The sequence below is a fragment of the Phaseolus vulgaris genome, chromosome 1, assembly GCF_051622355.1.
Source record: "Phaseolus vulgaris cultivar YP4 chromosome 1, ASM5162235v1, whole genome shotgun sequence".
Taxonomy (NCBI): Eukaryota; Viridiplantae; Streptophyta; class Magnoliopsida; order Fabales; family Fabaceae; genus Phaseolus; species Phaseolus vulgaris.
This window is the reverse complement of record NC_143498.1, coordinates 47688840-47940400: the sequence shown is the minus strand read 5'-3', so window position 1 is coordinate 47940400 and position 251561 is coordinate 47688840. Positions and strand designations below refer to the sequence as shown.

General features: G+C 32.8%; 22 protein-coding genes and 1 pseudogene across 34 annotated transcripts; 8 read left to right on the top strand and 15 right to left on the bottom strand.

Moving 5' to 3' along the window:
- The first annotated feature begins 15589 nt into the window (after positions 1-15589).
- Positions 15590-17770, top strand: LOC137814499 (2-oxoglutarate (2OG) and Fe(II)-dependent oxygenase superfamily protein). The gene is made up of 5 exons (XM_068617274.2): positions 15590-15703; positions 15858-16162; positions 16341-16588; positions 16809-17142; positions 17335-17770. Exons 2-5 carry the CDS (start codon positions 15869-15871, stop codon positions 17581-17583), a joined length of 1125 nt encoding a protein of 374 aa, XP_068473375.1. The 5' UTR covers positions 15590-15703; positions 15858-15868; the 3' UTR covers positions 17584-17770.
- Positions 17771-30406: 12636 nt separating this feature from the next.
- Positions 30407-36160, top strand: LOC137814504 (increased DNA methylation 1-like; annotated as a pseudogene).
- A 199-nt stretch (positions 36161-36359) lies between these two features.
- LOC137814503 (putative pectinesterase 14) lies at positions 36360-41712 on the top strand. Of its 2 annotated transcripts, none has more exons than XM_068617281.2 (5): positions 36360-37154; positions 38562-38733; positions 38862-39068; positions 40926-41176; positions 41259-41712. In XM_068617281.2, the coding sequence occupies exons 1-5, from the start codon at positions 36715-36717 to the stop codon at positions 41437-41439; spliced, it is 1251 nt and encodes a 416-aa protein (XP_068473382.2). In that variant the 5' UTR covers positions 36360-36714; the 3' UTR covers positions 41440-41712. The 2 variants fall into 2 exon arrangements, with proteins under 2 accessions (XP_068473382.2, XP_068473383.2); XM_068617282.2 differs by having other exon boundaries at positions 36647-37154; positions 38970-39068.
- Positions 41713-45601: 3889 nt separating this feature from the next.
- LOC137816208 (UDP-glycosyltransferase 73D1) lies at positions 45602-47295 on the bottom strand. Its single transcript, XM_068619286.2, has one exon. The coding sequence runs from the start codon at positions 47211-47213 to the stop codon at positions 45753-45755; it is 1461 nt and encodes a 486-aa protein (XP_068475387.1). The 5' UTR covers positions 47214-47295; the 3' UTR covers positions 45602-45752.
- A 5484-nt stretch (positions 47296-52779) lies between these two features.
- Positions 52780-55463, bottom strand: LOC137814502 (UDP-glycosyltransferase 73C6). Of its 3 annotated transcripts, none has more exons than XM_068617278.1 (2): positions 53768-55463; positions 52780-53063 (listed from the first exon to the last, which is right to left on the bottom strand). In XM_068617278.1, exon 1 carries the CDS (start codon positions 55266-55268, stop codon positions 53799-53801), a length of 1470 nt encoding a protein of 489 aa, XP_068473379.1. In that variant the 5' UTR covers positions 55269-55463; the 3' UTR covers positions 52780-53063; positions 53768-53798. The 3 variants fall into 3 exon arrangements, with proteins under 3 accessions (XP_068473379.1, XP_068473380.1, XP_068473381.1); XM_068617279.1 differs by having other exon boundaries at positions 52780-53052; XM_068617280.1 differs by having other exon boundaries at positions 52780-53411; positions 53768-55457.
- Positions 55464-57630: 2167 nt separating this feature from the next.
- Positions 57631-59709, bottom strand: LOC137814501 (UDP-glycosyltransferase 73C12). Its single transcript, XM_068617276.2, has one exon. It carries the CDS (start codon positions 59355-59357, stop codon positions 57852-57854), a length of 1506 nt encoding a protein of 501 aa, XP_068473377.1. The 5' UTR covers positions 59358-59709; the 3' UTR covers positions 57631-57851.
- A 3316-nt stretch (positions 59710-63025) lies between these two features.
- Positions 63026-65021, bottom strand: LOC137814497 (UDP-glycosyltransferase 73C2). Of its 2 annotated transcripts, XM_068617273.2 has the most exons (2): positions 64373-64875; positions 63026-64248 (listed from the first exon to the last, which is right to left on the bottom strand). In XM_068617273.2, exon 2 carries the CDS (start codon positions 64229-64231, stop codon positions 63347-63349), a length of 885 nt encoding a protein of 294 aa, XP_068473374.1. In that variant the 5' UTR covers positions 64232-64248; positions 64373-64875; the 3' UTR covers positions 63026-63346. The 2 variants fall into 2 exon arrangements, with proteins under 2 accessions (XP_068473374.1, XP_068473373.1); XM_068617272.2 differs by having other exon boundaries at positions 63026-65021.
- Positions 65022-67536: 2515 nt separating this feature from the next.
- On the bottom strand, positions 67537-69086 carry LOC137816207 (UDP-glycosyltransferase 73C6). Its single transcript, XM_068619285.2, has one exon. The coding sequence runs from the start codon at positions 69026-69028 to the stop codon at positions 67562-67564; it is 1467 nt and encodes a 488-aa protein (XP_068475386.1). The 5' UTR covers positions 69029-69086; the 3' UTR covers positions 67537-67561.
- A 3493-nt stretch (positions 69087-72579) lies between these two features.
- On the bottom strand, positions 72580-74216 carry LOC137814500 (UDP-glycosyltransferase 73C6). The gene has a single exon (XM_068617275.2). The coding sequence runs from the start codon at positions 74119-74121 to the stop codon at positions 72649-72651; it is 1473 nt and encodes a 490-aa protein (XP_068473376.2). The 5' UTR covers positions 74122-74216; the 3' UTR covers positions 72580-72648.
- A 2672-nt stretch (positions 74217-76888) lies between these two features.
- Positions 76889-78660, bottom strand: LOC137814496 (UDP-glycosyltransferase 73C1). The gene has a single exon (XM_068617271.2). It carries the CDS (start codon positions 78440-78442, stop codon positions 76973-76975), a length of 1470 nt encoding a protein of 489 aa, XP_068473372.1. The 5' UTR covers positions 78443-78660; the 3' UTR covers positions 76889-76972.
- A 2740-nt stretch (positions 78661-81400) lies between these two features.
- LOC137814495 (UDP-glycosyltransferase 73C1) lies at positions 81401-83105 on the bottom strand. Its single transcript, XM_068617270.2, has one exon. The coding sequence runs from the start codon at positions 82993-82995 to the stop codon at positions 81535-81537; it is 1461 nt and encodes a 486-aa protein (XP_068473371.2). The 5' UTR covers positions 82996-83105; the 3' UTR covers positions 81401-81534.
- Positions 83106-86155: 3050 nt separating this feature from the next.
- On the bottom strand, positions 86156-88021 carry LOC137814494 (UDP-glycosyltransferase 73C2). Its single transcript, XM_068617269.2, has one exon. The coding sequence runs from the start codon at positions 87834-87836 to the stop codon at positions 86337-86339; it is 1500 nt and encodes a 499-aa protein (XP_068473370.1). The 5' UTR covers positions 87837-88021; the 3' UTR covers positions 86156-86336.
- A 4273-nt stretch (positions 88022-92294) lies between these two features.
- On the bottom strand, positions 92295-94172 carry LOC137816206 (uncharacterized). Its single transcript, XM_068619284.2, has 2 exons — positions 92880-94172; positions 92295-92571 (listed from the first exon to the last, which is right to left on the bottom strand). The coding sequence occupies exons 1-2, from the start codon at positions 94072-94074 to the stop codon at positions 92537-92539; spliced, it is 1230 nt and encodes a 409-aa protein (XP_068475385.2). The 5' UTR covers positions 94075-94172; the 3' UTR covers positions 92295-92536.
- A 3484-nt stretch (positions 94173-97656) lies between these two features.
- Positions 97657-99663, bottom strand: LOC137814493 (UDP-glycosyltransferase 73C2). Its single transcript, XM_068617268.2, has one exon. It carries the CDS (start codon positions 99495-99497, stop codon positions 98001-98003), a length of 1497 nt encoding a protein of 498 aa, XP_068473369.1. The 5' UTR covers positions 99498-99663; the 3' UTR covers positions 97657-98000.
- Positions 99664-102903: 3240 nt separating this feature from the next.
- LOC137814492 (ARM repeat superfamily protein) lies at positions 102904-158354 on the bottom strand. 7 transcript variants are annotated; one of them, XM_068617265.2, is made up of 51 exons: positions 158092-158354; positions 157914-158004; positions 157779-157833; positions 157520-157651; positions 155419-155490; positions 154912-155002; positions 154710-154805; positions 153739-153817; positions 153562-153625; positions 153228-153331; positions 152956-153061; positions 149968-150057; positions 148953-149030; positions 148229-148296; positions 148052-148151; positions 147811-147948; positions 147389-147478; positions 147206-147271; positions 146943-147038; positions 146737-146811; positions 145809-145868; positions 145110-145199; positions 144666-144787; positions 140114-140243; positions 139937-140016; positions 138831-138966; positions 136578-136659; positions 136134-136276; positions 135963-136043; positions 135791-135891; positions 135135-135373; positions 134943-135052; positions 134623-134754; positions 134413-134487; positions 134200-134333; positions 133997-134069; positions 133313-133444; positions 127495-127670; positions 127293-127415; positions 126781-126841; positions 126599-126694; positions 125356-125456; positions 116066-116171; positions 108350-108463; positions 108184-108258; positions 106158-106256; positions 105157-105228; positions 104974-105059; positions 104768-104861; positions 103544-103651; positions 102904-103462 (listed from the first exon to the last, which is right to left on the bottom strand). In XM_068617265.2, exons 1-51 carry the CDS (start codon positions 158120-158122, stop codon positions 103304-103306), a joined length of 5112 nt encoding a protein of 1703 aa, XP_068473366.2. In that variant the 5' UTR covers positions 158123-158354; the 3' UTR covers positions 102904-103303. The 7 variants fall into 7 exon arrangements, 6 of the variants coding, with proteins under 6 accessions (XP_068473366.2, XP_068473367.2, XP_090160517.1 ...); XM_068617266.2 differs by having other exon boundaries at positions 104768-104858; XM_090304391.1 differs by having other exon boundaries at positions 157914-157993; positions 158092-158279.
- On the top strand, positions 109192-114400 carry LOC150029670 (uncharacterized). Its single transcript, XM_090304392.1, has one exon. It carries the CDS (start codon positions 112821-112823, stop codon positions 113742-113744), a length of 924 nt encoding a protein of 307 aa, XP_090160518.1. The 5' UTR covers positions 109192-112820; the 3' UTR covers positions 113745-114400.
- Positions 158355-161273: 2919 nt separating the features above from the next.
- On the bottom strand, positions 161274-169841 carry LOC137814491 (uncharacterized). The gene is made up of 9 exons (XM_068617264.1): positions 169285-169841; positions 168106-168319; positions 167855-168002; positions 166772-166851; positions 166640-166682; positions 166117-166173; positions 165879-165966; positions 161664-161758; positions 161274-161581 (listed from the first exon to the last, which is right to left on the bottom strand). The coding sequence occupies exons 1-9, from the start codon at positions 169457-169459 to the stop codon at positions 161486-161488; spliced, it is 996 nt and encodes a 331-aa protein (XP_068473365.1). The 5' UTR covers positions 169460-169841; the 3' UTR covers positions 161274-161485.
- Positions 169842-174410: 4569 nt separating this feature from the next.
- On the top strand, positions 174411-176719 carry LOC137814490 (expansin-A4). Its single transcript, XM_068617263.2, has 3 exons — positions 174411-174652; positions 175881-176199; positions 176292-176719. The coding sequence occupies exons 1-3, from the start codon at positions 174463-174465 to the stop codon at positions 176602-176604; spliced, it is 822 nt and encodes a 273-aa protein (XP_068473364.1). The 5' UTR covers positions 174411-174462; the 3' UTR covers positions 176605-176719.
- Positions 176720-177868: 1149 nt separating this feature from the next.
- Positions 177869-187024, bottom strand: LOC137815395 (transducin family protein / WD-40 repeat family protein). Its single transcript, XM_068618536.2, has 12 exons — positions 186727-187024; positions 186435-186650; positions 184855-185982; positions 183990-184112; positions 182916-183097; positions 182572-182803; positions 182238-182447; positions 181655-181783; positions 179684-179752; positions 179419-179541; positions 178557-178607; positions 177869-178474 (listed from the first exon to the last, which is right to left on the bottom strand). The coding sequence occupies exons 1-12, from the start codon at positions 186958-186960 to the stop codon at positions 178337-178339; spliced, it is 2835 nt and encodes a 944-aa protein (XP_068474637.1). The 5' UTR covers positions 186961-187024; the 3' UTR covers positions 177869-178336.
- Positions 187025-193926: 6902 nt separating this feature from the next.
- LOC137815393 (phosphatidylinositol 4-phosphate 5-kinase 9) lies at positions 193927-201088 on the top strand. Of its 3 annotated transcripts, none has more exons than XM_068618535.2 (9): positions 193927-194343; positions 195034-196555; positions 197467-197634; positions 198022-198187; positions 198689-198799; positions 199038-199225; positions 199704-199861; positions 199976-200138; positions 200663-201088. In XM_068618535.2, exons 2-9 carry the CDS (start codon positions 195339-195341, stop codon positions 200937-200939), a joined length of 2448 nt encoding a protein of 815 aa, XP_068474636.1. In that variant the 5' UTR covers positions 193927-194343; positions 195034-195338; the 3' UTR covers positions 200940-201088. The 3 variants fall into 3 exon arrangements, with proteins under 3 accessions (XP_068474636.1, XP_090160507.1, XP_090160508.1); XM_090304381.1 differs by lacking the exon at positions 193927-194343 and adding an exon at positions 194449-194567; XM_090304382.1 differs by lacking the exon at positions 193927-194343 and adding an exon at positions 194791-194859.
- Positions 201089-208607: 7519 nt separating this feature from the next.
- On the top strand, positions 208608-212083 carry LOC137814488 (ras-related protein RABC2a). The gene is made up of 6 exons (XM_068617262.2): positions 208608-209541; positions 209977-210045; positions 210222-210287; positions 210840-210961; positions 211523-211651; positions 211767-212083. The coding sequence occupies exons 1-6, from the start codon at positions 209403-209405 to the stop codon at positions 211875-211877; spliced, it is 636 nt and encodes a 211-aa protein (XP_068473363.2). The 5' UTR covers positions 208608-209402; the 3' UTR covers positions 211878-212083.
- Positions 212084-216213: 4130 nt separating this feature from the next.
- LOC137814487 (zinc finger protein ZAT5) lies at positions 216214-217949 on the bottom strand. The gene has a single exon (XM_068617261.2). It carries the CDS (start codon positions 217142-217144, stop codon positions 216335-216337), a length of 810 nt encoding a protein of 269 aa, XP_068473362.1. The 5' UTR covers positions 217145-217949; the 3' UTR covers positions 216214-216334.
- Positions 217950-249422: 31473 nt separating this feature from the next.
- GAMMA-TIP (gamma tonoplast intrinsic protein) lies at positions 249423-250656 on the top strand. The gene is made up of 2 exons (XM_068618534.2): positions 249423-249887; positions 249978-250656. The coding sequence occupies exons 1-2, from the start codon at positions 249507-249509 to the stop codon at positions 250347-250349; spliced, it is 753 nt and encodes a 250-aa protein (XP_068474635.1). The 5' UTR covers positions 249423-249506; the 3' UTR covers positions 250350-250656.
- The last annotated feature ends 905 nt before the right edge of the window (positions 250657-251561 follow it).

The following is a 251561-nucleotide window of genomic DNA, read 5'->3' as shown; positions in this document are numbered from 1 at the left end:
TAGGAACTGGGATGAATGTACTATGTATACAAGCAGATAGGTGACTGAAGTTCTAGAGGACATGTAAGATTTGTATTGTAATAGTTAGATGTAATTATGGGGGAGAACTTTTGTCACCTTAACCCTTGACTGAGACTTATTTCCGTATGCTTAATTGTCTTACAGTTCAAAGCCTAAGTTCACATTTTCTTAAATTAAAATTAGCTTGCATTTAATGTGATGTTTTTTTAAATAATTTGATAAATTATTAATTATTTTTAACTTAAAAAATCAATATTTATTAACATTGATTTTGATTTACATTAATTTTGAAATTACGTGATTTATGTTGGAACGTTTTTGTTATAGAAGCAAATTAATATATAGCTTGATATATTTATGATCCAACAAAAAAAACATGATCTAAATTTGTTTTAACTTGAAATTAATTTTGGACCTAAAATAAAATCTTCAGCAAACCAAACATGTAAATATTTATTAAATATGTCGATAGAAAATTTGAAATTACATATCGATTATTGCATACGAATAAAAATTCATATGTAGAATGAACGTTACATACGAATTCTAATAAGTATGTAAATAGACATTACAGTTTTTTTCATATGTAAACCAAAAGTAATTACAGATATAATCCGTATGTAAGGTATTTAAAAATTTAATTAAAAAAAAGTTACATACGGATATAATTCGTATGTAATTTATTTTAAATTTAATTAAAAAATAATAAAAAGTGTTACATACGAATTATAATGTATTAAAAATTTAATTAAAAAAATTGTTACATATAAATTAAATTTATATGTAACTTATTTCAAATTTAATTAAAAAATAACAAAAAATGTAATGTAAATAAATAAAAACGGTAACATACGGATAAAATGGGTATGTAACTTATTTCAAATTTAATTAAAAAATAATTAAAAATATTATTTTCTTTTAGTGAATAAAGTATCTCTTAGCTACATTTTCTTGTTATTTTATTTTATTCAATGTGAAGCCATTTTTTTCAAATGAAGTTATCAAAGGTTCCTCCTTTGCTTGATTAAGTTTAACAAAGTCTCAATTTTCTTTCTTTTGTTTTCAAATCACTCCAACTCTAAAATCTTTAACCATCAAAAGGGCAAATAAATCTAAATCTCCCTGAAATCCAAAATAATGTGAAAACCCCCTAAAAGAACCCAAGTAACAAAATTGGTGAGAACAAAGGGTAGAACTAAAACCTAATGAGGAATATAAATTGCATGCAAACCTACATGAATTAATATGCACATATGGTAAGAAATTTTAGGCATCACCATCATTTTGTGAAGCGATTGGCAAGGCTAACTCACAATCAAAAGTGATTGGTGACCGACAAACTGGGCAATTGGCATGGTCCATGAACCATGAATCAATGCAGGATTTATGGAAAACATGATAACAAGAAGGCAACAACCGCACCACATCCTCATCTTCCCATTGTCCAAGGCAAATAGAGCATTCAATATTTTGGTCCAAATGAATGGCAATGACAGCACTATTTGTTTGTGTAGAGATTGAGAAAACTGGGATTTTGTTAAGGATTTCTTCATGGACCCCTTCACTCTTTACATAACTTGTGTTTGTTGTGTTGTCCCTGTGTTGTGCTATCTGAGTTCTAACGAAATACCTCCAGAGGATGCAGTGGTACACTGCTATCGCTACTGTAGAACAAACTATGCCAGCAGTGGAGATAATGAGAGGGGTGACATATGAGTTCATTAGGGTTTGTAGTTGAATTGGTGGAGGTTGTGGTTAAATAAGAAAGAAAAGTTGCATTTTGTATTAGGGTTTTGGTTTAGGTTTGTCAAGCCTTGAATTGTTATTCCACCAAAGACGGGTTCTGTTAAATTGACTACTTCATTTTCAAAATTAAAAAAAAAAAACTCAACTACAATTAGATAAGTAATTAAGAAATAAATGCTAATAAAAATTTAGGTTTAATTTTACTTTGCACTATATATAACTTATGTCACATCAAGTTACATAGTGTAAAAGTGCATTAATCACACATAATATTAAGTTAATTATTTATATAATTAATTTAATAATAGTAAAATAATGTTATAATAAATATTTAAAATATCATAAATATATTTAAAAACAAAAATATTAATTAATATTTATTATAACCATTATATTTATTAACATGATAGTATTAAAAAAAAGTAAACCAACTACATTACAAGAAAATTATTATTTTGGAGTAGATATGAGCAAGGGAGTAGCTAGATTGGTTTAGGGTTGTTGCTGTTAAAAAGCAATAGAAACATTATAAAAAAATAATTAATTAGATACTAATTTTAGAAAAATAATAATTAATTATTATTAAATTAAAATTTTTGGTAGTTATTTAAATATTAATTTAGATATTATTTATTAATAATAAAAATTATTTTAAATACTAATAATTTTATTAGTGTATAAAATATTATCTAATTTAGTTAATATATTTGACTAATTATTATTTTTCTAATAATAATGTATTGTTAGAAAATTATGTATATATTTTTAACTTTTATTTTCTACACATTTAATTTTGAAATCCTATTTTTTTTACTAGTTGGGTTTCTTTGCTAAGCTGTAAAAGATGAAGAGTAGGTACTTTGAACTATTTGAGACACCTTTAAAATATTTTATTTTATTCTATTTTTATTAATAAAAAAATACTTCTTATTTTAAAATTAGTTTTTATTTTTATAATAAAAAAAGTAAGGAAATGATGTATTTGACTCAACTCAAGTCAAATGTCATGGTTGAAGAGCAAGCATAAGTTGTAACCTTATCTTTCTAGGATTGGTATGTCAATCCAATATTTTGCCTTAAAACTTCGTTTTAGATGGGATATTTTAAGATGAGTAAATTGGTTTTTTCTTGTCCTATAGGCGTTGTTTTTGTTGTAGGCAACATGTGCCAGTGCTAGTTTAATCTGCAGGGAATGTGTCTTGTTGATGCAAGTGGAATAACAGCAAATATGAGGTCTTGAAGGTTGTAAAAAGCTACGCAAAAGTTGGATGGACCAAAGGAAGAACAAGTTCAAATTTCTTAGCAGAGGAGAAGAGCAAAACAGAGTTTTAAATTTGCTTGCACCATTCTACTGATATTTGGTGCAGATGCTTAGACCACATAGGTGCAACAATAGTGGTGAGAAAAAAATCCAAATTGTTAAATCCAATCATAATTGATCTAAATTCATATTATTTTTAATTAATTTAAATGGATTTATCTCAAATCCAAATCTATATTTTAGGATTTTAAGTTCAAACCATTTAATTGGATATGAATTAGATATAGATTGAATACATTTTTGAATTATCCAAATTAGATTTTGGGTTGGATTTTGACTTGGCCCAAGACCAGGTTGAGAAGAGTCAATACGGACCCATGTTGAGCTAAGTCGGTTTGAACTCATGTCGAGTCAAGTCGGCCTGGTCCCATGTCTGATATCGAGCCGAGTCGAACTAAGTTCTTGTCGAGCCAACTCCACCCGGGATGATGCCGAGTCGAATCAAGCAAGGCCGATGTAGAGCTACGTTGGCCCAGGCCGATGTCAGGCTAAGTCAGCTCGATCCAATGTCGATCTGAGTAAGCTAGGGACAATGTCGAGCCGAATCGGCCAGGATCAGTGTTGAGTTGAGTCAACCCGGGCCCATGTCGAGCCAAATCGACCTGGGCCCATGTCGAGCCGAGTCAGACTTGATCAATATCGAGCCGAGTTGGTCTGGGTCGATGTTGAGCCGAATTGACCTAGAATGATGCTGGGTCGCGTTGGCCTGGGTCCATTTCGAGTCGTGTCAATCAAGGACCATGTCGACCCGAGTTGACTCGTTTCGACATCGGCCCGGGACAATTTTGAGCATCGTCGACCCAAACCGCTATCGAGTGGAGTCGGCCTAAACTGATGTCGAACGAGGTCGGCCCAGGTTGATTTCGAGCGAAATCGGCCAGGGTCAGTGTTGAGTTGAGTCGACCCGGGCCCATGTCGAGTGATGACTTTTTACGGCAAGTGCACCGCGTTTGTCAGAAGTAATAATTGTCCCTAAAGACGGATATCGATCCCACAAGGAACAGTGAATTATCAAGTACAATAATCGCTAAATATAGAACAAAACAATTAAAAGTATATTGAAAGTGGTTGTGTTGGCGATGATCAATAAGAAAACAGACAAAGAATTAATTGTTTCAATTGGAAAAATAGGGATTAGGTTTCATCTCTCTCCCTCTCATGTATTTTGATTAGCATGTCAATATTAAGTTCTTTAATTGAAATTGATGCCCGTATAAAAATCATTTATATCGATTCCTCGCATATAAAATCCTTAAGAATGTTCCCGAACTATCGATCCCTCGCATAATTATAAGAACAACTTAGAACGAAGCTCAGACGTTAATAGCAATTAACATTTCAAGTCTATTCCTAGCACTCAAATATGTTAAGTATTGTTGTTTAGGTCCGAACCCTAAAAATACCTCCCGGTCAGATTTAAGATTCTCAATTTGTCACAGAAAATTAAAAGTAAAACAACAATACCAATAATCAATCAAGAACTGAATATTAATATATAAAATATCACCTCAATACATAAGAGTTTGAGCAGATTACTCCCAATCCCAAAGGGTAGAATTAGCCACGCATACTTCTATCACCTTCCATTCTCCCAATTGGGTTACAATTCACTCTATGGTGTTTTCCTCTCAGTCTGGCACACTAAGGTTGAGCCTCTAGCCCTCTATTTATCCTAGTTTTCTAGGGTTAGGTTGTTTCATATGTCGCGCTAATGGGCTAAATGATAAAACATAAAAAAGGCCCAATCTTTCTTTGCATCTTTTTCCATTCTGGGACCTTCTATCTTTATCTTTTTAGCTCAAATCATTCATCTTTAATTCAAATCTCCAATCTTCCTTAGAAATCTGCAATTAACACCAAATTTGAGAATAAAATACTCTTATTCAAATAAAGATCATAAAAAATGTAAAAAGGTATAAATTCATAAATTAGGGATTATTTTATATGTAAATTAGCAATAAATCCTCATAAGTGCCTATATTTTAATATGAAATATTACTGAAATTAGACACTTATCATCGAGCCAAATCGACCTGGGCCCATGTCGAGCCGAGTCAGACCTGACCGATATCGAGTTGAGTTGGTCCGGGTCGATGTCGAGCCGAATTGACCCAGAATGATGCTGAGTCGCGTTGGCCAGGGTCCATTTCGAGTCGTGTCAATCAAGGATCATGTCGACCCGAGTTGACTCGGTTCGACATCGGCCCGGAACAATTTCGAGCATCGTCGACCCGGACCGCTATTGAGTAGAGTCAGCCTAAACTGATGTTGAACTAGGTCGTCCGGGCTGATGTCGAGCGAAATCGGCCCGGACTGACTGATGTTGAACACAATTGACATGGGTCGATGTCGATCGGAGTAAGCCCAAGCCGATGCCAAGCGGAGTCAGCCTGGGTCGATGTCGAGCGGAGTCGGCCCGGGTCGATGTCGAGCGGAGTCGGCCCAGGTCGATGTCGAGCGGAGTCGGCCCAGGTTGATGTCGAGCGGACTCGTCCCGGGTGAGCGGACTTGGCTCAGATCGATGTCGAGGGGAGTCAGCCCGAGTCGATGTAGAGCTGAGTTGGCTTGGGCCGACCGATGTCGACCGAAATCGACCTAGGTGGATGTCAATCGGAGTCAGCCAGGGTCGATGTCAACCGAAGTCGACAAGGACGATGTTGAACGAAGACGGCCCGAGTCGATTTTTGGAGTCGGTTTGGGTCGATGCCGACCAGAGTCGGCACAGGCCGATGTGGACCGGAGATGACCCGGGTCGAAGTCGACCAGGGTTTGTCCGGACCGTTTTTTGAGTTAGCCTATGTCGATGTCGAGCGGAGTCGACCCGGGTCGATGGTGAGGGGAGTTTGCCTGGGCCGACGTCGAGTGGAGTCGACCCGAGCAGATGTCGATCGGAGTTGACCTGGCCCAATGTCGAGTGAAGTCAACCCGGGTCGATGTTGAGCCAAGTCGGCACGGGCCAATATTGACCGAAGTCGACTTGTGTCGCTGTATAGTGGGCTCAGCCCGATCAATGTTGAGCGGAGTCGGCCCTGGTCGATGTGGAGAGGAGTTGGCCTGGGTCGATGTGGAGCGAAGTCGGCCTGGGGCGATGTCGAGCTGAGTCGCCCTGAGCCATGGTTGATTCGCCACTGAACACCCATATAGAGTCAAGTCGACCCAAGTCGAGTCGAGCTGGATCGATGTATAATCGAGTCGACTAGCTTTCATGTCGAGTCGAGTAGGGCAAAATCCCTGTCGAGTCAAGTGAATCAAAGTATATGTCGAACTAATTGGGTCCGAAACTTTTCAAACTAAATGATTTAATCTAATTAACAAAGTAAATTTAATTTAATTAACAAAAGATAAATTCCCCATTTTATTCGATCTAAATTGGATTTTGAAAAATCAATCCATCAACACCTTACTCCCTACCTATCAACCATCAATTATTGCAAACCTCTTGTCTCCAATTATATCTCCACTATCATCTATGTATGCATACCACCATATCACACTTCTCCCAAGCCTAATACCATACGCCTAATTAATATCAACTATGAAATTGAATGCAGTGAGAGTAAATAAGTTCAAGGCTTTAAGGGTCAAATAAACAAACACAAGAATGCAAACGAACGGATGCAAATGGTGTCACGTATCCCCGTTAAGCACGTGCTGCTGCTTTCCATACCCGCAACGCTAGCCTTCCATATATGTGAATACATTACTGTATACATATAAACCTTAATTCCCTCCTCTGCATCCAACACACTGCATTGTTTCACACATTATTACCAACCTCATATATGTACCAAAATGAAAAACAAAAGATACAATAATGGACACACATCTATGCCCCAAATCAAAATTTGTCTAAACTATCACTGTCATCATTGCTAATGCAGTTATTATTGGAAGTGAAAGAAATGAAGAACATTCTAATACTTTATTGCTTTCTTGATGTGAGGAAGAAAATAACAAGCTTTTAAAATGTAGTTGTACTGAAAGATTTATCACAATCTTTGATAGAATGAAAGTTTATAAACAATATGAGCATAAAAACCTTGACATTATAAATGCAGTGGCAGGCTCTTAATTAAAACCTTGTTAATGAATACCACCCCATGTTTAAATAAAATGATTTGGCTATTTAAAAATGACAATTAAATCAGATGAATATCCAATGAATTCAGAACTTAAGAAAAATCCAATTAGTTTATGAATGAAAACAAAAGGAGATGCAAATAAACAAATTAAAACTTAATAAGTAAATTTTAAATTTAAGTTAATGTTTTCAACTAGAACATTTAGTTTAGTCACAATTATTTTTAGTTTAGTTATTTTCTAAAACGATAATACTTTGGCTTAAAAGGCATCAGATACGAAGTGCATGCTTATTTTTTCTTTACATCACTTGAAAGGTCATTGCAGGAAAGATGAATAGACCTTGACCACACTAGAAACTGAGAAGCCTCCTCTGTTAATTTTATTGGTGAGGTACCTTCCCTTCAACCACATTCTGTCTTCATTAACATCTTTATCTTATAGGCTTTACAGTTCTATGCTTCTCGTGATCATATATGGTATACATATCATGCTACTCTAACTATCCTACCTTATCTATATTACTATACATGTAGGGTTTCAATTATTTTATTAGCTCAAATTAATGTTGTTTATGCTAATTATTCAACATCACCTAACTCATGAAATGTTATATATGAGATATGATTCATTAGTGATTCAGTGCTTTGGCTAATAGTATATGGATTAACGTGCATACTCACTTAATATCGTTTCTTTAATTAATTCATATATATAAGTACAACAGCGTAAGTTCAAAAACTTAAAGTCAACAGCTGTAATGCATGGAGAAGCTTCATTAATTACAATTTCAGTAGTAGACTTTGTTAAGTTAATTTAGTGTATTAAATTAACCAACAAGTGATGTGTGTCAGTATGAATAAAAAATAATTGTGTCAAATAAATATTTTGATATAATAGTTTTATCATGATATATAATTAATTGAATAATATACATGTAAAATTTAAACATTAATAAAAAAATGAGATTTTACATTGATTGGATAAATAGTTAATGTCACATTTTACATTAAGCTATCTCCATAATTAACATAGAAGATGTGGAGTTATATTTTTTTTATCATAAAAAAATTAATAAATATGATTCACTCATGATTCAAAGTGCTCAAACCTTTTTAAAATACAGTATACTACTATGAAAATACAGTACTATAACCCATAATACAGTGAAGATCTGCTATATTTGTTGTACTCTGTCCCAACCATCAAACCAACAAAACACAGCAGGCATACAAGAAAATAAAACTCCCCTCCCAACCCATCAATTACAGTTAATTATAGTCATAATGGACAATGGATGGATGCTTGAAAATTACAGTGAATAGCAAGGAGATAAAGTCCTTCTTTTGAGCTGATACGCTTATATTCTAGATTAGGATTAAGGGCTGGATTCCTTGATAGATAATCTGATGTATGTATAAACATCTTAATGTTTTTAAAGAGATGTAAGATCATCAAAATTATATGTGTAGAATATAACTATGTTTAGGTACTTTATCTGTCAACCTTTTTCTCTAGCATAAAAAATTTCTGTACATTGATTGAAGAAACCGAGTACTTCTATTTATTAAATTTTTATTGCTGATTAAAAAAAAAAATCATAGTTAACTTTGAGCAGAAAACAAGAGATCATACATAATATGTAAATTAATTCAGCCAACTTAAGTCCTGCATTGCACTCTACACATCCTTATTCCATTTTAAAACATTAAAAAATACAATTTTTTTGATCTTGTTTTCCACCAAACTGCCCCTGTTTAACGGTTCTGCATCACCTTCATAGCAGCACCATTGCAGCATTTTAAATGTATAGCAAAACCAGAAGAATCATCTTCACCCAGTGTAATGGAACCAAAACCGTGCAGTAATGTTGCCGAGATAGAGCGTTTGGCATTGGCTTAATATTCCAGCTTTTGTTTCTATGCTATTAAAACTCATCCACTTAAAAGTATCCTCACCATAATCTTTTCCTTCTCCTACTTTGCCTCAGCCTCGTCCCTTTATCACATCTCTCTTCCTCGATTTCTCTTCTGCTAGTTTCTCCCATCTCTGTTCCCTGCAGCAAAAACATCAATGATCCCTTGCTTAACTAGACAAGGGGTTAGACCACCCCTATAACATAGTACGAAAATGGGCCTAGATAATACTTGCCGACAATAATAATGGTCATTGATATCTTTTCGTTCTTTTTTACTTTTTTCGTACTCGTTTCTAGTATTCGGTCGTTCTTCCTTACTCTTTTCGTACTCGTTCTCTGATACTCGGTCATTCCTCCTTGGTGCTCAGTCAGGAGTTAACACACAAAAGTTCTCGAATGATCAAGTAAGTACTCTGTAGTAATAAGAGTGTATGATGTAATTGATAAGAGCGTGCGTTACTCCTTTGTAGAAGCTTATTTATAGTGTTTGTAGTAGACTATTTGATTCATTAGTCGTATCTGGTGCAAATCTTTAATAAATCAGTGTTAACTGATTTTTCGGGTATCACCCAGATTTGGTGGGATACCCTGATTTATAGGATGTTTTCTTACTTATCATTTATTTGACAATTTATTCTTTAATTTGAGAAATCACCTGGTCAGTCAATGATACCGAGTGATGTGAGTGACTCATTCAGTCCATAATATGATTAATCATCTAGTTGGTCAATCAATAATGTCGAGTGTCATGACTCATTTGGCCCGACCCATACAATTTACTTTTAAAATAACTCGTAGACTATTCAAAAAATTAAACTAGTATGATGTTTTCTTTTAAAATAAAATTAAGTAATTTATAAATTTGTATATTTTCTATTTAGTTTTTGTTAATTATTTTTTCTATTAAGTATTTAAAAAATTATATTTTTAAATAAATTTTTTGTTATTTAATTTTTTTTCTTTATCAGTAATAATAAATTAATTAATATTATGTAGAGTGCTCTAAATTCATATCCAAACCCATATAAAAAAGTTATTATTTTTTAAAGTTTTTTTTGTCAAGGGTATGTTATCTTATCTTAACTCAAGTATTAAGAAACATAGAGTTTTGTGATTAATAAGAAATAATATTGTTGTTAATGTAAATAAATATTTTTATGTTAAATAATGAGTTTATAATGGACTCTTAGTGATAGCAACATGCTAAGGGAATAGATAGTTCAACTTAGCTAAAGTCTTAGTTTCAATTTTGAATTTAAATATTATCCTTTCATGAAAATAAAGATAAACAAAGAAGATGTAAAATTATAATACAAAATAATAAAGGTTAAATTTAAGCTAAAAACTAATAAAAAGCATAATAATGATAACTATCCAAATATAAACTATAAATAAATAAAAATATATTAATATTTGAATTAATCAATTATGTTAAAATACTAGATAATTGTGTATATGTTGTTTTCGTTTAAAAACAGGGAAAAAAAACTATAATCCCAAATAAACCACTATCGCATCAGCCAACAAAAAATAAGCCATAGAAGAAAATAAGTTTTTTCAATAATAACCATCGCTTTTATCTTTTGCAGTGCATTGCAGATTGCTTTTCCCTTTTCAAGATGTGAAGTAAAAATGAAGGATTCAAGAAGAATCCGCCAAGGTATTTGTAATAACTTTCAAGTAATTACAATATTATTCTTGCTTAGCTGATAAAAAAGGTAATGATATATGTGGGCATTAATTGAATAAGTAGAATTGAGAGAAACATCTCAATATATTGGACACAATGCAAATGACATGATAGGATTGCCTCTATCCCATAATATAAAACCATAATTTCAGTGTAAGAATGTTTCAACATTTACAAAATATCCTTCAATATATAGTATATATTGACATGTGAGAAACTAGCAGAAGAGAAAAGCATTTTATCAGTTTAGCTTTCAGCTGAATTGGGACAAATCACAGTTAAACAAAAAGCGATTTTTTCCCAATTAAAAACAATTACATTTTATATATAAAAAATATAAAGATCGAACACTTGCCCTAAAAAAGGAAAAAAAAAAAGTAAAATGATATTGTAAAAGAATTTAAAATTATCCACTCCCACTTAAACAAGGGTATAAAAAGTGTTCCTTTAACTTTAGATCATGCCAAAAATTTCAGTAAGTTGTGCACAGTGAAGACAGAAAATGTGCTCCATTTTTTTCTCAATCTGCAATACTTTTTAATCTTCAGTTCATACCAAGGAAAAAAATAGTAACAATGAAGAGTTACTATAATGACAAAGATTTAAAAAAAAAAATTATAATGAAAGAAAGTAACTAAATTAATTATGATTATAAAATATTTTAAAAAAATAAAATCATTTAGATAAAAATTAATTTTAACCATAAAAAATAATTAGTCACTATATTAATTAAATAATAATTTAAAATAAAAAAAAAGTATTAATATTTAACATATTTTTTATTATTAATAATTAATATTTAATTTAATATTTAATTAGTTATCAAAATTTTAATTTGATTAATTATAAAGTGTGGAGATGATATCTGGTTTCTATGGGTGGTGCAAGGTACAGATAAGAGAGAATTTGCATTGGAGGAAGACCGGATTATGAGAAGATTTATTATTATGAAATTATAATTATTGGTATACTGAGCTGAGTCACCACACTCTCTAGGAACCCTCCTAGAGAAAACCCAGTACCCTCTAGGAACCCTCCTCTCACCACACTTTTTCAAACTCACAATAATTTTCATCCAACAATCTTCTGGTCAACTCTTAGTCTATCCAACCACACAGCACCCACTCTTGAAACTTGCAAAATAATCATCTCACATTCTAGCTAGTATATTTAATTTTGGCATTTTTCATGAAATTTAAGTATGAGCAATCTTTCATAAAATAATTTAACCCAACATACCACTAAGTTGAATCAGTATAAATTTACTTTGTACTTGAAAGAGTGCAAATTTTACTTAGGAAGAACCTATCCTAACCACATCATTTCAACAATACATAGTTGGGTATGAAGTCAAGACCAATTGGATTGAGCTGAATTGACACCATATTTAGTGAGTGAACTTAATCATTGTGTCTATTTTATAATTTATATTTAAAGAGACTATTGTACTTGTAATTGATGTGCAACAGAATAGAATGAAAACTTAATAATTGCCCATGTGGATGTAGGATGCAGTTGGCGATCGAACCACCTTAAATCATGTGTTGTTTATTTTCTGCAGTTGATTTGTGATTGTGTGTTGCTTTCGCGTGTGTTTTTTTCCATCAAGTTTTGCATACATACAACAATTCATTGTTTTTCTTTTCTCATTTCCCATTATAAGAGTTCAAGAAAATAACTTTTGTATATTCAATGAATTAATTAAATGATAGCTTTGTGAATATTCATTGATTTTGACCTGCTCCATATTAATAGGAAAATTTATTACATTTTGGAAAATGTAGAAGAATGAATAACTATATATAAAATTACATAAATAGATTTGATCTGATATAATTTGTTATATTTTTATAACTTATGAATGTGATGAATTACTTCGAAATGAATTTGATGACTGATAAATTGATTATTTTCTCAACTGAAAGAACTTCTCGAAGCAGTCCAATTCTAGGAGCTCTATAAATTGACGGTAATTTAAAACGTGCAACCCTTTTAAATAAAAACATGAGAGATGCACTAAGCAGACAAAAGAATTAGTATTAACCCGGTAAAGATTGTGATAATTGTTAATTAGAAGAAATAACTTGGAAAGGTTATGAGTCAAAATCACAATTCAAACAAATATGTAAAAAGTGGTAAAAGTGCTGACAGAGAATACAAGGCTACTTACCCATTAATATTAATATCAGAAATAAGGTAGTGGCTTGCAAAAAGGCTGCTTCAGCCCCGAAACATGAACATTTTGAGTCACAAAAGGCATAAACATGACGTGGAAAGTAAATTTACGTAGGAAGTGAAGATTTGGATTTTCAATTATTAATTATGGCAAACAAACATGTAAACTACCCCACTCCATAGCCATCAAAAATGAACCTACTAGAAGAATAATTACATTGAATTCAAATACTCACCATGCTGTCAAGACAAAAAGGCGTGATAATGAAGGCTGCTATACTTCACTGACTTACCAAACCGGATGAAAAAGAGAAGGAAAATCCAGTAAAATATACATATCATTTATGACTTTTGTTATTTTTTTTTTCATCTTTCACTTCCTTCCATACTATAGATGTACCGGATATTTCATGGATCATGTGGTCGAAATCGATTCTTAGGAAGCCAACAATTAATCTTTAATTAGTCTAATAAAAAGTACGAAATCTTACTTTAATATCGAGTTTAATTTTGCGACCTATTCTAATATATTCATAATGATCCTATAAATATACACTACATCCAAAGATAAATGTACACATCATTGAACAATATTTATTACTTTTACTTATCATATTTTTTTTATTAGCAATAAAAAATAAATAAATGGAAACCACTTCAGGGGTGGTCTAACCCTTATACATAAATAGCTAGCGCCTTACCAACCTCCAACCAAGGAACACCTTCCAACTTAAATAAGGAACAACCAAAGCAACTCAAGAAAGCGTTAAACAACCAGCCTCATACAATCCACTGGGTTCATTACCCAGTTGGGGTACGTAAAGGAACTTTTACTTATCACATACTGAGTTCTAATTTCAGTATCGGAGTTTTGATGACTATTTTCCGGCAAGTGTACCAAGTGAGAAGTAATAATTTGTTTCTAAGGACAAATATCGAACTCACAAGGAACAATTCTAAAATTTCAAGTATAATATTCACTAAATATAAGAAAATAGGTAAAAGTTTGTTGGAAAGTTGTTTGTATTGTGAATTGGCAAGAAATTAAATAAAGCAAAGTAAAATATTTGTATGTGTCGATTGAGAAAATTGAGATTGTGGTTCATCTTTCTCACTCGTCTGTACTTTTTCAAAAACTTATAATATTCAATCTTGATTGATATTGATTGACGCACATATAAAAATCATTCATATCAATCCCCTGCATACAAAATTATTAAGAGAGAGTCTCCTATACATATTGATTTCTCACATATTTATAAAAACTCATTATCATTACAAACACAGATGTTATAAAACAATTAACATTTCAAATTTATTCCTAGCATTCAAATATGTTAATCACTAACATTTAAGTCAGATGCTTAGAAGTACTTTTCAGTCAAACCTAAGGATCAAAATTATGAATAGTTCAACCTTTGAGAATAAATGATAATACCAATCAAGAATTCAATATTATAGATAAATATCACCTCAATACATAAGAATTTAAACAGATTTCTCTCAGTTTCAAATAAAAGAATTAATCACTCATGATGGCTATTACAAGCATGGACAACAAGAAAAGAAGATCTAGAGTGTTTTTCTTTGACGACTATCTCCTTTAGGTTTCCTTCCTTTGGTTCATCCCAATTTCAATGATGTCTAGGATTATGCCTCACACCTTCTATTAACTTAATTGGGTTTGAGCTAAGTAACATATTTATTCATAATATATCATTTTGCTTCATCTTTCGTTAAATTCCTAAAAATAACACAAAATTGATAATAAATCGTTTTTATAATTCAACTTCTAAATTAGAAGTTGAATTATAACTATTTTATCAATTAAAGTTCATAAGTGTTTATCATTTTGTATGAAATATTACTAAATTATGACATTTATCAAGTTTGCATATACTTCACCATCTTCATCAGAGACCAAATCTCATGTAACACTGATAACTATAAACATTTATAAGGACAAGAAAAGTATTTCTAAATTAGAAGTTGAATTATAACTATTTTATCAATTAAAGTTAATAAGTGTTTATTTTTTTGTATGAAATATTACTAAATTATGACATTTATCAAATTTGCATATACTTCACCCTCTTCATCAGAGACCAGATCTTGTACAACACTGATAACTACAAACATTCAGAAAGACAAGAAAAGTATTTCTAAATTAGAAGTCCATAAGTATCTATCATTTATATGAAATATTACTAAATTATGATATTTATCAAATTTGCATATACTTCACCCTCTTCATCATATACTGGATCTCGTGCCCGATAACTAGAAACATTCAAGAAGTACAAGAAAAGTATTTCCTAGACCATAATAGGGGTACACAAATTGATGTATAGATACTTTACTAAATTGGTGTTTTAAGAGTTTATAATAGTAGAAACAAACAAAAAGAGAGTAATAATAGGAAAGAACAGGGAGAGAGGTAGTAGGTGCTAGGCAAGAAAGAGACACTATCGATTGGCATGGATGGGGTCTTTTGTGTCTGTCTTGCCCTTGGTCTGACTGAACTTTTGTCAACGGTTTTCTTAATAGACTTGGAATAGAAATGGAATCGGTCTTCCGATTCAGAACATTGAAACTGGTTTCTTCAAAACTTGCTGCTCTTCCCTGTCCCACTTTTCCTTCTTCCCTTCACTATATATACATCAATATATTCATATCATTAACACCCATAAAGCTTCTTTTTCAGTTTCTCTTCTTCTAAGCCTCATTATACGCTACCAATTTCTCAACCAAGGTAGTTTATAGCAACTCAATTTAAGCTCATCTTTCTAGTTAGTCGTACAATTACATAAAACTAACAAATTTTGTTGTCTCCAGTTAATTACATGCATGTTGTTACATGATTATAACTGCTTCCACATGGTAATTAACTGGTTTACATTTAGCAGAGCCTATATATATGTCGCCTGCAATGGCACTAAATGAGCAGAGGAGCAAGGATGATACAGCAGAAGAAAAAAGTGGATATGAGAAAGGAGTGAAGCATCTGTGTGAGAAAGGTCATATTCGTTCGGTACCTAAGAAGTACATACTTCCTGTTGCTGACAGACCCACCAAGAGAGTGGAAGATTCGAATGCTTTGAACCAAAATCTTCAGCTACCCATCATTGATTTTGCCGAATTGCTTGGTCCAAACAGGCCCCAAGTCCTTCAATCCTTAGCCAATGCTTGTCAACAGTATGGATTTTTCCAGGTAATTATCAGTGTTTCGTGCATGGACTAATGATGCATAAACAACGAACATTAAATATACAAAGAACTAAGCTTTAGGGAAATCATTTTCGTGAAGAATATCAAACAATGATTAATTAGTATTAGAACGTGATGTTTGTGCTTGTGATGCTGAAGTTTGTTGTGTTGTATTGATGCAGCTGGTAAATCATTGCATATCGGATGATGTTATAAGGAGCATGATAGATGTGAGTGGGAGGTTCTTTGATCTCCCTTTGGAGGAGAGAGTTAAGTACATGACAACTGATATGGGAGCACCGGTTCGATGTGGGACCAGTTTCAGTCAAACCAAAGACAAAGTGTTGTGTTGGAGGGATTTCCTGAAATTCCTGTGCCATCCCTTACCAGATTTCCTCCCCCATTGGCCTGTTTCACCAGTGGACTTTCGGTGAGCAGAATACTACAACAAACAAGCTTAAACTCAACATATAAATAATGTTTTTACCCTCTTGAAAGTGTTTACACAGATTTTTCTTTTCTGCACATGCCCACATAACAATTTTTATGATTAAGAGCTGTGATGCAAGTGGTGGCTGGTGTCACATGCCAAATGATACATTAACAACTAACATTTTCCGTCTGACTTTTATGTTTTTATTTAAAACCAGGAAAGTGGTTGGCACCTACGCAGAAGAAACCAGACATTTGTTTCTGGCGGTAATGGAAGCGATTCTAGAGAGCTTGGGAATAATGGAAAAGGAGGAAGAAGAGAATGTTATGAAAGAGTTTGAAAAGGGGAGCCAAATGATGGTGGCCAATTTCTACCCACCATGCCCTGAACCAGAACTTACCTTAGGTATGCCCCCTCACTCCGACTATGGCTTCCTCACACTTCTCCTGCAAGACGAGGTAGAAGGGTTGCAAGTCCAATACCAAGACAAATGGGTCACTGTTCAACCCATTCCCAATGCCTTTGTTGTCAACGTTGGTGATCACTTAGAGGTACCTATACTCCTTCATTTTCAAAATTTGGGAACATGCACACCATGCATTTTTACTGCTTTCTTCTTACTTCCGGACAAAATTGTTGGACTCTGTAAAGAGAAACGAGTCAGTAAACTACAATAACATAAATAAATGTTTGTGTTTATGGTTTTGCATTGGTCATTTAACTTTTGTGTTGGAATTGATTAGATATATAGCAACGGAAAATACAAGAGCGTATTACACAGAGTAATGGTGAATGAAGTTAAGAGCAGGGTGTCTGTGGCTTCGCTTCATAGCCTTCCATTTAACTGCACAGTGAAACCGTCGCCAAAACTCGTTGATGATGAAGCCAATCCCAAGCGTTACATGGACACAGATTTTGCTACCTTTCTTGCCTACGTATCCTCCCATGAGCCAAATAAAAAGGATTTTCTGGAGTCAAGAAAATTGCACTGATGTATCCAAAATTAGAAACCAAAATAATCGGCTCCGGTCGAGAGTTAACTTTTTAATATTTTAAATAATCGCATTCAAAGTATTTTTTTTGAGTTTTTGAGCACTGTGACAGTTTTGTCCTTCTAAAAAAGGAAGATGTATATAAATTGTCACTGGTCTCGACTCTTTAGCATCTCAATAATTAATTAATACATTCTAGGTATTGTGAACTTTGAAATTTTTGAGTCCATATATGTGAAGATCGTAAACTTTTTCCTTTAACTCGCAGACTTTTAAATACACCTATCTCTGCCAAAGTGTGGACAATACCTTAATATCGGCTTTTAAATACTCCTACATCCACCGAGAGGTGTACAATACCTTAGATCGGAATAATATCGATGTTTTGTTTTGTGTATGATCAAAAGAGTTGTAGAATAAAATTTTGAAAATTATGATTGGGTTAATTTTGAAATTGGTATTTGTTTATTTAATTTAATTATTAAGGAATTAATAGGATATGAGGGTCTTTACTTTGAGATGAACATCTCTTTACGTGATTAAACTGATTAAGACATATAAATAAATTAATAAGTTTAACAGTAGTTCTCAAAATTATAATCAGATGAAATATAAAACTGTAGAAACATACATCGATGAACAAAAATGTAGCTTATTAAAAGTGAGGCAAAAAGGAAAATGTGAAGTTTTTATAAAATTTAATTAGAGAAGTTTCTGCTATATTAACTATTTAATTAATCAACAATGTAGATTAGTATTAATCAATTGTTAATTTGGGTGTATTAAATTTGAACGGTTTCTGCATTAAAAAAAATGAAAAGAAAAGGACCAATTTAAACTAACATGGTAACTTATTAAATTCGAGCAATATTCTTTTAAAAAAGCTTTCTCATTTTATTATAATATATTCACCGAAAGCTTTCTTCTAGCTTAGAATGCAGTTTGTATCCTACAACTTTTCATTTATTTGGTAACTATGCAAATGTATTAATAGTAATTTGGCCAAAAATACTTAAACAACCTGTTTCCAAACAAATGAAACAATATTTTAGATATTTAGATATGGTTTTGTTGTGTGGGTTCAAAGGGTTGATAAAAAAAAAGTATTGGACAAAAGTGATCTTTGAAATCTAGATTGGGATAAAATGGCATTGAAGAAAATCATTGCATAATTTCGATTTGCCTATGATAATGGATACGCCTTCAGGAGGTACTCATTTTTTTGACAATGACTCATGTTGCAGAAAAATAGTAAAACTCATAAAATATATTTAGAATTTTGAATCTAGCATCTACAACAAAACAATTACACGTTTAAATGTTTGTGGTGGATTGTCATAGTTTGCAACTTTTTCTTTGGTTTAATTTGGTTTTGTGATGATTATCTGGTGTTTATTTGTATAGCTGCTTAATACAGTATAACCATCGAGTCTTACTTTTTGTTATCTGTTTCTTCTTCTTTAATGTAAATGGGTTACTTGCTCTTATCTTTCTCTTCACTTTAGTTTCTTCTTCTCTAGGGTATACAAGTTTGACACCCCTTGTACCAATCACCATTTATATACATTTCTTCTTCTTGCTGATAAATTTTTTTAAGCTAAATAAGTTACTACTAATCTTCCATTAGAATATAACAAGTAATTTTTTCATTAATATCTAATACAATGTTGTTATTGTGCAAAGGTATTTTTGAGTTATCACGTGATGAAATTCTCTCTTTCTATGCTTGAATTAGTCATAAATAAGTACAAAATTTATTCTCTTTTTATTAAGTTCACTCATCTTTATAGTTGAAAAAACTCCTCACAATATATGAGGTATTGGAAAACGGTTTTAAAAAATTATGAATTAGTTGGTCGATTTCCATAATTCTCGTACAGGATCTCAATTAGATCTCTAAAAATGTGCTTAAGGGATTTGAGGGGTCGATCTCCTAGAGACCAATATTCTCAAAACTGATGACTAGAGATCATCATTCGGGTAATAGGAAGCTTGAGAGGTTTCCCCTAGAGTTCATCCTTTAAGCGATAAGAGACTTGAGAGGTTGATCTCCTCAAAATCGATGATTAGATATCACTCTTGGAACGATACCTTTTATGATCAACTATTTATATATACAACCACTTATATTTGTCTCTATTAGGACGGTACAACTGTAAAATGTGCATTAAATAACAATAAAAATTCTATAAAAATAATAAAATATCTTTGTATATGAAATAACTTAACTTCCTCCAATAAATCTTTAACCCACAGGCCTAGATTTCAATGCATATATTATTGAGTTTACTATATAATACCTTAGTCATCACCTCGATTTAGATGAATGTGGCATATTGACATGTAACCTAACATCATAACAATTATTCTTGGAGTTTTGTTTTATTTAAAAGCATATGTATGCGATTTCTTAAACGAGAAAGTCTTTTGGCCTAGTTTTAAATTTGTTTTATCAGCAAAGTAACCTAATTCTAGATATCATGTCATGTTCATAGAAAAGAAAAGAAAAGGACAATTCTTCACCACCTACTATTTATTTGTCCCTATTAGTGTGTTTTGTGCATTCATAAAGAGAGAGTTGATGCAAGACTTTGAATATGGCACACCACAATTTTGAAAGTGTCTTCTACGCTATCGCATTAATATGGTACGTGAATTTTCTAATGTCAAATACTACCATATTTACCAATAAGAAAAACTACAAATATAGCACATTTTGATAACATTTACTTCTCAACAAGACCACTCAATGCATTAGAATATCTCATATACCTATTTAGATTTTTTTTTCACAAATAATTGACAAAAATTTAGTTCACTATATATAAAAATTCTATTCTTTAGACATAAAAAAGATTAACACCGTTTTTAAAATTTACAAATAATTATTGTTTTTATCCTTTTTTTATACACTTATAATATGCCTCAGAATAAAAAGAGATACCTAAATTATTGTCCCACTTTGATGTCAACCAAAATATTTTTATCGTAAGACATCTCTGTCTACTTTGCATAAATCATGACTAATTCCTCTACTCTCTCTGTCTGAATTTTAATTTTACATAAATACCTTTTTCTGTCTGAAATATTATTTTCTCAATATGCTTTGTGTATGGGTCCCATAGGACTTTCTCGTGCGTATAATTAAGAAATTTCAATGAAGAAATTCAAAATTATATGAAGAGGAATATTATGCATGCAAACAAAAACAATAAAAAAAAATATCGTATTGCTAGATTCCTCACATAACAGAAATAATAGCATAGCTTCCCCTATAATTATCTTGAAATTCGTGTGTCTGTAAGTTTTGCAATATCAAAACTATATGATTAGTTAAAATTAAAGATTAAAATATTCATAATATATAAATAATTGTAAATTTTAAATTTATTTTATAAAATTTAATGGTTGGAAACTAAAAATTAAGACATTTTATTTTAAATTAATTTTATAAGATTTACTTAAGTTTAAATTCTATTTTTTAATAAAATTTTGTTTATATTTTTAATATTATTTGGATTAATTAAGATACTTTTAATATTCTTGGTCTTAATTTGCAGAAGAATGGAAATGGGTGAGAAATTTAGAAATCAGTGTTTTAATCCTATGATGAAGATGTAAAGTCTGAATTAGAGGTATTTAGTTGGACCGGTGCAGTATCATTTTGTACTATACTATATTAATTGACTAATCATTTGCTTATTATATGTCAAAAAAATGGTCCCTATTGTACCTTGCCGTCAATTTGGCTTCATGTAAATGAGTGTTCACACTAATTTAAGAGAGGTGTGAAGTGTGAAGTGTGAAGTAAGTATTAAAAAAACATTGTCAACACCCTACAATAATTTTATAAATTATCTTAGGTAATCACCAATAATCAATGCAAATTCACGACTAATCAAGATGCACACACTAGTTTCTCATAACTTCAGATCTTAGGCGTGTATGCTAATTCTCACTTTACAAGTTATGTTTTTATAAATATAAGTTAAATTTAAATTTATTTTTTAATATTAATTATGAAAGAATGGTATAAGTTTTTTTTTATATATATATTGTTTTCCTTAAGTGCAAATCCTTCACATATTTAAACAAAAAAAACATAAGAATAAAAAATGAAGGAAAGCAATTAAACTCAAATTTTATATACATTGTTTTCGGTGAACAAAATATATAAATAACCATTGAATTTATTGTAATTTTTTTTCTTGTTTATTATTCTTTTGTTTTCTCGTTTGAACCCACCTTGCAACAAACTAAATATAGTTTTAATACCAATTATTATTTTGTACATTGATGGGCATTGTAGCTAGCTACTAAATTTATTTTGTTTAGTTCATAATCAAACTAGTTTTCTTTTGTGGAGTCTCCTTTTTAGAGGATAATGAAGCTCTAGTTGAAAGAATTATTTTACTATTGTTTTCGCGCCAATAAACATTATAAAATATAAGAGTAAAAGAGGTTAATTTTCAAACGGGTGTAAATTTACTTCGAATTTCTGCAAATAGACAAATTTTTTTAATCCTAAAATTAGATAAATCATATGAAATACGATTTAATTTTTAAAAAATCACCAATTTTTTTAAAAGATTTTACTAAATTTCAAAGATTTCGTATTCATTATATATGAGAAAAAAAAGAGTTTATTCATAAACCGTACATGAAAAATACGATTTTAATTACGAAATCTTATATTTCAAAAAACTGATTTTATAAAATAAATTATATATAAATGGTATATTGAAATCATGATTAATATTGAAAATTGTACATGCTATATACATTTTGTAAAATATAATTTGTTATAATTAAAATGTTTTTATATATTTAAAGAATATAGGAAGAAGTTACATTCTTTAATGTTTTGATATTATCTACACTAGGGGAAACACAGGTGTGGTTGCTTGTGTATCCACATTTTTCTCTTCTACTCAATTTTTATTATTATAGAAATTTAACATATATACACAAATAATTTTGGATGAGTTGAAATTGAAAAGAAAAAAAATAATATGTAAAAGAAAATTGATGAATTGATTAATCAACCTCTTTTTTCTTCTTCTCTGGATTGAGTCTGGTTTAAGTTTCTCTTCTTCTTCAAGTTTTTTTTTCTTGCATTGATAGTTTTGAGATTGGAGAATATGATGATGTTCACTTAAGGTTATGATTAGCTTGATGGTAGATACAAAAGAATAGTGACTTTACCAAATAATAGAGTTGCTTGTGAAGAGAGTGATTAGAAATGAAACTTATTTTATTTGATATGTGAGATTTGGTATGAGAACCGAATGAGGGTGAGAGTATCATCTTTCTCTGTTGTTGCCTTAAAATAAGGAATTAAGGGAAGTGTGAGGAATTAGTTTGCATATAAAAACGGTCAATTAATATTAATTTAAAAATTTAAAAAATAATTTTATTTTTTAAGTAATTTCTATAAAATGACAAATACTTCATTGTATTAATAAAATGAGATATATTAAACAATAATCGAATCAGAAAAAAAATTGTATACACCAAAAAACAGTTATTTTAAGAAATCATTTTTTTTATCAGCAATAATAAATAAATAAATAGAATCACTTCATGAGTGTTTCAACCCTTATATATATCAAGACATTGTAACACACCTCTCCAAAACACTACTCCCAATCGAGGAAAAAAATCACCATCTAACATAAAACAACCCAGAAACAACCATAGCCTCTAAAGGGAATAACAAGGTAACCCAGCAAACAAACAAACTAAAAGCCTCTTAAAGAACATCCAACCCAAACTCACAAACAACCATCACCCAACCCACACAAGAAAACCAACCAAAGAAAACAATAATCGAACAACTTATAACAAATTAAGACAAGACATAGGAGTCAAACACCAATCAGAAAAGGAAAAAGAGCAGTGGGAACTTTAGAGGTAACCCAAGACCAAACATTCAGTTGGGCCAAAGAAAAGATTTTAAGGTGATCCACCACTCCACCGTTGAAAATGATCTTCTTCTATGATTCCAGATCTCCCTTACCACAACAATCCACACGCTTCCCAAGATTGAGTTGACAAATAAAGATTACATAAAGAGAATTGAATAAAATTTGAAAAGTGATCAATGGGAGCAGCCGACACCAAACCTAACCATGAGAGACACTGGTTCCAAACTAACCAGACAATTCTACAGCAAAAAAAAATTATTCGTAGATTCTCTTGTACCCCGCACAAGCAATAAATAATATTGTCAATCACCATCCGACGCCTAACCAGGTTAACTTTAGTAACAATCTTATTTTCCAACACCCTACAAACCAAAACCTGAGCAGCATGTATCTCTATATATAAGTATTGATAATGATAAATATGAAATCTTTGAAATTTAATAAAATCTTACAGGACATTGGTGATTTATAATCAAAGACTTTTTTAAAATGAAATGGTATTACATGCATACGATTTATTCAATTCTAGAATTAAAAGGAAATCTGTCCATTTTGCAAAAATTCAAAGTAACGTGTATAAATTAAAGAAGGGGAAACCAAAAAGTTATAAGAACAAATTGCTAAATAAGTTTAATTAATGAAAGGAATGGGAGGGTGTAAATAGTTGTGTTTTTTTGGTACAAGACAAGAAGATTAACTCCGTCGTGTTTGAAAGTGGAAACAGATATTTTAAGCCGCCATGCAGAAGGTCTTTGGTAAATCCATGCAGTAACGAAGATGCATGCAATGTGCGAAGACCTTGACCTTCATGGGATTGGTACCAGTTTTCTGCCAAATTGACTTCACCAACCTATAAATAGCCACGTCGGCATTCATGTTTTTAACAGTTGACAGAATTTAAAAATTTTAAATTCTCAGTCCATTAAAATAGTCACTCCCTTTTGTTGAAGAAAAGAAAAACAAATTTGCATAAAATTAACTATACATTTTTTTTTAATTCATGTATGACTTTAAAAGTAAACACTGTATGCATCATGACACAGGGTTTTGTTTATACACTGTATATCTTAGTTTCTGAATTCTAGAATTTTTTATTTATTTTTTTATCTTTCAACACTGAACAAGTTACGTTTGTTGCTGACATAAATAATAAAATCAATTTAAAAAATAGCAAGTAAAACTAATATTCTTTAAGTTTTGGTTAAAATATTGTTTTAATCTTTTGAATTTATGTCAAATTTTATTTTAGTCTATTTTAGTTTTTTAAATTAAAAAAAGTGAATTAATATCTCTAGTTTTGAATTTAAAACTTTTGTTTTCTCTGACTCTTTTATGAAAAAGATTAAGACATGAAAAAGTAAATTAAAATTTATAATGCATAAAAGAAGTAATTATTCTAAGATTAAATTGTAGTGTACTGCATTTTTACATTATCAAACCATTATAGCAAAATAAAATCAATAAACTTATTCTATGATTACATATGTTATTCACGACAGCACAGTTTGTAAATTTACAAAATGCACAGGGCGTAAGTTTAATATATTTCTCTAATATAGTTTTATTAATTGGATGAAATTAATATTATGGAAATATTAGTTGATATTATTAAATATGTACACTATACTACAAATAAAATACTGAAATGTATGATTTTTTTTTTATAAGTAACAATGGAAAGAAAAAAAACTAAAAACTTTTTCGTTTTTAGTTGTTGTTTGTCCTTAATAATTTATTCAAAATACTTTGTGATGAGATTTTTCAATAAAGAAAAAGAGTCTGCAGTCTTTTTAAGCTTTGAATATTTATAAATGACCACGACAAACTTTAATTAGTATACTATGTTTAACCACCATAGAATAGTGACATGTAGAAATACAATCTTTTTATTGTTGAGATATCAACTGTCCATTAAAGTATTCTGTAAAAAAGACTGTAACTATATATATATTATCTTTATTAGTTTCCATAAAAAATAAATAAACTTTATTTAAAACTATTTTAAAGACTTATGCGCATAATTTTTAAAACAGATATTATATATTTATACAATTCTTTTGTACAATAAAAAAAGGAGAGAAAAAAAAATATGATGAGATATTTGATATGACATGTAAAAGTAAAAGAAATAATATTATTAGGTGTACTTTAAGTCTAACTCAATCCTATAAAATCACTCAATAAGGTGATGTTTGCACCCACCCACCCATTTATATACTAAGTAAGACATTTTGTATTGGATAGGAATCGAACCCAAGTCATAGGACTCGAAACCAAGCCCCTAAATTAATATTTCAAGGAAATTGCAACAGTCAGGATTTGAACTTGAGTCCTTCAAGTGACCTAGGGTAGCATTAACCACTAGACCAGAGAAATTCTTTGTTCATATTATCATTTTTATTATATTTATTATTAATATAATTTATACATATTAATATAATTATTATTAATAATAATAAAATAAATTATACTTATTAAATTATTATTAACATTATTATTAAATTATTATTAACATTATTATTAATATTATTATTAACATTATTATTAATATTATTATTAAAATTATAATTAATATTATAATTAACATTCTAATTAATATTATAATTAACATTATTATTAATATTATAATTAATATTATTATAAATATTATTATACATATTATTAGTATTAATATTTAATAAATTTAATTTAACTAATTTATATCATAATTTCAAATATAAAATAGTTATGACAATATATAAATAAAATAAATTTAAAATAAACAAATATTTTATATAACATTTAAATAATTTAAATATATATTTTATTTTACTCAATTAATTTTAAATCAAACGCTTATTTAATTAATTTATATTCAAAATTGATAAATTAAATAATTTATTATGAAATAATTCTAAAATAAATATAATAAAGAATTCAAAATTAAAATATTTATTATACATTAAAAATATTTAAATTTTAAAATTCTAAACATGCGTGGGCAGACGCATATGTGTGGGTTCTGTGGGCAACGCAAAATGGACGCATATGCGTCGGCCGCGGCCCACGCAAAACCGACGCCTATGCGTGGGCCGCGGCCGACGCAAAATTTTTTTTTAAAAAAAATAAAATTAAATCAATATATGCGTCCGTTTTGCGTCCAATGTAAATCTTGCGTGGGCTTTTACTCATTTTGGCCGACGAGAATAGCGTCCGCAAATGGCCCACGCAAAAATTTGGAAGCTAAATCAAGTTTTTCCTGTAGTGTTAAATTTTACTCAAAACAACTTGCCACTTTCATGTATCACAACATATTTTTATCAAAAAGTGAATGAAAAATATAATTAAGATATACAAATCGAATTCTTAAGAAAGTAACAATTCAATTATTGAAATGTGTAAAAAATAAAAAGTGCATTCAAATTGAAGAAAAACCGTTAATTTATATTTGAATACTCTAATCAGACTTTTTACTTCCTTCACCTAATAAATTTGAACATATACTTTCGCTAATATGAAAGAACCAAAATGTCTTCTTTAATTTTTTAACGGTACAGGTAAAAATATATTTTTAATTTTCTGGAACACTTTTTGAAATACTTTTCTGGAATATGCTTTAGGGAATAGTTTTTAGAATATGTTTTCGAATTTTTGTTTTTTCATAATATTTTTTTCTAAAATATATTATTTGTATTTTGGATTTGTCTTTTCCAAATAAAATTTTGGTTTTTTAATTTTATTCCAAACTCATTTTTCAATTTCAGATTTTTAATTCTTGAATAAAGGACAATTTTTAAATTTTAAAAATTCATTTGATGCAGATTCAAAATTATTGGATGCAGAACTAATTGTCCTCTAACCCATATTGGAAAGTTTAATCTGAGGTAAATTCTTTCGGCACTATATCAATAATATACACTCAATCTGCTATTTGAAATGATAAAAATCTTCTAAAAAAAACAAAAATAATCTTAAATTAAAAGATAGTGTAGATAAAATTTACTTATGGAGCTTTTTTCGGAAATATTCTGCAATTTAATTATCCAGAACATATTTTTTAATTTTGAAAATTCTAATTTGAAATGTATTTTCAAATTTTGTGTTCCAGATTTTTTTATCGGAATGTATTTTTTTTTAGTTTTGAATTATATGTATTATTTCAGATTTTTAAATCCAAAACAAGGATAATTTTGAAAATTTCAAAAATTGATAGGTGCAAGTTAAAAGTCATATGGTGCAGGAAGAAATTATCCTAATCTAATTTAGGCCCAATATTTGAATTTTTTGCCCAACAAATATCCTCGAGGATTTTCTTCCTACACCCTCCATACATTTCTGTCTGCAATCCCTATGTAGACAAAAAATATTATTTTTAAATTCTTAGTATACTTCCAAAATATTATCCATAATATAATGGAAAAGCTTTTGAAGTACATATTATGGATGATAATATCCAAGTTATGAATTTTTTTAAAAAGAGGCACTTTGTGCCACTATATATTTAAGAAAATTACTATTAATAATAATAGTTTTATAAAAAAAATTATAGATGGTTACACAAAGTGTACGCGTTACTCTTAATATTTGAATAATTTTTTTCAAAGAACAATTATTCCATATATTTATTAGATATTGAAAATAAAACTATGAAAATTAACAACAATTATTCCTTTATAAGTGAATAAGAATTTTTTTTTATATATCACTGTTACTAGGAGTTACTAGCCGTGATTACGGTATTCATAGCTATTTTCATTTTCAAATTTGTATTGATAATTGTATTTTTGTGATATTGGCAAATACAATAAATATTATTTTTATTTAAAATATAATTAAAGATAGAATAAAAATATAAATTATGTATAATAAATTCTCTAAATATAAATATACATATGACTACAAGAAAAATCATTAAATATAAACTAATTTTAAAGATAAAAAATAATTAGTTACTATAATAACTCAAATAGAGACAATTTTAAAGACTAAAAAAATTATTGATTTCTAAATTTGTTTCTATTGATAAATAATTTTTAAATTAAAATTTAATTAGTTACCCAAGTGTTTGTTACCAAATTTATAATCTAAATAATTGATAGTTAAAACCTAGTAACTAATTAATTATTTTAATAATTGTTTGTAATATTTTTTAAATTTTGTTATTACGGTGGTGTTAGAGTGATGTTTAATCGATGTAGTTATTCGTGGTCTATGCTACAAATATTAACTTAGTGATGTATATTTTTTTTTTTATTCGTCATTGAAGATGTTAAGCTGACATATTGCATTTTACTCTTTTTTTCCCTTTCAAAAGTTAGTTGTAAAATTAGAAGAAAAAAAGACAATTGTCTTCTCCAAATATGATAGGTTAGCCTAAAGCACTATGCTTTGTTTTGGATGAGGCATTGGATTGTGATTAAACCCACTTATTTGTTCGCTAATCACGGGGTAGTCTTTCTTAACCCTCTAACTTAAAACTTGTCTCAAAATACTCATCAAGGAGTAAATCCTCTTGCAAAGAAAGGCATTGATCAATGAAATCGAGATAGTAGAGACCTATGACATGATGCCGCTCTTGTCATCAAGATTTATAGGGGAAAGAGGAAAAAAAAGGAAGAAAGTGAAAGCCTATATAGCTACCTACATTTTAACACAACTTAACTTTTTTAAAGTTTATATTTTCTTTTCTTTGTAAAGGAGACACAACTGCTCTAGTGAACAATAAAATATTTGATGCCATTCCTCTCATGTCTTTTGCCCATCCCTTCTCTGCACATGCTAGACAGACACAGCAGTTTTTCCTAGGTGCTATTCTACTTCTTGTTTTTTCATTTTTTTTCCTTTTTCTAAATACGACTTCAGAGAAAACCTCTGAAAAATATAAAGGGAAAGCGATGAAACATCTCCGACCGCTGATAGCGGGTGACCTGATAAACTCAACAAACACTCATTAGGATATGTTCGAAATGAACCTGATACCATATTACAAAATGAACTTTAAGCCTAACTAAACTCCATAAAACCGATTCATGGGATGAGGTTTGCACTCACTTATATATAATGAAATGTCCTAATCTCTAGTCGATGTGGGGTCTCCAACACACTCCGACCTAATAGCGGATGATCTGATAAACCCAATAAACACTCACTAAGATATGTTCGAAATGATCCTGATACCATATTACAAAGTGAACTTTAAGCCTAACTCAACCCTATAAAACCGGTTCATGGGATGAGGTTTGCACCCACTTATATATAATAAAATGTCATAATCTCTAGTTGACATAGGATCTTAACCACAAGTGTCAATTTTGTAGTTTATCTTTATCGATCTCCAATACTTCTTTTTCTATCTGAAATCTGTAACCACTTTTCCGTGATCATAATTGTTATTAATGAGTGTTTTTCCAAATGAAGGTAATGCATTATAGGTGGGTATTAGTGGAAGTGATGAACTGGGGTAGTTGGTTAGGTAGTTTACGTAACAAGAAACCGATTGCTCAACTGCTGAGGTAGCTAGTTAGGAGAGAGCTTGGGGCATAGTGGGATACTACGATACCAACTAATCATTTTGTAAACGGTGGATGGTGTGTTGCCAAAAAGAAAATACGTATGATGTGAGATTTATGCAAAAGTGAATATCAGATGTGGAGAGCAATGGAGGTGGCAATGGTATATGCTTTGGAAGATGCTAAAATGAGAATCTCCATTAAACTCTTTTTCTGTTTTATTCAAACGTTACTTTTCACAAAAAGTCACTCCTCACACTAGCTACACTAGCTATATACAGAACTCATCTCGCAAACAATCCTATAACGCCAAATCCAACACTCCTTCTCAAATCCTCTCCAAACTGCACCCCATCACTATTAACCCTCACTGCTTCTCTGTGGCATGGAGGTGGTGCAGAGGCATAGATGGGGGGTAATTACTGGTTATCCTCCATTTTTGTCAATGTTTCCTTTTGATTCGATCATGGTAGAGCAAGAATGTATAATAAGTTGAAAGATTGCTGGGAATGAACCGTCCTTCTTAAGGGCGATTTTCTCTTGAAAAGGGCAACTTCCATCCTTTGGCATTTTCCTATTCCTGGAACTCACTTCACTTTGTGTGAATCAAGTTTGGCAATTCATATATATGTACTCTACTATTGTACTCTTTGTTTTCTTCTACTTTATGCTTCAATTCCAACTGCATTATATATGTATCAATATATATGATACCATGCGCCTACTATATAGTACAATGGGCAACAAATAAATGGTGTTCAGAGAACTGTTGCCATGTTGTGTTCATGTGGGTGTGTTTCTCTGTTTTTGTTATTTTTCTTCTTATATAATAAAACAAAATTGCTTCTTACTGATTAATATCAGTACTCCACTCTCTATATATAGTTTCATCTTCAGCAAGATTAAACTGCAGATTTTGTTTGCATGTTGGCACTTTTGATTTCTGCATGTTAATGCTAATAAAAATACAAGATAGATGCGGTTAATGCTAATTTTGTACCTAATCTCTCGCTGAATCGATATATATGCGCATTTTTATTTTATGACATAACTTATAAAACTTTCTTTACACAGTTGTTTCAATTCCTATCTAGCTCCATGGCAGTGCTACACTTCAAATTATATTTTTAAATTACCTTATCTAATGAAATTTTGTACCTTTAAGGTGATGCCTAGCGAATATGCAAACATTTAAAAGAATAAGGTTATGTAGGCAATTCAACGCACGAAAAATCATTTCCTGGTGAAATCAAAATTTTATCATTAGATGAATCTTATTACACTTGAGTTTTGTCATATCAAATTTTCCTCAACGAAATAGCTCTAATCAAACTTATTGCAAAGTGTAAAATGATATAAAATAAACTAAGAAAAAATCACATAAAAATAATGTGATTCATTTAAAATGGTAATGGAGTTTAATCTATGTACATAATCCACTATGATTAAAAATTATAACTCAAAATTTATCTTCAGTGAACTATGTTGTTTAATTATCAAAGTTTTCTCTTAATCAATAAAATAACAATTCTTCAATTAATAGTAATCCTAGCTGAACGATTTTTTTTTACCTACATAATTTGTTCCTCTCTCTTTGACAACCAGTGCCTTCATAACATTACAAGTATCATTTCACATATGTTCAATTATCAACAACCTTTCAATACCATCATAACTTTGCTCGACCCTGGCTCGGGCGGGCATACGTGGTTCGAGTTGGATCTACGCAGACGTGGTTCGATCTGAATTAGGGCCTCACTAGACTTCAGCTTATGGATCTAGATCGACTTAGTTTGACCTAGGCTTAGGTTAACTCGGATTGACGACCAATTAGGCTAGATACCAGTATGCACTGACTCGACTCCATCTAGACCGGCTCAACTCGACTTGACCTGGGTACAGACCGACTCGTCTCTACCTAGGTTTGGGCGAACTCAACTCGACTTGAGTTCAGGTCGACTCGGTTTGACCTGGGCCTGTGCTGAATCAGCTCGATCGTGACCAGATCCTACATGGCTCGACCTAGGCCCGTGTGGACGTGGCTCAACCTTGATCGAAGCCTAGTGGCTCGAGCTGGGACTAGGCTAATATGACTTGACCTAGACCAGGATCAACTCGGCTCGACCTAGACCCGGGTCAAATCAATTCGACCGGAACCTGAGTTAACACAACTCAACCAGGGCTCTGCTAACTCGGCTTGATGTTGGCTCGTGGGCTTAAATTGACTTAGTTTGAACTTGGCTTGAGTTGACTTGGGTTAACTTGGGTCTGGGCCGACTAGGCTTGACCTTGGCACGCGTTGACTCGACTCCACCCGGGTTGGCTCAACTTGGGCATGAGCCGACTTGTCTCTACTTGGGTTCGAGCGAACTCAACTCGACCTATGTCTAGGCCGACTCGGCTCGACATGGGCTCGATCCGGACCCAGGTCGACTAAGCTAGACTTGGACTTGAGTTGATTTAGCTCGACCTGGCTCGAGTTGACTCGACTCAACTTGGGCCTGGGCCAACTCAAAATCTAACAAAAAAATCCATTTTGAATAATCCAAAAATGTATTCAATCTATATATAATCCAAACCTAATTAAATGGATTGAACTGAAAATCCAAAAATATGGATTTGGATGATTATGAATTGGATTTCAAAACTTTGGATTTTTTCCCACCATATGTTAGTCATACTCCGTGATAAGTTAGTAGGCACTTGTTTGTGCTTATTGATATGTCATTTAATTACTTGTTCACCCAGTAGCTTGACTGAGTCGATGACAAACCGAGTTCAAAACCTCTGCCTAAGATGCTAATACGTTAGGTTCTTTGAGTATAGAAGGCTTTAAGTGACCATGAAGATCCGGATAATAATTCATCCATAGGTTACCTACAATGTAAAACACCTTTTGTAATCCAGCTCGTGCCTTCTATACCTCTTTTTCCAAATATAACAACAGTTGAGGAACTAGAGATTCTTTTTTCCCGTATTTATATTCTTTTCCTTCTTGGGTAAATGCCTCGTTCACAATTGTTATACTAGATTTGTAATCTAAAAGCTTACGAGTTAGCAGAATATTCCCTGTTGAACTTATTTTGTATATATTTGATGGATGGGATTGTTTTAGTAAAGTTGTACATGAACTATTATATTTTTAGATATCTTTCAAATTGTATTAATTTTTATTTCATATAGAAATAGCTGAAACTTTTGTTTTAGATGCCTTAATTTTTTTTTTCAATATTTACTGAATGAAAGCAGCATGAAGAATATTTGCTTTGTTGGGTAAATTGTGAGATAGTCATCTTCTAAGCAAGTGTTATGGTCCTATCTTTGAAAACGCACAGAATGCGCATCTATGTCTAGTATTCCGAGTGGTGACTGGTACTGTCAATTTTGCAAAAACATAGAGAGAAAAGTTCGCGGCGCACAATGTCAATGCCGTTGCAGCTGGAAGAGTTGAAGGAGCTGATCCTATTAAACAGATTACCAATAGATGCATTCGCATAGTCGAAGACATTGAAGCTGAGGTTAGTGGGTGTGCTTTATGCAGGCAACAAATTCACAGTAAAGATTAGAAGCCCTTTTATAGACTTAGCTGTTATCTAACGTTCTACCAAAAAATGGCAATTGTTGCCATGTGGATATGCTCCAATAGCCAAGTTAATGAAAAGCAATATTGTATATTCATGATTGCACTGAGCTAGGCAATATAAAGAGAATTTTGTACATGTAGGGGTGTTGATTTCTGAAGATCTGGCTTTGGTCCACGAACAATATTACTCTGCGACCAGATATGCATTCTGATCCAATTTTGATTTTGTGTCATTTACAAGGACTTTGTAAACATTGGTGCAAGTATGAAGTATCTATTTCTTAGTTTTATTCAGCTAGCTTTTGTTTCCCCTCTCGCTTTTGCTGCAGTGTGAAAAGGAATATCACGTTCGCTGTTTGCGGGATCACAGGATGACATATTTGAAGGTATACAGTTTTTGTCTTCATATAATATTACTTTTGTCAGCAACTTCTCCTTCGTCTGTTAAGCATAATGTGTAAAATTAATTTCAGGAATTGCCAGAAGGTAATTGGCTTTGTTGCAATGATTGCACACAAATACATTGTACTTTGGAGAACCTCTTGGTTAGGGGGGCTGAGAGACTTCCAGAATCTCTTTTGGGTGTTATAAAGGAGAAGCAAGGAGAAAAAGGATTAGAACCCATCAATGATATCGATGTAAATTAATGGCAAAATTACTTCTCCTGAAACTAGACCATTGCTTTTGGAGGCTGTTTCAATCTTTCATGTAAGTTCTGCTTACCCTTCTCAATTTATTGATAATTATCGTTTGTTCTCCTTGATTTAATATAGGTAATTTTCCTTGTTTGTTCCCTAATAAGTGATGAAGCTGCTTTGGATATTTACCCCCTGGAACATTTTCCATATGTTTTGTTGTTGTCCTTTCTTTTCTCAGTTGAGCTTCCCCTTACACCGTTATCTGGTTGTAGCTTGTGATTTGGCAGTAATTGGATAAAATATATGCAAGGTTTTAGTTGTGCACCGATTGGTCTGCAATCACAACCTGATGCAGTTTGTAATTGAATTATGTGATGTCATCTGTGATTTAAAACTGATTATACAATATATAAACCATTTTTACGAAAGCATTGAACAAATTATACCATCATTGGATTTAACATCTCTATTGCTGTTGCACTACAATGGTGTCTCACATGGTGTCCCTGTGATGCATTGAATCTCATGTATTGTTTGACAGAGTGGTCATCACTGTGCAATCACCACTGGTGATTTGTGAATTTTTTTATCTGATTTTTGTCGTAGACCTAGTGGGGTAAGGTTTTCGCTATTGATTTCTGTTATGTCTTCCCCTCTTGTTTTATCATGCCCACAGCAGTAAAAATTGCAATCTTCCTTGTGAGATTGCAAAGTTTTCATGCTCCAAGTAATTTTGATCAGCCTGAAAAGCTTGTTCTGGTGTGATTGGGGGGGTTGCATGATCTTATGTAGTAGTGTCATCGGATGATCCAGCTTCCCACCATGCAACTCAAGAAGCCATTAGGGGTATAGGGGGGGAGGGGGACTGAGACAACCTGAAAAAAAAAAATCTTCGAACCCTACTTCCTTCATTTTGACTTGTATACAAGTTTTGTACATATTTTTGTACTCTATCTGTATGAGCTTTGTATAGGGTATTACTTTAGTGAAATGTGTTACAATTTCAGTCTATTTGGTGTCACTTTTGTGTTTTATCCCTTGGGGAACCACTTTCGTCATTTACTACATGAATTAATTGGATTGAGACGAGATTTCCCCAGCTTGTTTCAGGAATGCTTTAATCCAATAGTTGATGCATCTAGTGGGCGTAACCTTATTCCAGCCATGCTTTATATGGGTCAGAAACTCCTTTTAAACCATTTTTTTTGTCTCATTTTTCCTTTATCTTCTTTCTTTTTTTCTGTCTCAATTAATGTATCACTCACATACAGGAGGAATGTGCGTGATCAGGAGTTTGGAGGAATGTATTGTGCATTACTAATAGTCAAGTCAGAAGTGGTTTTCTGTATTTAGCTTTATTTATTTAATACTTAACAGTACTTGCTGTTTTTAATATGTTGAAGTTCATCTGTGGTATCTGCTGGCACGCTTCGAATATTTGGCACAGATATTGCTGAACTCCCTCTAGTTGCACTGCAGAATTTCGACTGATTCGTGTATATTACGGTCACTTATGGCTGTCATTGTAGTGCATCAATTATAATTACATTGGTTTGATCCAAGCAGGGCTACTTCCAAACACTCTTCTCCTGCATCGAGAGGCTGCTCGCTTTTTTGAATGTGAAGAACCTTGTTCTGCCAGCTGCAGAAGAGGCAGAATCCATATGCACGGATAAATTTGTGTTTAGCAAGATCAAACAAGATCAGGTATATTCTTCTTTTTTATATTTTTTAAGGTTAGCTTTATCTAGGTTACCGTGGCAGATAATTCAACGATTTGCATTAATATCACAACACCATTTTAAAAAAAGAATAATTTTCATCCTTGTGTTGCAGCTTACCAACTACAGAAGGACCTGCAATCAGATAGTAAGTTTCAAGGGGACAAATATGCTGCATAAAATGGTGCCTCCCTGTCGGATTATCAATAATCAATCATGACATTTTTTTAGTTCGTTTTAGTTTTACTTTTTTTATATCAAACCAGTACACATCATCTATTTGATACATCTTGAGTAATTTTTTATTGTCCAAATCTTAAGATTTTATAAAAACTATGATCTACATTTAAAAAAATGGTAATGACCCGGAATTTCTCCGAGCCAAGTATTAATTAACAAGTAATACAAGACACAAGTACAAGAGGGGTGATTGCAACAGATTCAATTCGAAGTATGGACCTGCATTTATTTTTTGATCCTCAACTTCATTTTTTCATTTTCAATCTTTGTTCAGTTACTTGGCGTGTCCATCTTCCAATCTCTATTACTGAGTATCTTTGCCATACCATCTATTTTCTCCATAGTAATCTCTACACGCCTAACTAGACATGACACAACTTCATACCAATATTTCTTACCTCCCACTCCAATCAACCATCACTGCCACACCCTTTTCACATGCACATAATAAAAGCATTTCTCACTCACTCCCCTCCACCCCAAACCCTTATTTACCTCATTAAGACAAATATACTAACCATTTCATAAAGCTAAATGATGGGATTCAACAGAAACCTCTTCTGGCTTTCTGGCTTTGTGATTTTTCTCTTTTATATCTCATTTGTTCTTTATTCCACTTCACCTTCCCCGAGCAATAACACGGCCATTAGTCCTCAAGATAGTTTCAGTTTCCAGCTTGGTATATTTAGCAAGATTATAAAGCTTAGTGGCGCTCAAGACTTGGTATCTCTGATAACAAGTATAGCTAGGAGGAGACATCGTCACCATCATCATCATCACCGGGGAAGACATAAGGAAAAATGTGACGGGGCCAAGTGGGATTCCAGGCTTATTCAACACTATAACGTGAGTCTTGTTTTCACGGTTGATTTGAAGGGCTGTGCTAACTTCAGTAGCGTTCAACAAGCTGTTGATGCTGTTCCTGAATCTAGCTCTGATACCACCCTTATCATAATCGATTCTGGTACATACAGGTTGTTGTCTCTCACTTTTTATTCATCCTTTCTGCCTCATCACCTCCATTTTACTTTTGCTTTCATTTGTTAAACTAAACACGTAGTTCAAGTTAATCATGTGTGTCTAAAAACCAAATGAATGATTTTGTATTGCATCTGAGAAACTCTCTTACATGCAAGAGTCTTCTGAGACTGAAGGGTAAATCATTCAAAGGTTGTCGTGTTAAAAAAATAATTTTGGTAAGAATGGAGGCTGTAAAGGATCAAATTTTAGATGACTTGGTCCTAAAGGTGCTTATTCCATGTCATGAACTTACTACCCCAAAAAGTTAAATTATTAGGTGGAGAAAATTGAATTACTCTATCACATCACTATAACAGTAACTCCACCAACTTCTATATTCATTCTTCTTTATAAGGTTCCACTTTTACAAGAATCAGTCATTAAAATCCGTTGAGTTAGCATACAAAGGTTCTTAAAGAATAAAAAAATTAATTATAATAATTAATTGTTGTTAAGTTGTCAAAAAGAAAAATTATTAAAGTACGGATTATTTATACAAATCTTGCCTCTAGGAACAAAACTAGTAAAAATAGGTGTAAGATTATTTATGGATAATGCAGTGAACATGTTAAGAATGAAAGTCAAAGTTGTAGAACATCACCAGACGTGTCTGGCTATATATAATTATAGCGTTTTTGTTATTATACTTCGATCCCTTTTTTAGAAAAATATTTTGCATTATAACCAAAATCCTTGAAAACAAAAACCTCAAGCATTTAGCCTATCTAGAAAAATATTTAAATCAATTAATGTTATTTTGAAATTAAAAGGAGATTTCTCAATTTCTCGTCCACTTTCCTGCGACCCAAGAGGTTTCTATCTCTGTGAACATCGTTGGAAGGAGAAAAAACATGTGCAGTTTTCTTAAATGAAAATGAATTGATTTGTCCTTGAAGTGAGTTCAAATTCAGCATACAAATGCTAATTAATTGCTCTATTGGGTGGTAATCCAAATAAATATTGTAGTTTTTGTGTTTTGTTTATTTTTTTTATTTGAATTTTCTGGTATGATTCAGTGGTATAATGAGAAATTGGGTACGTAAACCGAAAAACTTAAAAAATGATTTGTATGAGGTTTTTAAGTAATCACATATTTTTTTTATTGTTTTTGTTGGTTGACTTTTAATTAAAGTCTGATTTTGTATACGAATTAGAACACTTCAAGTGTTCTCTTTTATTTAATTATTCTTGTTAATAAAAAAATTAATTACTTTACATTATATAATTTATTTTTACTTTATTATATATGTAGTAGTAGTATTGATAATGCTGAATATTTTAGTAAGTATTTCAAAAATTCAAATACATAGGATAATTTGTAATTAATTAGTATAATTTTGATAAGTTCTTACAAATCACAGGGAGAAGGTAGTTGTGCAAGGCAACAAAACAAACTTAATAATTCAAGGTCAAGGGTATCTGAATACAATCGTTGAATGGAACGACACCGCCAATTCCACCGGCGGAACTTCATACAGCTACTCATTTGCCATCTTTGCTTCTATGTTCACTGCTTACAACATCAGCTTTAAGGTAATCAAGCATGCATGCATGCAGTTTAATATGTTACTTTCTTTGTTCAACTTCCTGTGTTTCTGCATGGTTATGGATATCATGGCCATGTGACTTCTGAAATTTTTACATTCTGATTCTCTGAAAAGAACACGGCTCCACCACCGTCACCAGGAGTGGTTGGGGCACAAGCAGTGGCACTGAGAGTTACCGGTGATAAAGCAGCTTTCTATGGATGTGGATTTTATGGTGCGCAGGATACATTGAATGATGATGGTGGAAGACATTACTTTAAAGAATGCTTAATCCAAGGATCCATTGATTTCATATTTGGAAATGCCAGATCCCTTTATGAGGTAATAAAAATAACTTTCTTCACTTTAAAGTTTGTCTTGTCTATCGCAATTCAATACCAAAAACATGACATTGCTTAAGGTTTTGGATTCTTCCTATTCACCATAAACACATCCGTTAAGTAATGTTAATATTTTATTATATAATTTAGTGAGAAAAAGATGTCATACAATTAAATATATTTTTAATCTTTATAAAAATAAAAACTTCATTTCCATTTTTTCAATGTTTTTAACGTTTTGGTTTACTATTTTGTATTTCACATGATACATTTGAAAATATTACTTTAACAACTACTTTATAGTAACATCGTATTTTTACATATTATTAAATAATAATATAAATTTCTTTCAAAACTTTTAAATTTTATAAAGATAAAAGTAATAGTTTATTAAGAGTTAAAACTAAAATTCATCTTACTAAAAACATATACTAAACCATATATTGTAAAACATAAAATCATTAATATTTGGATGTTCATATGAGTTGGTTCACCATTGGTTCAACTAACAAATCAACTTATTCAACTTTTATTTTTTTAAATATATTTTTTGTAATTAGACTTGACTAGTTATTAGACGGTTCACTTAAGAATTCTCTGAAGTTATTTTACATATTTATGTGTATTGACTGATTCATTTCTTTATAATCAATCAAAATATTAATCTATTTTATTTAATATTTATTAAGAAATAGATTTTAAACCTAATTTAACATTATAAAATTGACTTATAAAGAAAATGTTCTTATTTCTAGTTGGTGTGGACTCCAATACATCTCTTCACGTTGACACTGTCAACTCGTGTGTGAACTATATATTATGGATGATCCGATAATGATCCAATATCAGATAACTTAATAAATCCAACAAACTCTTACTATAATAGACTCTTAATATCCTTATATCTAATATAGTGGATTTGAAATCTTTTAACAATATTAATCACAATTTGAAAATGATATTATAAAGATAATAAGCTAGTATCAACCTTTATAATCGGATAAACAAGCTTTCAAACTTCAAACACTATTCAACATATATAGTTATAGTCTTAAGAAAAATACTGTTAACCTACATAATTAAAAATAATAAAAAACTTTAATAAAAAATTATAAAATATCATTATCAATTACTCACATTTTGAAAAAGTTATATTTTTTCAAATGAACTCAACTCAACCATAAGTAAGTAAGTGGTGTTGATTCACAAGTTTAAACTCATGTTTTGACTCCTAAAATTTGTATACATACCCTCACATAGTTAATTTAATTTTTTTTTATGTATATAATGTCGTGACATAACGTTAACAAGTATGATTTAAGTGGTCTAAAGTTTTATTCCTAGAACATTACGCTTTTAAAAATATACCAAAATTAAATGGAAAAATGTCTCATGAACACTAAAATATATTCATCAATATCTTATTTATTGATTATTTACCTTATATTTATGTGCCCGTAAATATTGGAACTTTTTTAGCTCTATCTAATAAGAGGTACACCATTTATAAAGAAACATATATAGATATAATTGTTAAATGAAATTAATCATTAAGATTATAATAATTAATGTATATTAACTTAAAATTTATTTTATGCATTTTCAATTCAGTTATTATACTTTGTCTTTTTTTTCCTAAATACACATTATTTTAAATAATTAATATATTTCGCTTTAAGTGAGCTCCTAACTTTGGCACACATGTGCATATACATTATTATTTAAATTAAATTTAAATATGATTTTTGTTTATTTTACACCCACACACACTCTTGAGTGGTAGTATCATTGGGAAAACTCAATGAGTAAATATAATTTAGAAAAACACAGGAATTAAGTTGCGACAGTAAACATGCAGGATTGTACCATAAACTGTGTAGCAAAAGAAGAGAAGGATGAGATTAGCGGGTCGATCACCGCTCAAGGGAGGAAATCGATGGATGAAGAAAGTGGGTTCTCCTTTGTGAATTGTAGCATTGTTGGGAGTGGAAGAGTGTGGCTTGGAAGAGCTTGGGGACCCTATGCCACTGTCATCTTCTCAACAACATACATGTCTGATGTCATAGCCCCTGAAGGATGGAATGATTGGAGAGATCCCTCTAGAGACCAGTGTGTATCTCTTCTCCTTCTTATACTTTTTATCTCTTAACTTTCAACAATCATTCACTATATCTGTTTTTCATTGACACAGGAGCGTGTTCTTTGGGGAGTACCGTTGCCATGGACCTGGAGCAAATTATGAATCTAGAGTCTCTTATGCTAAGCAACTCAGGGATAACGAAGCAAACTCCTACATGGATATTTCCTACATTGATGGAAATGATTGGCTTCTTAGTTATCCTCAAAGCTATGTTAACCCTTCATATATCTAATGCCAAACAATAAAGCTCAACTCATGAATGCATGATTAGGATTTGGGGAAACAAACCAAGTTTTTTTTTTTCCTTTCGTTCATCCAGTAGTTAATAATTGATGGGTAAATTTGAAGTCACTTGTAAAAGTTTTTGCACTCTGGTTTATGCTTAAAGTTGATGCAGAATTGCTGCATCACTACTGCTTTAGTGGTGCAAAATCTGTTGAATACTAGCGGCATAATTTATGGTGCAGATTTAATGAATACTTTATGCATATTTTTTTTATGCAAAGCTAGATTTTGGGTCTGCATAATAGTCTTATGTATCTTCACAAAGTAAGAGCCATAGTAGTTTAGATTTTTGTGTTTGTTAAAGTTTTTTTTAGATTATATTTGTGAAGACGGGTTTAGAATTTAGGTTTCACAGTGCTCCTTTTAATTATTATTTTTTTATAAAAAAATTTATAAAATTTTTTTATTAGTAAAAAAATAAAATTAATAAGAAATACAAAAAGGGTATTTCAACCCATGTAAAAAATAGGATGCGGTTGGTCCTTTAAACTATTATCAGAACAAAAAAATTGTTTTCTCCAATTACATGTTTCCTGTCTTGATCTCAGTTAATTCAGAATAATCCAAATTAGCCTAAAAAATTGTTGCATTCACTACCAGTGAAACAACAACTCACATATACATGAACCAAACTTATAGGTTCTGTGACGATATTGGAGGAGTTGTGTTGAGAGATTTTGATGATGAGTTGTATGTCTAACCAGTAATACAGAACACCATTGTTCTTGCATGACACAAAATTGCCATAACCAATTTGTTCATCCCATTCTCTTTCTCTATCAACTTGATTAAATTCAAGTTCTTTATCCACAATTCCAACATTTCCTTTGACTATTATGTAACAAGATAGAGTGGACCATATTTTGTCCTTGAGTTGGTTTAGAATAGTCCGAATTAGCCAAAGAAAGTGTGTTGATTTCACTATCAAGAAGACAACAACTCTCATTTTGTATGGACCTCTGGAACAAGCACTAAGGATTGAATATTGGATCCTTATATTTTGTTTATCTCTGAAGCACTTCCTTGTTTCTGGTATCCATAATGTTTATACTCTCTTATCTTTCCATTAGATCATGTTCCTTGCATGAACCAATGTGCATCAGCCCTTCCCAACATTATATAAGAGGGCTTAAGCTATAAGAACTCCTTCCCACCTAACTACCTGCTGAATGCGTAATTGTTTTAAGGCATTGAGTTGGGCATAAAAATCAGTATGTATAGGAAAAGTTGATAGCAGGCAATTTATTAGCCATATGAAGTAATTATTCCACATCTACTTTATTCTTATATATACTCTAAATTGTTGCAATCCATAGTCTCTTCCGCACCAAGTTTTGATTTTGACTTATTTGAAAAATGTGAAATTATCGGAAGTGACTCATAAGCTTATTGTGTTGGGCAGATTGAATTCCTACCCAATTACAACTTGTGTTCCAAATTCTGATATCTGATAGGTAAAGAATAAATGTGGAACAATATCATCATGTTACTGGCATAGATGGCAAATTGTACTAGTTGATCTCTCTTTTAAAAAATTCTGACTTATGGGTACTCATGACCCTCCATGCAAGGGTTTGAAGTTACAATGTGGAATATCTTCACTCATAGAAACAATATAATTTTCAATAATCATAAACCCAGACTATGAAAACTTTCATGTTGGTTTAGGTGAAAACTTAGACACCAATTTAGAAACCATTTAACAATAATAGAAATTAATTTAGAAATCAAAATTTTTTTAATATCTAAAATGATTTTTAATTTAGTCACTATAGCAACTAATTATTTTTTGTCTCTAAAAATTGATTTCTATTTCATGATTTTCTTGTAGTACAGTGAATAATGTAGCCGAAATCCCAAACCCAAATTAGAAGACCGTGAAGCCGACAGATCCGGAGAATAATGAGTTTTTTGTTTCTAGGCCCCGTAAGAACAAAAGGAAAGAAAGAAATCTTGAGCTTGGGAAACTACTTACAAATACTTTGTAGAATTATAATTTAATTGCCTCTTAGTCTTTGATATTTTTCTTTTGTAGTTAAATATGCATGTTGTAGTTGTGAGACCCTTATCAAACTTATATATTGGGGTATATTCTTTGTTGGCTTTTTGGTGGATATAATGTGCAACCTACTCTTTTCTATTTCTCTTATTTGAAGAAGGTCACACAGTTGTACTATCACTACAAGAAAATTGGGTATTAGCTGCGTAAAATTTGCGTCGGCCAAGAGTGGATGTGAATTGTGTCGATCAAACCTAGGAAAAGTTGACGCAAAAAAGATGTTGCATGGGTCAGCCGATGCATGGAAGACACTAAGAGAAAGTGAAATAATAATAATAATAATAAAATCACAGATTTGTGTCGACCTAGTTGACACTAAAAGAAATGAAGTTATTTTGTCGGCTGGCCAATGGGAGTAAAGTTGCTTCGCCTTTCGTAGGCTTAAGCTTATGCTAAGTATGTCAGTTTGCATCGGTGATAACCGACACGAAATGTTTGTTCGTATCGTTTTGCATCGGTCACAATCGACGCGAAGTGTGTTTCCATGTTTGCGTCAATCTTGGCCAACACAAAGTCTTATATATAACAAACTTTTGCTCCCCATCGTTCACTTTCCTCTAAATTAAAAACCTAATCCTAATTTCTCTCTCTTCACTCTAGAGTTTCCTCCGCCTTCGCCACCTCCCACCTCCACTGCCTCTGCTAGCCATTCCCACCCCTGCATTGCCTCTGTTGTTACGATCCCGACGGTTGCCCCGTCGAAATTGTCTCAATCGTTGATCTTCTGTGCCTTCTTCCTTTTCTTTGTACCTTGTTTATTTTTTTGAAATTTATTCTTAAGGTTTTTTTTCTTCATTTCAACTCCAACATTGTACTTCCATCATCGCTGGTCTACCATGTCGAGCTCCAACTGCAACTCCAATTTCGTCTTCCATTTGCTTTTCCATCTTAATTAGCAAAAGGTAAATTTTAAAAATTTCAAACTTTGCATTTGAGGTTTTTTTTTTTTTTTTTTTATGTTGTTGTTTATGTTTATGATTTTATTTGAATAGTCTGTTTATGTCTATGACTTTATCTGAATTGTTTGTTTTATCGTTTCCGGGGGAAAGGAAATGCAAAAAATTTTGTTGAATCATTAATGGGTAGCAAAATTAAGTTTATATTATTAATTAGGTATATATATAATTTTCAAAGAAATTAAAAGTTGGTGGGTGTATTATTAATTTTAATTTTTTTTCTAGCTTTCATTTTTGTGTGGGTCAGGCCCACGCAAGATATTTTATTTTTTATTTTTATATAGTCGACGCAAATTCTGATTTCAATGTTTTTATTTCTTTTGCGTCGGTTTGGCTGACGCATGATGATGTTTGTGATCCATTTGCATCGGTCTGACCGATGATATTTCGTCCCTATTTATGTTAGCTAGGTCGACGATATTTGCATCTGCCTCACGTCAGCTTGGGCCATGCAATTTGTGTTTTCCTCGCTAGCCAATGCAATATGGACTTTCCTTCCATGTTTCTCTTGCCGTTTTCTTGGCCAATGCAGACCTGATATTTCTTCGTCAATTTTCGTTGATTTGCATTTATTTTTGGTTAATGAAAAAGACAATTTTTATTGTAACATGGACTATATTTTGTACCAGGTTTAAAACACCTTTAATATTTTATTTTATTTATTTTTTATTGTTGATAAAAAAAATAAAGAATTTAAGTATTAGGTAATGGTTTTACCATGTTGTATGCTCTTCCCTTAACCATTTGCACGTGTCTTGATTATCTGTGTTCAAGTGTAATTTGTTTATTTCATTAGTGAATTATAATTCTTGAACATTAAATCAAGTTGCAAAGGGAAATAATTATTAAAGAAGTGTTCAACCCGTGTAAAAATTTCTCTTATTTAGTAATCTTAAAATATAAAATAGCTATTGTGTACGACGAATAAAGAGAAACAACAAAAGTTGCATTAATAACAGTAAGCATATACCATCAAACGAAATAACAAAATTATGCAATTTATATGTAAAATGGTCTAACGCGGCAAATATATATATATATATATATATATATATATATTGTAAAATCATGTAAAACATTGTAGTCTCTTATACTTTTCTTAGAACCAAAAAAGTTTATTTTATTTTATTTATTATAAATCATAAAGAGAAAAGGACAGAAGGAAAAACAAAGATATGGCTTATTAATCACAAGCAGCGCAACAAAGATCTTAACCCACACATTTAACATATTAATTAATTAATATTAATGTCTCAGAATGTCTTCAATTAAGCATGAAACGTTGGAGTGAGATGAACCTTCCTCCACCGTGGCATTTCGTGCCATCTTTCCAAGCTCTGTTGCTCTATTCCTCCTCTTTTCCCCCTCTTCACCACCCACCATGCACATCTCTATAGCCTCACTGATTCTACTTTTCTTCACCATTGCACCAACTTTCTCTTCATCACCCCACCTTACCGGAACCTCCACGCCTATTCTAACTCCAATTTTCAAAACTTGCACAATAAATTTTTCATTCAAGAATTGCTCAGCAAACAAAGGCCATGTTATCATTGGCAACCCAGAGCACACGCCTTCTATCGTTGAATTCCAGCCACAGTGGGTCAAGAATGCACCAACAGAAGCGTGAGACAATATCAATGTTTGTGGAGCCCATCCCTTTATGAGAAGTCCTCTACCTCTTACCCTTTCATCAAAATTTTCATTCACTAACCAGTTATTGAGCTCTGAAATGTTTTCTCCTGCAGTTTTGACTACCCATATAAATGGTTTACTTGATGCTTCTAAACCCAAAGCAAGTTCTATCAATTGAGATGTAACAAGCCTACACAAGCTTCCAAGGCATACATAAATAACTGATCTTGGTTCTTTTGAGTTTAGCCATTCCAAGCATTGCTTCTCTTCAATTGAAGACTTGTTTCCTCTCTCAAACTTGTCCAAACTATCCTTGTTGGATAAAGACACAGGACCAATGCACCAAACTCTCTTGTTCAAGGCCTTCTCATACTCCTTTACACAACCATGTTCCAGTTGTTCAAAGCTATTTACCACAACCCCAAAAGAAGACATTTCAGCCTCCAACATTTTGTGTCTAAAATCATCCAGATCAGGCAGAGAAGAAAAGGCTCCAGGGAGTTGTGCTTTGGTTATCTCAACCCTCTGAGGCAGTCCTGGTATGAGAAAAGATTCTGAATCAGAAGAGCATGATAGATGAGAATTGTAGAGCTTGATATTATAGGAGCTAAGTAATGAAAAACAAGACATCCCGTGAAAGACAAGCCTTGGAATATTGAACTTCTTGGCTGTTGTAGAAGTCCAAGAGAGGCATTTATCTGATATAATGCAACTTGGAGGAGAAGGGTGGTTTTGGAGGTACTTCTCCACAGGTTCTTGCATCATGTCAAGGCCAATATAAAAGTTTCTGAGTAGGTTTTTTGATGGTAAAGTATCAAGGTTTTCACAGCCTAATGGAAGTCCAACTTTCTGGCATGGAAATGGAATTTCTAGAAGCTGAATTTGAAGGCCAGATTTTGCTGCTCTAATGATTGTTTGCCCCAGTCTTGAGGCATTGTGAGGGGTACTTATCAATGTGATAATAACCCCTCTCTCTGCCAGAATCCTTGCTATGTCAACCATGGGGATCATGTGCCCTTGAGCCAGAAGTGGAACCAATACAAAATGAGGCTGCTGCACTGGCAAAGCCATTGCTTAATGAAGTAAAATTATATGATGAAACAGGTTTGGTACATGCTTTAAAAAAATTGAGAAGGCCAATATATTTATTGTTGCCCATGAGTCACAGTAATGTTTCTATTTAAACTACGGCTGATGATCTCAAACCTTCTAGAGTGCTCATGATAATAAAAAAAAAAATGATGGTTGGACATGCTCCACTTTACACCCTATTAAATATTAATATTTTAATTATTTTTAATTTTAGAAATTATTTTAACATTTTACATTTTATTTAATATTTCATTAAATACATTTTTTTATTTTTAAAATTTTTATTATAAATATTAATATTTTAGTATAGGTATAAACTGGAGCGGGATGTCAAAATATAATAAAAAAAAAGACTTTATAGAGTATTTTTTAATGGTCTGAAAATATTAACTTTAAAGCAATTTTAAAAACATCAAAATAAATTAATGAAGAAATAATCTCACAGATCCATTTATTTGTCAATTTTCCTGTAAATTAGTTTTTTCCTACCCTTTAACATTACTCAACTTTAATATGCATAATTATTGTATATTATGACTAAGTGCATTTTTTTATGAAATAAGCTTAATTAATTGCTACTAGGAATTTATCAGTGATCAAGAAAAGATGTATGAGTTTGATCAATTGGCAGTAGGTTTTGCATTTTATTATTTATTTATTATTTCTCTGATATCCATAACCAAGTTTAAGTAATTTGAGCATTTGTTAATGAGATGAAGTGTACGACTAATTCATGAAATGCATTACATTTCATATACTCAATCTGTTTTATAAAAAAAATTGAACTCAATTGTTAGATTAATTAATTTTATATTTTAATAATAGTCATCAAATGGTTTGAATATAAAAGTTTGACACCTGCCATTAATGTACTCTGTCGCTGTCCCGTGTGTGTTGGAAGTGGGAAAGATGAATATGCATTAAGAAACATATAACTTCTATTTATATTGTTATAATATTGAAATGGTAGTTTTAATTATACATCGAAAGTATTTGTTTTCTTAAAATGTTACTTTTTTAACTGAAAATTGAAAAGATACTCTTTAAAATGGTAATTTGAGTAATGTAATTTTAAAATTATTTTATTTTAAAAAATATATTTTTATTTTTAATTTTAATTTAGTGTAAAATTATCAACATGTCATTATTTTTTTTTGACGAAAATATTATAAGTTTGACGAGTTTGCTTTGAAAAATAACACATAGGATAGTAGAGATCAAACCAAATAGCCACGCAAAAAGACTTACAGAAACAGTGGATTCCTCGTTGATTAGGTCAAAAGTTGAATCACTCAAAAACGCAATACGCAATGTTTGAAACCAACCGTGTGAAAGATTTTTTCAACAAGAAATTATGGATAAATAGATATGAAAAGCTGAAAATATAGGAATCTGTCCAATTAAATATGTTTACATGGAACTTAAACAATTATATGAATAAGTTGGTATTTTTTTTTTTTAGGTTTTGGAATATTTCTTCTCAAATTAGATTTTATTTAAATCCTATAAAATATCATTTTTCTCCAAAATACATAAATATAACAAGAATTCTTTTAAGAGAGTTGATGTTTGGTTCTAAATTATATACAGAGTAAAAGACCCTCTAGTAATGAGAGAGTCGTCCAATGCAAAAAAATTAGACTTAACTATTTTAAAAATTAAACGTTAAAACAGATAATCTCTTTTATATATATGGGTATAGATATATAAATAAAAGAGAGAAAAATAATAATAATATATAATTAAAAAATACATAAAAAAAGTAATAAACACATAAATTTATTAAAATTAATATAAAAAAGAACTTAATTTCACTTTCTTACCTTTAATTGAAGAGATATAATAGAAGTAGCTACAAATGCTTATAAAAAAATTCTAAATTTTACTTGTATATCTCTACATCCCTCTTTTTTTTTCTCCTTCTCTCTTCTCTCTCTCCTTTTTTTTCTTTCTTCTATTCGAATATTTCCCACCCCATCCATCACATATATGTATAGTAAAAAATTATTTTAATCTTGATTGTATTTTGGATAATATTTTGGATAGTATTTTTTTAATTTATTTTTTATTGATGATGTCTTAAAAAATATTAGGATTTATATTCTTTAAAATCAACCTATTATCTGAATATTTACCTCCATGCATGAGTATAACAATTTATAGTATTGAAATATTATTTTTGCTACTTTAAAGTAAAGTTGTTTAAGTTAAGCTTTATAAATCAATCCAGCACACCACAAGTTAGAATTAGATAAAAAGAATTGCAAATTTTAATACGGAGTCAAAAATCGAATTCGGTCTATTAAGAATCCAAACCATCTGAGTTGAACCCATAGTGCACTACTACACAACCAATCTGTAATAATAATAATAAAAAACACTTTGACGTAGTCCAATAACAACCTAACACAATTAAAAAAACTGAGGTGACCCAGGGTTCCGTTATTCTCTTCAACTCTCTTTCTATCTCTTTTCTCTATGATTTTTTATTTTCTGCCATAAGTTCCCACACAACATTTCAAATTATCATTTAGTGTCTGTGTTTGATATACAGATATTATTTTATATATAATAGCATATCTCATCATCATATATGTATATTAGTATCACACCTATACTAGTATGATGATTTTTTTTTTTGTCATGATTATTTTAGTAATTTTGGTTTCAGCTTTAATATTAAAAACATATATTAAAGAAAAAAAATTTAAAAACTCTAATTTTCTTAAAATTTAATAACTAAACCCATTTAACTTATTAAATTGTGGCGGATCATATCAGATTTGTTTTTTTTTTCTTCTTAAACTCACTAATAAGTAAATTATGTTAAATTAGTCTAATGGAGAATCTAGACTAAGACAAAAATAAATATAAGTGAATATTTAGTTTATAAGATTAAATTAAAATTTAATTTTTATATTTTTTAATAATATTTTTTTATATGATGATAAATAGTTGTTATGTGATATATCAGTACATTTGAGATTTCAAATTATATAATAATGTTTAATATGAAAATTTTTATTTAAAAAAATTTATTCTTAATATTCATCGAATAATAAAATGAAGAGTCAGAAAAATAAACTATTTTAATAACAAAAAGAAAATTACTGAATAAATTACTAAAAATTGAGATATTTTCAATATTATCAAGTAACTTTTGCATTTGTGATGATTAACGTCAACTCTGGAAAGTATAATGCCCAGACAAAAGTATAGAACCCCACCCATTGGCTACTGAATTTTTCTAGCATAGTTTCAAAAGAAGGTTCTTTCGTCCTTGCAAGTAAACTGCTTAAATACGTGGGTTTTGAATATATCAACTAAAAAGAAGAAATATAGGTAGGTTTTCTTAGCAAATGGACACTTGAATTTTCGTCCCAATGCCAAGAAATGAAGAAGTTTCATAGCAAATTACTCACTCCATCCACGTTCTAGAATATTTTTTTGTTACACATAAAAAGGTAGTAAATAGATAAAAGAGTGTGACAATTTTATTAAATTAACCTTATAATTATTAATTTATTGAAACTTTATGTTGTCCATCATTAATATTATTAACATTATAAATAAAAATATAATAATAATAGTTATTATTACATAGAAAAGGTAAAATAATACTTATTTTCAGTTTTTTTTTTCTTTTTTACATAAAAATGGAGAAATTACATATCATTAATGTATATATTCACTAAAATTTCATTTATTCATATAATCAACTTATTACGAACCAAAAGCAATTTAACCAGTTTAAAATTAAGACACAATTTGACTACTTTTAATTAAAATTATATTTATGTTAATATTTATTACACAAAACTATAAATATAAATTCTAACTTTTATTTAAAATAGTAACAAAAAGTGTGTGTGTGTGTTCGCAAATTTCCTTGCAAAATATTTAAGCAATCAAATTCACTTCATACTTTAATTTAAAAAATAAAAATTATTCGAAAATATTTACCCACAACAATTTAATTTACGGGAGCTTTTTTATACCACATTATATTTTTGAAGTGAAATGTTCAGTAGTTCATTTGATTCAGTTTTTCAATGGTGAATGACGGTTAGTGTGTTTTTTTATCTCACTCCCAGCTATGCACTTTTCATCACTTCCTTTATCTCTTTTCTTACTTTTTCATATGTGATAGTTAGTTATGACAGTTATGTGGTTCTGTTTGGTTGACTGTATAAAAGGGAAAACTTCCCATTTTCTGTTTTTTAGTTTTTCAATTGCTGTAAACAACTTTTCCCTGCAACTCTGATCAATAAAATCTCTTCTTGTTCAGTACTTTTGGTTCTGCGAGTTTCTTACAATTCCTAGAGCTCTATCTTCTATCAATTGGTATCAGTCTGTCTCTCTTTATCCCATCTTTTTCATGGCGGAAAACACAAGAATACAGACGGCAATGAAGGACATGGAAGATCGTATCGCAGCAAGACTCGAAACGCGTTTGAAAGAACTTACGGCGAACATTCTAAAGGCACTCGTTGCATCTTTAACAAACATCATTCAAGAAGGGTTCCGGATTTCACAAGAAGGTGCTGATGGTCATGGTTCTTCTGGGGACACGTATCGAAATCAGAATAAGGGTTCTAATTCACAGCATTCTTGCCGCATGAGACCCGCCGCAATAGATTTTCCGAGATTTTTTGGTAATAATGTACATCAATGGATCTATCAGGCTGAGTGTTACTTTTCTATTCATAATACTCCTAACGATAATAAAGTCAAGATAGCTATAACTCATCTTGAAGGAAATGCCTTGCAGTGGTATGCGTCAATCATCAGGTCTGCGGCTACTTTTCCTATGCATGATTGGGTTGCATACACTAAATTGTTGATTGACCGATTTGGTGAAGAATGAGATGATCCAATGGCCGACTAAATGCAATTGCGACAAACATCCACTGTTCAAAAATACCGTGAGGATTTTGATGCTCTTATTACTCGATTACAGTTGTCGGAAGAAGATACTTTGAATTGTTTTTTAGGAGGATTAAAGAAGCACATTCAAATGATGGTGAGAATGTTTCAACCGGATTCTGTGGGCAGGGCGTTTACGTTGGCCAAAATCTATGAAACTGCTACAACTTCTCAATCCTCGGTAGCGACTCCCTTCACTAGCAAAATAGAAATATTTTTTTTCCTTAGATGTTTTTTCACTGTGAATCGTGTTATGTGGACAACTCAGACAATTGCTAACTAGATTAGATTCGGCCTATGTCTTCTTTCTTGTTTCTGGTTTTATTGGGGTTTATGTCATCATAAATTTTTTCAACTCATCTGTTATGTGACACAACAAGAAAAAGAAACGTATTTTAAATCTAATTTAACATTATAAAACTTATTGTGTCTAATATGTAGCCAGTTAGAACAATATATTCTCAATCTAAAAGAATAATTTTAATTGAATATGTCTTAAGTTGAGTACTTTTCTGAGTTTTGAGCAGCCATTATGTGTGCATCTGCTCTCTTGGCATAGTGGCCTTCTACTACACCGCTACTTTTTTTGGGGTTGATCGTTATGCCTTATGGTTTAGGATTAAGTACACAAGACCTTACTCTGCTATCATTCCTTTATGTAAAATATCATACATTCCAGAGGTATTAGAGAATGACTACTGCAACCTCAGTAGGCCTTACTGGGTCATTTACACTGTTACTTGTCTTGACCCTTACATCTTCAGCTCCAGTTGCAGTGAGTGTTGTCCATGTGTGTGCAGTAAATGCACTCACTCCAGCGCAAAAAGCTTATAGTTGCATAAAAAATCCACAGAAGTAGCTCAACACAGAAATTAAGCATCTGAGGCAAGTTCTGCATTGAATCTGTGTTAAATGATACAAATATATGAATTGTTTTATCAATAAATATACACTTTTATTCATTTTTTAAGGGTAAGGGAAATAATTGTTGCTATATGTTTGTGCCTAGACTCCCATAAAAATGTTGATTTGGTGACTTTAGACCTCTCATTCATCTGTATTCTCCTAATAAGCTCTGAAATCTGATTAAACATAATCCTACACTCCTATTACAAGGAAAGTATTTCAGATTATAAGAAAAGTTTCCGATCTCGATCTTGTGTCCTATTTCTGCTGATTATTAAGTGGTTGGCTATCTGTTGTAAGCAACCACATAAGGATAAGAAGAGGAGACATTGGAGTTGATTTTCACTGAAATCAGAAGTAGTAGTATGATTAGCCTTTTTATCCACAAATACACCATACATACCTTAACAATCTAACATTCTTCATATTTTTCTTTCAAATACCCAAATTCACTTTCTCAAATTTTCACATATCTCCTCCCTAATCCAAACATACACATCCAATACAATACAATGAATATGCTTAATATCGTATTACTCATTCTAGTTGAATAATTGACCGTGCCAGTGGACTAAAATCATCAGCTAAAATATAGGGCGAGAATAATTAATTTTGGCAAACACAGATCAAAATTACAAAATTAGCAATGTATTTTATTGATTTGCTTAGCAGAATTAGGAAATTATCTGGAAATAATATACCTAATATGGTTTTGATAACCGAAGATAATCTTTAGTCTTTGGTGGACTGTTGCATGATATCTTTGATTAGCTGGGTCACATTGAAGTGAGATGAGCCTCCTTCTACAGCTGTCTTAGCCATCTCTGCAAGCTCTCTGGCCCTTTTTCTTCTCCCTTCACTTTCACTTCCCTCATCCATTAACTTCTCTATAGCCCTCACTACATCCTCCTTCTTCACCAACACCCCAGTTTTCTCTTCATCGCCCCAGAGCACCGGACTTTCCACCCCAACGCTTACTCCGATTCTTATAACGTTCACAACAAACCTCTCATTGAAGAATTGGTCCCCAAACAATGGCCACGTAAGCATTGGCACGCCAAAGGATATTGCTTCTAGGGTTGAGTTCCAACCGCAGTGTGTTATGAACCCTCCAATTGCAGGGTGTGATAGTATTAGTACCTGAGGAGACCAACCCAGAAGCATTAGACCTACCCCCTTGGTCCTTTCCTCAAACCCCCATTCTTTAATCCACTTCATCAATTCTTCTGTTTGACTCCTTTCCCTGATGACCCAAATGAACGGTATTTGGGATGCTTCTAAGGCCATGCCAAGCTCTATCAACTGCAACGGAGATAAATTGCATAAGCTCCCAAGGCACACATAAATGACCGAATTTGGGTTTTGCAAGTCAAGCCACTTCATGCAGCTATGTGCATCACTTGATGTGTTGTTGTTGTTCCCTCTTTGAGCCTTATCCAAGTGATTCCTGTTTCTAAGTGAAACGGGCCCAACAAACCACACTTTATCGTTTCTGGCCTTCTTGAAATCCCTTGCATAGACTTGTTCCAACTCCTCAAAAGAATTCACGACCACCCCGTAAGTAATCGCTTCAGCCGCCGCCATTTTCTCAACAAACTCGCTCCAGTTTTCATGCATAGGTCTTGGCGTCTGTGCTTTTGTGATCTCAACTTTGTCAGGGATGTCAGGTATGGAAAAGTACTCTGAATCCGTGGCTACCTTCTCAAACACCTTAGAAGTGGCCAACTTTTGCTGCCACCAAAGACAGAAGCAACTAACTCCGTAGAAAGAAATTCTGGGGACGTTGAATTTGGTAGCGATGTGGGCTGTGTATGCTAAACTCACATCAGAGATTATGCAGTTTGGTTTTGGTGTCAACTGTTCAAACACTTTCTCAGCCGGTTCGTGTAGAATGGTGTTTGCGGCAAGGAAGAAATTCAAGCCCATGCCCATTGAAGGAAGCATGTCAAAATTCTCACACCCTTCTGGAAATCCAGCATGGTGGGATGGAAATTGGAGTTGAACGAGTCGGAGGTTGAGACCCGAGTCGGAAGCACGAGCAAAGGTTTCTGAGAAACGAGAAGCGTTATGTACGGTGGTGACTACAGTAACAATCATGTTATTCTGTGCCAATATTGTTGCAAGGTCTGTCATGGGGAGCATGTGGCCTGGGGCCATGAGAGGAAACAGAACGAAGTGAAGCTGAGATTCTTGGGATGCCATTTGGATTTGAATTGGTCGAATCACAAACACACTGAAGAACTTCACTTGTTTATAATCTGTTCTCTTGTTTTTAAAGCATGTTATGTCTATTATCTGTGACGTAAGAGCTTACCTATGCAAGTTCATGTCTCAAGCCACCATTGCTTCCTAAATGGTAGAAGACTAGTAAGTATGGCAGAGTGACGCTACTTCCACGCCTTTAAATTATTCCACTTCCCACCTTAATATATTATTATTTTAATTATAATTATTTTATATTTTAATTATATCATTAAAATAAGTTGTAATGATTTTAAATATATTATTATTTTAATTATATTAGTTTAAATATATATTATTATATTATTTAAATAAGTCGTAATTATTCTTCAAATATTGCAAGTCAACACGTCTTTATTACTTTTCTCTCATTAAATGAGTATTTTATGGTTGAAAAAGAAAATCATATAAGACAAAATATTTCCACTTTACCATTTCGATCTCAACATAGACTCAATTGCCTCAACTTCAATGGCTGACTCTGGATCCAAACCGACTTGGTCGATCTGGACTCGAGATAACTCGGGATGATTTGGGTGACCTAAACCTGGGCCGACTACGTTTCATCCGGACTCGGTCCGATTACACTCAACTTGGTACTAAATGGTTCAACTCGACATGGGTTTAAGCCAACTCAACTTGATATGGGTCAGGCCTAACTCAGCTCGATATGAGCTCGGGTTTACTCAACTAATATGGGCCCAGGCCAACTCAATTCAGCCTAGGTCTGAGCAGAGTTGGCTCAATCTGGGGTCGGTCAACTTAGCTCGACTTGGTACCAGGCCAACTCAGCTTGATATGGGCCTCGACCCACTCGTCTCGACATGGGCTTGAGCCCACTTGGCTCAACATGGCTCAAGCCGACTCACTTGACCTAGGGTTGGTGCCGCCTCAACCTGACCTGGGGTCAGTGCCACCTCGACATGGGCTCGAGAAATTCGGCTCAACATGGGCATGAACCCACCCGACTCGACATGGACCCAGGCCAAATAAGCTTGACATGGACCAAGCTGACTTGGTTCGACATGGGCTCAGGTCTACTTGACTCAACATGGGCCCGAGTTGACTTGGCTCAATATGGGCCTAAACTAACTCGACATGGGCCCCGGCACACTTAGGTCGACATGGACCCGAATCGACTCGGCTAAAAATGGCCCGGGTCGACCTGGCTCGACATGGCCTAAGTTCACTTAGGCCAAGTTGACTTGACTCGATATGGGCCTGGATTGACTTGACTCGACATGGACCGGGATCGACTTGGCTCGACATGGACCCGAATCGACTCGGCTTGACATGAGCCCAGATCGATTCAGCTCGAAATGGGTCCGGACTGACTGAGCTCAACATGGGCCCGGGTCAACTTGACTTGATATGGGCCTGAACTGACTTGACATGGGCCCAGGAACACTCAGGTCGACATGGGCCCAAGCACACTCAGAACGACATGAGTCCAGATCGATCAACTAAAAATGGGTCGGATCAACTAGGCTCGACATGGGTACAAGTCAACTCAGCTCAACATCGAATTAGTTTAACATAAACTCGGACCGATATAGACATGGACCGACTCGATTCGACATGGATCCATATCAATTCAGCTCTAGACCTGGACCAACTCAAATCAACATGAGTCAAATTGACTCGATTAACATAAATTCGGGTCAACTCAATTCGATATGAATCCAAAGTGATTTGACTCGACATAAATATGAATTGACTTGACTCAGTATAAACCTAAACCGATTCGATATAGCCAGACACAGTTAGCTGGATATATAATGGGTAATTATATATTTTGTTTTTAACGATAGTAAACATGCATATGGTAGGAGTTCCAAGGTACATGCATATGGTAGGAGTTCCAAGGTATGGACGTGACTTGACTTGGACCACTTAAATGTAGACACGAGTTGTTGTCTACGGACAAGACATAAGTCGTCACTTTCCAAAATGCAACCGTGGAAGATTAAGGTGTTTTTTCATTCACGTGATTTGGACTATAAATTTCGACCTGGTTTTGAGTTAACGAAGCAGATTCGTCACTGACGGTGATGCTTGATCATTGGGTGTGACGGAATTTGGGATTTAATCTGAGGCCAAGATGAAATTATTATTGCGCCACGTTGATTAAGAAACCATCATGACCCATAAACAATTCCACATGGGGTTGATTTCATCAAATTATTACGTATGGAATGAGTAATAATGTTTCAAATTTTAAATTATCCCTTATTTATGTTGCTTTGTATGATTTATAATAGCTTGATAAAGTGAATTTTACCCGAACAGTTTACTAATTTTTTATTTTTATCAATTATAAAAATCGAACAAGATATATCTCAGATCCAATTCCTTCCTAATCCAAACAAACATAAGGATATCTTTGCTACCCTCCTTTCTTTCGTATATTCAACCTTAGCAGATCCAAAGATCCACTGTTCCTGCTTCACAAAGACAAAGCTTAAGCAACAAAACACCCAATTTAAAACTACAATCTGAGTCAAGCTTAACTTAAACATACTATAGGACATCTCTCAATATAATCTAGTCTAAAAAAGCATTTGGTGTGGCCTTTTGTTGTGACATTTTCAAACGGACAATGTCTTCAATTAGCAGAGACATGTTATTGTAAGATGAGCCACCTTCTTGTATTGTTTTGCTTGCCATGTCTGCATAGTTTCTAGCTCTTTCCCTTATCACATCCTTTTCTTTGCCTTCACCCATTACTTTCTCAATTGAATCCCTAACATTGTCCCTCGTCACCTCTACTCGAGACTTAAATTCATCTCCCAAGCGCACAACAGTTTCAGCCCCTGCACTCACCCCACTCTCCACTACCTGCACAACAAACTTCTCATTAAGAAACTGCTCAGCATAAAGAGGATAACTCACCAACGGAACCCCACCACAGATCCCTTCAAGAGTCGAATTCCATCCACAATGTGTCAAGAACGCTCCTATTGCTCTATGTGACAATATCAACACTTGTGCCACCCAACCCTTTATCAAAATCCCTCTCCCTTTCACCCTCTCTTCAAACCCTTCTTCCAACAGCCACTTCTCCATTTCCTCTCTTCTATATGCACCTCTAAGAACCCAAATGAATGGTCTTTTTGTCGCTTCCAATCCTAACCCCACTTCTATCAACTGCTCAGGCGTTGCACGGTTTTGGCTACCAAGGCACACGTAAATCACAGACCTTTCAGGCCATGAATCAAGCCACTTCACATACTTACTCTCATCATTCGAGTTTCTCTTACTTCTCAGAGCCTTCTCCGTGTCATCCTTATTGCACAGCGAAACAGGTCCTACACACCATACCTTCTGCCCCGTAACCCTTTCATACTCTTCAACATACTCCGCTTCCAACTCTTCAAAACTATTAGCCATGATCCCATATGCTTTTTTCGCAGCTTCCCCTATTGCCTCACGAAAAGCTTGCAACTTTAAGTCCGTGCCAGGATAGAATATCCCCGGGAGTTGAGACCTTCGCAATTCGATCTTGTGGGGCAATCCGGGCACAACAAATTTCTCATCATAAGACACAGCTTGATGGACCTTGTTCTTGTTTAAACTGTGGCAGCACAGCAGAGAAAAACAACTAGTCCCGTCGAATATTATTCTAGGGACATTCAACTTGTCGGCAACATCAGCCACGCACAGGAAATTTTTGTCGGAAACTATGCAGCTTGGAAAGGGGCTTTGGTTTTGCAGAAGCTCTTCTATCGGGTGCTGCAACAAGTTCAAAGCGACATTGAAGTTGTATAGGAGATTCATTGAAGGAAGAGTGTCTTGGCTCTCACACCCCTTTGGTATTCCAGCCTCAGCCCATGGAAACTGAACATGCAGAATCTGGATGGGTGAGCCAGATTGAATCTCTCTGTCTATGCTAGCTTGGAAGTGGATGGAATTGAGGGGTGTGGTGACTATGCTGACTTTCACTTTGCGTCGAGCCAACATTTTGGCCATGTCCACCATGGGAAGAAGATGACCCGGGGCCATTAACGGGATGAACACAAAGTGGAGATTAGAAAGGGGTGTTGAATCCATTAATTGCAAGCTTCTGTTTTGTGGGAGATGATGCCAATGAGAAGATGCTCTTTAGCTTTTCCTTCTCCAACAATGTCTATTAGACTACTATACAAATTTCCCATATTTGATTAGCCATGTCTACTGCTTCATACATTCTGGAAACAAATTTCAATTTTAGCTAAATTAATAAAAGAGGAAGTGGGTTGTTAACAAATTCGATGTGACGTAAGAGAAAACTTTTCAAAATTTAATGAAATTACACTGCCAGCATATGCTGCCATGTGCTGCTACCTGTAACATGGTGGAATATAGTAGAAAACTGAAAAAAATTAATGTCAGGATTATATAAAATTGATATATGATTATTGGGTGGTCATATGTTAACCCTGTGAATAAAAACAAACATTTCATATATCAATAAATTATTTTTTATTTTTTTAATTTAAAAATATTATTATATTTATTATTTTAAACATTTGTTAAAGGTATGTTATTTACGTGTCAAAGAAACCTTTCTGATAATTATTTATTCACATTAATGTACAATACACTTCTATATGTTTTAAAAGTTTTGTTGATATAAAAGCCAAATACGTCTCGTCTCATTTATTTTTTTCACACTAATTCTTATCTTTTTGAAAGTTTAAATCATAATTGCATAACATTTTTAAGAAAATCTTAAAAAAAACTAAATTTATAGATAAAAAATAATTAATTGTTAAATTAATTAAATTAAATATTATTTTTAATATTAAAAAATTATTGATTTTAAAATTAATTTTTATTATTAATAAATAATTTTTAAATTAATATTTAATTAATTACCAAAGTCTTTTACTTTTATTATCAATCTTTTCAAAATTCTTCTTATAATTCCTCTATTATTCAATTATATTTATCATTTAAAAGGTCTTAATCAAAAGTAAAATATGATTGTATTTGTTTATATATAGAGAGATATTAAATAAGAATTAGAAACTATATTATAACTATCTTATGTACCTTAACTAAGCTACTTTAATAACATTTTTCTATAATTTAATTAGAAAGTATTAGTAAAAAAACAAATTTTATAGAAAAAAATTTGTTGCATTATTTTAAAATTCATATCACAAAAACCTTTTGCCGCAGTGTTTCAAAATTTATATCATAATTATCTTATTAAAGGTCACCACCTAATCAACTAATATAAATCTAATTATTCTACTTTTAATATAAATTTTACCCGTTTGAAAAAATTCATCATAATTATATAGTGTTTTTATTTATTTATCCTATCTTAATTTAAGGTTTCATTTTTTAGGCGTACGCAATTCAATTGATTCTATTATTATTCAACTTACTTTTATGTGAATAAATTATCTTATATTTTTCTTTTGTATCTTGAATTAGTTTGAAAAACCTTCTTATAACTTATTAATTTATTTGAAGTCTTTAATGATATGTTTGTAAAGATTATGTTATCTATTAATCATATTGATACTTGAAAATTATAATTTGATAATTTCTTTTTTCAAAATCTTGATCCAATTCACATACTCAATATGTTCAAGTGAGTTGGTTAAATTGAATTTAATATAAAAGAATTTAATATTTTTTTAATAAGTTAGATAACGAATTTTTCTAAATTCTACACTACCCATGCACTTGTCAGTTTTTATTAGAAACTGTTATATCAGAAAATACTAGTTTAATTTAAACGAATTCATGATGCAATTTACGTAGTTAAATAGTGTTTCATTGAATCAACCGTTAACAGCATGATTGAATGGGAATATTTTACTTTCCAATGTACTAAAATAGAACAACAGTTTTCTTACTTTTAGAAAGGAGCCTTTTTGCAAATATTTACTAACGCATCCAAACAAATCCTGACGAATCAATGACCAGTTCCGGTATGAGTACAATTATTGAACCTCTTTCTGCTCTACATCGCTTATCTTTTCACTCCCTCTAAAAACTATTACCAATCACCGTATTTTTATTTTAATAAATAAATTTAATATTTATACTAATTTTAAGTTTAAATATATTAAATAAAATATATCTATTACTATGTATTGTAATTTTATTTGTTATATTCATAACAATACATAACCTATATCAATATAATAAAAATCTCATGAAATATATTGTTTTAATTTATAATAATACATAATCTGATATCTACATGGTTGATTATAACAGTTATTTATAATCAAATTTAACTATAAAAACCAATACTAATATATAAGACAAAAAAGTGTTTTTCTTCAACTAATTGGAAATAATAAAACTAAAAATTGATTGATTCCACCATCCATTTCTTTCTTAAGAAATTTAAAAATTAAGTGATTCAAGATTTTTCACGATTATTTGCTTTTTAAGTTAAAGTTTTATGTTTTTTAAGTATAGGCTTTTGTTAACAAATCTGAATCGAACTTTGGTGGTGTACTCTTAATTGACTTTTTTTTTGTCGCTGCTTTGAGATGCTAATAATTTAGAGTGAGAGAGAGGGGAGTTTCACCTGTTAACAAGACTCTGACGATCAAGTTAATGAGAACATGTAACTATGAGTATCTGAATACAATGTATATGTATAGATGTAGTATCACAAGATTGAACTTACTCTATTCAGGATCTTGTGACCCTTTTATCGCATTCACGGATCTTCCCTTTACGAGTTAATGACATAAAGATATTTTGTTAATATATCCTTTTATTTTAAGGGTGCAAGTAAAACATTATCTCTAAGTGTTTATTTTTATCGAATCTTAGATTATATATTTGTGTCTGAGCTAATTCAGTTATTCATTAAATTGTTTTTATTTTAATTATCTTATTAAAATACCTTGTCAGCTGTTTGGGTCGACCACTTGACACGGCATTGGATCCATTACCGTTTTGGACCGAGTTAAACATTCAACTTTTATAAACTAGATGGATCATGATGGGGCATTTAAGTGCTCGGATTGACCCTGAGCACATCTGACGATTACAGTATACATTAGTTCTTCTCATGCTATCTGTCTAGAATTGTGCTAATGAATTTTCTACTGCAATCGTTTTTCCAAGAACATGACTCCTCTGTTACTATGTCTATGTAACCATTTCTCAAGAACATGCCTCCTACCTCATGGTTGTGGAGTATTACTCTCTTTGTGCCTTAATATTGCAGGCTTGACAATACCATTCTTGTGTATTATTTTATCTACCGTCAATTCCAGAGAACAAGGTCATCTATGTTTATGCTAGAGTTTCAAATTCTACCCATCCAACATTAGTTTTGTTCCTAAGAAGCGTGATACTTACACATGATTTCTGACATGTTTGCCTACAATTTGTGAAGTTTGTGGGAATGTAACCACTATATTTATAAGATTTGAACTTCATGAAATGATTCTTGTTCCTGCTATTTTGTTTCTCCTTATCCATCTGTAATTATAAGCTTGCACCTTCAATTCACATTATTCTTTTTCCTACATTTTTTAGTATGTCTTTACAACTAATTCTGATTAAAAGAAACCTTTAAAATGTATGTCTAATTATATCTGACAGGGAAATACTAAGTTGTATTACAAACAAACATAACATCTCTCATTCCGTTTATTCTATGAAAAAAATTGTCACATGCTTATCTAACTGGCATTAACAAGAAGTGTTGGATTATGATCCAACTTCATAGAAAAAAAAAGCTAAAACTTTGATTGTCCAAGCCAATAATACACCATTGAAGCAATGACTTAATACCATCTAACGAAAATGACATTTCCATTGAGCTAATAAATTTAGTTCCTGCTGTTGACATTCAGATTTACCAGAAAGTCAATCAAATTTCAGGAATACTAAAATTTAGATAGCAAGATATATTTACATATTCAAAACAAAATAATTGCCTACAAAATTTAGCAGAGCTTATGAATAAATTTGAAAGAGTTCATGACACACCATTAAAAGATAGACCCTCATGTGAAAAAAGTATAACATGTGGCCTTTTACTTCAGATTGGTGTTTGGCAAATGAGATTGTCACATATCTCTCTTGATCTTTTGCATGATATCTTGGATGAGCAAGGTCACATCAGAATGAGAGGATCCCCCTTTCTCTACAGCTCTCTTAGCCACCTCTGCAAGTTCTCTTACCCTTTTTCTTCTTTCTTCACTTTCGCTACTCTCATCCATTACACTTTCTATTGCCCTTTCAATATCTTTCTTCTTCACTTCCACACCAATTTCCTCTTCCTTTCCCCATTTAGTAGTACTCTTCACACCAACCTTCACTCCAACTTTCAGTATCTGCACAATCAAATTTTCATTAAAAAATTGATCCCCAAATAGTGGCCATGAAACCATTGGTACCCCGGAACATATTGCTTCTGAGGTAGAGTTCCAACCACAGTGTGTTATGAACCCTCCAATTGCAGGGTGTGATAGTATTAGCAATTGAGGAGCCCAACCCCGAATTAGAAGGCTTCTAGCATTGGTCCTTTCCTCAAACCCGTCTTCCTTTATCCACTTTTCCATTGCTTCTGACAAACTTCCTCCCCTGATAACCCAAATGAAGGGTCTTTTTGATGCTTCCAAGGCTAAGCCAAGCTCTATCAACTGTGGCGGTGTTAAATTGCATAGGCTTCCAAGGCATGCATAGATCACAGTCCCTGGTTGCTGACGATCAAGCCAGGACTTCAGGTGGCACTCGTCAATTGAAGCCTTGTTACCTCTTTCAGCCTTGTCCATGCGATCCTTGTTACTAAGTGATAGTGGTCCAATACACCATACTTTATCATTATTGATCTTCTTGTATTCCCTTGCATATGCTGGCTCCAACTCTTCAAAAGAATTCACGATTATCCCATAAGTAGCAACACCAGGTGCACCATATTCATCCATAATCTCTTTCCATCTTTTATCCATTAAGTGTTCTGTTTGGGCTTTGGTTATTTCAATTTTGTCAGGTAAACCAGGCAAAACAAAATACTCCGATTCAGTAGCTTTATTCTCCATCATATTATAAGTTTGTAAAGTACGCAAACATAGTAGAAAGAAGCAACTTACAGCAGCAAAAGAAATCCTCGGAATGTTGAATTTTTTGGCTATGTGGGTTGTATATGGCAAACCCATATCAGAAATTATGCAACTTGGTGCTGGTGTTAACTCTTCAAATAATTTTTCTACTGGTTCCCGTGAGATGTTTGCTGCACCGAAAAATTGAAACCCCATGCCGAGTGTAGGCAGCATATCGAGATTCTCACACTCATGTGGTAATCCAAACTCTTTAGTTGGAAATTGAAGTTGAGCGACTCTAATCTGAAACCCCGCTTCAATATAGCGATCAACGATTGATGCAAAACGAGCTGCGTTATGTGGTGTTGTGACTACTGTCACAATAACGTTGTGTTGCACCAACACTTTTGCAAAGTCCATCATAGGGATCAGGTGGCCTTGTGCCATGAATGGGAACAATACGAAGTGAAGCTGCTGTTCTTGGGAAGCCATTCTTTTACCGTGAATTCACCTCAACAACAGAAGAATTAAAAGATTAACACTAGTTTTAACACAGTATGAGTCATTTTCACACATCTTAAAAGTCCTTTTGATGGTGACGTAAGCGCCTACATAAGCATCTTTGGATTCTCTTTTCTTCACAGGTCAAGTGATGTTTATCTCATGTTGTTCTTCAGTTACAAACAAAACATTTAGTTGCTGATCAGCATTGAGGAGACAGTATTCAAGTTAAAATGAAAAACTATGTCCTACTAAAATAATGTTAAACGATAAGGATAATTTCTATTATGGGCTAGAAAATAAAATAAAATTAGATGAGAAAGTCAGAATAGGAACAATTTTTTTCCCAACAAAGAATAAAACAAATAAAAATAAGATATTTAAAGAATGTCTCAACTAATTTGTGGACACAAGATCTTTTAACCCCACAAAAAAAATATTGGATCCTCATTCTATCAATCAAAAAGACAACATCCTCCTATAAGATAGTAAAAAAGAAATAAACAAACAAACAATAATAACATAAAAATAAAGCATTAGAGAAAAAATATTAGAAAAAAAGAGAAATTAGCCTTTAACACTTTTATTTTTCTTTCACTTTCATTTAATAACTCCTTTTAATAATAAAATATTATATTTAATTAATAAAAAATAAATTTTTAAAATAAAATAATAATATATTTAATTATTAAATGAAAGTAAAAAAAATATTAGTATTAAAGTATCCCTAGAAAAAAAATTAACTTATAACAATATTTAAAAAAAGGGCTAGATGTACACCTTCAATCTTCTTACACCTTGTTAAGTCTAATACAATAATAGTATTTTTACTTCCATACTTAATTCATTCCAAATCATTTTATGTTTTAAAATAAAAAATGTTATGTCATTTATAATTGATGGGTGTTTGGTAAAAATGGGGTATTTATCTTTTTTTCCCATAATTCATGAACTTCTATTAAAACATTTATAAATAATCTTACTAAATATATGAGAAGCATCAAAATCTTTATAAAGATTTTTCTTGAGTATATGATCAGCTGAAACTTGAATTCCACCTAACATACTTTGGACAAATTACAACTTATAACATAATATTTACCGTATCAAGTAAGATTTTTTTTTTCTTTTAGATATGCAATTAAATTGGGAAGCAAATGAAGATGTCACTTTATGAATAATATCATGCACTTTACAAAAAATCTAATTATAGTTAAAAAAATAATTATATTGTGAATATTTATATTTATTTGAATCAATTATATAACATGTACTAATCATGTAAAACTTATTTTTTGCAATTTAAAAAAAAAATATTACACCGTTTTCATTTTTTATTTTTATGTTTGTTCTCTTTGTTTTTCGTATTTTTTTCTTATCAACTGCTCCTTTCTCCTTGCTATTAAAGCTTCTTCATAAGTAGAATAATTTTTCAACAACAATAGTACTTAAACCTTTGACAAGGTCTAGATTTGTTTTTTATTTTATTCCAACATCTATCTATTTTCTCATTTTGAATGAAATAATATAATATGAGAAAGTTAGTAAAAGGAAAGTGTTCCACAAGTCCACATGTAGATCTATGGCTAAATTTTTTACACAAGTTCACTTCTTTTTCTTTACATTATTGCCTAACGTGGAATGGGCTATCTATTCCAACCCACTAGCGAGTTTAGGTCTATTTGGAATAATCCACAATTGGCATAGATCAAGTGCGAGATGAAACGGAATGACTTGCATGACATGCATAACTTAAAAATTTAGAAATTTCTTTCTGCACTTCCATATTTTTTCATTCATCATATTCTAAATTTTTATAAAAGTATCAATTCCAAATTCTACAATCTATAATGCAAATTTGTATTTTGTATTGTATAATCTAAAATATTGAACAATTCAAAACACAAATTTCAACTTTCAGAATTTATAATTTTGGAAGTCTCTAAATTTCACATTTCACAAATTTTATTCATATCTTATTACACATGTACAGTGAGAATAATATTACAAGAACATTTACCTAATTCATCTAAATAAATAAAAATATTTAAAATTTATTTTTTATTAATTTTTAAAAAAGTATTTTTTTATACCGCGGGCTAAATCAGATCAACTCTTATGTAAAATGAGCCAATAAAATCAACCCACGCATAGAGACTATCCAAATACTGGAGAAGCCAATGTAGAGACAAACGCACATTGTCATCTTTAATTAAAAGCGACGTTTGGTCTATGATTTTTTCACTTAACTCTTTAAATGAGAATAAATAGTTGAATTACGATTAAAAATAATAGATTAAAGTAAAATTGCGCGTCTTTTTTTATTATATATTTTTCTATTTTCATTACAATTACACCCATTCTAATACTCATTCTTATATCATCGCCACAAAACAAAATTAATGATTCACTTGACAGAAATTTTTGTACTGTGCAAACCAATGTGCTTGGGTCCTAAAATGAAAATGACATTTCCCCCTCAGCAAATTTGCATTCATCTAGCTGCTGATGACGTCAAGTCTCACAAGAAATTCTATCAATTTGCTGGAAAAATGCTAAAAATTATAGAGCAATTGTTGTATATTAATCATAGTACTACTGAAACAAAATAGTTGCCTTAAAAATTCTACTGATTTGCAAAAGTTAAGGATAAATTTGGAAGAGGTTATGCATACAAATTATAGATAATTAAGTGCAAAACTTCAAGGTTGGTCTTTTTATTACATGAGTATGATAGTATCATACATTTTGTTTGATTTTTTGCATTATATCTTCGATAAGCAAGGTCACATTAGAATAAGAGGATCCCCCTTTCTCTACAGCTCCTTTAGCCATTTCTGCAAGATCTCTAACCCTTTTTCTCCTTTCTTCATCTTCGCTTGTCTCATCCATTAGTTTTACTATTGCCCTTTCAACATCTTCTTTCTTCACCAACACACCAATTTTTTCTTCTTCTCCCCATGTAACAGGACTCTCCACTCCAACCTTCACTCCAACTTTTAATATATCCACGATTAGACTTTCATTCAAAAACTGGTCTCCAAAAAGTGGCCACGTAACCATTGGAACACCAGCACATATTGCTTCTAAGGTAGAGTTCCAACCACAGTGTGTTAAGAACCCTCCAATTGCAGGGTGTGATAATATTAACAATTGAGGAGCCCAGCCCCGAATGAGAAGGCTTCTACCATTTGTCCTTTCCTCAAATCCATTTTCCTCGATCCACTTTTCCAATGCTTCTGAATAACTTCCTTCCCTGATAACCCAAATGAAGGGTCTTTGTGATGCTTCCAAGGCCAAACCAAGCTCTATCAACTGTGGTGCTGTTAAATTACACAGGCTTCCAAAGCATGCATAGATTACAGTTCCTAGCTTTTGACAATCAAGCCAGCACCTCAGGTGGCACTCCTCAATTGAGGCCATTCTACCTCTTTGAGCCTTATCCAAGTGATCCTTGTTGCTATATGACAGTGGTCCCAAACACCACAGTTTATTGTTTCTCATCTTCTTGTATCCCCCTGCATAGGCTGGCTCCAGCTCTTCAAAAGAATTCATGATCATCCCATAAGCTTCCATTTCAGCTTCAAACAATGTATCAGTAACCTGTTTCATGCCTTCATTAATTGCTAGTCCGGACTTAGCTACGTTCATTTCAATTTTGTCAGGTATACCAGGCACAACAAAGTACTCCGATTCAGTAGTTACGCTCTCCATAACATTATGGATACGTATATTAGACATGCAAAAGAGATAGAAGCAACTTACTCCCACAAAAGAAATCCTGGGAATTTTAAACTTTTTAGCAATGTGGTTTGTATACGGTAAGCACATATCGGAGATGATGCAGCTTGGTGCTGGTGTTAACTCTTCAAACAGTTTTTCAGCTGGTTGTCGAAGTAAGTTTGTTGCATTGAAGAAGCCAGCGGCCATGCCCAGTGAAGGTATCATATCGAGATTCTCACATCCATCTGGTACTCCAGCTTCTTTACATGGGAATTGAAGTTGAACTAATCTGATTTGAAACCCAGATTCAACATAACGATCAAAGATTGACGTGAAACGAGCTGCATTGTTTGGGGTAGTGACTACAGTCACAATAACATTGCGTCGCACCAATACTTTTGCAATGTCCACCATGGGGATCATGTGGCCTTGAGCCATCAATGGAAACAAGACGAAGTGGAGTTGCTGATCTTGGGGACCCATTCTTGTTGTGGAATGGTATTCTGCAATGAATTCACTTCAACCTGTTTATTTATTTATAGACGCGTCATGCAGCCTCTCTCGATGCAACTACGTGAATACCTTGGAATATGAGACAGTGCATTGCAAATTGCGTTGCGTTTTGTCTGTTTGGATTTGCATCTTCTGCAGAAACAAATGCATTCAGTTGGAAAGTTTTGTTGCTACGTAATACATAGTATGTTTGTATCATAATGTCGGATCCCTTTGTCGGAGGAAACCAAGCCGGCCATAAGAGGCTTCATTGGAGAGAGAATAATGTCCATTTGGACCAGTGATACAGTTCATGCATGTGTTTTAACCAAGATTTGAACTATTAATAATAGGATCGTTAACACCATACACACAGTGCCAAACATTTATTTCACGTATAAAAAATTAATATATTTTTAATTAAAAATATTATTATTAGAGTGTGAAGTATTTTTTATTTTTTTTAGCAACAAAATCTTTTCCTTAATAATACCAGTTCATAGGTTTATTATTAGAGCGGTGATATATTAACACCGTAAACAGAATAAATTAATATTTTATTTACTTTTGATTTATTTTTTAATTAGAAATATTATTGTATTATTATAAACTGTTGTTAAAGGTATGTTTTTAACTGTTCAACAGTGTTAAAAGAAAGTTTTCCTTATTATTATTAGTAAAAGAATTACTATTTCTCTTAAGTTTAGAAATATCATAGAGTTTGATTTTTTTTTTGTTATAATAACAAATTGGGGTATTATTTCATTATGTTAAATCTCTAATGGCTAAGAAGTCGGAAGTAAAACCAATTTAAATACATCTTTCACTTTTAACGGTGGAGGACACTTTTTAAAAATAAAATTATCATGGTGATATGAGCTAAAAAACAAATAATATTTTAGATCTCCAAATCTTCCAAAGACACACCCTCATTCTCTTATAACTTTTTTCTTCCATATTATTTAGGAGGTGGGTGATTTTTAAAATAATAAAATATCTAAAAAATTTACTAATAAGAAATACATATATATTCTTTATTAATAGTATAAATTATTATTCAAGTCATTATAAGGATACTTTGAGATTAAAATTCATGCATATATAATTATGTTATTTTAACCATATTTTATATTTCAACTAGTTAACTTTTAATTTTAATCAATCAATCAATTAAATTATTTTAAAAATTAATATCAAATTAATTTTTTTCACATTTTCTAAATGACAAACAGTAAAAAATATAATTGCATTGCTATACAATTTACTTTGTATTAGGTGACAGTGCATTGGAGATTTCCTTGCCTTTTGTCTTTTTGGTTTAGCATTATCTGTTAGACCCAAATACAAGAAATTGGAAAGTTTTATTATGTATCATCAAGTTTCTTTGTAGATCGAGCACAAAAAATTATGTCCCTTGTGTACTGCAAGTCTGCATGAGTATCGAAATTGCAATCGGTGATATTTTGACGCTTAATTCCATTTTACACTCACAATATATTTACAATAAAAAATTTAAAAAAAATCTTAATAAAAATATAAGCAAAATATAAAATGTTAAAATAATTTTTAAAATTAAAAAAATTATAAATAATTAAAATGTCAATATTTATTGGGATATAGGATAGAGTATGGATGTAAAAAAACATTTTTGATTGCAATAAGAATAATGTGAGGTACATGTTGGACCACATAAATCATGTGTGGAGAAATTCTAAAAACTTTTAGATGCATGCCCTCGTGATACACGAGTTCATCTTATTAATCTTGATCATGTAATTGTAGTCAGAATTAATAATATTTCAATTAATTTCCACTGTATAATTAAGATTCTTATATTACATTCATCCTGAAGTATGATCGTCTTCTAAAATGACTTTTACAATTGTCTAAAACAATGCAAATGCAGAAAACACAAAAAAAAAAACATATATATTGATTAGAAATTAGGCATAGACTAGAAATAAAATTAGTTTACACTATTTAATTCTCACCTTTCAAACTAGTTTGGGAAAGATGAATTGTACTTATGCTTACTTCTTAAATTATACATATATACGAAATATTTATTACTCGACATTTGCAAAACTTAGAAGAACAAAGGTTGAGGTGAAATGATTCTTGTAATTCATGTAAACCTTTGAATACCAATCTAATTGGGATGTAAAAGTTGAAAATAATAATTAATGTACAATTATTTATTAAAATGAGTAAAATTATATATAAGAAAACACTTTTCTTAACGGAAGAAAAAACATGCAAGCTCTCTCATCCTTACAAAACAAATTATTTGTGAAGTCTATGGAGTCGGCATGCATTAGAAAACAAAATGAAAAAAAAAAAAAAAAAGTTAAAATGACGGTAACACGAATTTGAATATTTGGTTCGTTCTCTTCTGTTGTTTTCCTCCACAAGTTGGGATGATAATGAGGGACCCATGTATAAACTGCAGAGTGGATTAGATATTTAAATATTGATTAATTTATTCTATTTCACAATTTACATTAATCTTTTAATACTTTATTGTTATATAATATTATTTATATAATGAATATAATTAAATATTTTTTATTATTTATTTAATATTATATATATTTACAAGTACACGTTTATATTTTATTTCATGCTTTATTTTAATATATATTTTCATAATATACTTTCTTATTTATCTATAAAAATAGTAAATTATTATTTTTTAAGTATTTTTTTAATTATTATATTTATAATGAGTTTTTAATTTTATAAAGATAATAAAATTTAAGATTAAAAAATTATAAAATATTGTCTAGATTTTTTTAACTTAGGCGTCCATGATCTCAAAGTCACACTCATAGGGAGATGTAAAATCTATTAATATATAAGTTTTACACAAGTTATTTCATCCTAAGTTTTCTAGTCAACTTGAGGTCGATCGGCATCTGAAAGAGTTTTTTGTGGTCTCCCTTCAAGCTCTAGTGATTCAATCTTTTAGAACAAGGGACTCCTCCTATGTGATACTCGGACGTTTAAGTCAATAAAAACATAAATATAATATAATTTAAAATAGGAGTTGAGAGAGAGTACTCCTTATGTTGTTTATTAGATGATGTTTTTTTGTAAAGTCTAATATGATATATATAGATCGAATTGTAATTAACCTCTTCACCTTTAGTCATGATTATGTCTTAATTGAGTTATTAAAGTTAATTTATTGAGATTCATTGATTTGTAGTCCCTCATAATGTTAGATAATAGGTCGGGAAACAATCATAAATGACCAACTATCAAGCCAAACCCATAACCTAACATGCCCCTCAATCTCAGACGTAGGCCAATGAGGCTATGATGAATTTGAAGGTCAAAAGATAAACAATTTGTTATATTCCATCGGGAGAGACCCATGACTTAACACTAAGTGTAACTCGCTTTTGATAAGCCAACACTACGAGGTAGCTAAATCATGAACGTGTCGCATTACCACGTCAATGCACAAGTAATATTTTAAAGTATTTTTAATATATATTAAGAAAATATAACTTAAATATGTGAGAAGATAATGCACAATATTTTCTTAGAAAAGAGAAAACATAGATAATTCATAAATTTTTAGTGAAAATGGTTTATGGCAAATGAAACTATAGCACATCTCCCTTGTTTTTTTGCATAATATCCTGGATAAGCAAGTTGACATTAGAGTGAGAGGATCCCCCTTTCTCCACGGCTCTTTTAGCCATCTCGCTCAATTCTCTTATCCTTTTTCTTCTTTCTTCACCTTCACTTGTCACATCCATTATCTCTATTATTGCCCTTTCAACGTCTTCCTTTTTCACTTCCAAACCCATTTCCTCTTCCTGGCCCCATGTCATTGGAGTTTCCACCCCAACCTTTACTCCAACGTTTAGAACTTGAACCACTAAACTTTCATTCAAGAACTGATCACCAAACATTGGCCATGTAATCATTGGAACACCAGCACATATTGCTTCTAAGGTAGAGTTCCAACCACAGTGTGTTATGAAGCCTCCAATTGCAGGGTGTGATAATATCAACAATTGAGGAGCCCAGCCCCGAATGAGAAGGCTTCTAGAACTTGTCCTTTCCTCAAATCCATTTTCCTCGATCCACTTTTCCAATGCTTCTGAATAACGTCCTTCCCTGATAACCCAAATGAAGGGTCTTTGTGATGCTTCCAAGGCCAAACCAAGCTCTATCAACTGGGGTGCTGTTAAATTGCATAGGCTTCCAAGGCATGCATAGGTTACACTCCCTGCCTTCTCACAATCAAGCCATTTTAGATATTGGGACACATCCATTGAGCCCCTACCTCTTTCAGCCTTATCCAAGTCATCCTTGTTAATAAGTGATACAGGTCCTATACACCACATTTTATCATTTTTTACCTTCTTGTAATCCCTTGCATATGCTGGCTCCAACTCTTCAAAAGAATTCATGATTATACCATAAGCACTCTTTTCAGCAACCGCAATTTCTTCACGAAACTGTTCCCACTTTTCATTCATCGACACACCACTCTGTGCTATGGTAATCTCAATCTTGTCAGGGAAATCAGGCACAACAAAGTACTCTGAGTCCGATGCTACGTTGTCCCTGACATTATGGATGAGAATATTATGATGACACAGAAGACAAAAGCAACTTACACCAAGAAAAGAAATCCTTGGGATATTGAATTTTTTGGCGATATGGTATGTAAATGGCAAACACATATCGGAGATTATGCAGCTTGGTGATGGTGATAACTCTCCAAAGAGTTTTTCCACGGGTTGCTGTAGAAGGTTTGTTGCTTCGAAGAAAGTCCTGGCCGTGCCAAGTGAAGGTATCATATCGATATTCTCGCATCCTTCGGGCAGTCCTGCTTCTTCACATGGGAATCGAACTTGAACTAATTTAATAGCAAGTCCATTCTCATTCTCAACATAACGATCGAAGATAGGTCTGAAACGAGCTGCGTTATGCGGCGTGGTGACTACAGTCACAGTAACACCGTGGTGCACCAATAATTTCGCCCAGTCCATCATGGGGATCAAGTGGCCTTGGGCCATCAATGGAATCAGGACAAAGTGTGGCCTTTGTTCTTGGGAAGACATAGTTTTGCACTAAAATGGCAATGCACAATCTATGAATTACGCTGCCTTTAAATGGTGTGTTCTTAAATGTGGGTCTGTCACATAATACAAACACGCCTAATGATATATTTCCAACTCCAATCTTTTATATAATTACATTATAATTTTCAATACTATTATTTTAATATTTATTTATATTATTTAATTATAAATTTATTATTTATTATATATATTTATTTCTAAATCTATTACATCAAATAATTCGATTTCGATTGGTTGATGTTGTGAGTTTGTAATGTATTAGTGAATGTTCATGTAAGCGCTTACGCAAGCACATTGAATAATGCCACACTACTGAGTCAATAATTTTGACCTTTTTTGTCGTGATTTCAGATCTCTTGGCTAGTAATACATGAACTAGGATTTTGTTTGTTACTTTTATGTATTTCTCTTTTTCATCAAACCATAGCTGTCCATGAGAGTCACCAATCAGAATTTGAACAAGAATAATGCCTAGGCACCTTTTTAAATCACGAATATATAGATAAATAATGTGATATACAATGAACCACTGGTCATTAACAAATATCCAATCAAAGTTTGTTTGTTAAAGTTTAAATGTATGTCCTATGTCAACAATCAATGATGAAAATCTTTTCAAAACATTTACTATGTATGTTAATAGATAAGTACTGAGTACATAATCTAATTAAATTCTTAATCTTGTATTTGTTTTATTGTAATTGAATTTTTAATTTTGTAATTTTTTTAATTATAGAATTTATTAATTACTGTGACGATTTTAAGCTGTCGTATAAACTACAATTCTAATTCAAATATTACAAGATAGAATACATTATTCAAGTAATTATTATTTTCAATTTACGGAAGTAATAATTTCTTTCTCAAACAATTTCGGGTTTTATTAATTAAGTTAACCTTAAAAATATATAAAACTTTAGAGTGTTAAAAATTACAATGAATATACATTTATAAAAAAAATCATTTATAATTTTTTAATCAGTATTTTTCACTACAAGAAATTGTCTACTTACATACCAATTATTACATATAGATCTTAATTCGTATGTAAAATGAGCATTACATATGAATATTTACATTCGAATTTTATTTATTATGAAATAGACATTACATTCGGATGTTTTTCGTATGTAAGAACATAAATGATTACATACGATTTTTTTCATATATAAAAACAAAAGTGATTACATACGAATTTTTCTGTATATAAGTCAAAAGTGACTACATACAAATATTTACATAAAGATTTAATTCAATATGTAAATAGACGTTACATATGGATTTTTTCGTATGTAAGCCAAAAGTGATTACATACAAATTTAATCCGTATATAATTTTGGCGTCATGAAACAAGAATAATTATATACGGATGATATTCGTATATAAAATATTACATACAGAATATTTATAATAATAATAATAATAATAATAAGTAAAATAAAATTCATAATATGACAAAAGAACTAATCTGATGTAGTGATCAAAGCTTCTTTGGTTATTCAAGGTACTTGGCTTTGAGTAGATGATATTTTTTTCTTTGTGTAAGTTGAATTAGTAATAGTCTTGAATAATGACAATGTTACTGAAAATTTATTGATTAGTAATAGTTTTTTACTGACAATTTAAACATATCACTGTTAATTAACCTTATCATTTTAAATCAATTAAATTAATATAGAAGAAAACAAATCGAATTGAACTGATTTAAAAGACAAGATAAAACAAAACTATTTATTAACCCTAAAACGATATTAGACAAAATAAAAGTAAAGAAATCACAAGACAAAAGTGTAACTAAAGCTAAAGTGATAATGATGTATCACGTGCAGATCTAGATGAGTGAAGTCACACAATAAGACAAATAATTAAGCGCAAGAGAACGTGTACAATTTGTCATTGCACAAACACAAATCAAACTTTTTCTCTTTTTTTTAAGAATTTATTAAAAAATGAAAATCAAGGTTGTTTTTAGATGTAAGAAAAATGAGTTGAATGAGGTAAAAAATTTATAATAAATATGATTGATGTGAATGAAAAATAAATTAAATTTAATATAATTTATTGATTTATAAAAATATCTTTGTTTTAAATGTATTAAGATTAATATTTTTTATTTATTTAAAATAAGAGATAAGATATTTATAAGTTAACATTAATATAATATTTCATTAAATAGATAAAAAAAAAATTAAACTGCATTTTTTTAAGGTATATTATTTTGAAAGTGAATGTATTATATTACCTAGGTATAATGGATAATGGATGTTAGTGTTAATAAAAAAAATGAAAAATGTTCCTTTCAAAACTACAAATTGAAAAACATAAGTGATTCGGTAAATATAATTTTAAGATTTCTTTATTTCAAACAAAAAAATATTTTTTTTCAATAATTTAGTACATTATTATCAAGGTATCAACACTAAAAAAATTATAAATAGAAGTAGAAGAGGTAAAGTTGGTTGCAAAAAAAAAGTGATGGGAGAAATGAGTTTATTTGGAGTTGGAAAGGCAAGTACTGTAATCCATCAATCACTAAACTATAATTAATTATGATTAAGACCTTAACTGGACAAAGGGTAAATTTCCCAATCCCACCATCAGTTCTTTTATATTCTATGAGTGGGGCAGATTCTTCCATCCACTTCAATAGTAAATCAACACATCGAAACACAGCATCACCACCATATAAAATAGGGTTAATATGAACGTAAAAATTAAAGAAATACGTCAACATGAATCGAGAATCTTTTAGGCGTCAAAATTGCATCCTCTTATAGATTTGGGTTAATAATATGTAGGTATGCAATATATCACTGTAGATAAAAACAAATTAAGCCTCTTGGGTAGTTGATTGTTGCATAATGTCTTGGATTAGCAAAGTGATATCAAGATGAGAAGAGCCTCCTTCTTCAACGGCTCTCTTTCCCATCTCACTCAGTTTCCTTACCCTTTCTCTTCTCTCTTTGCCTTCTTCTCCATCTTCATCCATCACCATGCATATTGCCCTCTTAATATCATCCTTCTTCACCAACACACCCCTCTTCTCTTCCTCTCCCCATTTCACTGGAACCTCTACCCCAACGCTCACTCCAATCTTCAACACATCAGTAACAAGCTTCTCATTCAAAAACTGATCACCAAATAGAGGCCAGGTAACCAGTGGCACTCCACCATTTATCCCTTCAAGTGTTGAATTCCAACCGCAGTGTGTTAAGAATCCTCCAATGGAAGGGTGTGATAATATTATCACTTGTGGTGCCCAACCTCGAATTATAAGGCCTCTCCCTTTGGTCCTTTCCTCGAACCCTTCTTCAGAGATCCACTTTTCTAGTCCTTGGAACTGACTTCCCTCCCTAATGACCCATACAAATGGCCTTTTTGTATCTTCCAAGGCCAAGGCCAACTCCACAAGTTCCGAAGTAATCAAGTTGCATATGCTTCCAAAACAAACATAGACCACTGACTTGGGTTGCTGCAAATTTAGCCACGTCAAGCAATGGTGCTCGTTAATTGAGGCCTGGTTGCCTCTTTGAGACTTATCCAAACCATCTTTGTTGCACAATGAAACAGGACCAATGCACCACGCCTTATTATTTCTTACCTTCTTGTAATCCCTCACATATGCCTTCTCTAACTCTTCAAAACTATTTATGATAACCCCATAAGACTTCATTTCAGCATGACGCACCTGATCTTTAAAGTCATCCAAATCCTTGCCAAGTGATCCTGGTAACTGCTCTCTGGTAACTTGAATTTGGTCGGGTATGCCGGGAATAGTGAAGTATTTGGATTCTGAAGTGATGCTTTTACAAAACTTTGAAGTATGTATCACGTACCGGCACTGGAGGCAAAAACATGAAAATCCGTGGAAAGAAATCCTTGGAATGTGATAGTTTTCGGCTAATTCAGCGGTCCAAGGAATGCAGAAGTCAGAGATTATGCAACTTGGTTTGGGCGTAAGTGTCTCAAAGAACTCCTCTGCTGGCTTTTGGAGCATGTGGATGACATGGAAAATTTTGGAAATATCATTTGAAGTTACCATGTCCAAATTCTCACACCCTTCAGGTAGCCCTGCTTCTTTTGATGGAAAAGGAAGTTGTAGGACACGGATTTTGAGGCCTGTTGAAACAGCTCGAGATATAACAGAACTGAAACGTGATGCATTTTTTGGGGTTGTGAATAAGGTGATAATCACACCACGCTGTGCCAATATTCTTGCAATGTCCATCATGGGGATGATGTGACCTTGAGCCATCATGGGGAATAATACAAAGTGAGGGCTGTTTGTTAGGAGAACCATGGCTCCAAAGAGGCAGATGAAAAATTGGTAGCAGTGCAGATCTCTCCTCTCTCTTGGTTTGGTTTTGGGGTTTTCACTCTGCAGTGTCCATGATCCTTTATTATAAGAGTGATGTAGGCTACTACAAAATTATTATTTACTGGTAAATGATGTAAGAGCATACGTAACTCTAGTTGGATTATTTTAAGTGAAAATATATAATAAAAAGTAAATTTATAATTAAATAATATTAAAATATATTAAAATTATAATATAATTATATAAAAAATTAGGATTATCAGTTACCGGTTTAATGAAGTTGTGGTGGATACGAGGCATCAGTGCTGTAAAGGTGTGGTTCACGTGCCTTTTTTGTTTCACAGATTCATACGCTGCATCATTGTTCAACGTTTCATAATTATCCTTATATAGCTTTGATTGTTTAGTAAAAAATAATCATACTTTTTGAATGTTTTAGTAACAAATAATCATAGTTTTGAGCTATTACATTACGAAGGAAACCTTTAGAAAATTTAGCATTAAGGTGTAATTTCTTGAAAATGTTATCCGATTAGGTAAATTGTAAAATAATTATAAGTATTGGGTAAGTTCTCTTTTCTCTTGAAAAATGATTTTAACTATATATATATATACATTATTTTATTAAAGTAAGATGTCTTTACATTAAAAAAAAATCCATTTATCTACGGAAGAATTTTCTAGGTATCCTTGTGCTGTGTTTAAAATGTATCTACGGTTGGTTCTACTATCCCATTTTGTTGAGAGTGTAAACACAAGTGCATTGACATTCAATAGTTTTTTTTGAGAAAAAAATTAGGCATTAAAATAAATTTGAATCCGTGGTCAACACAAATGGTTTTAATAGATGTGTGAAATTAGTTTTGTGCAAATGTAATTAATGATGTTAAGAGATGTTGGTTTCAGATTTGTGATTCATAAGAAATAGTCATAGACTATAGTGAGTGAGAAAAAAAAAACCTATTTTCCAAAATGAGTTGGGATTTTATGATGACCCTAAATGTCACAATGCAATAGATTAAATGGACAATATGAGATTTTATTTTGCTTAAAGGAAATGGTAGTCTTATCTGTTTAGCTTTGGACAAATACTACAATTATTATGAATGAAAATGAGATTTATACTTATACGCAGTAATGAAGATACAAGTTGTAGACGCGTCAGAGAAAGGATGTTCGAGGCGCTTGTGCCATAAATCAGGGTCAACTTGCATATGGTTTACCCGAGCCAATTATTCTCTCCGTAGCCAAGTTCAACAAAACGTAACCATGCAAAAAGTGCCCGTAGATGAGATGATCGCAGTTGAGTTCGTGGGCAGATTAACATTTAAAATAAATAGAATAAATAATGATGAAATGTGTGTGAAAAATTGTGAATCAGATATCATGTGATGGGTTACTCCACTATCCAAAATCCACAGTTTCGTAAAAACAGAATTAGAACAAATAGACTTAAAACGTTTATAAACACGTCACTTTAATAACATATAGAGATTTATTAAATTTCCAAACAACATGAAGTATCATTGCCTACTAGCTAGTTTAAGAACATGTAGAGATTTATTCGATTTCCAAACCTTATTGTGATCCTTTTTATGCCATGGAAATAGCTACATATAAACCACTTCGTTGAGATTTCCATGTAAAAAAATGTTAAAATCTAATTGTTTAAAGTACCATTTGTTGATGACAACAAGAACTAGAACAATAACACACAATGAATAATTCTACAAGTGGTGAAAAAGTAGAACTTTTGGATCAATAGTTTTTTAATTATTAATAATATAATTTACAAATATAGTGATTATTTTAAAAAAAATATTACTATTTCTTTACTCTAATGAATATATCATGTTCCTTTATTCCTTCCGTTTAAAAAATTTAATATTTTTAAACATGAAAATTATTATTCATATACGAGGAATAAACAAAATTACTTTAAAAATAACTTATTCTTCGTTCCTAGTTTTTATTAATTGAACTATTAAGGATGAACTTTTCACTATAAAAACATTGAATTAAAAGAAAAAAAAATAGAAAGTAAAGAATAAAATAAAGTTAGTTGAAAAAAACCCGATCCCTCTCCTCTATACTCTATATTTTAGTATTATTATTTCGGTAGAAAGATTATGCGCTTGACTAAGTGTCATCAAATGTCAATACATAATCATTACATATAATTATATTGATCGACGAAAGTGGTGATTTTCTTATTCATCAATTATTCACCAAAAATTATTTGGAACAAATGACTCAAGTGACTAAACTAGTGGTGATCATTTTCTAGAAGTTTTTTCTAACCACGAGAAAATATGTTTCTGGTGAGTTGACACAACAAAAGACATTATTACATGCGTTTTGAGATGATATAAAAATACCAACAAATAATGATGACTATTGTTACAATCGAAGTCATAAAATATAAGAAAATATATAAGAAGATGGAAAAAAAATGCTAATGTTTTATTTTTTTTATTTACATAAAAATAATTTTATGTATAAAAAATATTATAAGTGCATGAAAACTCTTTTTACAAATTAAAGTTAATTATGAGATTCTATTATTATCAAATTAATAGTTTATAATTACATATAATTACGTATAATTGTATTATTGTCTTAATAGAAAATAACAAATGACAGAATAACAATGTCTGATGATTTTAAAACTGCCAGAAAATTACTGCGAATTAAAAACAATCTTGTGGTGATTTGTTTTAAAGAAACCTAGTTAATAACAAGCACTAAGCATGAATTCAAAAAGCAAAATGACAAGTAATGCTTTAGTTTGACTCTAAAACCGATACGCCATGCTCGATAACCTCAAAAATGAAAATGATGTTTATTTTTATTGTGTAACTAGTTATCAGTTTAACTAGTGTAAACTTTCAAACTTTCAAATTTTCTATAAATAAAATAAAAACAATCTAACTCACCATATATTTTAAAAAAATCTAATAGATAATTAGTAAATTTGAGAAATATGATGAACAACATTTAAAAGAAAGAGAATTGAGTAAAAAACTAAAAGCTGTGACCTTTTACATCAAATTGGTGTAAGGTATATGAGAATATCACACGTCTCTCTGGATTTTTTGCGTGATATCCTGGATAAGCAAGTTCACGTTAGAGTGAGAGGATCCCCCTTTCTCCACGGCTCTTTCAGCCATCTCGCTCAATTCTCTTATTCTTTTTCTTCTTTCTTCACCTTCACTTGTCACATCCATTATCTCTATTATTGCCCTTTCAACGTCTTCCTTTTTCACTTCCACACCAATTTCCTCTTCCTTGCCCCATCTCATCGGAGTTTGCACCCCAACCTTTACTCCAACTTTCAAAACGTGCACCACTACACTTTCATTCAAGAACTGATCACCAAACATTGGCCATGTAATCATTGGAACACCAGCACATATTGCCTCTAAGGTAGAGTTCCAACCACAGTGTGTTATGAAGCCTCCAATTGCAGGGTGTGATAATATTAACAATTGAGGAGCCCAGCCCCGAATGAGAAGGCTTCTAGAACTTGTCCTTTCCTCAAATCCATTTTCCTCGATCCACTTTTCCAATGCTTCTGAATAACGTCCTTCCCTGATAACCCAAATGAAGGGTCTTTGTGATGCTTCCAAGGCCAAACCAAGCTCTATCAACTGGGGTGCTGTCAAATTGCATAGGCTTCCAAGGCATGCATAGATTACACTCCCTGCCTTCTCACAATCAAGCCATTTTAGATATTGGGACACATCCATTGAGCCCCTACCTCTTTCAGCTTTATCCAAGTCATCCTTGTTAATAAGTGATACAGGTCCTATACACCACACTTTATCATTTCTCACCTTCTTGTAATCCCTTGCATATGCTGGCTCCAACTCTTCAAAAGAATTCATGATTATCCCATAAGTACTCATTTCAGCAACCATGATTTCGCTACCAAACTGTTTCCAGCTTTCATTCATGGGTTGTGCCTGTGCTTTGGTAATTTCAATTTTGTCAGCGATACCAGGCACAACAAAGTAATCGGACTCAGACGATACACTCTCCACAGCATTATAGATTCTTATATTATGGTTACACAGAAGACAAAAGCAACTTACTCCGACAAAAGAAATCCTTGGAATATTGAATTTTTTGGCGATATGGGATGTGTATGGTAAACACATATCAGAAATGATGCAGCTTGGTGCTGGTGTTAACTCCTCAAATAGTTTTTCCACCGGTTCTTGTAGAAGGTTTGCTGCTTTGAAGAAAGTGGTGCCTGTGCCTAGTGAAGGCATCATATCGAGATTCTCACACCCGTCTGGTACTCCTGCCTCTTCACATGGGAATTGAACTTGAACTAATCTAATAGGAACCTCAGAGTGAATATAGCGATCAAAGATTGAGGTGAAACGAGTAGCATTATTTGGCGTTGTGACTACTGTCACAATAACATTGCGATGCACCAATATTTTTGCGATGTCCATCATAGGGATCATGTGGCCTTGGGCCATCAATGGAAACAGGACAAAATGTGGCTTTTGTTCTTGGGAAGGCATAGTTTTGCAGTGAAATTAAAGGTACAGATTACAAACAATGAGTTCAATATGTAAGTTATATAGGAATTGATGTATTAGCGATTACGTAAGCACTTACGTTGGATATTGTGCCACTTCTGATTCCTCTATTCTGCCTTTTTATATGCTAATTAAATTTCAAATCACATTATTATAATTACTTTTTTCAAATAAACCGATTTAAAAAATATTGTCCAAATAAATTAATCCCACTTTAATTCCTAAGTTAAACTTATTTATTATTCATACTATGAGAATTGAGTTCAGATGGCCGAATTTTTAACAGTAAAACTACCCGTGTTTCTTTTCCTCTCTTTTGTCCTCATTTTAAAAAAAATGAAAAACATCATACTCAACATACCCTCACCGAAAAATAAACCAGAATTCCATTCTTGAATAGCCAAATTCCAAAATATATTTTTCAATTTTTTTAAATGGAAGAAAGAGGAAGTCCATTTCATGTTAAAAATTGAGCTCAGGGTACCGAATCCTCAACATCAATAATAAACAAAGTTTAATCTAAAAAAGAAAGTGAGAATAAGTTTATTTAGGTAAAAAATTAAATGAATTTATTTTGGAAAAAAAATCCATGATTTTATTAAAAGAGTTAAATTTTTAGGAAGTTTCTTAACTATTTCTAATTTTTTAATAGGTATTTAAATAATATTTTACGGAAGAATAAGTTTTCCATAATTTCAAAATATTCCCATTTTAAATTAACACGTTTAATTTTTTATTATTATCTAACATTTAATAAATATTTTAATTTAATATTTATTATTATTATATTAGTTTTAAATTAATAATATTGACATTAATAATTTTCTTCAATATCACATATTAATATATTAATTCAGAAATGTTTTATTATAGAATGATTATATGTAAATCGTATTAATATTAATAAAATTAGTATAGAATTAAATTCACTTGTTTATTCAAACATTTACCTTGTTTAAAAAATATTAAAATTATATTATATTTTGAATACAAATTTAAATATTTAATTATGTTATTATTTATTTTAATTATCACTGTATATGTTCGTTGGTGCGAAATTTTATTCAAATTGAACTGAGAGGTTAGTTATCATACTTCTGACAACTTCAACTTTTACGAAAAAAAACTTAAGCAGTAAATAATATTAGAAAAATTTGTGTTCAGTTAATATAACTTCTGAGTCTTCTTCATTGAACTAAAATTATGTTGTGCTCTTAATTATTATTTTTAAAAAAAATTACATTAAATTAAAGTCGTATTCGGATGACTTAAAAATGAAGTTATGTTATTCAACATACTTACCCATATACATAATTTTTTTTTTCAAATTCATTTTAATATTTGGTGCATAAATTTGATGCAAAATTGTGGTGTAAAAGTTCCACAGTGGTAACGATGTGGGCTAAAATCACGACTTGCATTAGCTTAACAGAAAGCCTACATCCTGACTTAACGTAATGAGAGGGGATATGTAAAGATTCGAGGGTTAGGAAAAAGAAAGTGAAGAGGGATTCGAGGGTTAGGAAAAAGAAAGTGAAGAGGGATAGGAAAAAGAAAATGAAGTTATTTGAATTAAGTATGTAAAGTTAATTTTAAATAAATTTTATTAATTCTTTGTAAGTAATTTGATGATTGTGAAATAATTTTTAATTTTTTTTAAGAGATTTAAAATATAACTTATAAATTTATTATTACCTTTAAAAATATTTTAATAATAAATTATGAAGTATTTTGTGTAGATTTGAGTTAATTAGAAAATTATTTTTTTATTATTGAATAATTATTTTTCAGAAATAATAGGAGTTACTTATCATTCATTGATTTCGATACTGTGTTAGAGTTACTTTGAAAAAAAAATTGAATCATATAAAATTGTTGCAACATAAAAAATATTAATTTTTTTATATTAAATAATAATAATAATATTTTTATAATTAAGATTATTATTATTATTATTTTGTTACATAAATAAATATATTTGTTTTTATCTTGTAATTGTATTTTTATTGATATTATTATTAAATATTTGTTAAAAATTAAAATTAAAAAATATTATTATTAGTACTATTATTTAATAAATTTATTTAGTTATTATTAATTTTTTAATTTGTACTTATTATTATTTTAATTAACATTATTATTTCTAATTTTATTATATTTTATAAATTATATTCAAATATTATTTATAATATATTTATATTATTAATATCAATAAAATTTGTTATTATTATTATTATATTATGTTAAATTTTTTAATAATTTATTTTTTAATAATTTTATATATTTTTTTATTTTGGATTATGATTTGATTAAAGCTTTGTAGTGTTGAGGAGGAATGATGTGAAAAGATATCCATTATTTGGATCAAGGGATATGCAATGAAGAAGAATAGTGAATTTGCATGAATAGTAATTTCTCTCATTCTTTTCATATGTAAAGATTTGAGAGAAAAGTAACCTAGGATGATTGTGTTTTTTTTTTTTGTCTTCTTTTTTACTTTGTAATTTATACAATAATATATAATAATACATTTTATTTTTATTATTTTTTCATCATATTATAATATTTCATACAAATAAACTTTATATATTTCATACTTTATGCAAATAAACTTTTCTACCATAATTTAGTCACTTTCTTCACACTTTTCTCTCAATTCTCATCTATCCACTCGTTGAAATCCTCCAAAATCCTGCTCTAATCCAAACAAGCCTTTATTCGTAACTCATCGAGGATATGAAGAGTTGCATCTGATGTAATTATTCGTTCATATTTTCTAAATCGAGGGATCTAAACGTGTTTCGATCTCACTTTTGCGAGTGGACAACCGTACGTACATGAGTTTAACCAAACACACTGTAAAGACACGTGACTAGTTGCAATAGTGGAAGAGAGGGGTAGCGACAGCAGGCAGGCAAACACACATGAACGTTAACAACAGTGAAAGAAATTGTAAAAAAACAGTGAAAAAGACGAGAAAAGTAAGCAAAAACTATATGTATGCTATTCTAAGTCAGTTTTGAGAAAAACCAACTTAAACAAAATGTTTCTTATTTATCACTTACCATAAAAAAATTGTACAATTTACGAATTTGCTATTGTATATTTTTTTATTGGTTTATTTGACATTTCTGTAAATCACTTCGTAAAATAATATGTATTTCAAATAAAATAATTCCAAAATATTATGATTCCAATTTTGAAAGCAAACTTAGACATAAGAGAAAAAAACAGACCGAGGACATGCAGATTTGGGTTCATAAAATTAGAAAGTAGACATGCAATATACCATTATAGTTAAAAACAATGTAAATTGCAACTCTTCAAGCGTGCGTCAAATATGTATCATCTTTGGTTGTTGATTGTTGCATGATGTCCTGGATAAGCAATGTGATATCAAGATGAGAAGAGCCTCCTTCTTCAACGGCTCTCTTTCCCATCTCACTCAGTTTCCTTACCCTTTCTCTTCTCTCTTTGCCTTCTTCTCCATCTTCATCCATCACCATGCATATTGCCCTCTTAATATCATCCTTCTTCACATACACACCTATCTTCTCTTCCTCTCCCCACTTCAGTAGAACCTCTACCCCAACGCTCACTCCAATCTTCAACACATCAGTAACAAGCTTCTCATTTAAAAATTGATCTGCAAATAGAGGCCAGGTAACCAGTGGCACTCCAACACTTATCCCTTCAAGTGTTGAATTCCAACCACAGTGTGTTAAGAATCCTCCAATGGAAGGGTGTGATAATATTATCACTTGTGGTGCCCAACCTCGAATTATAAGGCCTCTCCCTTTGGTTCTTTCCTCGAACCCTTCTTCAGAGATCCACTTTTCTAGTTCTTGGAACTGACTTCCCTCCCTAATAACCCATACAAATGGCCTTTTTGTATCTTCCAAGGCCAAGGCCAACTCCACAAGTTGTGAAGAAATCAAGTTGCATAAGCTTCCAAAACAAACATAGACCACTGACTTAGGTTGCTGCAAATCTAGCCACTTCAAGCAATGGTGCTCGTTAATTGAGGCCTGGTTGCCTCTTTGAATCTTATCCAAACTATCTTTGTTACATAATGAAACTGGACCAACGCACCAAAGTTTATCGTTTCTCACCTTCTTGTAATCCCTCACATATGCTTTCTCCAACTCTTCAAAAGTATTTATGATTACCCCATATGACTTCATTTCAGCATCGCGTATCTGCTCCATAAATATTTTATGTTCGTTTAATGTCGGGACCATCAGAGGTATCTGCTCTTTGGTAACTTGAATTTGGTCAGGTATGCCAGGAATCTTGAAATACTCGGATTCTGAAGTGATGCTTTCACAAACCTCTGAAATGTGTACCTGGTGCAGACAATGGAGGCAGAAGCAAGAAAATCCGTGGAACGAAATCCTTGGAATATGATACTTTTCGGCTACTTGAGCGGTCCAAGGAAGGGTGAAGTCAGAGATTATGCAACTTGGTTTTGGTGTTAGTGCTTCAAACAATTCCTCTGCTGACTTATGAAGCATGCTGATGGCATGGAACATTTTGTTCATCATATCTTCTGGTCTTATTATCATGTCGAAATTCTCACACCCTTCAGGTAGCCCTGCCTCTTTTGCTGGAAAATGGAATTGTGCAAGTCGGATTTGCAGACCAGATGAAACAGCACGAGAAAGAACTGAATTGAAACGTGATGCATTTTTTGGGGTGGTGAATATGGTAACAACCACACCACGTTGTGCCAATAGTCTTGCAATATCTATCATGGGGATCATGTGGCCTTGAGCCATGAGGGGAAACAAGACGAAGTGAAGATTTTCTGTTAGGAACACCATGGTTGGAAGAGGCAAATGAAAGTGTTTGTGGTGAGCCTTTGGTGTTGCTCTTCACATATGCTTAATTGTCCCAGTTTTTATAAAGTGCCATAAATTTGTGGGATGATGTAAGAGCATATGCAATGTCTTTCGGATTATCTGAGAGAACCAGAATCAGATGACTGGTGGCCAAAATCTACTGAATATATATGAAAGCACTAAATGACTATTAAAGAATAAATTGTTTTTGCAGAATTGGAAAATAAAAGAAGAGAAATATTTTATTTTAACTAAGACTGTGTATAACTCTAAATATTTTATATCTAAATTTGCTTTACTAACATAATACACGACACTTCACATATTTGAGACTAAAAATACAGTTAGACAATGACCATACATACATATATATATATATATATATATATATATATATATATATATATATATATATATATATATATATTATAGTTAAGAGAGATGACGCTATAGAATATTCAGTATTTTCTTTTCTAAGTTATAAATCATTCCAATTCTATTTATAACTAAATTAATGTCCATACTCCTAGTTTTTTTTGGTCTCATTTTATCTTTTATTTTTAATTAACTATTATTTTTACACTATTTAGTTGTCTTAGAAATTATTATATCAGCAGATTTATTTCAGATTATGTGTTTATTTTGCTTGTATTAAGATTTATTAGATTTATTTGATAAATTTATTTCAGATTACATGTTTATTCTGGTTTGACTGTGATAAATTCCTTTATATTTACTTCAGAAGAATATCTTATTTTTTTCTTAATTAATCTTTAATGATTGGATAGATTGAAAACCTACTTATTACTACGGTCTCAGCTGAAAACTTAGAAGTTTGATGGAAAAATTATCTATTACTATATAATCCCTCAATTCGTAACAAAAACTTTGTTTAAGGTAAGTCAGAAATCTATCTATAATTATACAATTTCTCAAATTTGATCTCCCAAATCTGAGCAAAAACTTGATTAAGATAGGTAAAAAACGTGTCTATCACTACAATATATATATGAAAATATAAGAGAGGATGAAGTAAAGTACATTTATTAATAAAAATATACTTATTTTTTACAGCCTTATATAATTATGTTAGTTTACAATGATATTTGTGGTTCATAAATTTAGAGATAAATAATGATTTTGAAGGATTTAATAATTATTGTGGTTGCAGTGGATGGATATGGAAGGTGGACGATGTAACAGAGTTTTAGCTTCACAAAATTCTCTACCAATAGAAATGCAGACAAAGAAGTTGATAAGAAAAAGCTGTGCTGTCACACTCTTCTTAGCATGGCTTCTATCTCTCCCTACCACCTCTTCACCTGGAAAGATAAGCTTGCATATATGCAGGGATTCATCAAAACTTCATAAAAATATGACATTAGAAAAAATAATTCTGAAACAAATTTAATTTAATCATTTTTGTTTTACAAACTTTATATTATAGTAAATGAAGATGATGAATATTCCTTGCCTGATGTGATGCTTTAATGTAGTGTACGTAATTGTACGTAATCGTAATGAAAAAAAAAAGGTTTTGATAAACTCTACTTGTAGAGAAAACTAAATATAAAATAAACTTTTATTCACTTGTATATTAAAGAGTAAAATACATGGTGTATATATAAGAGAAAGATTAAGACCTAATTAAAATAGAAAAGGAAAGTTGGGCCAAAGAAACAAAGCCCAATAATTTACAATAGAAAATTAAATGTTAACATCCCCTCAAGCTGGGGAGTAGATATTTGTCAAACCCAGCTTGGATTTGAGAGTAGAGAACTGTGCGGAAGCAAGGGGTTTGGTGAATATGTCAGCAACTTGCATTGCAAAGGTAATGGGCAGCACTTTGAGGAGACCAGTTAAGTTTTTCACGAACTAGGTGACAATCAATTTCGATGTGCTTGGTTCGTTCATGAAAAACTTGATTGGAAGCTATTTGAAGGGCAGATTTGTTGTCACAATACAGGGTTGCAGGCTGGGAGAGAGGAAGATGTAAATCCTAAAAGAGGTAAGACAACCATTGTAGCTCACATGTGGTGGTGGCAAGTGCTCTATAGTTGGCTGCTTTTTTGATTTCCATGATATTAGGAAGTCTCCTAAGTAGATGGAATATCCAGTGACAGATTTGCTTGTGGTAGGGCATGTTGCCCAGTCAGAGTCACTAAAACCACAAAGGTGAAGTGAACTAGTGTGAGAAAAATATAGTCGTTCACCAGGGGTGCCTTTGAGGTAACGCAAAAGACGGGAGACAGCTTGCTGATGATGAGTTGTGGGTGCAGATATGAATTGACTTAAATTGTGGACAGCGAAGGCGATGTCTGGTTGCGTGTTGGTTAAGTAAATTAGATGTCCAATGAGTCTTCTGTACTGGGAAGTGGCATCAGCATCGAGAGGTGAGCCTTGGTCGAGAGAGAGACGGGAGGTGTGAGTCATAGGAGTGGCCACAGGTGCAGAGTCAAGCATGTCAGTTTCTTGAAGGAGATCAAGAGTATACTTGCGTTGACTTAAATGAAGACCAGTACTGTTGCGAACAATTTCCAGTCCCAAAAAATAAGTGAGATTACCTAAATTTTTTATCTTGAAGTGATGGTGAAGGGATGCAGTAATTGTATTGATTTCCTCCGTGTCATCACCAGTTAAGACCAAGTCATCAACATAAACAAGAATAACAGTGAGTTTATCATTATTATATTTAAGAAAAAGAGAGTGGTCAGCAACAGAGATAGAGTACTTATTTGATAAAAGAAAAGTAGAAAGTTTTGCGTACCATTGACGACCAGCTTGACGAAGACCATACAAAGACCGTTGAAGCTTGCAGACATGCTGGGGAGAAGGAAGAGAGAGGCCAGGTGGGGGGGGGTCATGTATACCTCTTCATGGAGATCACCGTGAAGAAAGGCATTATTGACATCAAGTTGTTTTAAAACCCAATTTTTGGCAACAGCAAGGAGAAGGCGAACGATAGTGAGTTTAGCAACAGGTGCAAAAGTGTCTAAGAAATCAAGTCCTTCAACTTGGGTGAACCCTTTGGCAACAACTCTAGCTTTGTGGCGCTCAACAGTGCCATCAGAATGATATTTGATTTTATATACCCATTTACAACCAATAGTTTTCTTTCCTGGAGGGAGAGGGGTAAGTTGCCAAGTATTGTTAGCAGCAAGAGCTTGAAGCTCAACTTGCATGGCAGATTGCCAAGAAGCATGTTTGGAGGCTTCGGTATAGGTGCGAGGTTCAGGATGAGAATTGATAGAGGAAATAATATTTCTAAAATTAGAAGATAAGGAATTGTAAGACAAGTAATTATGAATAGGATATCTACTACTTACAGTGTTGGTTGTTGTGTGGAAATCAGCAAGATAGGCAGGTTGTCGGTGAGGATGAGTTGATCTTCTTGGAAATTGGGGTGAGGTGCTTCCTGGAGGTGCAGGAGGTGATGATGCTGGTGGAGGTGCAGTGTTGGATGCAGGAGCAGAGACATTATTTCTGGAATATCAAAGGATAATAAGGCTGGTGGAGGGGCAGTATTGGGTGCAGGAGTAGAGGCACACGGCTCGACAAGAGATGCAGGAGTAGAGGCACACGGCTCGGCAAGAGATGCAGGAGTAGAGGCACACGGCTCGGCAGGAGGTGCAGTATCAGAAAAAAAATCAAGAGCAGAATTATATGCGTTAGAAATAGGGAGAGATAAAGTGTTGGGGTCCGTAGGCAAGCCACCATCCAATTTATATGGAAAATGGGTTTCATGAAAGATTACATGTCTTGACATCTCTATGCGATGAAACTTTAAATTTAAGACAATATAACCTTTTGTATTTTGCGGGAAACCAAGAAAAATACCTTTGATAGATCTATCATATAATTTCTTCCTATGTGCAGTAATGATACTAGCATAACATAGGTAACCAAACACTTTTAAAAAAGAAATGTCATATGGTTTTCCAAACAATTGTTCATGAGGAGTGATGTTATTAAGTAATGGAGTAGGAATAGAATTTATTAAGAAAACAACATGATTTACAGCAAATTCCCAAAAAATAGGAGGAAGATTTGCTTGAAAAAGTAAGGCCCTGGTTACATTTAGTATGTGTTGATGTTTACGTTCCACAATGCCATTTTGTTGTGGTGTTTCAACACAAGATGTTTGATGTATAATTCCCTTTGAAGCATAAAAACTGGACATAGCAAACTCAACACCATTGTCAGTACGAATCGTTTTGATATTAGTTTGGAAATGATTTTGAACAAAAACAGTGAAGTTAATGATGTGCGAACGCACTTCAGATTTATTATGCAACAAAATAACCCAAGTATAACACGAGTAATGATCAACAATAGTTAAGAAATAACGAAAAAACCTTGCATAGAAGTTATGGAACAGGGTCCCCAAATATCAAAGTGTACAAACAAGATCAAAAATAGCAGAGGTAGCAGTAGTACTTAAAGTGAAAGGAAGTTTTCTCTGTTTTGCACGACTACAAGTGTCACATACATGATGAGTATCAATAGTAATAAAAGGGTATTGTTTACGTAAGACATGTAATCTTTCATGTGAAGGGTGCCCCAGTCTATAGTGCCACAGTGTTTTGTCCGTGATATTACAATTAATAAGAGGAGCAAAGTTATGTGGTTTAGAGCGACTAGAAGCAGGCAAGGTAGTGACAGGGTACAAGCCACCAGTGGCTTCAACTGTACCAATCCTCTCTTGGGTGAGATTGTCCTGTATAATGAAGTGAGTTAAAGTGAAAGTTAAAGTGCATTTAAGTTGGTGTGTGAGTTTAGAAACAAATATTAAGTTTAATTGAAAATGAGGCACATATAACACATCAGACAAATAAAACTTGGCCGAAAAGTGTACTAAACCAAAATATGTGGCATAAACAGTTTGACCATTTGGGAGACTAATTAAGACCGGTTTGATTTTAGTCCAAGTAGTAAAAGCGCTCAAATTGTGGCAAACATGATCAGTGGCACCAGAATCAACAAGCCAAGATTCTTTTATAGCACATAGTGAAAAGAAAAACTTACCCGTTGAAGATTGCTCGGTATTGGTGATTTTGTCCGTCGAGAAGGTTCCGACTTGATTAATTTGAGCGTGAGGGGCAGGATCCTCAAGGTTTTGCTGACGCAAAATGTTGGTCAGGAATTGACACTGTTGTGATGTAAGTTGAATCCCCTTTACATCCCGTTCTTTAGAAAAAGACTCAGAAGAAGAGTTAGTAGTAAACATATTGTTGGCTTGGGATGTCCTATTGATGGATTTGTAGCCAGGAGGAAACCCATGCTTTTTATAACAGGTGTCGACAGTGTGGCCAAGACGATTACAAAAAGTGCAATTTTTTCGAGTAGAAGAAAACTTTGAGGTTTTAACATCACCAGAAGGAAAACCCACTTTTCGAAAACAAACAGCTTCAGTATGACCGTATTTACCACAAAAATTGCATGTAGTAGTGCGACTACTGTTAAGACTATGAAGACTAGGGGTAGGAACAACAGTGGATAATTGTCTCTCTTGTTGAAGAACCAAGGAAATTTTTTTGGATATGGCAGGAATGGGATCCATGAGCAAAACATGAGAACAGATATTTTTATACTGATCATTTAATCCTCTTAAAAATTGCATAGCACGATCCTCACATTTTCTTTGATTTATAATAGAAATGACCGAACAAGAACATTTTACTAGGCATGTGCACACAGGATTAGGTCTAAAATTCTCTAATTCGTCCCAAATAATACGCAATTTTGTAAAATACTCTGTGACAGACATATCCCCCTGGTTTAAAGAAATAACTTCAAATTGCAAATCAGAAATGCGAGATAAATCCCCTTGTGAATATCTAAATTTTAAATCATTCCAGATGTCAAAGGCTATGTCCATCCAAACAATGCTTTGCCTAATAGGGATTGAAACCGAGTGTACTAACCAAAAGACAACCATGTTGTTACAGCGTGTCCAAGACGAAAAAGTGGGATCATCCCTTTGTGGGCACGGGTGTGAGCCAAGTATGAACTCCACTTTGTTCTTGGCACTAAGAGCAGTGATGAAGGACCGACTCCACGAATGGTAGTTTGTTGAATCAAGAACAGGCGACACCAACGAGGCTGCGGGATTCTCGCTTGGGTGTAAGTATAGGAAATTGTTCATCGGCTGTTCCAAAAGGGGCATCAGTGTAGGGTTTCCATTTGAAGAGGAAGCCGGTGTGGGATTTGCATTAGCCATCGCCTACAAGGATTTAAAGAAAGAAAAAAAAAACAAAAAAAAAAAAAACCAAGAATAGCAAAGAAGGAAATAAAAATCAGAGAGAAGGGACTTTAAGCCTAACTCAACCCCATAAAACCGGCTCAATGGGGTGAGGTTTGCACCCACTTATATACAATGAAAGGCTCTAATCTCTAGTCGATGTGGGATCTCCAACATACCTCCTCACGCCGAGACTGCCAACTCGTGCATGGGACTATATATTATGGGTGGTCCGATAGCGGCCCGATAGCGGGTGGCACGATAGACCCAACACAAACACTCGCTAGGATAGGCTCGAAATGGCTCTGATACCATATTACAGTAAATGAAGATGATGAATATTCCTTGCCTGATGTGATGCTTTAATGTAGTGTACGTAATTGTACGTAATCGTAATGAAAAAAAAAGGTTTTGATAAACCCTACTTGTAGAGAAAACTAAATATAAAATAAACTTTTATTCACTTGTATATTAAAGAGTAAAATACATGGTGTATATATAAGAGAAATATTAAGACCTAACTAAAATAGAAAAGGAAAGTTGGACAAAGAAACAAAGCCCAATAATTTACAATAGAAAATTAAATATGTTAACACTTTAAATAAATTATTTAGAAAAAGATATATGGATCCACCCGCAAAATCGATTAACTAGAAAAAAAATGATATAAGTTTAATTAAATTATTAATTTTATCCGTTTAATCCACGTTCTAAATTAACTTAATCCGTAAATTAATCATGGTTATGGAAGAAGCATAACTCAGACTCTTTTAATTATTATTTTTTTCGATTAGAGATTAAAGTCTTTCATAGTATATAAGTGGGTGCAAATCTCACATTGTTGAACCGATTTTATGGGGTTGAGTTAGGCTTAAAGTCCACTTCGTAATATGGTATCAGAGACATTTTGAGCTATAGCGAGTGTTTGTGTTGGGCCTATCGTGCCACCCGCTATCGGACCATCCATAATATATAGTCCCACGCACGAATTGACAGTCTCGAGGGGTGTGTTGAAGATCCCACGTCGTCAACTAAAGATTAGAGTCTTTCATAGTATATAAATGGGTGCAAACCTCACATTATTGAGCCGGTTTTATGGGGTTGAATTAGGTTTAAAGTCACTTTGTAATAGATCCATTCAATGTCCTGCATCAAAAACTATATATATAAGTGGGTTTAGGAAGGAGTCAAGCTGTGTGGAAAAGGATGGAGGGGTCGATGGTGGTGATGAGTGGGATCCAGAACAGATGCTGTTTTGGTTGTGATATTTAAAATGGTGCAGTACTTTAGCAAGAAGGAGCAGTTTAATCTACTGGGACAGGGGCTCTGACGTGTGTTTTCTGGAGGCAGTCCGTGACATCTGGTTTTTCTCTGGTTTTATGCTGCTAAAGGAACTGTTGGAGCTGGTTGGATGTAGATATAAGCAAAGGGTCGAAGTTGTTGGTAATGAAGCTGAGTAGATCTTGAATGGGTGAAGTGGACAAGGAAAGCATAAGACCCTTGGCACGTTCTGCTGTAATCTGCATGATTCAGCAGGTTCATGCCTTCATGGGGATTAGTAGGGTGCTTAGGCTGGGTTTTGTCCAGCTGAAACACTAGTTTTAGCTTTGCCCCTTTTCTAAATAGGCTTTGTATAAACATCCTTAAATGTTACTTTTAATTCATTTATTTTTTTTTTGATAAAAAAAAACTGACCAATTTTATAAAATACTAATTATATTTTTTTAAAATATAAATATAATAGTAAAAATATTAAAATACATGTATAATATAATTTATACATGTTTAAAATTATTATAATATATTAAAAAGTATGTCAGGGTTTTGGTGGTTGCCGCAAAGTAGTTTTTCGGCAGAAAACGAGGATAAATACGACATTATATATTAATACTGAACTTATTAAGAATGTTTTGTGTTTTTATATTTAAATGTATAAATATTATTTGCTTAGCACACATGGTAGCAAAGAAGAACACTATATGAGAGGCACCTATACTGACTTTGCCAGCTAAAATAAAATTATTATATTTTTATTGCCGCCGAATATTTAAATCTTTTATATTTTCATTTACCAAGTTTTTTCTTAAATAATAATATTTTAAAAACATTTACCCGATAAAACTCAAGTGGACAATTTATCAAAATAAATATTTTTTAGTGTTGATCATCAACCAAATTCTGACCTTTACTTTTTGCATCTTGTGTGGAAAAGCAGATAAAAATTTGGTTTTCAAATACTGAATTCTAACATAGTTTTTCACTTTTTTTAAAAAAAAAAATATCAAAAAGATTAATTCAATAAAATAAAAAAATATTAATAATAAGAAATTATATTTTTATTTTGTTTTTAAGTTTCATATAATAAAAATAAATTTAATAACAAAATATTTTTTGAAATAATACAAAATAAAATTATTAAATATTTAAGTAATTTAAAAAATTATATTGTTATTATTTTTTATTTTCATTAGTTGTTTATTAATTTTTTGCAAAGAAAAAGTGAAAAGTTATATTAGAATTCAGTTCTTGGAAAACTAAATTTTAACTTATTAGTATAAGATGAAAAAATAAAGGTTAGAAATGAGTTTTATGGAAATGAAATTCTGTCTATAAAGATCTATTTTGACAGATAAAGTGGATCTAGATTTGGTTGAGTAATTTGTTTTAAAAATAATATTATTTGAGAAAAAGAATTAATTCATTTACTCAGTTGAATTTATAGAAATGAGTAATAAAAGAGAAAAGTTTCTTTAATACCTTTAACACCATCAACAATAAATAACATACATGTAATAAACACTTATAATAATATAATTATATTTTGAATTAAAAAATAAAATAAAAATGAATGAAATATTAATTAATTTATTAAAATATAAACTGTGTTTTCATTCTTCACAATGTCACCATGTCAAGCTTTGTTTGGATTAGAGGATATGGGGGAGTGGAAAATTGAGGGTGTGGAGAGTAAAAATGTGAATTTTTTTGAAGTTGTTTAGATTATGGTATGTTAGGATGAACATGTGAGGAAAGTTTATTGAAATATGTGACTGATGTGATGGTTGTAATGATATTTTGAATTATTTTAAATTGTGTAAATTGTAAGATTACAAATTCACCTTTGTGTAAATTAATGTATTTAGATAATTTTAATATTATTTATGATTCTTTAAATTATATATATTTACAAATTTACTCTTATCTTTAAAATATTTAAATAATAAAATATGAAATATTTTGTAAAATTTAATTTAACTAAATTTTTATACTATTTTTATTAATATATATATAGGCATTTTTATTTTATTAGAAATATATTTAATATTTTTATTTTTATTATAAATAATTATATTTTTTTTGGGTGTGTACAGTTTATTCGAAATAAAATTAAAATAATTGAAATGATTTTAATTAATATTTATTATATTATTTTAAAAATTTATTTTAAATATTATTGTTATTTTAATATTTATATTATTAATATAGTTAATTCTTTTATTATATATAAACTTTTTTACAATTTTAGTTTTTTTTTATGTTTTATTATATGTGCATGGATAGTTAAAAAAATATATACAAAATTATATATGATTAATCCATAGCAGATTTTATAAAAAAAATAGGGGCACATGCATAATTGCAGAATATTTAGGTGGCTTCTCTCTTTTCCCACTTATTTATTTTTCTCACTTATTTCTCTGCACTTGAGAGAAGAAGCCTGCACCTTCCAGCCACCCACTCCCCTACTCCCTCATCCTCTGATCCAAACAAGGGTGTACTTTCATTTCCGTCCGCAGAAATAGTGCACTCCTGATCCAAAGAGGCACTTAATAAAATCTGGATACAGGTTATGGTATAATTGGACAAATAAATAGTACAAAGATGAGAGTAAGATGAGCAACAAATCAAGCAGAGCATGTAAGATGCGATTCTTGAGCCTGAGCAGTTGAATTTTGTATAATGTCTTGAATAAGCAAAGTGATGCCAAGATGAGAAGTGCCACCTTTTTCCATCGCTCTCTTTCCCATCTCACTCAATTCTCTTGCTCTTTCTCTTCTCTCTTTGCTTTCTTCTCCATCTTCATCCATCACTCTACATATTGCCCTCCCAATATCCTCCTTCTTCACCAACACACCTCTCCTCTCTTCTTCTCCCCACATCAAGGGAACCTCTACTCCAACGCTCACTCCAATCTTCAACACATCAGTAACAAGCTTCTCATTTAAAAACTGATCACCAAATAGAGGCCAGGTAACCAGTGGCACTCCACCACTTATCCCTTCAAGTGTTGAATTCCAACCACAGTGTGTTAAGAATCCTCCAATGGAAGGGTGTGATAGTATTATTACTTGTGGTGCCCAACCTCTTATTATAAGGCTTCTCCCTTTCGTCCTTTCCTCAAACCCTTCTTCAGAGATCCACTTTTCCAGTTCTTGGAACCTACTTCCCTCCCTAATAACCCATACAAATGGTATTTTAGTATCTTCCAAGGCCAAGGCCAACTCCACAAGCTGTGAAGGAATCAAGTTGCATAAGCTTCCAAAACAAACATAGACCACTGACTTAGGTTGCTGCAAATCTAGCCACTTCAAGCAATTGTGCTCATTAATTGAGGCCCGATTGCCTCTTTCAGCCTTATCCAAACCATCATTGTTGCATAATGAAACAGGACCAATGCACCACATCTTATCATTTTTCACCTTCTTGTAATCCCTCACATACGCCTTCTCCAACTCTTCAAAAGTATTTATGATAACCCCATACGTCTTTCTCTCAGCGTCACGCAACTGGTCTCCAAAGCCCTTCAAATCAATTGAGAGTGCTCCTGGTAACTGCTCTTTGGTAACTTGAATTTGGTCAGGTATGTCGGGAATAGTGAAATACTCGGACTCTGAAGTGATGCTTTCACAAACCTCTGAAGTGTGTAGCTGGTGCAGACAATGGAGGCAGAAGCAAGAAAATCCGTGGAATGAAATCCTTGGAATATGATACTTTTCAGCTATCTGAGCGGTCCAAGGAATGCAGAAGTCGGAGATTATGCAACTTGGTTTTGGTGTTAGTGCTTCAAACAATTCCTCTGCTGACTTCTGAAGCATTCTGATGGTGTGGAACATTTTGTTCATCATATCCCTTGATGTTACCATGTCGAAATTCTCACACCCTTCAGGTAGTCCTGCCTCTTTTGCTGGAAAATGAAGTTGTAGAAACCGGATTTGGAGACCAGATGATAGAGCACGAGAAAGAACTGAATTGAAACGTGATGCATTTTTTGGGGTGGTGAATATGGTAACAACCACACCACGGTGCGCCAGTAGTCTTGCAATATCCATCATGGGGATCATGTGGCCTTGAGACATGAGGGGAAACAAGACGAAGTGAAGATTGGTTGTTTGGGAAAGCATGGTTACTAAGAAGAGGCAAATGAATTTTGCTGTCACTGTGTTTCTTTCTGGTGTGGCTTGCTATGTGGTTTTATACAGAGTGATAGTTTGCGGAGATGACGTAAGAGCGTATGCCATAATATCTTGATTGTTTTAAAGAGAAATTATAAAGAAACAGTTTCACGTGTCTCTGATATTCCCATATGGAAATATGGAAAATGTTTGACATAAACGTTTAGCAAACACCCTTCCCCAAAACTTTAGTCATTATCGACTTTCCTTTTCTGCTACTTTGATCTTTGATCGAGGTGAAGGCTGAGAGGGACTGCAGGATTGGAATGGCTGTCAAAGACTCACATAAATACTCTTACAAAGTGTTACAATTATAATCTAAAATTATAATATTTAAAATAGACTTAAAAAATTATTAATATGTGATTTTTATTATTAATAAAATATTATAAAATAATTTTTAAATTAATATTTAAATTAGTTATCAAGTTTTAGTTATTAATATTTTAAATTCAAAATTAGTCTTTATTAATTTAAAATATAAATATTTAGTAGCTAAAATTTTTGTAACTAATTGTTAAATATCTATTTAAAAATTATTTTATAAATTTTTATTAATAATAGAAATTATTTTAAATATTAATATTTTTTAGTTTATAAAATAGTCAAAATAATAATAAACTATTTTGATTTCTAAAATTAATTTTTATTTAATATTTTTTTAGTAATTTTTTTATTAACTTTTTTATATTCTCTTATCATACTTTATGTAGTTTTTCATTCTTCCTAATTCTTATTTAGATTATAATAATTAATAAAAAAATAAAAGAAAAAAATAAAAAGTGATTGTAAAAATTGATTGAAGTATTAAAATATCATTATCTCTCTGCTTAAAAATATAAACAATTTTAGGTCTGATTTTGTATTTACACTTTTAAGCATAAAATCAATCAATCAATCAATTGTTTAACACACTTGTCGTTAACTCTTTTTTATTTTTTTGAAGTATTAAGAAAAAATAGTTGTCAGTTATTACGTATGACCATTAATGAGTAGTTAAAGATTATCTAGTAATTTCTAAAAGGAAAAGCCAGATTCTAATGGCTGCGGTCATAATTATTGTTAGTTAACACACATTGCCAAGAATTTCCCAGATAACACGTTATACAGAATATTTACTAAGGTAGCACAATTCACTCAAATATGATAGAATTTAATTATTGAGAAGTCAAATTCTAACTTTTGTTTTGCAAAAATTGGATTTCCAGACCTAATTTTTCCTTTTAAAAAAACAGAATTTGAAAAAAATTATATTATTTAAATAATTAAATAAATAGGCAAGAAATTAATATAAAATTAGCTAATTTATTAAATTATTTATATAATTCACGGAATAATATATTCATATTCTCTTCTATAAGTAATCAATTACAAAATTAACTTCTATTTATAATGATAAATTTGAATAATAAAATTACATCCTTAATAACAATATAATAAAATAAAATAAACTTTAATATCTTAAATGAATAATAATTATTTAATATCATTAGTTAAATTTATTTTATATTCATTTTTTATGTAAATCATTACTAGTAATATTTTTTTATTCAAAATAAAAATTAATTTATATTTAAATATTTAGTTTAAATTATTTCAACATTCAATATTAATTTATATTAAATCATTAAATTTAATAATTTATACTTAAATAAACTGTAGTTCGTAAACTATTATCAATAAAATATCTATTAATTATTTAAATAGTATTGATTAATTTAATTTAATAGTTTATATAAAAATTATTATTTAAAATTTAAAAAATATAACTTTTTTTCTTCAAATTCTATTTTTTAAAGAAAGTTAATTCATAACTTAGTCCTGGAGTCAAATTCTAATCAGTTTTCCATCGTGGATTTTTCACAGAATTCTGACCTGCTTTGAAAATATATTCTAAATTATAGAATTTAAGAAGTATTTTTAGATTATACAATTTAAAAATATATTTTAAATTGTATAATTTATAATACATTTATAAATTATGTAGTTGTATGATATGAAATATATTATGAATTGTGTAACCTTGAAATACATTTTCATATCTAGAATTGATTATATAATTCATGTAATATAAAATAAATGTTTGAAAGTTCTTAATTATATAGTCTGAAATTTTAGCTTTTGCAATCTAAAATATTTTCAACCCATATATAATTTTGATTTTTCTTATATTTATAAACACGTAGGATGAAGATATTGAGGTGGTAACTTTTGCTTTGGATATTTCTATAATGTTTTGTTTACTTTTCTATTAGAGAGACAATCCATTACATATGAGATAACTTTTTAGCTTGTCCCAACATCTCTATCTAAACCATGTGTTGAAGAGTGAAAGTAGATAGTAATGAACTTTTCATTCTTTGATTGCACTTTCATCAATCATATCATGGGTGTCTCAAAATAGTACTTACCAATCCTCGAGATTAGTTATGGCTAAGGTTAAATATCAAGGTCAACATCATTTTGTTTTCGATATCTTACAGAAGCTTAACTACAACCAAGATATGCTTTTAAGTGTTATGATTAGATCAAATCTGCATGTCCGCAATGTTAAAAACATATATACTTTGATTGTGGAAGAAAAACTTTCACATTATGTCTTTGTTCTTTTCCTCAGTAGTTGAGGTAATAATTATGCTCAATTGATACAATAAGATAATTTTTATACTTTGGACTCTGAAAATTATCATTCAAATTATTTGACCATGTTATTTGATATAACATATTAAAAAGTTCAATGTTAACAGGATGTCTTTTTCATATGATATTCTTATTACTTGCATTTGGAACATCTTAAAAACCTTAGTTTCAACATGGCTGCAGAAACACAAATCATCTCAAGATTATCAAATTGATTTAATGAAAAATCATTTTAGTTGTTTTTCACAACATGAGAGACCCACCATGATCATTAATAACATTTTGAGGATGAAAATCATGAAAACAGTGATAAGGTAGAATATTAAGAGACTACAACTTCAACTCCAATATAACATTGATGTGCTTGATAAAATTTAAGATGATACTCAGAAACTTCAACAAAATTTAAACACTCTAAACATAAACGCTCGTGGAGATTTCAAAAAATATTTGCCATAGGACTGATAAGAATTAATAGATATTTAAATAATTCCAAATCTCTCAAAAAAATATAACTTATTTTTTAGTTTTCGAATGTTTTTAATTTGAATTGGTATTTGCACATTATCTTCGGACGGCAATGTCCTTATTTTTTCTTGGCATACAATTCTTGCTCATTAAAACTTTGGCCACGTGATAAGCCAAAATTGATTTCCTCTTTCATCGTTAATAGAAGCATAGAGAGAGGAGGGAGAGAGAAAAGCAAAGCACCAAATACTTCAAATACCTTGGTTAGCTGTTTGTACTTGTACACCATTAATTCTTAAATATCGAAAAAAATAATGAAAATACTAAAAACAAATATCCTCCGTGGTGTAGTTTCAAGTGTAATTAATATACAACCATTTACACGATCATAAAACTAACATAAATGTACATTTAAAAGGAAAAAGAAAGAAATCGATGTTCCATTTCAAACTTTACAACAAAATAAAATACATGAGGGGGAAAATGGACAGAATAGAATACATAAGAAGTGATTTGCGCAAGAACATCACCAACAGCCAGGTTGCTTTCACATGACAAATATGCAAAGCAGCACGCTATTCCACTCAACCATTCCTAAAAAAGCTCATGGCTCGTAATGATTTCAGTTATATAATCTAGAGCCGTTGCTAGTTTTTCATGGACTCTGCATCATGGTTCCGTGATGTTGAGTCCACCCATGAACATAAATTGGAGGATTTCAGCAACAAGCCCAGTGCGGCAGAACATGTTGCTCTAACGACAGCATCAGGTGATCGGCTCATTTTCCCAACCAGCATACCAAAGACCTAAAAGAAGATACAGACAAATCTGGTAAAACTAAGTTTTAGCTGAAATGCCAGAAAATCGCAACTGCGTTCTGCAAATACCTGTGAATGATAAACAGCTAAAATATGCTGATTGTCCGATAGAGAGAGAATGCTGCTGCAGAAGTATATAGCATTTGCCTGAATTATGGGCCATGGTGCGTCAAAAGCCTGCCTCATCAAGAAAGAAAATAACTAAATTCTCAAGGCCCCTAAATTTAAACAGAAGGAAAATTGATTCACAACACAAAGTGCTGGGTTGAGGTTTCTAACAACCTTCTTGTAGAATTATTACAAGCTTACTTGCAATGGAGAGATTATCAAGTAGAAAGTCCATGCAAAGAAAATTAAGCTAAAATGCATGATTTAAATAATGTTCTAATATATATTGGCCCTTTTTCCAATATTACTATTCTACAAATTCGACCAAAGTTGACAGATCATGCTTGAACAATGAAGAGAAGATGAGGAATATTTTGTAAAATTTAGAATAACTGAAGATACTTGAGAACAGGATGTTTAGAGATATTTATTTTTTAATTAACTTGAATGGAAAAACACCCAGCAAGACGGACATATATGCCTGCACACCCTGAAATAATTACATTTTATGATTAGAAAGAAAATGAATAAGTATAAGAATGCTTTTCCCATGTTTATGAATGTTGTTTTCTATGTACATGGACCTATACACGTAAAACCTTAATATGAATCTGAATTAATTCCAGCTTGTAATTCCAATACAGATAATTCTCAAAGAAAAGATGAAACTTATACATACATATATAAAAGAGATATAATATAATATCTACATTTGATTCTTTCAACTAAAATGGAAAAAGAAAAAAGAGATTACAACTCATTCGATCCAAAGAGAGAAAGAGATTGTTTAGGAATGCGGTAACAAAAGAAGTGCATGTTCAATTTTGATTAATTTCAAGAGAAAAAATTAATTAGAATGCACAAACAGTCTAACCTTACAAGGTCATCCAATCACATGTATGGTATGTTAGTAGAATTTTATGATGACTACTATAAAAAAAGTCATACCTAGAATGATTTCATATAAAAAAATTTACTCTGATAGTACATGAATATTAAACTCTTCAAGAGAAAAATTGGTTTAAAAAGATTTCAAATGCTCTCATTTATTAAGATTAAAGCTTTGGCTATAAAATCATCATGATGAAACACAAAATAAGTTGATCCAAGCACACATAATCTTAATTTCAGTCAGTAAGAAAATCATGACTAATTTGTGTTATGACAAAAATTGTTAACAATAACCTGCACTGATGATGCCATATAACTATCAACTCTGCTGGGAAGATGCTGTGTAAATTGCTTTGCAATGTCTCGAAGAAAGTCCTCATAGTCACTTCTAAATACACAAAAGACGCCATTTGTCATAATTATATGGCATAATTATACATCATTGTAAGTTATTCAAAATAATAACAAACTAGGCAATTTTACGATCTGTCAAACCATACCGATGATCAGAAAGGAAACTCTGTGTGTTTAGTACAGCAAGCAATCGTTCAATTTCCATCAATGGGAAAACTTGTTTCAGGGTATTCTATCAGTCAGTACATTTCAAAAAGGAAAGATTTATCATGTTAGACATTTCTTTACAAATCTCCGATTCAAGAAAATCTAAGATGATGGTCAATTACCCGACAGGCTGATCGAACACTAACATCTTCATCATGAAGATGCAAGACCAGGCGAGGAACAGCAGCATGTACCTATTAAAAACAATAATTGACATGAAATGAGCTTGCTGAAATATTAAGAGAAGCTAATACATGACGATCACCAGTTCAGTTGGTCTACTATGCAATCAAAAGGTTCACCAAAATAATGGAAGACATATCACCTTGGAATACTTGATGATAAATAAACTTGTCAACTTGGTTGATAATATTTGAAAGAATATATGACTTTTGCATATGATGACACTGGTTATATAACAAGATACACGTATGATGACCTACTAAAAGGCTATACATTATGATCTAGATTAACCTTTTTCATTTATTTTGATTCACGTGTTCACTGATAATTAACGAAGTATTTACTCGGTTTTGAAATTGCCAAGTTGAACATTCCAAATTTGGTTATTGGGTAAAAAAAACTACCGTTCAATTGGAATATGTCGAGTTTAAGATTATCAGATAAACAAATCAGTGCATAACTTTATAGTAGCACTAGATAAGAGTGACATTCTGTATTTGGGAATTAGTTGAGGAGATGGAGGGAACTAAGCAATGTAACTAGCTCGGGGCTATAGCATGGATAAGTCTACAAATAGTCGGTTGGCAGAAATAATACAAGCTTAAATGTGGCCAATTTTTTCCTATGCTTTTACCAAACTTTATTGATTATCATATTGTTAAGTTAACCAAAATGGTATTCACAATGAAAAGTTGGTGGTAAAATTGCTATAAGCTAGTTATATCACCTAATAGTAATAAAACAAAAATGGATACTAAAAGAAATAATTGCAAATAGTAAGCCCCCATTTACCACCGACTATTTGTGCCTTATTAAAAAAATATACACTACTGACAACCACCAATTACATAATAGCATTAGAGTATATAATTTAAAAAAAAATAGAGAGAGAAAGTGGAAAGAATAAAAGCTACTATTACAATCAGAGTTAGCAATAAACCTGCTCAACAAGTGCCTCACTTAGTGCCCCAATTCCATATTTGCTTAGGGCCCCAAATACTGCAAAAGAAGTGGCTCGCATTTTTGCATTCATGCTTGACTGTTTTATAAAAACAATGATAAGAATTTCCGAAGTAAGAGTAGTTAATGGAAAGTTCTCCATTCTTTCTTTTACAGAAACAGAGTATATTAGTAATATGAAGGGAGAATAAAATATCTAAAGAAAGTCCTTTTAATATACAAATACATATATAATTTCTCACTTTTGACAGAGAATGAATTGCTGACTTCTTGTTAAATGTGTGCATTTAGTATATGTAAATACAAAAAGGAGGGAAATATCCAAGTATTAGAAATTAGGGATTTAATTGATTTTGTGTACCCTTCATTGTTCGTGTACTTCATTATAAATAGAGAACAAGTGTATGGTATATTACACACAACATTCAGTAAATAATTTCTACAGGGTTGCTCTAGTTTATTTTTTCTTTCAATGCTGTTTTCCACATTGGGCACACCATGAACATTACCCACAAACCACTGTGCCTCTGCCTGCTTTTGTCCATGGGAACTAGCAAGGGCTCCCTCCAGTAACCCTCTCTGGCCCAGCCTTGCCACATGTGGCTTCACGTGTTGCCCTTTCCTGGGCTGGCTGTAGTTCTTGAGCCTACTGTTTGGTTTAGTTGCAAGTTGCTACCTACTAGCTTGCATCCCTTTCCCTTCCTATGACATGGTGGCTAGTCAACAACAGTTGCATTTCCACATTCCACCTCTTTTGATGATTCTTTTGCTCTTGTTTCTCACTTTTAGCATTCAGTGATGCCAACGACACCAAAAGATTTTGGTTGAAATCAAGTCTACCGGTGGTTCAAGAAAAAGCAGGAATTGACAGCTTGATCTACAACAGAAGCTGAAAATTGCAGTCTGACCAACACTGCTGCTGAACTCCTTTAGCTGCAGTCACTTCTAACTGAATGCAGATTCCCATCCTAATTCCCATTCTTTTATGGGACAACCTGACCAGTCCCTATCTCATAATCCAGTTCTATATACAAGGAAAGGATATGGAACTAGGTATCTTTTTTGTTTGACAGAAGGTTCTTAAAAAAAGAGTCTCTCAGTAACTCACTATCATGCTGCTGACCAGAAGGCAGACATTTAGCTGAAGTTCCCTCACCTCTTCAGTTCTCCATCTTTAAGGACAAACTAGGAGTGGCTGAAAGATTTGCTCTTTGTCAACTTCACTCAGTTTGAGGGCAATGTGTCTTTTAGTTTGCTACAGTTGCTACACTAAACTGCTCTACTACAGCACGCCACATGGCGGGCAGGGGATGTTCCAAACCATTATATCCCAACTAAGGCAGGCTGGAAATGACCGCAATTAAGACAAATTTCAGACAAACCTCATACCCTAATTAGGTGCATCATTCGTTTCAGGCTTCCTTGTATAAAGTTTAGTTTGCCTAGGGTTTGGGTTTTGCATCATATAGCTTGTTCTAACTAACATGAATACCTATTAATTAGTAAAAGAGAAGATTCAATTAAAGTAAGTTGTTGAAACTTCACCTTAAAACTGATTTTATATGGATGAGTTAGGAGTAAAGTCTTCTTTCTAAGATGGTAATAGAACTCATCCTAGCAAGGTCTTTTGGACTTATTGTTGCCACCTTCTACCCAACTACTATCGAACTACCCACAAATATCTAGTTCCACGTTCGAGATGTCTAGTCTTCAGCATGAGGATGAGGGGATTTGTTGAATATCCCACGTTAACTAGAAACATAGTCAAATTATAATATATAAATGGAGGCAAATCTCACATGTCAATTTTGTGAGATTGAGTTTCACTTATCTAAATTCTTTGAGTGCACTTACATATCTCTTAGACAACTTCACTTTTGATGTCAATTGGTTTTAAGATTAAATATGACAGTCCTCGGAACATACTAGCTTCTAATAAAAATTTAGAACCAAAATAAATAAATAAGAAAAATAAAAATGATATATACAAAAGAAAATTTACATACTTGAAGATTTCGAAGCCTTTTTGAAAGATTAAGCAAGATGGGCTCAACTGCATCATCAGGTGAAGAATCGAGAATCTACAAATATCCAAAAAGCATAGTAAATAAGTGAACTTAGAATGGATAAAAAGGTAAATACAATAAAAAAACAGGAAGCATAGAACCTCACCATCAGTAAACATGATACCCCAGTTAATTGCACAGATTCATCAGAATCATCTAGTAGAGCTAATATAACACCCAAGACTTGAGTTGTATACTTCAGAATATGAATCAATGGGATCTGCAATATTAAATTGAGGTTGATTTAGAGATCTACTCCAAGGAATTGAAACTCTAACTCATAACATAAGCCACAACTCAATGATTATATTAGATCAGGTTATCTTTGGCAGATATCCTAGCCAATGGTAGTGACCCAAATCTTCCATATAAATATGGCAAATGGCATGGAGGCTTATGATGAAATATATATATGCTACCATATATATATATATATATATATATATATATATATATATATATATATAACTGTAAAAGTAAAAAATAAATCAAAAACAATATAAAACAAAAATTCATAACATTCATCAAAGTCTCGATCTCATCATTGTCATTACACATAAACAAAAGGAAATACAAAGACACAATGACCCAGTACAAAACTAATGTTCATCCTTCCCTTCTAACTCAATATAATCATTTTCCTCATTATTCGAATAGACATGTCCTTCAGCTTCCTCTCCTTCTAACAAGTAAAAACAAGAAAAAAATGAAAAATATACCAAGTTAATGGGTCCTCGAAAATAGTTACCAGAGTTTAGGTAGTCGGCAGGTTGTCTACATGCTCAAGTCACCAACCTAGTTAACAAAATATACTTCAAGAAGGAAGAGGCTTCACTAGTGTTAGAGATATCCTTTCCTCTGTTTTGTAATGTTTAGTTTGTTTCTAATTTCTAAACAACTTTATGTTGTCTATGTGGTTTGAGAGGTGTAGTTTGTCTATATGGTTGGACAGATGGCAATGGAAGATAACTAACTAAGTTTCCTGTTAATAGTCCAAGTAGGTTTGTTTTCTTCAAGTTTATTGAAACTAGTGATGTGATAAAGAAATGTTTGAGTTGTTTGACAACATTGTGGAAGAAATTGGGGACAAAAATGCACAAGACTTGACAAATGGGGTTGGTAATTGTTGGAGATCCCACATTATAAGTCGGTTTTGTGAGGATGAGTTGAGCTTAAAATTACTTCTTAATATGGTATCGAAGTCTCTCGTAACGAGGTTTGATGGGTCTATTGTGTCACCTAAGAATATCTAGTCTCATGCATGAGATGTACATGCCTTAGCACGATAAGGGTGTGCTAGAGATCCCACATCGACTGGAGATATAACCAATTTAAAATATATAAGTGGGAAAATCCTCACCTTATAAGCCCGTTTTTTTAAGTCGGTTTTGTGAGTATGAGTTAGTTTTAAACTTTAATATTAAACTTGCGGAAGCTGAGTAAATGTTAATGGAAAAGAGAACCAAATTGTTTTGGTCCCCTTGTTTAACTCTTGATCTAGTCCTTGAGGACATTGTAGAGTGTTTAGCATTCCTTGCCAATGCAAAGAAAAGCACTACTAGACATGTCCTCTTGTGACAAGGTTCACTATCGTACATTAAATTGCATTAAGCAAAAAAATAATGCTCTTAGATCTATCTATGTGTTGGAGGAACGGGTCACTAGACCACATGCCTACAAAAGTAGGTCATACAAGTGATCAACCTAGTGTTGTTGACTGATTGCAGAATTTGGAAATCAATCAATATTGCTTAAAGTGTGTGATTCCACTTGCAAAAGTTCTAAGGCTTGTAGTAGTGATTCAAAACCAGCCATGTCATACATTTCTGAAGCATTGGACAAGGTTAAAGAGAAAATTAATGAAATTTTTCAAAAGGAAGAGTCAAGGTATAAAAAGTTAGTGAGCAGATATTGGCAAGCAATGAAGCACATTTCTCATATAGGAAAATTAACTATTTGCAAGAAAGAGAAGATAATTGGCTTTTGAACCTAACCTAAATGATTTACCTATTGCCTTGAGAAAAGAAAAAAGATCTTGTGTCAAATATCCTATATCCCAATTTGTGTCTAGAGAAAAACATTCTATGCAGCACCAGAGTTTTCTTTCAGCTATTGATTCTATCATAATCCCTACATCGGTACAAGAAGCCTTAAAAGATGAGAACTGGATTCGAGCCATGAATGAAGAAATGAGCGCATTAGAAAGGAATGAGACTTGGGAGATTGTAGAGAGACCAAAAGATAAGAAAGCAGTGAGTTGTAGGTGGATATACACACTGGATCGGTATAAAGCAAGGTTGGTTGCAAAAGGGTACACTCAAACTTCTGATACCATATTACGAAGTGGACTTTAAGCCTAACTCAACCCCATAAAACCGGTTCAATGAGGTGAGGTTTGCACCCACTTATATACTATGAAAGGCTCTAATCTCTAGTCGATGTGGGATCTCCAACACACCCCCCCTCACGCCGAGACTACCAACTTGTACATGGGACTATATATTATGGGTGGTCCGATAGCGGCCCGATAGCGGGTGGCACGATAGGCCCAACACAAACATTCGCTAGGATAGGCTTGAAAATGGCTCTGATACCATATTACGAAGTGGACTTTAAGCCTAACTCAACCCCATAAAACCGGCTCATAGGGTTGAGGTTTGCACCCACTTATATACAATGAAAGGTTCTAATCTCTAGTCGATGTGGGATTTCCAACATGGTCGATTATGAGAAGACTTTTGCTCCAGTGGCAAAAATGAATACAATCAGGATTATTGTCTCCCTAGCAGCACACTTTGGTTGGGCAATGCATATTTGATGTTAAAAATGCCTTCTAGCATGGAAACTTGGAGGAAGAAGTATACATAGAGATTCCACCTGGTTATGGTGTTGTTAATGAAGGGAATAAGGCGTGCAGACTTAAGAAGGCCCTATATGGTCTTAAACAATCACCTCGTGCTTGGTTTGGAAGGTTTACTCAAGCTACGGTATCTTTGGGGTACCGACAAAGCCAAGGTGACCATACTCTGTAAATAAAACATTCTCAGAATGGTAAACTCACTCTACTTTGGTCTATGTAGATTATATGATTATTATAGGTGATGATGAGATTGAAAAACAAAATTTGAGGGAGAGACTAGCTGCTCAATTTGAAATGAAGGATCTTGGGAAGTTGAAGTACTTCCTTGGGATAGAGGTTGCTTACTCGAGACAGGGCATCTTTATTTCTCAAAGGAAATACATACTTGATCTTCTCAAAGAGACTGGTAAGTTGGGTTGTAAGGCCACTAGAGTGTCAATAGAGCAAAATCATAGGATTGAGAATGATGAGGAAAACCCAAAAAGTGGAGAAGACACAATATCAAAGACTTGTGGAAAAACTCATTTATCTATCACACACTAGGCCAGACATAGCCTATGCAATTAGTGTGGTTAGCCAATTTATGCATGATCCAAAATAAAATTATTCAGTACTTAAAAGCCTCTCCAGGAAAAGGATTGTTAGTCAAAAAGGGGGAAAACTTATCTCTGAAAGTATATACTGATGCTGACTATGCAGGATCGATTGTTGATAGGAGATCCACCACAGGCGACTGCATGTTCTGGGGTGGAAATCTGGTGACATGGAGGAGCAAGAAGCAAAATGTAGTTGCAAGATCAAGTGCAGAGGCAGAATTTAGAGCCATGGCTCAAGGGTTGTGTGAACTCTTATGGATGAAGATCATACTTGAGGACCTGAAGCTCCTATGGGCTTGGTGTGTGATAATAAGTCCTCTATATCAATATTGCACACAATCCGGTTCAACATGATCGAACAAAGCACGTAGGGATAGACCGACACTTTATTAAAGAGAAGTATGATGATGGTCTTATAGCCACTGAGTACATCCCTTCAAGACTCCAATTGGCAGATATGTTTACTAAGGGACATCCCACACAACAATTCGAAGATCTTACTTACAAGTTGGGAATGATAGATATACATTCACCAATTTGAGGGGGAGTGTTGCATAATCAGGAGAATTATGTTATAATTAAGTGCAGGTTTCATTCTATATTTATTAGGACAAATTTGTTAATGATTTGATTTTATTTGATTCGTACAACTTTAAACACCCATTATTTCTGGCTTTCATTACCTATTATTTCTTTCCTTAATTAGGTTGTAAAACAATATTATGAGATATTATAGATATTGTTAGATATCTCATATTTATGTAATGGGCTTAGCCCATATGTGTTCAATACACACAAGGGATTTACCCTATTCTTTCTTTTCCTTTAATATGTATCTAGAGCATAAGGTTAGGGTTTAGGGTTCAATTTTTATTGGTGAACCCACCATTCACTGGAATTTTCCAGCCACCGTCCCACTGTCTCGCCGGAGCTACCACTACCTCCTCAGAGTATCCGCCGGACCCGTCGCCGGAATCTCACACCGTCACCGGAAACACGCCGGAATTTCGCCTGAGCCGTCGTCGGAGCCTCCGCTGGAGACGTTGCCGGAATCGTTGTCGGAGCCTTCATCTTTGTTGCTCCCGCCAATTAACCGGTGACTGGATTTGTCCTTATCTTCTATGGCTTCTTCCGCTTCCGCTGCCACTATGGCTTCTTCCGTTGGCGCTAGCACTGTGGTTTCTTCCGCAGTCATTATGCCGGATTCATCTATTTATACTAATTACGTCAATGTTCATCTTTCCATTGACAAATTGGATGGAACCAATTATGTCACTTGGGCATCAGATATTAAATTATGGCTTAAGAGTCAAGGTTATGTTGATCATCTTACTTATCCTACTCTTGTTGAAAATGAGGTTTTCCGTTGGTTGAAAATTGATGCTCAATTATGCATTGTTATCAAATCGACCATTCACTCATCTTTAAAACAAATTTTTCGTACCTATGAGACATGTTCAGAAATTTGGGAACAAGCAAAATTATTATACACCAATGATACTCAACGTCTTTATGGTGTGTGTCAAAATCTTCTCACAATTGTTGCTCCCAAACATCTTGATGGTACAATGGCAGAATATCTAGGTAAACTTCATGCTCTTCTTCATGATTTTAACGAGTTATTACCTCCTGCCTCTACTCCTTCTCAAGAACTAGAACAAAGATCCAAGTTCTTCATGTTATTGGGTTTACACGGCCTTCCTGATGATTATTCTCACGTTCGTGATCAAATTTTGGGATCTCCTATTGTGCCCAATTTTACTTCCACTTGTTCTACCCTTTTGCGCGTGCCAGGTAAACACACCGCTGATATAACGTCTCATGTTGATGACTCTTCTGCTTTAGTCTCTCAGTATAATGATCGTACTCGCCCTCACAAGCCGGGCAAAGGGCGTCACAAGTGTGACCATTGTGGCAAACTTGGCCACAAAATTGACAAATGTTATGCCTTACATAGTCGTCCTCCTAGATCTGTTGCGGTTGCTCAAATTGCCCCTGGGCTACCTTCTACCATGGACCATACTTCAATTGATACCCCAGGCTAGCCTGCTATTTTCAATGAATTTCTTAAATGATATGAGGATCTTCAGAACCCTAGTTCCACAGCTTCTGTTGCACATTCAGGTACATCTTTTGTTGGCCTCACTCACTCCACTTCCCATGGCCCTTGGGTTATAGATTCAGGTGCCACTAATCACATTAATGGTAATAAATCTTTTTTCTCTTCCTTATCTACTACGGGTTATATACCTTCAGTTACCATGGCCAATGGATATAGGGTACCATCACATGGTGTTGGTACTATTAATCTTTTTTCATCTTTATCTATTGATAATGTTCTTTATGTCCATGGGTCTCTATATAACTTATTATCCATTAGTCGTCTCACTCGTTCCCTTGATTGTGTTATTTCTTTTACCAAAGATTCTGTTACTTTACAGGACCGGAGTTCGGGACGAATGATAGGCACTGGATGTGAGGCTCATGGACTTTATCAACTACAGATCTCTGCACATGTTGGCGCAATTATGGATTCTCCATCACTCATTCATGCTCGGTTGGGTCATCCTAGTCTTGCCAAGATGCAGAAGCTTGTTCCACAATGGCCTCTTTATCAACTGGATGTTAAAAATGCTTTTCTTAATGGGGATTTGCAGAAAGAAATTTACATGGAGCAACCTCCCGGTTTTGTTGCTCAGGGGGAGTCTTCTGGATTGGTATGTCGTCTTCGCAAATCCTTATATGGCCTCAAGCAGTCTCCTAGGGCTTGGTTTGGAAAATTTAGCAATGTTGTTCAACAATTTGGTATGACTCGCAGTGAAGGAGATCATTCAGTTTTTTATCGTCACTTGAGTGCTGGGTGTATCTAGTATATGTTGATGACATTGTTCTTACAGGCAGTGATCACCATGGCATCTCACAAGTAAAACAACACCTTTGTCAACACTTTCAGACCAAAGATCTTGGCAAACTCAGATATTTCTTGGGGATTGAGGTAGCACAATGCAATACTGGTATTGTTATCTCTCAAAGAAAATACGCATTAGATATTTTGGAGGAAATTGGGTTGATGAATTCGAAATCTGTTGATACTCCCATGGATCCCAATGTCAAGCTTCTACCCAATCAGGGAGAGCCTTTTTCAGATCCTGAGAAGTACAGGAGATTAGTTGGAAAATTGAACTATCTCACTGTTACTCGTCCTGATATTTCCTTTGGGTGAGTCAATTTCTTAATTCTCCATGTGAAGATCATTGGAATGCAGTCATTCGTATAGTGAAGTACATTATAGGCTCTCCTGGAAAAGGTTTGTTATATGGTCATAATAACCATACTAAAGTCGTTTATTATTCAGATGCTGATTGGGCAGGATCTCCATCTGATAGAAGATCAACTTCTGGTTATTGTGTTTCCATTGGTGATAACTTGATCTCTTGGAAGAGCAAGAAACAAAGTGTTGTAGCAAGATCTAGTGCAGAAGCAGAATATAGAGCTATGGCCTCGGCTACTTGTGAGCTTATTTGGCTTAAACAGTTACTTAAAGAATTGCAATTTGGAGAGGTTACTCAAATGACACTTATATGTGATGATCAGGCTGCTCTTCATATTAGCTCAATCCAGTTTTTCATGAAAGGACAAAACATATTGAGATTGATTGTCATTTCATTCGAGAAAAGATTATATCGGGAGATATCAAGACTGAGTTTGTTAATTCAAATAATCAATTAGCAGATATTTTTACTAAACCCTTACGAGGGCCTAGGATTGATTACATTTGTAACAAGTTGGGTACATATGATCTATATGCACCAGCTTGAGGGGGAGTGTTAGATATTATTAGATATAATTAGATATTATTTGATATTATGAGATATTATAGATATTGTTAGATATCTCATATTTATGTAATGGACTTAGCCCATATGTTTCTTTTCCTATATAAACATAACCATATGTGTTTAATACACACAAGGGATTTACCCTATTCTTTCTTTTCCTTTAATACAATCGATAAATAGAGACTGTAATCACATTTGTAAAATATCTCAGAAATATATTTCCATCTATTTCTTTCAACTCATACACATAGGTTTTATTGCATATATTTTTTTCCCTTTCAACAAATACTATAAAAAGTTAATCATCGTCTTAAAGGTAATGAACACCAAGTTAGTGAGCAGATATTGGCAAGCACTGAAGCACATTTCTCATATAGGAAAATTAACTATTTGCAAGAAAGAGAAGATAATTGGCAAGAAATCAAGCATTTAAATTGGATACATTCATGTTAAAATAAATACAATTGAAAAGAAAGAAACTATGGTGACATGAATCATAACAAAGTATCATAGGTGAAACACAAGACCTGTACTAATCCTCGCAAACATAATCGACGAACAGTTGAAGACTCATCCGATACATGCCGACATAAAACCTCAACCATTTGCTCCAAAAGCGAACCAAGTCCATCACTAAATAATATTAAAGACGGAATCAATATGAACTTGAAATGAAGAGTCAGAATATGTGAAAAAAGACAAAAAGGAAAACTGGTGATTAATTAATATGGTGCCAAGACAATAAACTGCAATATTCCACCAAATATTGGAAGTTAAAAAGATAAACATTATCAATGAATGACTTCATCCATAAATTATTTTAAAAATTCCATTGAATCATGAAAATATACATTGCGTACAAACAATTATACTAACTAGAGTTTATTGTCCTATAGTGGATGTTCGGTAAAGGAGTTTTACACTCACAATTTCAAAATATTCTCTTATTTATCCAGAAAACTATTTTATAAATTAAATCATTTTTTAAAACGCTGTTTAATCAACTTTAAAGAAATGATCATTTGTTTAATTGGTTTTAAAGATTTTTTTTGTTGATGAAAAGTCGCTATAATTGTGATCACCTCTGACCCACCTTAGTTGCAACCTTTTTAGGGGATACCTTAATTCGAGACTCAAGGGTGGGGATTAGAGATTGACTAAGAAGACCAATATCTACAACTTTTAAAAACAAATTTTTACTTTTGAAAATTTAAACAAGAGTGTTAGGATTCAATTACAAGGTATGTGACTTGAGTCTCATGTTAGAAGAGATTATGATGGTTTTTGAGATGAAAAATCTTGGTTTAATGACCTTCTTTCCGGAATGGAGTTTAAAAAAGATCACGAAGCCTTCTTTAGTCAAAATAAGTATGCCAAGGGGATTTTGAAAAAATTTAAACTTGAAGAATGTAAAGAAATGATCATTACTATGATGCAGAAGGAAAAACATTGTAAGGAAGATGGAACAAAGAAGATAAACCAGACATTTTAGAAGAATAATTGGTTGCATGATGAATCTTATAGTCACTCATCTCAACATCCTAAATTTTGAAAATATTGTCTTGGTTTATACATTGCACAAGTGAAAAGCTGATGTTCTGGTTGCAAAAAGGATGTTCAGATAGAATTTGTTGACATTGATTGTGGTTGACCAATTTGATGATATGAGAAGTACTTCAAGGTATTGTTTCGCTTTGGATTGATTTTTTTCTCATGGTGCTAAAAAAAACAAAGAGATGTTGCTCAATATTTGACAGAAGCTGAATTTATTGTTGCTACCACTGCTTTCGACCAAGTTTTGTGGTTGAGGATGATTTTAATTGACCTTAACATGAAGTAGAAGGAAAGAACCATAGATGCTTGTTGACAAGCAAGCTTAATAGCCATATCCTATTATCCCATTTTTCATGAAAAAAACTAAGGATTTCAACATTGAGTTATTTTTCTTAAGTGAAAAAATAGAGTTGGTACTCTTGTTAGCTGTAAAATAGAAAACCAAGTTCATACTCTTAAGACAGAAGCTTTAAGTTTGCAATCCTTAAAGCAAAGAGAAGTGTTAAAAATATTTGCTTACTGTATTGCACATGACTTTATATTTCTCTTTCAGTTTGATGAGCAAATACATTATAGGCTGACATTTTTACTTGAGGAGCAAGTCATTCAATCACTACTTTTACTTAAGGAGCAAAGCAAGTCTATTATTTGTTGATAATTATATCTCCTAATTCACCAATCTATTTTTGTTATTTCAATAATTATAAATGCAAACTTTGTTGATAAACAAATCAGATTCTTTGCTCTCAACTCAAAACTTGAATTTATTATGCTTCCCCTTCTTTCCTATTCCAACAACTATGTCGCGTCATGTCGGTGGTTTGTATCATGAAGCTTGAAGTATTGTTAATTGCTTATTTTACTTCTTTGATGAGCATAATCCTTTGTCTATTTTAATTCTAGTGCATGAGTATATTACCAGATATATGACCGTTTGAACCAGTCAATAACTCAAGGACTAAGAAGGAAATTTTGAGAAACATGCAAATGATTACCGGTGTGTTCCACCAAGGAAACGTTACTAGTAGATTAGAGTGTCTTGCAACTTTTGATAAAGTCTTCATAAGTTGCTAGAGTCAAGCAAGGTAGATCAATTGGCAGTGTAGGAGCAAAATGAGAGACTCAAACGGTAGATGTGTAGGAAATATTGGGTGAACAAGGGGATTTGCCATGCAACTTTTGGCAGCTATCATTGGTATGTCGACTGCAGAGGCAATGTTTGCATTTCAAGAGATTTTTAGATTTAGTTCTAGGAAGGTGTTCAAAGCTATTACTTTATATGCAAAGGTAGTATTTTCCCTTATAGATGAAGTATGTGTTTTCATGTTTATTTTCCGAGGAATACAAAGAAGGATTTACTATTGATCCCAAGATCTGATTATAGGTAACAACATACTCTTATGGAAAGCCAAACAAGCCCCAGGTCATAAAGAGCGTAATGTGGTTCTCAAGTTCCTTTATATTTGTAAATGGGGCAAGGAGCTCATTGAAATCATGTAAGGCAAAATGAACCCAAGATAAGAAAACATAGGGCCTCAAATTGTCGTGGAGCAAGAAGTATCAAGGGATCTTGGCACACACTGTATAGATGTTATGTCATTGATATAAAGGGCCCAACCCTCACTCCAAACTAATGCAAGTATCTCATGGGGATGGAAAATAGTTTTAGTGAGGTATGAAAAGTGGAATTAATAATGCTACATAATTGAACATCAATATTTATCCATTTTCACAATGTTTTGTATGAATGGACTTAGTAGTTTTAGTGAAATGGGATTTGTAGCCTAACATCACTGACTTGTTTGTGTCGTCGAGGCCCGATCGACTGGTGTCTTCGACGGGGCTTCAATAGCGGCAATCGGTCGATCAGACCGAAAAACCTGATTTGAAGATCGCCCTTTGAATAGTCATAAGCATCAGCGTAGACTTCCGCTGCCTTGGGTCCGCAAACTTTAACGTAATTGTTATGCCATAGCATGATGCACTGGTTGAGGCTCGATGGTACACACATCTTCCTGTGTATCCATTCTCTTCCCAAGAGTACGTTGTACTCCCACTTAACCATAACCTAATTTTGGAAACCAAAATTGAATAGTTAACTCATCCATCTTATCAATAATGATAACATGGTTAGAAAAGATGGGAGAATTTGTTTTGGATGTTGATTTGATGATGTGGAAGACACTTTTTTTTGTTAAAACCAGAATAAAATAAAAATAATCCACGTAAAAAAAAAAGTAGATAGGACCACATAATGAACTTTGATGGAGCTAAGAAATGGACTTTAAGTCTAACTCAGTCTTACAAAACCAGTTTGTAAAGTGAGGTTTGCACCCACTTATATATTATGAATTGACCTTATCTCTAGTCGATGTGGGATTTCCAACACACCCTCGTCACATCGAGACCAACCAACTTATGCGTGAGACTATATATTTATGGGTGATTCGATAGTGACCCGATAGCGAGATGGCACAATAGGCCCAACAAACTCTATGTAGGATAGACTCTGTTGCATAATCAGGAGAATTATGTTATAATTAAGCGCATATTCCATTTTATATTTATTAGAACAGATTTGTTAGTGATTTGATTTTATTTGATTTGTACAACTTTAAACACCCATTATTTCTGGCTTTCATTACCTATTATTTCTTTCCTTAATTAGGTTGTAAAACAGTCTATAAATAGAAACTGTAATCACATTTGTAAGATATGTTAGAAATATATTCGGTGGGAGACTCTTCTGCAATATTCTTTTTTAGCAGCCTTCATTGCTGTAATCATTGGCAGCCTTCATTGCTGCAACTTTTTTATTATACTTATCTTTTCTCCATTAACCACCACCACCACCTTGCACCATTGACTGTTACTGCCACCGCCATTGACCGCTGCCGCCAACCACCACCGACCACCGCCGATCACCGGAAACTTCCACCGATCACCGGAAACTGCCTCCGATCGCCGGAAACTGCCTCCGATCGCCGGAAACTGCCGCCGGCCGCTGGTAACCGCCACCGAATTTTTTTTTTAAACTGGATCAATTTTGCCCATCTGAAAAACTCAGTTGGTTTTGAGCTCTCATGGACTCCCTTAGTAAGCCATCTAGCTATTGTTCATTCACTATGAGTGGTAAGAGTTCTAGTTTTTAATCCTTTAATGCTTCTAATACTAAAAATATCTGGATTATAGACTCTGGTGTTACTGATCATATGACACCTCATTACTCTTATTTTTCATCCTACACTGCTTTATCTGGTAACCCATATATTACTGTTGCTAATGGTTCCACTACCCCCGTTAATGGTTGTGGTAACATTCACCTTCAACCTTCATTTCCTTTAAAAAATGTGCTTCATGTTCCCAAATTATCCAATAACCTCTTGTCTATTCAAAAAGTTACCCAAGATTTCAATTGTACTGTGGTATTTTTCCCTTCCCATTGTGTTTTCCAGGATCTTGCCACGGGGAAGACTATTGGAATTGCTAAAGAGCAGGGCGGGTTATATTATTTACAGCATGAAGAATATAAAAAGTGTGCTAGACTACAGGCACACACTTCTAATCTCCAGCAAGGTCGTGAATCTTGGTCATCCTCTCAGATATGGCTTCAACACAAACGTCTTGGTCATCCTCTCTTTAGTACCCTAAAGTCCTTATTTCCTGTTTTATTTACAAAAGTTTCTGCTGAGTCATTTCATTGTGATGTTTGTCAGTTTGCTAAACACCATCGGACAACTTTTCCTCCCAATGGTAATAAAAGTTCTAAACCTTTTGATCTTATTCATTCGGATGTGTGGGGACCTTCACCTATTCCTAATATCTCAGGTGCAAAATGGTTTGTTTCATTTATTGATGATTGTACTCGGGTTACCTGGATATTTCTCATGAAAGATAAGTCTGAAGTTTTTCACCTGTTTGTAAAGTTTTACAGAATGATTCAAACACAATTTGAAAGTCCAATGAAGAGATTGCATTCTGATAATGGAAGAGAATATGTGAACCAAAACTTTTCCCAGTTCCTTCAGGAAAATGGAGTTGTTCATGAATTAACATGTGTGGACACTCCTCAACAAAATGGGGTTGCTGAAAGGAAAAATCGTCATCTCCTTGAGGTTACTTGAGCTTTACTTTTCCAAACATCTGTTCCAAGATCTTATTGGGGGGAAGCAGTCCTGACCGCTAATTATTTGATAAATAGATTACCCTTTCGGGTTCTAGAGGGTGTTACTCCTATTCAGGTTATGACCACATTCTATCCTTCTATTCCCATGTAGACTAGTCTTCAGAATCGTGTCTTTGGTTGTCCTGCTTTTGTCCATGTTCATAGTCCTTATCGGGGTAAGTTAGATCCTCGCGCCATCAAATGTGTCTTCATTGGTTATGCCCCCAACAAAAAGGGGTACAAATGTTATCACCCTCAAAGTCGTAAAGTTTATGTTTCCAAGGATGTTACCTTTCATGAAACAGAGACTTTCTTTCCTAGTTCTCAACTTCAGGGGGAGAGTATTCAAGAAGTTGAGAATCTTGAGTTGCCACCTTTTCCTTTGTTGCAGGATTTCATTCTTAGGGAGGATGACAAAGACCCTGCACCAACATCATTACTAGAGAAGAATAATGAAGACAAATATTTTGGAAAACAATATCAACGAAGGCAACAAGAACCCGTCCTGGTCGAACAACAACTTCAATTGTCTGAACCGGAGGTAAGAACTCATACTAGTGAGACTCTTGAGGACACCTTAAATACTGCTTTTAAACCTAACCTAAATGATTTACCTATTGCCTTGAGAAAAGAAAACACATCTTGTGCCAAATATCCTATATCCCAATTTGTGTCTACAGAAAAACTTTCTATGCAGCACCAGAGTTTTCTTTCAGCTATTGATTCTATCAAAATCCCTACATCGGTACAAGAAGTCTTAAAAGATGAGAACTGGATTCAAGCCATGAATGAAGAAATGAGCGCGTTAGAAAGGAATGAGACTTGGGAGATTGTAGAGAGACCAAAAGATAAGAAAGCAGTGGGCTATAGGTGGATATACACAGTTAAGTATAAGTCTGATGGCACACTGGATCGGTATAAAGCAAGGTTGGTTGCAAAAGGGTACACTCAAACCTTTGGGATCGATTATGAGGAGACTTTTGCTCCAGTCGCAAAAATGAATACAGTCAGGATTATTCTCTCCCTGGCAGCAAACTTTGGTTGGGCAATGCATCAATTTGATGTTAAAAATGCCTTGCATGGAAGCTTGGAGGAAGAAGTATACATGGAGATTCCACCTGGTTATGGTGTTGTTAATGAAGGGAATAAGGCGTGCAGACTTAAGAAGGCCCTATATGGTCTTAAACAATCACCTCGTGCTTGATTTGGAAGGTTTACTCAAGCTATCGTATCTTTGGGGTACCGACAAAGCCAAGGTGACCATACTCTGTAAATAAAACATTCTCAGAATGGTAAACTCACTCTACTTTTGGTCTATGTAGATGATATGATTATTACAGGTGATGATGTGATTGAAAAACAAAATTTGAGGGAGAGACTAGCTGCTCAATTTGAAATGAAGGATCTTGGGAAGCTGAAGTACTTCCTTGGGATAGAGGTTGCTTACTCGAGACCGGGCATCTTTATTTCTCAAAGGAAATACATCCTTGATCTTCTCAAAGAGATTGGTAAGTTGGGTTGTAAGCCCACTGGAGTGCCAATAGAGCAAAATCATAGGATTGGGAATGATGAGGAAAACCCAAAAGTGGAGAAGACACAATATCAAAGACTTGTGGGAAAACTCATTTATCTATCACACACTAGGCCAGACATAGCCTATGCAGTTAGTGTGGTTAGCCAATTTATGCATGATCCAAGAGAAAGACACTTGCAGGCAGTAGATAAAATTATTCAGTACTTAAAAGCCTCTGTAGGAAAAGGATTGTTATTCAAAAAGGGGGAAAACTTATCTCTGAAAGTATATACTGATGCTGACTATGCAGGATCGATTGTTGATAGGAGATCCACCACAGGCGACTGCATGTTCTGGGGTGGAAATCTGGTGACATGGAGGAGCAAGAAGCAAAATGTAGTTGCAAGATCAAGTGCAGAGGCAGAATTTAGAGCCATGGCTCAAGGGGTGTGTGAACTCTTATGGATGAAGATCATACTTGATGACCTAAAAATAAAATATGAAGCTCCTATGGGTTTGGCGTGTGAGAATAAGTTTGCTATCAGTATTGCACACAATCCGGTTCAACATGATCAAACAAAGCACGTAGAGATAGACCGACACTTTATTAAAGAGAAGTTGGATGATGGTCTTATAGCCACTGAGTACATCCCTTCAAGACTCCAATTGGCAGATATGTTTACTAAGGGACTTCCCACAAAACAATTCGAAGATCTTACTTGCAAGTTGGGAATGATAGATATACATTCACCAACTTGAGGGGGAGTGTTGCATAATCACGAGAATTATGTTATAATTAAGTGCATATTCCATTTTATATTTATTAGGACATATTTGTTAGTGATTTGATTTGATTTGATTTGTACAGCTTTAAACACCCATTATTTCTGGCTTTCATTACCTATTATTTCTTTCCTTAATTAGGTTGTAAAACAGTTTATAAATAGAGACTGTAATCACATTTGTAAGATATGTTAGAAATATATTTCATCTATTTCTTTCCACGGACTCTAAATGGCTTTGATATCATCTTAAGAAGTGGACTTTAAGCCTAACTCAACCTTACAAAATCGGCTTGTAAGGTGAGGTTCCACCCACTTATATACAATGAACTGACCTTATTTCTAGTCGATGTGGGATATCCAACAATACGGTTAGAAAAGATGGGAGAATTTGTTTTGGATGTTGACGTGGTGTTGTGGAAGACATTTTTTTTTGATAAATCTAGAAAAAAAATAGTAAAATAATCTATGGAGAAAGAAAAGTAGATCGGACAACCAAACTAACTTTGATGGAGCTAGAACCATAGGGATAAGAATGCGCAAAGGAGGCAATTGTGGCTCATGTTGGTCGACAATGAAACACCACCGCACACACCAATCAGAGTTGTAGCTAGAATGGGAGAGGGTGTGGGTAGGTGGTTCACGTTGGCATTTGGACGATTGGTTAGATTGGTGCAGCACGATCCCAACCCTATGTTTGCCAGAGAAAGCGGTGTCACAAGAAACACACTGCTGGAAAACTCACCTGGTCAATGGTGCGTTAGAACAATGCACACAAACCTGAGAGAAAGTTAGCAAAAAAATAAATCCTTCTTGGGCAGGAGAGACATTTAGTTGAAACTATGTGTATGTGAGACAACACAAGTTTCCTGTAAAGCTTTTCTCCTAAATGAAAACTTAAACCAAAGGACGGTAAGTATTGGATGTTTTTGCAGAAACTTAAGGTGTTGTCTTTAAAATATTCTAGCAAGCTTCATTCTTCATTTTAGTGGGACAGAAATATATAAACTACGAAAAAATGTAGTGGTGTAATTTCCAGGAAGTGATGGTTGTTCCAAACAAGGATTGAGGGTCAAATCTTAGTCCCGACTTTTTCTAAGAGTTGTTGTCATGACACATGTTTTTGGCACGGTGTTATAATTATTAAAAAGGAGCCAATTCTATATAATCAAGAATATTTAGATTATATTATGTATTGTTAGAAGATTTTTATTATTCTCAAATCATATCTTTATTATTCGAGGATATCAAATCTTCTTTTTTATTGTATTTATTCCATATTTTTATACATGAAGTATATATAAACTATAAAAAAGAATGTAGTGGTGTAATATACAGGGAGTGATGGTTGTTCCTAAGCAAGGATACAGGGTCCAATCCTCAGTCTTGACACGAGTTTTTGTCAAGTTGCTATAATTATAAGAATAAGGAGCATATCCTATGCAATAAATAATATCTACATTACTTATGTATTATTATGAACACTTTTATTTCTTCCCGTATTATATATTTATCATTAGAGGATATTTATTCCCATCATATCTTTATCATTAGAGGATATCAAATCTCCTCTTTTTATTGTATTGATTCCATTTTCTAAACATTAGAAGTATGAGCAAATAACTGTTTCTAAAAAAAGCATTATAATAGATCGTTGTTTTGTCAAAAATATGCCTATGTAAAAATAAAAAATAAAAATAAAAACACACTTTTCTTCAAAGAGATTAAGGCAATGAGCCATTAAATAACATTGCAGCATCAATGGGTGGCAATTATTTAAAGTTTCATTATATACTCACTCACCTATACCGAATGAATTCTGATAGTGCAGCAGCTGCAGCTTCCCTCTGATATTTCTGGGGTCGATACAATGAGTTTTTCAAAAATAGACAAATATTTTGTACCTATATTCCCAACAAGGAAAGAAAATTTGTCAATCAGGTTCACACTTCACAGCGCATACATTTTTATGAAATAGCTCTCAAGGAAAGCAAATGATCCCCAACAGTACACCTTTTCTATCGTATTATTTCTAGAAACTGAAAAGCAGGTCAAATACATTACGTATTCTTAAAAGTGAAAAAAAAAATCAGGTTCATTCATTCATGTAGTCTATTCCATAGTTCAAATATTAGTCAATTCATTATTGTGTACAAAAAGAGCAGGGAGGTGACAGGGTGGAGCTAGAATAAGCAACCTATAAATAAAAAGATGAGACACCTCCTATGGAAAAAGAGAAGTGAAACTGAAATTAAAATCTAATTAACAGACCACTTTATTGATGACAATAGTATTTTAAACAAAACAATATGCTAAATAATCATTGTATTTCAGTGATAGCATCATAACCTATCCAAAATGTATGCAAAACCTGATTTTGAAAACTATTGATTTCATTCCATTAGCAAAATGCTCCATTTAACTGCAAATTTTCCACGTACAAAGACCTGGTCCATTCTTCTGACTAGTGGGCAGGCTACTACTCAACAGCATCAAATAGCCTATTCCACACATTCCTTGTAACTAAACTAAATAATATTAAATTATTGAGCCAAGTCTAATATAAAAACACCAAAAATATTAGCATACATATGCTAACACAATCAATTGATATAATTATCATAACTTTCAATAAAAATCAAAGCTTAAAACATTCAAGCTTATGTTGTTAAGAGAATAACCAATGTTTCAGATTCGTATCTTCAACATGCATACCCACTGATCCAATAAAGGTAGCAAGAGGATTGATCTCCTAACAGTTTATCAAAGAGATTATGGGTAAAAGGTGTTTACCTATCAAGGCCTTGACCTATCAAAGAATTTCCAGAAATGGGTTTACTTGAAAAGGTGACTCAAGGTTTGATTTATATCTCCAACACCAACAACAAATAAAGGAAACCCCTACAATTTCATCAATATATACTGAGGCTACTCCAAATATCCTATTAGTGTTTTTCTTTTGCTCATACAATCATGAACTCATCTGGAATTCTGGATATGTAAGGTAATGCATATAACTAGTTAAGTATATCTGAAATCACATTACCTCTTTTGGTCGCTTTATAGATATGCAGCCTGCAATGTCTCCAATGAGACTAATCCACCTCTCATTTTCTAATAGTTCTCCATCTCTAGCTAAAATCTAGATAAAGGAACACTTTTTTATATTAATTTGCTTGCAAGACCATATCTTACACCCTAACATGGAGCAATTTTAAATTTGTTTACCTTGCCCATCTCAAGGTCACCAACACATTCACAGAACGCCTGAAATGCAGTAAGAAGATTCCTGCACAAGAACATAAGTGGAATTAAACATAGAATTCACAAGTGCAATTGTGCCCCATAACTGCTTTTTCTGAGTAATTTTTCACAAATTTTATTATACTATTGTAATTTGTTCAGTTCCTTTTCAGACGCCAACTAAACCATATGACTAGAATATCATGCCCAGAGAAAAAGAATGGTAGGTGAGACATAAAAACTCACTTTTAGGGTTTGATTTAATGCATCTCCCTTATTCCCGTTGAAAACCATCCAAAAATAATATCAACTTTAGATTTCAAAACACACCCTTTAAGATTATCTTTTAACATATTTATATGTAAAACAAAATAAGATACAGACATAATTGACAGGCAATACAAATGTGGATGCTAACATGCAAGTGAAATTGCAGTGTAAGCTCAGTAAGAACAGAAATAGGCAAAAACAGAAGCACAGTTTCAAAATGCGGTCACCTTAATGGTTCATGCTGACCAGAATAGGTTAAACCATGACAGCTTCCAAGTTGCAGTGTAAGCTCAGAAAGAACAGAAGCATAGTTTTGTTCAACAGCCCTTTTTCCAACTTTCCCCCCACCTCTGTATCAAACAATGGTTTGTAAATTGGTTGGATTATTAATGTATCTTAAAAGGAAAAAGCATTGCTGATAACACAGACCTGAAGAAAGCAGTAAGAGCAAAAATTGCAGCTTGCAGTTTGCCATCTTCTGTATGACTGTCAACAGGGCTATCCTCAACTCTGTCGACATCACCTTTTAGGATTGGAATCTGGCTAAGGACAGTTATCACATGTTCTAGAAACAAAACTGACAGTTCCATGTGCTGAGAAAATGCCTGGAAAAAGTTGTACTCGAAAAATCAATTAATTTACATAAAAAATTCTTCAAATTGGAGTAAAGATGACAACATGAAACTCATCTTCTAATAATATTTGAACGTAAATGTTACCCGATCTGTGTAAAAAATTAAATCATTTGTGTCATCACCTAATAACTTAAGCTTTCAGGATAGTTTGTTCATAACAAAGTGTTAATTAAAGCCTATATGACCAAGTGTTCTAGAGTTAAATGATGTTGCAACCATTTTTCTTATAGAAGGTTAAATTTAAATTAAGAGCACCCAAAGCTTCTAACTGAAGCTGTACCTTTTTTTCAATAAAAAGGTAGTGCTAAGCATCACAATGTTAATTATCATCATAGTTGTGCTGCCACCACCACAATTAAAAATCATATGCAATGCCCTAATCCATAAAATAAATGAGAAAAGAAAAAGTGGGGGTAGACCACAAGCCACTAAGAAAACCTAAAACGAGGAAGTTGAAATCTATCTCCCAAAAAATCAGAATTTAGAAAAGGTATACTATCCTATCATGTATTCCATTTTATATTTCTTAGGACAGATTTGTTAGTGATTTGATTTGTACAGCTTTAAACACCCATTATTTCTGGCTTTCATTACCTATTATTTATTTTCTGAATTAGGTTGTAAAACAGTCTATAAATAGAGACTGTAATCACATTTGTAAGATTTCTAAGAAATATATTTCATCTCTTTCTTTCCACTGTTAGCATTTTTAAAAGCTCAGACAACTAATTCAGAATCACATTTCAACCAATTCCTTGATTCTTGTGTGTTGCTTTGCTAGGTAAATTTGTAACAGATTAAGAAACTCTGAATTCTTGTATCTAAATTTTAATATTTTTTACAGAATGACATCCCAGTGTTGAACAAGTGTTGTATCCAACACCCCTTCTATTAGGGTTTGTATAGCTTAAGAGATAGATAGCAAAGTGCAATGAAATAAAAATGCAAAACTGAAATAACAGTTTATCTGTTATTGGAGGGAGAATAAATCAGGATTCAGGAGACTACTTGTTTACAAAGGTTACTATTGGAGATCCCACATTGATTAGGGATAAGGACATTTCATAATATATAAGTGGGTGCAAACCTCACCTTATCAGCTGATTTTATAAGGATAAATTAAGCTTAAACTTTACTTCTTAATATAGTATCAGAGTCAATTATAGTTTATCATTGCGAGTGTTTGTTGGGCTTATCAGGTCACCCGTTATCGGACCGCTGTCGGACTACCCATAATATATAGTCCAATAGACGAGTTGGAGGGTCTTGGTGTGAGAGGGATGTTGGAGATTCCATATCGACTAAAGATAAGGATATTTCATATTATATAAGTGGGTGGAAACCTCACCTTATAAGCCGGTTTTATAAAGTTGAGTTAGGCTTAAAGTCCACTTCTTAATAATTTTTATTGCATAGTCAGGAGAATTATGCAGTAATTAAGTGCAAATTTCCATTTTATATTTATTAGGACAAATTTGTAAGTGATTTGATTTTCTTTGATTTGTACAACTTTATACAACCATTATTGATCGTGGTAATATCCACCTTCAACCTTCCTTCCCTTTAAAAAATGTGCTTACTTTCCCAACCTATCTAATAACCTCTTGTCTATACATAAGATTATCCAAGATTTAAATTGTGCAGTGACATTTTTTCCTTCCCATTGTGTCCACGGGGAAGACAATTGAACTTGCTAAAGAGCAGGGCGGGTTATATTACTTACAACAGGAAGAAACTAACAAATGTGCTAAACTACAGGCACACACTTCTAGTCTTCAGCAAGAAACTGAATCTTGGTCATCTTCTCAGATATGGCTTCAACACAGCCAAGGGAGCCTTTCAGTAACAAACTAACTATGGTATGTTGAATGGTTTATGGATCGAATTAGATCAATATCAAAATTTGAAGATGAAGTGCACACATGACTCTATTGCACTAACACAATTTCTTGAAAGGGTACGCATATTTAAATTTCTTTATGGATTAAACCCTGAATTTGATCCAATTAGGATTCAGATTTTGGGAATGCAAAATTTCCCTTCTCTCTCAGAGGTTTTTCACATTGTACGAGGGGAAGAAACTCGGAGGTTAGTAATGTTGGACGAGGGCAACTCTGTTGATAGTTCAACTATGGCGACTAGCAAAGGCCCTATAAAAGATTCATTTCCTTCATTTGGAAAGCCTCCCACAAAGGTTAATCGTGAAGATCGTTGGTGCAGTTATTGTAAAAAGACAAGTCATACTAAGGAAAGGTGCTTCAAACTTCATGGAAAGGAGAAGGTCTTGGAACGTATTGGAGGATTCAAAGGTACCACACAAAGGCATGCAAATCAAGCATCATCTGACTCTGAAAGTACGACCTTACCTTTCACTCAAATAGCAGAGGAAGTGCCCTCACTCAGCAAAGAAGAGTTGGAACGTTTAGAGCTCTCATGAACTCTCTTAGTAAGCCTAGCTCTTATTCTTTAACCATGAGCGATAAAAGTTCTAGTTTCTTGTCCTTTAATGCTTCTAGTACTGAGAATATCTGGATTATAGACTCTGGTGCTACTGATCATATGACACCTCATTCCTCTTACTTTTCATCCGACAATGCCTTATCTTATAACCAACATATTACTGTAGCTAATGGTTCCAATAACCGCATTACTGGTCATGGTAATATCCACCTTCAACCTTCCTTCCCTTTAAAAAATGTGCTTCATGTTCCCAACCTATCTAATAACCTCTTGTCTATACATAAGATTACCCAAGATTTAAATTGTGCAGTGACATTTTTTCCTTCCCATTGTGTTTTTCAAGATCTTGCCACGGGGAAGACAATTGGACTTGCTAAAGAGCAGGGCTGGTTATATTACTTACAACAGGAAGAAATTAACAAATGTACTAAACTACAGGCACACACTTCTACTCTTCAGCAAGGCACTAAATCTTGGTCATCTTCTCAGATATGGCTTCATCACAGCCACGGGAGCCTTTCAGTAACAAACTACTATGGTATGTTGAATGGTTTATGGATCGAATTAGATCAATATCAAAATTTGAAGATGAAGTGCACACATGACTCTATTGCACTAACACAATTTCTTGAAAGGGTACGCATATTTAAATTTCTTTCTGGATTAAATCCTGAATTTGATCCAATTAGGATTCAGATTTTGGGAAAGGAAAATTTCCCTTCTCTCTCAGAGGTTTTTCACATTGTACGAGGGAAGAAACTCGGAGGTTAGTAATATTCGACAGGGGCAACTCTGTTGATAGTTCAGCTCTAAGTACTAACAACTCTGGTGATAGTTCAGCTATGGCGACTGGCAAAGGCCCTATAAAAGGTTCATTTCCTTCATTTGGAAAGCCTCCCACAAAGGCTAATCGTGAAGATCGTTGGTGCAGTTATTGTAAAAAGACAGGTCATACTAAGGAAAGGTGCTTCAAACTTCATGGAAAGGAGAAGGTCTTGGAACGTATTGGAGGATTCAAAGGTACCATACAAAGGCATGCTAATCAAGCATCATCTGACTCTGAAAGTACGACCTTACGATTCCCTCAAATAGCAGGGGAGGTGCCCTCACTCAGCAAAGAAGAGTTGGAATGTTTAGAGCTCTCATGAACTCTCTTAGTAAGCCTAGCTCTTGTTCTTTAACCATGAGCGATAAGAGTTCTAGTTTCTTATCATTTAATGCTTCTGGTACTGAGAATATCTGGATTATAGACTCTGGTGCTACTGATCATATGACACCTCATTCCTCTTAATTTTCATCCTACAATGCCTTATTTTATAACCAACATATTACTGTAGCTAATGGTTCTAATACCCGCATTACTGGTCGTGGTAATATCCACCTTCAACCTTCCTTCCCTTTAAAAAATGTGCTTCATGTTCCCAACCTATCTAATAACCTCTTGTCTATACATAAGATTACCCAATATTTAAATTGTGCAGTGACATTTTTTCCTCCCCATTGTGTTTTTCAGGATCTTGCCACGGGGAAGACAATTGGACTTGCTAAAGAGCAGGGCGTGTTATATTACTTACAACAGGAAGAAACTAAAAAATGTGCTAAACTACAGGCACACACTTCTAGTCTTCAGCAAGGCACTGAATCTTGGTCATCTTCTCAGATATGGCTTCAACACTGGCGTCTTGGACATCCTCCTTTTAGTAACCTAAAATCCTTATTTCCTGTTTTATTTACAAAATTATAGCTTGGAAGTCTTTTCATTGTGATGTTTGTCAGTTTGCTAAACACCATAGAACAACTTTTCCTTCGAATAATAATAGAAGTTCAAAACCTTTTGATCTTATTCATTCTGATGTATGGGGACCTTCATCTATTCCTAATATCTCGGGTGCAAAATGGTTTGTTTCATTTATTGATGATTGTATTCACGTTACCTGGATATTCTTTATGAAAGATAAGTCTGAAGTTTTTCACTTGTTTGTAAATTTTTACAAAATGGTTCAAACACAATTTGAAAGTCCAATTAAGAGAATATGTGAACCAGAACCTTTCAAAGTTTCTTCAGGAAAATGGAGTTGTTCATGAATTAACTTGTGTGGACACTCCTCAACAAAGTGGGGTTGCTGAAAGAAAAAATCGTCATATCCTTGAGGTAACTAAAGCTTTACTTTCCAAATGTCTATTTAGCTTATGACCACATTCTATCGTTTTATTCCCATGTTAACTAGTCTTCAGAGTCGTGTCTTTCGTTGTCCAACTTTTGTCCATGTTCATAGCCCGTATCAAGTGAAGTTAGATCCTCGTGCCATCAAATGTGTCTTCATTGGTTATGCCCAACAAAAAAGAGTACAAATGTTATCATCCTCAAAGTCGTGAAGTTTATATTTCCAAAGATGTCACCTTCCATGAAACAAAGTCTTTCTTTGGGAGACCGACACTTTATTAAGGAGAAGTTGGATGATGGTCTTATAGCCACTGAGTACATCCGTCAAGACTACAATTGGAATATATGTTTACTAAAGGACTTCCCACAAAACAATTCAAAGATCTTACTTGCAAGCTGGGAATGATAGATAGACATTCACCAACTTGAGGGGGAGTGTTGCATAATCAGGAGAATTATGCTGTAATTAAGTGCAGATTCCATTTTGTATTTATTAAGACAGATTTGTTAGTGATTTGATTTTATTTGATTTGTATAGCTTTAAACAACCATTATAATTGTCTTTTATTACCTATTATTTATTTCCTTAATTACGTTGTAAAACAGTCTATAAATAGAGACTGTAATCACATACACATCAGAAATACATTTCATCTATTTCTTTCTATTCCTTTCAACTGTTTCTATACTAATAGAGTTTACAAACTCAAATTGGCTAAGAAACTTATTTTTCAATCCCTCACTGTACAGCTTACTCCCATTTAACCACCCAACTAACTGTCTTAACCTCTGACTGTACTTATTTCTGTCATTTACCTGATACCTAACCCCATATCCGTGTAACATAACAGCAACAAATTTTAGAGCCCTGTTTTTCTTCATATCTAATAATTTCTACAAGTAAATCAATTCTTGAATAAAAATCTACAGTGGGCAATCTGTACAAAAGTGGATTAACGAAGTTCATACGGAAAACAATGAGACTTACATAGAATGCATCCTGCATGGGCCATCCTCCACGTAACCTAGATATATCCTTTGTGATTGTATCTCTTCCAGCAGTAGCCAGGACTTCATCAAAAACAGTTTTTGGGCTAGTGTTTTCAGCCAAAGAAGAAATCTTTTTAGCAAGTAAAGGATGAATTTTCCAGTAGTAAAATGACAAACACCAGAAACAATGAAGTAAAATCAGAGAAAAAATATTTTCAGTGAAACCCTAGCTTCTAACACGATGATACCAATACTAAGTATGAGAAATACAAGAGTGATGCAGAAGAAGGAAAAAGTTGATAATATGGGCATATTCAAGAGTGATCAATTCTCTCCCAGGTCAAAGCTAATTCCTTCCCATCTCACCTCTCAAACTCCCCCAACTTATACGCTCTCTTTTCCCCCATACAATACATGCACACCCACTATGCCAGTGCCAGCTAGGCACTTAGTTAGAATATTCACTCTCCTAAATATTCCCTCTCCTTACACACTTTCGTTATTTTGAAAGGGGATCCATCAGTAAACAGCTTGAAAGCAACATATACTGATTATATATATGATAGAGAAGAACAAACAATACCTTCCCAATAACATAAACGACTACATTGATTCCAACAAGTTAAAATCATGACAAGATATTCAACAAAATACGTCAAATTTAAAAGAATTAAAAGGATACAGCTCCAAGAGTTTCCACACGCAAATGCTTGTCAGTTGCATGCACAACAGCAGAGATCAATGATTGGGTTGTCCTGTAGGCAAAAACATTATGTCATGTCACCATAACCTATGCTCAAATTTACAAGCTCAAAAGACAATATGATATCAACAAAGATGATAGTTCAAGTAACATAGCGTTGGTGTGTACACTATGCTTTAAACCTTGAGATATCAATTTCAGTCAATTCCCCCCCTCTCTTTGTAACAAATTCAACAACAGCTTGAATAGCCCCTTCAGCTGATTGCTTAATCTTATCACATATAGCAACTGAGCAACCGTGCAGTGTAGCAACCATCTGTACACCAGTGCCAACAGAGTTATTAAATATAACTTAGACATGATATATACACACACAGAGAATCAAAGACACTTACCTCCTCTTTTGTCAACAGAATGCAGAGGGAGGAAACAATCCTGTTGAAAACTTCTGATGGATCAATAGAAGTATCCTGCACATATATACAAATATACATGAAAACCAAGTTCTTTGGTCTCCTCTTTTCTGCAACTATAAAATACAAGAAAGATGGAAAAAAAAAAGAACAAGAAGTTAGGTAATAAAACAAAGTGGTCAGTGAACTTACATTCCTCAATATGGCTATAACATCCTCAAGAGAAGATAATGCGCTGTATGACAATTCTATAACCTCAGCAGACATAGATGACCCTGCAGGTCTTGGAAGCGAAAGAGAGATGCTAAAGAGTAGATCAAGAATCTGCACAAAAAACAATTAGTTGGACTATTTAAGAACAAGTACGCAATGTCCTCTCTACAGAAGTAAGAACCAGAGAGCATGAACTTTATAGAATATAGACCATATTATATTCCTGAAACTATACAAAATACTGAATAGAGATTGTGCCTTTTTCCTTATAGGAGCACAACTTCTCAGATACCACTTACTTGTGCTGATATTTTTCGGACTTCAGAATTTGGGTCTGCACAACGTGGAAGATACATGATTACCCTATCTCCCAAGCACAAAGATTCTCGACTTGGTAGTACAAACGCAGCTGGTGGTTAATAAGAAAAATTATACTTCATAATATATGAAAGAAGAGCAATTTAAAGGTATCTAATGGAACAAGTATTTACATGGTAGCTTTGAAAAATTCCCAAACAGAGTTCGGTCAATTTGCTTGTTATGTGCACAACTCCCATGGCAGCCCAGTGCACAATACCCACTAACACAAATCATCCGAAACTTTAGAAGCATCTCATGTACAGCAAGGCAACCTCTTTTCCTCTGATACTCAATGGGTGAACAGACAAATTGATCAATTTGCCTCAAGATAAGCATTAGTAGCTCTGCCCGACTTCTTCCATCTTCTCCACTAAATATTAAGTTTTTACTAATTAGTACAAGTAATACAAACTAACTCTACATACACAGGATGATCAAATATGAATGAAAAAAAAACATTAATGACATAAATTGACTGCCAGGTGTGTTCAGAAAGAAAGTGATGAAAGACAAAAGATGATGTTATGTTTATAATGTATGTTTATAATGCACAAGATGCGGCACCAACAACAAATTACAACTGATAGCCCAGGATGGAATTAAAACAGGTCTAACAAAAGAGATACATTTTTATACTTTAAAAGAATATAACAAAGTTCTACAATGATGCATGGTGGATGCACGGTTCTAAGGAAATCAACAAAGTTAAACAATGTTCAAAAGAACAGGTAACATAACAAACCAGAAACTTAAGCAGAATATATAATAAGATTTTAACTTAAATTACCCAGTGAGTAGAATTGCACATAAAAGGGTGATCAAGTTGTCTATAAGGGGATTGACAACATCAACCGGATCATTTGGTATAGCAAAGAACCCCAACGTGGCCTGTCAAATTCATCAGGAAACTCGGATGCTTAAAAGTAGAATTAAACATAAATCAAATGAAAGCCACATACCTTCATTACATGGTTCCTAGTTTCAAATGTTAGCTTTGGTTCTACAGAGACCAACGTGGTGCAGGCACTAATAGCAAGGGCCTAGATATAAGAAAACACATTAGCAAACTCAAATATTCTCAGCTTTAAATGAGACTATCTTCATCTTAGGCATAACTCAATTTTATATACCTGAGTACGCAATAGGTCATTGTAATCAGCAAAACCATCTTCGTCATCCCGACCCATTAAAGTTAAAATATAATCGAGCAGTTGGTCCCTTCTTTTCAGTGGAAACGGTGAGCCATTTTCAGCAGCATTAATGACAGCATTACCTGCAATAAGTCATAGTCACAATCAATCAAACTAAGGCTGCCATAAAAATAATTCATTAAACAAAAACAAATCATGAATAGCATGATTTCTACAACTACTGTATATGGGACAAAATAACCACAATTTCACAGGTTTACACTTTCTAAAGTAGGTTTTGTAGCAGTCCATTTTTTTGCATAAATTTCCAGTCAAGTGACAAGAAAAACACAGAAGTGTTGATGACAACAATATCAATAGGTAAAAAATCAAAGGGATAACAATGAGAATAAATGATAATTCAATTCTGAAAAGATAATAAACCTAGTAAATCAATTGCTGTGATGACAGCCTGTTTTGCTTTGGGATGACGCACATGAAGAAGTCGTGAAAGCACATTGGTGCCCTGCCCACAAATAAATGAAACAATCTAATCAACTTTCCTCATTACAAACATATGCATTGCAAATAAGCAAAAGAACACATTTACACTCAAACTACACTTACTATTTTGTACTTTCATGCATAATTGCAACAGAAGACTAAACCAGGACAATATTTTTTTTTAAAAACTAGGTTCTGCTACAGACTGGTTCTTTTAATAGCAAAATTTCCTTACAGGTCTAACAAAAAGCAAAATTTCCTTCCTCCTAACAATCTTTTAACAGCCAAGAAGCCTCTTGAGCAAACAATTCAAAAGTAATTAGAGGTGTGCAGATTAGGCCAAAGCAATCAAGGACCACCACAGTTTAAACCCCTATCTTGTGCCTCTCTTGTGCACTTTACTTACTACTTCAGACAAGTCTTCCTCTTGCTTATTTAAAAGTAGCAATTGCTTCATAAAGGCAGAAAATGCACAAACTCAGAAAGTGCAATTCCTTCTAGCACTTATCTTCGGTCTAATGTCCACTGAGCGCTAGATCTTAATGGCACACCAACACATCGATAAATCTATACATATACATATTACATACCTACTTCGCATACAATAACCCAATACTATACAAACTGATTTCAATGGAAACCATTATTGTTAAACTTGTTTCCATCAACAGCAAAACTGTAATCGTATAAATAAACTGTTATTTACTTTTTTGAAAGTTCTTCCAAAAGACATCATCTAAAATACATAATTTTATTGTTCTTAAAGAACTCTTGGAGTAAGAAATAAGAGAAATAGTTGATGATATCATAATGTTTTAGGGTTTCCTAGATGATCTCTTAAAATTTATTCAATACTTTGAATTGTTTCCTTAATTAGAATCTTTGCAATTATAGGCATGTTTTGTTAGAATCTAACTTATCAACGTATCCAATCATGTATATAGGAATAAAATCTTCTATAATAATTTGTATTTGTTGCAATTGCAACCAACTTACATACAACGGACTCCATTGTGCAGTTCATATACACAGCTCTAGCATATCTTTTATTTGTTATTCTTTCTATCAACGTGGTATCATAACCATACCATCTTCTATGACTTGTTACATCACTATTCAGCTGTCAAGTTCCTAAAACAAAAATTCGGGAACTCCATCTAATCACACCTTTGTTTGGCAGTGTTATCAAATCGCGCTCTCTATCAGGTTTTTGCCCTTCCATCTATTGCCCCGCTACCTCCAACAACCCCAATTGCCATTAATCACCTACTTCTCTGACAATCTTCGACTTTGTTAACAACTATTTTGGCAATCTCTGTACATTGTAGATAGATTTTCCAATAGCTGTCATTCAACACCGACAACTTTTCCAGCAACATGCATGCTAGTGGTACTTCTTTCCCATTTATAATCATTCCAGTCATGACCATCTTTTCCACATATGAATCGCATTGGTGGTGACTTTTTGCCACCAACAATCACTTTAGTGGTGAATCTTTTCCTGCTTGAATCATATTAATGTTGACTTTCTTTTTAACCAACATTCACTATGCTGGTAACTCTATTGATTTGTAGTTTTCAAATGTAGAGCCTTGAGTTTGCTTGCTATGAATCTTCACTGAGACTAATGGTCATTTTAGCTACTGGCTAAGCCATCATTCTAGCTATTCTATGAGGACTCACCAACATCTCTAGATTGCTTTTCCAACTACTGAAAGCTTAGTACGCTTCAACTTGGGGATGCTAAAAATAGGATATATTTATAAATTATAATAATACTATTTTAATATATTTTAGAATATCCTACATTATCTCTTAGAATTTATTCTTTTATATTTTATGATTTGTTCTCCTTATATAATTACGATCTTTGTAATTATAGGGGTATCTGATTAGACCAAATTTCGTTAGCATCCCATTAATAGGCTTATCATATCATGTATATAGGAATAAAATCTCTATAGTTATTTGTATTTATTGTAATCAACTTATATAAAATGCACTCTGGAATAGTTTAGTCACATGGTTCCACATCTCTAACATGGTTTTTCTCTCTTTCAACAGTACTTAGTTAAAACTGCATTTAAACAGAACAGAGAATGGTTCCAAATGAAACATAGATTATTCATTAGGTATCTCGTCACAAATAAAGCAAGACAACAAAGTCAAATGCAGAGAAAAAAGATGACCTACAACAAGGGCATTTATTCTGGCTTCAATAACTGTTGATGGGGCATACTTTGCAGCATATCCATACATTAGTGCCAAAGCGGCATGAATGTCATCAGAGTCTTCTGTTCTGAAACTATCAGAGAATAATGACAGTATCCTGCAACAAATAAAAACTACAAATAGATAAGACAAAGTCTGAAACTAAATGAATCTTGAGAAAAGAAAAAGGAAAAAAAAAAACACTCTGAGGAAGTTAAGAAACTGTTGCAATGGTTAAAATGTTAATGTTCAATGAAAGGAGATAAAGATCTATCTCTCTGTAAACTGATATCATGTTCTTATTCAAAACCTACTGTTCAACAAACAAAGTATATATCAACAAAAGGCAACAAATTCTGAATATAAGAGAATCTTAGAAAGGAAAAGAAAAGAAACATTTTAAGAAGACATGAATCATGATAGAAGGGTAGGTAAGAGACTTCAGACAGAATCAGGATTTGGGCTGTATATGAAAGCAAGGGAAAAACACGGGAGACAAGCATGAACGGAGGGAACGTGATAGGGAGATGTGCATCAAGTGATTGAATAAAAAGATTTGGGACTAAAGTAAACCCATTGAAGAGACTAACATCCTATTAGAATTCTATAGTTTCCTTTTTCTGCTACAGGATCTATGTAAATTGATTCATCTGTTTCTGGTGCCCATTTAAATTAATATTAGTGACAGAAATATTCCAGCAATACTATAGTGATATACAAGCATAGTTACTGTTTTCTGACATATTATACAACAAGAAACAATTTCATAACCTATAAATGAAAAACATACTTAAGGTTTTGAATTCCAATGTGAAATATATTGAACTACAAACATCAAAAGAAAACATAAAGGATGGAAAAGAGGATGAAAACAATTCACAAGTGCCGCAGTAAGATGTGAACATCAAAACTTCATCAAAGAACATTTTGAAAAAAAAAACGGAGCAGATTTAAAAAAGAGACAACTATAGTTTGTCAATAAATTATGTTTAATACTCCTATGCAAAATGATTTATGATGTCAGATCAGATAATGAACCAATCCAGAAAAAAAATATATACAGTCAATTCTACAAATCTGGCATAAACCTCTGAAATACGCCTTGTCCAACATTGTCTAAAATGTCCTTCAGCTTGTCCAACACTGTATCCAAATGTGATGCAGCAACCTTAATAAATAGAAAGTAAGTTAAGAAGAAATAGGAATAGGAAAATGAATCCAATAAGATCAAAATAAATAAACAAAGAAAGAAAAGATTACATTACCAGTCCCATTGCTTTTGCCAATCCAAGTCTATTTGTTGGATTTGCAATGTTTGCCTGCTTGTACATCCAATCTATTTTATCACGGACATAAGCTCTTTCGTTAACCTTTTGAAGCAGAATGCCTAGGCACCTGTGTTCAAGTACAATATCTTTTTCACACTCCTTCCAATTAGATAATGTGAATGGAAACAAATACTATGGTAGATTAGCGTTTAAGCTCAGACTGGGAATAATAAATAAAAACATGAGACATTATAGGTCATTTGCTCATCTGTTTCAGTCACTTCTCATCACACACCTTTAGAACTCTTACAAAGTGGATTTAGACCTAACTCAACTCTACAAAATTGATTTATAAGGTGAGAGTTACTTCCACTTATACACTAATTTTGGCACTATCTCTAGTCGATATGAGGCTTGGGGTTTTTCCCAATACACCCCCTCACATCCAGCATTATTGGGCATGGTACGTGGATAATACAACAAGTGACCCTTTTAATGGATCTCGAATAGACTCTGGTTTACAAAGTGGGTTTATACTTAACTCAACCCAACAAAATCAGCTTAATGGGTGAGGACTACCCCCATTTATATTGTATTTTGACCATATCTCTAATCGATGTGAGACTTGATCTTTTTTCCCAATATGAACACTCTGAAATCAACATGACAATTTTTTTATTATTAGAATGGAACCACTAAGGTAATATATTATGGTGCAAAATGGAATTGATTCCTCATTTGTTCTTATCTTGTTCTCCAATTGTTTTTTTTTTAATTAAACATTTGGTGATTTAGAGAATGTAGTGGGTTTCCCCTAAGGCATTTGGACTAGTAGATGACTTGGCAGTGTGCCACCAAGGTAGTGTTCCACCAAGGCAGTATTTATTTTATACTAAATGGCATGTCTTACACAATTTGATAGAGTCTTCATAAGTTATTGGAGTCATACGATGCAGATCAATTGGCAGTGTAGGAACAAGTGACTCACCATATATAGTTGGCCAATATTGGGTGAATGAAGAAGTTTCTCATGCAACTTCCAATACTCATCAGTAGCATGTCCAATGTGGTTGCAATGTTCATATCATGGACGACTCTCAGAATTATTACTCTCTGATGCAAAGGTTGTATTTTCCCCAACAGACAAAATGTCTTCATGTTTATTTTCTAAGGAATATGAACGACCATACATGATACGAAACTCTTAGCAGTGTTTACTAGAGCTTCCAAAATCTTATCACAGGTAGCGACACACCCTTATGGCAAGCCTTACAGACCCAAGGTCATAAAAAAAAGGCCATATAAACCCAGGGTCATAAAAAACGTATTCTGAAATGTAGGAACAAATTCAATTGTTGTAATGAAATGGGATTTGTAGCCCGACCCACTTAACCAACCATAACCTAATTTCGGAAGCTCAAGTTGAATAGTCTGACCCATCCATCTTCTTAAGAGTAACAATATAGTTAGAAAAGATGAGAGAATTTGTTATGCATGTTGATGTGGTGCTAGAAGACATTTTTTGAACTCAGCCTGGAAAAAAAATAATTTGAGAGAAAAATAGGTTGGACCACCAGAAAAACTCCAATGGAGTCGTTACCACATGGTTAAGAGTGCGCAAAGGAGACAACCTGGGTGCAGGTTGGTTGGCCGCTGTGTGCTGCCACACACCAATCAGAGTTACAGGGTTGGGGGAGAGATGCCAAGCTTGAGGGTGTGTGGGTGCGTGATTTGTATTAGTGGTGGTTTATCTCAAAACATTTGTATGGTTAGATGTAGTCGCACAGTTAAATCTGAATATTGTGCTTGCTAAAGCAAACGAAGGATGCCGAAAAACTCATCTAAGATGGCGTCGGAATAGTGCACGCAAACTTGAGAGAGAGGTTTTCCAAAAATTAAATCCTCCAAAAAAAGTGGGTCTACAAAGCCAAAACGGTTTTGGAAAGGCTTTGATACCATGTTAAACTATAGGAAAAAGAAAGACACTAAGTTCTGAAATAGCATAAATGTTTTTATTTATATTAAGAAAACAAAATCAATAGAACACATACGGGGATTTATTATCCTCTAATAATAAAGATATAATACATGAATATATAAAAATGTTCACAATAACATATATAAAATCTAGATATGTCTGATTATTTAGGATCTACTCCTTATTTCTATAATTATAATTTTTAAATTAATTAAGTTTAGAAAGTGGAGCAAATAAAAATCTAATTGATATTTCAATCTCAAAAACATAATTTGATGGACAATATAACGTTTAAAATATAAGTCAATGTTTTTTTATGAATATCATACAACTGAATGCCCAAATTAATTGAAAGTTCATATAGACGATCAAAACATAGTATCAAATAATTAAAGCAATGAATTAGTTAATTTCATATTCTAAATAAAATTACTAAATGTTGTAAGTACAAAAATTTACACATTCTAGGAATTGATTCTGACACATATTGAGAAGGGATTATGCTATGTAACATAAATTTTGATGTACACTAATGGAGTATTAAATAATTTTAAACTAATCCAAGATTTTGTTGATATGACCTATTTGATGAGAACTTTCAATTCAACAATAAATTGGGAAAAAATTATCCCATAAAATGGTGTACATTTCTTCTCCGATCAGTACATACATATAGACATAAATAAATACATTTCTCTCATTCCAACTTGATTTTTAATTTTGCAATCCAAACTCAGTGAGGCCGAGTTTCCTGTGCCTTCTCAACTAACTTGAGTTTCCTTGGGGAAGTGAGGTGAGGCAAGGGAAGTGGGTGAATAACTCCATCATGATAGTATAGCTAGTTTTTGAGTGGGTGCTTATCAGATGATATGAGACCTGGTTGTCCATGTCTCAGAAAAGGCTACTTCTGAAAAGTTCTAACCAACAAGGAAACTGAGTGAGGTATTATCGAGTGAAGTGTCATATAATGAAAGTTCCCGAGATATTAGCTCTCATATCATTTCATAAGCTACCATAGAATGAAAGTGCTATTATAGGAACTAGGGTATTATGGGCTGTCTAAGTCCTACATCAAGTAGTATGGGATGTTTAGTGCAGTATTTTTGTGTTTGACTCCTCACCCTTCATAACTAGCATTTAAGGGTGAGTCCCGAGTACTTGGGTGCTTATCGGATATGAGGGGGAAAATAATCATTTCCAAAGCAACACTAATCCCCTTGGGCGCATAAACCTAAAGCTTTTCAACATGCAGTGTTACAAAAGAAGGTGGGAAAGACAGAACAATGAGGGACAGCAGCAATATAATAAACCAACTGTTAGATATTATGAAATATTATTAGATATTATGAAATATTATTAGATATTATGAGATATTGTATATATTGTCAGACATTTCTATGTAATGGGATAAGCCCATATTATTTGTATGTTTTTCTCTCTATATAAACATAACCATATGTGTTCAATATACACAAGGGATTTATCCTATTTCTCTTTTCCTTTATTTTAATACCAACTAAAGGTTCTTTTACATGGATAGATAAGTCATAAGCAACCAATTCAACCACTGCATAAAAACCTAATTCTATAGGAACAACGAAGAGACTGAACCCCCAAACAAACCCCGTACCAGTATATGATGGATAACACCAAAGTTTACTAGCAGTTCAACCACTCAAGGCCAAAGAAACAGATGTATAGAACCAGATGAACAATGGAGTACCGACTTCCCTAGTTCTCCCATGTGTAACAAGTTTTTAAACACTGATTCTGAAGTAAATAAAATAAATAAAGAACTATTAAGAAGTAGACGTTAAGCCTAACTCAACCTCATAACATCAGCTTATGAAGTGAGGTTTGCACCCACTTATATACTGAGAAAGGCTCTAATCTCTAGTCGATGTGGGATCTCCAACACACCCCCTCACGCCGAGAATGATAGCTCGTGTGTGGGACAATATATTATGGGTAGTCCGATAACGGCCTGATAGCGGGTGGCCTGATAAGTCCAACAAACACTCGCTAGGATAGGTATGAAATGGCTCTGATACCAAGTTGAAAGAAATAGATGAAATATATTTATGAGATGTATTTACAAATGTGATTACAGTCTCAATTTATAGACTGTTTACAACCTAATTAAGGAAAAAAATAATAGGTAATAAAAGCAAGAAATAATAGGTAATTAGAGCTATAAAAATCAAATCAAATCACTAAAAGATATCAAATTTTTCCTGATAAATAGAGAATGAAATTTGCACTTAATTACGGAATAATTATCTCCTAATTATGCAACAAGAACCAACCAGGATTTTTTACTGAAATAGAAAACTAAAAAAAAAAAAAGCACTGGATTTAACAGACAAACCATGATGAATCATTAGCTACTAATTTCAAATTCTGTAGTGAACCTAAATACTACCAGTACAAATACAATTTCATTTGCCTTATTTTGTATAGATAATATAAACTGTAAAGCAAGCAACTTCTCAAGTAACGCAAAGCAATATTTAACATATGTTTCTATTCCGTTTACAAAAAAAAAAACACTTTATGTTAGAGCATTGATACCGGTGCAGAAGCGCAGTGTGTTGATCATCAGAGGCATAAAGTTCATAATGTCTGGCAAAAACATTTCCAAAAGACATAACCCAATCAGCATCTTGGATCACATCCAAAGATTCTGCAAGAAACTGCAACCAAAAAATAGAGATGATACATTAACTTTGATTAACCACAATTTATATACTGATCCATCCTCGTGCTTTTTCTCAACAATACCAATTTGAAACATGTTTGATCACTTAAGTAGAACTATCATTTTACAGTTCACAATGAACCTAGTTGAAAAAATATTTCAGTTGCAAACAAACTAAATACTCCACCAACTTAGAAAAAAAATAGCTCATGCATTGATCCAAAAGTTCGACTCCATGACAAGTACTTTTTACAAATTATAGAACTATTATACAGTTGAGGGGAGGGTAGGATGTTAAACAAGTCATTCACACTCACATTGATTATCATGTCATCCCAAGTGTCTTGATACGACGGATCCTGTTTCAAGTCCTCTGTATCGCTAACATATGCCTTCATCTTTGGAATCTAGAGCTTACCAAATACAGAAATTAATTACACTTTGGTCTATAATAACCATCCTGAAATTGTAAGTTGTAATGTAACTGATTCAAAATAGCATATTACAATAAACTATATTGGTTATTTCAAAATATTCAAAATAGCATATTACACTTTGGTCTATAATAACCATCCTGTAATTGTAAAGTATGTGAAGCTTTTTGGTTATTTATCAATAACAAACAGAAGTGTAAAGACACATTAGATAAAAAATTATGAACTGCAATACTGTTTTCTTCATCTAAAAAATTTTACAAGATCAGAAAGCCAAGCATAGCAAAAAAATTTATGACCCAAGATTCTCAGAATACCTGAACTGAATGACTTCACTGAAGAAGGAGGCTTATATAGGCTTATTACAACAAATACACATAAATAGAAAAGTTTTGTTTCCTCTAAATCGAACGTGGCCTGCCTATAAATACAATACTTGCTTATAAACTATATATAATAATTAGAAAAATATTTGATTATGATTTCAACAAGATGCACAATTAAGATACGAAAGGTAAAGAAATTCACAAAGAACTGAAGATTTAAATTGGATAAGATATAAATTTTAGCAAAAAATGTTACCTCCTCTTGCCAAAACAAATTAATATCTTTTGGGAATAGAGGTGCCAAAAGACATAGAACCTGCAAAAAATGTTTACTTATATGTCATTCAATGAAATGTGTGCAACTAAATTTGAAAAAAAAAATAGCTAGTGAATGACACCATCAACCAACAAAAAAAAAATCATCAAATATACTAAAATAACATTCCAGATAGTTTGAGCGACCATTCCAAAGAGTTGAGACTTGGCTTCAATCCAATGGCACTCTTATTGTGACACACAAATTACATAAAGGACCACCTTAACATCCTTGAAGCAAAACCTATCTCTTCTTCTATTAATCCTTTACTTCAAAATGCAAAAAATGGATCCAAAAAAGACTTAAGATCTGGTTTATGTGCTCTCCAACCATCAATGTTTGTCTAGAAAAGATGAAGGTATTATTGTATAAAAAAGGATAGACAAGGTTGTGGGACATTTGTATCCACATGATGATGGTGTTTGGCTTCTTGATTTGGCAAAGTTCACTGTTAAGGAACCAAACTTGGAAACTATGTGTTTTTTGAATGATGGTAACAGAGGAGATGAGAATGATACATTAGCATTAGACAGTAATTTAGCGAAGCTTCTAAAGTGTAGGCTATTATATAGAGTCAATTCTTGTTTTAAGTTCTACTAAAGATGTTTTCATTGATACAGTTCGTTATCAGAGAAAAATGTAGCACCTAATAGCATTAAGGAAACTATTCAACAAACATGTTAACTTCTTTAGGTTTTAGTCCAAAATTAATAGAATTTATTTTTTGGTCTATGGATTGGTAAATGTTAGTATATACAGCATTGTAAAATTACAAAAAATCATGCTGAAGGCCAGTTATGTGACAATACATCAAAGAATAATTCAAAAAGAAATATTATGAAGATATTAAGGGATGTCATGATCTCACTGTCAAAATTTGGGTGGCCAATTGCTCCCTTGCCAGCGGATTATGCAAAAGCACCACCAAGCGGGCAAGAAGTTCCTATATCAAGCATAAATCATTCAACCAGGTAATATGTGCTGATATAGCAAACAGTGATTCTTTATTAACAATTGAAGGTACAAGTAATTATAAATATAAAAAAAAAATCAAAAGTATTAATATTATCATACCTCAGCAGTTGGTATATCAGGACGAGTTTTACAATCACTCAACATATCATTGCTAAAGGACCTATGACGCCACAATTCTGAGATACACCTGCACACCTGTAAAGTAGTAATGATGTCATTTGCCAAAGAAAACTTTCTGCATTGACAAAACTTCAATTTTGCAGTGCATTTATATTTCCATACAATTTGAAAATCATACAATGGATGGATAAAATTAATCATGCATCTGAAAATCAAGTTGAAATTCCCTACAGAACTTTTACCGTGGCCACAGCACCAGTGTAGGTTCGTGGAATAATCATCCTCAACAGAAAAGGCCAAAGAATATGCTGTACAATCCAATATCAATTTAAAATATTTTTTTGGTTAAATTAGCAAATAGAGAATTAAAAGAACCACAAAGCAAGTGAAAAAAAATTATCAATAAGGACAAAAATAAAATTTACCTCCATTTCAGGAATCGTAATAGTTACCAAAAGCAGACCTTTTTCACAAACTGCTCTTAACTCACTGGGAGTAACCGCTCCAATTTTCATCTAAGAAGGATTATGAAAACTTAGGTGTCTATGATAAATAATAAATGTATCATAGAAGAGAGGGGAAAATAACTACAACAATCAACATTCAATTGAAAGATGAACAAGAGACTAGAAAGCTCAAAACAACAGAGGCTTCCAATCATATCAAATCAACATAGGAAAGTTTCCTTAAAACACTGGAACAAAGAGGACTACTATATCCAATAAAATAAGAAGTACACACATAGTTTGGTATTAAGCTCCAATTATTTTATTAAAAATTCATAAGAATTCATGGCAATTCAAAGATATGCATTTTTTTGCTTTGAGGGAAGGAGGAGAGGAGGTACCTCTTTTCTCTTATTTGGTATCTTCTCAAGATCACTCCGATTTTGATCAGTTATAGCACAATGGCGTACAAGATATTCAATGAACAACTCTCCAGACGAACCAACCAAGTAACAGTGAGAAGCCATAACCACAATTAACTATAAACAAATGAGGGAAGACTAAGAAGCCAAAATATATTGAACTTTTAGTGAAAGATGGCATTGTCTCATTTAAATATTAAAAAAACAACAGAGGACTTACCTCAGATAGTGTCTTTCGAACAGCTAAATTCTGCTCCTCGTGCAAGGACTTTACAGCTTCGACTAGTAGAGATATTTTACTATGCCAAGCTTCCGACAGCCTTAAAATAAGAATTGCAGGTTACCTTACACTTAATAATTATGAATAATTATCATCAGGAATAGAGGAGGCAGAAACCTTGGCAAAAGATGCTTCAAAATGCAAAGAGCACCAAAAGTCAATGGTTCTTCCCTCAGTCTGCATTTCTGGAACCGCAGGTACAATATAGACATGCATAATTTGTAAATATTAACAAAAAAAAGTATATTCTTCAACTTGGAAATGGAAGAAAATAGATAGGGAAACCAAGGAATAAAAAATACTGACAATAAAATGCCCCCTTGGACTGAACATGCTAACAACAATTAAAATTTAAAGGTTAAAATATTTTTTGGTCACCATATTTTAAAATGTTGGTTTTTAGTCCTTGTAAGAATTTTCTCAGGTTTTAATCCCCATATTTTGATAGAAAAATGTTTTTAATCCCTGATGAGCAACTAAAACCACATTACTTTTGATAGCCGTATGGACTAGAATGTTAGTTTTACTCACTAAACACATGTTTCTATAAAAATGTAGGTACTATTTTGAAATATTTTTTATGGACAAAAAAAACAAACTATATACACCCTAAACTGATGTTTGGTATGTTTTGGCCTCAACTTTAATTGGTAAGGTTTAATAATTATAACCTAATGTTTTATTTGTTGACTTTATCTATCCTCTGCTATTATATATTCCTCTTTTATCCTTAGTAAATTTCTTTTTTAATCAACAAGAGAGGGGGCAAAAGAAAAATTATTTTGTCAAGAATTAACACCACACAGAATTACAAGCAATCTATCTATATTTATGAACTTACATTTACAAGGAACAAAAACAAATCATCTGGATACACCAAGCCGACTGTCAGAAAGCAATGCTGAACCTCATTATACATCTGCGATGCATAATTGAATAAATTAAATGTTTAACTCTTTTACTCTGTATAATGGAAAACGAAAAGCTATTCTAAATTGATATCATCAATGAGTAAACAAAGATGCATCCACCCTTAAATTTTAGTAGGTTAAGATTATGAAACACTTCAAATTCAAGGAGTATACATCTGAACCATTATTAACTTTAGTGATAACTTCACATTACAGGAGACCCTTATCTAAAAGAAAATCAATGAAAGAGAAAGTACTAGCACAAAGCCAAAGGAAAACCTCCAATGACATTCACAAAAAACATGATCAAAATGGAGAATTATCAATCTCAAAAGACTCTCCAGAGTCCAAACCCATTCCATTCCATGCATCAAAGAGGACCATTAAAAGTTCACAGAATCTAATCTAGATAAGGCTCCCTTAAAACGAGCAAGTAAGGGTGTAGCCACTCACTCTTGGTTTTAATCTAAAACACATTGTGCCCTTAATCCAATAAAAAATTTATGCGTAGATACACCATCCCTAACCCGGAGGTGCTTTAATTATAACCCTTAAGGAAGTGAAAGAATATGTCTTAAAATCAGGGACAAGTTATTCAGGATAACACACTAACATCGAATTCTAGAAAAATATACCAACCCCACCGAAAAAGAACATTTTTACAACATCATAATGACAAATTGCACTGACCTACCCAGCCACTATAAGCCCACATTGCAAAGGCACCCAAAAAAAATTTAACTAATTATTATGCCTCCAATTGGAACTGAACTCCAAGAAACAAAAGTAACATAACAAATAGACGCTAAAAAGAACTAAATTCAAAGCATAAAAGTCGAGATGGTAAAAAAAGGAATAAAGCTAGACCTTCGCAGCAACAGGTGCTGCAGTAGTTTTAATATTCAAATAACTTAAAATTCCAACCAATGAAATCGATGGTATTACCTTTAGTCCCAAAGAGAAATCTGATTGGTCTTTGCTGTCATTATTGATAGAAATCACAGGTAGAAGTGTTGATAAAACAAGAGTCAAATCCTGCAGCCAATGATTTTATTTCATTTCTCAAGTGATAAAATTCCAGCAAGATACAGATAAAACAACTGTATACACAAAGGGACAATCTAGACTGGAGACATTTACGTAGCATCTTAATTTGCACAGTACCAACCTCACAAGATACAGGACAAGTTTACAATATATATGAAATTAAGAAATTATTAGAGAGCAGAAGAACATGGCAGAGGTATTGAACAGCATACAAATTTATGGAAAACCTCCAGCATCATGAAGGAAAATTTGGGAAAGAAACAAGAGCAAGGGGGTGATCAAATTATAGTTAGAGCATGAAAGATGTATCCTCTTTACCTAGGACACTTCCACTTCATGTCTGTTGTTTGAAGGAATTATTGCAGCAAAACATTATTTTATTTAAGAAATTGCAACAAGCTCCATGGTGTATCCAAATTGTACCTGAAGTACCCCTCTATACTAGTATAAAATTATATAGTATGTACAAATACAGCAAAACTTTGGATAAGTCCATGATTTAGAGAGAATTGAGATAGTGTTGCACTTGCATATATACATCATTGAAATAGTGATTCTTAAAGCATGGAGAAGAAGAAAAAAAAAAGAAATGTGTCAGATGTTTTTAGGGACAATAAATCTTGACCACCAGTTTCTAAAAGCTGTTGCACAGTCAACCATACAGCACGCCAATTAGGGTTCAATAGCAACCTCTGAAATGGTTCACTATTGGACAAAAACAGTGAAGGATGAATTCTAAGTTTTTCATTACCAGATTTAGATTGTGTTTGCATAGAATGAGTATTAGGAGGTCTACAAAGAAACTAGGATCCAATAGGTATGATTGTAGGGGTGGAAGCAAGTGATGACTGAGTGACCGACATATTTTCTGTATTGGTAGACTGTGATAGAACAAATAATGGTTCAGTTGGAGAGAAGAGATTAGGTGTAAGACGGAAATACTGAGAATTGGTAGGAACAAGAGCAACAGATTGAGCAAAAAGATCAAAATAAGGAAATCCGATCTCATTAAAGAGAACATCTTTTGATGTGTAAATTTGACCCAATTATGACAAACATAGATAGCCTTTATGAGAGGTAGAATAGCCCAAGAAAACACATTCAGAAGTGGGTTTTAAGCCTAATTCAACCTCATAAAACCAGATTTTAAGGTGAGGTTTGCACTCACTTATATACTATGAAATGTCTTAATCTCTAGTCGATGTTGGATCTCCAACACAGCCCCTCATGCCGAGAGTGACAGCTCGTGCATGGGACAATATATTTATGGATGGTCTGATAGCGGCCCAATAGCGGGTGGTCTGATAAGCCCAACAAACTAGAATAGACTTTAAATGGCTCTGATGTCATATTGAGAAGTAGATTTTTAAGCTTAACTCAACCTCATAAAACCGGCTTATAAGGTGAGGTTTGCATTCACTCGATGCGGGATCTCCAACACATAGATAGTCTAGGTAGAATGCCCAAGAAAACACATTCTTGTGATCAAAATCTAATTTGTGACATTAGTAAGTTTTTGGTAATTGAAGGGACATGTAACAATTGTCAAAGTATAGAGAGAATTTAGGATTAGTAATGATTTGAAACATGAAGAACCAGAACCATGAACTTTCAGACTTTCATCATTACCAATATAATCTACTCAAGCCCTTCAAAGTAGCTAAACTATTGTATATTTTGTAGTTCTCTTGTCACAAGGAAGGAGGCTCCTGGATCGGGTATCTAGTTGAAGTTACCTTGTCTTGGGATGATGAATTGGCTATCATGGCACTTGGGATAACGTAATTAGCCGATGTTAAGTTCTAGCAATAGTGGGATTAACCCGGGCGTTTGATTTAGAAGCGGGCTGAGACTGATTAGTAAAGTGCGGCAACAGTTGACACGTAGTCGGATCATATAGAACAAGAGATTCATTAGGTTGATAGGATGAATTACGATAGTAACAAATATTACATATTTGAGGCAAATCTGACATTGGAAGTTAGCAAACAGATCACCGCAGCCACAAACACCTAGGTCAAAAAAAGATACGCAACCAAAATTTCAATAAGAAGAACTGGTGCTATCCTACAAGCTTGAAAAGCTTGGATTTACATATGATTGTGATTAGTTTACCGAAGAAGGGAATGTTTTCTTCTAAAACCGATTATTACGGGATTCATGGACAAGAGCTTCAACTTCCGTTATTGGAGGTGTTTCAAACTTACTTTCAATAACAAAAATAATTGAAGCATATTCATGCATTTCAAGAATAGCGTCAACATATTCATCATGTTAGATGGGACATCCAATTCAAGCAAGTTCATCAACAATGGACTTAATCTCTCCCAAGAACTCACACATAGTCTTGTTGTAAAGAGAGGTGACACGTAGATTGGTGTGAAGATGTCTAGCACACACCTTGGTTTGGGCCAAGAAGTGATCATGAATTAGTTCCCAAACATGATACGAACAACTCCAAGAACATGAGACAAGATTGACTTTCAAAGCATTGATTGAAGCAAAGAAAGCAAGATTTGATTTTGCACTTCCCATTCTTCATATATGCTAGATTTATAGTTCCAAAAGCACAATCATCATGGAAAGAAAGCGCGGAAGCATAATTGGATTTACAACAAATCAATGAAGTCTATGTGACTTTATGACAAGTTCAACTTGTTACAAATGAAAATAATTGGAATCATCAAGTTTTTCAGATATAGAATTGGGAAAAACCAATGTGTAGATGTTCATATTACACCTTAAAGTATCATGGTGACTCTCCCATCATCTAAATGATATGAAAACAAATTGTTAATGTTTGATTGAAAATTACCACATAACCAAAAGTATGATTAAAAAGAATTCAACATACCATTTTAAACCAGAACATTATAGCATTCATACCTCAAAATCAAGCATAGGAGGGCCACTTTCAGACAGTAAAGAGGCATTTAACAGATTGTGGAGACTACATGTAGCCAAAAAAGCTATATCTTGATCCTTTTTATACCTGCCATCAGAAGGGATGAATATGAATCCATCTGATAATACTAGTCGATATTTTAAGTATCTTCCATATTCTGATCTAGTGAGAATTACTCGTTAAATAAGAAAAAAACTAATTAAATACGAACAATAGAGAACTAAAATATAAATGCTTTGAAGACCAATCTTACAAGTCCAATATTGTAGGGATAAGCCTTGGTAGGGCAGTCTTTAACTGAGCTCGTGTTATGAGGCCTACCATCTGCCCCAGTGCGTCTACAGATGCCACACGAACCTAAAACCAAATAAGTTTACATAAGACAGATCAACAACAATCAAGTGAAAAAATCACAAATTATACACTAAAATACTCATCTACTGTTAATAATCTACAGACAAACAAAACATGTTCAGAAACTCAACTTTTATAGATGTATCAGCAAAAAAAAAAAAGATCCAGAAAATAATAGATACTAACATAAGGAGTATAATGCAAGAACAAAAATAGAGCAAAATAATAGTGACCTTAAGGTCTCTCGAAGCTGCCCAAACTCTCAACAAAAGCTCAAAAGCAGAATTTAGAAATGACCTGCACTACATAGAGAATTAGAGATATTTCTCACCTTCAGATAAGAAATAAAGGGAAGGGAACATGATTTGCTGAATCAGAAAATAAACTACAAGACTATATATTGATCTCACATGACATCACCATCTTGAGGAAAATGTGAAGGAAAGTCTATACTATATTGCCAAGAAGCTTGACACCAACACTTAAATGCTGCAAACAATGACAAATTATGAGTTAAGTGGATCAGATTGTCAGTAACAATAAACACCTTTGAGCAAGGTTAGCCAAATATTTTCTTCCCACATTTGCCTACCATCAAAAAATGAGAGCATAAGTTGAGGGTACAGCTATAGAAAAGGGTCATAATTAACTCAAATCTACACAAAAAATAACTTATATTTCATTATTTAAATATTTGTAAATGCAAGGGTATATTTGTAAACATACATTTCACACCTTTTAAACAAATTAAAAAATCTCTCACAACCATCACATTACTTACAAACTATAATAAATTTTCCTTACAAATCTCCTCTAACATATCTCAATCCAAACACACTCACTTTCTTCACACTTTCCTCTCAAATCCTCACACATTCACTCCCCAATCCAAACACAACTTAAGTCTAGTATGTATATCTAGATATTAATAAAGAATCCTAAAACATAATAAAAATATAATTTCAATTCCGTCCAAATTAAGAGCATACTTAATGGACATTACTAAAATGAAATAAAAAAAATTATAAATCATTGTCATCATAAATCACTTCCAATTATTTACAAATAAGAATAGTATTATTAATCTCATTTGGTTCTTGAAATTGAAATCACTCATAAAGAGGACAATCACCATTTTTTATTCACCAATGAGCAATGCTTCCATGGCTCCATATTATACATGCTTATAAATAACCAACGTACTTGTATTGGATTTTTTCACAAAAAAATTATATTGACCAATAGGTATCAATGAAGTATCCAAGAGTATCAATATTGGTTACATATGTGTGAAGCTAATTAAAGTATCAAATGCTTCATAAAATACACCAAAGATAGAAGAAACATATCCATAAACAAAGAAACAGAAGAATTGATGTACCATTTGCAAAAATAGGGCGATGCATTTCCCGTACATTTCCAAGAATTGGCAAAATTCGTGAAAGTACACCTTTCCAACGTGGAATGAACTGCATGGCTGTATCAGATTCATATGAAAGAAAAACTCATCAGAGTTTACAATTGAATGTGATCCTACAGAATAATTTGACAGCTGATGCACATAGTTAAAAATGATTACTAACGATCAGTAGAAGCAAATTCTGCAAGGATTTGAACCATAGCCTGTAGTGCTGAATTTGTCCCAGATAAATGAAGAAAAATTTCTTCCATCATCTGCAACACAAATTCAGGGGAAAAGGAGATCAAAGACATGAGACCACGAATCCAGGGAAAAGTAGGGGATGTGCAAAAAAGAGTATATATATATAAAAGACAGTGGTACATCCCATGAAAGTAAAATGAATGGGAGATATTACTTTAGCATGATAGAAAAATATTTTAATAATTCCAAGTACAAGGATAAAGTAACACTAGGGAGTATGGACAACAGTTCTTAACTTATAATTTAACAGGTAATAAAAGAAACTGTAGTACAGTAGGGTTGCATGCAACTGATCTTTCTTTCTCTTGGTCATACTTGTTTCAAAAATGACTCTGTAAACATATATTTCCATTCTTTATTGAACTAATATTTTTAATACAAACAAAAACCAATTTCAATAGTTAAAAAGAAAAAGAATATATCTCACGAGATCAGGTAAATGTGAGCCTATTGCAACAAGTAGGCTTGTTGCTGCTCGTTGCCAGTCAGAATTTAGTTCCTGGAGAAAACAAACAATGTGAATTAAATAAAGCATTAGCCATAACATAGCAAATCTGGTAAAACCATCAGCTAGAATATTCTAAGATGACCATGATATCAAGAAAATAACATACAAGGGAGGATCCAATAAGAGTACAATAGACTTAGGATATGTTTATATAAACTTCTCCATAAACATATTTCTTTTCATTTTTTTTCAACTATAAGTGTCTATATCTAGTGAACCTTATCCAAACACACCCTTACCATCATTTCATATAAAGGAAAGACAGATATATGAGGGTGATGTAGAACAATAAACCTAGAGTACTCATCTAATTAGGGTTTCCGACACTATGTGAAAAAGGAAATCTCTATGTGGCATAATCATGTGGGACTAATGGTGACGTTGGTTGTGAAGAAATGAAGAGGATGAAATTAATGTAAGTTGTGTGGTATGAGAGTTAGGTACACAAAGTCAAGCTGCGCAATCCAGCATATTAGTTTGCATACCCATATAAACCAAATGGTGTCAAACAGTAAAAGATTCCTAACAAACCTTGCCAGATAAATCAAAATCCCATACTCAAAGCATCGTACAACTCACAAATTCTCTTTATCTCCTTCCTCATTAACTTCTGAGTTCTGACAGTAATCATCTGATTTCTCACTCGAGTCAAAAACACAAGTTCGGACACCATAGGCCTAGCTGTAGGTCATTTTTTTTTATAAACATGTTCTTTAATACCTTCTGTACCAACCAACAATGTAAGAATGTTACAAACATAGACCAAGAAAAAATTAGCCCCCCTAGTCCTCAACTTTTTTAGTTCCAACTATATATGCAGTAACACTTTTCTAGTTCATAGTGGCCAAACTCCAATGTATGCACCGACTATACTTTAATCATCAGACCATGGCTAGCACATGTAACCTGCCTTTTTATCTTGTCCTCCAGTAAAATGAATTTCAATTTCGACAACCTTCTCTCGAGCAAATTTGCATCCATTCAATTTCCAGTAAATTATTTGTCCATGTGGAAAATGAAAGGAGGAGCAGCGAAATTTCAAACCTTGAATCACTATATGTTCAACCATCTAATAGATGAAGACCCAAAAATGGTGCTTATATCTCCCAAAAAATTATGTAAGACAGCTTAACATCCAATCCCCCAAGAATCAGACATTTTTTTTAGGAAATCACCTTTTGAAATTCAAATCAACATACAAATAATCATGGTCACCTTAAGCTTTCTTACTCTCCTACTGAAGAGAACAATAAAACTAAATAAATCAAATGTGAAGGTAACACCAATTATCAAACCTTCTAACCCTCATACTCTACCGTCTGGATCTTAAATTGACCATGTCCGATACAGCATCATAGACAACATCCATATTACATCCCAGTCACATAATTTCTAGCAAAAGGCACATGTAGAGTGTTTGCTATTCGGAGACATGCCACAATTTTCAAGGATTTTTAATCTGTGCCAATTTTATGGAACAAAACTGCCTTCTTGGTATCTTTATGATGCCAGCTTATGGACTTTTACGCCTTTGCTATTGCAGCTGGATAGGCAATCAGTGCTTTGTTGATGTAATTTCCCTTCTGTTTTTCTTTTATTTTTATTTCTCATTCATTCAATGCAACAAACTATTTCTTCTCCTTACTTTCTTAACTTCCGAGAGGTAAAAATTTCTATCAAAAAGTGGAAAAGCATTGTTAAAACTTAAAAGAAAGACCTCGTGTGTTGATAAAAAGGAAACAAGAAATTAAACGTATCCTCCATCAGTTCAAAACGGCAAAAGCCCCATGCGATCAATTCAAGCCCGCAGCCATCTCCATCTACGCGCTCCACTATATTCTATAATTAGTTTGAGTAGTTGCGAAGTAAAACCGAGTCTCCAAAAAATCACACACAAGTTAACTTACTCCTACTAAGCCAACAACGTAAATTAAAAAAGTGATCGTCACTGAATTGTGTGCATTACTGTCACTACTGCAACTAGCTACTCACTCCTGCAAGAAAACAGAAAAGAAAGCACCTTAGAGGATATTAGCTCAGCGGTAGCAATCTTAGCGAGCTTCGCCATGAAAGCAGAATCGACGTCTCTTTTGTCAAGAGCCCGAACTCCGAACGCCATCACTTGGAAAACTCCAGCCATGTTCCCAAACCGCTGAAACACCACGAGAGAGAAATAAAATAAAATCATGATCCAGTAAAACCTAAGCATCGAATGAAAAACGAGATATATATATATATATAGAGAGAGAGAGAGAGAGAGAAAGAAAGAAAGAACGCACCCGACGCCCACCGCGCGAAACGACAGCGCAGCAATCGAGAACGAGAAGAGGATTCCTGAAAAAGACGCAATGAATGGTGAGGATAAAGAAAGAAGCGAAATTGAAGGAACGAAATGAAATAAGAGAAGTGATTACAGTGCGGCAATGTCCTTGAGAGAGGACATGGAGGCCTTTCTGACGGAGGAGGAGTCATCGGCGAGCAAGGAGAGGAGAACCTGCACGGCCTCTGCAAGAAAGAGATTGATTGAGATTAGAAGAAGATGAATTGGAAGAGTGAAAGAATTTAACGAATGGTCGGAGAAGGAGAACGTACCGGATGCGGGAACTGAGGTTGAGGAAGCCATGGAATTGGAAGGTGCGAGAATCGCGAAGGCGAGAGCAACATAAATAGAGAGAGGTGTGGTATGGCGTGGCGAGGTGCCTCTAGACACCGGGACACACAGACACTGCTGCGCTGGTTATGTCTTGCCTTCCAGAAATTTAATATATTACTCTTTTCTTATTTTTCACACTTATTATTATCGGTCCCGTTCCATCAACGATCAACACCAAAACATTTTCTTCAGCCCTTTTGTTACAATTTAAGATGCACTCCTCCTCTTTCGCCAAAAACAAAATGTTGTTGCAGGTAAAATAATTATAAAATATTCTTTGACAGCACCACCAACATATTTTACAATTAATTAGAATTTAATAATCACGCATATAAAAAACTTACATGATTATCGAATATTTAGTTAGTTAAGATATGTGTGATTATAACTAACAACATATTTTACAATTAATTAGAATTTAATAATCACGCATATAAAAAAACTTACATGATTATCGAATATTTAGTTAGTTAAGATATGCGGGATTATAACTAACAACATATTTTACAATTAATTAGAATTTAATAATCACTCATATAACATTTTTTTTCTTATTTTAAATCATTTTTAAAATCATTATGATGAAAGAACTATACTCACAACCGAACAAAATCACTGTTAATATCATTTTGAAATAACTATTATAAAACTACAACTTATTTTAGATAATAATAAATTTTGAATTTTAACACTTTGTTTGCTTAAAAAATCTCTTGATAACTAGCTTTTTTTTCAAATAATCCACCAAACTCAATATGCATTTTTTCCTCCATCTTAAGTCAGTAAATTTATTATTTGTGACAATTTATAATTACATGTCAAAAATCAAATGTTAGTATACATTATTTATTTTAATTTTTTATTAGTTTTGTTTAAGTTTTGATTTATATGAAATTTTAAATAATATAAAGAAAGTTAATGCGACCTTATTAAAAATATACAGAAGGTGATTATTTTTTATTAAAAACATAAAGAAAGTGAATATTTATTTACAAAATAAAAATTATATAAGTATCATGTTATTAGAAATATATAAGCGAAATAGATGTGTATTTTAAAATTATAGGAAGGATTATAACACTGGGAGATGTATTTTTCTTTTTTTTAATTGTTTATGAGAATAGGAAACAATTTCTATAAAAAAATTTAAAAAAATAACTTTTACAATACAAACATGTTTTAAGTTGATTTGTTTTTATTTAAGAGTTTAACTTGATACATATTAAATATATATATATATATATAATCTTGACTTATTAGATAATAATTATGATCTCATATAATATTTTAGATCATACTTACTTTTTCATATTTTTTCAGGTATAATAGTTCTATCAGTTGTTAGTTGTAATATCAGTTGTAACTGTTGTTTCACGTCTATTGGTGAAGTGTTAAATTCAAAAAATATTGATTGGATGCTAACAATTCTAGCATGGTTCTAACACAATTTTAAAAATGACAAATACATTCATTTTCTAAACACTCAAATTTATTGTGTAAATTTTTATTATGATTATAAAAATAAGAAATAAATTATTTTAAACTAGCCATAAGAAATATTTTTCTACCAAAAAAAAAGAGACATACTTGTGCATATAAATTCAATTTATATAGTTCATAATTATATATATTTGTCATGCCTTGCATCTTGAATATTATAAGTGTCTGTTACCTAGGTTGTAACTGCTCTTTCAGTTGTAACTGTTCTATCAGTTGTAAGTTGCAACTGTTCTATCAATCAGTTGTAAGTTGTAACTGTTCTATCAGTCAGTTGTAAGTTGTAACTGTTCTATCAATTGTAACTGTTTTATCAGTTGTAACTTGTAACTATTCTATCAGTTGTAAGTTGTAACTGCTCTGCTCTATCAGTTGTAATTGTTCTATCAGTTGTAAGTTGTAACTGCTTTATCAGTCTTATATAAATATAGTACCCAATAATAACTTAATTAATAAAATATATTATTTTATTTTTCTTCTTTTCTTTTCCTTCTTTTTAAATGAGATACATAAAACTAAGAAAATTTATTGTCTAATCAAATATAAAGTTCATAGGTTTAAAGGTAAAATCGGTCTCTTCATTTCATAATAAATGGAGGGCTTATCGTTGAGATTATCTATTTACTTCTCTAAAAATATTAGTTACATTAAAATATGATGACATTATATAGTGAATGCATTGTTTTTTAACTATAAGTTAAAATCGTGCAAACTCTTTTTTATTAATACCAATTTTGATAGAAAGTAAGGACATGTCGAGAGAGAAGTAATATATTATCTATGCAAGTATTCTTCGTGATTTCATTTAAAATATAACATTTCATACCTTCTCCTCTTTAATTTTAAGGATTAGAAGGCCACCTAATTGAATAATTAAATTTTGTGTTTAGCAGATCATTGTATAATAATAAACATTTGAATTTGCTTCTTCTATTTAAAGTGATGCAGTGACCTTTTTTTTCTTGCGTGGAACGAACGTGTAGATTTTCTTCAGAAACAGTATTTCATGTTCCCTTTCGTCTTTTACTTGTTCATTTCATTCTTTTGGCTTGTTCGTTTCCAGCTTATCATTTTGTTTTTTCATCATGTTGGTATTATAGACTTTATTGTAAATTTCGGCCAAATTGAATAAGACGCACATACGAGCCTGAATATTTGATAAACCATTTGCAACACCCATTGCTGTGAATCACCAATAATACAGATTAAAGTGGTTGGGTAGTCACTGGTTTCATCATCGATAGATAATGTTTCCCTCACAAATTCACTTTTTCTCTCATCAACAAATTTCTAGCAAAGACACATAACCTGTATTTGGAAATTCAAGCATGGTACAATAATGAACCTCTCAAGACGGATGCTTACAAATCAGAATATTTCAATTATACCCTATAATATCTTTTGATTTTTTGACCAAATATTTCAAACTGGTTTAATGATTAACGTATATTGATAAAATAATCATTAAGGTTTGACAAATATTTCCTAATAATAGATCAAGAAACAATACTTAACAACTGTAATTATGAGTTTATCTTTCTTGGGTTCTTTTGCCTTATTTTTAGTAAATTATACGAAATATGACCATAAAGAAAATCTAAACTAAACAAATGGAAAATGGAGATTTGATTGGAGAACTAATCTGATATTCCATTAAATTCTGATATGGTTTTTACAGATAGTAATGTAATATGAGACTGCATAGTCCTACAAAATTTTACAGAGCAAGTAGAAACAGATTTTTGAATTTGCATATTTCATGATTATTATGGTTAAAGAAAGGAAATTAGGCTGCAAACATTTGAAATATGCATTACTGGTAATCGTGGTCAAAATTCAAAAAGGAGAACCAATTGGAGCTGCAAGGCCGAGGTACCGCATTATCTTTAACCGGCGAAGCTTTCTTTCTGATTTCACTGGATATGTAACCTCCTGGAAAACAATTTATTCATTAAGCCCGTGACAGACAAGTTCAAATAGTGATCATGCCACAAGTTGTAAATTGGAAACTTACATCAAAGTGAACTTTGGGTTTACGTTCCCTTTTCCCCCTTCGTCTCTCTTGACAATCATCAATTGTTTTGCTTGTGGTCCTAGAAGGGCATTTATCTGTTTAAACCATAACTTCATATTAAAAAGGAAAAAAGAACAACCAAAAAGAATAAACCATTGCCAATCAGTAGATAGCTGTCGAGTCTGACAAACACACAAGACATACAAGGACATTCAATGATGCATGGATAAAAACAATGCACATGGAACTCTCTATGAAGATAAGTGTCCCAGAATCCTTTGTTTGGTAAAAGTATTTGCTAAATAGAACTGTGACTAATCATAATCATATCACTGAAAGCCCTACCTGTTGTTGAAAATTAAAATATTTTCAATGGAGTCACCACCTTTGTTGTGCTCCTTGTTGCAACAGGCAACGATTTTATTGAGGACTTCACAAATATTGTTCGACTTTTAGTAAACATCATTTTACTCCATTGGTTGATTTTGCACAACAATTTGAAGATGAACCGCATGTTGTTGTTAGGTGAGGATGTGAATCGGGAAATATAATCCAATCTCTCTAAAAGCCGTGAAACCTCCTCTTTTGGCGAGAAAGTGGCATTTCAATACTGGCAGATCAGATCCACTTCAACTCCATTTTAGTTGACTGCAAACCCCCAACTTGTCAGACTTCATGCCAAAAGAGCATTCAGTTGGGTTAGCCTCTTACAACTTCCTCAAACACTTTTAACACTTTTTGCAAATAACTTAAATGACTTTGTGATCATGCCTGTAAACTTTAATCTTAGTATATATCAGGTCATGAATCAAAGTCACCATTGTTCTTTGGTATGTTACCCCAAAAAAAATTCACCTAAATGAAATAACCCTAAGTGGCAAAAAGTGACCAGCAGTTGCGGAGATTGAAAATATACTACTGGGGGGTGGTCAAATTTTCAAAAAAATAATTTTTATATTATTTATTAATGTTTAAAAAAAAATTGGGGCATATATATTGGGGTGCCATGGCCCCCTGGGCCTCCTACTGATATCTGCCAGTGGGTGTGATGATCATTATTTTCTCCTTTTCTTTAACAATCTTAACTTGATTGTATCCAAAGAAGTCATCCTTTAAAGAAAATAAAGAATGTTAATTTGTATAGTGTGCTAGCAAATCAATATACGGTACAAGAAATAAGAACATCTTCAAGGTTGGCTCTATTTAGGTTTTGATAATTAACACAACTTTGTCATCTTTCTTAGGAACTAGCACTATATTGGAAATTCATTATAGGCATTTCCCAACAGCAAGAAAATCAATATAAAATTGTTTCCTGTCCTTATCTCTGGTTTTTAAAGAGATTTTCGTTTCATTTGTCTTCACTTTTGGAAGTGAAGTAAATTTTGACTTCAAGGGAAATATGTGTTCCACTATTGTAGTATCAAGGTGTGACATTATCATAATATGACCAAGCAAAGACATCAATATACTAAGTAAAAGTTTTATCTGCTTGTGGCATTCATCTTTCCTAATGAATGCGCACATTTTGTACACACGCACTTCATTTGCTAGTCTCACTAACTCCACCTCTCTTGGCCTTGGGGTCATTGATTCTGCATATTTTAGGTAATAAGTCTCTTTTCTCATTCATTTCCCAATCTGGTTATTTACCCTTTCTAAGCTGCATCTTCTATTGTTGGTACTGTCCATCTTCTCCTGTCTCTCTCCATTTACAATATCCTTGGGTCTCCATTTGATTTATTATCTCGTAGTAGTCTCTCCTATTCTCTTGATTATATTATTTCTTTTACTAAAGACTTTGTTTTCTTATAGGGCCAGAATTCATGACGAACGATTGGCAATAGATGTGAGTATCACAGTCTTTATCAACTTCGGACCAATGCTCAGGTTGGCCTGATGGTGGATTCCCCTTCCTTTATCCATGCTCAATTGGGCAATTCTGCCCTTGCCAAGCTTTAATACCTTGTAACGCATTTGACTAAGTTGTTTACTTTGTCTTGTGAGTTGTGTCAATTAGAAAAACACAATTGTAGTACTTTTCCTAGTAGTGTCTCCAATAGAATCTTATCTCCTTTTGCTTTAGTTCACTCAGATATTTGGGAACCAAGTTGTGTTAGGTTTACTTTAGAATTTTGATATTTTATAACTTTCATTGATGATTATTCTTGATATACTTAGTTGCTCTTAATAAAAAATCATTCTAAGTTGTTTTCCATAGTTCAATCCTTTTATAATGAAGTTAAAAAATCAATTTGGTGATTTTATTTTATTTTTCTTAGTGAAAATGATCGTTGTATATACCTCTTGCCTTCTTTTCAGACTTTCATGACTTCCTATGTCTTAAAAAGTGAACTTTAAGTCTAACTCAATCTCACAAAACTAATTTCTAAGTTAAGATTTGCACCCCACTTATATCGTATAATTTGGTCATATATATAGTTGATTTAGGATCTGCAACACTTCCCCTCACACCGAGGACATCTAGAATTGGAATAGAGGGATCTCAATATTAGGTAATACGATAGACCCAACAAACCTAGTTAGAATAGACACTAATAAACTTTGATACCATCTTAGAAAGTGGACTTTAAGGCTAATTTAACTTCACAAAACTGCCTTGTTAAGGTGACGTTTACACCCCACTTATATATTATAATTTGGTCATATATATAGTCGATGCAGATATCCGGCACTGGTATTCTTTCATGTCATCTTTTCTCCTCAACAACCAAACAAAGTTGTTAAACTCTGCTTGGTCCACTTTTCGTACTTTTAGTTGACTTAAAAACACTACAAACTTAAGATCAACTTTGGACTAGCGAGTGTGATCCTTCATCAATGGAAGCATGTATCAAGGTAAGACAATCAAATAATGTTGTCCCTTAAGCCAGAGCTTGATATCAAATGTCCGAATGTCATGATTACTATCACCAAACTTGTCAATGGAGAGTGGGGCATTGGCATAGTCAGTAAAGATAGAAAATTCAAACCTACCACTAGCAGAAAAAACCATGATCAGATGGAGAGAGAGAGAAAACAACAACCAAATCTTCACAATCACATAGCTAGGACCATATTGAAGGAGGAGACATTGAGGCAAGTCCAGTGTTAGTGAGAACAAGCAAAACGATGGTCGGACACGTTGTCACCAATAATTAAAGGAGAGAGAAACACAACATCATCCGTGTGTGCATGAGAATGCATGGCTGGTCTAATGACCGCAACTCCAACGATGCAATGGTCGCCTAGGCAAGGTAACTCAAATAGTGGGGTTGTTGGTCGAAAAGCTAATGACAGTGAAGAAATGGTAGAAAATAGATGGAAAAATGTGCATACCAAAGAAAGGATGCTAGAAATTGGAAAGAGACAGTTTTTCAAAAATAAAAATTGACACTGATGGACAATGGGTCCACTAGGAGGGCATAGATTCGAATTAGGTTCTATATACCATTTAGAGATAAAAGATATAAAGTCATATGATGGAGTCCTTGTGTGTTTAAAGCACAACAAAGGAACATTATATATATCTCATATAGTAAAAAGTAAAATACATTTATCAATATTGAATGAGATTGACGTTGTTCATAACATTTTCGTGGAAAAAGTTGAAGGTATCAATATTAGAATCACTACCAATAATTACGTATGGGATCTCAATGGAAGGAGTTGGGCATAATTAGACCCAACACATATAGTGACATACACAACAAACCATATTTTGACAAGTGTTATAGTTGACAATAGTTTCTCATTGAAAGTGACCTCAAAAGAGACACTTGAAAATGTATCATCTAATGAATGATACATGAATTCAAGCATAGTGGTAAGTAGAACTTTTGATGGGTCTCATAAAGAAGTGATTGCAAAGATAAATTTGTCAATTCAATTTATGGTGTTACATTTGAGGTAACAATTCATAAGATAGAGAGGAACTAAATCTTTCCATTTCATATTGTATTTGATAGTTAGATGTGAACTAAATCTTCAAACTATTGCACAAAATCAACCATATGGAATGGAACGGAATGATGGTTTCCAAGAAGCCTTTGTGAAATTGCAAATTGTCTAGTTGAATGACTATTTGTCACAATGCGGTTATAGAGGTTGAAAATCTTTTATTTTCTATTTTATGGCATCCTCCATTGTGGCCCTTGTTGTGACATCTCACTTCACTATACACAAAATAATTTAGAGTAGAAATCAAGACAGTACCAAATAGACGTTCTTGCATATCAGATTGAGGAGAACTATCAGCTGTCAACTTTCGGCAAGAACTAAGTTGTGCCTTCTTCTGTAATGCCTAGTATCATAAAATAAAAATATAAATAAAAAAGTCTTACCGAGAATGGGGGAGGGGTTATAAAATAGATAATATACAGGCTCTGTTGGCTGAAATTGTAAAATTTATTGGAGCAAAACAAAGTGAAGTTTTGCTTTACATTAAACATACTTGCTTTAAAGCCTGTTGAAAATCTTCTGAAGGGTTATTGCTCCTTGCTTCGAAGGACTGAAATAAAATCATGTACAGAAAATGATTAAGCAAACAATCATAGAACTACCTTCTTCACAATTGTTGAAATTCAAGTCCTGCTTAACAGAAAACTGTGTAAAATATCTCCCTAATTCCATAACAACCAACCTCTCAACAGAAAGGAAAAGGGAAATTCATAAAACTTAAAATAAAAATTAGAATAGAAGGATTGGCAACAGCAGAGACAATATGATTATTTTTAGCTCAGTACAAAAATTAGGCTACATGCTGCATGGAAACATATTAGAAAATTGAGAAATAAGCATTTATTCACCCTCTGCTTTCTCATTTAGAGGATGACAACGAGGCATTCTACATGCCTCCTCTTCTAGGATGGCTTTACTTAGATGTTAAATATCAATAAAATGTATACCATATGTACAAAAGCATCATGAACTTATCATATGTACAAAAGCATATTGCATGAAAAGGATTAACTCACTTCCTCAAAAGTTGAAATATCTGTCATTGGATCAATCCAGGCACTGATAAGGAACAAAGAAACATTCAGTACAATAAGTAGACAAGTCAGACAAACCAAGAAAATTCCATCAGGAAAATATATGAGAAATACCTGGGAAGATTTCCATAAAAATGCACTAAAACATGTCCATCACTACCAGGTTTGGATAACGCAGATGTTTCTTCCATGATCTGAAATGTGTATTTTCTTAATTAATATAGATAAATGGGCTATGAAATTTAAAAGCAAACAGTGACAGAGAAATAAACTCCATGCCAAAGTCATAAGCTGATCTATTTTATTAACTATTATGTTTAGAAGGTTGGATTCAAAAACATCGGAAGTATGACAGATTTGCACCAATAGTTTTGATCTTGTAAACTACAAAAACGTTCAAATAATTGGTTTTCCTCATATTTCTTGTAGTTTAGCAGCTTGAGAAAAGTTTTGACAAATCAAGTACCATAGATATGAATAGGCAAAAAAGTTCAATCTTCAATAATTAAAGGATTACAAATTTCAAGTGAACAATAATTGATTTAAAACATTGATTTTAACTTCGACAGTTCCCATGAGTGAACATTGTCACAAAAATTTCCGAAGGAATAGACAGGAACATGGTGGAATGGGTAAAATAAAGAAATAAAGGGTTTATCAAAGTTTGCCGAGATAATAAAGATGATAATACATCGATTATTAAAAAAGGAAAAGATCGTGACGCTTAAACTGATTATAGATTAAGTTGAAAGAAATAGATGAAATATATTTCTGAGATGTTTTACAAATGTGATTAAGGAAAGAAATAATAGGTAATAAAAGAAAGAAATAATGGATAATTAAAGTTGTACAAATCAAATCACTACCAAATCTGTCATAATAAATAGGGAATGAAATCTGCACTTAATTACAGAATAATTCTCCTGATTATGCAGCAGATTATTCTATTGATTATATGAAAAGTCATTTTAAAATTTGAAAGTAAGTTCTCCAGTTTTAAAGAAGACAAGGACATGTTACAATATCCTGATGTCAGTGAATTTTCCTGAAGAACTTAGGTGGTAAGTGAAATCGTAAAATCAAGAGACTCTTCAAAGCTGCCAGTAAGAGATTATGGACTTTGTAACTGTGGATTTTTTTTGTCTATCATATGCCATATTGACTCATGAACCAGCACACAGATATAAAAGTAAATACCTCAGCAGGCCACCACAATTGACAATCTGTCCTCGCCCATACAACACTTCCAGGAGTTGCAGCTTGAGAACTGCTATCACTTATAGATGATTCAAGAGGTGTAGATTCTGACATCTTGGAAATATCATTTTTTTCATTGCAATCATCCCTGTATAGAAACAAGAAACTTTAAGTTTCAGTCAACTAAAACATAAAAGCCGAAAGGTCTTAATCTCCACTTATTTGCACTAGCATGCTTGCACAAAACAAACCTATTGCTGCCAAGATCAAGACTTTCATCTTGAACAGCTGAATCCACTTCCACAACTGCGGCATCAAAAAACTCAGATGAACATACTGATCTACCCTCTTGGTAAATGCTGCACCGAACCATCATATTCTCAGAAAATTGTTTCGTTGTCATTCCCCTTCCCTGCAAACTTCTTGCAGTGACATTGCTCAACCTCACTTCACCAGAAGACGAACCTGCATGAAAATTAGTCAGATCAAAGATCAGCCATATATTTTAACAAAATTCAACCAAAGTTTCCTAATGAAAAATAGACACTGGGTTTAAATCCTAACTGAATGGTTAAATTAATTTGAATCACATGTTACACATAGCAAGATGTTAAAAGGAAGAGAGCAAACTACCGGCAAAACCTCAACGCTTGGCAACATCAACAACAAAGTTTTAGAGTACCAAATGTATAAAACTAGCCTGAAAAAAGTCATATGGATCTAAGAAACAAAATTAATTCTTTCAAAATTTTGACAAAAGCTTATCAAAAACATATTATATCAATGGAGGGACTCAACCTTAAAGACTGTAAAGGTCCATGCAAAAAACAGCATATTCTGAACTTTTCCTCTAACACAAAATACACATGACAAAAGATTGAAATAAAAAAGTTACAAAAAAATTTCAGTACACACAGACCATTTAGCATGGTAACAAAAGAATGATTTCATTCCAAGCAACAAGTACGTAGACACGGTTATTTCGTAGCTCAACCACATTGCTAACAAACTACCATCCTAATAACTTTTTAAAAGAACATAATCATCTACGAAGACGTGACACAATAAACAGCAAATCGAACTGCTTCCGACCAAAGAAGGAGGAAGGGATTTCATAATCTAATTGCCAATTGCTTGTCTTACTATACAAAAACATTACAATTTCAATTGTTTTGAGAAGCACCGAACAGAAAAGCAGAAAATGAACTAAATACGGGGGATCGCACGAATGGCACTAGCTTTGCAGTCAACAGTTGACGATTAATTCAAAGAGAAACGAAAGAACGATCCCCACATAAAAATGACCAAAATGAATTAGCAACAATAAGCCCACACAGTGAAGAATAATGAAATTCCATATCGAAACGAAATTGAGGAAAGAGTAGAGCAAACATGAAAGAAGGAAATTGAGAAGAGGCAGAAAAAGGTACCAGAAGCAGGGTTAGAGAAGGAGGAGGGAGTGCGTGTGAAGACAGAGAAATCAGTGCGACGCTTGGGAGGTGAGCTTCTTGGCTGTTGAGAATGTTTTGGCATGTGAATTGTCAATTGGGTGTTCCTTTGGTTATTATTGTTGTTGTTGTGAGGTGTTGTTCTCTTCTTGGCCATTGGTGTGAAGGAAGAAACAGAGGAACCCTAGAGGAGGTTGGCAACAAAATCTTGCAGCATTGACGACGTTGAAACTACGGAAGCATTAGTATTTGCAAGTTAAGATGCGGGCCACCTATTCCACAAGTCGTTATTATTCCTTAATCCTAGTAAGTCCCAACCCAACAGAAATCGGAATTCTAGGACGAAAACATTTTCCTTAAACTTGACACTTGCCAGTTGCCACCACCACTACCGACTAAAATACTGCTCCAACACACCGTGTTACTGCTCACTCCACATCTTATGTTCCATAATCCATAACTTCCTTCTTTCCAACTGCAAGGAACAAACATGTCCAAATTTGTTTTTATACTTTTCCTCATAAAATATATTCAAAATTAATCACAACAAAATTAAACATCACATGATATATGTATACAATTTTAACTTATTTTATTAGAAAATATTTTTTTAATCGGAATCCCCAACATCAATCTAACCAATTTACTTATGATTGAATTGATTCATATAGAATCATTAGATTTTTTTACTTAAAAATATTAAACGAGAATATATGAAAAATGAAAAAAATAATAATTAAATGACCAAAGCTAGAATAGTAAACTCTAAGGACAGTAAAGATATAAAAAAATTATGTAGTTGAACTAAAAATAAAAATCTGATGTATGAATTGGTTGAATTTGCAGAAAATTAATTTTGCTCATTATACTTTAGTTTTCTTTATTTAAGTACTCAAACTTTAGAAAAAAAAGGTGAAACTGAATCTCACCTCAACTCAAGCAACATTTTCACTCTGGTGGCGAGCAAGTGTATGTAACGTGATAAATTTCAATTTAAATAATTAATTTATATATTTGATAATAGAAATAACTTTAAAAATGGTAGATTGCTCTAAATAAAATAAAAAAGAACTTGCCTTTAATAAAAAAAAATGGTTCAATTATTTGTAAGGTTTATTTCACTTTAACTGGTTTGATAGAAAACAAAGAAATAGCACATGTAAGAGCTAGGAATTACAATGGATGTCGTTGACTTATTGATTCTTTAAGTTCTTTCTTTCAAAGGTTGGTTCCTCAATTCTATGATAAGAAAAATCTCAAAGAAAATAAGCAAACTAAATTAGAAACATCAACCCTAATTTATGTTGTCAATCAAAAAGCTAAAACTACACATCAACATAAAGATTAACTCGTTCACACATTAAAATTCATTATAAAAAATAAATACTCTTTGATGGCAGTGACAACAATACAAGAGAGTGGTGAAGAAAATGAAAAATACATATAAAAAATTAAGACAAAGGAAGACAAGGAGGAGAATGTGAGCTGTGGACTTTTAGATCCATAGATTTTATAAAAGCAAAAATATAAAAACCACGTTAAGGTATAAAAATTCACATAGAGGTCTTGATTAAGTACAAGTCAACTCATATAAAGCATGCATATGAAGTCTGGTTGAGTTGACTTACTGATAGATTGAACTGAAATTTTGACTAGAAAACATTTAACTTCTTTTTTATTTATACAGGCTTAATATCCTTGAAATATTTCCTTTTATTTTATAATATTTCACTAATAACATGCTTTTCAGAAACAGAAGTTGATGAGATAGGATTCTTTTTATTCTAAATTTTTTCAAATTTAATTTGAGTTTTATTAACAAATTTATCATTAACTTTAAACCATATCAGACAACCAAAACCAAATATATTAGTCAACATCAAATCTTTCAAAATATTATAATTAATTATTAAATACCTTAAATAATTTAAAAGGCATTGAGTGATTGTTGGTAGAAATGTTGTTAATATAAAATTAATATATATATATATATATACTACAAATTATGAAATAGAAATCAATTTTATAGACAAAAATAATTAATTGCTATAAATGACTAAATTAAATACCATTTTATAGACTAAAAAATTTGTAGTTTCTATTATTGTTAAATGATTTTAAATTGGTATCTAATTAGCTACCAAGATTTTTCTACCAAATTTAAAATATAAATAATTGGTAGTTAAAACATTTGTAGCTAATTAGATATCAATTTAGAAATTATTTAACAATAATAAAAACTAATTTAGAAACCAATTTTTTTTTAGTTTCTAAAATAGTCTCTACTTTAGTTATTATAACAACTAATTATTTTTTATTTCTAGAATTGATTTCTATTTCATGATTGTCTTATTTATATATATATATGTATATATATATATAACATGTTAATTATTTATACATTCACACTCATAAGTTTAATATTTATATAAAGATTGTGAAATCGGTTTATACAAAAAGATTATTTTTAAAAATTAGTTATGTTTTAAACTAATTTTTGTACAACTATCAAAGGATTCAAAAGTTTATTTACTTACTATCGACAATAATAAGTGAGTTGTTACGAAATAACTACAATTAATAATAAATATTTTTCAAGACAGGATAGATAGAAATCAATAATAAATATTTTTTATTATATTTTATTTTATATTAAAGTTTATAATCATATTTGTTATGTAAAAATTAACTTATTTCAAATAATATGTATATATATATATGTAATAATAATATATTTAATACTATACATATTCTTTCAACAAATTAAAATTTAATATAATTTTTTCTGATTTAAAAATAAAACATATATTTACTAAATTTATCTAATTTACAAATAAAAAATATTTAGAAAAAATAAATCAAAACATACAATAGTGAATATTCCATGCAAATTGCATCACAAATGTATTTATGTTGTGAAATCATGTATGTTTTGGAATCATTGACCAAGTAAATTAACTATTTTAAGAATAATAGATGAAAGAAATGAAGGAATTGAACCAAAATTATAAAACATTCTACATTAATGATTCTTCTTTGTTTTTTTAAGGAATAATGTCCAGGAGAATAGGTCGTGGTATGTATATATACATAGTGGTAGAACTGAGAAATCAAAAAACATATCGAATAATCATCTGATATATTGATATATTATAGACTGAAGTTGTCATGACTTTCCCCTGGGGAGTCCTCTTGACCACAACATTACTGACAAATATAACAAAAAAAGTGACATCAGAAAGCATCGTCCTCTTTTAAGCCTACGGTATGAAAATAAGCTCATGCTACCTTCTATGAGGGAGACTCTGAAACATTTGACTTTTAATAATTTGATTTTTATTAACAAATTTATCATTAACATTAAACCATCTCAGGCAACCAAATATATTAATCAACTTCAAATCTTCCAAAATATTATAAGTAACCATTAAATATCTTAAATAATTTAAAAAGCATGTACACGGAGTGATTCTTGTAGTAGGAATGTTGTTAATATAAAATTAATATATATAGCATGTTAATTATTTATAAAAATACATTCACACTTATAAGTTTAATATTTATATAAAGATTGTGAAATCAGTTGATACAAAAAGATTATTTTTAAAAATTAATTATGTTTTAAACTATTTTTTTTACAACTTTAATTTAAAAGTTTATTTACTTACTATCCACTATAATAAGTGAGTTATTATTTACCAAATAACTACAATTAATAACAAATATTTTACAAGACATGCTAGATTGAAATCAATAATAAATATTTTTTTGTTATATTTCATTTTATATTAAAGTTTATAATCGTATTTGTTATAAATATATGTGTAAGAACAATATATTTAATACTACACATATTCTTTCCACAAATTAAAATTTAATATAATTTTTTCTGTTTTAAAAATAAAACATCAGAATAGAGAAAATATATTTACTAAATTTATCTAATTTACAAATAAAAATTATTTAGAAAAAAAAATCAAAACATACAATAGTGAATATTTCGTACAAATTGCATCACAGGTGATGTGTTTATGTTGTGAAATCATGTATGTTTTGGAATCTTTGACCAAGTAAATTAACTATTTTAAGAATAGATTAAAGAAATAAGGACTAAAATTATAAAACATTAACGATTCTTCTTTATTTTTTTTTAGGAATAATGTCCAGAAGAATAGGTCGTGGAACTACGTATTTGGTAAAAGCATTCTTAGGGATAGAAATGAGGAATAAAAAACATATCCAAGAATCATTTCAGATTTATTCTAAATTTTTTCAAATTTAATTTGAGTGTTATTAACAAATTTATCATTAACATTAAACCATCTTAGACAACCAAATATATTAGACAACATCAAATCTTCCAAAATATTATAAAAATACATTTACACTTATAGATTTAATGTTTATATAAAGATTGTGAAATCGGTTCATACAAAAAGATTATTTTTAAAAATTAATTATGTTTTAAACTAATTTTTGTTCAACTATCAAAGCATTCGATTTAAAAGTTTATTTACTTACTATCCACTATAATAAGTGAGTTATTATTTATCACATAACTACAATTAATAACAAATATTTTACAAGACATGGTAGATAGAAATCAATAATAAATATTTTTTTATTATATATTTTTTTTATATTAAAATTTATAATCGTATTTGTTATAAATATATGTGTAAGAACAATATATTTAATATTATACATATTCTTTCAACGAATTAAAATTTAATATAATTTTTTCTGATTTAAAAATAAAGCATCTTAATAGAGAATATATATTTACTAAATTTATCTAATTTACAAATAAAAAATATTTAAAAAAAAAATCAAAAGTGAATATTCCGTACAAATTGCATCACAGATGTGTTTATGTTCTGAAATCATGTATGTTTTGGAATAATTGACCAAGTAAATTAACTATTTTAAGAATAGAAATGAAGGAGTAGAACTAAAATTATAAAACATTAACTATTCTTCTTTATTTTTTTAAGAAATAATGTTCAGGAGAATAGGTCGTGGTACTACAGTGTATTTCACACATGGGACAGCATTCTCCTATTTATACATAGTGATATAATTGAAGAATCAAAAAACATATCAAGAATCATCTGATACATTGATATATTCCAGAGAACTGAAACGAAATCTAAAGTTGTCATGGCTTTCCCTTGGGGAGCCCTCTTGACCTCAACATTACTTTTCTCATTTCCTATTATTCATGCAGCTGATGACAGTACTGACAAATATAATAAGAAAGGTGACATCAGAAAGCATCGTCCTCTTTTTAAGCCTACTGTATGGAAGCAAGCTCATGCTACCTTCTATGAGGGAGGCTCTGAAACATTTGGTACCATTTCTTACTTAACTTCATTACTTATATCTAAACCTCTTCAATCTAAAATTCCTAACCATTATGACAAATTTGTTATTTTATTTTATAAGAAGACATGCAAAGCATGTAAAAAAAAGAAAAAAAAAAGAATATAATAAAACATGTCGAAAATAAAAGATTTCATGTGTTAATATAAAAACTCGTTCATACACTTAAAAAAAATCATTAAATAATAACTAAATATAAAAAAAAATTACTCACTATATTAATTAAATTAATATTATTTAAAGACTAAAGAATTACTTGTATCTAAAGTGGTTTCTAAATTGATATATAAATTAGCTATCAAAGTTTTAACTACTAATATTTGAATTCTAAATTATTCTCAATTAATTTTTAAAAACTAATTTAGAATCTAAAATATTAGTAGTTAAAATATTGATAATTAATGCTTAAAAACTAATTTAAAAAATAATTTAATATTTTTTGTTAATAATAGAAATTACTTTAAATACTAGTAATTTTTTTGTTTTAAAATGATCTTTAATTTAATCTAATAGTAACTAATGATTTTGGTATTTAAAATTAGTTGCAATTTGATATTTTCTAGTAATGATATGATGCAGGTACCAATATTACTACTAAAAAATTAGTTTTAGAGACAAAAAATAATTAATTATTATATTCAATAAATTAGATATTATTTTAGAGATTAAAAAAATTATTGATGTTTAAAGTAACTCTTATTATTAATATAATTTATAGACTAGTTATCTAATTAGCTACCAAAGTTTTAACTATCAATTAATTTAGATTCTAAAATTCGTAGTTAGAAGATTGATAGCTAATTAAATATCAGTTTAAAAATTAATTTATAATTTTTATTAATAATAAAATTACTTTAAATATAAATAATCTTTTTAATATTTAAAACATTATTTAATTTAGTTAATATAATAATTAGTTATCTTTGATTTGTCTTTAGTGAATCTAGTTTTAATGTGTATACCAAAAAGTTGGAAGATAACGTTATATTATAATCTTTTTTTTATACAACTACATTATAACTATCAATACTATTATTTTAATATAATTTTTTTTTATTATATATTTATATTTAAATTAATCACATAAAAAGTTAAAGTTGTATAAACTCTCATAGTTGTCAAAGTATATTTTTTAAGTTGGAATTAGTATGTTGGGTTAATGGAGAAGAAGAATGAGTTGATTACATTGCATGCAGGTGGAGCTTGTGGGTATGGTGATGTGGTTAAAGATGGCTATGGCCTAGACACGACGGCATTGAGTTCAATTTTGTTCAAGGAGGGACAGACATGTGGCGCATGTTACGAGATCAAATGCACAAAATCTGGTGTGGGATGCAAGGCAGGGAAATCCTCTATTTTGGTGACGGCTACCAACCTTTGCCCACCAAACTATGATCTGCCAAGTGATAATGGAGGATGGTGCAACCCACCACGCGAACACTTTGATTTGGCCAAACCTGCATATCTCAAAATTGCAGAGTATAAGGCTGGCATCGTCCCCATCCAATATCGCAGGTTACATATACATGCATATCATATTTGCATGCTGCTAACAAAAACTTTTCCAGTGATGTTTACTGAAGTGTAAGAGTTGTATATCTATGCAGGGTACCGTGCAAGAAGGAAGGAGGGATTCGGTTCACCATCACTGGGAATCCTTATTTCAATCTAGTATCAGTGTGGAATGTTGGAGGTTCTGGGGAGATCACAGAAGTGCTGGTGAAGGGTGAAGAGAAAGTCAAGAATTGGACAAATTTGAAGAGAAATTGGGGTCAGAAATGGGAAAGTGATGAGATGTTAGTGGGAGAGACATTGTCTTTCAGAGTGAAAGCTAGTGATGGAAGGTACACTACCTCTCTCAGGATTGCTCCCAAGGATTGGAAATTTGGTCAAACTTTTGTAGGCAAAAACTTCCCTTAATTAGATCTGTTCTCTCCAACTTCCACCTTTAGATCTAGGAAGTGACTAGGTTAGTAGTCCATTTAGAATAATTCAGTTCTGATAGATATTATTCCTACAGCTATTCCGAGACATGTCTGATGTATTTTTCAAAAAAAAAAAGAAAAATAAAGACATGAAATATGATTTTTTTTTTTTTGTGTACAAAAATGGTCTCCTGTTTTATTTTTAATAATATTTCGAAATTATAATACAAAATTTACAATGAAAGACACGAATGGGAAAGAGTAAAAAAAACACAACCAAAATTTTAAAAAAAATTTGCTCACAATTTATATACATTTAATTTGTAAGTGCTTAAAATGTTTAATCAATCAATCTGTTTTAATACAATAAATAATATATTTAAATTTACTCAAAAGGTATTATATTTAGAAAATTCGTTTTGAAGATTCTATTTTAAAAATCTTGTTATAGAAATCTAACCCCATTCCAAAATATATTTCATGAATTTTCAGAAAATTTCCAAGACAAGTAATCTAAAAGAAAGAAAGGTAAAATGGTCATTTTGAAAATTGTGGCGGTGCAAAAGTAAAAGCCATGAAAAATAAGCATGTCCCCTCCCTGCTCATTCCACAGTACCCTCTTTGCAATCATGAAAAATAGATTTAATACCCTTCTTTATTGGTTAAATTTGTATAACTCGGCTTTTAGTATTGTGTGAAATAAGAACTAGAAATCTAGATCATACAATTATGCATGAATAATGAGATTAAAATTAGCTAGACACATTATCAATTCAAGTAGCTGCATGTATTTTTTTAAAATTTGTCCACCAAATATGATACAATAATTCATATCCATAATTTTCTATTTTTCATGTAATAAAATACTTAACAGCATTATACCATTCTAATATGTTGAAATATAAAATAATTCAACATATTATAGGGAAAACAAAACAATCTTGGGAGAGAATTAGAAAATATCAGCATTATACCATTCTAATATGTTGAAATATAAAATAATTCAACATATTATAGGGAAAACAAAACAATCTTGGGAGAGAATTAGAAAATATCAGCATTATACCATTCTAATATGTTGAAATATAAAATAATTCAACATATTATAGGGAAAACAAAACAATCTTGGGAGAGAATTAGAAAATATAAAACTTAGTATTTTTGTTGACTGTAATACATCACTTCATATATTACATTCAACAAAAATTAAACTTTTTTATTTTCCAAGTCTCTATATATAGACACACACGTACACACTATTTGTCAACTTAACGGCGCTTGTATTACACGGGAAAAGTTCTCTCACTAACAGAGTACATAAATTATCAGAAAAAGTATAATGAATTAAATTCAGGCAAAATTTATAATGTTTACACATATTACATGGAAAAGTAATGACCTTTTCTAAGGTACCCAAATCTGTGAAAAACTTACTCTTCAAATGATGATGACATCTTGACATCAAAATATAAGCCGCTGATTAAAACTGCAACAATCTGGAAAAAGGAATCATGTTGACAAGGTCATACGCCTTTCTGGAGATCCAATCTCTTCTATTCAACATTTTCTTTTCTTGAACATGTATACTATATTATGACAACTAAGCTCCGAATCTTCAATGTTTCATCAATCACATATTCACGTGGAGGCCAATTTTTCCACCGTGCTTGAAATACCCTGTCATTAACATAAGCCAGCACATAACCATGTCCAATATACACGATACTTTATGTCTTTTTCTTCTTCCGCTTCACTTCTCCGGTTTGTGACCTTTCTTCTAAACGTTTGGATTGTCGAGCTCGTATCTCTAGCAGTTTTGATTTTGCATCATGAAAAAGAGCATCCGATCTTGATGCCATCAATTGCTGAAAGATCATTTCAAAACTGAATCAGCGTGTTTATCAGTGGCAAGGCGAATAAGTATACAGCAGAATTTTTTATACAAACCTGAATATGATCCATGGCTGCGAGGTTAAAACCAAAGATATCTTTCCATCCCTGGCACAAGGTTAAGACAGCAAGTTGTCAACAATACAATCAAGTTCATCAGTTAACTATACTAGAAATAACGAAATAACATAAATATTTAATTTTGAAAATATAAATCCTAGGACTAATGCCTTTCTTGGCAGAAAATATTCTCTAGTACTAAAGTAAAAGCTAGATAATGATAAATTAAACTATAGAATTATCGGGCGACCTAAAAAGTCAAATTGATAACAAACAAGTAATACTATTTATATTGGGATTATCACCCATAACCATCAGATATCTTAATTCTTATGAAACACCGTATGTCTGTAAGATGCGCACGTTAGATATGATAGTATGCTGTCTGAATAATCGCAATGTTAGAAGCCCATATTATACATAAGATGTGTACAATTCCAGCATGTCACGCATCTCAAACATTAGAATAAGAGATAATTAAGAATCATCAGAAGAGTAACTTTTGTCAAGTTTAGTTAGTGTTTCATCATCCTTCAAAAAGATCTATTTTCATTTGTTCCAAATTTATCCTACACTTTCTTCAGGCAATTTTCAAGAGTTTAAAGACGGGGCATAACGCATATCCCATCTACTTTTCAGACCAAACTTTCACAACAAAAATGTAACGCAAATAGATATAAATTCCAAAAAAATCATGTGCAAATAACCAAACATACATTCCAAAAAGTATCATCAATTTCTTCACAGGGATTCACACTCACAGACACGTTAAACTTGCATAATTTAATAATCAATTCAAAAATAAATGTTTCTGGCAGTAAATTTTAATGTACCAAATATGACAAAGCTTCAATTTTACCTTGACCCTTTCATAAAAAATGTCACTGAAAACAGTCAAGATAGGTCGGGCAGCTGGTGTGGCAAGAAGCTGGTTGTAATGTGTCTGCAACAGCAGCGTACCTATTCTGCAAACAAGCTCAACCTGCAAAAAAAAACATAAATACTCGCATCTTGTGAAAATATCTTCACGACCTGAATTAAATTTCTATACATCTATTATTGTTAAAATTAAACATCATCATCATTATATCTAATAATGTAGTTTGTCATATATCAAGGGTAACCTTATCAGAATATGAAGTCCAGTCTTTCAAGTACGAGAGAAGCTTCAAAGCATCTGAAAATGGTAAAGCCTGCATATGTAATGATATACGTTAGACTAGATTTGTACATTTGTAAATTATGTCCATTTTTCTATGGTCTCAACCAATCTTAAATGACTAATTCGGAAGATTTAGCCACATCGTACAAATTTTTAGGCTAAACCATAGAGAAACAGCTCATTCAATCTTTATTGTCAAACCTCTCCTAAGAAATGTGAGTAGTCAATTCAGTCATTACAAGAAATGAGGCTACTAAAATTTATTGACTAGAGAAACATTTATGCAATTCCTTTCAGACAAATATCTTCCTTTGAAAGTTGATTTTAAGTTTAACTCAATCTCTCTAAACCAGATTGCAAGGTAAAATTTGCACCCACTTATATATATTATAATTTGGTTATATCTCTAGTTGATGTGAGATCTCTCAGTCTTGAATACTTTCGGGGTATTGAAGTAGTTCAATCACAGAATGTATGGTAATTTCTCAAAAAATACCTTAAATATAGAAACAAGTATGATTGATTATAGACCTATGCATAGTCTTATTAAGGATACAAATAAAAAATTAATGACAGAGTAAAGTGAACCTTTCTCAGACCCAGAAAGATATAGAATACTTGTTGGGAAACTTATCTCACTATATTACTAAACCTGACTTGTCTTTTGCAGTAGGAGTGGTTAGCTGATTTATGCAGGCTCCTTGTGTTGCTCACTAGAATGTTGTCATTTGCATCCTCATATACCTCAGAAAAGCTCCAGCACAATGATTTATATATATGAAGATGAGGGAAATACTCAGATATCTAGGTATTGTGATGATTACTGGGCATGATCTCCCTTTTTAGATAGCATTCTACTACTAGATTTTTTTTTCATTGGAGGCAATATTATTTCTTGGAAAAGCAAGAAACAAAATGTGGTTGTTTGATCTAGTGTTGAAGTTGAGTATAGGACAATGACGTCAGTCACTGACTTGTGAACTTATGTGGATAAAAACAATTCCTTGAAGAGCTGAAACTTTGTGAAATTCTACAAATGAGAATGTATTGTAGTAACTAGACAGCTACTCACACTGTTTCCAATCTTGTATTTCATGAGAACCAAACGCATAAAAATTGATTGTCATTTGTTCGAGGTGTTGTCCAAGAAATTTGCACTAAATTTGTCGGCTTGAATCATCTTGCAAAAATCTGCTAAATCTTGAAGAAGACCTTCAATTTAATTTATATATTCCAATCTTGGTACATACAATCTGTATGATCCAACTTAGGGGAGTATTACAATACCTTAGAAGTTATCTTTTGACCAACTCTGGAAAATCTGACAAGCTATTTTTTGTTGTACCTATTTGTCACCTAGAGTGCTAGGTGTGGTCTGTTTTATATCACCCCTTTGTATCTTCGATGTGCGTGTGTGTATACTAGCATGCATAAGATGAGAGACAATTATCTCTTACGCATCCTTTCTCAAATTTTCGTTCTCAAGTTGAAGTACTTAACAAGTCCTTAGTTATGTTGCTGACCCAAAAGAACCCTTGAACCATTACCTTTCAAAAAATTATAAACTAAATATGATATGCAGAAATATTATTATGGTCGGGGAAAATATATATACTAAACCAAATAGAGCTGGTGAGGAAATTTAACCAAGTCGTACCAGAGAAAAGGTCAAGGTTTAATGAACTTTCTCCATAAATGATTGAATATACAGAGATAAGAACTACGAAATAAGAACTATATTATAAATGCGACATGCAGAAACAGTAATGAATCAGGAAGTTCAACCAACTCAATAGGCTAGTGCACATCCAAAGCAATGGTTTAAATGAGTTTACATATTAACAACGAAAAATGGACTCCTACATACAGTAGTCTGAAATGCCTTGTATTCATGCAGGAGATCATGTAACAAAAATGCAATTCTCAAACATACCAGTAATGTTTGCTCCAAATCGTTGGAGTGAACATTTGAAAATGCACTCAAAACATAATCAGAAGGTGAAAGCCCATTCATAAGCGGATTTGATTGGAAAACAGCAACATTTTTGTTATTTTTCTCCTCCTGAAATACAAATTTAAATAATTGCAACAATGAAATTAGGCATTATTAAACAAAATATACAAGATAATGTTCCTTAGCACTTTCTGTTAAATGCCACACAATATGAACTGAAGATATTTTCTGCAATCATCAATACTAAATGATAGTATTGAAATTTTAGTTTTTGATAGAACCCAAAGGTGTAATTATTTTTTTTTTCCTGAAATATAAAATCAAATAATTGCAAAGACAATCTTGCTTACCATTTTCTGTTACATGTCACACAAGATGACTAGAAGACATTTGCTGCAATCATCCATACTAAATGTATTTATTGAAATTTTAGTTTTTGATAGAACCCAAGGGCATAATTTGATGCAAAAAATGCTTTATTTTCAAGGCCAAAGTTGTTTACTTGTGCTGTATCTATAATTTGATAATTACTTGTGGAAATTAAAAGGGAACACATGTAAACCTGATGTTCTGCAATACGCTTGTCTTCAGCTTCTGCGATGTCTAATCTTTCAATAATCAAGTCAGTTGCAGTAAGGGTTTCCTGGGTTTGTTTCCCAGCTAAAGCCACAGCTCCCTCCTCTGGTATTTCTTCCTTTGATGCATGCTTGTTTTCAAATGCATTGTCAATATCAGCCTCAAACATTTCCTCCAACCTTTTCTCCTTTTCTTCCTGCAATAAATTTAATAAAGAAAATTCAATCAAAAGTGTTCCGGTAATAAATTTGTAATTAGAGGCTTTGACCCTTTGTCCTGCTTTTAACAAGTGAAAGCCATCACATACAAGTTGAGTATACCTCAATGAAAAACTGCTCTTCAGAGCGATCCCAACGACGGATAGAACGATCATGAGATCCAGTGACGATGAAATCCCCTCGATTACTGACTGCAAGACACCAAATATCAGCATGATGTCCTTCTAGAGTCAACAGCAGCTCAAATTTATCAGCATCCCAGTATTTTACTAGGCGATCTTTTCCAACACTGAACACATAATGTGTCCTGGGAACAAATTGTACTGCCATAACACTGCAACATAAATAGCATTAGATAATTCAAATACAGATTTATCCAGGCTTACCAGTTAAGAAAATAAATAAGAACAGCAAATAATTATAACTATTAATATATTATTTAGCACCTGTCAGAATGAGCAAAAATGGATTTATGACAGTCACCGAAGTCTAAACCCCAAATCTTTAAATTTTTATCTGCAGAGCCAGTCACAATTAAATCTCCATCTGATGAGATATCCATACACAGAACAGGCAGCTTGTGGCCATATAATGAAAGGAAAAATTTGAATGTGTCTGCAAAGTGAACCTGAATAATGAATGAAATTATTTAAAACACACTTGAAAAGGTAAAAATAGGACTAATGCATAAATAAAAGAGTCACCACAATCTCATAGTGTAAACAATACTCAACATTCAATAAGGCCCACATAGTTGTCCAACACACCTAGAATTTGGCATTTGCAATGAAAAGCAACACAAATAGAAGTATAATTAACTAATTTATCACTCCAGCCGGTATCACTTACTATTGTCCCAAAAGAGCATTCAGCATAAAGATGCATTTGGATAAAAAGCTTCATAAAGTGCTTATTCAATAAGCTCTTAACATCACTACAGGGCTTATGGCAAAAATTTGAGCGGGGTAAGCTACACTCAGAAACTTATTGAAATAAGTTAAAAAAATAAACTATTTTATGGGAGTTGTAACCTATTTTCTTAAGCTCAAATGAACTTTCATAAGCTCTTCCAAATGCCTCCAAGGCCACTAGAAAGATGATTCGCTTCGCCACATTGTCTTGTAAATCAAATTATCAAATCCCATGAAGGACAGACATCTCCTGTCGGAATTGTCACAATGTAAAAGATTTCTTTGATACCAATACCTCTCTGATTAGGTTCCCAACTAAAAAATCCAACCCAAACATTAGAACTGACACCTAAATATTCTATTGCTCCTATTTCATTTCTTTTGAGTCTCTTTGGCATGAGTGCCTGCAGTGTCCTCAATTTTTGTGCCACTACACAAATAATGCTAAGGTTCCCAAATCGCCAAGAAATGGTAAACAAACAATTTAAACTCTTCAAATTTTTATTTTCAAGTGAAACAAAAATGACAATAAACAAAGATTAGAAGTTAAATTTTGTTTTTGAATACCAGATATTACAAACAGAACAGGAAAGATTTAAGGCATCTAACCTTCACAGTACTATCCAATAGAGCAACAGCAATATATTTAGCATCAGGGCTAATTGCAACCACAAGAGCGTCATCATTCATTTTCATGGTACTGACATTTGACACTACAAGTTGCTTAGTAGCCTGAAACAAAGTAAATAAAGTTACAACATATACAAATTGGAGAATCATTTGTACATGATTTGGCATGTATTAAGTTGGAACTAATTAGAGGACATATAATAAAGTAAGTGAAAATTGGAAAACAGCGAGTGAGGGAGCACATGCACATAAAATTAGAAAAATTAAAAAATAATGGGAGAAAACAAAACAATGCCAGTATAAACAACATAAAAACTTCTGTCACTTTTTTTGTGTAGCACCCCTGAGAAAAATTTATAAAATAGAACATAGGTTAAGTTCATCTACATAGAAGGTATGAGATAAATTTTAATTTAATTTCTCTTTTAATTTTTATAAAGTTAGTTCAAGCTAATTAGTGATAAATTTAGCATGAGAGTGGAAATATGGAATATTGTTAGTTTAAATTTCTTGTACCAGTAGTGATTTAATGGGTTCATTGTCATTGTTATGAGTATTCAGTAGCTTCTACCTACATATCTGCATGGAAACAGTTTTGTGTTTACAGTTCAAGTATTTGATTCCAGATATTAAATATAAAACAGAAAGACAAATACAGATAAACTTCTCAGTGAAATACAGCATTGTTATAAACAAGAGAACTTGTAGATTTTTACCTATGTTCTATGTGCACTATAAGATAAAACAAAATAAAATGTTAAAACTTCTGGGTATTTTTTAAAACTATTTTTTTTTTCTTAAAAAGAAAAAGGAAACACAAATTATATGAAAATGATGGACATACTTGACCAGGTTTTTGCTTAAATTGGTACTCCCAAAATTTGACATCATGATCAGCACTTCCTGTGACAAAACCATTTTTATGAGGTAGGGCAGTAATTGAGCGAACAGAACCACCATGAGCTTCCATTACTTCAACACAAGTGCCACTTCCAATATCAATAATTTCTATGGTTCCATCTTTAGTTCCAACAACTCCATACTTGTTAGTGGGAAGAATTAAACTGCAAAGTCCATATCCAGAATCAATGGTCCTTAGGCAAGAGCCAGTAATTGGGTTCCAAATTTTTACTGCATTGTGACTGGTTGACATCAGAAAAGTGTTGTCTGAACTAAGCGTGACACTTCTAACATCAGAACGATGCCCCTGAAGATCAATAGCAAGTGTTTTTTTGGATTCACCAAGTTCAATGGAATAAACCTCAAGAAGATTATTGTTCAGAGACAATGCTAAACTAGCCAATGAATTTTTTGGAGTGGTTGGACAGAAAGAAATGGAGCATATCTTTTTGTTAGCTCTAATAGTATGCAACAGCTTAAAAACATCAGGCACAGTAACTGAAGGATTAGTTGTTTCTGTGACCGCATGAGTGACAGAAGAATTATCTCCTTTGTTAACATTATTCCCGTCCCCATTTTCTACTACCTCCGAAACCTCTTTACTGTGTTTCTTCTCTTTCTTTCGGTGACCCCTTCGTTTTGCCTTGCGCTTTGCTTCAGCATCATCCAATACACGATATATTTCTACTGTCTTTCCAGCAACTTGGCAAGCTAGCAGATTTCCTGACTTGTTGAACTGCACCGTTGCAACCCTATCCTTACTTTGTCGCTGAATTTCACCAAAATGCCTCAACACTTCCCATTTGCTTTGAATGGAAGATTCTTCACCACCCTTTCCAGACTCCCCATCCACAGACTCATGTCTGATTACATAAAAACGAAGTTCATTATCTGCAGAACCAGTGACCAGATACCTTTCATCCAGATCAACATCTAGGGACCATATTTCACTATGATGTCCACCCACAATTTGCATACAGTGCTGGGTATCAAGATCCCACACTCTCAAGAACTTGTCTTTGGAGGAACTAACAAGTTTTTTCCCAGAATTCAAAAAAACGACATCAGTCACCTGCCAGAATGAATGAGAACCACATAAAGGAAACTGCCAAGGTAAGTTTGAGACAGAGGGTTTTGGAGAAGGAAAAGTAACAGTCCCATTTCAGGTAAATAATATTTTTCTCTAATTTAATCATTTTTAGAATTAAATTAAAAATATGACAGTGTATCAAAAATCCTTCCAGTGTCCCTAATTCTCTTATCCAAACCCTATACAACTCTTTTAATTAAGACCCTGTTTGGATAAACCCATAAATAAGTATTCACAAGAGTTAGTTAAAATGAACTTACCTACTTCAACTTCTATATAAGATCTTTCTTGTAACTTCTCTAAAAGCTGATGTACATAAATTCATGTTCCATTACATAAGTTTGATTAATTTTGTCTCTTTTTCCTTCTTCCATTAAGCGTTTGCTGAAAAGTCTTGCCAAACAAGACCTAATCTAAAGTAAAGAAAACCAAACCTGGTCACGATGACCGCGAAGGCGAAAGAGCCCAGTCTCGCCAACCACGTCCCATAAAATAACATCATTGTCCTTGCTACCAGAGGCCAGCAAGGAACCAGCCTTGTTGTAACGAAGAGCGGTGACAGCTCCCTTGTGTCCATTTAGCGTAGTCTCACACGTTCCTTTGTCAGAGTCCCAAATCCGTATGCTACCATCCCCGTAACCACCAGCAATCTACAACGCAACCAAAAAAACCGTTTAAGAGAATCACACATTCGAGAAGGCACAATCGAGATTCGAAGTTCATTACCAATGAAGAAGAGGAGGAAGCAATGGAGGTGACGGCGAGGGAAGGACCGGGCGACGCAGTGGAAGGTGTTAGGGTTTTTGAGCAGAGGCCCTGCCGCACGTGCCAGACGCCGATCTTCTCTAACGCCGGAGAGAGGAGGTGCTTGCCAGAGCTGTCGTATGATATGTTGGAATCCACTGAGGCTATCACCCCAAACGACGCCGCCGGCTCGTATCGAAGGTAGGCCTTCACCATGGTTTTGCCGCGGATACTTTCAGAGTCGAAGGGTTTAAGGGCAAGGTTTATGATTACGGACTCTCTCCTTGCATTTTTACTTTTTTAATTTTTTTATTGTTGAGCCTGAAATAAATTGGGCCTGGGTATTTTAGTTGGACCACTTTAAGAGAGACTATTAGTTTTAGGCAAAGGAATTTCTTCCCGCACCCCTATACTTTTGTAAATCCTAAACATACCTTCCTGAATATTTTTTTTTTCAATTCTAGATTGTGTAATCTCATATTCATATTACAAAATTTAAAATATAACATTTTTAATTTTGTATGTTTTGAATTATACAATCTATAATATAATATAAAAAAATTATTTTTTATTGTGCATTTGTATCATATAAAATTTCTATAAAAGGATTTCAAATTAATAATGCAAAAATATTTTTTAAGTTTTTAATCTAAAATATATTTTCAAGTTTAAAAATAAACAATTCAAAAAGTTATTATAGATTAGTGGAATCGGGTTACACAATATTGATAATAATACAAAACTTCAAATTTTTCTCGATGTCTATATATTTGTTCTGAATGGTAAGAGATGTAACATATTTTTCTTGTGTGGTTATTGACAATTAAAAAATAGTAAATTAACCAACTTTAAAAGTTTTTCCTATATCTATATTTATTTCTAAATTGTAAGAGATATACCATATTTTCCATATTATATATTTTTATTCCACCATTATTTTATCTCACATATCATTATTTTTTTATCCAGTAAAAAATTAGTATAATTTTTAACATTATCTCAAGTTTCTATGGATTCAACACTCTTGACTTTAAAACTACAAATGATAATTGAGCGTTTGTCATAAAATCAACAATTATCCATTAAAATTATTGTCATGTACTGCTTAAGTCTTCTAAACAAAATAATTATCTAATTCTTACTAATTGTGAGATTGATACATTTTGTCATTCAAAAAATCATTTCAACAATAATTTAACTTTTATAACTTACTTTGAACATGAAAATGACCACAAAACTATATATATATATATATATATAATAGAAAAAATGCACGTGAAAACAACACAAAATCACAAATCAACTGCAAAAAAAATAAACGACACAAGATTTAACGTGGTTCGGTCGTTCACACTGGCAACTATTAAATTTTCATTCTATCATGTTGCACACCAATTACAAGTACAAATATCTCTTTAAATATATATTATAAAAGAAACACAATGATTAAACTCATTCGGTAACATGTGTCTAGTCAGCATAACCCAATTCATCATGACTTGATACCCAACAATATATATATATGACTACAATCTATTGTAAATATTTTTATATAGATTACATTTGCTATATGTGTTAATTTCATTAAGAACGTCTCTAAACAATGGATCAATAACTTCACAACTTCAATTCATTATGAAAACGTATATATATATATATATATATATATATATATATATATATATATATATATATATATATATATATATATTTTGTTTAACTTGAATGCTAAAATTTTTCCTCAATTATATATAACTTAGATCTCATCTTGTTTATTGCCCTACGAAAATATTTAAAAGCATTATAAAAGTCAGTTAAAATCCCCTTGTAAAGTTAACTTGTTACTACCTAACATCATCATTTCATAACCCATCATAGGTTTAGGTGCATTGCCAATTTGAGTGAAGAACATTTTAACACGAGTCCAAGGTACACTAGCCTCCATATACCCTTCTTCGTCCTCATTCTACACAAGCCCATAAGCCTATTACTATCCATGATCTATACACGCCCATATTCTATAAAAAAATTATATTACATCAAGTTGAGAAATGCGATGTATTCCAATATTTATATTATTCATATTCACTGCACAATAGTCATTAACCAACAAAACATCTTTCAACAAATAATTATTGAAACACCAAAATCATATAAACAAAGTATTTTAATCACATCCGTAAGCAATTAGTAATTACTAGTAATGGCAAAATGATATAAAACAAGTATAAAATTATCATACTCCACCACAAACACGCAAAGACTAAACGGCATGACAAAAAGTAAGACTACGAGATTATTCATTAAGACCTTCATAATATTCACTTACAGCCTCGTCCCTAAAAAAACAAAATCAAAGTAACATGATTTAAAAAAATATATGAAAAATTACATTGATTACATTGAAAAATATACTAAATTGAACTTAATCAAAATAGTGAGACCCACAATAAAGAAAATACTAAGTAAAATATTAATTCTATTTGAAATCATAAATGACGTATGACACAAGTTTAAAAGAGTTTTAGAATACATCCAAATATCCAGCTGATGTATTTGATAATATGAACATGTATTTTATTGCTATATATAGACTAGTAATATTTATACTACTGATTTTATTTTGTTAGGCAATGATTGTATTACAAAAAGCCAATTTAATATAGAACCATTAGCCAGCATACTAATCTAAAGTGAATAGAGATAATGCGAGTAGGAATTTGATCTGGAAAAAAATATAAGTTACTTAATATTCTTATTTATATATATATATATATTAACAAGTAAAATCGCACGTTTTACATTGCCATCAATATTATATTCAAGATTTTCTTACTGTGAACTGCAGTATTCACGTCACACGTTTAAATTTATGTGTATAATTTAATCTTTAAAATTATTTTTCTCTCGAAAAGAAAAAATGTTTTTCGTTATGAAAGAGATCATAACGATTAAATAAGAAATGAGTGTGTGCAGTTCAAAAGAGAGCAATAGATAATTAGATAATAGTTAGAGTCAAATTATCTAATACAATTTGCATATCAAATACAAGTATTGCATTTTTTTTCAAATTAGTTGCTAAGTAAATGAAAGGGTCATTATTTTGATAGAGACAATTTTGTCGAATGTAAAGGCTTAGTATATGCATATCTTATTTTTTAACGTTTTCTATGTGGTTTATATTTCCTTCAGTGCATGCTTTTGACTAATTATGTGGTTCAAATTTGAGAGCAAACCCACCAATACATCATCGTGTAAGTCTCCCTATACATCAAACGCTGTCTTAATTTAATTACTTTTTGAGATTATACTAGTTAATATTGAATGTATTTATATAAAACATTAATTTCCTTTTTTTAGTATATAAATATTTTTTTTCCAAAAAAAGTTTTTATTTTATATTTTTAATAAATCAATTTAAACTTTTTTTTTCATACCAGATTTGATGTTGAGCCTTTGGAAGCAATGAATCTGAGTTATTGATGCTGTTCGATCTTCTCTTTGAAGAGTTGTTGAACTTTATCACAAAAAATTAAATAAAAATTCATTTGTAGATGACTCTTTAACGTTTAAATTAATAAGAGATTATTTATCTCTAAGTAATAAATAAGTATAAAATATTAAGTAAGTAAGAAGAGGATTTTAAAAAATCATGATGTCTTCCAATAACTTATGAGAAAATTGAATTCCATAGATACATCTTAAGTTTAATGAATATTCTGAGTAATTCTCGAATAGTTATCAATGAAATATAAGATCAAGTTATATGTGGTTAGAATTCACTTTGATATTGGATATTAACCGTCTAGGATTCATGGTCTGGTAATACATTTTTAATTAAGTTTGATTGATAAATAAAATAAATTTATATTTTTAATTTTTTTATAAATTAAGTGTATATCATCTTGAATAAAGAAAAACTTTAATGGAGAATATGAGACTAATGTGGGAACCAAAGAGGTAGCTTCAATTATTTAAATTTGAGAGTTTATTATATGAAAACCAAATGAAAGATACAGAGTCGGCGGCCACCACAGAAATTGAAATGCAAGTGGCCATAAAAATGTGAAAGAAAAAAAGGTTATTAGAAGTTAGTCAACCAAATTGAAAGAAATTTAAGAAAGAAAAATTGTAACAGATTAGTGGAAGTAATAATAATTACCGACATTTATTGTCTGATTTAATAATTGGCAATGATGTGATGATAAAAGTGAGGTTGAGATATCATGAAGTTATGGCCACAAACAATTATTAATATACCAATTTAAGAGTCACTTGCAAAGCTTAATTTGCCCACTTCCATATGTCTTACTCAGCCCTCACTGCCCAATAGGATTGCCACACGTGTACTAACATTTTTTTATTCAAATATGCAAAATCACTTCCTTAATATTTTTAATATTATTCCTCCCTATATTTATTTTTAATGAAAACTTTGTTAGCATTTCATTATACGGATTTGTATAATATTATAATAAATTTGATTATATAAACATTTTAAACAATTTTAAAGATAATAATATTCGAGGAAAAGATACTAGTACATATTTAACGTAAGAACAAAGAAAAAACACTATGAAAATGAAAGAAAGGGAGAATAATAATTGACAACTAAGCCTACTTGAATTTGTATTATTAATTAGCTAGGAATAAGTTTTTGTTTAGAAAATAGGTTCCATTTTTAGTTTTCCTTGTGCAAATAAGCAAAGTCTTTTTTTATTCATTCTATTAGTCAAGAGTAAATACAACTGATCAAATAATTTTGAATAAAAAAATATAAATTCAATTAAATTAATTACGTTTACTTATTGTTGTAAAAACTCATCAATTTAATTTTATTTAAGCCGAGCCATATTAAACAAAATTATTTCTATAGTTTATTGTGTATTAATTAATTAATTACTCACTTTTACACGATTAGATTTACTTTAGTTTTATGAGTTGATTTATTGTTTCCATTTATTAACGTGTTTGTACAATTTTACAGTAGACTGAGTTATGAAAAATCATTGAAATTAATATTGGGAGCTTATAATACAAGACAAAACATTTGATAAGAGTTAATTAGACTAACAATATTTAATTGATAGACACGGTCTTTAATTAAAAACCACCTAATTTGAATATATATAAAACATGTTTGTGTAGTGTTCTTGAAACATTTTTTTTGGATAACCATTTAAATTTTTTTTGAAGGAACAAATTTAATTTTCTATACAAATAGGATTGACGGGTCAGAAAAGATTCACAAACTAAGATTTAAATTTTTTAAGAAAAAAGAGATATTCATATTCGGTGTGTTTGATTATATCATTAACTAAATTATATTTAAAATAAGATGATCGAGAGAAAAAGGTCAAATATCACATAGTAAAAATAATAACATAAGATTTTTACGACAACATAGTTAAGTATCATAATTATGGAATTAAAAATATTTTTTTCATTGAAAATATTATCAATATATTCTCGCCGTATTTTTAATTTATCACTAAAGTAATTTGTGATAAAAATACGATTATTTCTTTAACCTGTAATTAAATAAAGCAATCAGAGAACATGTAGGACAAGTAGGCCATCGCAGTTTCCATTTTTTTTTATAACACTGAGTGCATTTAGATTTAGTTATATTGATACAAAAGTTAGATTAACTTATATTTATAAACTAATGTAGTAATGTATATGTATACTCATAGTGGAAAATATTTTAAATTTTATGTAGTGATTTCTAAAAGCAATATATTTAATAGAGAATTCGTGTGCAAATTTAATGTACAGAATATAAAAATTAAACTTTAAATAATCAGTCTTTGATTTTTTTAAATTATCATTTACTTTGCTAGAAAGCGTTCTCAAAGACCTGTTCAAGAGACTCATTAAAATGAACACATAAAAAATTATTTATTGTGCCTTGAAAGTAATATTCTAAAAATATATAAATATATGTGTGTATATGTATATGTATCGTATGATATTTATATTGTTACAGTGACGTCTATGTATATTTTTATACGGTACGATGTATTATATATGTCTTTCAAACAATTGACATGGTACTTTAATATTGCATAATAATGATCCTTTCTAAACTGTTTACCAAGTCTGATTCAATCTGAACATACAAAATATTGTTTTCTCCTCTGAATTCTTTTATAATACAGTCATCATATTTTTTTTTATATAAAAAACTTTCATGTTAAACATCATTATGCTATTTGACATCTTAACTAGATTGATACCTCAAGTAATAACAATCATCTGTCATCACAGAAAAAAAAAATATTAAAAATAAAAGAAAGAAAATACAAAAATATAGGAAATTAGACAAAAACTCATATGTTAACAAAAATGATACACCTATTAATAAAGAATTCTAAGAACAGATTAGATGGAAACCTATTATACCAATGAAATGATTCTCTAGGAATAAATCTTAAATTAGTCAACTTATCATTATGAGTTTTGTTATTATAAAAACTGGGGGAATTTTTATTTATCAAAATTTTGTCAATTACTAAACCTTAATAAATATATATACATATATTGTTTTTTTTTTAAATTTATTAATTTAGTTCATTTTTTTAAAAAATAAGTCAATGTAATATCTTTTGTTAAATTTATTATAATGAAATTGAAATTATTAAAATTACACGTGACATTTGTTGGTCATAGTAAGTAATATTTTCTTTAATAAATGATGTATTATGATTCAAGTTTTATGTCATTGTAGTAACATTTTATTATTAATTTGATACAAGATATTATATTGAGTTATTGAGTGGAATCAACTAAAAAGCTCTAAAATAATGGGATAAAATTGAGAAAATAATTATAAAAGTGAAAAAACTATTAAATCTATCTAATTATAATAATTATATTAAAAATTAAATAACATAATATAATATATAAGGAAAAGAAAAATTTGATAAATATAATAAAATAACATAAATAAAACAATTAAAGAGTTATACAATATATTATATTTTCACTTTTATTTCTCTTCATCTTATTAAATATTTTTTTTGTCCACTTTCTATATCTCTTTCCTTCTCTTTTTTTTATTTAATGTACCATATTAGGTGTCAAATCCCTTCCACTATAAGCTTCGTGTTTATCTTTGTTGCATTACGTTTTGGATAAAAATACTGTTGAAATCGAATAAAGAAAACCTAACTATGTAGCCATTGAATTTCTCAATCTTACTTCATTAGATGAATCGTGTAATAAATTATTCGAACTTTACATTATGAACTATTTATATGAGTAATCAACGCTAATTATTTTCCTGACCAATCGTTACATCTAATACGGACGATCGTATAATATAATAAATGGAAAACCAAATCATTTTCACTTTTTTAATAAGTTGATGTGCTCATATTAATCAACTATTGTAAGTTAGCTGACCCATAATTTGATTTGGATCAATTGACCTAACTTATACTCTGAATTGTCATTAAAAAGCTGTTTTGAAAAATGAACCAATTCAATTTTAAGAATTTTGGAAGAACTATATAATCTTCCATTTGAACAGAGTTAATCTCTTCTTCTTGCATTCTCCGGCAACCACACTGTTTCATCACTGCTCATAATTCTCCGGTAAACTCTTCACACTTCCTCCTTGTGTTAGTGGATGTCAATTTCATATTCACTAATGTCGTATCTCACAATCTTTGTTATCTTCACTTTGCAATTTCTTCTGGCACTTGCGTGTGTATGATGTTTTGGCTGTTCTTTCTGTATTCAAAGCTAAGGAACCTATCCTTATAAGCCTATGAAATCTCAACAATGGAATTCCTAGTATTATTTAGCCATGTAATGATGTAAGGACCAAGGAGCTTCATTTGCTACACATTTTGTTGTTATTAGTCTTCTCTTTTTCTTTGACTCTCCCCAAATACCCACTCTGTCTTGCATATTGCTTTCTTGATAAATGTTCTCATAATGACGGAAAATATTGTTATCTTTTTCATTTAATTCTTGTCCTTTTTTATAATTTTTTTTTTGATACTATTGTTTAATTTTTTTCTGGTCTCCATTTAATATTGTGATCGTATGTTTCGGTCTGCCCTTTTTTTAGTAATTTGTGGTCTGCAAAATTCAATGAAGAACACAGTGAGTCTGGTCACTGCCTTTTAGAATTAAACTTGTTTCTTCATATACAAACACACATACACACACTGTAATATGATTTTGATTCTTGAATTCTCGTCCATCTTTGTTTTTTTCAATCACTTATAATAGCTACAATATATAACATATGTATTTTTATCTTGTTTGAGACTACAGGTATCCTTCATAGAAGACAAGTCTACTCGAGTCGCTTAAAACTACTATAGGCAATACAGATTGCATGCCTAGAGTTCGAATTTGAAACCATGGTTAATCTGTAACAACCTTTTCAATCGATCCAGACGCTGAGTATAATTACATATTTTGCCTTAAGTAGTAACATATTGTATTCATAGGACAAAGAGTTTCAAGGGTGATCTTTGGGTCAGAATTCCTATATGCAAACCTTCTTGTTTTGGAGCTGCTGATAATTCCGGGCATTTGAAATTCTACAAGGAAATATTTTTTTCTGGTAATTGTGAATGTCTGGCCCCGTGGCCATTGCAGATTATTCAAACGGAGCACTTTCTTGTGCAGACAGAACGAAATATGTTGATGTGCTTCCTGAATTAGACCAACCTTCTACATTGACAAACGGTGAAAGTGATGGCTTTAGTGTTGGGCAACTCTTACTTCCTAATGGAGAGTCATATTCTGGATCCCTTTATGGCAATGTTTATGAGGGTCATGGAACGTACGTTTGGTTTGATGGTTGTGTATATGAGGGTGAATGGAGGAGAGGTACGAGAAATGGGTATGGGAAGATAAGATGGCCTTCTGGAGCAGAGTATGAAGGTGATTTCTCTGGTGGATATATCCATGGAACGGGGAGATATATTCGTTCTGATAAATTGACCTATAAAGGTAGATGGCGGTTGAATCTTAAACATGGACTGGGGTATGAAGTTTATCCTAATGGAGATACCTTTGAAGGTTCTTGGATGCAAGGAACACCAGAGGGCCCTGGCAAGTATACCTGGACCAATGGAAATGTTTACGTAGGGAATATGAAAGGTGGGATAATGTCAGGAAAAGGAACACTCACCTGGATAAATGGGGACTCATATGAAGGCAACTGGTTAAATGGCATGATGCATGGATTTGGAGTTTACACTTGCAGTGATGGAGGATGCTATGTTGGGACTTGGGCATTTGGTCTAAAAGATGGCAAAGGAACCTTTTATCCAAGAGGTAGCCGGCTTCCATCAGTGCAAGAAATTTATCTCAGTGCCTTGAGAAAAAGAGGGCTATTGCCAGATTTGAGAAAACAAAAGCGAGTGAGAGATGTCGAGGTACCAGAAAATCAGCTGTCAAGTTATGGTTCATCTGATAAGCTTGCAAAAGGAAACCTGTTAAATCTGGAACAGTCTAATAGAAGAAATGTGTCTCTTGAAAGGCGTTGGAGTCTTGAGGTGTCGATTGAGAAAGTGATTGGATATGATTCAGCATTAGGATTAGCAGATTCTGTGCCAGAAAGTAGCGACAAAGAGGTTGATACAACGATCCCAATTTTGGAACGAGAGTACATGCAAGGTGTATTGATAAGTGAGGTTGTGTTAAATAACATGTTTTCATCAATGTCGAGAAGGGCAAGGCGACTTCAAAAAAAGCTTGCCAAAGAGACTAAAAGACCTGGTGAAATAATCATTAAAGGTCACAGGAGTTATGATCTAATGCTCAGTTTGCAGCTTGGAATAAGGTAAAGACACTATGTTCACCTGTAGCACACTGAAGTTTCTTCAGTTGTTATCATTTGTTACAGTCTAATTATTCTCTGCAACTTCTACATGCTTTTGTATTTATTCTATTGCACATGACATATGCTAACATTTCAAGATGAATCCAAAGTTGGAAGGCAATAACTAAGTTATAAAACCATAATTATAATATAGGTATGGTTGATGATTCTATTCGTCAATAATACCAAAGGTCACATACCTAACCTCTTTTGTTCTTCCTATGCACCAACAGTTGAGTTGAGAATAGAGATCTGTGGTGTGCAGCTCCAATAAAGATAAGAGAATCGCATGACAACTATAAGCTGTTTTCATTCAACAAAGTTTTTCGCTCGCATTGATTCACTTTTACTGTGGAACATAGATAGCTCATCTTATTTCATTACTCCAATTTTAAGATTAGGATTTCACGAGGCCGAAAACTGTGAACTGAAGGCACAAACTCCATCTAAGTTGAAGTTAAAATGCTGTCCTAAACAAACTGTCTTCACTTTCCTTTGCATGGATTTTCCTAGTTTTTGGTTAGACTCAAGAGAACTACACACAAACCAAGTAGTTTAATTTATATATTTTCGGGATTAAACCAGAAAAGAAGTTACAACAAACCCAGACAACAAAATAAAAATACAGGACAGAGTCCCTCATTGAGAGCAACCTCTCTTAATACACAATAAATAGATAGGCCTAAGCACTAACAGAGACTCTTCCTCTCTCAATCGCACTCAATACAACATAAACATTTTTTAATAATGGTTACAAAACGCATAACAGCCCAATAGTTACTAAATTTGTGTTGTTTACATAACTGTCCCATCATTCTTCAATATGGTTGCTTTTGCATGGATTTCCTCGTTAATATCCTTCAATTGGTTAGGTATACCGTGGGCAAGATAACACCTATACCTACGCGAGAAGTAAGAATATCAGATTTTGGTACCAAAGCAAGCTTTTGGATGAATTTTCCTAAAGAAGGTTCTCAATTAACACCTACCCATGCATCAGAGGATTTTAAATGGAAAGATTACTGCCCCATGGTGTTCAGGTCAGTAGTTACTCCTCATTTTTTGATGATGTGTGTCTTTCATGTGGTGCTGATATAATTGTTATACCGTCTAGGAGTGCAAGTAAATCTTTCTCTTTAGGCAAGATTTTAAACCCCTTTTTAGGCGAGTTAGCTTATTTAGCTCCCATCATATCGTGGATGTTTCCAATTTGAATTGAATTGTCTCCTTTGGAACATGCCTGTGCTTCTATTATCCTTAATTTTGTGCGTTATATTCAGAAGAACAAATGTGTTCCAAATCCGGGATAATATGGGATTTAAGAATATAAGATCATAATGTGGTACATAAGTGTTTGATTGATCATAATATGCATTCTTAAATCCCACGAGTCCTTCCATGAGTTTGTTTAATATAACCTATTGCAGAAATTTGAGAGAGATGTTCAAGATTGATGCTGCCGACTACATGATGTCCATTTGTGGAAACGATACTCTGAGGGAATTATCTTCTCCAGGGAAAAGTGGTAGTGTCTTTTTCCTGTCTCAGGATGATCGTTTCATGATCAAGACACTGCGAATGTCTGAAGTCAAGGTGCGTTCTTATAAATGTTTCAGTTAGAACCAATAGAAGGTCAAAGGTTGCGTTTTTAGAATTTCAATAACGTTTACAAATGTTTCAGGTCAATCTCTCATATTTCGTGTGGACTCTATAGTGTACATTCAGTTACTCAACAAATCGAAGCTAACAATTTATTTATAGATTAGTATGGAATTTCACAGCAACTAAGGAACGAGAGAGTGCTTAATTAGTTCTCTTGGTTTAAAGATTTCCACATAAACGTCGAGTCCTGATAGGAAGCAAAGTCCCAAATAATTTTGTGGCAGAGTTTGGATTTTACAATAGAGCTTTTATTGTAGTTGTAGAATAATGCTTAACATTTTTCAGAGGCAACTCGTAAAAGAAGAAGCTTTTAGCTAATACATACTGAGGCAACTTCAATTATTTAGTAATGATATCTTAGTATTCACCTGTTATTTTCTACTTGTTTTCAGTGCATAATGAGAACTCCTTTGTTCAATATTTGACATGCAGGTTCTTCTAAGAATGCTGCCAGACTATCATCATCATGTGAAGTCATACGAAAATACACTTATCACAAAATTCTTTGGCTTGCACAGGATTAAGCCTTCAAGTGGCCAGAAGGTAACGTGCACATTGCCTCTCAGCATTTTTCAGATCATGGGTCATTTTCTGTATCAATAAGGATGGAATGACACGCTTCTTAATACTTTCAATCTGAAATATTAAGTATGAAAAATATCATAAAGCGAATTTACAATGTCAAATATTTGAGTCTGTCACTACTGGCATCTGTAATTTTTTTCATATGCATTTGCTGTACTATGAGTCTAATATTTGGATATAATTTTCCCTTTTGCAGTTTCGCTTCGTTGTAATGGGAAATATGTTCTGCACGGAACTGAGGATCCATCGGAGATTTGATTTAAAAGGTTCGTCCTTGGGACGATCATCAGACAAGATAGAAATTGACGAAAATACAACACTAAAAGATTTGGATCTGAACTACTGCTTCTACTTGGAACCGTCATGGCGGGAATCTTTATTAAAGTAAGTAGTAGTTACAAATAATTTTCTTTTGCATCTGGGTTTCTTATACACGGTAAATAAAATATTTATTGAAAGAGTCAATTTTCAGTATCTCAAAGGATTACTTCTTGACTTCTAGCGAAAGATACCCAAGTATAAAAAATATTATGATAAAAAGAAGAAACTTGATTACAACGTAGAGGAAGATATACTGTGTAGTATGCTGCAAAAACTCTTGGATCATATTTTGATACTGTGAGCTATGAATATGTAAATATATGTGGGTAGACTATGTCTTCAATAAAATATGTCGCTGTTGAAAACAATTACTATTGATGTCGGATTTTGTTTGATCTTTGCAGTCCAAAATTTTATGATGCATCCAGCATGCATACAAATATTTTTTTGATTGTCATAATATACCTTAATCATGCGACATTTTTTTAAATGCACTGCAAATACAGAATATTTCCTCCTACCCTCATACTTTTTTGTGCAGGCAGATTGAAATAGACAGCAAATTTTTAGAAGCACAACACATTATGGATTACAGCCTTCTTCTAGGTGTTCACTATCGAGCTCCACAGCATCTGCGTCCTCTCATATCATACAATCAAAGAAGAAGTGTGGATGGATTAGCAATTCTTGCAGAGGAAGGTGAATCGATTGTGTCGTTTATAGACTTATTTTCTTGCTTTTTCTAGTGCAATATATAAGAATGAATGAACTGATCAACTTAAAAACTGTGATATGCTAACGATGATTTGATAGATCCTCTGGAGGATGAAGCATCCTATCCACAAGGCCTTGTTCTAGTTCCTAGAGGAGCAGATGATAACAGTGTTGTTGTGGGCTCACATGTGAGGGGTAGTCGGTTGCGAGCTTCATCTGCTGGTGATGAGGAGGTGGATCTACTTCTACCTGGTACAGCAAGGTGTGGTTTCTTGATTATTTTGCCTCGGTCCTTTAATTTTTAGGTTAATTAGCTAGACTGTTTCATAGTCCTGTTGTTCACAGCATATGCAGGTTAGATCAAAGGACAAAACCTATATACAATTCTTTTGGTGTTGGTATTATTTTTCAATCCGAATTCAAGTTTCACCTAAGTAACATATGTAATAAAATTTTGTATTGAACGATTCTATAGATGGTCAAAGTGAAAGTTTAATTCTGATAGGAAAACAGCATCAATAACACTACGAGACTGTATCTAAGTTTAACAGAAATTAAATACGGTGTGATCGAACGGTTCAGCATAAAAGTGAGATCTTAAATTGGTTATTTATTTTCTTCAAATTATCACATAACCGTTATAATGTGGACTATTCTAATAATTCTAGGCACTTTATTCAGGATTTTAATGATTATAATAATTCCTTTACACTATAATTGTATGATCGCCACATGTAGTACATACTGATATTCATATTTTCACTTTCTTTGCAATGTGTTAAGCAGACTCCAAATCCAGCTTGGTGTGAACATGCCTTCAAGGGCAGAGCAGATTTCAGGAAAACAAGAACAACAAAAGTTGCACTCGGTGTACGATGTGGTGCTGTACCTGGGTATCATTGATATATTGCAGGACTATAACATGACCAAGAAGATTGAACATGCTTATAAATCTCTTCATTTTGATTCATTGTCTATATCAGCAGTAGACCCTACATTCTACTCTCATCGTTTCCTGGAGTTTATTCAGAAAGTGTTTCCACCAAATGCAATGGCAGGTTAATAAATGAGATTTTGGGGTTATATGTAACCACTTAATTTGTTTAGAGAGTGTGAATTGTTCCAGAATTTCTATTGTGGCCACTTGGGCATCTTATTTGACGGTTGTAATAGAAATCTTGTGAATAACGAAGTAAATAGATTTATCTCAAAGTAAATATGCATAAACAATTGTTATAGTTAATGTATTCAATAATTTTAACCAATTCTTAAACTAAGGTGGATATAATCTTTTTTTTGTTTAATTTAACGAAGATAAATCTAAAATATGGTTTATGTTAACAAGATCATTATTTCTAAAGGTCTATCATTTGATAAGTTTGATTTTGATTTTTTTACAAGTATGCTAATATGAGAATATATATCTTAATGAATCGAGGCAATTTGCTAGGTATAATACCAATCACACCTGCATTAACCAATTGGTTCATAATTTAATAGTTTTTCTTCAAATTTATTCCTTCCATCATCTATAATAATTGAATATGGTCTTTTTAATCAAAATCTTAGCTTGACAATGTTAATGCTAGTTTATATTTTTCACTCAATCCTTATCATTATCACTTTTTTTTAAATCTTGGTATAGATAATTGACTAATAATTTTATTTTTTACACTTTTATTAATCACATTTGTTGAGAAACTATTGTTCTTTCATCATATCATTTTAGTTTTAAATTTGATTATATTTTAGATACTTGTTCTATCCTACTCTCTAGTATTTTTCTTTTTCTATCTTCCAAACTTCATCTCACTCATTTTCTCTATTTCACATATTGAAAAATAGAGTATGAAGTTAGATACCCAATATTCCAACTATGAAAATTGAGTGTTATAATTGTTAGGTCTAATACTCGACCATTCTAATTAAAGCATGAAGTGATCTTTCATATGTCACCACTATAAAAAAATCTAAAATTACATATTGATTATTATAATCTGTATGTAATTTATTTCAAATTTAATTAAAAATTAATAAAAAATGTTACATACAGATATAATTTGTATGTAATATATTAAAAATTTAATTAAAAAATAAACTTGTTAAATTTGTATGTAATTTATTTTAAATTTAATTAAAAAATAACAAAAAGGGTTAGATACCGTATGTAATGTAAATTAAAAAAAACTATAACATTCAGATAAAATCCGTATTGTAACTTATTTTTAATTTAATTAAAAAATAACTAAAAATGTTACATACGGAATCCTATGTAATTTATTAAAAATTTAATTAAAAAAATTGTTACATACGGATATAATCCATATGTAACTTATTTAAAATTTAATTAAAAATAATAAATATTAATATTAATAATATTTATATTAATAATAATAAGTATAATAAAAATTATAATATAAAAAAATAATTTGTTCGGTATAGTGATTAAATAATAACGAAAATCTTGATAATTATATATCAATATAAAAATTAATTTATAAATTTTATTATTAATAAAAACTTCTTTCAATACTAATAATTCTTTTAATTTTTAAAATAATATATAATTTTGTTAATATAGTGATTAATTATTTTTTTTCTCAAATAATAATTTCTATTTAGTATTTTTTTCTTGCAATGTATATATTATTATGCTTGAGTTATATGTAATTCAATAATTGTACGTGAGCATTTTGTACTTTTAAAGAAAGTCTGTAGTAATTTTAAAACGATAAATTTTTGAGTTCTTTTAACCCTTCTAGAGTATAATGAGGATTATATAAATTTAATATATTAATATAGTGATTATCCTATATTTTATGGGAATGATCTACCTAACAGTGTTTATAACGGTGTGAGATAATTTGTTAAGAACCATAATATGAAGAGGGGCATTAACATTATCCAATAAACCGAAAGATATAATAGTAGTAGAAAACAAAAATGTGAGAAGACATCTTCATCCAAAATAAAATGAGTCATAAATACTAATTCTAAAAGCAGGAGTTGGAAGGAAACATTTTTGGTTTAAAATAGGTAATGAAGGAGGAGAAAAGACCTCTTAACCACTGTCAACAATGGAAGTTTCTTGGTGACATGATATGGGCCCTTAGTATTGGTGCCACCCCATTTTGATAGTGACACTCTACCTCTTCTCATCTCTTATGGCTTTCTTTCCTTCACCTGAGGCATAAAAAAGGCACACCTGAATCTACTTACCACAATCAATGTATGCCATTCTTGCATGGTCAGGGTTCAACTCCTTTTGTATTACCATTTTTATGGGTGTCATAACACTGAATTTCATCAATCTTAATTTATCTTAAATTTGTTTACAAAAATATTTTTTAAAATTTTTGTATTTGCAAAATAATTTTTGGAACAACACTTTTCTCAACATATCATACTCATTGGGTAACTTTTAATCTATTTTAAGACAAGTATAAATACATTACTTTTCTCACTTAGTAAATTATTTGTTTTTCAGTACTCTCCTTAACTATGAAGTTCGAACACTTTTCTAAAATGGCATGTCAGTATTGTATACTCGTATCGGACACCGACACTCGTATGAGTATGACACTTGTACGACATGTATCTGTGAAGTGTCCAATTCAAAAAGTATTTGTTGGATTTTTGATAATTCTAATACGATTTTAACATAATTTTATAAAGAAAAAATACATTAATTTTCTAAAAACTGAAACTTATCGTATAAACTTTTATTATGATTATAAAAATAATAAACAAATCTATTTGAATCAGTCATGAAAAACATCTCTTTGTTCTAAAAAATAACCTAGAACATACTTTGCACATAAATCTTTATCGTCAATTTGTATAATTTATAATTATATAATATATAGATCTGTGTTCCTCCTACATTTTAGAGATTACACGTATCTGTATGTCCGTATTCGTGTATCAATGTGGTTCTCATTTATGCTTTGTGCATATCAATACGCATATGCATATGTTATAAAGGGGAAAAGGAAAACTGGATTATCAAAGTATGAAGTAATGATACGTTGGACATTGATTGACTTTTTAAAGTTGAAAAAAAATCATAAAATATATAATGGATAGGCGAGTTATGTTACATTATTTAAGGGTTTAAATGTGTTGATATGATAAATGAATTTGGTAAAATATTTATTTGTAAGGACTCATTTAGATTCCTTAGAAGCTATTTTTCTACCAGATATCTACACAAACAAAGACTTGAATAAGGGAGACAAGGACAAATCTTAAAAATTAACTCAGATAAATGCTTTTCAAATAGATTGTTTCGACATTGGAGGAAGTCAACCTTTTACAGTGAAAGATAAAAAAGATTGCAATTAGCCCATTCAAGAGGCTTTCTGTGATGAGTTTGAAGATTTAAGAAATGACTGAAAACAGTATTATTGAAAGTAATTAAGATAGAAAGCCATGAATTTCCGATAATTTTTTTAGTAATTTATGTTTTGTTATTTTTACCCTTTTAACGTTAGTTAAATTAGTTTTAAGCTAATTAAATAATTTAGTATTAGTTTATTTATTGATAAGCATTTTTTTCTTATATTTTAATTATTTTAAATTTAAGAAAATATACACCAACTATCATTGGAATTCTTTATTTTGTAGATCACAGGTAAAGGAAAAAATAACTTAGATGAATAACTTTGTTTAGATTTGAAAAGAATGGTTAATGAAAATCATGCATGCTACTGTACAATCTTTTCATATGATGATAGATTTTCACCTCATAATTTTCATAGTTGAGAAGAAATTATGAGGTGAATTATCAAGGATACATGGAAGTCACCACTTTCCTTTAGTTGCAGTTTCCTTTGCTGTTTTTTATGGTAACCACAATTATCAGAAAGACATTCCATTAAGAGAAAGTCATTTAAGGAATAAAAAAAAGGATTCAAGTTACATTGAAAAAGTGTATTGCAATCCACTACAACAAAATTATGAAATAGAAACCAATCTTTAGAGACAAAAAATAATTAGTTACTATAGTGACTAAATTAGAGACCATTTAGACTAAAAAAATTTAGTTTTTAAATTAAATTCTATTATTGTTAAATGGTTTCTAAATTGGTGTTTAATTAGTCACCAATAAATTGGTGTTTAATTAGTCACCAAGGTTTTTTCTACCAAATTTAGAATCGAAATAATTGATAGCAAAAACTTTGATTACTAATTAAACACCAATTTATAAACCATTTAAGAATACTATAAACTAATTTAGAAACCAAAATTTTCTTAGTATCTAAAATGGTCTATAATTTAATTACTATAGCAACTAATTATTTTTTGTATCTAAAAATTGGTTTTTATTTTATGATTTTCTTGTAGTGTTCAAAATATTTAAAAAAAATGTCAATTTAGTACCATTGTTGACTATAAAATGGTCTATAATTTAGTCACTATAGTAACTAATTATTTTTTGTCTCTAAATATTGATTTTTATTTCATGATTTTCTTGTAATGTTCAAAATATTTAAAAAAAATGTCAATTTAGTACAATTGTTGACTATAAGATTTGTTTCAACAATTGTGGTTGATTGGTACTTACAGCGATGTCCAAAGATTACAATACACCGGCTTAACAACCAAAATTGATGTTTTGAAAGATGAATTTGTTAGGAAGATTGATCGACTGTAATTGAAAAAAGGATTTTTTTTGGCCATCTTCTTTTCCCTGAGGAATTTTTTTTTGTCTAACAACTGCTAGGGTAGTATAAATTCATTTCGACTATAATTAGTTACGCTGCTAGGGTAGTATAAATAATTTTATCCATATCAAGAATTCATATGCATGGTGATTTAAGAGAAATTTTCAGTGGATTTTGAACTTAGAAATGAAACAAAATTTTATTGTTTCATTTTGTGAATTCAAGAGTATTGAAACATAATTTAAGAATAAATTGTTTTGTGAACATTTTTTATATTTTACATTTTTAGATAACATCTTGTTTTATTAGTATTTTTTTTTCTGTTGAATGATATTATGAAAAATTATTTTGAATTTAATTTTTAAGGTTAGAAAATTAAATTATTTCTTTTTTTACTATATTGACTAAGTTTTGTTAAGTCATGTGCTATATATTAGAAAAAATATGATTATATAAAGACATGCATAATTAATTTTTAATGATATGTTAAATAAATCAATTCAAATACTACACAAATGAATATGAATTTTTTTAATAATATATTTTCAAATCATATTAAGGCATTGTAATTTTAACCGTTTATTTAAGCTATTTTCAAATAAGTCAATTTGTATTTAGTTTATATAATTTCCTTTTCAAAATTTAAGTTCAAATAAACACGAGTAATAAAGTGTTATATAAGAACATGGAGAAATATTAATTTTATTTCATATATTGAACAATGGATTTTATAATGTATTTTGACAATTTGATATTTTTTCATGTATCTCTAATTAATATATAGGAATATTATTTATGGATTTTTTTTTATTTTACTTATTTAATATTGAATTGTTTAAATTTTTAATATTATATTTCAGTTATTTTATTTAGTATACTAATTGTATTTTGTACTTTTAATCATTACACAACATAACTCCATGAATGCATTAATAAAACCATTTAAGCATATTTAGATAAGAATATACAACTTTTACTAACTCAAGAATTTGGTCTCCTATCATTAACTATTAAAAATTTTATTCGGATAGGTGATATTATGAAAAAGACATAGTCCCCGTAAATTATGATACGATTTGTTCTTATCTTAAGAATGGAGGTTTGAAGATTATTAATCTTCGTTATGAAAATAATGTATATATTTTTAAGCTTGTTTGGAACTCTAGCCTTGGTCTTTTCTCTTGAAAGTCAGGATTCTTAAATCAAAATACGAGTTTAGAATGGTTTATATATCCTCATCTTTTTAGCCTAGAATTAAGTAGTTTTATTCTGCTATACTTGATTATACTTCTTAAACTGTTGGTACAAGTAAGTTCTTTTATTAATTTCTGAAATAATAAATGATGTTCTACTACTTCTTTATAAAATTTGAAATATTTCCTTATCTTTACTACAAATGCCTCATTTTTTAATCATATCATGGTTAAGGAGAAACATGACATTCCTAATTGGATTCTAGATGAGTCTGGTCGTTTCACTCTTAAATCAGCTATGAGTTTTTTCTTTGAACCAGGAGTTCCATGTGGTCGGGGTAAATTCATTTGGTCTTCATCTATTCCACCTTCCAAAACTCTAGTACTTTAGAAAAATTTCTGTGGGCGGTACAGATCAACATATTTAGAATAAAGGTTTGCATACATGTTCTATGTGTACACTTTGTGAAAAGCATGAAGAATTTATTTAGCATTTATTTTTTTGAATGTTTTAATGCTTTCATATTTGGAGTTGAGTTCGACAAATTTGTCTTACTTCTCATTTTTCTAATAAGTATGATCTTATTTCTTTTATTAGGAGTGATGATAGTATTTTGGTTAAATTGATTAAGCTTGCTGTGATAATTTTTTCTATTGGGATGATATGACATATAAGGAATTATGCTAGATTTCATAATAAGATTGAGATTTTTAGGGCTATTTCGGTAATTAAAGATTTAACTTGTCTAGTGCGAAATTCGTCTAAAGCTTAAATGAAGAATGATATGTTGGATTTCAACGTGATTAAGTTTTTTGGTATTAATACTCGTAGTAGTAAAGTTTTTTGTCCTCTTCCTGTTAGATGAGAGTTTCCTTCACCAGGCTGAGTTAAAATTAACACTGATGAGGCTGCTAGGGGTATCCTGATCTTGCTACTTGTGGATGTATTTTTCGTGGCAGCATAGGAGAGTTTATTGGTGCTGCTTTCTCTCTGTTAGGTTTTCATCTAGTTTGTTCTTATAATTCTTTATGAATATGTATAGTCTACCTATGTATCGTTTTTGTTAACATGAGTTTTGGTCTAATCCCCTCATATTTTTTTTTAATAATAATATTTTTTTCACGTGTTAGCAAGTGATTGTTGTTACTTGAGGTGTCAGCCTAGCTAAAATGTCAAATTGCATATGCCTAATATAAAAACTTTTATAAAAAAAATAAAACAAATCAAAATTGGATAAATCATCATGAAAAAATAAAGTAAAAATTAACACAATTCCTAATTTATTTAATGACTTTAATTTCTTTTTGAATCAAATAAAAATTTGAAATACTTTCAAGTATTTTAAATTCATGGTAGAGGTAAAATAGAAATTTGTTTTTATTTTGTTGAAATTAAAAGTTTTTATTAGTCTCAATGTTTGGATGAGCTGATATTTAAAATTGATGGGTTTGAAGAAAATTAGTGTAATAAAGCTGAAGCAGCATTGCTAAAAATGTTTTCTTTATACCCCATAAGCTATGATAAGAGTATACTTTACCAGAGACGTTTTTTTTTTCTTAAACTGGGTAGGATCAGTATTAGTATTAATGTCTAAACTTTTTTAGTATTTAATTTAGCTGAATACCTAAGCTTAAACTCCATCACTGTTTAAGCTAAAGCAACTCCAAACAATTGATCTGTACATTCGTTGGAAATGACTAAAGAAGTACAACGTTATAACATGTTTGTGTTCATCACGTTTAATTTTGTTTGTACGAATTCTAAAACCACATATATTACATAAAAAAAACAGCAATTTATTAGTTGGTGCAGAAACACAAGTAGATATGAATCTAAGTTATAAAATAACAGAGTGTGCAGATTTGACAGATGGGACGAGCACGCCTGCATCAAAAAGAGAAAGAAACAAGATAATGATAGATTGTGGAATGCGTGGGGAAATCTACAACCAATTTACTTAAGAATAAGGCATCAATTATGATAGTGCATGGATTTATGTAATAGTTTTACAGTCCCGTTAAAATTGGAATTTCAAGAAGAGTGAAAGGCATCAATAATGGTTGAAAAAAGTGATTTTCAGGCATGGAAAAGGAGCATGACGTTGTTGGTTTTGAGATGAAAGGAGGAAGGAAGGAAAAACAATAATAAAACCCAAATGGCTCAGTTGAAAATGGCTTCCGAGGAATGATTATGAATGGTGTTTGAATAGCAGCATCGGTTTGAGATTAAACCACACCAATCAGTAGCTTGCACGTGGGGCATGGCGTTGGGACAAGAAGTCCCCCGCATGAAGTTGGGAACTCAAAATATTATATCATACACTTCTACAAACTCCTACATCACACACAAACACACAAAAACAGAAAAGAAATGAATAAATACGCTGGTGTGGGGTGTGTGTGTGAGCTTAGGATAGGTGGTTGTGCCTGAACTGAGCCAAAGGGTGGCCGTTTTCCTTTTCTTTTATCTTCTCTCTCTCTTTACACGCCAAATAAATCAAAGGTGTTGCCCCATTGCTCTTCCTTACAGCATAGCCTTGCCTACCCCAACCTCCTTAGCCTTTTCTCTTTTCTCTTTTCTTTTTCTCTCTCTTTCTTTCCACTTTGTTTTGCCCTTTTACTGTACTTTTTGAACCACACGTAGCACATTCATCGGAGGAGGAGAGAATGAGTTCATCCTCAGCTCAGAGCAGTGGCTATGATCTCTCTTTCAAGATCTTGTTGATCGGAGATTCTGGGGTGGGAAAAAGTAGCCTACTTGTCAGCTTCATTTCAAGTTCTGTTGAAGATCTTTCCCCCACCATTGGTAATTCATTCATCTTTTCTTTTCTTCGTTTATTTTACTTCTGTTATTTCTATCTTTAGCCTTTGCATGTTTGGGATTTAGGTGTCAAACTTCTGATACATTGTTTGCAACCAAATGGTTTCTCGTACTTGTCGATCTATTGTTCACAGTAACACTGTTGAAGTTTTGAGTGTTAAATTTATGATTTTTCGGTTTAAAAGCTGCTTTGCATTTCTGGCTCATCCAATTCCGACTGTATTTTCCTATGCTTTCGTGATTGAATCTGTTGGTCTTCGGTTATTGTCTCTGCCTATTACTTGCGTAGGATTTAACTGCCTTTGGTTCTTTTAGCTACTTGAATTAACTAGCAATTGAATTTATCTTCTCGCCTCGGTCACGAGTTGTTTGTCTGATTTTAGTTTTGATATGATCTAATGTCGTTCCTATGATATGCAGGTGTTGATTTTAAGATCAAAACGCTCGTAGTAGGTGGCAAGAGATTGAAATTAACGATTTGGGATACTGGTAATATAGAGTCAAATCTTGTGCTTTCAGTTCTTGAAATTAGACCATTTGTTCAACCCAAGCAGCTTTTGATTAGAACAGATAGAATGAAATGCCTTTCAGAGTGTTTTGGTTATTTGTTGCCCAAAATAACTTAAGTGATCTATTGACATAAAATAACCTCATATCTATTGCAGCTGGGCAGGAAAGGTTCAGGACTCTAACCAGCTCTTACTATAGAAAAGCACAAGGAATCATTCTCGGTATGCTCAATTTATTAATGCACATAACTACAAGAATGTAGGATTATTAGATTCATTCACATGAGAAAATGTTCTAGAATATCTTTATGGAGAAATTTATCTTTGCAACTAGTATTGAACTCTGTTTCAACATTATGCTTTGATAGATACTCTGCATACTTTTTTATTTAAGAGTGATGTCTGGTAAAGATGGACTAAAATGAAGCAATTGAACTAGTATTGAACTCTGTTTCAACATTATGCTTTGATAGATACTCTGCATACTTTATTTAAGAGTGATGTCTGGTAAAGATGGAACCTTGGTTTCAGGGTATGCTCGATGTTTTTGATTAAAAGTTTATACTTCATAGTAAATAAATTCTGATTTTATTTTTATCAATTATTAGATAGGTTTTACACTTGTAAGGCCTTTCTCAAGGACATCCCCTGTTTTTATCTTTTTAGTAGTAACATGATTCTTGCCATTGTCTCATGCTCCTTTTTTTAGTAAGAAGAATTCCTTAAATTTTAATGATTTCTATTTATAGAGTGCTTCATTTTCTTCACTTCTAGTTTATGATGTTACGAGGCGAGAAACCTTTACAAACTTATCAGAAGTGTGGTCTAAGGAAGTGGAACTCTACTCAACTAATCAAGATTGCGTGAAGATGCTAGTTGGAAATAAAGTTGATAGAGTAAGTTCTGTGCTCAAATATTGGGCCCGAATATATGACAAGCGAATGAGTTTGCTATTTCATGAATGCTCTATTCTTATCTGTCTTAGGAAAGTGAAGCAGAACTCAAGTTTTGTCTGTCCATTTGAAGCAAATTAAGACCATGTCCAAATCCAACTTATGGTAGATTCAGTTCGACATGCCTATGATACTTACTCAATTGCTCCAAACTATTCTGCCACTAGCTCATGATTATCTATCTGATGACATCCATCAGAAAACTGGATCCCATGCATTATCAATACAGCCCCATTTATATACATGGTGTTCTTGATGTCATAACACTTTCACTACATAGCCATGTAGCATTTGTTTATGAACTCAATGCCAATTCAGTGAATTATGAATATCTGTATAATTACATGCATGCATTTTATGTGGCACTATGGAACCTGCCATATCGTCAAAGCAACCGAGTTAAGCCTGTGATTAACAATTTAGTGGACCCTCTGAAACTATTGAAGAGCCCTTAATGTATTCAGTTCACTAATTTCTGTCACGGTTTATTTTCTTAATTTCTAGGATACTGAAAGGGCTGTGAGCAGAGAAGAGGGTTTATCCCTTGCCAAAGAATTGGGGTGTTTGCTTCTTGAATGCAGTGCTAAAACTCGGGAAAATGTGGAGCAGTGCTTTGAGGAACTTGCTCTAAAGGTACAGTATTAGAAGTTTGCTTCAATGCTATTTATATCTTGTTCAAAATCATGCTCAAGCGTTGTTTGGTGTGTTTTGTTTTTCCTGCTATGACAAATGTGGCACCGTTTTGTAGATAATGGAAGCCCCCAGTCTTTTGGAAGAGGGATCAACAGCAGTTAAAAGGAGTGTTTTAAAACAGAAACAAGAGCCCCAAGCTTCCCAAAATAGTGGTTGTTGCTCTTAAAAATGAGACATTGAGTCTTAATTAGCACATCTTGGACAAATCTTGTATATGTAAGCTTCCTCCCTACTTTCTTACTGCCATTGTCTTTTGGTTGTTTAATTATTTGTATTACCGGAGTGGGGAAATTGGCAACAGTGGCACCTATTTTAGCTTGTGTAAATTTGTTTGCCCTTCAATGACTATCATTTGATTGCTCATAAGCCCAAGTTCTGATATTTCAACTGCAGTTTCATGAAATTCTCTGTTGTGCACACTACATCTAATTAATCCACCAATTTGGTTAACGAAAGTAATCTAAAACTATAATTTTATTTTACTCAAAATACTTGAAGCTCTACTTAACATAACCTGTACTTTTGAAGATTGACACAGTAATGTAGGAACATGAGTATATATGAATGATTAGTTGTGCGATCGTGAACTCACAAACTTGTACAAACTATACAGATGGCTTAGTCAAAGAATACAACGCTGCCCCACTTACAGTTTTTTTTCTCGTTTAAGCTCATGTAGTCTACTATGTTATCACTACATGTTTCAGAACATTTAGTGCAACTTTTTGTTGTACAAAATACAAGTTGTGGCTGCCAAATTCCTCAAAAACAATAGTGTCGGTGTCCCAACTTCTACCTTTCTTTCAAATATTTTATTGCACTTGAATAAACTCAATCAGAAGTTGGTTGCCAGCAAAATATCTATACCCATAATTAGTCTGAGTAGGCAAAATGAAACTGCTTTTTTCCCCTTAACATGTGTCTAGCCACATCATATTTATTAGATCCTTGGATAAGTCTTTCACAAATGTAGGAGAAATTGCAAGATCATAGTAAATTGAGCATGCATTAGGATCAATACCTCATAACTAATAGTATAGAGTTGAATTGAAATAAAAGAAAGGAAAAAAAAATCGCATCAAATGAACTTGAATTGAAATCATCCACAATTTCTATATTTTTTCATCAAGAAACAATATTTTCATGTATCTATATTATGCACGCTTCTAGGTCTAATGTAGATGTATTTGTACTACGGAAAGGCTACGTTGCTCATTTTACACTTCCTTTCTCATAATTTTAAGATTTTAATACGAATAAATTAAATTTGTATTTAATTTTCTACTAATAGCAATAAATTACAGTATATCACAAACTCATTTAGAAATGAAAACAAGTGGGATATGATGGAAGTGAGTTTGAGTATCTCATCAACATCCCCAAAGTAAATATTTATCCTTATCTCTGGGGTAAATATTTATCTTCATCTCTTTCTTATCCAATGCAATGACTATACTTCCAGTCACATCTCTACATGTTCTCTTATTTCTCTTATTATTCTAAATATTAATTATATATTTTTTTTATAAAGAATAAAACATGATATTATCAAATATTTAATATAAAAATTATACACATTTTTTTCTACAATATTAAATATTAAAAAAAAATTATAATTGTATAAATATCAAATATAAAAGTATCAAATAAGAATTAGATAAATGTCAAATAATTATAAAAAAGAGTAAAAGTTACTAAATGCATTGAAATTAAGGGCCACAAAAAGTTAATATAAATTTTTAGATTATCTAATAAATTAAATATATTTTAGTAATTTAAGAGGAGAACTTAAATAAGTATTGAGACACGTATAAGGACGTGATGATGGACGAAGCAAATATATGCATACTCATCTTCATTCTCATACTCAATTTAAAAAATCAAATATTACACATTCATAATAGTCATTTTAGAAATTCTATCAAAATTAAAATTAAGATAAGTTTGGACAAAACAAATACTAACTAGACAAGTTCACCATCAATCTTTAGATAAGAAAATAAAACTAAAACATCTAAAAGTATGGAAAAAAATACCAACATTATATATGTTAGTCTAAGTTGTACTGAAGTTTATGAAACTTTTTTTATAAATGATTGATCACGTTCCTAAGTAAAAGTAATATATATATATATATATATATATATATATATATTAATAGATGAATTCATTAGATACATGTATCCATAACATGCTAACTAAAAAAAGTAAAAGGAGAAGGTAATAAATATAAACTTAAGAGAGAGAATCAAGTCAAGCAGACTTCAAACTAAATTTTGAAAGTAAACCAAATGATTTCTTCTATTTTAAAAGCTTAAATTTGATTGATTTAAATAAATTTAAGTCAAAATTGGTAAGGTGTAAATTAAATCATGTGCATGAGTATGTGAATGCATGTTTTGATGGAGCTATTTAGCACCTAAAGAATATTGTGTTGACATTCACGTTGGAAGCAACACCAATTTTAATGTTATCAATTCATTCTCCAATAAGGAATTGTTTATACTTTCTAACAAGAAATGCCCCCTCAACCTAACATAGAACTTTAAGTAGCAAAGTTTGTGGTGTTCCATCTCCATATTTCAAACATTTTTAAAAGCTGGCGTTCATATATTCCCACCTAAACCAAAAACATCTTGCAACCAAATTTACAGCGAACTAGAAATCTTGTCAAATCCACCCTCCAACCAAAAATAATTATATGAATTTCAAATAAAAAATACTTAATAAATTACTTATCAATAAGAATAATATTTTAATATAAATCTCATAAAGAGTTTCTTCTATAACTTACTCTTTTCAATTTTAAGGAATTAAGGTTAAGTTAAGAAATTCAATAAATAAAAACTTTTATTGAAGTGTTATTACAAGAAAAAATGATTTTAACAGAAGTTTTTTTTTTACATTATTTATGGTTTAAATTTTTATTAAGTCATTTATTTAAGGTTATAGTTTCCTTCGCTAAATCATTTTTGGGAACATGTTTTTCGGAGTTTTTTTAAACTTTTGGAAAAAGTCCTGTTAAATACTATGGTTCAAAAACCTCTCTTAAATATCATAAATTTTAAAATTTTTGTAAAATGGATTGTCGTTTGAAATAACCTTCACTAAAGCAAAATATAGTAAGAGAAAGAAAAATGAGAATGAAAGTATGTGTATTTGAAAAAAAAATAAAAAAAGGAGTGAAAATGAGAAAAGGAAGAAAAGAAAGTGGATATTGAGATAGGTTATTCAAAAATGTTGTAATTGGTAATTTTAAGGAAAATAAGTTATTAAACTAATAAAAGAAGTTATTAAATTGATAAATAAAATTGTAAGAAAAAAATTATTAGACTAATATATTAAATTAATTATTATTTTTTTATGGATAAAATTGAGAAAAGATCTGAGTACACCAGTTTACTAGAAGAATCATGGTTATATATATTGTTATAGGTTTATATATTATAATTTTTTTGTATGAACATGTACTTTTAACTTTATAAAAAAAATATAAACATCTTTTTTACCAATATTTTATTTTTATAAAAAAAAATCTATATTTTTTTAACAGGTTTATAATGTATATATGTTATTTTATTTTAAAAAAAAAATTATGTATCTTCTTATATTGTATCCCTTTCTTCATATGATATTGAGAAGGGAAACAACTATATGAGAAAATGAGACTTACTTTGAAGCAAAATGCATATGCACTTTGGTTTAATTGCAAACATGGATTGGTCTCGTCCGAATGTTATAATTTTGTGTGTTTTTAAATTAAAAAATCTCCTTAATTAAAAATTATTATTAATTAATGCGATTTTAGATAATTTTTATAAATATGCTGTTTGATTTAAGAAAATAATTTTACATCTAAAATTGATTTTAAACTAAAAAATGGTTAAATAATTTTCATATTAGAAAAAAATATTATATTAACTTTCACTATTATTTTGTTTTATAATAAAAATATTTAAACACAAATAATTTCCTTTCAAACCAAGAATCAAAGTTAATTTTGTAAACACTTTATTCCAAATGTAAAAAAGAAAAAAAAAACCTTGTTGAAATATAAACAGTGAAGCATTGTTTGCAAAAACACAAAAGAGTAAACATTATTTTAATTAATGAACTTAACTAGAAGCAAGCAAGTAAGTATTGATGGCTGGCCAAGCCCTACCATTGTTTTGTCTTGAAACAACTTCATTTATTACTTTTGATGACTCAAGTTCCATGAGTTAGGAAGTTAGCCATTGGCTTTGCTTGCCATTGGGTCTTTCATTGTCTGCTACCAGATCTCATCTTTCCACCACATTCATACCTGCACCTTTATTCTCCTTTTCTTTAATTTTCCCCTACTCTCTCTCAATTTTCTCACGTGCATGACGGTGGAATACGTGCAATATATATAAAAAGGACCATCATATGAACTATCAAAAACAAAAAAATGGAACGATAATTAAAATAAAAGAAATCAAGAAATTGTCAGTATTGACACCCCACTGATGGAATAAATTCAAATTTAATAGTGTACATAGCATTGAATTAATGTAAAGAATGAACAAATGTTTACATGGCTAAACGTAAAAAAGAAAAGAATAGCAATAAAGAAGGTTAACAGTTAAAGACAGACTTGAGCTTTCAGTAATGGCAATCCACCAAAGAAGTTGCAGAGAAGACAATGACTTTTTCTTTGGACTGAAAAGGAAACAAGTTGGATTCTCTGTGATGATCATCCTCAGGGGCCGGAAGATTCAAGTCCAAGTTCAAAACATCTTTGTGTTTCTTGGTTTCTGGAATTTCAGGGCTTCCATCACCACCATAAGCAATTGTCCCACTTGTAGGTGCACTCACAAAATTTCTGTGCCTTCTCATGTGTCCCCCCAAGGCTTGCCCAGATGAGAACTCTGACCCGCATATGGAACACTCATGAACCTTAGGTTTAGCATTAATAGTACTACTCCTAGTGCTGTTGCTGCTATTATACAAAAACGTTGATAATTGTAAGGTGAGGGTGGTGCTTGTGGGGACACAATAATCATCATGATTATTATTATCCCCAAAAGTAGTAAGTGGTCCTTGCTTTTCTTCTGCACTGGCCTTGGAAAATCTCTTGTGGCTGGCTCTGTGGCCCCCAAGGGCTTGAAACGAAGGGAAGCATCGGTTACAAGTCTTGCACTCGTAAACATACAGCCCCGATTCCTTGTTGTGTGAGGGTTTTGGAGTGTTGTGGCCTTGAGCCAAGAGAATCAAACAATTGGCCAAGTCTTCATCCTCTTGGTTCCTTAATTCGTTTGAGGTTGTTACAGGATCAAAATCTGCGAAATTGTCGGTGCTGCTTCGTCCTGCGGTGGAACATGTTGGCATGGTTAACCTAAGTGGCGATGGAAGCCTTTGACGCTTTGTGCGCTTGCCCTTGATGATTTGCATGTGTTCCTCTTGCATTTGCATGGTGATCAGGGAGATAATGTTATGGAGAATGAGTGATGAATGGAAGAAGAGCAATGAAGAGAGTGGGAATGGTTGAGGGAAGAAGGTACCTCTAATAGTAATAGTAACGTGTTTTGGGTTTGCAAGAGTTGTTGCGTTCCCAAACTTGGAAGTCTTATATTACAGATGTGAAGTGAAGAGAGAGGGAGAAAAAAAGATGCAATGTTAAGCATGAAGAGGGTAGGAAACGAGTGAGATTCGGTTGGCTTTGAAGCAAACCCATTACTTTTTTCGCAACGATTCCTTTCTGGAGGATTGGTTTGCAAGCCTGGAACCACACACATTTTCCAAACTTTCACCACCTTTTATTAGCTTTTTGTCTTGTGTTTATATATACTTTCCCTCTCAATTTTTAGCTTCCTTTACTTCAACCACTGCAGCTTAATTTAACTAATTCTAATCCCATTTTAACTAACAACCAATCACTTCCAACACAATCTTAATTAAGAGAACTTGATGCCATGTTATCTTCCAATAATTTAGAACTCCATCTCCAGCTATATCTCCTATGATATTAAACGAGTGATTAATGCTACTAAACTCTACACGTCTATATTCTTGCTAAATAATTACTTCATGTGCTGTTGACCTAAACATTTCTTTCTGTACAAATTCATCACACCCGCATCAATGTGGCACAGTCAACAATATCATCAAGTCAGCTTACACATGATCCAAATAATTGATATGTATAAATAAGTTTATGTCAAATGGGTTTTCTTTGTTTAAAAAACTAAAGAACTAAAAGTTCATAATTATCTCCATTTTAAACTTTTATGTTCATTTGACTGATACATCTTAAAATCAACATAAATAAATAAATATAAACTTTTCAACATAAGTAAATGCAGACTGTATTAAGTATGTTGTGTCATTAAAAATAGTAAATACACCTATTCTATATAATCAATAACGAGAAATTGTGAAACATGGATACTTATTTTTTTAATATAACAAAGATATATTAGCATAATTCTTGCTCATGTATCGCTATTTATATCCTTGTAATACATATTCACGAGATTTTATTTTGTTATGATAATTAAAGTTAAGGATGCCAGAGAAATTTGTTTAGGTTGTTTGATTTTGATCACAGCACCTTTGGTGAAAAAATTGTTTCATTTATTTTAATTTAATTTATTTTTTTGTTTAGAGAGAGAGAGAGTGAAGAAGGTAAGATAATAAAGATGATGGATATAGCTGCATATCTTTGACTAAAAGCAACAACTCGTTAAACTGAACGTACTTTGAAAGGTGTGTTTCTCCAAGTGAATATGTATATTAAAGCATGCACTTTTGTAAGCCTTAATTAGGATAACTTTTATAACATTTTCTTTACCATAAACTAAATTATTAGTTTAATATGAGGGCTTGTGACCTATCTTGATTTCGGGTTTTCTCTTGTATGTCTTGATAAAATATAAAACAAATATATGCATAATGGCATGTGCCAATATTATAATTTATATGTTAGGCAAAATAATTAATTACGACTACATATCAAATTTATGTATTCACATAATTTAATAATTTTATATAAAATAAAGGATTAACTCAAATCGATGATAATTCCATGTTGTCATTCTATTTATATGTATCATGTCATAATGTAACAAGGTAGCAATTAATTTTCAATTTTGTATAACATTTTATGCAAACTGGATTTACTTTGTAAGAATTTTCAATTCAACGATTGAATGATACTAAAATCATATATAAAAAATTCAAGTAACTGTAGTTAAAATGGTCTCTAATTTAGTTACTATTGTAACTAATTATTTTGATATCTAAAAATTGGTTTCTATTTCATGATTTTCTTGTAGTATGTTTATTTTTTTTTTCAATAAAATGAATGTATTTATCAAACTATTAACAATATAACATTAGCATAATTTAAAAGTATTCATTCTAAAAAAACATTCAAATTTGTGATATAATTAATTAAAATTAAATATTTTTTTTGGTTGATAGTGTTATATTGAGTATTTATTTGTATATATGGGATCTGAAGTAGCAGTGTATGCATATGAAGTTTTCATACTAAAAAGATGGTAAGGTGTGATTTCTACTGGAGTGCAGTAGTAAGAGAATTGTGGAAGCATAAGAATATAATAATTTTTAAAAGAGGCATAGTTGATGATTTAGAAGTGTTTGTCTTAGTTCAATTAAGGGATTGGTCTTGAGTTACAACCAAATCACACTTTAGATATTTTTTCTTTTCTTACAGGTGTCTTAACCCTCTGGTTTCTATTGGTTTCTATTGTTGATGACAGGTATCTAAAAATTAGTTTCTATTTCATGATTTTCTTGTAGTATGTTTATTTTTTTTTTTTCATAAAATGAATGTATTTATCAAACTATTAACAATATAACATTAGCATAATTTAAAAGTATTCATTCTAAAAAACATTCAAATTTGTGATATAATTAATTAAAATTAAATATTTTTTTTGGTTGATAGTGTTATATTGAGTATTTATTTGTATATATGGGATCTGAAGTAGCAGTGTATACATATGAAGTTTTCATACTAAAAAGATGGTAAGGTGTGATTTCTACTGGAGTGCAGTAGTAAGAGAATTGTGGAAGCATAAGAATATAATAATTTTTAAAAGAGGCATAGTTGATGATTTAGAAGTGTTTGTCTTAGTTCAATTAAGGGATTGGTCTTGGGTTACAACCAAATCACACTTTAGATATTTTTTCTTTTCTTACAGGTGTCTTAACCCTCTGGTTTCTATTGGTTTCTATTGTTGATGACAGGTATCTAAAAATTGGTTTCTATTTCATGATTTTCTTGTAGTATGTTTATTTTTTTTTTCATAAAATGAATGTATTTATCAAACTATTAACAATATAACATTAGCATAATTTAAAAGTATTCATTCTAAAAAAACATTCAAATTTGTGATATAATTAATTAAAATTAAATATTTTTTTTGGTTGATAGTGTTATATTGAGTATTTATTTGTATATATGGGATCTGAAGTAGCAGTGTATACATATGAAGTTTTCATACTAAAAAGATGGTAAGGTGTGAGGTGTGATTTCTACTGGAGTGCAGTAGTAAGAGAATTGTGGAAGCATAAGAATATAGTAATTTTTAAAAGAGGCATAGTTGATGATTTAGAAGTGTTTGTCTTAGTTCAATTAAGGGATTGGTCTTGGGTTACAACCAAATCACACTTTAGATATTTTTTCTTTTCTGACAGGTGTCTTAACCCTCTGGTTTATACGAGGATGGTCTTCTAATCTTTTTTTTCAAGTGTCTTTTTTAGATGGTTTTCTGGTCCAGTCAAGGTGTGTTTGTTCTATAGTTGTCACTTTGAAGCGTTTTTCTCTTTGTTGAGAAGACTAAGGGTTAATTTTTTTTATACGGATTTGATCATTCTTAAAATAATTCACATTTATTATATTTTATTGTTGATAAAAAAAAATTTATTGTCGATAAAAAAAAATACTAAAAGGATTGTCAATTAGTACATGGTAACACTGATAATATTTATACTAATAGCTTACACATAATGTATACCAGCAAAGAATATACTAGACTGAGTTATGCAGAGTCGTAATTTACATCATAATTTAATTTCTTGACATAAAATTTCTGGTGCAAAGACCCAGTCATACCTAACCTTTTATAGTAAATGAGTCTCTTGTAGTAATGCATGGAAGATGTGTTCCAGAAGAATGATTTTGGGGAAAGAAATGAATGAAGAAAAGTAAAGAATAAGGCAAAGGAAGGAGTAAGGAGTAGAGATGGAGATTGGTGCGATGGTGGTGTTGAGGTTCCGTGGTGTAAGGTATAGACTATACATAGTCATTTGGGGATGTTAGATTCTTAGCGTAAGGAATTGTAATGAAGGGCTTATTTGAGAGAGGCACGTAAAGTTCTTCCTCACCATTTCAGCATCAGACTTAGGTTTAGGTTTTAGTTTTGCTACTGTTAATGGCTCAAAGCAAAGCATCTTCCTCAACACCTGCATATTATCTACTCATTTATTGTCGATCCAATTATTATACAATAAAGTAAAAGAATAATGTCTATAGCAGCAGCACTACTTCCCCACCTTCCTCCTATCTTTAATGCATATATATATATATATATATATATATAATCATTAATGTTGCTTAGATAAGAAACAAAGTGGTGACCAGATCTCATCTTATGCCACACCAACAACATGGTTCTTGAGTTAAACAGGCTATAAATGCATTGATTTGCTTTCTGTCTGATGTGAAATTTACTATGAAAATGAAGTGGTGCTCAACTTTCTGATATAATAATTTCTTAGAGAGAGTTGTTCTAATTGTCTATGATATTGTAATTGGGATGAAGTACCATATCACCACAGAAGATATCAATGCTTAATTTATTTATAGTTAACAAAGCGTTATAAAGAATATTTGTCGTGTCCAACACCTTTTTTTTTTGTCCTCTGAAAAAAATCTGTTTGATTTAGTATCTTATAAATAATTTAAAAAGAATTACAATTTAAAAACTCAATAGTTTACATGGCATTGAAAATTATGTTTAGAAATGCATTAAAAAAATTAAATGAGCTAGAATAAACAAATAAATTACTATGAAAATGAACAATAAAAATGAAATATAGTCATCAGAAAGAATGAATAAATAATTTATCCTACATAAATAATATTGATGAAATGGTATATCCAGATTTTTTTATAATGCCAATTTTTCGATACCAAATAATTAAACAAACATATATTGGTAAAAAGTAGTTTGAGTTAAAAAGAGGTACATAAATTTATCTTATAATAAAGTATAAAATGTTGGAAAAAATAGTTTTCTTGTGGTCAAGGGAACGAGGATTTACAAGTGACTCACTTCTGAAACAAAACCAACATTGAATTACATTATAAATATTTGTGTGACATCTATTTTTTCAATCTTTCCCCAAAACAAGATAAAACCCTGAAAAAGAATGGAAATAAATGGTTATTGACTGACAAAATAAATGAAAAAAGATGAGACAGTATCAACCCATTGTTAGTTTTTATTTATTTTATCTAAGACACCACTAGTTTAATTGATCCTTAATTTGATTGATGCTGATCTATTAGAAGTAAATTGTTACCCTAATAATTTAATCCTTAATATATTCCAGTCGTTATCTTTTTCTTTTATTTTTGTTGACATCTAATAGAAATAGATTTTAAATTATATATTTAATTACTTACGAGAAAAACCGATTCCATAAATTAATTTATTAGTCTAAAAAATAATAAAGTTAATCATTAATTTAATTAAAGATTAATTTAGAATTAAAGTAGTAAGCAAATAAAAAATATTTATAAATTTTTTATTGATAATAATTACTTTAAATACCAATATTTTTTAATTTTTAATTTATAAAATAATAACTATTTTTTTAAAATTAATTTATATTTAATCGTTTTCAGGTGTCTAATAATTCATACTTATATTCATTTTATAATAGAAATATATAAGTTGCACTTTTAAAATAATTATGTATTAGTTTTAAAATATAATATCACTGTGTCTTCAAGCCTATTTTAAAATGTCAAACTTTAATATATATATATATATATATATATATATTTGTCGCTTTCAAATTTTAAAATGATAATTTGTTTACTTCTTATTTAACTTTTAATTCAGCTATATATTTACCATGAAAATGAAACTAAAAAAAAAAAACATATATTTGTAGTATTTTTATGGAATATTATCTTGTAAGATATTTTACATAATATCTTTTTTAGAAAAAAATTATTTTTCCAAATTAAGACAAATTCACATTAAATTGTAAGTATAACGTATAATGTAATTATTTAAAATAGTAGTGGAAGGGAGTAAAACGTGATACAGATTAATGTGAATGTGTCTTAATTTTAAAAAATAATAATCCAAAAGATATTATGCAAAAGACCTTACATGAAAATATTTTATTTTGTTTTCGTTATCTCTTATATCTATAGACAATAGTACTAAAATTTTAGTCTTTAAAGTTAACATCTTCCCTTTTATAGAGGAATCATAATTTGAAAATTAGAAAATAAAATACAAGGATTTGAATCAATGTTTTAAAATTTGAGAACTGAAGCCAAAAAAATATATTTAAAAACTAAAACTTTCATCAACTCTTTTCTAAAGAGACAATAGCTCAAATAAAAACAGTTAAGAGGGCTAATTTTTGGGGCATGAATATAACATCTGAGTAAAAATGGTGGATCATGTAAAAGCTTTTTCTCTTGTTTAACTTCAACTTCATATATGTACAACTACATTTAATTTGTTTAAGTTGAGAAATTAGGACAATTATGATTGTGCACTTTTATATTTTTAAAACGATCATTTTATCTTTTACAAAAATGATTTTTAAATTAAATATTTTGGAAATTATAAAAATGATTTTATTGATTTTAGAAATTTTCTAAAATAAACTTTCCAGAATTTTTAAAATATAAGCATATATTTTAAAATAAGTTTTTTTAAACAAAATTATATATATGATATTTTTCTAAACGATTTTTATGAAAAAAAATTTCCAAAACACATTAAATATATCATGAAACAAACATATATGATAATTTTTAGAATGAGTTTTTTTTTCAAAACAAGTTTTCTCTGTTCTTCTGCTTCCTCTTAAAGGTGTAGTGGAAAACAGAGGTCCAGTGACTATGACATAGTGGTGACATGGTACAATGAGGAGAGTATTTTTTGTCTTTTTCTTGTTTGCATAAGGTGTAGTTAATAATAATGGGGTGCAGGAAGAATAGTTATAGTGTTAATTGCTTTTATGAGCCCAATAAAAAATTGCTTTATTTTCGACCACCCGCGAAAGTGTTACTTCTTGGGCTCAAGGTGTAAACATTATCAATGTTTTGTAAATATATATAAAGAAATAGTTTGGTGACTATGTACGGGTAACGTAAAACTCTGTTATATAATATTAGGGTGTAAGCAAACTTTTCACAATTAAAATTACTAGTGGAATATGTCAAAACCTAATTTTTTTTTGACAAGGGTACTCCAAACAAGGAATTCAATAAAATCAATATTTAAATTTATTTGTAATTAATGAAAGTTAGCGATAATAATAAAGAAAAAAAATTCTGATTGTTAAAATAAATATAAAAAATAATTAAAAATAATAGAAAAAGCATGTCGATTCCTAAGTTTATTCATCATGATTTTTTCATTGATATTCATAAAATTATTATCCTTTAATTCTCACACAAATTTCAAACATGACTAAACAAAAGTTAATCAAATTCAGTGCTTAGTGTTGTATTCAATATCTCAATAATTCCAAACATGTGAGATTGATTAGAAGTAAACCAATTAACAAAAAATCTAATTAAAAAAAATGAAATTCTTGACAAACGTTTAAAAACAATTTCTTTCACCAAAATTCAATTTCAAACAAGATAGAATCAAGCATAATTTACTAAAAAAAATTGAACAAAAGAAAACTCATAATTTAATGAAGAATCACAATAGAACAAATGAAAAGTTTTAGTCTTCCGTTACACATAAGAAAAAGATGCTATATATCCAGTTTAAAACAAAGAAAAGAATTAGGCGTATGAATTTATTGACTTGTTCATTCTCTTCTATCATGAAATTTCTCAGTTTTCCTCACTCCCAAGCCGACCAACAATAATCAGGAGTGTACCATCCGAGTGACTGCAACCCAACTGTTCAAATGACAAAGATATTGCCATCTTTGACCCGTAAGAAAGCCACGTGACCCTAAAATCATTCCACATTTTCGTAGAATGATCATTCATGTACTACATTTTTCAAATCTAATACGATACCTAGATTTCATCTTAAAACTTACTTATACCTATGTAAAAGAGGTTTAATTAAAACTTTCTGTAACATTAAAACTTCATAACTTGAGAATAATTAAATAAAAGAGAACTAAGTCCAATTAATAGTGCCATTTGAGGTGTTGTGATTCTAGAATTGTTGTCTTTTATTATTAAAACTAGGTGAAGAATATGTTGTTATCTAGTACTAAATAGTTTCTAGAGAAAGAAAGTGTGGAATGTAAGTCCCCACAAATCGGAACAATATCTTCTTTTGTTGTGATGCAGTGTTGATCATATAGCTGTAGCAGCAGATTCATAATGTGAGTGTGGCCGACCTAACCGACCTTTCATCCTGAACCAGAACCCTCACACCCACTCTCACTTTGGTCTTGTAAGAAAATAAAACTCACAAGAAACCAACCACATGCCATAACGATTACGTAAATTACTTTGTAAAGCCACACACATATTAAACATGCTTTCATCAAACATATAACTCTTTCTATATCTTATATGATGGAACTTGTGTGGCTCACAATCATCTCCTCCCTATACGCAATGGGCCCATGCTAGCCCAAGATTTTTTTATTTCCACCCATCGAATTGACTGCTGAATGTGGTGACATGTTTCTGTAAACTTCTTTCACTTTCTTCACGATATGCAACCACAATACGATAACGACACAATTTTAGGCTTTTACCATATAAGATTTATAAATTTCATTTAACAATCAAATTATGGAGAACTTCCTGCTATACAAACCGAAAGTGACTTTTATTGGTGCGTTACTTAATAGTTAAGAACTGAGTTTCACTCAAAAAACATATAACGTTGTTTCGGTAATTTCTTTTCTTAGGTATGTTATATATGCAGACAAAAGAAAATGTAAACGACATGGTCGAAACATTCTATTATATTGATGATTAGGTGGAACAGAATGTTGTAATTTTGAAATTTCATTGAAGTGGAATAATACAATATTATTTTTCACTTAATTAATTAGCGTACGGCTATGATTTTATAATACTACACAAATGTGCCATCCTTGTCTTTTTTTGTTCTCCTGCTGTAGGTTGTATACCACAAAACCCGTGGCCGGTGGGAGATGGGGACACTTCTGTTTGCTCAACATTTTTTTTCTCTAATATTTTTAATCATGAAATGACTTTTTAGTATTTTTCAATTTTATATTTCTTTAAAATAATTTAAGTCTCTAGTATTAAAAAATATTAATATTATACAAGAATACAAGATTGATTAGGTGGTAAAAGTGAAAAAAGTATAAATATATTATATTAGAATATTGCTTTTTCTGATAGGTTCTTGGAGAAGCTATGGAATTTTTAAATTTATGCGCCAATTCTAATAGAAGGATATTATGAAATCCCTCATAAATGGAGCGAGTAATTTGAGGGTGAGAGGCAGGTGCAGTTTCTGGATAATCGTGAAACATTGTTTAATTTTCTTAGCATGCAAAAGTAGTGTTTCCCTTTGATGATGATGTTCAATTTTAGTATTTCAAAATGTAAGAATTGTGTCTTTAATTGTTCAATTAGTTGAAAAGGTTCTCAATCAAGTCCACTGATTGGCTTAGTGGTCGCCAACTTCTTCACACTCATTATTTACTTATACATTACCTATTTTTACTAAAATTTGGTGTCTTAAAACTATTTTTTAAAATTTCAATTTTATATTTTAATACTTAAAAAAAATTATTTTACTATTAAATTGTTAGTTTTCAAATATTTTAATTTTTTAACCGACGGGGAACGTAGCATAATAAAATAAAACAGATCAAATTTGTGTCATGTTATTTTTAATTTTTTATGCAATGTCACCATTTTATTATAAATTTAACGAAGCAGTAAAACATGTAAAAATTAAAAATTGAACATTGAAAATAAAAATAATAATAATAAAATTTATAAAATGATAATGATTAAATGATAAAACATGAAATTAACTTTTTATAAAAATAAATAGATAGAGCAATGGCCAAGGTCAATTAATTAATGTTTGCTAACTATGCTTTTTGCAAAGATTCAAAATTATTGAGTGGCAATTTAGACTCTTATTAGTAGAGTATGTTTCTCAACGAACTTTGTAAAACACTTGAAAGAGTAGAAACTTAGTTGATGAATCCCTTTAGGGTTTTCGTGACTGAAATTATTAGTATATGATAAGGACGAACATGAAATTAGATCCTGAAATAATTGGTTTTACACAATTGTTGATGTGTGAGAGAGAGAGAGTTCTAAGGTGAGATAGAGAGTTTTTTCGGTGAGATTTGAGTGTTAGGTCAATGGCGGATACTTTGTTTTCCTTCACAAACTTTTCATATCATTTCTTTAAAAAAAGATTTTTTAAAGTTTTTTAAAGGTGGGGAAGAGTTATGGACGTGTTTATTTCTAAAAAGCTTAACTCAAGAAATCGGAGGTTCGATTTTGTCAGATTTCAAAGAGTGACAGATGTCTTTGTTCTGGAAAAGAAGTTGGATGCAATTTGTATTGGCACATGGAAACTACAAGTGAAGCTACCTAAATATAGCAAGAACGAAATATCAAGGAAATAGTGGAATTCCAAAAAGAGAACTGAGCAACCTAGGAAAGTTTGGAGGTCGAAAGTGCAACAGAAATAGAAACTATCCTATGCACAAGTGGTTTCAGAAAAGAAAGCGAGTTGTTCCCATGTGAATGAGGTTGCTACTACATTTAACGTTAAGATGGAGTCTTTATCTTGGTTAGATGGTTGCTTCGGTGGATGTCTTACTGTGGTACCCTGCTGTCAAATTAATATGATTCTAGCGTAGACTTGTCTAACACTAGAGAGATGATACTACAATTGTGGTCAGATGACCCAAAGTCGTCTTCCAACGAATCCACTAGTAAAATCAGTAGATTAGTGTTTAGAATCTATTTGCAAGCAATAAAAGTTAGCAATAACAATAATAGTAAAAAGGGGCTAAGATAGTTGTGCAAAAAATATAAAAGAGATTAAAATAAAGAATAAAAAACGGTTGATCCCCAAATTCTTTTACCATTGAATTCTTCACAGGTTCTCTAACAATTAATCCTTTATTAAGCCTCCAACAGAGCTAAACCATATTGACACATGCGCTGATCTGATTCAACTGAAACTCACCAGTAAAGCATGCGTCTACTGATTTAATCAATACCAACTTTGTTCCATGCGTATACTCCATGGGAATGCTTATCTCTTCTCTCTCTCTTGAATCATGCACCCAAGAAATTAATTAGAACAAAAAATGCGAACTAACTAAGAAACCAAAGTTTAAGATAAGGAAGACTCTCAATCATGCGTTCAAGTACAACCTCTCACAAAAATCAGTTTTCCAGTATATTAGACTATTAAAATAACTGCTGTAGACAATTAAAAATAGAAACTTTTATTGACTGAAACATCAGAGCTCAATGAGAAATTACAAAGGAATCAACCAAAAAGGTTTAGTCTTCCATGCGGAGGCAAAACAAAAGAATTACAAAGAAGAAAAGAAACTAAGAAAACCCTATGAAGTTCTCCCTTTCTCCTTGATGCTTGTGTCCTTTTATAGGTTTTTCTACTCCAAGGATCTTGGGAAAATATTGTAGTTTATATTTTGTTAACAGTTTCCAACTTTCCATAATTCTTGTATTTTGCAGAAGATTTGTTTTCAATTTTGTTTATGAGATATTGTAGATTTTATTTTCTCTTTCTTCTCCTCGAATTTTGTTTTTTGTTTTGGTTTAAGAAGCAACTTGAACTTTTGCATATTTGGTCCATTCACAAAGGTAGATGCTTCCTCCAGATAATTTTCTCTAAAAACACAAAATTAACAATAATAATAGTCAAGACCCAAATAAACCCAATTATATGAATTTGAATTAAAACAATGAATTTATTTATTATTATAGTCTAATAATCCATGATTAAAGCTATTGAGTGTGAATAAATATATGCTCATCATACCCAATATGCAGTTGGTCAAAGAAAGTTTTATCTTGGGTAGAAGTTTGTTCTCATGTCTTGTGATGATGTTGGTATTATTGAAAAACTTATTAAAGATAATAAAGTGTTTATCCGAGGTTGTTCTCCCTGAGCTCTTCCAAAGTTGCTAAGGTGGTCGAGCTTGGGGTATGGTCTAATGGTGGTTGGGTTTGACAATTAGCTTGGAGAAGGAGTTTCTTTTAATAGAAAAAGCTTATGGTGAGTCATTTTTTCCAGGTATTTCAATGGTTGAGTTTTGACTTGGAAGAGACGGATAGATGGGTTTGGAAGAATGGGGAGTTCCCAACTTATACGATTAAATCTGCATATAATTGTTTGAGGAGGGGTCGAGAAGGGGAGAACGTCTGTGTGTACAAAAAGCTTTGAAGGTGCAAAGTTGTGCCTTCTACACTTGTCTCAGCTTGGAGGGTGATGAAAAATAAGATTGCTACTAGGGTCAATTTCGAAAGGTGTGGGATTACGATCGAAAGTCTTATGTATAGTTTTTGTGGGGAGGAGGAGGAGTCTTGCCGCCACTTGTTTTTTGAGTGAAAAATAGCTTGGATCGTTTGGAGTCAATGTTTTGCTTGGCTTGGAGTGACCTTCGTGATTCACAATGACCCACTGTAAAATTTCTTTAAGTTTAGGATGTGTAATGCTACTGATTCAGTTAATGACGTTTGGGAAGCAGTTTGGATTGCAGTAGTAAGTGAGATTTTGAAGCACATGAATAATATCTTTTTTAAAGAGGGTGTGGTTGATGTATTAGAATTGTTTGTCATTGTTTCTCTTATTCTAACTAGTGTCTTGATCCTTTGGTTTGTATGAGGCTGGTTGCTTGATGTATTACTATGTTGGGTAGCACTATAGTTGGTTTTTGAGGTTTGTCAGGTGTTTAATTAGTTGTCAGATGGAGTTTTTTTTTGTCTGATCGAGGGAAACTAAGGGTTAATTTTTGGTATAAGGGTTTGACCACCCCTAAAGTGGTTCATATTTATTTATTTTTTCTTACTGATAAAAAAAACAATCGATACTAGTGAGTCCAACACGATAATATGCAGTGTATTAACAACCTTTGAGATCATGTTCTTAATTAAGATGATGAAGAAGGTTTTAGTCTCACTATATAAAAATGTCAAAATTACAAGTTTGGTCTTGGATGAAGAGAAATAATAAATTCTTTAACTTATACTATTCTGACTGAGTACTTTATCCTCTAAATTGTTTATATTTCTTATGATTCTAGTATGCTGATTTATGATATTGTTTTGGCTTGGTTAGTTGTGATTGATTATGTGTAATGAGTTTTTGAGAATTTGTTTTGGAAATATGTTACACAAGGTTTCTGTTTATGTATGTAGTATAAGAAGGGCACCGGAATGGACTTAAGCATGGAAGGGGGTGTGAGGCAAGGATGGAGATATCTTTAGGGAGGGCAAGGCTAGAACCCCTTAGATATTGTATAAGGTCTTGATGTTGAAGGCTGAAGCCTCGGATTGCAGGAAAAACAAGGAAGTTTTTTCGGAAATGGAACTAGCATCTAGCAGAAGTGGTGCCTTGAAGGAAAAAAGCAAGGATGAAAGACTTAATGGAGGAAGGAAGGTGAAGGAAGAACTGTGTTTATGCTGAACTGGAATGCGGTATAGTGAAATCTATGTGAAGTTGGAATTATGCAGAACAAGCTTCTGTTAGCAGCTATGCCAAAACACCAACTGCCACTGTCAAGAAGTTTTGCTGGTTTTCTATTTTATTTTGCAGAATTCAAACTTGCTGCATAATTCTGCAGGAAGCATAGAATTCCAAATGTTATGGTTTGTTGGCGAAGATTGTTATGTTTATGAATTTATAAACAAGATGGTTAGGCTATAGGTTCTTATATAAGAGTTGAAACACTTCTAAAATGTTTTTTTTAATTTATCAATTTTTTGTTGATAAATGATCCGATCGGTCATCGGTAGTCGATGACGTCAGCATCAGAGAACCACGTGGACCACTCGCCGGGTGACACGTGGACCAGTTGGCAGAGAGGTCAGAGGGACGATCGCCAAGAGAGGTGATCGGTGGTCAGTAATCAAGTGACCACCAACAGATCAGGCGGTAGAGAGGTCGGGGGACAGATCATCCGGGAAGGTGATCGGTGGTCAGTAGCCAAGTGGCCACCAACAGATCAGTTCTCAGACTAACGCCTGAAGGCAGAACGCGAGAAACAGATAAACACTGATCAGTCATCGGGGTATTGTCATCGGGGTCTCGTGTTACACGCAGTTAAACTGGAAATGAGGTTCCCAGCGAGAGCGTTACGCATGGATCTCGCATGTGCACACCTCAGGGAATCATGCACGAGAGTGGCCTGAGGGGACTAGTAAACCAGCCAGTGGTTGGTGATTCCCTCAACCCATTACGTGCATGGCATCGTGAAGGGTAAGCTGTATACGCAGAGAGCAACGCTTGGTGAGTGTGCCTAGACCAGCCACACCCGACGTTCTCCCAAGAGTATGCGATCTGCCCAGATAAGAGAAACATCCTACGTTACTCCGCGAGGACGTAACTTAGGCCCACAAAGAGAAGCGCTAGAGCCCTTCCAGTAAGTGACGCGCGTGTGGTTAGATGTGAGTTGCAGGCCTCCACGTGTCATCATCTGAGAGGGGTGCGGTCCAGACAAAAGAGCACTCCGTACCACTAAAGGTACAGACAGGCGCAGCCAAGCGCAGAGACGCGCAGACATGCGCAGACCCTCACGCTCCCCACTGCTGATTCTGAAGGTACGCTTTCTCTGAAAAGCATAACAGGGTTCTGACACATGCCAGAAAAGCATAACAGAATTCTGTTATGCCCAGAAGCAGGGAAAGAGAGATAAAAGAGAGAATCAGGGGAGAGTGGGAAAAAGGAGAAAAAAGGGAGACGAAAAACAGAGTGCAAGAGTTTTACACACACATTACTAGTTTCCAGTTTCTGGTGGTTCTGTTGGACTAACTTGATCGTCGGAGTGCAAACGGCCGCTAGAGGCGCCGTCTGTGTGTTTTGCAGGTCACGCTTGGAACACCAAGAGAAGGTCCTGAGGGTGATTCTGCGGAAGACACAGTCGCGTAGACAGGGCAGAGAGTGCTACGAAGCGATTCCTCCCCGTTCGAGTTGCCGGCAGGATCATTTGGCGCCCACCGTGGGGCCCGAGTGAATCGTTGTCCCATATATACCACAGTTTTAAAGCTTACCAGAGTTTAATCAGTTCTTTGATAGAGAAGGATGCCTAGAAACAGACAACCATCACCTGCGCCATCCGCTGACGAAGGAGCTGTGACAATGGCGCAGGTCCTGGAAATGGTGCGCACGCTGCAGGATAACGCTGCAGCGTCAAAAGTTGAACAAGAAAGGATGCAGACGGAGTTGGCTGCGTCGCAAAGCAAGAACGATGAGCTGAATCGTGTCAACGAAGAGTTGAGAAGGACGCTGCAGGCGCAGAGGGAGCACGTTGTTGACGAAAGGGAGTCTAGGCAGCCTTCACCTCCAAGGGCATTTCCCATGCCATTCTCCCCTGAGATCATGGGAACCATGGTGCCTCCCAACCTGGTGGGGGTAAAAGCGTCGTTCAAAGGGGTAGAAGACCCGGAGGCGCATCTGACGGCATTCCACACCCAGATGATGTTGTCTGGGGGCTCAGACGCTGTGTACTGCAAGATGTTCATGAGCACATTGAGCGGAATCGCCATGGAGTGGTTCGTGAGTTTACCAGAAGGGCATATCACGTCTTTCTCTCAGTTCTCGAAGCTCTTCACTGAACAATACATCGTCAACAAGGCACCTGCAGTGGTGTCCTACGATCTGTTCGACGTACGCCAGTACCAAGGTGAGTCGCTGAAGGACTACCTCAACCGCTTTGGGGCACAAGTGGTTAGACTGCCCAGCAAAGATGAAGATATGCTGGTGCACGCGTTTAAGAAGGGTGTGCTGCCTGGCCTTTTCAGCGAGTCTCTCATCAGGAGCCATCCCAGCACCTTTGCAGAGATTCGACGACGTGCGGTGGCGCACATAGTGGCAGAAACAGAGGTTTCTGAGAAGAGGAGAAGTGCTGCACCACCCAAGCCGCGTGGAGGGCAAGGAAAGCCACAGCAAGGCAGGGTGCATGAGGCCAAGGAGGGGAAGAAGGTGCGGGAAAAACCTCGTCCCTATGCACCAGGCAAAGACCAGAGCAAGGGGCGCGCAAGGGAAAATAACGCACCCCCGAGATACAACTTCATGGTGGGATTGGCGGATCTCATCGCCCTTCCTGCCGTAGCGGCAAGACTACGAGTACCAGAGAAGACAGATAAGGTACTTGGAAGGAAGAAGAATGAATGGTGTGAGTTTCATCAGGCCTTTGGCTATACACTTCATTCCTGTTTGGCGCTGGGACACCAACTGGCAGAGTTGGTGAAGTCTGGTTTTCTAGCAGATTACCTGCGTAAACCGCAGGGTGATCGCGCGTCAGGATCCCAAACTGGAGAGCAACAGCATGAAGTCCCTGTGCATGGGGAAGTGCAGACGATCGCTGGAGGCTTCTCTGGTGGGGGATGCACAGCTTCACAAAGAAGGAGATACACTCGATCGGTGATGGCGGTAGATGCAGTGAATGAGAGTCATTACCCTGAGGTGGACATTATCTTCAGGAAAGCTGACCTACGGGACATTGTCCCGCACGACAACGACCCTGTGGTCATTTCTCTCATCACAGCAGGAAGACGGGTGCATAGAGTACTCGTAGATCAAGGAAGCTCGGCGGATGTCATGTTATGGCCAACATTCAACAAGCTACAGTTGTCCCCTGATCAGTTAAGACCGTATACTGGTTGTCTCTACGGTTTTGCAGGGGACCAGGTAGAGGTGCGGGGATACATCGAGCTGAGGACCACGTTCACTGACGGAACAACAGCCCGCACTGAAAAGATAAAGTACCTAGTGGTGAATGCCCCTTCTGCGTACAACGTTTTGTTGGGTAGGCCCACACTCAATAGACTGGGCGCAATACCATCGACGAGGCATATGAAGTTGAAGCTGCCGTCGATGGAGGGGACCGTGATAACCATCAAGTCGGATCAGGCTGAGGCAAGACGCTGTTATGAGAACAGCTTGAAGCAAAAAAGAAGTGTGTGCCATGTCACCACAAAACCACCACCAGGCGCTCAAAGGATGGAGGACGCTGCGGTGGGGGGCTCTCAGGTAGCCCAAGTTGAAGAAGAAGAGGAAAGCACAATCACTCCTCGCGAGTCAGGGATTGCGAGAGCGGTCATTGCCAGTGAGAGAAGGCCCCACCCAGCTGAAGGATGGGTCGAAGTGGACATCAGGGGAAGAAAATTCAAGTTGGGGGGATCCCTCATTGAAGAAGAGCGAAGGCTGATCATGGGTGTGATTGAGAAGCACATGAATGCCTTTGCATGGTCAGCATCCGACATGCCGGGAATCGACCCCGATTTCCTCTGCCATCGTCTATCGATGGACCCCATGGTTCGACCGGTGCGACAGAGGAGAAGGAAATTCAACGAGGAGAAGAGGAAGGTGATCCACGACGAAGCGCAGAAGCTCCTTGTCGCAGGGCATATCAGAGAAATCCAGTACCCCGAGTGGCTAGCGAATGTGGTACTGGTGCAGAAGGCAAGCGGCAAGTGGAGAATGTGCGTGGACTTCACTGACCTCAACAAGGCGTGCCCCAAGGATTCTTACCCCCTACCCAGTATAGATGCTCTAGTTGATAACGCCTCGGGGGGAAAGCTACTCAGCTTCTTGGACGCTTTCTCAGGGTATAACCAGATCAGGATGCACCCAATGGACGAATGCAAGACCGCGTTTATGACGGAACGGTCTTGCTATTGCTACAAGGTCATGCCATTTGGGTTGAAGAATGCGGGGGCTACCTACCAACGGCTCATGGATAGGGTGCTCTCGCCCATGCTGGGAAGGAACGTACACGCCTATGTAGATGACATGGTGGTTACGTCCCAAGAGAAGAAGCATCATGCAGCTGATCTGGAAGAGCTATTCACCACCATTGCCAAGTATAGGCTGAAGCTCAACCCTGAGAAATGCATATTCGGTGTGGAGGCTGGGAAGTTCTTGGGTTTCCTCTTGACAGAGCGAGGGATCGAAGCTAACCCGGAGAAGTGTGCGGCGATCGTGGCAATGAGGAGCCCAACAACGGTGAAGGAGGTGCAGCAGCTCACCGGTCGCTTGGCAGCACTGTCCCGATTTATGTCCGCTGGTGGGGAGAAAGGTCACCCATACTTCCAGTGTCTCAAACGCAACAACAGATTTCTCTGGACACAGGAGTGCGAGGAGGCTTTCGTCAAGCTAAAGGAGTACCTGGCGAGCCCACCAGTCCTGCGAAAGCCCCAGGTAGGCATCCCTCTTCGTCTATACTTTGCTGTTACGGAGAGGGCAGTCAGCTCAGTCCTGGTGCAAGAGCAGGACCAGGCCCAGAGGCCTGTTTACTTCGTGAGTAAGGTGCTGCAAGGCCCTGAAACAAGGTACCAGGCCCTCGAGAAGGCTGCTCTGGCGGTGGTGTTTTCAGCCAGAAGACTCAGGCATTACTTCCATAGCTTCACAGTGGTCGTGATGACTGATCTGCCTATCCAGAACGTATTGAAGAAACCTGATGTAGCAGGCAGGATGGTCAAATGGGCAGTAGAATTGTCAGAATTTGATATTCAGTACGAGCCCCGAGGACCGATCAAGGGGCAGGTGTTCGCGGACTTCGTAGTCGAGCTATCATCCATCGCGACACCTACAGAAGGGCTAAATTTCCGATGGGTGTTATCGGTGGATGGCTCCTCTAATCAGCAGGGAAGCGGCGCGGGAGTCATCCTGGAAGGACCAAATGGGGTACTGATCGAGCAGTCCCTCCGCTTCGCCTTCAAAGCTAGCAACAATCAGGCGGAGTATGAGGCCCTGATCGCAGGAATGTTGTTAGCAAGAGAAATGGGAGCAAGAAATCTGCTGGCCAAGAGCGATTCGCTACTGGTCACCGGGCAGGTTACCGGGGAGTTCCAAGCAAAGGACCCCCAGATGGCAGCCTACCTGGAGTATGTGCGGCTCCTAAAGGCGTCCTTCGCCGAGTTTGAGTTAGTGCACGTGCCAAGAGAGCAGAATGCCCGAGCAGACCTGCTTGCCAAGCTGGCCAGCTCAGGCAAGGGGGGGAAGCAGAGGACCGTCATTCAGGAGACCCTGAAGGTGCCGCGCGCGTTCGTATCAGACAACCAGGTGCTTCACGTATGCAAGTCAATGGAGCGTCTAACGATCGGTCATCGGTCGTTGACCCAAGAAACGCTAAGAGCACCGAGGGTGAGATCGCGACCCTCAAAGACCGATGAGTCGATGGAGGTTCATGCGGAGAAGGAACCCGACACCTGGATGACGCCATACCAGCTATACTTAGAAGATGGTGTACTCCCGCTCGATCTGGCAGAGGCAAAAAGAATAAAGAGGGGTTCAAGTAAGTTTACTCTTATAGATGGAAGCCTATTTAGATTTGGATTTTCTCACCCTGTGCAGATCTGTGTGCACGGCGAGCAATGCACCAGACTCATGTCTGAGCTGCACGAGGGGGTGTGCGGAAGCCACGTAGGTGGCCGCGCTTTGGCAAGTAGAGTACTCCGCGCGGGGTACTACTGGCCAAAGCTGAAGGAAGACTGCATAAGGTTTGCTCAGCGTTGCAAACAGTGTCAACTGCATGCAGACTGGCACAAGGCACCCCCTGAGGAGTTGAGGTCCATCCATAGCCCGTGGCCATTCCATACATGGGAGATTGACATCCTAGGACCCTTTCCCCTGGCGGTAAGGCAGATGAAGTTCCTCATCGTAGCCATCGAGTATTTCACCAAGTGGGTGGAGGCAGAGCCAGTCGCACACATCACCGCACAGAAAGTCGAGCACTTCGTCTGGAAGAACATTGTCTGCCGCTTCGGAATACCCAAGAGGCTGGTTTCCGACAATGGCACCCAGTTCACGAGTCATCAGCTGAGGAAGATGTGTGAAGAGTTGAAGATACAACAGGTTTTCGCTTCAGTGGAACACCCACAAACCAATGGGCAGGTGGAGTCAGCAAATCGAATACTGCTCAGGGGGCTGAAGCGAAGAATAGACAAGGCCAAAGGAGGCTGGGCAGAGGAGGTCCCCAGGATTGTATGGTCTTATCACACCACCCCACAGTCCAGCACCCATGAGACACCCTTCAGCCTTGTCTATGGGACAGACGCCATGATTCCTGTGGAAATACAGGAGAGCTCCCCCAGATTCCTGAACTTCGTTGCTGAAGAGTCCAATGAAGAGCGTAAGGTGAATCTGGATCTGCTAGACGAAGTGCTGGAAGAGGCCAGAGTCAGTGCTGAAGCTGTGAAGAGAAGAGTGGAGCGGAGGCACAACTCTAAAGTGAGGCCCAGGCGTTTCCAGGAAGGTGATCTGGTGATGAGAAAGGCGCATCAGAATGACATGCAGAACAAGTTATCCCCAAAGTGGACAGGCCCGTACAGAGTGGTGGAGACATTAGAGAACGGAGCCTATCGCCTAGAGACTTTGGAAGGAGGAGCAATCCCCAGAACATGGAACGCCACCCATTTAAAATTTTATTTCAGTTAAAGTTGTACAGTAATAGGCGTTCTCGCGCTAAAAGACACATGTTTGTATGTGGTGGAAACAGCTGAACAGACAAGGGGGCACTCTTTTCCCTAAGGAGGGTTTTTAACGAGGCCACCCAATTAAAGAAAATTTCCAGCATATAAAGTGTGCTCAAGTATTAAAAGTTAAAATCCTCCTTGCCCCAGGTGCAAGTGCAGGTGATTGGTTAGACCCTACTTGCCCTAGGCGCAAGTACTGGCACCGATCTAAGTCTTCCTCACCCCAGGTGTGAGTGCAAGCAGTTAAAGGTTTGAAAAGCCAGGGGTGCTAGTAAGACCAAGGGAGGAAAAGGAAAGGTTTTGACAAAACGTCCTTACCCGCTTGGCATACACCAATATTGGCCCAGTAAGACTCTTAGTCCGAAACCCTTCTCACCCCAGGAGTGAGACAGGGAATGAGCGACTCAACCCGCCAAGGGGTGATGACCTTGGGGAAAGTAAGAGGGGTTAGCGAGAAACACTTTTCTTTCCCCAAGACGAGGCCTCACCTTGAGCGATCGATGTCAAAGTCCTTTATGCACTTAGCGTTAGAGCGACAGAAAAAGCTAAGTGAAGACTAAAGAGCGATCACTGATGAGTCGTCAGTAATTGGCTAGTAGTGCAAAGCAGCGCACGAGGACTGTTAAACACCAAGCTGAGGGAATAGCCAGTCGTGATCAAGTAGAAGCAAAAAATAAGAGAAGCAGATCGCGCTAAGCCTAAGCTGGTTAACACTTAGTTGTGCGCAAAGAGTAAGAGAAGCAGATCGCGCTAAGCCTAAGCTGGTTAACACTTAGTCGTGCGCAAAGTGAAAGACGAAGCTCAAGATCGCGCTAAGCCTGAGCTAGTTAACACTTAGTTGTGTGCGAAAGGAAAGGTAAAGCCCAAGATCGCGCTGAACCTAAGCTAGCTAACGGTTAGTCGCGCACATAAAGATAAGTGAAGTTCAAAGAGAATACAAGGGAAGAAACTTATGCAACAAAAGAAGCATTGAGAGTTTGTATTCACAGTCAAGTCTTATACAAATTTCAGTGTGATAAGAAAATTGTGCAGAAATTAAATTTACAGAGAAAAGAAGGGTTTAAGGAGCAGGGGGAATGAGCTTTCCATCCACCACTTCGTGGTAGATGCTGAACTGCGAGAGGTCCAGGTCCGGGAGAACGCATTTGATTTGCTCGAGTGCTAGCTCGAATCCGTCTGTAAGGGCATCAGCACCCACGTTCATCAAATCGGCCTTCTCCACCTCCAGTTCTTGCTTTGAAGCCTCCGCAGCATCCCTCTCAGTGGTGACGGCAGCAAGGGAGGAGGCAGCCTCAGACAGTTTGCCCACCACCTCCTCAAGTCTTTTCTCCCCCGCAGCAGCTGCTTCTTTAGCGGACTCGAGTTCCCCCAATAGCTGAGTGTTCTGTTGGCACAGGGAGGAAGTCTCGGCCTTAAGCTCCACCACTGTGCAGTCCAAGGAGCTAACAACTTCCCCCATCAAGATCTCTGTCTTGATGGTCTCTTGGACCTGCGCTAGGTACTCACTCCTAGCTTTCTCCACCATGCCCCGCATCAACTCCACAGATCCTTGGGCAGCTTCAAAGTCACTTCGCAGTGACTCCTTGTCATGCTCAAGATCCTTCACCCTCTTCTCCAGGGCTAGTTGCTTATGATGCTGGGTGGAAAACTCCAGAGAGAGCACCACCTGCTTGGCCAGGTGCATATCCACCTCATCACCACTCCACTCAACAAGCTCCCGGTTGCTTATGAGTTGTCGGACCAGGGTGATGACCCTGTTGAAGTTTTCGTGGTTGGCCCCAGAAGTGCTTGGGCGCAAGCTGGACCCCCCACCTTCAGCAGTGGCAGTGGGGATTGGCAGTGGTGGTGGTGGACCCCCAGCAAGATGAGCAGGTGGACCAGGTGATTGGCCTGCTGGGGGGGAAGATGGCAGTTGGGAAGTTGGAGGCAACTGCTGGCCTGTAGAAGGAAGGTTGGTAGGCTCTGAGGCAGTTTGAGCGCAGGGAGGAGGGGAAGACCCTTCCTCTACTTCCACCACCTCAATCTCTCCAGGCTGGAGAGATGAGGCCCCCTCAACTGCTGACCTTTTCCTTTGGCGGTGCACCAGAGGAGAGCCTGAGCTCCCCTCTTCAGTTGAAGCAGCAGTAACAGCAACGGTTGAAGCGGAAGCCTTCACCAGCCTCTTCCTTTTCTTCCCTGGCTCGGGGCCTTCAGCTGGCGCGACCGAGAGTGGAGGGGCTGCGATGGGCTCTGTTGTGGAAGAAGAGGAGCCAGTGCCCTTGGCTCCCCTACGTTTGGCAAGCTCCAGCAGAGCCAGCTTCCTGTCTTTTCCCGTCATCGAGTCTGCATACATGGAAAAAGGAAAGGTTAGATGGCCAAGTTATGCAGGTAAACCAAAAAGCACATAGAAACATGCATGAGAAGAGACAAGTATCCTAAGAGGTGCAAGAAGAGCTACCTATGTATTTTTTCAGAGCCACCACATCAAATTCATCTTTGATGAGGCGGGCGGAGTTGTACTTGGCCCCCAGGAGCAGCGCACACAGCTCGCGCTCATAGGGTGCCATAGCTTCGAGGTCCCTGGATTTTTTGAACTCGACTCCAGGAACCCAGTAGAGGGGGTACCCCTCGAGCAGGCTTGGACTTTGAGGGGTAGCAGATATCATGTAGAATCTGCCCTTCCAGTCTTTGAAGGATTGCTGGTACAGGCCCAGGAGCACCCGTCCAGCAACCCCGTTCAGGCTCACCCAGGACCTGTCCCAGGGTTCTTCGCTTCGAAGAAGTAAAGGAACACGTCCACGGAGGCGTTGTGCCCGAAATGACTACAGAGGATTTGAAACGCCCGGATGAAGGCCCAGGCATTTGGATGGAGTTGGCAGGGCGCGACGTTTAACTCCATCATCAGCTCCTTTTCGAAGAAAGTGAAAGGGAGGCGCAGCTTTAGTCTTTTGAAAATGGCGGAGTAGATGAAGACAAAGGGCACCCCATTGGTGGCCCTGTCATCTACGCAGATAGGCATCCCTCGAGAAGGGATGCGGATTTGAATGTTGAAGTCATTCTCCCTGTCGATGGAGCAGGAAGGCTCATCGGGGTTGCGACTTAGCAGGGACTTGATATGGCCCTCGGGCAGTAGAGTGGAGGTTTCGGCGAGCAATGCCAGGGGAGCCCATTGGTAGACCCTGGCATTGTCATGGTAGGAGGTAGCCACAGGCGGTGGTGGAGCTGGCGCACTCGCGGAAGGCTGTGCACCAGAAGAAGAAGCAATGACGCGCGCAGTTTGTTTCAAGCGAGCCATCGTGAGATAGCTGAAAATGGAGGAAAAACGAAAAGTCAGAATAAATGGGAGAAGGAGGAATGATGAATGTTTCGGTGAAAGCAGAAAAGGGAAAGGAAAAGGAGATGCCCAGATGAAAAGAAGAAGAAGCAGAAGCCAGAGTAAGAGCCTGAAAAAACCCTAGCGCGGGTTCGAGAGAGGGAAATGGGGAAGATGAATGCATGATAACTAGAATGATAAATGCAATCGGTAAAGATGACCAAAAATGGGCCAGAAGAAAGAAAAACCATACCTTTGAATGATCGCAGGAGATTGGGAAGCAGAGAATTTGAAGAAAGATGGGTGCGCAGAAGAAAGTTCGCAGAGAGTCTGGGAGTTGAATGAAGAAGATGAAGGAACAGTGGAAGGGCGCGCCAATTTGAATAAGAGAAGCGCTAGCGACGCACAACGCTAGCCGTTGATGGCGCCACGTGTCGCGAGATTAAGAGAGGGAGTCCAAACGTTAAAGAAGCAGCACGTGAGGTGGCACGTGAGGCGGCCCCACTTGCCACGTGGACTGAAGGCACGACCACTTAGTCTCTTCGCTGAGAACGAGTTCTCGACTCGAGACTGGGGGGCTTGTGATCCGATCGGTCATCGGTAGTCGATGACGTCAGCATCAGAGAACCACGTGGACCACTCGCCGGGTGACACGTGGACCAGTTGGCAGAGAGGTCAGAGGGACGATCGCCAAGAGAGGTGATCGGTGGTCAGTAATCAAGTGACCACCAACAGATCAGGCGGTAGAGAGGTCGGGGGACAGATCATCCGGGAAGGTGATCGGTGGTCAGTAGCCAAGTGGCCACCAACAGATCAGTTCTCAGACTAACGCCTGAAGGCAGAACGCGAGAAACAGATAAACATTGATCAGTCATCGGGGTATTGTCATCGGGGTCTCGTGTTACACGCAGTTAAACTGGAAATGAGGTTCCCAGCGAGAGCGTTACGCATGGATCTCGCATGTGCACACCTCAGGGAATCATGCACGAGAGTGGCCTGAGGGGACTAGTAAACCAGCCAGTGGTTGGTGATTCCCTCAACCCATTACGTGCATGGCATCGTGAAGGGTAAGCTGTATACGCAGAGAGCAACGCTTGGTGAGTGTGCCTAGACCAGCCACACCCGACGTTCTCCCAAGAGTATGCGATCTGCCCAGATAAGAGAAACATCCTACGTTACTCCGCGAGGACGTAACTTAGGCCCACAAAGAGAAGCGCTAGAGCCCTTCCAGTAAGTGACGCGCGTGTGGTTAGATGTGAGTTGCAGGCCTCCACGTGTCATCATCTGAGAGGGGTGCGGTCCAGACAAAAGAGCACTCCGTACCACTAAAGGTACAGACAGGCGCAGCCAAGCGCAGAGACGCGCAGACATGCGCAGACCCTCACGCTCCCCACTGCTGATTCTGAAGGTACGCTTTCTCTGAAAAGCATAACAGGGTTCTGACACATGCCAGAAAAGCATAACAGAATTCTGTTATGCCCAGAAGCAGGGAAAGAGAGATAAAAGAGAGAATCAGGGGAGAGTGGGAAAAAGGAGAAAAAAGGGAGACGAAAAACAGAGTGCAAGAGTTTTACACACACATTACTAGTTTCCAGTTTCTGGTGGTTCTGTTGGACTAACTTGATCGTCGGAGTGCAAACGGCCGCTAGAGGCGCCGTCTGTGTGTTTTGCAGGTCACGCTTGGAACACCAAGAGAAGGTCCTGAGGGTGATTCTGCGGAAGACACAGTCGCGTAGACAGGGCAGAGAGTGCTACGAAGCGATTCCTCCCCGTTCGAGTTGCCGGCAGGATCAATAAATAACAAGGTAAAAGAAACTTGAGAAGACTTTTGTAAAGATCACATATATAAAAATAAATAGCAAAACAAGTAAATATGAAAAATAAAATTAGTAACTCATATTTAGATTTTTAGTTATATTATCAATAATTTCACCTTTATTATATCAATATAAAGGTATATATAACCATACATAATTCACACATTTATCATACATATAAATATATATATATATATTTATAATTAATTACATAATTAATTAACACATCAACATTCTATTCAAAAGGTAATTGAGCGACCTCATCTCCTAGAATTTTGTTGGAAGAAGATTATTAAGCAATCTCATGACTCGATGACTCGAGTGAGATATCTACCCAAAGCATAATTAAATATTTATCTCTTTCTTAATTAAATCTCTCACTTTGAATGTTTATTGCTCAAGTGTCTTAAATTTCTCCTAACAAATTCTAAAGCTTCAATGACTATTTTCACTATCTTTTAAGAGGTTATGTCATTACTCGAGCGTTGTAACATATTTGAGTGGTTATAAGATTTCAAAACTCTTATACACTACCATGAACTTCACTTAATCATCATATTACTTATGTGATACTGAATGAACTCATTACACAATGTTTAGATGTTCCTTGAGCAGGGAGCTAACACTTAAGTCCAAATCAACCATTTTCAGCAAACAAAAAAAAATCAATCAAAACTTAAAAAAAAAAAAAACTCTAAAACTCATCTAAATAATTTATATTGAAAAATTAGTTATAAAATTGACTAAAAACACCATACATACTCTATTTCATTCCAAAAATCATACTTAAAATTAATTATTGATTTATTTATTTAAAATTTATCTTTAAATAAAAGTCATCTTAAAAATATGGATGGTTAAATTGTTTAATATTAAACGTGTACAAATACTAATGTTAGCAATACATTCTAGTGAGATGGAAAAATTATGACAGTTAATAATATCTGGGTATTTAATAATGAAAATCAAAGAAAAACAGTCCAAGTTTTATCCCTTTATTTAATGCACCATGTCAAACGTATATAATTAGATTTAGGTCATATCGCGCCACACAAAATTAAAAACATGAAATTCAAAGGAAACAGTGCAGTTTTAATCCCTATTTTATTGCACCATTTGAAAGTTGCACTTGTAGAGCTATTTGAAAAAATTATTATATTAAAATACTACAGTATAACAATAATATATTAGGAAAGGAAATAAATCCTATCAAATGCAGTAATACAAAAAAAAAATTATCTTTTTTTACTTCAATTTTGAAAAGAAGAATTGTTTTTGGGATAAAGTTAACACTTCTACTTTAATATATATAAAACAAGGATAACGTTAGTATAATGATATGACATTCGGTGTTCTTTTGTCATTTCATTAGGGTTTTTAATGTTTTATGAATTTTAAGAAAAATTAAAAAAATAGATATGTTTAAAATAGATTACTAATGTGAGTAATTAGTGTCTTGGTATAAGATTCAACATTCTAATTTCTCTAGAAATAAACAACATCTGTTTTAAAATAAGTCTTTTAGATTTTTTATAAAACAGGAAGTTGTATTTTAAAATACATTTTTCTACTTTTAAAGTAAAAAATAACTATATTTTAAAATAATATTTCATCATCAATGTTTTTGTTTTAAAAATAATTTATTCATCGGTGATTTATTTTTAAATATTTAGTATAACTTTATCCAGTTTGTGTTATTTTCATTGAACTCTAAAATTATAATTTTTAAGATTTCATTGATGTTTTAAACAGGTGGAGAAATAAATACGAAACAATATAAACGTTAAAACAATTATTGCGAGAAACATATAACAAATGTCTACAACAAAACCTACAATAAAGGTGTACCCTAAAACTCTATTATTAAGTAAAGATTAATATTTATTTAATAATCGTGTTTCGTCCTTTAAATTGATAAATATTAATATTTTAATTATTTAAAAAAAATTATGTTTTATGTATATTTTTATTAAAAAGCTTTTTATTTTTTTTGTTATAAATATTAATATTTAGTGTGATTATATTTTTACGGGTTGTGAAAATATAATCAAAATATAAAAACTCTTAAGGATAACACCACCCACCAACTCAAAAAAATATAATACCTAATGAAAATGTTTTAGAAGGTCTAATAATATTTTACATATTACCTATTAGAATATAAGAAATACACCAAATTTGTAAAATTCAAAACTTTAATGATAAAATAAGATAAAAATTAATTTAAATAATAATTTTTTAAAATGATAATACAATTAAATTTAAAATAAAGAAATCAAGGTTAAACTTTTCTTAATACACACATTCATCATAAGGGTTTCTTGATCGAACAAATTTAATTTAAAAATAAAAAACTCTAGTCAATAAAACACCAAACTTCATTCTTATTCTCCTAATTACATACTTCAATTAGGTTGGCGGTTAACAAATAAAAAAAAATTAATTAATGGAGTATAAAACTATTTAACTTTTTAATATGTTTATTTTATTATAATTTTTTTATTGTAATATGTAATGTTTTACTTTTAATTTATTCATAGTTAGTATTTTAAAGTTGAATAATTGTTATACAACAAAAATATTTTAAAACGATAAAATCCAAACTAATGTATATTTCAAAAGGCTAAATTGAATAATTAATTTCAACCGAACTTGAATTTTTTTTTTTTGATTGAAATGATTTTTTAGTTTAAAATAGAATAATTTTGTGTTTAAGGTTTAAGATGTAAGATAAGAAATGTGAATTATTTAAATTTGTAGAAGGAATTTTGAAATTGAGTTGTAGCGGCAAAGATAAAAAAAATGACTGTTTTTCACGTGATGGCCCACTGAGTACACAGCTGTATTTGCTAACATGCACTCACTTTTCCGTTTGACCAATCACAATGCCAGTCTGTAAACTAACATGCTGTCCCCACCTCCACGCCACTGCCACCTTCTATTTCTCTTTCCTACATAACATATCAATCATACCACCTCTTCCAAACAAATTCATGACAAAAAAAAGTATAACTTACTCAAAATTGTAAATATTTCTTTTTACCAATTCTCATAATAAACAAGACAAAAATTGTATTATTTTAGTGTAAAAATCTCCTTCTTACAAACACGTTAGAATTTAAAAGAAAGTATTAAAGTTTTTAAAATATATTCTTAATGTTTATTCATCATAACCATAACTTGCATTCTCAATCATAATTTATTAATTCTCAAAGATGTTTTATAGTTTGTACGTTATGAAATCGGAAACCAGTAGGTGATCAAATAATTAAGTCTATTTAATAGACTAATTTTGTTGGTAATATTGTTAATACATTAAAACATGTAAAGTAAAGAAAGATAAAAATAATGAATCATGAGATTAAAAACACAGACACTGAATGTTGTGTCTTAAGGTCTCCATTATCTTCTAGTACAGCAATTTCTAAACAAGTTGTTATAGTTAAAACTATTAATATAACAAAATTACATAGTTTATTATTCTATTAAGAACCTAAAATACAATGTAAATTATGTGTGGTGGGTGACATGAGTAATGACAGTAAGAAAGTAACAATTAATGAGATGACATTATGGTGGTGTGAAATGAACTAAACAAGAAAGGCAGCAATAGTAGCCTGTTTGGTACTTATTTAGGTTGAAGATGAGAGAAAAAGGTAAGTGGTGAGTGATGCAAAGGAAAATTGATTTGTGGTGCTTTTTGGACGGTTACACTGTAAGTGACCACAGAAAAAGACAACGTTAGCCTACCTCTCCGTCTCACGTTGTGGTGTGGTCCAAACTTCTTTCTCTCCACATTTCTACTCTCTTTAATTTCATGAGACTATGATTTTTAAATATAATTGTTTGCATTAGCAGGTTGACGTACTTACTAAATTATGCAGGAATTGGTGTTCTTGCGAGCGCAAAATCAATCTCAGCCTCACAACTTCTCCTCCAACACCTAATCATTTCATAAACATCTACCCTTTCTGCGTCTGACAAAATCATAGAATATAATGTTGGTTTTGTTTCGATATCAAAAATCATATGAATTATGTGAGCCTTGGACTTTGGAGCCCGTGGGTGGGCCATTCTCCCTCTATGTTTGCTTTCACCACACATACATATACTCACAAAATAATACTAATGACCAGAGAATTAAAGCTGGCATATGCTACTGGATATACTTAAAGTTTATTTACTTTTTTCATAAAAGATTAAATTTCAAATCTTAATTGTTTCTATTGAAAATTAATTAATTTGAGAAGTGCAATTCTGTGCAGAAAATATCTCAATAATTAAAATCATGGAAACCAAAAAGTCTTAGAAAGAAAATGGTGCATTATCTTACCAAAATGTAGTAATTAGTATTATTGGAGTTATCCATAGGTAAGGTAAGCATAAGTTTGTAGTTTTTACTAAGTATGAAATTAAAGAAGTCCTCTCGTGACCTAATTATAAATGAAGTATGAAGAACTTGAACAGGTCTAACAGATTCCTTAATTACCAAATCATATTATATAATAATAACTTGATTAGCAATAGTTTGTTTGAAATTGACATGAGCCATATCTGCTATCTGGGTTAACATAACCCACTCATTGTTTACAATATCGAGTTTCAACCACTAAAATGATCTCATGATTTGGTAGAGATGTAATTAAAAATTGAAAAGCGGTGCCGGCCCTTAGTAAACTTATGAATAAAGTCAAAATAAAAACATTAGTGATGTACACTTTTTTCCTTTTTTTCTAATTAATACAGACCTAATCTTTGGTATAAACTCCACCTCCCAAAATCATAATTCCTTTCAACTCTACAAACATTTTGTTTTTATGTTAATAAAAAACAAATACCAATGTTTTGCTACCTAGTACCAACTGCCTATAGGATTCAAATTACATAAAATTATAATGTATATGTTTTTAATAGAATAAAGTATGGTTTTTGATTTGTTCCAAAATATATATATATATATATATATAATTTTATTTTATTTTAAAAACATTATTTTCCAGTGACATGAATATAATTCTGATTTTATATTTTTTACTCTTCAAATAATTCTGAAATTTTTTTATTGAAATTTTTACATGGAAGATAACAAATAAAAATATTTTATAATATATAAATAAATAAATATAAATTTAATTTATTAATTGATGTTGTAAATTTAATTTAATTTAAAATTTATTTTTAATATAATATCAGAATTATTAAAAAATATTTTTTAATTTTATTAAGATATTAAATTATTTATAAATATATAATTTCACCTAAAATAAGACATTCACTTTTTAATATTTAATACTTTTGTTGGATTATAAAATATTTCGACGATAAGGTATTTAAATGGATGATAATGTCATCATTAAAAAACGAATGATTGTTAGCTAAGTTGGCAAATCATATGCTTAATATATAATCCAAATTCATTTGTGTATTTGCTTTCATTAAGGAAATTCGTAACACACACAACATGTACCTGATGCAGATTTTACAAGTTATTCATTTTCATTACCATTTCAGTTCCAATCCAACTCTTAACAACTACTATGCACGACATTGTCTAATTTAAAATTTGTGGCAGTTTAATTTTTACGGATCACATATTCCAACAATTATATTAGAATAATAAGTTAATAAGATGAAATTTGATACCTAGTTATATTATAAATTGATTAATAAAAGCCTTTTTTGTTAACACTGTAATTAAATTAAACAAACAAAGGGTGGCAAAAATAAAATGAGCAGAACAGACCAAATTAATTAAAATGAACTTTTAACTTTTGTTGAAGGAAATAACAGTGATTCCATATGCACGATCCACCCATTTGAAAAAAACAATAATTGAGGGACCAGAGGATGGATAAAAGAGGGAGATTAATTTAATTCTCTAAATTTCTGATTAATATTTTCTTGCTATAAAAGTAAACTTTATACAAAATCTCAAAATTACTTTATTCAGTTTTGCAACATTTATGTTATTTTTTTATAAACAAAAAAGCATTTTACCCACGTGTTAGTAGCGGTGTTCTAATAATGCCTGTTTTTTTTTTTTTCCTGTGGGTCACTGACAGACTCAATAGACTCACAGTGCTTATCCTCTTATCTCGTTCATTATATTATGATGAATTATGCCCTTATAATTACAGATTAAGTATTACTTTGGTGTTATAATTAACACTTTCATTATCTTTATCACACGCGATATAATATAATATTACAGTAGCACATATACATGTCATTCACAAATTAAATAATGAGTGCAAATTGGGCAATTCCGAACTATCCAGATAGAAAACAGATCAAACCATATTCACTTATCAACGACTGACGTGGCTCTTATCCATCTGGGACACGTGTCTATCGTAGAACAGCTATAGCCGAAAGGCTTCGCTGGATTAAGAGCATGGAGTAGTGGTGGGGATATATCATTATACCAAATATAAAAAATAAAAATAAGAATAAAATTGAAAAGGAAAAACAATTGATAATTTGAAATGAAGAACGTGTCACAGGCTGTCAAATAGGATTATTTCTTTTCTGGGTTGGTATTTTTTAAAACTTGATTCCTGTCATTTTTGGAAGTATTTCTTAAATTGAAAAAATATGAAAATAAAATAACCGGAAACCGGATAGAACCGGTGGACTCAGAGGCAGCTATGTCTCGGGAGTGGGTATATAAGAAGCAACGGAGCGAAAACCAGTGGCAGCGAAACAGAGAGTGATTTAAGTGAGTGATCGGTATTCACCTGATCTTTCACCAGTCGTAATCATCACCGCCGTTGATTGAAGATGCCGATCAGAAACATCGCCATCGGAAGGCCCGAGGAGGCCACTAACCCCGACACATTGAAGGCGGGTCTGGCTGAGTTCATCTCCACCCTCATCTTCGTGTTCGCCGGCTCGGGTTCCGGCATCGCCTTCAACAAGCTTACCGACAACGGCGCCGCCACACCTGCCGGTCTCATCTCCGCCTCCATCGCCCACGCATTCGGCCTTTTTGTCGCCGTCTCCGTCGGCGCCAACATCTCCGGAGGTCACGTGAACCCCGCCGTCACCTTCGGCGCCTTCATCGGAGGCAACATCACCTTTCTCCGCGGTGTCGTCTACATCATCGCCCAGCTCCTTGGCTCCGTGGTGGCCTCCCTCCTCCTGGCCTTCGTGACCTCCTCCGTAAGACCGTTATTACCGTTACTTCACGTAACTAACTTTTAATTTGTGGTGTTTGTGAACTAATAAGAGTTTTGTTCCTGTGCTTGACAGACTGTTCCCGCATTTGGACTCTCAGCTGGAGTTGGAGTGGGTAACGCTTTGGTGTTGGAGATCGTGATGACCTTCGGTTTGGTTTACACTGTCTACGCTACCGCCATTGACCCCAAGAGAGGTAGTTTGGGAACCATCGCACCCATCGCCATTGGTTTCATCGTTGGCGCTAACATTTTGTTGGGTGGGGCCTTCTCCGGAGCAGCCATGAACCCTGCAGTCACATTCGGGCCCGCCGTTGTTAGCTGGACCTGGACCAACAACTGGATCTACTGGGTTGGCCCTCTCATCGGTGGTGGTCTTGCTGGGCTTATCTACGAGGTCGTCTTCATCAGCCACACCCACGAGCAGCTCCCAACCACTGACTACTAGACCCAGAAATCACAAAAATAAACAAAAAAAAAATCTGTATCATTGAATTTCTCTTCGATCTTCTTCTGTGTATGTTCTTTTCATTCTGTTTTTCTTCATTCTACTTTCCCGGGTTGTTCCTTTCGTGTTGAATCGGTGGGCGTTGATCTTTGGTTGGATGGTTGATGATCATGATGTTCTCTTTAAGTTAAATTATTACCATTTGTGCATCCTCACCATTGAATGTATCATTATTCGGGTCTGGTTGGTTGTACCATTTCACTGCGGCTTCTTCTCTCTATTGAAAAGCTTTCCTCTCTTTTCCTAATTTCATGCACAGTTCTAATTTGTTAACCCTTAATCTGTTAATCATTGCTAATTTGTTAACCCTTAATCTGTTAATCATTGCGACAATGAACAAAAACGAAAAATAGTTAATCATGGTACGCGACAAAAGGTCTTAATGAGAGAGAGAATAGTTGAGGCACATGCAACAAGTGGTCCATCAGCGTGGATGGGGTAATTCACTTCCCTAACGAAGACGTACAAGTACCGACCACAGTATCACACTATTAAAAACGAGGAAGAATGATTGTAGAGTGATGATTAGAGAAAGGAACTAAACCATATAGCTATGCATCTCTCGTTAGTCTTCTTTATGTGCTCATTAATTACAAACTTATTGTTTGGGAAGAATGCACCCTTCAGAGCCATTCAATATGTGAAGTTATTGTATTTATTTTATCTAATATTGTCAAGAATTGGATAAAAAAAGCAAGATTCTATATGATAAGATTAGACAATGTACAACGTTATGTTTTATATTTATTTTGATTCAAATTATCACTATACTGTTTCCTTTTCCACTGTACTTTTTACCATGGAACACATAGAGTGATGACTTTACATCCTTTTCATAAAAAAAATATATCAGCTACTATGTGATGTGATAAGGATGTATAAGTAAAAATGGTAGAGTACTAGAAGATTGTAAAGATATTATTTTTTTATTTGAAGTGACATGGTCCAATTGGGATAAGATGAAATAAAAATGGGCGCAAGTTGTGTTAGACATGGTTTTGGTAGTTTTGTCTTAAATATGGGTATACAATGGAGAAATGTTGTTGGTGAAGATAAATTGATGGATTATGCATATTGCCCACCAATGATGAGATGGCCAAGCAGCACAGCACGTGAAAGAAAGCGTTGGAAAGACTAGTATCCAAACCAAAC

What these genes read in the sequence shown, in the direction of transcription:
- LOC137814490 (XM_068617263.2), top strand. Translation starts at nt 174,463, where the DNA reads ATGGCTTTCCCTTGGGGAGCCCTCTTGACCTCAACATTACTTTTCTCA. An exon ending in GGGAGGCTCTGAAACATTTG is followed by an intron (nt 174,653 to 175,880) that starts GTACCATTTCTT and finishes CATTGCATGCAG; the next exon opens with GTGGAGCTTGTGGGTATGGT. An exon ending in GTCCCCATCCAATATCGCAG is followed by an intron (nt 176,200 to 176,291) that starts GTTACATATACA and finishes ATATCTATGCAG; the next exon opens with GGTACCGTGCAAGAAGGAAG.
- LOC137814502 (XM_068617278.1), bottom strand. Translation starts at nt 55,268, where the DNA reads ATGGCATCCCAAGAATCTCAGCTTCACTTCGTTCTGTTTCCTCTCATG.
- LOC137814501 (XM_068617276.2), bottom strand. Translation starts at nt 59,357, where the DNA reads ATGGATTCAACACCCCTTTCTAATCTCCACTTTGTGTTCATCCCGTTA.
- LOC137814495 (XM_068617270.2), bottom strand. Translation starts at nt 82,995, where the DNA reads ATGCCTTCCCAAGAACAAAAGCCACATTTTGTCCTGTTTCCATTGATG.
- LOC137816208 (XM_068619286.2), bottom strand. Translation starts at nt 47,213, where the DNA reads ATGGCTTTGCCAGTGCAGCAGCCTCATTTTGTATTGGTTCCACTTCTG.
- LOC137814496 (XM_068617271.2), bottom strand. Translation starts at nt 78,442, where the DNA reads ATGGTTCTCCTAACAAACAGCCCTCACTTTGTATTATTCCCCATGATG.
- LOC137814493 (XM_068617268.2), bottom strand. Translation starts at nt 99,497, where the DNA reads ATGCTTTCCCAAACAACCAATCTTCACTTCGTCTTGTTTCCCCTCATG.
- LOC137814494 (XM_068617269.2), bottom strand. Translation starts at nt 87,836, where the DNA reads ATGGTGTTCCTAACAGAAAATCTTCACTTCGTCTTGTTTCCCCTCATG.
- LOC137814488 (XM_068617262.2), top strand. Translation starts at nt 209,403, where the DNA reads ATGAGTTCATCCTCAGCTCAGAGCAGTGGCTATGATCTCTCTTTCAAG. An exon ending in AGATCTTTCCCCCACCATTG is followed by an intron (nt 209,542 to 209,976) that starts GTAATTCATTCA and finishes TATGATATGCAG; the next exon opens with GTGTTGATTTTAAGATCAAA. An exon ending in TTGAGGAACTTGCTCTAAAG is followed by an intron (nt 211,652 to 211,766) that starts GTACAGTATTAG and finishes ACCGTTTTGTAG; the next exon opens with ATAATGGAAGCCCCCAGTCT.
- GAMMA-TIP (XM_068618534.2), top strand. Translation starts at nt 249,507, where the DNA reads ATGCCGATCAGAAACATCGCCATCGGAAGGCCCGAGGAGGCCACTAAC. An exon ending in TGGCCTTCGTGACCTCCTCC is followed by an intron (nt 249,888 to 249,977) that starts GTAAGACCGTTA and finishes TGTGCTTGACAG; the next exon opens with ACTGTTCCCGCATTTGGACT.
- LOC137814491 (XM_068617264.1), bottom strand. Translation starts at nt 169,459, where the DNA reads ATGGCCAAGAAGAGAACAACACCTCACAACAACAACAATAATAACCAA. An exon ending in AATTGTGGTGGCCTGCTGAG is followed by an intron (nt 166,852 to 167,854) that starts GTATTTACTTTT and finishes TACACATTTCAG; the next exon opens with ATCATGGAAGAAACATCTGC. An exon ending in TATGCAAGAACGTCTATTTG is followed by an intron (nt 161,759 to 165,878) that starts GTACTGTCTTGA and finishes TGGTTTAAACAG; the next exon opens with ATAAATGCCCTTCTAGGACC.
- LOC137814500 (XM_068617275.2), bottom strand. Translation starts at nt 74,121, where the DNA reads ATGTCTTCCCAAGAACAAAGGCCACACTTTGTCCTGATTCCATTGATG.
- LOC137814487 (XM_068617261.2), bottom strand. Translation starts at nt 217,144, where the DNA reads ATGCAAATGCAAGAGGAACACATGCAAATCATCAAGGGCAAGCGCACA.
- LOC137814503 (XM_068617281.2), top strand. Translation starts at nt 36,715, where the DNA reads ATGATGGGATTCAACAGAAACCTCTTCTGGCTTTCTGGCTTTGTGATT. An exon ending in ATCGATTCTGGTACATACAG is followed by an intron (nt 37,155 to 38,561) that starts GTTGTTGTCTCT and finishes TACAAATCACAG; the next exon opens with GGAGAAGGTAGTTGTGCAAG. An exon ending in AGAGATCCCTCTAGAGACCA is followed by an intron (nt 41,177 to 41,258) that starts GTGTGTATCTCT and finishes TCATTGACACAG; the next exon opens with GAGCGTGTTCTTTGGGGAGT.
- LOC137814499 (XM_068617274.2), top strand. Translation starts at nt 15,869, where the DNA reads ATGTCGCCTGCAATGGCACTAAATGAGCAGAGGAGCAAGGATGATACA. An exon ending in GTTTCACCAGTGGACTTTCG is followed by an intron (nt 16,589 to 16,808) that starts GTGAGCAGAATA and finishes ATTTAAAACCAG; the next exon opens with GAAAGTGGTTGGCACCTACG. An exon ending in ACGTTGGTGATCACTTAGAG is followed by an intron (nt 17,143 to 17,334) that starts GTACCTATACTC and finishes GGAATTGATTAG; the next exon opens with ATATATAGCAACGGAAAATA.
- LOC137816207 (XM_068619285.2), bottom strand. Translation starts at nt 69,028, where the DNA reads ATGGGTCCCCAAGATCAGCAACTCCACTTCGTCTTGTTTCCATTGATG.
- LOC150029670 (XM_090304392.1), top strand. Translation starts at nt 112,821, where the DNA reads ATGGCTTCTTCCGCTTCCGCTGCCACTATGGCTTCTTCCGTTGGCGCT.
- LOC137815395 (XM_068618536.2), bottom strand. Translation starts at nt 186,960, where the DNA reads ATGGTGAAGGCCTACCTTCGATACGAGCCGGCGGCGTCGTTTGGGGTG. An exon ending in TATTGGATAGTACTGTGAAG is followed by an intron (nt 183,098 to 183,989) that starts GTTAGATGCCTT and finishes TTCATTATTCAG; the next exon opens with GTTCACTTTGCAGACACATT. An exon ending in ATTTTTGCTCATTCTGACAG is followed by an intron (nt 182,804 to 182,915) that starts GTGCTAAATAAT and finishes TTTATGTTGCAG; the next exon opens with TGTTATGGCAGTACAATTTG.
- LOC137814492 (XM_090304391.1), bottom strand. Translation starts at nt 158,163, where the DNA reads ATGTTGCTCTCGCCTTCGCGATTCTCGCACCTTCCAATTCCATGGCTT. An exon ending in TGGCCACCCAAATTTTGACA is followed by an intron (nt 145,869 to 146,736) that starts GTGAGATCATGA and finishes CATTTTTTGCAG; the next exon opens with GTTCTATGTCTTTTGGCACC. An exon ending in GAATTTTTCAAAGCTACCAT is followed by an intron (nt 135,053 to 135,134) that starts GTAAATACTTGT and finishes ATTAACCACCAG; the next exon opens with CTGCGTTTGTACTACCAAGT.
- LOC137816206 (XM_068619284.2), bottom strand. Translation starts at nt 94,074, where the DNA reads ATGGCTAATGCAAATCCCACACCGGCTTCCTCTTCAAATGGAAACCCT. An exon ending in TACCGAGCAATCTTCAACGG is followed by an intron (nt 92,572 to 92,879) that starts GTAAGTTTTTCT and finishes TTCATTATACAG; the next exon opens with GACAATCTCACCCAAGAGAG.
- LOC137815393 (XM_068618535.2), top strand. Translation starts at nt 195,339, where the DNA reads ATGTCTGGCCCCGTGGCCATTGCAGATTATTCAAACGGAGCACTTTCT. An exon ending in TACTGCCCCATGGTGTTCAG is followed by an intron (nt 197,635 to 198,021) that starts GTCAGTAGTTAC and finishes AACCTATTGCAG; the next exon opens with AAATTTGAGAGAGATGTTCA. An exon ending in CTTCTACCTGGTACAGCAAG is followed by an intron (nt 200,139 to 200,662) that starts GTGTGGTTTCTT and finishes TGTGTTAAGCAG; the next exon opens with ACTCCAAATCCAGCTTGGTG.
- LOC137814497 (XM_068617272.2), bottom strand. Translation starts at nt 64,813, where the DNA reads ATGGCTTCCCAAGAACAGCAGCTTCACTTCGTATTGTTCCCATTCATG.